The sequence below is a fragment of the Balaenoptera ricei genome, chromosome X, assembly GCF_028023285.1.
Source record: "Balaenoptera ricei isolate mBalRic1 chromosome X, mBalRic1.hap2, whole genome shotgun sequence".
In the NCBI taxonomy this organism is placed as follows: domain Eukaryota; kingdom Metazoa; phylum Chordata; class Mammalia; order Artiodactyla; family Balaenopteridae; genus Balaenoptera; species Balaenoptera ricei.
In genome coordinates this window covers 120,921,030-121,160,809 of record NC_082660.1, presented here as the reverse complement: position 1 = coordinate 121,160,809, position 239,780 = coordinate 120,921,030, and the positions used below count along the sequence as shown (strand labels likewise).

Genomic DNA, 239,780 nt, shown 5'->3' with positions numbered 1-239,780 from the left:
ATTTTGCCATTTGCAACACCATGGATGGACCTGGAGGGTATTACGCTTTGTAAAATAAGTTAGACAGAAAAAGACATATACTGTACGATATCACTTATATGTGGAATCTAAAAAGTAATATGAATGAATATAACAAAACAGAAACAGACTCACAGATATAGAGAACAAACTAGTGGTTACCACTGGGGAGAGGAAAGTGGGGAAGGGCAAGATAGGGGTAGGGAATTAACAGATACAAACTACTGTGTATAAAAGAAATAAGCTGCAAGGATATATCGTACAGCACAAGGAATATAACCTATATTTTATAACTTTTAACAATTTATTTATTTTTTATTTTTGGCTGTGTTGGGTCTTCGTTACTGCGCGCAGGCTTTCTCTAGTTGCAGCGAGCGGGGACTACTCTTCATTGCAGTGCGCAAGCTTCTCATTGCAGTGGCTTCTCTTGTTGCGAAGCACGGGCTCTAGGCGTGCGGGCTTCAGTAGTTGTGGCTCGCGGGCTCTAGAGCACAGGCTCAGTAGTTGTGGCACACGGGCTTAGTTGCTCCACGGCCTGTGGGATCTTCCCGGACCAGGGCTCGAACCCATATCCCCTGCATTGGCAGGCGGATTCTTAACCACTGCGACACCAGGGAAGTCCTATAATAACTTTAAATGGAGGGAATTCCCTGGCGGTCCAGTGGTTAGGACTCAGCGCTCTCACTGCTGGAGCCCTCGGTTCCATCCCTGGTCAGAGAACTAAGGTCCCGCATGCCGCACAGCAAGGCCAAAAAGAAAGCCTATGTCAAAAAGACTGTCTGAGAGCATGAAGTTAGTTCATGAACATTATAACATCTCTTCTGGCTCTTCACAGGACGTTTTTGCTTACTTCCCTGGATCTCAGCTATGTTCTTGATAATTTACCAGACAGGATTTTTTAAATCACTAAAACAGCAGAACTTGGGTAATCCTTTATTCTTTTTCAAAATTTCATACCCTGCTTTTTAAAAAATTGAACATCTGCTATCATCTATACCATGTGGTTAGATTTTTCTTTTTTAAAGACAAGGACATGGAAAGTTATCTCACTTGGGAACACATGTAAATAACCTTACTATAACTCTGTAAACAAGAGAATTGGGTCTACACTTAGTGAAATCTAATCAGAAATTTAGCAATAGCAACATATATGAGTTATAGTTTTATAAAGGTGAATAGGCAAAGGTTTCTAAAGGACAGCAGATAATTAAAGATAATAGTTCTCATCTAGAGTCCCAAAACTGACAAAGTACATAAGATTTCAACTATATTTTAAAATGCGGGACTTCCCTGGTGGCACAGTGGTTAAGAATCCGCCTGCCAATGCAGGGGACACGGGTTCGAGCCCTGTTCGGGGAAGATCCCACATGCCACGGAGCAACTAAGCCTGTGCACCACAACTACTGAGCCTGCCCTCTAGAGCCCACAAGCCACAACTACTGAGCCCACGTGCCACAACTACTGAAGCCCGCATGCCTAGAGCCCATGCTCTGCAACAAAGAGTAGCCCCCATTCACCACAACTAGAGAAAGCCCACATGCAGCAACAAAGACCCAAGGCAGCCATAAATAAATAAATACATAGATAAATAAATAAAATTTTTTTTTAATATTTATTTATTTTATTTATGGCTGTGTTGGGTCTTCGTTTCTGTGTGAGGGCTTTCTCTAGTTGCGGCAAGTGGGGGCTACTCTTCATCGCGGTGCGCGGGCCTCTCACTGTCGTGGCCTTTGTTGTTGCGGAGCACAGGCTCCAGACGCGCAGGCTCAGTAGCTGTGGCTCACGGGCCTAGTTGCTCCGCGGCATGTGGGATCCTCCCAGACCAGGGCTCGAACCTGTGTGCCCTGCATTGGCAGGCAGATTCTCAACCACTGCACCACCAGGGAAGCCCCATAAATAAAATTTTAAACAAAAGAAAACTGTTAATGTTCAACTTAATATAAAAATCAGCAAAGGATATACAGATAGTTCACAGAAAATACAACTGGCTTTTAATTACATGAAAAGATTCTCAATAAAGATTCCTAATAAAAGCAATGCAAATTACAACCACAACACACAATTTTTCACCTATTGGATTGGCAAAGATCTAAAACTTTGATAACACACTGTTGTCAAACTGTGGAGAAACAGGCACTCTAACACACTGCCAGTGGGAGTGCAAATTAACACAACCTCCATGGAGAGCAATTTGGCACTATCAAACTTGTTAAGTGCAGTGGGGGAGGGATAAATTAGGAGTATGGGATTAACAGATACACACTACTATATATAAAATAGATAAACGACAAGGACCTACTGTATAGCACAGGGAGCTATATTCAATATCTTGTAATAACCTATAATGGAAAAGAATCTGAAAAAGAATATATATATATATTTATATATATACATATATACATATGAATCACTTTGCTGTACACCTGAAACTAACAGAATATTGTAAATCAACTATACTTCAATAAAGAAAAAATTGTTAAGAACATATGTTCTTTGACCCAGCAATTCCATTCCTAGAATTTATTCTACAGATATATTCCCACGTGCAGCAATGGTTGGTAAGATCAAGAGAATGGAAACAAGCTAAATACATAAATAAGGGAGTATGTATATCAGTTATAGCACATCCTTATAATGGAATACTATGCAACCATTAAAAAAGAATAAGGATGTTTCTTACGCAATTAAATAAAACAATCTCCAAGTTTATTGTTAAATGAACAAAGGAACATGACATGAGAACAGTATGCTACCATATGTGTAAAAAGGGGGGAAGGAAAAAAGAATATAAAAACATATTTGTATATTCACAAAAAGAAAGATTCTCAAGAAACTGGTGCCCTCCAGGGAGGTGTACTTATGTGACTAAAGGACCCAGATAGATGAGACATTCAGAGAAATCCTCTCATCTGCCTGTGTCCTTGCATATTATTCTAAGTGGGATCACTACAATCAAGAAGGATAAACATTTTTGTAGACTTTGATACATATTTCAAATTACTTTCCAAAGCGTTCGAGTTTAACCATTAAACCAAGCTAAATGCTATCACAAGGCAGAAAACAGACAAATCCAAGAGGAGGGACATTCCACAAGAAAAACAGACTGGTCCCTTTTATAAGTCACTGTTATGAAAAGAAAAGGGGAAACACGTGCTTGATTTAAAAAGCCATAAGAATATAACAAACAGATGCAATTTGTGGTCCTAGATTGGATTCTGGCTTGGATAGTTCAGGGATAGCTGGGGAAATCTGACTGTGAACTGGGTAATAGATGAGATTTTAAAAGGTATTGATGTGGAAAGATGGAGTTGTTAACAGAAAAGTGCAGGTTACAAAATAACATGTATACTATGATTTTATTTTGGTAAAAAAAATGCATGTGGACTCTCATTCATTGCTGGTGGGAATGCAAAATGGTATAGCACTGTGGAAGACAGTTTGGCACTTTTTCACAAAACTAAACATACTCTTACCATACGAGTCCAGAAATTTTGCTCCTTGGTATTTACTTAAAGGAGCTGAAAACTTATGTAAACACAAAAACCTATACACAATGTTTATAGCAGCTTTATTCATCATTGTCAGAACTTGGAAGCAACCAAGGTGTCCTTTAGCAAGTGAATAGATGAATGTATGTACTATGGTACATCTAGACAATGAAATATTATTCAGTACTAAAAACAAATGAGCTAGACCCCCATGAAAAGACATGGAGGAGCCTTTCATCATATTGCTACGGGAAAGATGCCAATCTGAAAAGGCTACGCACTGTATGATTCCAACTATATGATATTCTGGAAAAGGCAGAACGATAGAGACAATAAATACATCACTGGTTGCCATGGGTTAAAGGGAAGTTGGGATGAATAAACAGAGAACATAGAGGACTTTTAGGGCAGTGAAATTACTCTGTAGGATACTATAATAATGGATACACGTCATTATACATTTGTCCAAACTCATAGGATGTACAACACCAAGATTGAACTGTAATGTAAACTATGGACTATAGGTGATAACGACGATTCAGTGTAGGCCCACCAATTGTAACAAATGTCCCACTGTGGTGGGGGATATTGACAATGGGGAAGGCGATGCATGTGTGGAGGCAGGGGTATACGGTAACTCTATACTCTGCTGAATTTTGCTGCAAACCTAAAACTGCTCTAAAAAATCAAGTCTATTCAAAGTACAAATCTGGATATGAATATGTATTTTTTAAAATCTAGAATATATTCTAAGGTATCAACAATGCCAATTTTCTAGTTGTTAGAAATGTTTTTCTTTCCTTATTTTTGCCTATCTGCCTTTTATAACCATCTTCCATTCATGTTATTGCTTTTGTAATAGTAAAACTTTAAAAACTAATTTAAAAAAAAGAAATCAAGGGCCTGGACACTACCGAACTAGGGAAGTTTGGAGTGTTAAACATAAAAATGAGAGACTCACCAAAGGAAAGAAGGTGCAATCTCAGAATAAAAAGTAGAACACATGGGTGGGGCTAATGGTGGACTCTGGAAGGGCACATGTCAAGGAGTACTTCCCAGAACTTCTGCTGCCAGTGTCCTTGCCCCCGCAGTGAGCCACAGCCACCCCCCGCCTCTGCAGGAGACCTGCCAACAGTAGCAGCCGTGTGGATGACAGGGTTTTGGTGCTCTGGCCGGGTGTCAGGCCTGTGCCTCTGAGGTGGGAGGGGGGAGATCAGGACATTGGTCCACCAGAGACACCACCGCTCCACGTAATATCAAATGGTGAAAGCTCTCCCAGAGATCTCCATCTCAATGCTAAGACCCAGTTCCATTCAACAACCAGCAAGCTACAGTGCTGGACACCCTATACCAAACAACTAGCAGGACAGGAACACAACACCACCCGTTAGCAGAGAGGCTGTCTAATATCAAACTAAGGCTCACAGACACCCCAAAACACACCACTGGACGCAGTCCTGCCCACCAGAAAGACAAGATCCAGCCTCATCCTCCAGAACACAGGCACTAGTCCCCTCCACCAGGAAGCCTACACAACCCACTGAACCAACCTTACCCACTGAGGGCAGACATCAAAAACAATGGGAATATGAACTGGCAGCCTGCAAAAAAGGAGACCCCAAACACAGTAAGTTAAGCAAAATGAGAAAACAGAGAAATGCACAGCAGATGAAGGAGCAAGGTAAAAACTCACCAGACCAAACAAATGAAGAGGAAATAGGCAGTCTACCTGAAAAAGAATTCAGAGTAATGATAGTAAAGATGATCCAAAATCTTGGAAATAGAATGGAGAAAAGACAACAAATGTTTAACAGGGAGCTAGAAGAACTAAACAGCAAACAAACAATGATGAACAACACAATAAATGAAATTAAATATTCTCTAGAAGGAATCAATAGCAGAATAACTGAGGCACAGGAAAGGAAAAGTGACCTGGAAGATAAAATGGTGGAAATAACTACCACAGAGCAGAATAAAGAAAAAAGAATGAAAAGAATTGAGGACAGTCTCAGAGACCACTGGGACAACATTAAACACACCAACATTCGAATTCTAGGGGTCCCAGAAGAAGAAGAGAAAAATAAAGGGTCTGAGAAAATCTTTCAGGGATTATAGTTGAAAACTTCCCTAATATGGGAAAGGAAATACTCAATCAAGTCCAGGAAGCGCAGGGAGTCCCATACAGGATAACTCCAAGGAAAAACACGCCGAGACACATATTAATCAAACTATCAAAAATTAAATACAAAGAAAAAATATGAAAAGGAGCAAGGGAAAGCAACAAATAACATACAAGGGAATCCCCATAAGGATAACAGCTGGTCTTTCAACACAAACTCTGCAAGCCAGAAGGAAGTGGCAGGACATATTTAAAGTGATGAAAGGGAAAAACCTACAACCAAGATTACTCTACCCAGCAAGGATCTCATTCAGATTCGATGGAGAAATTAAAACCTTTACAGACAAGCAAAAGCTAACACAATTCAGCACCACCAAACCTTTACAACAAAGGCTAAAGGAACTTCTCTAGGCAGGAAACACAAGAGAAGGAAAAGAACTACAATAACAAACCCAAAACAATTAAGAAAATGGTAGTAGGAACATACATATCAATAACTACCTTAAATGTAAATGGATTAAATGCTCCAACCAGAAGACATAGACTGGCTGAATGAATACAAAAACAAAACCCATATATATGCTGTCAACAAGAGATCCACTTCAGACCTAGGGACACATACAGACTGAAAGTGAGGGGATGGAAAAAGATATTCCATGCAAATGGAAATCAAAAGAAAGCTGGAGGAGCAATTCTCATATCAGACAAAATAGACTTTAAAATAACACTATTACAAGAGAAAAAGACAGACACTATATAATGATCAAGGGATCAATCCAAGAAGAAGATATAACAGTTGTAAATATTTATGCATCCAACATAGGAGGACCTCAGTACATAAGGCAAATGCTAACAGCCATAAAAGGGGAAATCAACAGTAACACAATAATAATAGGGGACTGTAACACCCCACTTTCACCAAAGCACAGATAATCCAAAATGAAAATAAATAAGGAAGCACAAGCTTAAATGAAACATTAAACAATGAGGACTTCATTGATATTTATAGGACATTCAATCCAAAAACAACAGAATACACTTTCTTCTCAAGTGCTGACGGAACATTCTCCAGGATAGATCATATCTTGGGTCACAAATCAAGTGCCTGTAAATTTAAGAAAAATGAAATCGTATCAAGTATCTTTTCCGACCACAACGCTATGAGACTAGATATCAATTACATGAAGAAAACTGTAAAAAATACAAACACATGGAGGCTAAACAATACACTACTAAATAACCAAGACATAACTGAAGAAATCAAAGAGGAAATCAAAAAATACCTAGAAACAAATGACAATGAAAACACGATGACCCAAGACCTATGGGATGCCGCAAAAGCAGTTCTAAGAGGGACGTTTATAGCAATACAATCCTACCTCAAGAAACAAGAAACATTTCAAATAAGCAACCTAACCTTACACCTAAAGCAATTAGACAAAGAAGAACAAAAAAACCCCAAAGTTAGCAGAAGGAAAGAAATCATAAAGATCAGATCAGAAATAAATGAAAAAGAAATGAAGGAAATGATAGCAAAGATCAATAAAACTAAAAGCTGGTTCCTTGAGAAGATAAACAAAACTGATAAACCATTAGCCAGATTCATCAAGAGAAAAAGGGAGAAGACGAAATTCAATAGAATTAGAAATGAAAAAGGAGAAGTAACAACTGACACTGCAGAAATACAAAGGATCATGAGAGATGACTACAGGCAACTATATGCCAATAAAATGGACAACCTGGAAGAAATGGACAAATTCTTAGAAAAGCACAACCTTCCGAGACTGAACCAGGAAGAAATAGAAAATATAAGCAGACAAATCACAAGGGCTGGAATTGAAACTGTGATTAAAAATCTTCCAACAAACAAAAGCCCAGGACCAGATGGCTTCACAGGCAAATTCTATCAAACATTTAGAGAAGAGCTAACACCTAAACTTCTCAAACTCTTCCAAAATATAGCAGAGGGAGGAACACTCCCAAACTCATTCTACGAGGCCACCATCGCCCTGATGCCAAAACCAAAGATGTCACAGAAAAAGAAAACTATAGTATCACTGATGAACACAGATACAAAAATCCTCAACAAAATACTAGCAAACAGAATCCAACAGCACATTAAAAGGATCATACACCATGATCAAGTGGGGTTTATCCCAGGAATGCAAGGATTCTTCAATATACGCAAATCAATCAATGTGATACACCATGTTAACAAATTGAAGAAGAACCATATGATCATCTCAGCAGATGCAGAAAAACTTTCAACAAAATTCAACACCCATTTATGATAAAAACCCTCCAGAAAGTAGGCATAGAGGGAACTTACCTCAACATAATAAAGGCCATATATGACAAACCCACAGCCAACATCGTTCTCAATGGTGAAAAACTGAAACCATTTCCACTAAGATCAGGAACAAGACAAGGTTGCCCACTCTCACCACTATTATTCAACATAGTTTTGGAAGTTTTAGCCACAGCAATCAGAGAAGAAAAGAAATAAAAGGGATCCAAATTGGAAAAGAAGAAGTAAAACTGTCACTTTTTGCAGATGACATGATACTATACATAGAGAATCCTAGAGATGCTACCAGAAAACTACTAGAGCTAATCAATTAATTTGGTAAAGTAGCTGGATACAAAATTAATGCACAAAAATCTCTTGCATTCCTATACACTAATGATGAAAAATCTGAAAGAAAAATTAAGGAAACACTCCCATTTACCACTGCAACAAAAAGAATAAAATACCTAGGAATAAACCTACCTACGGAGACAAAACACCTGTATGCAGAAAATTATAAGACACTGATGAAAGAAATTAAAGATGATACAAACAGATGGAGAGATATACCATGTTCTTGGATTGGAAGAATCAACATTGTGAAACAGACTCTTCTACCCAAAGCAATCTACAGATTCAATGCAATCCCTATCAAACTACCAATGGCATTTTTCACAGAACTAGAACAAAAAATTGCACAATTTGTATGGAAACACAAAAGACCCCGCATAGCCAAAGTAATCTTGAGAAAGAAAAATGGAGCTGTAGGAATCAGGCTCCCTGACTTCAGACTATTCTACAAAGCTACAGTAATCAAGACAGTATGGTACCGGCACAAAAACAGACATATAGATCAATGGAACAGGATAGAAAGCCCAGGGATAAACCCATGCACATGTGGTCACCTTATCCTTGATAAAGGAGGCAGAATATACAATGGAGAAAAGACAGCCTCTTCAATAAGTGGTGCTGGGAAAACTGGACAGTTACATGTAAAAGAATGAAATTAGAACACTCCCTAACACCATACACAAAAATAAACTCAAAATGGATTAAAGACTTAAATGTAAGGCCAGACACTATAAAACTGTTAGAGGAAAACATAGGCAGAACACTCTATGACATAAATCACAGCAAGATCCGTTTTGACCCACCTCCTAGAGAAATGGAAATAAAAACAAAAATAAACAAATGGGACCTAATGAAACTTAAAAGCTTTTGCACAGCAAATGAAACCATAAACAAGACCAAAAGACAACCCTCAGAATGGGAGAAAATATTTGCAAATGAAGCAACTGACAAAGGATTAATCTCCAAAATTTATAAGCAGCTCAATATCAAAAAAACAAACAACCCAATCCAAAACTGGGCAGAAGACCTAAATAGACATTTCTCCAAAGAAGATATACAGATGGCCAACAAACACATGAAAGGACGTTGAACATCACTAATCATTAGAGAAATGCAAATCAAAACTACAATGAGGTATCACCTCACACCAGTCAGAATGTCCATCATCAAAAAATCTATAAACAATAAACGCTGGAGAGGGTGTGGAGAAAAGGGAACCCTCCTGCACTGTTGGTGGGAATGTATATTGATACAGCCACTATGGAGAACAGTATGGAGGTTCCTTAAAAAACTAAAAATAGAACTACCATACGACCCAGCACTCCCACCACTGGGCATATTCCCTGAGAAAACCATAATTCAAAAAGAGTCATGTACCACAATGTTCATTGCAGCTCTATTTACAATAGCCAGGACATGGAAGCAACCTAAGTGTCCATCGACAGATGAATGGATAAAGAAGATATGGCACATATATACAATGGAATATTACTCAGCCATAAAAAGAAACGAAATTGAGTTATTTGTAGTGAGGTGGATGGACCTAGAGTCTGTCATACAGAGTGAAGTAATCAGAAAGAGAAATACAAATACTGTATGCTAACACATATACATGGAATCTAAAAAAAAAAAAAGGTTCTGAAGAACCTAGGGGCAAGACAGGAATAAAGATGCAGACATAGAGAATGGACTTGAGGACACAGGGAGGGGGAAGGGTAAGCTGGGATGAAGTGAGAGAGGGGCAGGGACATATATACACTACCAAATGTAAAATAGATAGCTAGTGGGAAGCAGCCGCATAGCACAGGGAGATCAGCTTGGTGCTGTGTCCACCTAGAGGGGTGGGACAGGGAGGGTTGGAGGGAGACGCAAGAGGGAGGACATATGGGGATATATGTATATGTACAGCTGATTCACTTTGTTATAAAGCAGAAACTAACACACCATTGTAAAGCAATTATACTCCAATATAGATGTTAAAAAAAAAAAAGTAGAACACATTTAGGCTGGCAAATAGCTGCCTAAAAAGAAAAGAGCTTACAGAAAAGAAATTCCAGGACTTCACTGGTCGTGCAGTTGTTAAAAATCCGCCTGCCAATGCAGGGGACACGGGTTCGAGCCCTGGTCCGGGAAGATCCCACATGCTGCAGAGGAACTAAGCCCGTGCGCCACAACTACTGAGCCTGTGCTCTAGAGCCCACGAGCCACAACTACTGAGCCCATGTGCCACAACTACTGAGCCCACGCACCTAGAGCCCGTGCTCCACAACAATGAGAAGCCCACTCACCACAAGGAAGAGCAGACTCCGCTCGCTGCAACTAGAGAAAGCTCGCGTGCAGCAACGAAGACCCAACGAAGGAAGGAAGGAAGGAAGAAAGAAAAGAAAAGAAAGAAATTCGTTAAAGATTTTATTTCTTTGCTAGGAAGCCTGCTGAAATAAAGAGCCAGGACTGGGTATTACCAGTCAGAGAAAAGGCAGGTGTAAAATAATTTTTAAATGCTATTTCTTAGTTACACATATTTGACAAGATGATGGCTCAAAACACCACCATCTATACTTCTCACAGGAAAAGGCAAGCTCCAGGATTAAGAGCAAGTTTGCTGCACCTAGAACTGGCCTCTAAAAACCCCAACTTTCAACTTGGCTAAGTCTATAGTCAAACCACACCCCGCACTGTTCTCAACTCTGTAATGCCTCTGTGGTTCCTTCTAAGAGAACGTTACCCCACACACTCGACTGGGCAACCTGAGGTCAGAAAATAAGTCTTACTATTCATTAATACTTTTTGAATTGATTACTTGCAAAAAATTTTTTTAGAGTGAGTTTACAGTTACAAAAACTAGACTGTCAAGGAAGGGAGTCAAAAAATTATCGGGGTTTGGTGGACATGCGGAAGAGGAATTGTGCCAGAAATCTCTGGCTAGAGAAAACTCATAATGATAACGGTTACCATTTTTTTAAGGCTTACCAGGTGCCAGGTGTTTTTGTCAGTGCTTTTCATACGTTGTCTCATTTTATTCTCACAAGTCTGAGAGGTAAACAATATTATCTTGCTGTTTGTGGAGAGGGCCCAGGAGAAACCAACGTGAATTAACAAGAATTAAGGAGGTAAAAGTGTGAGACCACAGGAGTGAGGGGTGACAGAAACATGGTGGGACTATATCTAAGGAAGACCTAGTGAGTGTGTGAGTCTTGAAAGGCAGATTATATTCAGTATAAGGGGGACAGTAGGGAGGGGAAGTGGGAGAGAGGGAGACGACACAGAGTAGGAGAGGAAGGAACCTTCGAGCGGGAGGGGGGAGGGGAGGAGCTATGATGGAGGAGGAGCTAAGAGAGAGGTGGAGGAGCAGCCAATTGGAAGGGGGAAGAGGTAGGAACCGAGGGGAGGGGGAGTGGCTGAGAGGGAGTAGGCGGGACAGAGCAGGAGCAGGAACTAGAGGGACCAAGATAAGAGAAGAGGGCGGGGCCGAGAGGGAGGGCGGAGCCTAGAGGAAAGAGGGGAAGGGAAGGGGCGGAGTCGAGAGGGAGTGGAAAGGAAGAAGCCAGAGACCGCGGGCAAGGAGCGGAGAGAAAAGCGTAAAAGGAGGAGCTGTGAGGTGGGCGGAGGAGAAGCTGAGAGGGAGTTAGAGGAAAAGAGACGATGGGGGAGGAGCCAAGAGGGAGAGAAAGAGGATCAGGGAAAAAGAGGTCCGGATCCGCCAAGTGCGAGGCTCAGCGATTGAGACCCTGAAACACACCCACAGAGGGGGCTTTGGCATTCCGGGTCAGAGTCTGAGAGCTCCCAGCACTGGTCGGCCCCGGTGTGCCCCATACCGCAACCCGAAGCCTCCCCTCATATCTCACTTCCTCCCTCTAGTCCTCACCTTGCAGGTAGCAGTCTCGGTCTGCCTCGCAGAAGTTGACCGGAGCCAACCCGGGAAGATAAAAAGCCGCGCAGCGGGCGGCCTTAAGCCCCGGGAGCAGCCCCAGCCCCAGCAGCCACCTGAGGCCGGGGAGGGTGGGCCACAGGCGACAGAGCTTGGTTCCCAGGCGGAAACCACGAGTACACATTTTAGGAGCCAGTTCAGCGCTTGAGGACACACACCATGGGCGAGATCGGAACCAGTGGAGGGGAGAAGCGGAAATGATAAGGAAGAACCGTGGACGGACAGGGAAAAGCCGAGACCGGCTGGTGGGACTAGAACTCCAGGGAAGGCCACTTGTTCGGGCGAGACATTGGCTTGGAGCCCGGTGGCTAGACGGCCTGGCTGGCTTTGTGAGCGCGCGGAGTACGCATGCGTGCGGGTCCCCGCCACGCCTTCCACCGCCCCTCACCCCTCCTCCCTTCCCCCGCCACCTCTCTCTCCTCCCAGCATCCCCAGCCCAGCACTTTCCCGCGGCTCTGGCGGTTCCTCGCGCGCAGCCTTCAGAGCTGCCTCGCGGTGTCCGGGGAGCGGGGGGGAGGGGGTAAGCAGCCTGAGAGGTTTCAACTTCCCAGCATCACAGAGTCGCGTCCTCCTGATTTTGCCTATCTTAGTACCAATAGCAGGGTTACCGCCCCGCCATCTTCAGTTCTTGCTGCCAGGGTGGGCGGAGGGGAATTCCTGGGCATTGCTGCCCAGTGTGGTGGTTATAAGGCGCTTGAAATGCAGCTAGTCCGAAACTGATGTCTGGAAGTGTACATTGTACAACAGGTTTCAAAGAATTTGCACGGTAAAAAGAATGCAAAACCTCTCCAACTTCATATTGATTACATGTTGAGATAATATTTGGAGTCTCTTACATTAAATAAAACATTAAAATTAATCCCACCTGTTTCTTTTTTGTGGCTTAATTTTTTTATTGAAGTATAGTTGATTTACAATGTTGTGTTAGTTTCAGGTGTACAAGACAGTGATTCAGTTATACATATGTGTATATAGCTATTCTTTTTCAGATTCTTTTCCATCATTATAGGTTATTATAAGATATTGAATATAGTTCCCTGTGCTATACAGTAGGTCCTTGTTGTTTATCTATTTTGTAATAAGTGTGCATCTTTTAATCCCAAATTCCTAATTTATCCCTCCCTCTATTTTTTGTGTGTGGCTACTAGAACATTTAAAATTACATATGTGGCTCTAGTTATATTTCTGTTGGACGGCGCAGGTCTGGGGAAGGGGGAAGAAAGGGAAAAAAACTGAAGAAGAGAGAGGGGAAGACAGGGGGTTGCTCTTAAATTTCCTAAAGTTTTCTTTCTCCTAGCGGCAGGGATCTTATTTTGCGACCTCTGTAAGAATCCTTGTCGCCCTTACTTTCTGCTCCTTGTGCTGTCTTATAATGCAAAGTGCCTGTATTTGGACCTAGAAAGTATTGTAGGTATCATAGGACAAAGATAGTAGAAGAGCGTATTATTTTTCCTCCTTGTGTCTCAAGAGCTTTGGAGAACAAGAGGTCATTTGTTTATGCTGAGACACGTGCGCCTCCCCAAGGGCCTTTCTGTGCAAGTTCCCTGGCTCCAAAAGGTCTGCATCTTCTGCTGATTGGCAGGGGGGCAATTCAAGACAGAACAAAGGCAGCTAACTGGCCAATAGCAGAGGCAGGTCGAAATTTAGCGAGTTAACTCCTGGACTAGAGGGGTAGAAAAAGTTGTAGGACAAAGGGATGGAGAAAATGTACCAATGATCAGAATTAGGGGAGCTGTTAGTAAAAACATTGAACGTGGGGGCTTCCCTGGTGACACAGTGGTTAAGAATCCGCCTGCCAATGCAGGGGACACAGGTTTGAGCCCTGGTCTAGGAAGATCCCACACGCCGCAGAGCAACTAAGCCCAGTGCGCCACAACTACTGAGCCTGTGCTCTAGAGCCCGTGAGCCACAACTACTGAGCCTGCGTGCCACAACTACTGAAGCCCGCACACCTAGGGCCCATGTTCCACAACAAGAGAAGCCACTGGAATGAGAAGCCTGTGCACCGCAAGGAAGAGTAGCCCCCACTTGTGGCAACTAGAGAAAGCCCGTGTGCAGCAACGAAGACCCAACACAGCCAAAAATAAATAAATTTATTAAAAAAAAAGATTGAACTTGACCAAAAGAGCTGGAGACATCCCTGTAAAGATTTGGAAAACAGGATAACACGATCAGAAGGGGCACCACTTTTGAGAAGAGGACCAGAAAAAGGGAGCTAGTAAGTGAGAGAATGGTCATGGTTGGAAGTAACCAGAGCTTGAATAAAAGTTTTGTGTTTCACCACTGCGTGACCACCTCTCTCCGGCCTGCCTTTGGATGAAAAAGAGTATAAATGAAAATAAACGGGATGCTCCTCCAGTCTCTCAGGCCTGGGCCTGAACATCTAGAAGACGTGCTAGGACCTAGCAGGCGTAAACTGCTGCGGGACTGGGCAGACTGCCAAGCGCCTGCGGATCCTGCTAAGCAAGGGGGCGGGTTCTGGGCACTTCCTGGAGGAGGTGTGCCACCCAGATCACCAGCAGGACGCCTGCCCCCGCCCCTCCGCGCACTCTCCAGAGAGATTTTGAGAAGCAGGAAAGAGCAGTGGTCAGCGTATCACCATCCTCATCCTCTGCAACTCCAGTAGTGCCATTGAGGTCTTCCATTAAAGCTCCCTGCGGGGCTGTTTTCTGTTAACCTCAAGGAGTAACGCATCACCGAAGGCTACGTCCCCATTGTCAGCAACAAGACACAGCCCTCCTGGTGTCATCAGTGAGTGATTATCACCCGCTCCGGCCCACTGCTGGTCCCAGAGATACAGCATATTCTCTGTGCTACAGGGGCTCTAAGAGTTTGTTTCTGCTTCCCCACCACCCTAGAAGATGCAGAAGCCCCAGAGCAGCCTTGTGGGAGTATCCTCTAGGCAGGCCTGGTTTTCCCCAACACCAAAGCCTCCCCTCCCACCATGAGCCAATCTGACCAAGTCTTACAGAAGAGTAAGGCCTGCCTGCCATCTCCAGCCAGCCCTGTACACCTTCTCATCTTGTATGCAAACAGGGACCTTTCTATTTCTATTGGCCAGGATTTCCAATACAATGTTGAATAGAAGTGATGAGAATGGACATCCTTGCCTTGCTCTCCATCTTAGGGGGAAAGCATTCAGTCTTTCACCATTAAGCATGATATTAGCTATAGGCTTTTTGTAGCTGCCCTTTATCAGGTTAACGAAGTTCCCTTCTCTCCCGGTGTGCTGAAAATTTTTATCATGACTGGTTATTGAATTTTATCCAATTTTTTTGGCATCAATTGACACAATTTTGTGTTTCTTCTTAAGATTATTGACATGATGCATTACATTGATTTTAAAATATTGAGTCAGGCTTGTATTTACAGAATAAACCCCACTTGGCTGGTTGCTGTGTAAAAAAAACAATAACAAAATAAACAGGACTACACTGTGGTGTAGAATGCAAATTTGTAAGGCTTTTAAAATAGAAAATTCAAAGAAATTAATTTCTTTTATAATTTTTTTTATTGAAGTATAGTTGATTTACAATGTTGTGTTAGTTTCTGGTGTTCAGCAAAGTGATTCAGATATATATATATCTATAGATAGACAGATAGATAGATAGAGAGATAATAGATATTCTTTTTCATATTCTTTTTCGGTATGGTTTACTACAGGATATTGAATATAGTTCCCTGTGCTATACAGTAGGACCTTGTTGTTTATAAAGTCATTCTATATATAATAGTTTGCATCTGCTAATCCCAAACTTCCAGTACATCCCTCTCCCACCCCCGCCTCCCCCTTAGCAACCACAAGTCTGTTCTTTATGTCTGTGAGTCTGTTTCATAAATAATTTCATTTGTGTCATATTTTAGATTCCACATAAAAGTGATATCATATGGTATTTGTCTTTCTCTTTCTGACTCACTTCACTTAGTATGATAATCTCTAGGCCCATCCATGTTGCTGCAAATGGCATTATTTTGTTCTTTTTTATTGCTGAGTAGTATTCCATTGTGTGTGTATATATATACATACATGTGTGTGTATATATATATGCCACATCTTCTTTATCCATTCATCTATTGATGGACATTTAGGTTGCTTCCATGTCTTGGCTATTATAAATAGTGCACTGGGGTGCATGTATCTTTTTGAATTAGAGTTGATCCAGCAACCCCACTCCTGGGCATATATCTGGACAAAACTCTAATTCTAATTTTAGTTTTTTGAGGAACCTCCATACTGTCCTCCATAGTGGCTGCACCAACTTACATTCCCACCAACAGTGTAAGAGGGTTCCCTTTTCTCCACACCCTCTCCAGCACTTGTTATTTGTCAACTTTTTAATGATGGCCACTCTGACCAGTGTGAGGTGTGCTCTCATTGTAGTTTTGATTTGCATTTCTCTAATAATTAGTGATGTGGAGCATCTTTTCATATGCCTGTTGGCCATCCGTATGTCTTCTTTGGAGAAATGTCTAATTAGGTCTTCTGCCCATCTTTTGTTTGGATTGTTTGGATTTTTTGTTATTGAGTTGTATGAGCTGTTTATATATTTTGGAAATTAAGCCCTTGTTGGTTGCATCGTTTGCAAATATCTTCTCCCAGTCCATTGGTTGCCTTTTGGTTTTGTTTATGGTTTTCTTTGCTGTGCAAAAGCTTAAAGTTTGATTAGGTCCTACTTGTTTATTTTTGCTTTTATTTCTATTGCCTTTGGAAACTGACCTAAGAAAGCATTGGTACAATTTATATCAGAGAATATTTGCCATGGGAGGCGGACCTAAGAAAACATTGGTACAACTTATGTCAAAGAATGTTTTACCTATGTTCTCTTCTAGGAGTTTTATGGTGTCATGTCTTATATTTAAGTCTTTAAGCCATTTTGAGTTTATTTTTGTGTGTGGTGTAAGGGTGTCTTCTAACTCCATTGATTTACATGTGGCTGTTCAGCTTTCCCAACATTGCTGAAGAGACTGTCTTTTCTCCATTGTCTATTCTTGCCTCCTTTGTCAAAGATTAATTGACCATAGGTGTGTGGATTTATTTCTGCACTCTCTATTCTGTTCCATTGATCCATATGTCTGTTTTTGTGCTAATACCACACTGTTTTGATTACTGTAGCTTTGTAGCATTGTCTGAAGTCTGGGAGGGTTATGCCTCCTGCTTTGTTCTTTTTCCTCAGGATTGCTTTGGCAATTCTGGGTCTTTTATGGTTCCATATGATTTTTAGGATTACTTGTTCTGGTCCTGTGAAAAATGCCATGGGTAATTTGATAGGGATTGCATTAAATCTGTAGATTGCTTTGGGTAGTATACCCATTTTAACAGTATTAATTCTTCCAATACAAGAGCATGGGATATCTTTCCATTTCAAAGAAATTAATTTCTTAATGTAGGCTATGCCCCAAACTCCAGGGAGACATGGGTTCTCTCTCCTGTGCCATTAAGAGTATTTGGTGGAAAAGTAAAGAGCAAACACTTTATTAATTTTATTTGCTTACTTGTATCTCTCCCTCTACTGAAAATAAGCTTTTGAGCACAGGATCCATTTCTTGCTTATCTTCAAATCCATAGTGCAGATCTGGGCACTTAGAACATAATACATAGATTCACAATAAATGAAAAAATGAATTAATGAATGAATTCACTTACACTGTCATAGACATTTTATATGTTTTACCTCATTTGGAAATCAAAAGAGGATGCAATCAAGAGATGTGAGTAAATGTAGATAACAAGGATAATACCCCATTTATTTATGTAGCAGTAGAGTTTGCAAAGTTTGTGTCCATCCATTATTTTACGTGACTATATGAGGTAGAAAGGGTAGTTATTTAATGTGAAGTAACTGAGAACAGGAGAAGTTAATTTGCTCGTCCAAGGTCACACAGCTAAAAGATGACCAACTCAAGGCTAGAAAGCAGGTCTCCTGATATCTAATATAGTTCTTAAAAATAATGGTATTAAAAGAAAGTGAAGGACTTCCCTGGTGGTGCAATGGTTAAGAATCCACCTGCCAATGCAGGGGACACGGGTTCGAGCCCTGGTCCGGGAAGATCCCACATGCCGCAGAGCAACTAAGCCTGTGTGCCACAACTACTGAGCCTGCGCTCTAGAGCCCGCAAGCCACAACTACTGAGCCCACGTGCCACAACTACTGAAGCCCACGTGCCTAGAGCCCATGCTCCGCAACAAGAGAAGCCACTGCAATGAGAAGCCCACGCACTGCAACAAAGAGTAACCCCCACTCGCCACAACTAGAGGAAGCCCATGCACAGCAATGAAGACCCAATGCAGCCAAAAATAAATAAATATTAAAAAAAAAAAAGAAAGAAAGTGAGGGACTTTCCTGGAAGTCCAGTGGTTAGGACTCTGTGCTTCCACTGCAGGGGGCCCAGGTTCGATCCCTGGTTAGGGAACTAAGATCCCACAAGCCACATGGTGTGGCCCAAAAAAATAAATTAAAAAAAAAGGAAGTGAAAAATGTCTGGTAATAAAAAAGAAATAAACTCATTTTATAACGTAGCTGTTACGCTTCCAGCTACATCAACTAAGAATGTTCCAGAAACAAGCAAGTAAAGGATTGAACAAAGCATATAAATCTCAAGTTAGGAGCTATCTTTGACAATGGCACATAGAGAGATTTAACCATGCAATTCGTGACATGCAATGTCACTCAGACAATTTTGTAAAGGGAAACAGAAGGAATGGCACTTCACAAAAACAGTTGCTTCAGGCCACATTAAAGAAAATGCAACTACTAAGTCTTTAATAGTTATTTTCCCCCATGTTTCTAACCATTTGGAGTTAAAAATATCCAAGCTGCAGTCCCCATCCTCTTTCCAGTTCACTTCAATGTGTCTATACCAAGACTGAGTAGTAGAACAAAGGAATACTGTGATCCAGTGGAATCATGCTCTAGTTAAACCATGTTTCTAAATCAGCATATCGGAACATATGCTAATGGGAACTAATGTGCCATGGTAGGCCAGCATGTCAGCTCCAGAGGCTACATCATAACTTTCATAGGGTGCCAACAGGGCCAGACTAGCTTATTCCCTGGGCTTCCTAACTTGACTCACTTTTTCCTTCCCCATTGCCCAAAATCTAAATATGTTTCTCTCAAACTGACATTGCAAATGTGATCACGTCACACTCCTCTTTAAAATCCTTCGCTGGACAGCTCAATGCAACGTGGGTCCTGGATTGGACAAAAAAAGGACCTTAGTGGAAAAACTGGTGGAATCCCAATGAAGTCTGTAGTGCAGTTAATAGTATTGTACCAACCTTGATTTCTTAGTTTGATCATTCTACTGTGGTTATGTAAGATGTTCATGTTAAGGGAACTTCAGTGAATGAGACCTTTCTGTACTATTTTTGCAACACTTCAGTAAATCTAAAATTCTCTTGAAATAAAAAGTGGAAAACATCTTCTCCTGGTTCTTCATTGCCCTAAGGGTTAAGTACAAACTCTGCCTTTGCTCGGGAAGACCTGCATGACCTAACCCTTCGCCCTCACATACATACACCGCTCCGGCATCAAAATTTAGTGCAGGGGAGGAGGGTGGAGGATGGAGACGCCACTCCCATAGTCAATCTACTCTCCGATCCTGCTCCAAAGAACTACTTTCAGTTACACGAAGAGGCCGTTCTCTCTAGCCTCTAAACAAATTGATCCTTGCTGTTCCTTGGTATAGTAGCCTCTGCAGACCCTGCCACCCCCTCTCCCACCTTTTGCTTGGCTGAAATCTTGCTTGTATATTTCAGTTAATTTGGAAAGTTACCTTTCCTAGCATATCTTCCCTGACAGCCCCCCACTCCGCATATATACCACACCACACACACATACCACACAGAGTTGGATTAAGTGCTCCTTGTATGTGCTCCCACTACACCCTGTGTATACTTGTGATTTGTCACTTTCACACTGTATTAAAGTTCTGTCTGCCTCCCCCATTTAGTCAATTGTTAACTCTGGATCTTCTCCTTTTATCCACACCTACCACTTTCGTACAGCAAGGCAGCCATTGAAATAGCTTGATTTCACAGGTTTAACACTTTGAAGATTAAGTTTTCCATCTGAGTAATTATTCTCATAATTTATATGCTCTGTGATATGGTGAGAATGGAGACTTTTAGTTTTTTCCCTGATACTATGGAGTTTCTGACTGTGAATTGTATTTCTGCACCAATATCAACTTGTTATCAAAAGGGTACCTATATTCCTTTATTACAGGGATCATTGAGAAATGATCACCACGGACTTCCCTGGTGGTCCAGTGGGTAAGACTCTGTGCTGCCAATGCAGCGGGCTCGGTGTTCGATCCCTGGTCTGGGAACTAAGATCCCACATACCACCTGGTGTGGCCAAAAAAAAAGAGAGAGAGAGAAAAGGGAAGTGTCATGGCAGATTCATTGGTTTCTGGCTTGCACAACTGGATGGATGGTGGAACCATTCACTGAGGCATGGCATATTGAAAGAGGACTAGATTTAAGGGGATAGAGAGAGATTAAGAGGGGTTTTGGGGGGACCTATTGTACTTGAGGAGACTCTGAGAGTTACAAATTGAGATATCAAACATGCAGCTGAACATATAGCCATGGAATGGGAGATACAGATTTGGAAGTTGATGGCTTATGGATGATAAAAGAAATCACTTATTGGGAGAGTACAGAATGAGAAGAGAAGAGGATCCAGGGCAAGTCTTTGAAAAAAATTCAACAAATTTGTAGTCTAGTAGACAAGGATAGGCAAGCTGCAGAGTTGTTAGAGAGAGATCAGGCAGAGATGTAGGTGGAAAGCCAGAAGAATGTGTTGTTAAATATAAAAGAGCTTGGAAGCCCAAGGGAAGAAAGTGTTTCAAGGAGAAAGTGGTCAAGGACAAAAAAAGGCCAAGTAAAATAGCAGAAAACATCTTATCTTTTTGATGTGGTGACACAGATGTCATTTTCGACATGAAAGAGAGCTATTTCGGGGAAATGATCTGGATAAAAGCCAGATTGGAGTGGGTTAAGAATTGAGTGAGAGGTGATAAAATGGAGTAGCTGGTATAGATAACTCTTTCTTTTTTGACAACTCTTTCTTTTATTTGATTTTTAATTATATAAGTAATACATAAATATATTTTCCTTTAAAAAATGAAAGCGTTACAGACAAGACTAAAATCCTTTTTGATCGCTGCTACCAATCCTGGTCTTCTTCCTCACCTTTCAGAGGTAACCATAGTTATTTGTTTGGTGTGTCCTTCCTGGCCTTTTTCTGGGTATTAACATATTAATGTTATAGATAATAACATAATTTAACATAGACAAATATATATACATGTGCATATGTTTTACATAAACATATATTATATAGTATAACATGATGTATAGAATGAACCACTTCATTATTTTAATTAACGCACTACCGATATTACATACTGTATCATAATTTATTTGGCATTCCTCTACTGATAGTCATTTAAGTTGTTTCTATTTTTTCCCCAGTCGCTCACAATTCTGCAGAATACTGCCTTATATACACTCACCTTGTCAAAGAAGGCAACAAGAAGGGAATGCTCATTTAAATTTTAATAGACACTGCTTGCACTTTTTATATTTTAATAGTTACTGTACTACCAAACTGCCCTCCCAAATGGCTGTACCAATTTTCCCTCCCACCAGCAGTGGGAGTCTCATAAGACTATTGACTACCCATTATCCCACACCAGCAACGACTCTTTCAAGATGTTTGGCTGTGGAGGGGAGGAAAACTATCCTGTGGTAGCCAGAAGGGGATGAAAGGTTGAAAGAGACAGTTTTGTGTGTGAGAAAGGCTTGAGCATGTTTTATTTTTTTGTTTTGTTTTGTTGTTTTTTTAAATTAATTTTTATTGGAGTATAGTTGATTTACAATGTTGTGTTAGAGCATGTTTTAATGTGCATGAGAAAGCTCCAGTTGAGAAGGAGAGGTTGAATATACGTGAGGAAAAAGAGATAATTAATGACATAAAATTCTCAGGAAAGCAGGGGAGGACATCATCCAAGCACAAGTAAAGGAATGGCCTTCAAGGAGAAGAGGCATCATTCTTCTCTTGCACTGGTTCTCTAACTGGATTGTGCATCAGAATTCCCTGGAGAGCTTGTTAAAACAGGTTGCTGCCCCTTCCTCCACCAGAGTTTGTGATTCTGTAGATTTGGGAGTGGGGTCTGCAAATCTGCATTTCCAGCAAGTTCCCAGGCACTGTCGATTCTCCTGTTCTGTTCTGGGGAATTAACTACACTTTGGGAACCACTATCCTATGTAGCAGGGGGAAAGGAAGGTAGGGTGGGTGTAGAGATGGGTAGATACATGTGTTTGGTTGCCAGAAGATGATGGGAGTTCCTATCTAACGGTTTCTATTTTCTCTATGAAATAAGAGTTGTGGTCAAATATTGAACGTGTGGGAGCAGGTGGGAGGTGGTGCTGGGGTAGGAGGTTAGAGGAGAGTGGAGAAAGTTGTAAAAAATGGTTGCAGAAGGCAGGTGAGTGAATTGACCAAAAATATGTAGTAAAATTCCTGGGCCATATTGAAGTCTCATTTGAGGTCTATGATCATGGACTTTACAATAGGCCCAATCTGCCCAATTGTGTGACTTTTTCCAGTAGACATGGAGAAAGTAAAACATCAGTTTTACCCAAGACTGAAGTTTTGCTACTCTAGTGTCTCAAGAAGACATCCAGTAGCTCATGCTAGAAATCTGGCATCACCATTGATTCCTCCCTCACCCCGCATCACCAATGCATCATTAATATTAATAGCTAACACTTAATATCAATCATGCTTACTATGCTCTAAGAAATGTTGTAAACATGTGTGTATATTAACTCATTTCATCCTGACACTTCCTATAAGTACTATTATTATCCTCATTTTATAAATGAGGACACTGAAATTATGGATTTGCCCAAATCCATGCAGCTGGGAAGTGGCAGAGCCAGGCTTCAAACCAGACATTCTAGCACCAGGGTCTAGTTCTTAGGTAGACTCTTCTGCACTGTTTCAACTTCCCAACTTTTTTTTTTTTTTTGGCCACGCCACGGGGCCTGGGGAAACCTTAGTTCCCTGACCAGGGAAGCACTGAGTCCTAACCACTGGACTGCCAGGGAATTCCCCCAACTATCTTTCTGATCTATCCACTTTTCACCCTGTCCACAACCCCTATCCTAGTCCAAGCCACGCCATAGCTCACACAGCCTTAAAGTCCTTTTTCCAGCTTCCATGCTTGCCCCTTTACCAATCATTCTCCACGGAGCTGCCAGAGTCAGCTTTCAAAAATACCAATCAGCTCAAGTGCTTCTCCTGGATTAAAGCTTTTCGGTGGCTCCCATTGTTCTTAGCATAAACCCCACAAATCCTAGCTATGACTTAAAGAATCCTGGATAATCTGACACTTTCCTAACCTTCTGGCTAGATTAACTGTCATTGTTTTCCCTAAATCACCGCATTCCAGCGTTAGTGGCTTCCTTTAAGTTCTTCACATACTTCTCATTCTTTTCCTCAGCAGGGCCCTTGCACATGCTGTTGCTACTATCTAGAATGTTCTTCCCATGAGCGATTGCTTCTCATCCTTGAACTCTCAGCTTCCATGACAGTACCTCCAGGGAGATCTTCCCTTGCTATTGTAAGTAGGCCTCCTACACTTGCACACACATTTTTAAAAAAAATTCTCTATTACTGCAACTTATTTTATTCAAAAAATAGTGGTTTTCAAACAAATATCTTATATTAACGCATATATGTGGAACCTGGAAAAATGGTACAGATGAACCAGTTTACAGGGCAGAAATAGAGACACAGATGTAGAAAACAAACAAATGGACACCAAGGGGGGAAAGTGGTGGTGGGGGGTGGTGGTAGGATGAACTGGGAGATTGGGATTGACATATATACACTAAGATGTACAAAATAGATAACTAATAAGAACCTGCTGTATAAAAAAATAAATAAAATAAAATTCAAAAATTCAAAAAAAGTAGTGGTTTTCACTATTTTTTGTTTGTTTTCTTGTTTATTTTCTTACACCCTCCCCCCCACCAATAGAATGTAAACGTCATGAGGGCAGGGACCAAGTGCATTTTATTCAGAATTGTATACCAGTCCCTACCATAGTGACCAACACAGAGTAGGTACCCAGTGGATATTTGGCAAGGGAATGAATTAATGAATTGGGGGCAGCCGAGTAGTGATGTCAGACAGGAAGCTGGATATGCAGGTTCAGGAGCCCAAGGGAGAGACTTGGCACAGATATATAAACCCTGGGGCTGGGAATTCCCTGGCGGTCCAGTGGATAGGACTCCACGCTTCAACTTCAGGGGGTCCAGGTTCAATCCCTTGTTAGGGAGCTAAGATTCTGCAAGCCACAGGTGCAGCAAAAAACAAAAAACAAAACAAAACCAAACAAAAGAATCCCCAGCCTGAGGCTATAGAGATAATATTGTAGAGGACCCCCTGGGAATGGATGAGATTACCTAAGGGATGAGGATAGAATGAATAAACAAGAAGCTCTAGCAATGAGACTGAAGAAACTCTAATATTTAAAGATGAAGTAGACAAGTCCCTCCCATCAGGAAACTTGCACAAGCCTCTTAGATAGCGTAATCCACCAGAGGGCAGACAGCAAGCAAGAAAAACTACAATCCTGCAGCCTGTGGAACAAAAACCACATTCACAGAAAGATAGACAAGATGAAAACGCAGAGGGCTATGTACCAGATGAAGGAACAAGATAAAACCCCAGACAAACAACTAAATGAAGTGGAGATAGGCAACTTTCCAGAAAAAGAATTCAGAATAATGATAGTGAAGATGATCCAGGACCTTGGAAAAACAATGGAGGCAAAGATTGAGAAGATGCAAGAAATGTTTAACAAAGACCTAGAAGAATTAAAGAACAAACACTTAGAAGAATTAAAGAACAAACAGAGATGAACAATACAATAACTGCAATGAAAAATACACTAAAAGGAATCAATAGCAGAATAACTGAGGCAGAAGAACGGATAAGTGACCTGGAAGACAGAATGGTGGAATTCACTGCTGTGGAACAGAATAAAGAAAAAAGAATGAAAAGAAATGAAGACAGCCTAAGAGACCTCTGGGACAACATTAAATGCAACAACATTCGCATTATAGGGGTCCCAGAAGGAGAAGAGAGAGAGAAAGGACCCGAGAAAATATTTGAAGAGATTATAGTCGAAAACTTCCCTAACGTGGGAAAGGAAATAGCCACTCAAGTCCAGGAAGCACAGAGAGTCCCATACAGGATAAACCCAAGGAGAAACATGCCAAGACACATAGTAATGAAATTGGCAAAAATGGAAGACAAAGAAAAATTATTGCAAGCAGCAAGGGAAAAATGACAACATACAAGGGAACTCCCATAAGGTTAACAGCTGATTTCTCAGCCGAAACACGACAAGCCACAAGGGAGTGGCATGACATATTTAAAGTGATGAAAGGGAAGAACCTAAAACCAAGATTACTCTACCCAGCAAGGATCTCATTCAAATTCAATGGAGAAATCAAAACCTTTACAGACAAGCAAAAGCTAAGAGAATTCAGCACCACCAAATCAGCTCTACAACAAATGCTAAAGGAACTTCTCTAAGTGGGAAACACAAGAGAAGAAAAGGTCCTACAAAAACAAACCCATAACAATTAAGAAAATGGTAATAGGAACATACATATCAATAATTACCTTAAACGTGAATGGATTAAATGCTCCAACCAAAAGACACAGGCTTGCTGCATGGATACAAAAACAAGACCCATATATATGCTGTCTACAAGAGACCCACTTCAGACCTAGGGACACATACAGACTGAAAGTGAGGGGATGGAAAAAGATATTCCATGCAAATGGAAATCAAAAGAAAGCTGGAGTAGCTATACTCATATCAGACAAAATAGACTTTAAAATAAAGAATGTTACAAGAGACAAGGAAGGACACTACATAATGATCAAGGGATCAATCCAAGAAGAAGATATAACAATTAAAAATATATATGCCCCCAACATAGGAGCACCTCAATACATAAGGCAACTGCTAACAGCTATAAAAGAGGAAATCGACAGTAACACAATAATAGTGGGGGACTTTAACACCTCACTTACACCAATGGACAGATCATCCAAACAGAAAATAAATAAGGAAACAGAAGCTTTAAATGACACAATAGACCAGATAGATTTAATTGATATTTATAGGACATTCCATCCAAAAACAGCAGATTACACGTTCTTCTCAAGTGCGCACGGAACATTCTCCAGGATAGATCACATCTTGGGTCACAAATCAAGCCTCAGTAAATTTAAGAAAATTGAAATCATATCAAGCATCTTTTCTGACCACAGCGCTATGAGATTAGAAATCAATTACAGGGAAAAAAATGTAAAAAACACAAACACATGGAGGCTAAACAATACATTACTAAATAACCAAGAGACCACTGAAGAAATCAAAGAGGAAATCAAAAAATACCTAGAGACAAATGACAATGAAAACACGACGATCCAAAACCTATGGGATGCAGCTAAAGCAGTTCTAAGAGGGAAGTTTAAAGTTATAAAAGCCTACCTCAAGAAACAAGAAAAATCTCAAATCAACAATCTAACCTTACACCTAAAGGAACTAGAGAAAGAAGAACAAACAAAACACAAAATTAGCAGAAGGAAAGAAATCATAAAGATCAGAGCAGAAATAAATGAAATAGAAACAAAGAAAACAATAGCAAAGATCAATAAAACTAAAAGCTGGTTCTTTGAGAAGATAAACAAAATTGATAAACCATTAGCCAAACTCATCAAGAAAAAGAGGGAGAGGACTCAAATCAATAAAATTAGAAATGAAAAAGGAGGATACAACAGACACTGCAGAAATACAAAGCGTCCTAAGAGACTACGACAAGCAACTCTATGCCAAATGGACAACCTGGAAGAAATGGACAAATTCTTAGAAAGGTATAACCTTCCAAGACTGAACCAGGAAGAAATAGAAAATATGAACAGACCAATCACAAGTAATGAAATTGAAGCTGTGATTAAAAATCTTCCAACAAACAAAAGCCCAGGACCAGATGGCTTCACAGGTGAATTCTATCAAACATTTAGAGAAGAGTTAACACCCATCCTTCTCAAACTCTTCCAAACAATTGCAGAGGAAGGAACACTCCCAAACTCATTCTATGAGGCCACCATCACCCTGATACCAAACCAGACAAAGATACTACAAAAAAAGAAAATTACAGACCAATATCACTCATGAATATAGATGCAAAAATCCTCAACAAAATACTAGCAAACAGAATCCAACAAAAGATTAAAAGGATCATACAGCATGATCAAGTGGGATTTATCCCAGGGATGCAAGGATTCTTCAATATACACAAATCAATCAATGTGATACACCATATTAACAAATTGAAGGAGAAAAACCATATGATCATCTCAATAGATGCAGAAAAAGCTTTTGACAAAATTCAACACGCATTTATGATAAAAACTCTCCAGAAAGCGGGCATAGAGGGAACCTACCTCAACATAATAAAGTCCATATGCGAGAAACCCACAGCAAACATCATTCTCCATGGTGAAAAACTGAAAGCATTTCCTCTAAGATTAGGAACAAGACAAGGATGTCCACTCTCACCACTATTATTCAACATAGTTTTGGAAGTCCTAGCCATGGCAATCAGAGAAGAAAAAGAAATAAAAGCAATACAATTGGAAAAGAAGAAGTAAAACTGTCACTGTTTGCAGATGACATGATACTATACATAGAGAATCCTAAAAATGCCACCAGAAAACTACTAGAGCTAATCAATGAATCTGGTAAAGTTGCAGGATACAAAATTAATGCACAGAAATCTCTTGCATTCCTATACACTAATGATGAAAAATCTGACAGTGAAATTAAGGAAACACTCTCATTTACCATTGCAACAAAAAGTGTAAAATACCTAGGAATAAACCTACCTAGGGAGAAAAAAGACCTGTATGCAGAAAATTATAAGACACTGATGAAAGAAATTAAAGATGATACCAACAGATGGAGAGATATGCCATGTTCTTGGATTGGAAGAATCAATATTGTGAAAATGACTATACTACCCAAAGCAATCTACAGATTCAATGCAATCCCTATCAAATTACCAATGGCATTTTTCACAGAACTAGAACAAAAAATCTTAAAATTTATATGGAGACACAAAAGACCCCAAATAGCCGACGCAGTCTTGAGGGAAAAAAACGGAGCTGGAGGAATCAGACTCCCTGACTTCAGACTATACTACAAAGCTACAGTCATCAAGACAATATGGTACTGGCACAAAAACAGAAATATAGATCAATGGAACAGGATCAAAAGCCCAGAGGTAAACCCACGCACCTATGGTCAACTAATCTATGACAAAGGAGGCAAGGATATACAATGGGGAAAAGACAGCCTCTTCAATAAGTGGTGCTGGGAAAACTGGACAGCTACAGGTAAAAGAATGAAATTAGAACACTCCCTAACACCATACACAAAAATAAACTCAAAATGGATTAAAGACCTAAATGTAAGACCGGACACTATAAAACTCTTAGAGGAAAACATAGGAAAAACACTCTTTGACATAAATCACAGCAAGATCTTTTTTGATCCACCTTCTAGAGTAATGGAAATAAAAACAAAAATAAACAAATGGGACCTAATGAAACTTCAAAGCTTTTGCACAGCAAAGGAAACCATAAACAAGACGAAAAGACAACCCTCAGAATGGGAGAAAATATTTGCAAACGAATCAACGGACCAAGGATTAATCTCTAAAATATATAAACAGCTCATGCAGCTCAATATTAAAAAAACAAACAACCCAATCCAAAAATGGGCAGAAGACCTAAATAGACATTTCTCCAAAGAAGATATACAGATGGCCAAGAGGCACATGAAAAGCTGCTGAACATCACAAATTATTAGAGAAATGCAAATCAAAACTACAATGAGGTATCACCTCACACCAGTTAGAATGGGCATCAACAGAAAATCTACAAACAACAAATGCTGGAGAGGGTGTGGAGAAAAGGCAACCCTCTTGCACTGTTGGTGGGAATGTAAATTGATACAGCCACTATGGAGAACAGCATGGAGGTTCCTTAAAGAGCTAAATAGAATTACCATATGACCCAGCAATCCCACTACTGGGCATATACCCAGAGAAAACCATAATTGAAAAAGACACATGCGCCCCAATGTTCATTGCAGCATGATTTACAATAGCCAGGTCATGGAATCAACCTAAATGCCCAACGACATATGAATGGATAAAGAAGTTGTGGTACATATATACAATGGAATATTACTCAGCCATAAAAAGGAACGAAATTGGGTCATTTGTTGAGACGTGGATGAATCTAGAGACTGTCATACAGAGTGAAGTAAGTCAGAAAGAGAAAAACAAATATCGTATATTAATGCATAAATGTGGAACCTAGAAAAATGGTACAGATGAACCGGTTTGCAGGGCAGAAATTGAGACACAGATAGAGAACAAACGCATGGACACCAAGAGAGGAAAGCATTGGGGGTTTGTGGTGGTGGTGGTGTGATGAACTGGGAGACTGGGATTGACATGTATACACTGATGTGTATAAAATGGATATCTAATAAGAACCTGCTGTATAAAAAAATATAAAATTCAAATATTCAAAAAAAAAGAATTAATGCTACATAGGAAATTATTAGGTCAACTAAAAAATTGGCATATGGTTGTTTGCTTGGATAAAAATATTGTGTCAATATTAAATTTCCTGAAGTTGAAAACTCTACTGTGTAAATGTAAGAGAATATTATTATTTAGAGGAAATGCTCACTGAAATATTTGGGGGTGAATGGCTTTATGCAAGTAACTTACTCTTGAATCGTTCAGAAAAATGTTATGTATGTGTATTATTTGTGTGTGTATGTGCGAATACATGTCAATTAAAAAAAGAAGATGGACTAGAAAGTTCTTGAATAAAACTTTTTTCAAAACTAAAGTTTTTGTTATAATTATGTGTTACATGTAATTTCTAATTTATAATATATAATTACAAATAATGCCTATTATCACAGCTAATAAAGCTGATAGAGGTCCTAGTTTTCTGTTATTTTTTCATATATATATTTAGTTTTTTAATTTTAATAAAGTTACAGAAATAACAAAGGCTTTTGAGAACCACTGTTGAACATATTTAGTTTGCAGTTTATTTATTTAATTAATTAATTTATTTATTTTTGGCTGCACCGCGTGGCTTGTGGGATCTTAGTTCCCTGACCAGGGATCGAACCTGCACCCTCAGCAGTGGAAACGTGGAGTCCTAACCATTGGTCCGCCAGGGAATTCCCTAGTTTGCAGTTTGAAAAAAAAAAGATGAATGAGCCACCAAAGCAGTTGGAGAATGAATGAAAGCTTTTATAGGTAAATGAATGAGTCTTTTCATTCATGCCATCTGGGTTTTGTGTCAGGAAGTTCTTTTGGTTCTACCTTTAAAATATATGCAGGATCAGACAACTTCTCACCACCACAGGCACTGCTGTCCCCACCATCCAGGCATTATTACAATAGCTTTTTAAAAAATATTTATTTATTTATTTGGCTGCACCGGGTCTTAGTTGCGTGTGCAGGATCTTTAGCCAACCGCAAAAGTGCACCCTGAATGCGAAAGAACAGGATACTGGCCCTGGATAGTTAAGGTACATATCAAAGGGATTTCAATGAGCCCAGACACTTGCATCTTCCCATACATAGAAAAAACGCTAAGTTCATTAACTTGGGATGTCTGGTTTTCTTTAATTAAAAGTAATCTTTTGATGTTCCAACTACCTGGGTTTTGTTGAAAAAACTCCTATATATCCTGGCTCCTTCTTTTCCTCTTTGGAGCTGTCTCTCAGAGAGATCTGAGAAGCTGTCCTCTGGGCTTAAGTCCTCGAAATTCTGCCAAATAAAACATAATTCTCAACTTTTAGGTTGTGTACTTTTTTTCAGTTGACACTCCCTACGGTGTATCCTGCACAGAGCAACAATGGGATCCTGTTCTGGGGTAAGACAGATGTGTCCCTCCTCTGCTCAAGGCCCTGCAATGGCTCCTGATTTCAATCACAGTAAAAGGTGAAGGGGAGCAGAACTGGCCACGTCAAAGTCAAAATATGCCTCTTTGGCATGAGGATTATTTTGAGCTGACTATTTTTAAGAAACAGCAGACACAGGAGAAGCTTTGAAAATCGACAAGTTACCCTTTTGTAAGAGATATTTACATTTATAAGGGAAATCTCCATTTGTAAGTGTCTTCCTCTCTATACCAGGAAGAGGAGGATGGTCTTATCTCTAGAAACTCTTATCAATGGAGAATGTAATAATTTCTATCTGCATCACAACCCTATTCTTGTTTATTGTGCTTTGCTTGATAGCCTCCCATAACCGGCTCCTACAACTTCTCTTTTAGCTGAAGATGGTATTTAAAATGATGGCTTGAGGGAGAAGGGGCAAGATAGGGGTAGGGGATAAGAGTTACAAACTATTTTGTATAAAATAAGCTACAAGGATATATTGTACAACATAGGGAATATAGCCAATATTTTGTAATAACTAAATGGATTATAACCTTTAAAACTTGTGAATCGCTATATTGTACACCTGTAACATATAATATTGTCCATCAACTGTACTTCAATTTAAAAATAAAATAAAATGATGGCTTGAGTCATTTCCTGAATTACTCAGTTTTCACGGCTATCTCCCATGTATACAGGAGGTATGCATGTTATTAAACTTCTGTTTGTTTTTCTTCTATCAGTGTCTTTTTTTGGGGGGGGTGGTCTTAGCCAAGAACCTAGAAGAGTAGAGGGAAAATTATTTTTCCTCCTCAACAAAGGCAAAGTCTTTACCAATGGCCTACAAAACCCTCCATGATCTGGCCCCTCTGCTACTTATCAGCCTTAGGTTCTACTACTCTTGTGTTTTGCTCATTCAGTTTCAGCCACGCTGGCCTCTTTGCTGTTCTTAGAATGGGGCAGGTATGCTTCAGTCTTCCTGGCATGCTCTTTCCCAAGATGGCTCTTCCCCCAGCTGGCTTTCTCCCTCCTTTATCTTTACTTCAATGTCACATTCTTGGTTGAGCCAACTCTGATCTACCCTTTTAATTTTGCACCCTTCCATTCCTGTACTCCTGACACCCTCCCCCTCTTACTCTGCTCTATTGCTTTCCTAGTGTCTTTCATCTTCAAACACACTTTAGAATTTATTTGGTTTATTGTTTATTGTCTAGCCCTCCTCACTAAAATGTTAGCTTCAGGTAGGCAGGGACTTTTGTCTTTTTGTTCACTGATGTATTCCCAACACCCAAAACAGTGCTGAGACATAATAGGCACTGAATAAATATTTGTTAAATGAATAAATGAATGAAAGGATGGATGTTCCTCATGACAAGATTATAAAAGCATCTACCCATTTTTCCTCTAGTACTTCAGTGGTTTCACATTTTACATTTAAACCTTTAAGCTGGAATTTATTTTGAAGTAAAAAGTGTGGTATGAATCTGGATTTTTTTCCCCTTCAAACAGCTTTCTAATTGTCTTGACACAATTTATTGAAAAATCAATCATCCCCCGCCCCAACCCTCCTCCCGCTCCCAGCCATTTTGAAATGTTTCTTAAGTCATACTTCAGTTCCTTTTAAGGGACTATGAAGTTTGGTTAAAAGTCATCATCTCCTTCATCGTAGAGAAAGATACAGGAGAATTATATCTTCACTCATTCTGCCAGTTCCTATATAGATATCAGAGCCGTACATTGGTTAAAAAGTTTTTTTTCCTTGCTTGTTGTAGTTAAGTAGGCTATCTTCTGGACAGTGGCTTGGAAAGCCTCCCAATCTTTAATCACATACAATTCTTCCCTCCCTTCCTCCTTGCTTCATACCAGATAACATACGTTTTTAGAACATGTGGCAGGATATCTTTCTGTAGTTTGGAAAACAGGCATAACTGGCTGCAGAGTGACCTTACATCTGCCCTTTCTGTAAAAATGCAAGGCTGACAGGAGAGCTTCAATTTACTCATCTCAGAGTGATCCCTAGCTTGATGACTGAAGGTTATTTCTTAATTATTTAACAGGTTGAAGCTTTTAAAACTATGGAGTGTTTTTGTTTTATTGTTGTTTGTTAGGTTAAAAAAAAAATGTGAGCCCTTTTCAGGTAAATTGGGATTTAAGACAAGGCCACCAGTATTCATTAAATACTTACTATGCACCCATCTCATACTAAGTAACATGGAGGATAAAAAGAGCTTGTAATTCATTCAGCCGACATTTATTTAGCACTGATTATATTCCAAGGACACCTAGTGGAGAAGTAACATCACTGGATTCAGACCATCGGTCAATCATTGAGATGGCATCTGGAGAGAAACAATGAGGCAAAGGAACACTTAGAGTAAAAAGAAAATTATAACTATACTTAATGACAATCCAAAGGAGTAAATAGAAAGAAATAAGTAAAGGGAAAAATCTAGAAGATCCATGAAGGGGAAGGATGGGATTCAGAGATTAGTTTTGGGCAGTGAGAGACCTGCTTACCCGACTGCCTGTTGGCCAGAGCTGCTCACACTTAGCTTGCCCACATCCCCTCTCTCTTGGGACTACATCAGCAACACCCTGCTTCCTGCCCCTCCCTTCCCCAGTACAGTCTCTGGACTGCAGCCACAGTGATCTCTTTAAGAGGAAATCTGATTATCTTCCTCCACCTCTTAAAAAGGCTCCCCTCTCCAGTGCCCTCTGATCAGGTCAGTAGGCTCTCTGCCTCCCTCTCCAGGTACTTGCTTTGTCCTCTGTGTCTCACCTCTAGATTCTAAGCTACAGCCATAATGATGCTCTCCTACAGATTCCTCAACTAGCCATTCCCCACCCCCTCCCTTTCTCTTCGGGTCCTTGGAAGTGCTGGCCCCCTAGTCTAGAGCACTCCACTCCCCACCTCCCACATTCCTGAGCACGAACTGCAAAGACCAGAGTAATCTGTGCCACTGGGAGGCACATTTCCTTCCCGAGACCCAGGGGGACAAGGACGTCTGTGGTAGAAATCAGCCCCGTTCTCCCCTAGTCCGGCAGAGGCCCTCTAGTCCTTTTGCCTGGATCTGAGACAGAGAAAGAGCACCTGCTGGCCCAGGGGGAGGGATTTCTCCTAGTTCTGCCTGGGAGTGCAGACTCCGTTTGCTGAGGCGAGCATTTAAGTGCTTTTTGCCAACCTGGCCAATCCCCAACTATCTCGAGTCAATAATTTACATAACTCATTCTGAAGGCAAGTGGACGTGACTTTTGCTTTACTTGTTATTATTTGGCTGCGAAAAGAAAAAAGGACAAATATTCTTATTGTACTGAGTACTATTCCCTCCATTAATGTTCATAATTCAGAGCTGGTTCCAAAGCTCCTTGGAGCTTTTACCCATGACCTGAGCATCATTTACTACCACCTGCCTGGCATATACCATAATTCACCAGGGCAGAGTAACTGTAACTGTGAAGAAGAAAAGTGACAATTGTCCATAAATTCTACTCCTCCCCCAAGATAAACTGGTAACATTTTAGCATATTTCCTTCTAGTGTTTTCCTCTCCACATGTATTTTTTAGTAGTTAATACAGACTTCTTTTCTTTTCCCCATTGTATTCTCTTCTTTGGTGGCCTCATTAACCCTGATGAGTTTTATTACTATTTCTAAAGTGACAAATTTAGCCCTGATCTCTGGTCTGAGCATCAGATATCTTCACCCTCGCCCACATTCCCAAACTTGCTCCTTTGCAGCCATTTTGATAAATGGCCACCACCTATTAATACCAGATAGTTAGTCATCCATAATGACTTACCCTGTTTTTTGAATTCCACCCCAGTGCTCTCCCATCTGATTCATTAGCAAATCCTGTCCATGCTACCTGCCATATACACCTAGCAATTGTTCCTTCCTCCCCAGATCCACTGCTGAACCCTAATTCAAGGCACTGTCTTCTCTCTCCTGGTCTGTTCGCACAGCCCCAGTGGTGTCCCTGCTTCCACACTTACCCCCTGCAATCTTTTAATGGGTTCGAATGTTCTGCCTACCTCGGCTCCCTCATTTTATGCCCCTTAAATTCCGGTCGCCCTGGATCCCTTTCTGTCCCTTGATACATGCAACCTCTTTCCCTCCATTTTGCGCTTCTTTTTCTGAAAAGCTTCGGATCTCCCACCCCCAACCCAGCTTTCCCGTGGCGGATTTCTTTTCTTCCTTCAGATCTGATCTCCAAAGTCACCTCTTCAGATAGACCTTCCCGGAGGGCTAAATCGAATTTGGTCTCCCAAATGTTGTCCATTAAAGCCCCGAGTTTACGTCTTCCCTGGCACTAATCACAAGATGCAATTGTTTTGTTAATTGTATTTAAATGTCTTTAGTTTGTAAAGAAATTAGAAAATCAGAAATTTTTGTAATCCCCTCCACGAGTAGGATTGGCAGATAAAAAACACAGTTACAGTTGAATTTCAGATAAACAGTGAATAAGTTTACTTTATATGATATTGAGATCTACTTATATTGAAAAAAAGTCTTTGTTATCTGGAATTCAAATTTGACTGGGCATCCTGTATTTCATTTGCTAAGTCTGGCAGCCTTACCAATGAGGCGCGTTGCTCTTGTCTCGCTTTGCTGGGTTGTACCCTCACGGCCAAGCCCAGAGCCTGCCCGCCATTTAGTAGATGCTCAGTAATTGTTCTATGTAAACGGATAATCTGTCTGTTTAGTACAGTTTTTTTCCCCCACCTCATACTTATTTATCAGAATTTTCCCCATTCACTAAAAATTCTTGTTAAAGATATTTGGGGAAAATGTATTTTTAATACAGTAATTCTAAACTTCTTTCTTTTTCATTTCTGCAAAACTGGCATAATTCTATCCTCATCAACGTTGTTTTGAGAATTAAATGAGTTAATGAGTGTAAAGTTTAGCACCATGCCTGGCTCACCGGAACACGCAAAAAATTTCAGTTCTTTATTACATGCAGCCCGTGAACCATTTTAGCGGAAAGCAAAAACGCGGGTTTGTGGAGCACCGGTGGGGGTTGGGAAAACGGTTAGAAATCGGGGCCGGCTGGAGAGCTGAGGGCCCAGGAGAAGGGGAGGAGCGAAGAGTGAATAACAGCGGAGGCAGCTAATGGGGAAGCTGGGAACCGCTCCCCACCCTTCGCGTTTTAAATTCTAAGCTCCGCCTCCATCCGGGTCCTTGAGCCTCGTTCCCGGGCAGTATAAAGTTTGCTGTCTCCTTTGTTCGCCCTCGTTGCGCAGTAGTGCGAGCGGCTTCTCGCTTCCTTTTTCGGGACCGACCACCCTCCAGCGTGCTGAGCTGCTAGGAAGCCGCCGTCGGCGAGCTCGTAGGAGCTTGAAACCGTCGTCACCCCTCCGGTACGTGAGTCCTCTCTTTTACAGTCTGTTTTTCGTTCACTCTTGCCACGTTATAACTTGGGATTATCTCCTTGGAGATGGGGGTGGCGGGCGCCATTTTAAGAACCCAGAGGTGCCGACCTATTTAGGGAAAGCTGGGAGTGTCGAAGGAGAACAGACGCTGGGGTGCCACTTCGTAGTGTACCTCTCCAGAAAGTTTGGCTGTCGCCCCTGGGGGCGGGGGGTGGCGGAGGTCGGGGCCTGAGCGGGACGAGGAGGGACCGCGCCTCCGTGGTCGCTACCTGCATTGGGATGGCGCTGGCGCTCCGGGCGGGCACGTGCACTTTTGCGCGGGGTCCTTGTTCATTGGCGGCCTTGGAGCGGAAGCCCTTTGAGTTTTCTCAGCCTCCGCTGGTGGGAAAAGTTACTCCCCTGACCCGCGGCGGTGGTTCTGGGCTGAATCCAAGTGTCGCCATTTTGTGTTTTCCACGCGGTTTTTAATGACGGGTTTTAATTGGGTTCCGCTGCAGTCATGGAGTGCTTAGTGTTACAGTGCGCGCTTCCACGTTCCGTTACTTCGTCTGAGATGATATTGACGCTTTTTAAAAGTCAACAACCTAGCGAGCGGGGCAGGGGCTGGTGAAGAAGGGGAGTCATAAGTTGATTAAAACTTTAAATTGGTCCTTAGATTTACTAGGGAATCCCAATGAAAGGAGGCAAAGTTCTTGGGAGAGGGCTTGGTCTTACAGACCTACGTTTGGTCTGTGACCTTGACTGAGTCAGTTTAAAAAAATCATTAGGGTAATTGGGATGTGATTGAGTTTTTAAAAGGCAACAAATCTAGTGTTAAAGCTAAAATTCACTTTTTGAAATGTTGTAGTTACTTGGTTAAGACTGCCGAAGTGGATTAAGGGTAACGGCATTAGTTAAGTCGGCTTTTGTTTTTTGGCTGCGCCGCGCGGCTTGTGGGGTTTTAGTTCCCTGACGAGGGATCGAGCCTGGGCCCTCGGCAGTGAGAGCGTAGAGTCCTAACCACTGGACCGCCAGGAAATTCCCTTAAGTTGGATTTTTAAACCAGTTTAATGTAAACAGCTATCACTGAACTAGTTAAGTTGGTTTCCTGGTGAGGCTTAGAAAAAGTTGCTTTCTGTGTATTATGCTATTAAGGAATGATTTTAGTAAACAAGAAAAATGAGCCCCAATACACATGTTGGGTAAACTTTTCCAGGGAGGGTAACACTTTTTTTCCAACAGACTTTCACCAGAGGGAAAAAATGGTTGAAGCAGATCGCCCAGGAAAGCTCTTCATCGGTGGCCTTAATACAGAAACAAATGAGAAAGCTCTTGAAGCAGTGTTTGGCAAATATGGACGAATAGTGGAAGGTGAGTTATCTGAAAGTATATGCAGGTTTATTGTAATTTTAAAAAAAGGTAAGCTGTGATGAATTTGATTGCATTGATTATATGAAATGATAACGTGCTTTGTCCTCTAAGAAGTTCTGAGCTTTCTTTTTACAGATTTACTTTTGTTTTTCCGTTTGAACTAGAGTAACACTCCTTTTCCCCCTGAAAACTACTTTTTAGTTCTCTTGATGAAAGATCGTGAAACCAACAAATCGAGAGGATTTGCTTTTGTCACCTTTGAAAGCCCAGCAGATGCTAAGGATGCAGCTAGAGACATGAATGGAAAGGTGAGACTGTCTGCACAATACCATGTTTCCTAGTACGTAAAATAGCACAATGTTAACCAAGTGTGGTCTAGGGCAGCTCTTGAATTTTACTGAGTATATACTTTTCCAGGACCCTTTTATCCTAGCCCTTTGTAATTTTAGAACGAAATTTTGTAAAGTGTATTATTGACAAGAATCTTTCCGTTTTAGAATATTCGGTATTATATTTCTTCTGGGATCTTTGGCTTTTCTTTTTGGTTATTTGTCTTAATAAATTGGTCATTGTCTGGCATTGTTTTAAACTTTACCGACATAGCAGTACAGTGGATCCACCTTAGGTTTTAGTTCGAATAAGCAGTATCTTAAAAGATTAGGCATTTAAGTGCTAAACAGAAAGGTACAACATTTTGAAGGAAGGACATACTAGTGTCACAGTGCATAGTGGATCTGCAAGTTCTTTTTTTAAATTTCCGTAATTAACCACTGATATTATTTAGTCCTTAGAGGGAAAAGCCATCAAGGTAGAACAAGCCACTAAACCATCATTTGAAAGTGGTAGACGTGGACCACCTCCACCTCCAAGAAGCAGAGGCCCTCCAAGAGGCCTTAGAGGTGGAAGAGGAGGAAGTGGAGGAACCAGGGGACCTCCCTCACGTGGAGGGCACATGGGTAATGACTTAGGTTTACTTTAGTCTTGGTGTATAAGTTAGGAACTGTAAACACACCAGTGTGTGCTTTGGTTAATAAGTATTTTAAAGGCCCTAGCTTTTGAAATTGAGAACACTTGTTCATCTACCAAAGTGATTGACTTAAGGAAAACATAGACGCCATCCTAAGTTAAATTACAATGTCTTGAAATAATTAACAATTAGCTATTCCTTATCCAGGTGAATTCATTCTGTAGGAAAAAACACTTGCAGAAAAATTTTGATAGGTATCAGGTGTTGGTCATATGAAAATGAAACAATGTATATATTTTTTTGAAGTAACTTGAAAAGAACCCTCAGGAGAACCCTTCAGTTCTACTTTGCTAATCTATGCAGACTTATATAGATGACTACTGTATAGAACTGTATACACTTTGTATAGTTCCTTGTGTGTAGTTTTCTGTGCATACACTATATACACTGTACAGTTCTCATGCTCAGTCATGTATGAGTGAGAACTCAAGATTCCCCAACTGAACAGAAATGGTCATATTCTTGATTAAGCAAAGAAAACGATAGATTTTTCTTAGTACTTGTATTAACATGATTTTCTTTTTTTTTCTTCTAACGTAGACGATGGTGGCTATTCCATGAATTTTAACATGAGTTCTTCCAGGGGACCACTTCCAGTAAAAAGAGGACCACCGCCACGAAGTGGGGGTCCTCCTCCTAAAAGATCTGCCCCTTCAGGACCAGTTCGCAGCAGCAGTGGAATGGGAGGAAGAGGTAAATGGTCCATTTATGAAAGTCTATCCTATCACCATAACACAAGGAAGGGTTGAGAGACGAATCCTAAAAATGAAGCTTAAAACTGTACCTAGATCATTGAAAAGATTGGTGTACGTAAGAAATTTTAAAGAGGATTTCCTCATTTACATCCATATTGTCATATTTGGTTGAATCACTACTTTTCATTGCCTGAATGTAAATTGACGTTTTGACTTTTCACTGGGTGTATTTTTAAAATGGACATTTTTCCTTAAGCTCCTGTATCACGTGGAAGAGATAGTTATGGAGGTCCACCTCGAAGGGAACCCCTGCCCTCTCGTAGAGATGTCTATTTGTCCCCAAGAGATGATGGATATTCTACTAAAGACAGGTAACAGAAAAGCATAGTAGTTTTTGTCTCTAATATTAATACTTAAGGTTGAAGGGGAGAGCTCATCAAAAATATGAACCGAGTTACTTTTGTTTCTTTAGCTATTCAAGCAGAGATTACCCAAGTTCTCGTGATACAAGAGATTATGCACCACCACCAAGAGATTATACTTACCGTGATTATGGTCATTCCAGTTCACGTGATGACTATCCATCAAGAGGCTATAGGTAAGTGACTTTGCTGTTGCTGCCATGGCTTGGTGTAAAAAGTTGTTTTTTGCTGTAAAAATTGATGTTCTGGGGCTTGTAATACATTTTTTTCCTTTAATTTAGTGATAGAGATGGGTATGGTCGTGATCGTGACTATTCAGATCATCCAAGTGGAGGTTCCTACAGAGATTCATATGAGAGTTATGGTAAGATTTTGGTTGAGGGTCTTTGAATATCACCAGCTTGAGTTTTTAGGTTCATGAGCCAGTTTATTAGGCTGTTGTGGTGCTTGCTTTTAAAGGGATGTTTGCTTGCTTTTAAGGGGGTAACTTAATCAGCTGGGCTTTTCCTAGTCTTGTGAGGGGCTTTTGTTTTTTCTAAGTTTTTTTTTGAGGCTGTTGGCTTGCTTTGGAGGGGATTTTGCTTGCTTAAATTGGCAGCCTTATGTGTTTTCCCCCAACAGTGAAAATACAATTAAAAATTTTATTAACAAGATCAAATGTTTACCATTGCAATATGAAGGAAAGTCTACAGTTCAAAATTGCAACTTATCACTGGAAAGTGGCTGAGTGTCTACTATAAAATAACAAGCTGTCTGGAATATCCTCTTGAAATACACACCGTCTTCAGTCTTTTCAAACAAACATTAAAACCCATCCATTTCCGTATCTCAGCAGATGAGCAAATCCCTGTTAATGGCCAGCAATGGCAGAGTTTAAAACCTCCCAGTTGAGAAAGTAAACGTTTAATACAAGAATTCTGTAAATTCAGATTTAAATGTTGTATATATACAATTTATAGTGTTGCCATATTACCTGACCATTGACCCTGCAGGTAACTCACGTAGTGCTCCACCTACACGAGGGCCCCCGCCATCTTATGGTGGAAGCAGTCGCTATGATGATTACAGCAGCTCACGTGACGGATATGGTGGAAGTCGAGACAGTTACTCAAGCAGCCGAAGTGATCTCTACTCAAGTGGTCGTGATCGGGTTGGCAGACAAGAAAGAGGGCTTCCCCCTTCTATGGAAAGGGGGTACCCTCCTCCACGAGATTCCTACAGCAGTTCAAGCCGCGGAGCACCAAGAGGTGGTGGCCGTGGAGGAAGCCGATCTGATAGAGGGGGAGGCAGAAGCAGATATTAAAAACAAACAAAACTTTGGACCAAAATCCCTGTTCAAAGAAACAAACAAAAGTGGAACCTATTCTATCATAACTACCCAAGGACTACTAAAAGGAAAGATTGTGTTACCTTTTTTAAATTTCCTGTTAAGTTCCCCTTCCATAATTTTTATGTTCTTGTGAGGAAAAAGAGTAAAACATGTTTAATCTTTGATTTTATGACATTGCTTTCAACAAGCAAATGTTAAGTGTGTTAAGACTTGACATGTGTACTAGTATTGTAATTTTCCAAGTAAAAGTGTCCCTAAAGGCCACTTTCTATAAGATTTTCCCCAGTAAATGATGAGGCAAGCAATTCTAAGATCGTTCACAAAATATCTATTCATCTAAAATGGAGAGATGAATCCTCCTGCCTGTACAAACAAGCTAGCTATTAGAGGGTGGTCGGGGTATGCTACTCTTAGGATTTCAGAGTGTCTTCAAACTGAAATCTCAATGTTCTCAGTATGAAAAACCTGAGATCAGATGCTTATATTGTAAGGAAAATGCTATTCGCCCAGTAAACCCAAAAAAGCAAATGGATAATGCTGGCCATATTTTGCTTTTCTGACATTTCCTTGGGAATCTACAAGAACCTCCCCTTTCCCCCTCCCCAATAAGACCATTTAAGTGTGTGTTAAGCAACTACAGAATACTAAATAAAAAGTTTGGCCAAAACCAACCATGAAGCTGCAAACGATGCTTGCTCTTACTGTTTCAAATTTTTGCAACTCTGTAGTGTCTCACTTTTAAGGAACAGCTTGATTGCAAAGGAGAAAATAGATAAGCAATGAAGTTATCTCCAACTTCTCAAAGGCTTATGACTTCTAAAAAGTGAATCTATCAGCATTCCACATCAGATTTAAAGCATCAAATGCCTGTGAAACAGCAAAGATGGTAAGCAAAGCAAACTAGTTTTTCCGTCTAAGTCGAAATTGAACACTTACCTTCCTCATAGTACAGTGAAACATACTGTACCTCATGGCAATGGAAATGCTTTCTAGATTAAAAAAAAAACTTTTGGAAAACAAAGTGTTCGATAGCATATTAGAAGTCCTCCAAATTCAACACTTGGATTTTTTTAAAAGCATGTATGACACTTAAAGGCCTTAATACAGCTGTTGTTTACCAATAGCGATCTGGGGCTTGGGAGGGGGTATTTTTTTAATCTATTTTTGATGAAGACCTTTAAACATGCTTCCTGTTTTAACATTTTTCAAATTAGTCTTTTAGTCAATGTAGGAAATGGCTTAAGTTTGGGGTCCCCCTCTCTTTACCCCTGTAAGCCATTGCAAACCTGACATTTAGTTGGATGCCTGACTTGTTTTTAGTTCTGTGAAACTACACTGTATGGAGAAAATCTATTGCAAGTGGTCTTTAAAAAGCAAAACCTGAGGCAGCATGACCCAGGTCCAGCCATGAAGTTGAAAAAGATGCTCTTGAATATAGTAAACTTGAAGACCTCCAACTAAAAATCCTTACACTGCACTTATTCCTTCAAATAAGTTTTGTCCGTTCAACTTATGGATTTAACATGGCAGTGCACCATTGGAACAGAATGGGGATCCATAAGCCATGCAACTTAACCATTTAAGCCATTCCAGTCCATCCCAAGCCAGTGAAGCTTCCACCACTTAAGAGAAATAGTAGAACATGAAATACGTTAAGCTGCAAGTCTGAACTTGCCTTTTCTTTCTGGAAAAGGGGGCAGTTATAGGCAAGTTTTGAAGAATTTCCTTAAGAGGGATAACTAGTTACCTATTTAATTTTTACAGGTTGAGAATTTTGGTCATGGTCATGATGGTCATGGAGTGCTGATTGATTCACAATAGATAAGCTGGCAGCAAGAGAAATGCAATGCTAAGGTAAGTTCTGAAAGCAGTGAACTTTATAGGTTTAAATACAGCTTTGCCATGTTGCATATGTTGATATTGGCAAGTTACCTGTAATGGGATAATCTAATCCTTGGATTACAAGGATAAAGAGTGCTCTAATGTGTAACACCTGGCCCATTATTTGTTCGAATGTGGGGTGACGTTATCTTAAATGGGCATATTTCCATGAGTGGCTCAGTCATGCAATGCTTTTAGTAGCTCTGTTGAATGTATACAGCTTGCTAATACTGTTTTCAGAAGCAGTTGTTGGCTGGAGCTCTACAGTTAGTGTTTTGTCGTGTAAGCAGACTTAACTTGTATGAGGTTCAAATTTTATCCTGTGCGTTTTGTAAAAGGACACCCTTTTCATCAGTTCCTGATTGTTTGCCTGGCCACGGTACAGACTGGCTGAAGGGTGAACAGGTGCAGCTGCCACTGAGTCCCTAGTTTGAGGAACGATTTTATTAGTAAAATGATGACATAGTTATTGTCTTCATTACCAAAGTGATGCTTACAGGAATTCTGATAGGTTTTTATGGTTGCTTTTTTGAGTTTGTAATTTAAAGCAAATGTTGTACATGCTGCCAGTTAAAAACGCAACAAAATAATGTATTTAAAGAATAGGTAAGGGGGGCAGTAATTACCAGTATAAAACAGTAAATACCTTGTGGTGTGATAACATGCTTTTCATTTTACAGAGTTGTTGAAGCAGAAGAATGCTGATTGTCCTTAAGGCACAACAGTTGCATAAGCAGTACTCATCAGAATTGGTTTGGTGCAGTCAAGATTTTTGCCTTCCAGGGTTCCTGTGGATCTAAGGAAGGCATCAACGTTGGTTAGCACTTTTAACTAGGGAGTGGCAGTTACTTAAAAAGTAATTGACCAGATGGAGAAAGGGGAGCAATTAAAGAAATTGGTAAGTGGAGGTAGTCAGGAAGTTTTCATGGTTCTTCATGTAGATTTTACAGCTTTGACTTTCATTTCCTTTAGCCAAAGTCATAGGGACAACTGCAATTTAGAACTTCCTAATTACCACTGATTGTCAGAAAGTCGGATTAGAAAAATGAAAGGCATAAGAGGTGACTTTATCCAGTAAAGTGTCTGATTTTCAGCAGGTAAAATATTTCTTTGTGTTAGTTTATCCAGGAGTGAGAGATTTAGTCTTAAAACTAAAGGGAAGACTAATATCTGGAAACTAAAGTAACTGGAAACATATAAAATGCTCAAAAGCACACTTCTTAAAAACTGGAAACAAAATTGGGCCATTTGGCTTTTGCTATTTTTTTTAAGTTGTTTTGTAAGCCTACTTTACCCCTCACCCCACTTCATATCTTAGAAACAAATCAAGATACAGTACAGCTTTGTCATTTATTGCATTGGAGACTAGAGCCAATAGTGTAAAAGCTAATGTTCTCAAAGGAAAGAGATTTGAGTTGTTGGGTAAGAAGAAACCAACTCGCCTTCTGAATCTTTACCTAGTAAATATCAGTACTATCATGTTTAACATTGCAATCATGGAAAATAATCAAGAAATTTAACCCTCATTTTGATGGGCTCTTCTAATCACAGACCATCAGGGTATTGACCAAATTTTAAAAACCATTGCACTTACATAGCTGTCTTCCTCAATCATTCTGTAATCTAAATACTTGGGTTTATGCTTCCGTGGACCTTTTGGCTCTTGAGATTTTATTTAGGTTATCTTGAAGATAGTGTAGAACATAGAGATTAATCATAGTAAACATGAATACTAAATTGAAGAACGCTTAATGACCAGACAGCTGTTCGGCAAATAGTTCGTTGACCCAGCAGACTTAATGCTGCTCCTGTTGGAAAAAGAATCTGTCTTGATTCTTCTGGCTTTATACTGGTTGTAAAAGAAACAGAATAACATGTTTTTCTTGTTTAACTGGTAGTTGACTATAGAACTTAGGTATAATGGTTTTTCTCTTTTTGGAATGTTTTGTATTTGAACCTTAATAAAACTTAACATGCATTTTTTTGTGGCCCTGGGTTCTTTTTTATAATAAGGAATTCATTTTGGCTTTTAAATAATGATCTCCATGTGTTCCCCTCCCCCAAACCCTAGTTCTCAGGCACTGTTAGCCCTTGCAGTTAGTTGCCAGGGAACATAGTCACTGAGGTAGCCTATGGCTAGGCTTCCTTCATTAGGAGAGGGAGTTTCAGGTAGGCATCAAGGTAATTCGGATGATTTCATTTAATCCTTACCCTGAAATTGGAGCAATAACACCAAAGCACTAGAAGCTAAAGTACCAAAGATGTACTGTAGTGCTTTTGATATTTCCTGCTGGCTCCTGGGAGAAGGCAGGTTAATTCGATTTGGCAGTGAGTCCCACTTCAGACCAAGTCCCTCGGGGATGCCATTAAACCAGCACATGATTAGTGTGCTGCTTTATTGGTAAGTTTCTTTACTGTTCTATGTACATCTGACTCATGTTCGTTTGCACTTGATAAAACTAATTTAGTGGCAGTTGTCCTTTATTTAAGGGAGAACAATCGATGGGTTGGGAGCGCAGTGCCTTACAAGCAGTGAAGCACTGTTCCCAGGGCTTTTGGGGCAAGAGTTGTACAGAGCAGGCGTCATTGGCTGTGGGGTCCTGTTTTCTCGGGGAAGGTGAGCTAGCTCAAGTTGGAGGATTGTGATGGGTGTATGTTAAAGATCACCTTGATGGGGCGTTTTCCTGTAAGTGTGTGCTGACTTAGGTTTACCTTCGAGGTGGGCCAGACCACTGCCGGCAGCCTTCATTTTGTGGGTCCTGATATATGTATTAACTTTATCAGCATGTGAAACAGGGTATTGTGATTGGGCTATATAGCCAGTTGAAGGAACTCATCACAGGGAAAAGCAGTGTTAGCTGAGCATTAGGGTTGCAGAAAAAGCCTCAGTACTGTCATTCTGTAAATAACCTCAGCTCTGTACCAGTTGTTCCAGAAAAACTTAAAATCCATCACATCAGCTTTTGTTCAGTTGCACATGTCAGTAACCTGAAAACAAACATTCACAACAATAACAAGCTCAATGTTCATAAATTTTGAAAGAAATTTCAACTGGAAGCATACCATGAGATTTGGTAAAAGCATACATACTATCGAAGTAGAGAATGTTGCTGTCACCGCAGCAAGTTACCTTGTGGCCCTTCCTCGACGATTCTTGCCTCTATCCCCTAGAGATAAAGACGAACTGCCTGTTCTTGAACATAAATGTAATAAAAATACGGGTCCTTGTATAAGGCTTTCATTAAGCAAAATGCTTTTGAGATTCAGCCATGTTGTGTACGCACATGAGTATGAGCAAAGTACGGTTTACTTACTGCTGGAAACCTGGGCTTTTTCAGCTCTTGGCCATTACAAATAAAGTCCCTGCGAATGAATGTTCTTATGCAAGTCTGTACATGATTAGAGATGAAAACAGGTATGAAATGGCTGGATTGTAAGATAGAAAGTTTTATAAGAAATTGCCAGACGATTTTTCCAAAGTTCTATTAGCACTAACAATGTGAGTTCTGGTTACTCTGGACCCCATCGATGTTTGGTGTTTTTTGTTTTTTTTTTTTTTTTAAATTAATTTATTTATTTATCTATGGCTGTGTTGGGTCTTCGTTTCTGTGCGAGGGCTTTCTCTAGTTGTGGCAAGCGGGGGCCACTCCTCATCGCGGCCTCTCTTGTTGCGGAGCACAGGCTCCAGACGCGCAGGCTCAGCAATTGTAGCTCACGGGCCTAGTTGCTCCGCGGCATGTGGGATCCTCCCAGACGAGGGCTCGAACCCGTGTCCCCTGCATTGGCAGGCAGACTCTCAACCACTGCGCCACCAGGGAAGCCCCTGGTGTTTTAAAATTTAGCCATTGGGTACATTGTATCATTGTGGTTTAAATTTGTGTATCTCCAATGAATTGAGTAGCACTTAAATTGTTTGAATTGAAATATTTACAGTGAAATGCGTAGATGTCAAGTGTTCAGTTTGATTAGTCTTGAAAAATACTTAGTTTTATAGGGTAACCTGCACATCAGGACAGAACATTGCCCTCCAGGAAGTTCCCACCACCTAGATAAACAACATTGACCTGGTTTCTGTTGGTGTAGGATATTTTTGCATATTTTAATACTTTGTATAAATTAAATCCTACAGCAATGTATCTTCTGTGTTTAGCTTTCAGCATGTTTGAGACTCATCCATATAGTTGTACTGGTAGTTTGTTCCTTTTTGTTGCAGGGTAGAATTCCAGTGTAGTTTTATCCATTTTATTGATGGACATCTGAGCTGTTGCCAGTTTTGGGCTATGACGAATAATATTGCTGTGAATATTCTTTTGCAGGTCTTAGACATATTTTCATTTCTCCTGGAGAAATACCTTGCAGTGGAATTGATGGGGTAATAGGGTAGATGATACATGCTTAATTTTAAGAAACTGCCAAATATTTTACTCAAAGTGACTACCATCTTACACGTACCTCATAGCAATTTATGAAAGTCCTGGTTGCTTTCCATCATTTGCTGCTGTTGATCTGTTCCATTTTAACCATTTTAGTGGATGGGTGGGGTGGTATCACATTGTGATTTTAATTTGCGTTTTCCTGATGACTAATGATGCTGAGCACTTTTTAAAAAAACTTTATTTTGGGATGATTTCTAAATTTACAGAAAAGTTGCATAGATAACAGAGAGTTCATGTATACCCTTCACCCAGTTTGCCCTAACTTTAGTATCTTACGTAAGCATGGTGTATTTGTCAAAACTAAGAGATTAGCATTGATACCAATGAACTAAACTAGACTTTATTGAAGTTTCACAAACTTTCTACTAGTGTCTTCTTTCTGTTCCAGGATCTAATATCTCACATTCTATTTCATATTGGGTAGTTTCTCATGTTCTTATAGCCAATTTTATGCGTTCTTTGAAAAACTGTACAAGTCTTTTGTCCATTTAACAGTTCCTTTTAAATGTAAAATTCTCAGTATATTCTGGATGCAAGGTCTTTGTCATGAGTTATGAATATTTTCTCCTAGTCTGTCTTGCCTTTTCTTATTTTTCTTGATGAGCAAATGAAATCTAATCAAACATTTTATGGTTATTGCTTCCTGTGATAGGTCAGTTGAATTCAAGGTCATGAAGATTTTTTTCCTTTTTTCTACAAAGTCTGGTAGTTTTAAATTGTTAGGTCTATGATTCATTTTGAATTGATTTTTTTTATGGTGAGGTAGGGGTTTAAGTTTACTTCTTAATATATGGACTTAAATTTATTTTAGCATCTTTTGTTGCTAAGACTACTCTTGCATTGAATTACCTCAGTATCTCTGCAGGAACCATATATACCTAGGTCCATTACTGTACTTAAAACTAATGTGTATCCTTTTTTATATAAATTTATTTATTTTTGGCTGCGTTGGGTCTTCCTTGCTGCGCACGGGCTTTCTCTAGTTGCGGGGAGCAGGGGCTACTCTTCATTGCAGTGCGCAGGCTTCTGACTGCGGTGGCTTCTCTTGTTGTGGAGCATGTGCTCTAGGCGCGCAGGCTTCGGGAGTTGCAGCACATGGGCTCAGTACTTGTGGCTCTCAGGCTCTAGAGTGCAGGCTCAGTAGTTGTGGCGCACAGGCTTAGTTGCTCCGTGGCATGTGGGATCTTCCCAGACCAGGGCTCGAACCCGTGTCCCCTGCGCTGGCAGGCAGATTCTAAGCACTGCGCTACCAGGGAAGTCCCCTCTGGCCTCTCTTGTCCGTGGTGCTTGTCCCTCTTTCATTTTAGGCCACTAGCCCCTGATCTCCAGCCCCATCCCAGACTTGCTCTCTCCAGTCTCTGGGTATTCCTCAGTTTTATCTGGACTATCTGTGTTAGAATTCCAACTCCAGCATTACCAGCTGTGTGACCTTAGGCAAGTTACTTAATCTCTTTGTACTTGTTTTCTCATCTGTAAAATGGGGTTAATAATATAGCATTGGCTGGGAAGATTAAATGAGTGCCTGGTACATGGCAAATGCTGCATAAGTAGGAGATTTCATCATTATCTGTCAATTTTCCTTCTGTGGGTCATCTTCAGGGCTGGAATTGGAGGGAGCCAGCACCTTATGTTAGATCAGCATCTTGTCAAGGACTGAAAGTCCCTACTACAAGCCAATATTCCTTCTTTCTCTCTTGAGTCATACTCCTCAATTTTTGTTAATTGTGATTAGTCCACACAAGACCCTTCTCATTTTATTTTCACTTTTTTATTCCCACTCCCTGCCCACCAGTGGCAACCATTATAATGCATTTAATGTATATCCTTTTTGTTTGTATATGTTCTTATTGAATGTATATCAACGTTTTATATGCATATATTTAAAATTAAATGGTATGGTATTGTATATCTGTTTCTTACAACCTCTCATCACCATGTTTTGAAGATGTTGCAAATACATATCTAATCCGTTGCTTCTAACTAGCATAGTATTTGAAGGTGTGCATCCCCAGTTTGTTTTTTTAATTAATATACTTTATTTTTTTAATTAATTAATTTATTTATTTATGGCTGTGTTGGGTCTTCGTTTCTGTGCGAGGGCTTTCTCTAGTTGCGGCGAGCGGGGGCCACTCTTCATCGCGGTGCGCGGGCCTCTCACCATCGCGGCCTCTCTTGTTGCAGAGCACAGGCTCCAGACGCGCAGGCTCAGTAGTTGTGGCTCGCGGGCCCAGCCGCTCCGCGGCATGCGGGATCCTCCCAGACCAGGGCTCGAACCCGTGTCCCCTGCACTGGCGGGCAGACTCTCAACCACTGCGCCACCAGGGAAGCCCCATCCCCAGTTTTGCCTGTCCACTCTCCCAGTTTGGCGTGTAAGCTATTCTTCCTGGGTTGTAGTGTGTATCTGGCCGCCTGGAGCATCCTGAGGTTTGACCCTAGTTATGGGTTTAATGGCAGTTGGAAGTGGTTGTGGTGGATCTTAAGGAGAATACCATTCCCTTTCAAGGAATCTGCCCCAGGTGAAGTTATCACAGGATTTTTAAGCAGAGAGAGATTTATTTCTACAGATACTGCAGGACCAGCACTCAGATGAACTCAGAAAAATCCACCCAACACCAGAGTTTGATGGTCGTCATTACTGGTATAACGGTTGGGTGCAGCAGCTACTTGAGCTTCCAAGGCACTGCTTCAGTTGGCACTTGATTCATTGTGATTGTCCTTGTAGGCCACGGATCACTAGCATCCTTTTTTTTCTCATTTGCAAGGAGCACTGCCCTCAAGCCCAAAGGCATGAACAAACCAATCCCCAAATCCTGTTTTTGTGGGTTTGCAGTTGTCACTCTCCAGGGTCAATCTCTAGGCCAATTCAGTATTTATTTCGGTCCAATCAGGAGAGGGAAACTTCACAGTACTTTGAACAGGGAAGGTTTGATATAAAGAATTATTTAATATGGATAGGATAATGAGGGACTACTTAAAGAGAACTCTTAAAGAGTATAGGAATACCAGATACAGTAGTAGAATAACATAATAACCACCCCGGGGCTGAAATCTAGACCTTGTTGGAGAGGCATGGCTTTGGCTTGTTGAATGGTAGGGAAGTCGCTGTGGTGGCACACCCACAGAACTTGCTAGAAGTCTATCCCTTAGGGCTTTTAGTAGGGAGGTGTCTGTCCGTGGTATTCTGGCTGTGAAACTGACCAGGGAGGGGAGTTTCTGGGGAAGCTGCTGCCCGTGGCGCACTGCAGGAGCCGTGAGCACAGTAAGGGCCTGAAGCGGGAGATGCCCACCTCCACCAGGAGAAGCTGCCCAGGCTGGAGACACACGTGCTCCCGGAGCCTGCCAAGCGAGCCTACCTCAACCAGGAGGCAAAGCCCTTTTTCCTCTTGCAATCTCTCCAATGTCCTTTACTGACAAAACCTAATGTGATGTTGTGATATGGTAAGAAATACATATTTGGGTCTTCATTCCCAGCTCCTGAAATAGCTCCAGAGTGATAAAGGTGAAAAGGGCATCTTTTGTTGTAACACTTGGTTTTTGTTCCCAGCTCCTGAAATAGTTCTAGAGTAGTAAAAGTAAAAAGATTGTCTCTTCGTATTCATAACAAGCCCCTTTCAACCACACCCAAGTTTATGTTAATAAAATGACTTGGAAAGTCCCTAAGGCTTTGGGGCTGGTTGCCAGGGAACCAACTGGGTGTTGAGAGGACTGGAACTTTCAGCCCCACCCCTTGACCTCAGGGAGGGGAGAGGAGTGGCCAGTGATTTAATCATGCGTACTGTAACAAAGCCTTCTTAAAACCCTAACCACCGGGGTAACGGGAGAGCTTCCCAGTTGGTGAACACGTGGAGTTGCTGAGAGGCTGGTGTGCCCCGACAGGGCATGGAAGCTCCATGCCCCTTCCCTGTACCTTGCCCTATGCATCTCCCATCTGGCTGTTCCTGAGTTATGTCCTTTTATAATAAATGGGTAATAGTGAGTAAAGGCAGTTTCCTGAGTTCTGTGAGCAGTTCTAGCAAATTACTGAACCGGAGGAAGGGATGGTGAGAACCCCTGGTTTACAGCTGGTCAGTCAGAAGTACAGGAGGCCCAGACTTGTGATTGGCATCTTAAGTGGAGACAGTCTTGTGGGACTGAGGTCTTAACTTGTGGAATTTGACGTTAACTCCAGGTAGATAGAATTGAATTGCAGGCCACCCAGCTGTTGTCAGAGAATAGGTCAATGTGGGAAAAAACCCACGCATTTGGTGGCCAGAAGTATTGAGAGTAGTAGTATAGAGGAATCAAGTTTTCCTTTTACATAATGTTGTGCCAGTTGGCAAAGGAAAAATATCTAAAGGCTCAGGTTCATTTTCATAGAACGAGCAACAAGAGTGAATTTGGAGCTGAGAGGCAATAAATTGATAACTGGTGTGAAGGGTAAATCTAGTCTCATAAAATAAATTGGGAAATGTTTTCTACTCTTTTTTATTTTGGCCATGCTGAGAGGCTTGTGGGATTGAACCCGGGCCCTCAGCAGTGAAAGCGAGGAGTCCTGACCACTGGACCACCAGGGAATTCCCCCCTCCTCTGTTTTCTGAAAGAGTGTGTTCAGGATAGGTACTACTGTCTTTTCCTTAAATGATAGAATTCACTAATGAAATCATCTGGGCCTGGAATTTTCTTTGTGGGCAGATTTTTTTATTGCAAATTTAATTTCTTGAGTAGATATAGGTCTATTCAGGTTTTCTATTTCTTTTTGTGTCTGTGGTAAGCAGGATTCCAAAATGGCCCCCCACATTTCCCTGCCTAATCCCCAGGACTGTGAATATGGTATGTCACAGTCATGATTGTTATGTTGCATGGTAAAAGGGATTTTGCAGATATAATTAAGGTTATTAATCAGCTGACTTTGGGGCTTCCTTCGTGGTCCAGTGGGTAAGAATCCACACTCCCAATGCAGGGGGCCAGGGTTCGATCCCCGGTCGGGGAACTAGATCCCACATGCATGCCGCAATGAAGATCCCACGTGCCGCAGCTAAGACCCGGCACACGCTAAATAAATAAATAAATATTAAAAAAAAATTAGTTGACTCTGAGTTAACCAAAAGGGAGATTATCTGAGTAGGCCCGATATAATCTCATGAGCTCTTTAAAAACAGATTTTTCTCTAGCTGGTAGCAAAAGAGGCAGTCAGATTCAAACATAAGAAGGATTTCATGTACCATTACTTGCTTGAAGATGGAGGGGACTCATGTCAAGGAATACGGGTAGCCTCTAGAAGCTGAGAACAGCCCCAGGCTGACAGCCAGCAAGGACACGGAACTAAATAATACCATCAACCCAAATGAGCTTGGAAGCTGATTCTTCCCCAGAACCTTAAGAGAATAGCCCCACCCAGCCAATGGCTTGATATTAGCCTTACGTGACCCTAAGCAGAGAACCTAATAGGGCTGACTTGGACTTCTGATCCACTGCACCCAACCCCACCCCACCCTGAAACATCCATTTGATTAACTCTCATCTTCCTCAAGCCTTTGCTCTTCTCACCCCTCAATGAGGCCTATCCTGACTGTCCTATTTAATACTGCAATCTGCCCATCCCATCTCTCCCGATGCCCAGCGGGCCTGAACTCCATTACCCTATTCTAGTTTCCCCCCCATAACTTTTATTACTTTCGTACATACTATATTATATACCTATTACATCCATTACTTATTTTCGGTCTTCCTTTGTTAGAATATAACCTCCGTGAGATCAGGGAACTTTACCTGTTTATTGATGTGTCTCAAAAGCCTGGCAGAGTAGGGGTTCAACAAATATGTTGACTGATTGAATACACTTTTCTCCCCTTAGGTACTCTTCTAAAAATGTCTCTCTGCCTAACACACTTTGACTATTTTACACATGTCCCCAAATATACTGCTCTGTGGCCAACCCCAAAGTTTTGTGAATAATTGCATTCAACTCCAAATGCAGAATTTCTGGGATCTTCTCTATTCTCCTAGATATGAACTAAAAATGTTAAATTTATCCCCAAATGTTCTATATAAAGTATTGGGAGGAAACAAGAGTTCATACAGCAAGGGACAAAATTCAAGTGGAATCTACAACCCTTGCTTAGGTAACTAGTCACAGGGCCATAATTGGTATTTATAATATTCTCCCTAAGAGATCCATTTTATATATCCTTTTACCCCAGTTAATGGTATTTTACTTGGTGGTATAACCTAAACCTTCATTCCTGAGGAGTCCAACTACCTGTGTGTTGTAGTAATCTTCCTTTAACTTTTAAAAAACATTAAAAAAAAAGTGTAACAGAAAAGTAAACAAAGCAACTTCCACCTCTGACCATAATGAGGTAATTGGTACTGAACCTGCCTTCTCACCGTAAACAACTGTAAAACTGGACAAAGTATAAGGAGACAGCTATTTTCAGGCATTGCTCAGTAAGTATCACAGGAGTACAATCCTGGAGAAAAGGGAAACGCACGAGGGGAGCTGCATATTCACTCCAGTTTTCTGGCCTGGGACACTTTCCTGACTGCAACACAGGGAGGTGGAGTCCAAGTCTCGTCAGGTTAAAATGAAGGTGTTAGGATGGCTGCATTCCTCCCTGTAGGCTCGAGAAGGTCCATTTTCTTGCTCATTTGCTTTGTTGGTAGATTTCATTTCCTTGTTATAGGACTGAGGTCCATGTTTACTTGTAGGCTGTAAACTGAGGGATGTTCCCAGCTTCTAGAGGCTACCAAATTCCTTGGCTTGTATCCCCCTTCCTCCGCCATCAGAGTCAACAATGGCAGGTGGAGTCTTTGTCATGTTGCATCTCTCTTTTTCTGCTTCCTTCTTCCAGTTTTTAGGATTCTTGTGATTAGTTTGGGCCCACATAGATAATCCAGAATAATCTCCCTATTTTATGTAAACTGATTAGTAACTTTAATTCCATCTGCAACTCTAACTCCTTTTCTCCATGAAATATAACATATTTATAGGTTCTGGGGATCAAACATGGACATCTTTGGGGGGCCATTATTCTGCCTACCACACAGGGTATGTTCTCTAACTGTAATGGAACCAAACTAGAAATCAGTAACAGAAATACAACAGGAGGGACTTACCTGGCACTCCATTGGGTAAGACTCCGTGCTTCCACTGCAGGGGGCATGGACTTGATCCCTGGTCTGGTTGGGGAACTAAGATCTCACATGCCTCAGGGCACGGCCAAAGAAAAAGCAACAGGAAAATCAATGAACACTTAGAAATAAAACTTCAGCACTGCTAAATAACCCACGGATCAAAAAGAAAGTCTCAAAGGAAAATTTTTTAAAAAATACATAGAATTGAATGAAAATGAAAATACAATGTATCAAAATATGTGGGACTCACCTAAAGCAGTGCTGAAAGGGAAATTTTTTTTATATAGCAGCTTCATTGAGATAGAATTTACCCCTTTAAAGTGTACAATTCAGTGGCTTTTAGTGTATTCACGGAGTTGTGCAACCATTACCACTATCTAAGAAGACTTTCATTGTCCCAAAAAGAAACCCCATACCTATTTGCAGTTACTTCCCATTCCTCCCTGCTCCCAGGCCCTAGAAATAACTAATCTACTTTCTATTTCTATGGATTTGCCTGTTTTTTTACTTGCATGTAAATGGAATCATACAATATGTAGCCCTATGTGACTGGCTTCTTTGAGTTAACATATTTTCAAGGTTCATCCACGTTGTAGCATATATCAGAACTTTCTTTTTTGTCAAATAATATTCCATTGTATGGATATAACACATTTTGTTTATCCATTCAACGACTGATGGACATTTGAGTAGTTTACACCTTTTGGTTGCCATAAATAATGCTGTGTGGGTTTTTGTGTGTGTGAACATGTTTTCAGTTCTCCTGGGTATATACCTCAGAGTGAAACTGCTGGGTAATAACTGCTGGGTCATATGGTAACTCATTGCTTACCATGTTGAGTTAACACAACAGTGTTTTCCAAAGTGGCTACACCATTTTACAATCCCACCAAAGAGAAAGTTATAACACTAAATGCTGTTTACATTAGAAAAGAGGAGAGGTGTCAAATCAATAATCTAAGTTCCCTTCTTCAAGCAACTAGAAAACAAAAAGCAAAATGAAACCAAAGAAAACAGATGGAAGGAAATAATAAGAAGTCACTGAAATTAAAAACAGGAAAACAATAGAGAAATCAATGAAACAAAAAGTGATTCTCCAAAAAAAATCAATAAAATGGATAAACCTCTAGCAAGATTGACAAAGATAAAAAGAGAAGACATAAATACCAATATCAGGAGTCAAACAAGGGCTAGAACTACAGATCCTACAGACACTGAAAAGATGAAAAAGGGAATATTAGGAACAACTTGACACTCATAAATTTGAAAACAGAAGAAATGTACCAACTCTTTCAAAACCCCAAGGTACCTGTGATGGTTAATTTTATGTGTCAGTTTGAGTGGGCTAAGGGATGCCCAGATAACTGGTAAAACATTATTTCTGGGTGTGTTTGTGAGGGTGTTTCTGGAATAGATCAGCATTTGGATTGGTAGACTAAGTAAAGAAGACTGTCCTCACCAATGTGGATGGGCATCATAGATTCAGAGCCTGAAAAGAACAAAAAGTCAGAGGAAGGATGAATTTGCTCTCTGCTTGAGCTGGGAAATCCATCTTTTGCCCTTGGACATCTGTGCTCCTGGTTCTCAGGCCTTTGGACTTGAAATGGGACTTACACCATTGGCTCCCGTAATTCTTGGGCCTTCAGGTTTGGACTGGAACTGTACCACCAGCTTTCCTGGGCTTGCAGATGGAGATGGGACTTCCCAGCCCCCATAATTACATGAGACATTTCCTCATAATAAATCTCTTTCTGTATATCTATATATATCCAGTTGGTTCTGTTTCTTTGGAGAACCCTAGTAACAGTACAGTCTTACCTTAGAGATATTGCAGGTTCGGTTCCAGACACCTCAATAAAGCAAGTATCGTAAGAGAGTCATACGAATTTTTTGGTTTCCCAGTGCACAGAAAAGTTATGTTTACACTATACTGTGTTTATTAAATGTGTGTTGGGCTGCACCTCACCAGCCTACAAGCCCTGTGCTTGCCCAGCTTCAAGACCAAAGAAAGGGGCTGGAATCAGTGACAGAGACATCACTCATTTGATGGATGGGGGAGCTTACATGTCTGAAGCAAGGTCCTGGAGCAACACCCCACTGTGCACAGCGGATGGAGGGGAGATTGCCAATTATAGGGAGAATTGACGTCAGATTGGATCATGGGTTACCAGGGGAACGAGCAGAGGGGCACGCCCCTCACTGCCCCTTTGATAAGAACAGTCACTAGCTGGGGCCTGGGGCAAGTATGTAAGAAGGTCAGTCATGTGCTTAGGGTGTAGATGAAGCAGGCACTGGTCGGGCAGGGGGTGTACAGAGAGCAAGAGAACAGCCATCTTGAGTGGCCTGACCATACAGTGTGCAATAGCATTATGTCTAAGACAACAATGTACATACCTTAATTAAAAATACTTTATCACTAGGGGAATTCCCTGGTGGTCCAGTGGTTAGGAATCTGCTCTCTCACTGCCGGGGCCCCATGTTTGATCCCTGGTCTGGGAACTAAGATCCTGCAAGCCGTGTGGTGCAGCAAAAAAAAAAAAAAAGAATATATATACACACACATATATATATATTGTTAAAACATGCTAACCATTATCTCAGCTTTCAGTGAGTCATAATCTTTTTGTAATGATAAAATATCACTGATCACAGATCACCATAGCAAATATAATAATGAAAAAGTTTGAACTATTGTGATAATTACTAATATGTGACACAAAGTCACGAAGTGAGCAAATGCTGTTGGAAAAATTGTGCCGATAGACTTGCTTGATGCTCATAAACCTTCAATTTGTGAAAAACACAATATCTGTAAAGTGCAATAAAATGAAGAACAGTAAAATTAGGTGTGCCTGTACTAAAACTCAACCAAGATAAAATACATCATCTGAATAGTCCTTTCACCAGGAAAGAAGTTTGAATTCACAAACTAAAAAAACTCCTTAAAAAGAAATCTCCAGGACTTCCCTGGTGGCGCAGTGGTTAAGAATCCGCCTGCCAATGCAGGGGACACGGGTTTGAGCCCTGGTCCGGGAAGATCCCACATGCTGCAGAGCAAGCAAGCCCATGCGCCACAACTACTGAGCCTGCACTCTAGAGCCAGTGAGCCACAACTGCTGAAGCCCACGTGCCACAACTACTGGAGCCTGCGTGCCTAGAGCCCGTGCTCCGCAAAAAGAGAAACCACCGCAATGAGAAGCCTGCGCACCACAACAAAGAGTAGCCCATGCTCGCCACTACTAGAGAAAGCCCACACGCAGCAATGAAGACCCAATGCAGCCAAAATTAAATAAATAAATAAATAAATAAATAAATAAATTTATTTAAAAAAAAAAGGAAAAGAAATCTCCATGCTTGTGTTGTTTTACTGGAGAATTCTCCCAAAGATTTAAAGAATTAACATCAATATTATACAATCTCCCCAAGAAAATAGAAGACAAGGGAGCACTTCCTAGCTCATTTTATGAGACCAGTGTTAACTGTGATACCAAAACCAGGCAAAGATAGCATAAAAGAGAAAACTATAAACTAATATCTCTCGCGAAGTTAGACACAAAAATACTCAAATATTAGCAAATCAAGTCCAGCAATGTACAAAACGAATCATACACCACAACCAGGTGGGATTATTCCAGTAATACAAGATTGGTTCAATATTCAAGAATCAATTAACATAATCTACTGTATCAACAGACTAAGGAATAACATCATATGATCATATAAATTGACACAGACATACATATAAGCTTATTCTAAAGTTTGTATGGAAAGGCATAGGTCCTAAAATACCTAAAACAAATTCGAAAAAGTAAAGTGAGAGTAATTTCTCTATTTGATGTTAAGGTTTAATACATAGCTACTGTAATCAAGACAATGTAGTATTTGATGGAGGGATAGCCAAATAGATCAATGGAAGAGAATAGAGAACCCAGAAATAGACCCACACAAATATGCCCAAAGGATTTTTGACAATGGCATAAAAGTAATTCAGTGGAGAAAGAATAATAGCCTTTTTTAAAAAAAATTATTTATTTATTTTTGGCTGTGTTGGGTCTCCGTTGCTGCGTGCGGGCTTTCTCTAGTTGCAGGGAATGGGGGCTACTCTTCTTTGTGGTGTGTGGGCTTCTCATTGCTGTGGCTTCTCTTGTTGAGCACGGGCTCTAGGCGCGTGGGCTTCAGTAGTTGTGGCACATGGGCTCAGTAGTTGTGGCTCGCGAGCTCTAGAGTACAGGCTCAGTTGCTCCGCGGCATGTGGGATCTTCCCGGACCAGGGATCGCACCTGTGTCCCCTGCATTGGTAGGTGGATTCTTAACCACTGCACCACCAGGGAAGTCCCAATAATAGCCTTTTGAACAAACGATGTTGAAACAATTAGACATCTCTATGGCAAAAAAAATTAACCTTGATCTACCTAAACCTCACACCTTTTCAAAAGTTAATTCCAAATGAATCTCAGACATAAATATAAAATGTAAAATTATAAAACGTTTAGGAAAAAAAAATATGACGACATCTTTGGGCCCTAAGGCTAAGTGGAGAGTTTTTTTTGACTTGACTCGGAAGCACAATCCTTAAAGGAAACAATGGACAAATTGAACCTCATCAAAATAAAATGGTTTTGCTCTGCAAAAGACTCTGTTAAGTGGAGGAAAAGACCAGCTAAAGACTGGAAGAAAATATTTTCAAACCACATATCTGACAAAGGCCTTGTATCTAGAATATATAAAGAACTTTCAAAATTCAAAAGTAGGAAAGCAATCTAATTAGAAATTAGGCAAAAGATATGCACAGACATTTCACTGAAAATAACAGATGGTACATAAGCGCTGATAAGATGGCCAACATCATTAACCATTAGAGAAACACAAATTAAGACTGCAATGAGATATCTCTATACACCTGTCAGCTTGGCTAAAATGAAAAATTGTGATAACACCAAATACTGGTGAAGATGTACCAAAACTGGATCACTCATACATTGTTGGTGGTGATGTAAAATGGTGTAGCCACTCTGGAAAACATTTTAAAAGTTTCTTTTAAAATTATGCTTACGCTTACCATATGATGCAGCAAGCATACTCTTGACTACTTATCCCAGAGAAATGAAAACTTATGTTCACAGAGAAACCTGTATTGGAATGTGTAAAGCAGCTTTATTCATCATAGCCCCAAACTGGCAGTAACCCAAATGCACCTCAATGGGTGAATGATTAAACAAAATGTGCTACCTCCATACCATGGAATAATATGCAGCAATAAAGAAGAATGAACTTGATTCATGCCACAAACTACATAATCTCCAGAGCATTATGCTAAGTGAAAAAAGTCAATCCCAAATGTTACATAATATATGATTTCATTTATATAACATTCTTAAAATCACGAAATTATAGAGATGAGAAAAAGATTAGTAGTTGTTAAGGATTGGGGAATGGGGCATGGAAGGTTTTGAGGAACCCTGTGATGATGGAACAGTTCTACACTTTGACTGTGGTGATGGTTTTGTGAATCTGCACATGTGATAAACATGTGCCTTTATATCTGACTTCACATCAGAAACAATGACCACCAGAAGGCAGTGGGATGAGACTCAAAGTACTGAAAGAAAAATCTGTCAAACAAAAGTCCTATATCCAGAAAAAATTATTCTTCAAAACTGAAGACAATTGCTAACAGAGTAGATCTTAGAAGCTCTCATCACAAGAAAAAAAATTGTTAATTATGTGTGGTGATGGATGTTAACTAGATTTATTGTGGTGATCATTTTGCAATTAAACAAACAAAAACTGAAGGCAAAACGAATTCCCAGATAAACAACCAGTGAGAGGATGTATTGCTAGCATAATTACCTTACGAGAAATACCAAAAATAAATAAATTAAATTAAATTAAAAAAGAAATATCAAAAGAAAATTTTAGGGTGAAAGGAATTGATACCAGAGATTAAATCAAATCTGCACAAAGGAGCAAAGAGCATAGTAAAGGTAATTATGTAGGCAATTATAAAAAGGCAGAAATTATATGTATTATATTCTTTCCTCTCATCTGAATAGATTTTTAAAACAACTTATAAAATTGTATTCTTGGACTTTTAACATATAAAGATGTGATGTATATAATAGTATCATGATGGAGGGGAGAAGGAATGAAACTATATTAGAGCAAATAAATGACACCAAACAGTAACTTGAAACCACAGAAAAAAATAAAGAGAACCACAAAAAGTAATATGTAGGTTACTACAAAAGACTTGAGCAACCACTAAGAAAAATAACTCAAAAACTGGAGGGCTTCCCTGGTGGCGCAGTGGTTAAGAATCTGCCTGCCAATGCAGGGGACACGGGTTCGAGCCCTGGTCCGGGAAGATCCCACATGCTGCGGAGCAACTAAGCCTGTGAGCCACAACTACTGAGCCTGCGCGTCTGGAGCCTATGCTCTGCAATGGGAGAGGCCGCGACAGTGAGAGGCCCGCGCACCGCGATGAAGAGTGGCCCCTGCTCTCCACAACGGGAGAAAGCCCTCGCACAGAAACGAAGACCCATCACAGCCAAAAATAAATAAATAAATAAATAAATAAATAAAAAACTGGAGAAATTATTTAACAAAGGAATGAAAAAGAGACAGTAGAAAATATGTGTTTAATAAAAAAATAAAGGGACTTCCCTGGTGGCGCAGTGGTTAAGAATCTGCCTGCCAATGCAGGGGACACGGGTTCGAGCCCTGGTCCGGGAAGATCCCACATGCCATGAAGCAACTAAGCCTGTGCGCCACGACTACAGAGCCTGCGCTCTAGAGCCCGTGAGCCACAACTACTGAGCCCACGTGCCACAACTACTGAAGCCCACACACCTAGAGCCTGTGCACCGCAACAAGAGAAGCCACCGCAACGAGAAGCCTTCGCACCACAACAAAGAGTAGCCCCTGCTCGCCGTAACTAGAGAAAGCCCGCGTGCAACAAAGAAGACCCAAATGCAGCCAAAAAAAAAAAAAACAAAAACCACAATGCAAGGGAATTCCCTGGTGGTCGAATGGTTAGGACTCGGTGCTTCCACTGACAAGGGCGCAGGTTCAATCTCTGGTCAGGGGAACTAACATCCAGCAAGCCACGCAGCACGGTCAAAAAAACAAAAAAAACAAAAACCCAAAAACCAAAAAAACACAATGTGATAACATCACATATCCACTAGAATGGCTAAAATAAAAAAGGTGGACGATAACAATTGGCAAAGATACAGAGAAATGAGAAACCTGATAAATTGCTGGTGGGAATGTACATGGGGCAGAATGTACACAGAAAACAGTTTGGCAGTTTCTTAAAATGTTTAATTATAAGTTTACCATATGACCCAGAAATTATTTCCCAGGGTGAATGAATACCCAAGAGAAGACTAGTACAAGAATGTTCCAAGCAGGATGATTCATTATAGCCAAAAAGTAGAAGCAAACCAAATGTCCACTAACTGATGAATTGATAAGCAAACTGTGATATACCCATACAGTAGAGTATCGTTCACGCATAAAAATTGATGGAGTACTGATACATGCTACTATGCCAATGAACCTCGAAAACATTATGCTAAGTGAAAGAAACCAGACACAAAAGTTTGCAGATTGTATCTACATATATTGGTACACATATTGTATCACACATGTTGTAAGATTCCATTTATTTGCACTGTCCAGAACAAGCAAATCCATAGAGACAGAAAGTGGTTGCATGGGCCTCATGATGGGAACAAGCACTAACAGTAAACAGGATTTTATTGGGGTGATGAAAATGTTCTAAAATGGATTTATGGTGATAGTCACACAACTTGGTAAATTTACCAAAAATCATTGAATTGTGCACTTGAAATAGGTAAATTGTATGATATGTAAAATATGCATCAATAAAGAAAAAGAATATATATTTTTTGGCCACGCCGCTCGTCTTATGAGATCTTAGTTCCCTGACCAGGGATTGAACCGGCAGTGAGAGCACAGAGTCCTAACCATGGACCGCCAGGGAATTCCCAATGAACGTACATTTTTAAAAAGCTGAGGAATGTTAGGGATGTGCAGTGGTTACTGTTGTTCTGCCTAGATCCCCTCCAGAGATATTGTGATTTACAATAAGAAATATATACTTGGTCTTCCTCACCATTACTGGCACAGAGCTCCTAAAACCCTTGGAATTTCCTAAGTGATAAGAGAGATTAAGGTGTCTTTTCTTATTCACAACAAGCCCCTTTGAACCACATCTGAGTTTATGTTAATGAGGTGACTTTTGGAAAGCCCCTAAGGATGGGGCTGGTTGCCAGGGGAACCAACCTTGTGATTAGAGGGTAGAACCTGAATCTATCACCAATGACCAATGATTTAATCATTCATGCCTAAGGAATGAAACCTCCATAGTGACCCAAAAGGATGGGTTTAGAGAGCTGCCCAGGTGAACGCGTGGAGGTGCTGGGAAAATGGTATGCCTGGAGAGGGCATGAGCTCTCCATTCCTTCCCACAGACCTTGCCCAACGCATCTTGTCCATCTGGATATTCCTGAGTTGTAAGTTGTAAAACTGATGATAGTAAGTACAGTTGACCCTTGAACCATTTGAGGGTTAGGGGCACCGACCCTCTAAGCAATTGAAAATCCGCTCTGTGCAGGCGGTTCCTCCGTATCCAAGGTTTCATATGTCGGATACAACCAATGGCGGATGGTGTGGTATGGTCGTATTTATTATTGAAAAAATCTGCATATAAGTGTACACTCGCAGTTCAAACCTGTGTTGTTCAAGGGTCAACTGTAAACTCTTTTCCTGAGTTCTGTAAGCCACTCTAGCAAATTAATAAACCCGAGTAGAGGGTCGTGGGAACCTCCGATTTATAGCCTGTCGGTCAGAAGCACAAGTAACAACCTGGATTTTTGATTAGCCCCTGACATGGGGACAATCTTGTGGGACTGAGCCCTTAACCTGTTGGATCTGACACTATCTACCTGCAGATAGTGATAGAATTGAATTAAATTATAGGACACTGGGGTCGCAGAATTGCTTGGTGTGGGAAAACCCCACACATATTTGGTGACTAGTACTGAGAGTAGTGAGTGTGTAAAGGAAAACAGAGGTGTTTTTCCACATACCTCCAATCCCTTTAACAACTTGTGAGTACCATTCTGCTGGCTGTTGTGTCTCTTTGCTTCTACAGGCCTGCATCTGTGTCTCTAATGCTCTTGGAAGCCTGTTTTGGGGTTAATGGAGCTGCTTTGCTTGCACACGCAGAGAGCTGCATTGCCTGTGAGTTTACAGTCATCCTTACACAATCCCTTTCCTCCCCACCTGCAAGCCGCTGATGGTCTTTGCCCAGTGACTGCTGTGGGAGTAGGAAAATGTAGTTTCTTTGCCTCAAGTTGGGACAAGAATTCTGAGGCAGAATTTACATTGTGTTCCCCTGTTGCATCACGCTGAAGCAACCCTCCACAAGATGTTGCCAGAAAGTACACATCTGTTTAGCTTCTTCCCCTTTCCCGTCCCACTTTCTCTATTCTCTTATCAGGTTGTCCTGGGAGCACTTCCTTAAGTTAATTGAATGTGCATTTCAGCAACTGCTCCAGGGGAACCCAACCCAAGACGAAGGGGTTACTTATTCCTTATTCCCCCAGTTTGCAGGTGGAGGGACATATCTATTGAAGTAACACTCCAGGCTTCTCTGTGCCCCTCACTTACTTCTCCCTATGGGACTAGGAATTTGGCATATGTTGGTAGATCAGATGCTCCGTGAACCCTCAGATAGTGGTGCTGACTGAGGCCTGTGGGCCAATAAAGGCAAATCCATACTTGGCATGTGTGTCAAAATGAACAGTTGACCTTTTCAAAGGGAAGGGGTCAAATGTAATCATTTTGACAGCAAGAGACTGGTTGATATCCTCAAGGGATGGTGCCATATTGGGGACTTGGTGTTGGTCTCTGTTGCTGGAAGGTTAGACATTTGGCCATGGCAATGTGTACATCGGCAAAGCTCTTGCTGATGGGCCCATGCATAGCCGCCATCACTGCCACTGTGCCTACCCCATTGTTCAAGGACTGGGTGGCAGAGGACAGACTGGCTGATATCAACTGGCCAGGTCATGTCATCCTGTCTCCTTGGTCATTTAGTGCTTCTTCTGCAGTGGATGCTCTCTGGTGGGTGTTAATGTGAAAAGACAAAGACCTTCACTTTGTGCCCATTCCCATAAGTCCACCCACATGCCTCTTCCTCAGACCTCCTTGACCCCAATCTTTCCATCTTTCCCATCCAAGCCCCTGACCAACAAACCAAGCCATTCACGATTGCCCGTGAACTAATATGTATTATAATTTCAGGCCACTTCTTCCACACAAAGTGGATGCCCAAGTGTACCACCAAAAGCTCTCCCCACTGTCTTTCAGGGACATCCTTGAGTGGGGTGGTAGGGAAGCAGCTGCATATTTTCAGCTTGTACCCAAACACTGAGCCTACCCATCCAGGAACCAAGTTTGAGCTCTTTCCTTGTACGTCAGCTGGTCGTAAGTGATGCTCCCTTTCATGTGCCTGTAGGTGGGATTTGAGGGAGGGGCCCCAGTGCAATAGTGGTGGGTGATGTAAGTGTCTAGACCACCTGTTCCTACAGCTTCCTTGTGTCCCCTGACTGAGCCTTGTCCTGCTGGATGTACCGTTTTGTCTTAGAAAGGATTGCTGCTGGGTCTGCCCAACCTTGTGACTGGGTAGATCTGACAGAATCCAGCTCATGATGGACATTTCTGGGAACATGGTCACTTGATGTCCCAAATTCAGGTATTCAATCTCTTCTAGGGCCCAGTAGCATGCCAGGAGCTCCTTTTCAAATCATGGAACTTTCTGGATCATATGACCCAAGTCGTAGGATTGTGTTTACTACAGCTTGGACTTGCTACAGAGTTCTTTCTTGCTCTGGGGTCCATTCAGAACTTCTAAGTCATTCAATAAATGGACCAGTGCAGTATTCCCAAGTGCAGAATGTTGCTTCTGGACCCAAAGGGGCCCAACTTTGTAGCCTTTCTTAGAGGTAGGAGGTTCAAAGTGCAACAATTTGTCCATCACTTTGGAGCAAATGTCCCAGCATTCCCCAGATGTTACATCTCTAAAAACTTCACTCATATGGCTGGCCCCTGAATCTTTGTAGGGTTTATCTCTGATTCTCTAGAGTGTGTGTCTTATCAGGGCATCCACGGTACTTTTGCTTCTTGCTCATCAGATCCAATTAACATGATACCATCAGTATAGTGGACCAATATGATGTTCTATGAAGTATCCAGATGGTTAAGTTTCCTTTGTGCTATATTATGAAAGAGAGCAGGAGAAATAACAAGCCCTGGGATAAGACTGTGAATATATATTGGTATCTGTCCTACATGAATGGAACCTGTTTTTGATTTTCCTTCCTGATGTGTGTGAAAGAATATATTTGCCCAAATCTGTGACCACCTACTACCTACCAGAGGCTGTGTTAATCTGCTCTAGTAAAGATACCACATCCAGCTCAGTAAATGTAATTGGGACTATTACTGGGCAGGTGCCAGACTGATTAAATGGGCATATGATGGGGATCATGACTCTTGTATCATTTAATGTTTTGAGAGTGACACTAATCTTTGCACCCTGCCTAGGATGTGATTTAAAAAAAAAAATTACCATTTTGGCCACTGGAGGGTTTTTTGGGGGGAGGAGTTTCAGGGTCTTCCATAGGGCCTTTCCTATTACAATACCTCTTACTTTATAGATCAAGGAACTGATGTAAGATTTCTACTAACTGCTAATATATTCATTGCAATTATTCATCTGGGAGCCATGGAGATGACTACTGGACTTACAGAGACAGATCTGAGCCAGTACTCTTTATCTCCTTATTATTACCTGACCCTCATAAACCCCCGTCTAACAGGGCAGCCACAGTAGCACTTTGGGCTCCTGGATATTAGTGTCTACTTATTTCCTGGTTCCAATTGACCTCAAAAGTATATTCCACTTTCTCCAGCTGAGTAAACGGTCGTAGATCCTTTTGGAGACAGACTGGGGAAATCACTACCGGGTATACTTGCCATGTTGTTGTAGGGTCCTTCCTCATGGGAACCTGGCCTCACCTTCATTTTATGGGTTTTGGGGTCTGAGAACTGTCTTAGTTCTGGAAATTGGGAATGGAGTTGTGACTTTCCACTGGGGCAGTTGACCTCTGTCCTAGTCCGTTTGACCTGCTGTAAAAACACCAGAGACTGGGTGACTTATAAAGAATAGACATTTATTTCTCACAGTTCTGGAGGCTGGGAAGTCCAAGATCAAGGAGATGGCAGATTTGTTGCCTGGTGAAAACCCACTTCCTGGTTCACAGCCATCTTTTTGTTGTAACTTCAAATGGCAGAAGGGGTGAGGGATCTCTATGGGGTCTCTTTTGTAAGGACACTAATCCCATTCATGAGGGCTCCACCCTCAGGACCTAATCATCTCCCTAAGGCCCCACCTCCTAATACCCTCACATTAGGGATTAGGGTTCAACATATGAATTTTTTTAAAATTAATTTATTTATTTTTGGCTGCGTTGGGTCTTTGTTGCTGTGTGGGCTTTCTCTGGTTGCGGCGAGCGGGGGCTACTCCTCGTTGCGGTGCATGGGCTTCTCATTGCGGTGGCTTCTCTTGTTGTGGAGCATGGGCTCTAGGCACGCGGGCTTCAGTAGTTGTGGCATGTGGGCTCAGTAGTTGTGGCTCGTGGGCTCTAGAGCGCAGGCTCAGTAGTTGTGGCGCATGGGCTTAGTTGCTCTGCTGCATGTGGGATCTTCCTAGACCAGGGCTTGAACCTGTGTCCCCTGTATTGGCAGGCGGATTCTTAACCACTGTGCCACCAGGGAAGGCCCTCAACATATGAATTTTGACAGGGACACAAACATTCAGTCTATAGCAACCTCAGACTTCTGCTTACTTTTAATCTTTTTAAATATACATATATATGTGTATATATATATATATATATCTTTTAAAATATATATATATATATATATTTAAAAATATATATATATATATACAGAGAGAGAGAGTGAGAGAGGTAGAAGCACATAATACCCTTGTTGTTCTTCTATCTTGCCCCTAAGAACACAGTGTTCTGTGAATCATCTCATTTGAGATGTGCGGGTCAGGCACACTTTGGTGAGATTCTAACCTTGCTGCCCATTACAGTAATTAGACCCACCTTGCTTCTGATGCTTAAGCGCTACCAGCTGACCTCACATATTCCAGACTCTTAACACCTCTATTGCTACTAGGGAGTCCAGTTCTGTAATAGCATCTTCTACCATAAGCCCTGGCTCACATCCCTCCCCTCCCCCTCCCCGTTTCCCTCTTTCTTCCCTTCCTTCCTTCCTTCCTTCCTCCCTCCCTCCCTTCCTTCCTTCCTTCTTTCCTTCCTTCCTTCTTTCCTCCCTCCCTCCCTTCCTTCCTTCCTTCCTTTCCTTCCTTCCTTCCTTCCTTCCTTCCTTCCTTCCTTCTTTCCTCCCTCCCTCCCTTCCTTCCTTCCTTCTTTCCTTCCTTCCTTCCTTCCTTCCTTCTTTCCTCCCTCCCTCCCTTCCTTCCTTCCTTCTTTCCTTCCTTCCTTCCTTCCTTCCTTCTTTCCTCCCTTCCTTCCTTCCTTCCTTCCTTCCTCTTTCTGTTCCTCTAGTGGATGAATCTAAGTTTTTATTTGCTTTTGCTTATGAAGGAGTCCAGTATTTATGGCAAAGAGTTCCTCAAGGGTTTTGAGACTCCCCTTCTGTTTTTTCTAGTCATTTACAGGAAAACAGAGAAATTTGTTCCACTAAAGGGATTTTTTTTTTTAATTATAGCTACTTTATTTATTTATTTATTTATTTTTAGCTGTGTTGGGTCTTCGTCTCGCGCGAGGGCCCCCTCCAGCCGCAGCAAGTGGGGGCCACTCCTCATCGCGGTGCGCGGGCCTCCCACCATCGCGGCCCCTCCCGCTGCGGGGCACAGGCTCCAGACGCGCAGGCTCAGCAGCTGTGGCCCACGGGCCCAGTCACTCCGCGGCATGTGGGATCCCCCCAGACCAGGGCTCGAACCCGTGTCCCCTGCACCAGCAGGCAGACTCCCAACCACTGCGCCACAAGGGAAGCCCCCACTAGAGGGATTTATAATTTTCAAAATGTAGATGGTTTGCTGCTAGTCTCAGAAACCAAGGAGCAATGTAAAACTAATTGATACTTTGGCTTTGGTACAATTCTTTGCTTCACAAGGACATAAGGCTTCACTAGACAAATTGCAGTATGGCTGATCTGAGGTAAAACAGGACATCTGTTGTCAGCTGTAGGCCACAGAGTGTGACAGTCTAGGAGGCAGCCCATTTTGCAGATCTAATAGTTACTAAAAAAAACTTAGATAATTTTAAGACTAGTACAAAAAAGTTGTAGACAGTGGATTCCAGTTTTTGCAGAGGGGATGAAACCTCTGATGAAGCAATTGCCTGATACTCCTCCAGACCTTCTGGTTGGTCCTGAGAATCTGAAGAGGCTTTTGTACAACTGAAATTGACCATAGTCTCTCCCCCAGCTTTGAGGAGTCCAAATTTTGAAAACTCTGACCTGAGTTATTTGACGTTCTTGTTAAAAATACAGATTTAGGGCATTCCCTGGCTGTCCAGTGGTTAGGACTCCGTGCTTTCACTGTCGTGGCACAGGTTCAGTCTCTGGTTGGGGAACGAAGATCCTGCTAGCTGCATGGTGTGGCCAAAAAAAAAAGCAGATTTAATAATATTTACCAATGGGCAATGTACTGTGGCTAAAAGTGATCCACTTAGGTCCTCCAATGCTGTGGTGACATCATACAGCCTTGGAAGCTCATGTTTTGTCCGGAATTAAGCCTACACAAGCAGACAAGTTAATACCAGTTACTAGAGCTACAGTTCTTGGCTCTGGACTTAAAATAAACATATAATGTATCTACTAATAATAAATTTATGTTTGGTGTCCGTCATGCAACAGGGCAATTTTAAAAATGGAGGATTTTACTTTATTAAGAACTAAAAAAAAAAAAAAAACTCACCAAAAACTGATAGTTGATTTTTTAGGGGCTTTACAACTACCTACTCAGGTGCCAGTAGTTCATTTTGCTGCCAGAGCTGCAAAAACTGCTGTTAAAACATGGCAGACTCCAAACAATAATCCTTATGTCCCGGTTAGTGTTATGTCATTAACAAAACCATCTGAATAAAAAAGGGATTTTAAAGGCAAGAACACATTAAAGAGATGTGCTATTTGTCAGCAGAATTCTTTACAGGCTACTCCCAAGGTGAGCACAGGAAAATCTCCTTAACCAACTTTACCAGGCACCTAGTGGCAATAGGATTATCATAGAACTAATGCTTGTGAAAAGTAAGAGATTTTGTCTTGTTATGGTATGTATGACGTTTGGATGGCCTGAAATGTTTCCCACTTCAAAAGCCAATATTCAGGCAGTGGTAAAGCCTCTCTTAATATATAGAATTCCCCTTTTTGAGATATTAGAGCATATTGACTAGGACAGAGGAAGTCATTTTATTTCTTCGTTGTTCAGGAATTATGCAAATGTTTGTAGATTCCTGTAAACCTCAGTCCTCTGGATGTGTAGAGCAAATGAATCAAACTCCTTGCTAAGATTCAGCCATCTACCATGTTAAAATGGCCTACCTTATTCAAAATTAGTGACACCTGCAATCAAGCAGGGACTCTCCCTTTGAACTTAGTTTGGCAGGTCTGTGAATTTGGGTCTGAGACCAGGTCCTGTGCCTGATTTAACTGAATCCTCTCATAGTCATGTCCAGTTCTTAAAAAGGCTTCTCTCCTCCCTGGAAACCTTGAGACTTAAGGTCATAGGACCTGGAAGGACCCACCTGAGGAAGTCTTCCACCTCTATCAACTGGAAAATTTCATCTACATAAAGGTATTCCAGAGGAAAGGTGGGCTGAGTTGAAAGGGACGCTTTTAAGCACACTGATTACCCATGTGGCTATCAAGGTAAAGGAGAAACTTAGTTGGATTCATGCTTTCCATGTGAAACCAGCATTGCAGGAAGACTGCACTGTGGTTTCCACAAAGGACTTTTCTAGAGTAACGGATATTGATACTGAACTCAACTGAAAAGAGATAGTCTAGAAAATTGATTACTATTCTCATAAGCTTCATGCTGTCCTACTCACAGCAGCGGTTATTCCAGTTACTTTAAGAATCACATTTACTAAGAAAAGAAATGTTGTGACACTACTTTTTCTTTTTGCACTCAAATGATTCCCACCACCACATATTCCCAATCAGCTCTAAATTGTGCTCTCGGTTTGGACACGATCTCCATTTAAAATCTAACATTACAATTATTGGCAGAGTACATGTGGGACCATCTTCACTAGTAATTTTTGATTGTAACAAAGTAAAAGTAGTTAGTATGCATCTAGGTACTTGAACTGTAAATTTAACACAGGAAGGTCTTGTTAACTGGTTTGCTGGAAGGTTGATGTAATTTAAAAAACCTTCTAATTAGCAAACAGAAAGCTGGCATCTACAGATAGAAACTGCAGAAGACAGGTCTGATTAATATTGGGAGGCAAGTTCTCTCCAGTCCCAATATGGCTGGATAAACAAAGGTGGATGCCTATTATCTATAGAGATTCAGTTTACTGTTACAATAATGTAAGTATTGATTTAAGCCGATGTGAAAAATGGCCCATAAGATGGGTTTGCCCTCAAGACTTAAAACATTAGAACCATGTACATTAAACACTAGAATTTCCATCTGTACTCTTGAACTGGTGTCTCATAAGACTTTGATACTAGATGATGGACATGGGTATATTTGTATTTCACATCTGAAAAAAATTATTTGGAAAGATGGAACAATTACCAAAGGGCCTAAATTATCATGTAAATGTGATGCTACTTGTGTAATCAGTGGAAACTCAGGAGAAATTTATTGGCCTTAAAAGGAAAACTCTTTTTTAAAAAAACATTTATTTTATTGAAGTATAGTTGATTTGCAGTGTGTTAATTTCTACTGTACATGTAAATCAACTACACTCTAATAAAAATTAAAAAAATATTTCTGCTGTACAGCAAGGTGATTTAGTTATACATATATAGGCATTCTTTTTCATATTCTTTTCCATTATGGTTTATCATAGAATATTGAATATAGTTCCCTGTGCTATACAGTAGGACCTTGTTGTTTATCCGTTCTATATATAGTAGTTTGTATCTGCTAATCCCAAACTCCTAATTTATCCCTCCCCCTCCCCTTTCCCCTTTGGTAGCCATAAGTTTGTTTTGTATGTCTGTGAGTCTGTTTCTGTTTTGTAGATAAGATCACTTGTGTCATATTTTAGATTCCACATGTAAGTGATATCATATGGCATTTATCTTTTTCTTTCTGACTTACTTCACTTAGTATAATCTCTAGGTCCATCCATGTTGCTGCAAATGGCATTATTTCATTCTTTTTTATGCCTGAATAGTATTCCATTGTGTGTGTGTGTGTGTGTGTGTGTGTGTGTGTGTGTGTGTGTGTATGTGTATCACATTTTCTTTATCCATTCACCTGTTGATGGACATTTAGGTTGTTTCCATGTCTTGGCTATTGTAAATAGTGCTGCAATGAACATTGGGGTGCATGTATCTTTTTGAATTATGGTTTTCTCCAGATATATGCCCAGTAGATGGAATTGCTGGTTCATATGGCAACTGTATTTTTAGTTTTTTGAGGAACCTCCATACTGTTTTCCATAGTGGCTGCAACAATTTACATTCCCACCAACAGTGTAGGAGGGTTTTGTTTTCTCCACGCCCTCTCCAGCATTTTTTATTTGTACACTTTTTAATTATGACCATTCTGACTGGTGTGAGGTGATACCTCATTGTACTTTTTTTTTTTATAGGATTATAACAAATCCTGTGTCCATTTATTTATTTATTTATTTATTTATGGCTGTGTTGGGTCTTCGTTTCTGTGCAAGGGCTTTCTCTAGTTGCGGCAAGTGGGGGCCACTCTTCATCATGGTGCGCGGGCCTCTCACTATCGCGGCCTCTCTTGTTGCGGAGCACAGGCTCCAGATGCGCAGGCTCAGTAGTTGTGGCTCACGGGCCTAGTTGCTCCGCGGCATGTGGGATCTTCCCAGACCAGGGCTCGAACCCGTGTCCCCTGCATTGGCAGGCAGACTCTCAACCACTGCGCCACCAGGGAAGCCCCCTCATTGTACTTTTGATTTGCATTTCTCTAATAATTAGCAATGTTGAGCATCTTTTCATGTGTTTGTTGCCCATCTGTATGTCTTCTTTGGGGAAATGTCTATTTAGGTCTTCTGTCCACTTTTCAATTGGTCGTTTGTTTTTTTGTTATTAAGTTATATGAGCTGTTTGTATATTTTGGAAATTAAGCCCTCGTTAGTCATATCACTTGCAAATATTCTCTCCTAGTCCATAGGTTGTCTTTTTGTTTTGCTGATGGTTTCCTTTGCTGTACAAAAGCTTATACGTTTGATTAGGTCCCATTTGTTTATTTTTGCTTTTATTTCTATTGCCTTGGGAAACTGACCTAAGAAAGCATTGGTATGATTTATATCAGAGAATGTTTTCCTATGTTCTCCTCTAGGAGTTTTATGGTGCCGTGTCTTATATTTAAGTCTTTAAGCCATTTTGAGTTAATTTTTGTGTATGATGTGAGGGTGTGTTCTAACTTCATTGATTTACATGAGGCTGTCCAGCTTTCCCAACACCACTTGCTGAAGAGGCTGTCTTTTCTCCATTGTATATTCTTGCCTCCTTTGTCGAAGATTAATTGACCATAGGTGTGTGGGTTTATTTCTGGGCTCTCTATTCTGTCCCATTGATCCATATGTCTGTTTTTGTGCCAGTACAATGCTGTTATGATTACTGTAGCTTTGTAGTATTGTCTGAAGTCTGGGAGGGTTATGCCTCCTGCTTTGTTCTTTTCCCTCAGGATTGCTTTGGCAATTCTGGGTCTTTTATGGTTCCATATAAATTTTAGGATTATTTGTTCTAGTTCTGTGAAAAATGCCATGGGTAGATTGATAGGGATTGCATTAAATCTGTAGATTGCTTTGGGTAGTATGCCCATTTTAACAGTATTAATTCTTCCAACCCAAGAACATGGAAGATCTTTCCATTTCTTTACATCATCTTCAATTTCTAAAAGGAAAACTCTTAATTAAAATTTTTTTTAAATTAATTTATTTGGTTGTACCAGGTCCTAGTTGTGGCACACGGGCTCCTTAGTTGTGGCACATGAACTCTTAGTTGCGGCATGCATGTGGGATCTAGTTCCCTGATCAGGGATTGAACCCGGGCCCCCTGCAGTGGAAGCACAGAGTCTTAGCCACTGAACCGCCAGGGAAGTCCCTTAATTAAAAATTTAAATGACCAGGCTCCTGAGTTAAGCTACTCCCTAGGCTTGGAATGGGAAAGAACTCATAAAGAACTACAAAGTAATAGTCAATAGTTAATCATTTGAAAGCATAAGAAATAAAGGCATCATAACAATTTGTAAAATTAATGTATGAGTAAAAAGTGTGTTTTTTTGTGTGAATCAAGAATCTGATTTAGGGACTTCCCTGGTGGCGCAGTGGTTAAGAATCCGCCTGCCAGGGCTTCCCTGGTGGCGCAGTGGTTAAGAATCTGCCTGCCAGTGCAGGGGACACGGGTTCGAGCCCTGGTCTGGGAAGATCCCACATGCTGCGGAGCAAGTAGGCCCGCGTGCCACAGCTACTGAGCCTGCGCGTCTGGAGCCTGTGCTCCGCAACAAGAGAGGCCGCGATAGTGAGAGGCCCGCGCACCGCGATGAAGAGTGGTCCCCGCTTGCCACAACTAGAGAAAGCCCTTGCACAGAAACGAAGACCCAACACAGCCATAAATAAATAAATACAATTAAAAAAAAAAAAAAAAAAAGAATCCGCCTGCCAATGCAGGCGACACAGGTTCGAGCTCTGGTCCGGGAAGGTCCCACATGCCATGGAGCAACTAAGCCCATGAGCTGCAGCTACTGAGCCCACATGCCACAACTACTGAAGCCCATGCACCTAGAGCCCATGCTCTGCAACAAGAGAAGCCACTGCAATGAGAAGCCCGTGCACCACAACGAAGAGTAGCCCCCTGCTCGCCGCAACTAGAGAAAGTCTGCACGCAGCAAAGAAGACCCAATGCAGCAAAAAAAAAAAAGAAAAAGAAAAAGAATCTGGTTTAACTCTTCACTATAGGTATGATATATTCAAAGATTATTTCCTGGGAATTCCCTGGTTGTCCAGTGGTTAGCACTCCTTGCTTTCACTGCTGAGGGCCTGGGTTCAATCCCTAGTTGGGGAACTAAGATCCCACAAGCCTTGTGGCGCAGCCAAAAAAAAAAAAAAAAGGACATGTATGTAATAGGTTGTATCTGCTTGGCCATACAAAATGGTGAGATTGCTTTCAGTCTTTGCGATCTCTTAATAGATTACTTGTGATCCACACCACATTCTGGTTTAATGCTTATTCAGTAACGAAAATGGTTTTCTTCCTCTACTACCATTGTGGAAGGGATTTCTGAGTTTGGAGAGATTTTGTTTTTAATCCTATTTCTCCAACTTAGGCAAAATTATGCCCTCCTCACCAAGATGCCCATGTGCTAATCCCTGAAATTTGTGAATGTTACCTTACATGGCAAAAGGTACTTTGCAGATGTGATTAAGGGTATGAACATTGAGATGGGGAGATTAGCCTGGATTATCCAGGTGAGCCCAATCTAATCACATGGGTTCTTAAACAATGGAAGAGGGAGGCATGCAAGTGGGTCAGAGAGGTGATGTAAAGACAACCAGTTGTTGCTAGCTTTCAAGACAGAGAAGGGGGCCAAAAGCCAGGGAATGGTGTTCAGGCTCTTATAACAAAATGCCATGGATTGGGTAGTTTAAGAACAACAGAAATTTATTTCTCACAGTTCTGGAGACTGGAAAGTCCAAGATCAAGTTGCCAGCATGGTTGGGTGGAGACCCTCTTCCTGGTTCATAGCTGCCGCCTTCATACTGTCTTCACATGGTGGAAGGGACGAGGAGCCTCCTTTATAAGACACTAATCCTGGGAATTCCCTGGAGGTCCAGTGGTTAGGACATGGCGCTTTCAATTCCATGGCCTGGGTTCAATCCCTGGTTGGGGAACTAAGATCTCGAAAGCCTTGCAGTGCAACCAAACAAAAAAAACAACAACAAAAAACGACACACTAATCCCATTTATGAGGGGTGAAGTCTCATGACCTAAGTACCTCCCAAAAGCCTGATCTCCTAATACCATCATCCTTGGAGGGTTAGGATTTCAACAGATGAATTTTGGGGGTTGGACACAGACATTCAGACAATAGCAGTCGGTGACCTCTAAAAGCTGGAAAAGGCAAGGAAATAGATTCTCCCCTAGCATGTAGAAAGGAGCACAGCCCTACTGACACCTTGATTTTAGTCCAGTGAGACTCATGTTGGACTTCCGACCTACAGAACTGTAAGACAGCAAATTTGTGTTGTTTGAAGCCATTAAATTGTAACAATAAAAAACTAAGGCTTCCAGTCTGAGGCAGCTGCTGTTGCGAAGCAGACTATGGCAACTCAGGAAGCCACTCTAGGAAGCCAGTCAGAGGAGAGCAATGCTTTGGACTGGTCATCAGTTTATGATGTAAGGGATTACATGTTGCAGAGACCCAGCCAGGAGACCAACAGTGAGGCTTTTAGTTCTGAGGAACACCTTCCTATTCCTTGCTCTTCTGATGTGGATCCAGCTGTGTGGCTGACAGGGTCTTGGTGCTCGGCCGGGTGTCAGGCCAGCGCCTCTGAGGTGGGAGAGCCGAGTTCAGGACATTGGACCACCAGAGACCTCCCGGCTCCACATAATATCAGTCGGCGAAAACTCTCCCAGAGATCTCCATCTCAACAGCAAGACCCAGCTCCTCTCAACAACCAGCAAGCTCCAGTGCAGGACACCCTATGCCAAACAACTAGCAAGACAGGAGCACAACCCCACCCATTAGCACAGAGGCTGTCTAAAATCATAGTAAGTTCACAGACACCCCAAAATACACCACCGGATGCAGTCCTGCCCACCAGAAAGACAAGATCCAGCTTCATCCCCCAGAACACAGGCACTAGTGTCCCCTCCACCAGGAAGCCTACACAAGCCACTGAACCAACCTTACCCGCCGGGGGCAGACATCAAAAGCAACGGGAACTACGAACCTGCAGCCTGCAAAAAGGAGACCCCAAACACAGTAAGTTAAGCAAAACGAGAAGACAGAGAAACACACAGCAGATGAAGGAGCAAGGTAAAAACCCACCAGACCAAACAAATGAAGAGGAAATAGGCAGTCTACCTGAAAAAGAATTCAGAGTAATGATAGTAAAGATGATCCAAAATCTGGGAAACAGAATGGAGAAAATACAAGAAATGTTTCACAGGGAGCTAGAAGAACTAAACAGCAAACAAACAATGATGAACAACACAATAAATGAAATTAAAAATTCTCTAGAAGGAGTCAGTAGCAGAATAACTGAGGCAGAAGAACGGATAAGTGACCTGGAAGATAAAATGGTGGAAATAACTACTGCAGAGCAGAATAAAGAAAAAAGAATGAAAAGAATTGAGGGCAGTCTCAGAGACCTCTGGGACAACATTAAATGCACCAACATTCAAATTCTAGGGGTCCCAGAAGAAGAAGAGAAAAAGAAAGGGTCTTAGAAAATATTTGAGGAGATTTTAGTTGAAAACTTCCCTAATATGGGAAAGGAAATAGTCAATCAAGTCCAGGAAGCGCAGAGAGTCCCATACAGGATAAATCCAAGGAGAAACACGCCAAGACACATATTAATCAAACTGTCAAAAATTAAATACAAAGAAAAAATATTAAAAGCAGCACGGGAAAAACAACAAATAACATACAAGGGAATCCCCATAAGGTTAACAGCTGATCTATCAGCAGAAACTCTACAAGCCAGAGGGAGTAGCAGGACATATTTAAAGTGATGAAAGGGAAAAACCTACAACCAAGATTACTCTACCCAACAAGGATCTCATTCAGATTTGATGGAGAAATTAAAATTAAAACCTTTACAGACAAGCAAAAGCTAAGAGAATTGAGCACCACCAAACCAGCTTTACAACAAATGCTAAAGGAACTTCTCTAGGCAGGAAACACAAGAGAAGGAAAAGACCTACAATAACAAACCCAAAACAATTAAGAAAATGGGAATAGGAACATACATATCGATAATTACCTTAAATGTAAATAGATTAAATGCTCCCACCAAAAGATACAGACTGGCTGAATGGATACAAAAACAAGACCCATATATATGCTGTCTACAAGAGACCCACTTCAGACCTAGGGACACATACAGACTGAAAGTGAGGGGATGGAAAAAGATATTCCATGCAAATGGAAATCAAAAGAAAGCTGGAGTAGCAATTCTCATATCAGACAAAATAGACTTTAAAATAAAGACTATTACAATGTTGATTCTTCCAATTTCACAATGTTCCAATCTGTTTGTATCATCTTTAATTTCTTTCATCAGTGTCTTATAAATTTCTGCATACAGGTCTTTTGTCTCCTTAGGTAGGTTTATCCATAGATATTTTATTCTTTTTGTTGCAGTGGTAAATGGGAATGTTTTCTTAGTTTCACTTTCAGATTTTTCATCATTAGTGTATAGGAATGCAAGAGATTTCTGTGCATTAATATTGTATCCTGCTACTTTACCAAATTCATGGATTAGCTCTAGTGGTTTTCTGGGAGCATCTTTAGGATTCTTTATGTATAGTGTCATGTCATCTTCTAAGAGTGACAGCTTTACTTCTTTTCCCATTTGGATTCCTTTTATTTCTTGTTCTTCTCTGATTGCTGTGGCTAAAACTTCCAAAACTATGTTGAATAATAGTGGCGAGAGTGGGCAACCTTGTCTTGTTCCTGATCTTAGTGGAAATGGTTTCAGTTTTTCACCATTGAGAATGATGTTGGCTGTGGGTTTGTCAGATATGGCCTTTATTATGTTGAGGTAAGTTCCCTCTATGCCTACTTTGTGGAGAGTTTTTAGAATAAATGGGTGTTGAATTTTGTCAAAAGCTTTTTCTGCATTTATTGGGATCATCATATGCTTTTGTCCTTCAATTTGTTAATATTGTGTCTCACATTGATTGATTTGCGTATATTGAAGAATCCTTGCATTCCTGGAATAAACTGCAATTGATCAGGGTGTATGATCCTTTTAATGTGCTGTTGGATTCTGTTTGCTAGTATTTTGTGAAGGGTTTTTGCATCTATGTTCATCAGTGATATTGGCCTGTATTTTTCTTTTTTTGTGATATCTTTGTCTGGTTTTGGTATCAGGGTGATGGTGGCCTTGTAGAATGAGTTTGGGAGTTTTTCTCCCTCTGCTATATTTTGGAAGAGTTTGAGAAGGATAGGTGTGAGCGCTTCTCTAAATGTTTGATAGTATTAGCCTGTGAAGCCATCTGGTCCTGGGATTTTGTTTGTTGGAAGATTTTTAATCACAGCTTCAATTTCATTACTTGTGATTGGTCTGTTTATATTTTCTATTCCTGGTTCAGTCTCGGCAGGTTGTGCATTTCTAAGAATCTGTCCATTTCTTCCAGGTTGTCCATTTTATTGGCATAGAGTTGCTTGTAGTAGTCTCTTATGATGCTTTGTATTTCTGCAGTGTCTGTTGTAACTTCTCCTTTTTCATTTCTAATTCTACTGATTTGAGTCCTCTCCCTCTTTTTCTTGATGAGTCTGGCTAAATGTTTATCAATTTTGTTTATCTTCTCAAAGAACCAGCTTTTAGTTTCATTGATTTTTGCTATTGTTTCCTTCATTTCTTTTTCATTTATTTCTGATCTGATCTTTATGATTTCTTTCCTTCTGCTCATTTGGAGTGTTTTTTGTTCTTCTTTCTCTAATTACTTTAGGTGTAAGGTTAGGTTGTTTATTTGAGATGTTTCTTGTTTCTTGAGGTAGGACTGTATTGCTATAAACTTCCTCTTAGAACTGTTTTTGCTGCAGCCCATAGGTTTTGGGTCATTGTGTTTTCATTGTCATTTGTTTCTAGGTATTTTTTGATTTCCTCTTTGATTTCTTCAGTGATCTCTTGGTTATTAAGTAGTGTATGGTTTAGCCTCCATGTACATGTATTTTTTACAGATTTTTTTCCTGTAATTGATATGTAGTCTCATAGCGTTGTGGTCGGAAAAGATACTTGATATGATTTCAATTTTCTTAAATTTGCCAAGGCTTGATTTGTGACCCAAGATATGATCTATCGTGAAGAATGTTCCATGAGCACTTGAGAAGAAAGTGTATTGTGTTATTTTGGATGGAATGTCCTATAAATATCAATTAAGTCCATCTTGTTTAATGTGTCATTTAAAGTTGGGTTTCCTTATTTATCTTCATTTTGCATGATCGGTCCATTGGTGAAAGTGGGGTGTTAACGTCCCCTACTATGATTGTGTTACTGTCGATTTCCCCTTTTATGGCTGTTAGCATTTGCCTTATGTATTGAGGTGCTCCTATGTTGGCTGCATAAATATTTACAACTGTTATATCTTCTTCTTGGATTGATCCCTTGATCATTATGTAGTGTCCTTCTTTGTCTCTTGTAATAGTCTTTATTTTGAAGTCTATTTTGTCTGATATGAGAATTGCTACTCCAGCTTTCTTTTGATTTCCATTTGCATGGAATATCTTTTTCTATCCCCTCACTTTCAGTCTGTATGTGTCCCTAGGTCTGAAGTGGGTCTCTTGTAGACAGCATATATATGGGTCTTGTATCCATTCAGCCAGTTTATGTCCTTTGGTTGGAGCATTTAATTCATTTACATATAAGGTAATTATTGATATGTATGTTCCTGTTACCACTTTCTTAATTTTTGGGGGTTTGTTATTGTAGGTCTTTTCCTTCTCTTGTGTTTCCTGCCTAGAGAAGTTCCTTTGGCAGTTGTTATAAAGCTGGTTTGGTGATGCTGAGTTCTCTTAGCTTTTGCTTGTCTATGAAGGTTTTAATTTCTCTGTCAAATCTGAATGAGATCCTTGCTGGGTAGAGTAATCTTGGTTGTAGTTTCTTCCCTTTCATCACTTTAAATATATCCTGCCACTCCCTTCTGGCTTGCAGAGTTTCTGCTGAAAGTTCAGCTGTTAACTTTATGGGAATTCCCTTGTATGTTATTTGTTGTTTTTCCCTTGCTGCTTTTAATATTTTTTCCTTGTATTTAATTTTTGATAGCTTGATTAATATGTGTCTTGGCATGTTTCTCCTTGAATTTATCCTGTATGAGACTCTCTGCGCTTCCTGGACTTGATTAACCATTTCGTTTCCCATATTAGGGAAGTTTTCAACTGTAATCTCTTCAAATATTTTCTCAGTCCCTTTCTTTTTCTCTTCTTCTTTTGGGACCACTATAATTCGAATGGTGGTGCATTTAATGTTGCCCCAGAGGTCTCTGAGACTGCCCTCAATTCTTTTCATTCTTTTTTCTTTATTCTGCTCTGCATGAGTTATTTCCACCATTTTATCTTTCAGGTCACTTATCCGTTCTTCTGCCTCAGTTATTCTGCTATTGAATCCTTTTAGAGAAATTTTAATTTCATTTATTGTGTTGTTCATCACTGTTCATTTGCTCTTTAGTTGTTCTAGGTCCTTGTTAAATGTTTCTTGTCTTTTCTCCATTCTATTTCCAAGATTTTGCATCATCTTTACTATCTTTACTCTGAATTCTTTTTCAGGTAGACTGCCTATTTCCTCTTCATTTGTTTGGTCTGGTGGGTTTTTACCTTGCTCCTTCATCTGCTGTGTGTTTCTCTGTCTTCTCATTTTGCTTAACTTACTGTGTTTGTTGTCTTTTCGCAGGCTGCAGGATTGTAGTTCCCATTGTTTTTGGTGTGTGCCCCCATAGGCTAAGGTTGGTTCAGTGGACTGTGTAGGTTTCCTGGTGGAGGGGACTGGTGCCTGTGTTCTGGTGAATGAGGCTGGATCTTGTCTTTCTGGTGGGCAGGACTGGGTCCAGTGGTGTGTTTTGGGGTGTCTGTGACCTTATTATGATTTTAAGCAGCCTCTGTGCTAATGGTGAGGTTGTGTTCCTGTCTTGCTAGTTGTTTGGCTTAGCGTGTCCAGCACTCTAGTTTGCTGGTTGTTGAATGAAGCTGGGTTTAGCGTTGTAATGGAGATCTCTGGAGAGCCTATGCCATTTAATATTACATGGAGCCGGGAGGTGTCTGGTGGATCAATGTCCTGAACTCGGCTCTCCCACCTCTGAGGCACAGGCCTGACACCTGGCCGACACCAAGACCCTGTCAGCCACACAGTCAGGTATGTGGGGAGTTTCTTGCCTTTTTGGAAGTTTGAGGTCTTCTGCCAGCGTTCAGTAGGTGTTCTTTATTGTTCCACATGTAGATGTATTTCTGATGTATTTGTGGGGAGGAAGGCAATGTCCATGTCTCACTCCGCCTCCATCTTGAAGGTCTCCAGGTAACACAAGCTTTAAATGACACATTAAGCAAGGTGGACTTCATTGATATTTATAAGACACTCCATCCAAGAACAACAGAATACACTTTCTTCTCAAGTGCTCATGGAACATTCTCCAGGATAGATCATATCTTGGGACACAAATCAAGTCTTGGTAAATTTAAGAAAATTGAAATCGTATTAAGTATCTTTTCCGACCACAACGCTATGCGAGTAGATGTCAATTACATGAAAAAAACTGTAAAAATAGAAACACACGGAGGTTAAACAATATGCTACTAAATAACCAGGAGATCACTGAAGAAATCAAAGAGGAAATCAAAAAATACCTAGAAACAAATGACAATGAAAACACAATGACCCAAAACCTATGGGACACAGCAAAAGCAGTTCTAAGAGGAAGTTTATAGCAGTACAGTCCTACCTCAAGAGTCAAGAAACATCTTAAATAAACGACATAACCTTACACCTAAAGCATTTAGAGAAAGAAGAACAAAAAAACCCAAAGTTAGCAGAAGGAAAGGAATCATAAATATCAGATCAGAAATAAATGAAAAAGAAATGAAGGAAACAATAGCAAAAATCAGTAAAACTAAAAGCTGGTTCTTTGAGAAGGTAAACAAAATTGATAAACCATTAGCCAGACTCATCAAGAAAAAAAGGGAGAAGACTCCAATCAACAGAATTAGAAATGGAAAAGGAGAAGTAACGACTGACACTGCAGAAATAAAAGGATCATGAGAGATAACTACAAGCAACTATATGCCAGTAAAATGGACAACCTGGAAGAAATGGACAAATTCTTAGAAAAGCACAACATTCTGAGACTGAACCAGGAAGAAATAGAAAATATAAACAGACCAATGACAAGCACTGATATTGAGACTGTGATTAAAAATCTTCCAACAAACAAAAGCCCAGGACCAGATGGCTTCACAGGTGAATTCTATCAAACATTTAGAGAAAAGCTAACACCTATCCTTCTCAAACTCTTCCAAAATATAACAGAAGGAGGAACACTCCCAAACTCATTCTACAAGGCCACCATCACCCTGATACCAAAACCAGACAAAGATACTCCAAAAAAAGAAAATTACAGACCAATATCACTGTTGAACATAGATGCAAAAATCCTCAACAAAATACTAGCAAACAGAATCCAACATCACATTAAAAGGATCATACGCCATGATCAAGTGGGGTTTATCCCAGGAATGCAAGGATTCTTCATTATATGCAAATCAATCAATGTGATACACCATATTAACAAATCGAAGGATAAAAACTATATGATAATCTCAATAGATGCAGAAAAAGCTTTCGACAAAATTCACCACCCATTTATTATAAAAACTCTCCAGAAAGTAGGCATAGAGGGAACCTACCTCAACATAATAAAGGCCATACCTGACAAACCCACAGCCAAAATCATTCTCAATGGTGAAAAACTGAAACCATTTCCACTAAGATCAGGAAGAAGACAAGGTTGCCCACTTTCACCACTGTTAGAAAACAAAAATCTTTATGACAGTTTCAATAGTGACTTGCTCTATCTCTATAGAAATAATCACTGTGTATGACAGTTTCCTTTTGACATTGTAGACATTAAGTAGTTCTTAATAAATTTTAATTTTGGATAACTGCATTCTCTACTGGTGACCATTATTGACAAGATTAAATACATCGTGAGAGCTCTACAAGTATTCAGAAATGTATGCAGTGAATTATTGCTGCCAATATATGGTGTACTTCAACAAGAGGCTTACTAGATTTTAGCAACCAGCTTTTTAAAAAAAATATTTATTTATTTATTTGGTTGCACCGTGTCTTAGTTGTGTCAGGTGGGCTCCTTAATTGTGGCTCCAGGGTTCTTTATTTGTGGCATGCATACTCTTAGTTGCAGCATGCATGTGGGATCTAGTTCCCTGACCAGGGATTGAACCTGGGCCCCCTGCAGTGGAAGCACAGAGTCTTAGCCACTGAACCGCCAGGGAAGTCCCTTCACTGATATCTCCCTTTGGAGTTATACCTGATTTCATTACCAGTTTTCATCAGAATCCTTTGAGGAATAACATAATTCTGCTTTTGTTTTTTGGCCAGGAATCACTTGTTCTTGAAAGTCTTGTGAGAAGACATGGCGAGGAACAGTCAACCATACACACCGTGATGGTGGAGAAAGGGAAAGAAAGCTGAATTTTATTTCCTTGACAGATTTCCCAATATTGAGTGTCAAATGGGTTCTGGCAAAACCTAAGGAGAAAAAAAGCTGAAAGAAATGACTTCCAATATATCACTAGAGGCCAGATTGTCAGCAAAGTATCTCCAAGATTGTATGTGCTTGTCCACTTATCCTCAGAATACGTGCTTAAACTTAACCTTAAAGGCAAAGTTAATGGCTCGATTGGGGATATATATGATGACTTTTTCCAAGTTGGCCTTCCACAAGGAGAGAATCTACTTCCCTTTCGGGGAGCATACTATATAATCCTGTATGTCTTTGCATTATTTCTCAGCAGCAAAGTTTTTATACGTATGTTGTACCTCTGGCATTGTGAGACTTGTGGGCACCTGTCATTTCAAAAATGTCATATAAATGAAATCATACAGTATGTAACTTTTGGGGATTGCCTTTTCTTTCATTCAGCATCATTCAGTTGAGATTCATGCAGGTTGTGTGTATCAACAGTTTGTTCCTTTTTATTGCTGAGTAGGATTCCATGATATGGATGGACCACAGTTTGTTTATCCATTTACCTTTTAAAGGAAGGACATTTGGTTTGTTTCCGGTTTGGGCTGCTACAAATAAAGCTGTTATGAACATTCATGTATAGGTTTTATATTTTCATTTTTTCTGGAATAAATGCCCAAGAGTGTAATTGCTGAGTTATATGGCAAGTGCATGTTTAGTTTTTTAAGAAACTAAAAACTACTTTTCCAGAGTGGCTGTAACACTTTACATTCCCACCAGTGATGTAGGAGTGATCCAGTTTCTCTGCATCCTTAGCAGCATTTGGCGTTGTCACTGTTTTTTATTTTAGCTCTTCTGATATGTGTGTAGTGAGATCTCACTGTGGTTTTAATTTGCATTTCCCTAGTAGCTAGTGATATTGAACATCTTTTCATGTGTTTATTTGCCATCCACATATCCTGTTTCATGAACTATCTGTTCATGTCTTTTGCCCATTTTCTATTGGATTGTTTATTTTTTACTGTTGAGTTCTGAGAGTTTTAAAATGTATTCTAGATAGTAGATCTTTATCAGATCTGTGGTTTGCAATAGTGTCTCCCAGTCTGTAGCTTGTCTTTTCATCCTCTTCAAATGGGCTTTCAAAGAGCAAATGTCCTTAATTTTATTTATTTATTTACTTATTATTTATTTTTGGCTGTGTTGGGTCTTTGTTGCTGCGTGCTGGCTTTCTCTAGTTGCGGTGAGCGGGGTTACTCTTTGCTGTGGTGCGCGGGCTTCTCATTGCGGTGGCTTCTCTTGTTGCGGAGCACGGGCTCTAGGCGCCCGGTCTTCAGTAGTTGTGGCATGTGGGCTCAGTAGCTGTGGCTCGTGGGCTCCAGAGCACAGGCTCAGTAGTTATGGTGCACAGGCTTAGGTGCTCTGTGGCATGTGGGATCTTCCCGGACCAGGGATCGAACCCGTGTCCCCTGCATTGGCAGGCCGATTCTTAACCACTGCGCCACCAGGGAAATCCCGAAAGTTCTTAATTTTGATGAGGCCTAATTTCTTAATTTTTTGTTTTTGTTGTTGTTCTGTAGATTGTGATTTTATTGTCTTCCGAACTTGTCATTATTTCTCTAGGATAAATTTCTAAAGTGACCTTGAGGGAGAACTTTAGGCATGATATAAAAGGTGTACATCATAAAGGGAAAGATTGGTATATTTAATTATATACAAAATTTAAAACTTCTATATAGTAATTGCTAAGAAATTAATAAAATTTAAAAGGCAAATACTAACTAAGAAACAATTTAAAACATATATATCAAAAGGTTAATATCTTTAATATCTAAAGAGCCCTTATAAATTAACAAGAACAAACTATATTAGGTCTCATTTGTTGTATGATGTAGAAGATGTAATTAAAAGTAGACTAAGCCAACTTCTGCTTCTACCCATGAAGGATTATGTGGTATGGACTTGTCCTCCCAATATAAACAACTAGAAAACTAGTCAGAATATATGAAACAACTCTTTCCAGAAATTGGGACAACAGGCAGCACAGGACTTTGATCCCAAGAGAAGGGAAACAAATGGGGACGAACCCTATGGTCACTCAGATTTTTGCCTAGAAGCAAATTCAGTTCTATGACATGAGTAGGGGCAACTTGATTGGATGCTGCTTTGAAAAAAAAAGCTCCGAAATACATTTTTAGGGATAAATGGGAAAGTCTTTTTTTTTTTAAGTCTTTATTGAATTTATTACAATATTGCTTCTGTTTTTATGTTTTGGTTTTTTGGCCGTGAGGCATGTGGGATCTTACCTCCCTGACCAGGGATCGAACCTGCACCCACTGCATTGGAAGGTGATGTCTTAACCACTGGACCACCAAGGGAGTCCCGGCGAAGTCTTAATATGAACTGAAAATTGGATGGCATTAGTGAATTATTGTTAACTTTCTTAATTGTGATAATAGATCTTTGGTTATGTTGAAAATGTCCTTAATTTGAGGAGAGGCATGCTGAAGTATTTAGGGTGAAGTGATAGGATGTCTGCAACTTATTTAATAGTTTATTTAAAAAAATATAGCCACTGCACCTATATAGGCAAGTGAAATATGGCAGAATGTTACCAGTGATTAAATCTAGATGGTGGGGACAAAGGAGATCATCATATTCTTTCAATCTTTCAGCATGTTATAAATTTTGCCTAATAAACTGTGTGTGGGGAGGGAGGAGTTTCATTTTTAGTCCCCCATCCTGACTTCCTGGCTGGAATGCAGACATGATGGCTAGAGCCCAAACAGTCGTCGTTTTTTTTTTTTTTTTTTGCTCATCACAATTGCCTTTTTATTTTATTTATTTATTTTTTATTTATTTTTGGCCACAGCTCGAGGCTTGTGGGATGTTACTTCCCTGACCAGGGACTGACCCGGGCCCTCGGCAGTGAGAGTATGGAGTCCTAACCACTGGACCGCCAGGAAAGTCCCACAATGGCCCTTTTAAAAATAACAGTTTTGTTGAGACATAATTAAGATAGTGTATAATTTACCTATTTAAAGTGTACAATTCAATGGCTTTTAGTATATTTACAGAGTTGTGCAACCATCACCAAATCAATTTTAGAATATTTTCTTTACTCCCCCACCCCCGCCAAATCCCCCTCATATCCATTGGCAGTCAATCCCTATTTCCCCTCAACTCTCACCCTGGTCCTAGGCAACTGCAGTTCTACTTTCTATCTCTGTGGAGTTGCCTATTCTGAACATTTCATATAAGTGAGATCATATAATATATGATATTTTGTGACTGGCTTCTTTAACTTAGCATATGTTTTCAAGGTTCATCCATGCTGTAGCATGTGTCAGTACTTCATTCCTTTATATAGACTGAATAATATTCAACTGGATATTTGAGTTGTTTTTACTTTTTGGCTATTATGAATAATACTGCTATGTGTCTTTGTGTACATGTTCTTATGTGGACATGTTTTCATTTCTCTTGGAGTGAAATTGCTGGCCCATATGATAACTATGTTAACATTCTGAGTCACTGCAAAACTGTTTTCCACAGCAGCTGCGCCATTTGACATTCCCACCAGCAGTGTATGAGGGCTCCAATTTCTCCACATCCTCATCAACACTTGTTATTGTCTGTCTTTTTGATCATAGCCATCCTAATGGGTGTGAACTGGAATCTCATTGTGGTTTTGATTTGCATTTCTGGAAACGCTAATGATGTTGAGCATCCTTTCTCGTGCTTATTAGCTATTTGTATATCTTCTTTGGAGAAATGTCTATTCAGATAATTTTCCCATTTTTAGATGTCTTTTTGTTATTGAGTTATGAGTTCTTTATATATTCTGGATATAAGTCCCTAGTCAGATATATGGTTTGCAAATATTTTCTCCCATTATGTGAGTTGTCTTTTCACTTTCTTGATGGTGTCCTTTGAAGCACAAAAATTTCTAGTGTTGATAAAGACCAATTTATCTATTCTTTTCTTTTGTTGCTTGTGGCCTTGGCGTGATATCTAAGAAACCATTGCCTAATCCAAGTTCATGCAAAGAGTCATTTTGAACTATGAGGTGGGAAGCTAAAAATGGTGAAGTAACTAGAGAGTAGAACCCTGGGTCTCTGATGCCTAGGAAGTTGCATGCTAGCCTTGGACTGCCAAATTCTGCATTTGTTTTACATGAGGGTGAGCTAAAGTATTTTATTTAAAAAAATCAAGAACCTCTGTTTCCTAAAATATACTATAGAACGAAAGACAGGAGTACAAGAAGATATTTGCAAACACAAATAACTGACATTGGTTTAGTATCCATAGGGTATGACAAACTTTTTTTTTTTTGGCTGCACCCTGTGACTTGTGGGATCTTAGGTCCCCTACTGGGGAACAAACACGGACCCCCTCACACACACCCACCTCCGCAGTGAAAGCATGGAGTCCCAACCACTGGGCGGCCAGGGGATTCCTGGTATGACAAATTTTATGAATCAATAACAAAAAGACAAACAACCTAGTAAAAAGTGGGCAATAGAAATGAGCAAAGATTTCACAGAAGAGGAAATATGTGTGGCCAATCAACATATGAAAAAATGCTCGGGAATTCCCTGCCGGTCCAGTGGTTAGGGCTCTGTGCTTCTGGTCGGGGAACTAAGATCCCACAAGCTGTGCGGAGCGGCCAAAAAAAAGAAAAGAAGAAAGAAAAAATGCTCAACCTTACTAGCAATCATACAAAAGTAAATTTCACACCCACGAAAATAAAATAAAAAATTTAAAAGTCTATAATATGGAGTGTTAGCTATGATATGGAGCAATGGGAAATCAGACCCTGCTTCGTGGGAATGCAGATTTGTATAATCATCTTGGAAAACCATGCTTTGAGGATCCCTATGACGCTGGGGATTAATCGTAGTGGGAGTAACTGAATAAACAAGCTGGAAAGACAGTAGCTTGTGGTTAGAAAATGTAGTGTTTGAATTCATGATTCAGGAGGCAGAGAAGTTTATGCGATGACCAAGTACAGGGTGTGACCTTGCAAGTGATTGGCTAAAGTGGAGGTGTGTTCACCGAAGATGATGACGCATGTTAGTCTGGGTCCAATCAGGACAGAGAAACCACAGGGGGATGTTAAGAGGAAAAGTTTAACATCAAGAATTATTAACAATAATAGGGGATTGGATAATAAGAGATTGGCTAGTAAGAATTAAAGGGAACTCTAGGAATACCAGTTATAATATACAATAGCTGACAATATAAAAACAATATATAATAGTCACTACCCATAGAGCGGTGATAACCCCTCTTTCCGTGTACAGCTGATGTCCAGGCCCTGTTAGAGGAGTCGCCTGTGGTGCTGAGTCAGTGGAACTTGCTGGACGTCCACCCTCTGGAACTTGCTGAAAATGTGCCTCTCTAAGATGTTTCCCGTTCACAGGGGAGGTGTCTCAGCAGAGACACTTTGCTACAGAGCCACCCAAGGGTGGTGCCAGGGGAAGCTGCTCCCCGCTGTGCATTGAGGAAGCCAGTGCACAGAAGCCAAACACTAGGAAAGGGGGTGGTCTCGTCAGGAGCCCATGGGGGGAGCACACAGGACACAGCAATTAAAACCCCTTCTTCCTGCCAGGTCTTTCCACCACCATCTACTGATAAAACTTCATATCGCACCAGCTGGCAAGGGAAAATATATTGAAAGGCCCCAGATCCATTTTCACAGCATAGAGAGGGGCTGAGAGGTACTATATCAATTACAGGTACAGGAGGTCAAGAAACTGAGCGGTCCTGATGTTGTATTGTTGTTCTTGTGAATATTGAAATGACCCAGGTGTTGGCAGAAATTTTGGTGGAGTGTAAGGTTATAAACCAACTTGTTCCTCCAAGTGTGACCTTGGTCCACCTGCCTCAGAATCAAGGGGATACTTTAATAATATAGATTCCTTTCTCTCATTGTGTATCTTCTCAACTAGGGTATTAGAGAACTGAGCCCCCAAATCTTTTTAACAAGTGCCCCAGGAGATTTAAAATTTTTAAAAATCAATTATGAATATTCCAAATACAGAAAAGTAAAGAAAGTAATATAATAGGTTCCAGTGTACCCAGAAATCACTTTTAACAAATGTTAACATTTGCCTTATTTCCTGTAGGTCTTTTTATTTTTAATATAATATTAGCAATTTTGGCTCAGGTTCCACTGTCATGCCTTTCTCCTCCCTCCCTCGCAAGAGGTGATTATTTTTGTACGTTGTCGTTTGTAAATCATGGTTTTAGGTGGTGGAGAGCCTTAGTTTTTGAGCAGGAATATTACACTATTAAACAGGCGCTTTGGAAAATCAACCAAACTGTGCTCTGCCAGAGAGTTCATTAGGATGAGAGGATGGAGGTGGGAAAGCCAATGAGGAGGGAGGTTCAGTGGCCCAGGGTGTGTGGTACTAAGGATCTGAAGTAGAACCACAGACCTTTGCTCTTTTTAAAAAATATGCTCATAATTTATGTTCCACTTTATTTTGGGTGATAGCTATGTATAATTTTAACTTGAAAAAATCTGCAAAAAATACAGTTTGCAAAATAGAGCACATACTCGTCACCTTTTTTTTTTTTAATTTTGTCTGCGTTGGCTCTTCATTGCTGCACGTGGGCTTTCTCTAGTTGTGGCGAGTGGGAGCTACTCTTTGTTGCAGTGCGCAGGCTTCTCACTGTGGTGGCTTCTCTTGTGGCGGAGCACAGGCTCCAGGTGCGTGGGCTTCAGTAGTTGTGGTGTGTGGGCTCAGTAGTTGTGGCTCACGGGCTGAGTTGCTCCACGGCATGTGGGATCTTCCTGGACCAGGGATCGAACCCGTGTCCCCTGCATTGGCAGGCGGATTCTTAACCACTGCGCCACCAGGGAAATCCCCATACTGGTCACCTTTTAACCAATCTGGGCAATATTACTGGAATACAATACCAAGATTATAGAAATTCAAAATTACAGTCCAGTTCATAAAACTTGGACTTAAAACATCTTTTCAGAAAGTTCAATGTCTGCCTTTTAAGGTTACTATGAAATCGATTTCATATTTGGTATTATGTTGTGTGCTTAGATAAAACGTTTGGTAGATTTCTGTATAGCAGAAGGAGAGCAGGTAATGCTGCTCATCAAAATGGATAGACATGTTCATACAGTGGAAGAGAAAACTTAGGCTTCTTATTGAATTAAATGAGCCACGGATGCAATTTCATGCAAGTCCAGGATACATTTATTCCACCTTTACTTCTGCCATTCTCTTCTTCCAATCTTGACAAGGTAACTTTTGCATAGTATTTTATTTTGTTTTATTTTACTTTATTTTTTCACACCCTTGTGTAAAGCCTGTGCTTTGTGCCACTGTGATCTCCAGTCTTTCAACCCCCGACTCTCTTCCCCCAGTTCATCAACTCCTTTCCATTTCCCTGTGTTCCATGGTTAGTCATTTCACCCCTATGCTTGCTACTGTCCTGGAATGCCTTGCTTTCTTGACATTTGACCATACCAACCCTAACTTCCAATCTTTATACTAGTAGAACTGTTTCTTCTGCCTTGAGGAGGTGGAGTTGCCTTTCTGATTATTATTTACAGTAATTTGCTATAGCCAGTGTCTAAAATGAGGCAGATTTTCACCCTGATGACCCCAGTGGGCTCAAGGCTATTTTGGACTGGACTGGGTTCCTGAAATTACTCAGGTTTTGTTCTTCACCAAAAAATATAAGTGATACCTCAATAATACTGCCAGATTTGTTTGTCTATAGAGTACAATTTTGATGAGCAGTCATGAAAAGTGGCCAAATGGCATATCAAAATATGTTTAAGCAGGTCAGATTTAAGAATTTTATTGATCAACACATGGATTTTGGTTTTATTTCCATTACATACATTTGGTCATGGGTCAAGAGTCAATTATAACTTCTGATTGACTATACTGATTTTGTTCATAAATATAATTATATCAAACCAAATATTTGGAGGTCAAATCTTTCTTGTAGAACTATTGATAGACACAACAACATGAATGAATCTCAGAGTGATGATGTTAAGTGCAAGAAGCCAGACAAAAGAAAGTTCCATACTGTATGCATCCATTTATATAAGGTTCTAGAAAATGCAAACTAATCTATAGGGATTGAAAGGGGATTGTTCGTTGTCTGGGATTTTGGGGGAAGGGAGGGAAGATGGGGTTGAAAGGGCACAAGAACACTTTTTGGGGATGATGGAAAGATTTATCTGAATTGTCTGTGCGTGTGTGATTGTATCACGGGATGTATACATATGTCAAAATTCATTAAATCATATATCTTAAATATGTGCAATTCACTATGTCAATTATATCTCAGTAAAAGTATAAAAATCATTAACAAGGAAAACATGTTGGTTTTAAGCCATTAAAACATCTACCGTGTACCAGGCACTCTGCTGGGGACAGTGTTCATTAAGGCAGACAAGACCCCTCCTCTAGGGGAGGGTACATTCTGGTGGAGGAGACAGATCGATAAGTGATAATAGTAAAGTCTGGTAAGTGTTACTACAGGGTAAGAAGGGGAAGCCTTGAAAACAGGTAGCAGGATTATCTAAGCTGGTTATTCGGTAGTAGATGCCTAAAACTGTGTTGAAAAGATTCTGAAGCTTAGCAGGATCCCATGCGCTAGGAGAGGGTGGTGATGCTGGGTACCACGCATTTGCCCAGATGAGGCTATACTGTCGGCCTTATCATACATTTCCCAATAATATGACTATTTCAACTGGTTATGAAGATGTTTAAGAATAGTTCAGATCTCTTGTTATAGACCAGTTTTTTCCCAGAGCAGTATTTTTAAGGCAGTGTTTCTTGTTGGGAAAACATCAACTTTCCAGACTGTAGTGTAGACAGAGGACAAGTGTTCTTTTGTTCTCAAAAGCTCTGTTTTCAAGTGCTTTTTACCCGTTGATGTGACTGTGTCTGAGCCTTTGCTAAGGGTACTGCAGCTGCATTATGTAGTGGAACCAGGTCCAGAAAAAGAATCACTCAAGAATGCAAGTAAACAGGATGTCAGATGTTATCCTTAGTCTATTTCCCTCAACATAGCTTTTTGGCTGCAAAGTAAAATGCCATTCTTCTAGCTTGTGCTTATACACAGTGATGGCTGACAGCAGGCACAATCTTCCTCTGCTTGGCATGTTGTCACCGTGCAACTCAACATGTTTTGCAAGGCATGATTGTGACATATCATCTCGGTGAGACAGTATGAGGACATGTGGCCATTTCTTGGAAGAATTTCCCAGCCTACCTTCTTTGAGCCCTGTTTTGCCAGCACAGCTCCCCACGAGGCTCAGATCTGTCTGACCTAAGAGCCAGTTGGCATCTTCCTCTTGTCAGAAACCAGATTTTCACTGGGGCTAGACTATATATTGACAGCTTTTTCCCAGACTGGCCCATGAGTATCTCATTTCTAAGGTCCCCTGAAGTGCTGGCTCACCTCCGTTTTCCCAGAGCGCTCACTTCCTTCTCTCTCCTCCCTCCCCGCGTCCTCCTCACTTCCTTCCTTTACAGCTTCTTGCACCCGTTGGTTTGTGTGTGTGTGTGTGTGTGTGTGTGTGTGTGTGTGTGTATGTATTTCTTCTTCTTTTTTAATCCCAATGAATTTGTTTTGCAAATTTTGAAAAAGAAACCCAGTGTTATCCAGGACTTTTTTCCCCCCCCATTCATTCTATTTCCACATCTTTGAGTGTGAGCTCTGTGGTTTTCAAATCCCATAACTGGAGTGGCTTCCACCGTTGTCTAAGAAAAGTTCTTTTAGAGCTTTGCGCTGCAAGCACGAGAAGAGAACTCATAAAAAGGAAGACAACAGCAGATGCAATCGCGGATGTGGCTTAGTCCTTGCAGCTGCCCCAGAGAGCTGTTCGGAGTGTACAGTCCTCAGTAATGAATCCAGAAGAACGCATCGTGACATGGCTTATATCTTTGGGAGTATTAGATTCCCCCAAAAAGACCATCTGTGATCCGGAGGAGTTCTTGAAGTCCTCGCTGAAAAATGGGGTAGTGCTATGCAAACTGATCAACAGACTTAGGCCTGGCTCTATAGAAAAGGTAAGCGAAATTTGCAGTATCTTTGGGGTTGCTTACCACCAGAGAGCAGCAATAATGTCACTCTGGAGATTTTCGATTGCCTGGGTCACGGGACGCTCCCACTTTAATCTCTTTCTAAGACTTCGACTTTCTTTCTGTTTTTGTAGTTGGAAAATGAAATGTTATCCTTTAGTAATTGGCCACTGAAGATTAGTACAGTAAAAACCTGTTACACCGCTGGTGCCAGGGACAAGGAGCTTGCTCTGTCATAGAGATGCATGTTGTACCTCCTTGTGTACTGAGGACATGTTTTGAACTTGGGGTACATATGAGTCTGAGGAAAAATGGGATGATTAATAACAGATACAGATGGTGCCTATTGACGGTATGACTAAATTCAGTGTAGATTTTCTTCACCAAGAAATAAAATATCCATTGAAAGAAAGAAAGGCTATTTAGCAACCTGGAGAAATAATCCAAAATGTTACAACACGTTCTGTTAAAACAATGGAAACCAAATATACGTTTCAAATGCAACGTGTGTTCAAAGTGAAACTAACCTTACTCTCTTTTAAAAATCCAAAATTGTGAATGTTGGAAACCCATGGTCAGGAGGATGTGATTAAAACAGTGGGCACTTTAAGTAAGTTTAAAGGTGGAGCCCTACTATTATTTTCTTAAGGTCAGCAGGGAATGTGATGTTGAGTACAGTTCTTTTGCTTATAATTTCTCAAACTTGAAAAACAGTGATAAAATGGTGGGAAAATGTTGAGAAATGTGATCAAATGTAGAGAACAGTGAAGGGGAAAATATACTTTTTAATAAATTATCATGAGGAGGACGGAGGGTGGTAATAGGTTGAAAGCAGGAACCAGGATCAAAAAACTTTCAGGGTCTCTCTAATTTGCTATCACTACGCTTTGGCAGAAAGCATGAGAAAAAGTTCGTAAGTAGAGACGGCTTGGGACTGAGGGTTTGGTGACATTTGAAACAAGACCAACCGTTTAGATTTTTGCATCGCTTCCTTCAGTGGTTAATTTCTCTTCCTGGACTGACAGCAACGTTGGCCCCGCCTTAAAAAGCCTACCTTATCTACTTATCAGTGAATGATGCAATGATGTGACCCGCATGTGATGACAGTCTCCAAGTGACATTTGACTGTGTTTCCCTAGTACTGTCTGGAGCCCCAAACTGAAGCTGACTGCACCAACAACATCAATGACTTCCTGAAAGGATGTGCAGCCCTTCAAGTGGAGGTAAGCCCACCCAGGTTGCCTTCCTCGTGGTCATCGTTTTTCACTCTGCTAATGAAGATGGTGTTGTAGTAAAAGTACTTGGTTTATTTTCACTGTGAAACAGAGGAAGCATTTTATGGAAACCATGGTTAAGATCGGTGGTCCCCAGTCGTGGCTTGCTAGTTTGTCCTTTCCAGAAACCAATTCCAAAACAAAACAAAATAAAAATTCAAAATATGTACCTTCTGGACTTCCCTGGTGGTCCAGTTGTTGAGACTCTGCACTTCCCCTGCAGGGAGAAAGGGTTCGATCCTTGGTCAGGGAACTAAGATCCTGCATGCCACCAAAAAACAAAAGAAAAGAAAAAGAAAAAAAGAGCAAAATATGGTACCTTTTATCCTGCTGTATAGCACAGAGAACTATATTCCATATCCTGTGATAAACCAAATGGAAAAGAATATAAAAAAGAATGTATGTATATGTATAACTGAATCACTTTGCTGTACAGCAGAAATTAACACAACATTGTAAAGCAACTATACTTCAATTAAAAACAAAACAAAAAACAAAACCAAAATATGTTACCTTTAAAAAACAGCACCCAAGCCCTGAAAGCAGGCTTCCGGTGCCAGAGCTTGTATGGTGTGAGTCCCTACTTAAGTGGAGCCCAAAGCAGGCCACTGGCTGCTGCAGAGGGTTACTGTAATCCCCCTGAGTTGGGAAGACTGGAAAGCTTATTGTCACTTTTTCCCACTAACACTTTAGAACAGAGGCCTTGAAAGAACCTGGCCCTGAGGTAGAAATTGTAAATTAAATTACGTTGCATTCTTTTATGTTATGTGGATCCTTACAGTAAGTATAGGGGGTGTTGCTGAAAAGGAGGTGATACTTTTGCCTATGTGTCAAATTATTTAATGTCTCTGTGCCTCAGTGTTTCTATCTGTAAAATGGACACACTAATAGCTACCTTACGGGGGTTGTGGTAAGGATCAAATGAGATACTGCATAATAATTTAGAGCTAAGACCTCCAACCTCCAAAGATCTGTGAAGTAATGTATGTAGAGTGCTCAGCACAGGATCAAGGACATAAGAAGTGTAGATGTGCATTAGTAGTATTACTTGTGGAGAAGTATTAGTAGTGGTTTGAGCCTGGATTCGGACATTAGACTGCTCAGGTTCAAATCTCAGTTTTCTCCCACTAGTAAGTTTATGACGTTCGGCATGTTACTTTACTATGCCTCTCTGCCTCAGTCTCCCCACCTGTAAAATGGGAAGAATAGCAGCTCCTGTCTCATAGGATTGGTGTGAGATTTCAATGAATTTGTGTCCCGGAAGAGTGCGTGGTACGTAGTAAGTCTTCTCCAAGTGTTAGCTATTAGTAGTAGTAGTACAAGTACCTTTGCCCCAGATAAACTTTGCTTCCTTCAGAATTTTTCCTAAAGTTAGCCATAGCATCAAGCTATGCTTGTCTCTGAATATTTTATTCCAGATTTCCCTATTGCCAAATTTTAGCACTCTGTGTGTGTGTGTGTGTGTGTGTGTGTGTGTGTGTGTGTGTGCATGAGCACATGAGTGTGTATGGCTTTTGAGGTAGGTGTAACCTACTCTATATCCCTTATGGAATCATGTCTGCTATGAGCAGATCATGCTATTTTCTTTTTTATTTGATAAATAAAAACATGGTGAGGTTGCCAGTGATTTATGCACTCTGAAGCTGCCAGAAGGTATACCGAGCTTCTTTGTGGTTCTAAGAATACTAGATGATACAGAAACACCTCCTGGGGGACTTCCCAGGTGGTGCAGTGGTTAAGAATCCACCTGCCAATGCAAGGGACACGGGTTCGAGCCCTGGTCCAGGAAGATCCCACATGCCGTGGAGAAACTAAGCCCGTGTGCCACAACTACTGAGTCTGCGCTCTAGAGCCCGCGAGCCACAACTACTGAGCCCATGAGCCACAACTACTGAAGCCCGTGCTCCGCAACAAGAGAAGCCATCGCAATGAGAAGCCCGCGCACTGCAATGAAGAGTAGCCCCCGCTCGCTGCAACTAGAGAAAGCCCGTGCATAGCAATGAAGACCCAAAGCAGTCAAAAATAAATAAATAAATTAATTAAAAAAAAAAAAAGGAACACCTCCTGGGTCTGGCATTGTTGGAGAATGAGTCATTTCACATAAGTGGATTCTTCTGATAACTAATGCTTACTCCATTAATTTTTAGCCACTTTGGATACAAATCTTTCTAAAAAAGTATAACATGATTTTCATTTCTTACATGAAAGGCACCAGGCATATTTTGATTTCTTTTTGATAATTCAGGCTGGCCTGAGCATCAGATGAATATTGTAAGGAGGCAATATCTGGCATGGTTAAGCACATACCTTCTCTAGTTTGACAGACTTATGTCAGAGTCTTGGCTCTGACTGTGTGACTCTGGGAAAAGTTACTTGGCCTCTTTCTGCTCCAGTTTCCTCATCTGTGTAATGGAGACATTAGTAATATCTACTGCATAGGATTGTTTTAAAGATCAAATAAAATAATGCAGTTAAGACACACTTCATATGTCACTGCACATAAGACACGCATAATAGCTGCTCACACTGTTATTACTAGGTAGTGTTGTACACAAAATTATGCCTGTAAAAAAAAAAAAAGCAAAATTATGTCTGTAAGGGGTGTATAGCAGCCATACCGAGGCGCTCCTAGAACCCTGAGGGAAGCCTAATAAAATCAGCACGTAAGGAATGAGACTGAGAGCCAAGCTGGGGTGTACCCAAGCAGCCAAGAATACTGACCATCCAGTCTCAAGCTCCCAAGTAGCTAGGGAGACAGACCTCAACATAAATATTTGCAAACTTAAAAAAATTAATTACTTTAAAATTGAATATATTTGACATACAACATGGTGTAAATTTAAGGTGTACGCGGTGTTACTTTGATAGATTTATATATTGTAATATGACTGCCGTTGCAGCTCACATCACCTAAGTATAGTATAATATTGTTCTCTGTGTTCACTACAGTGGGCATTAGAGCACTACGGCATATTTGCTACTCGTTGCAAGTTGGTACCCTTAAACAGCGTCACTTTTCATACCTTACCCCCACCCCTTGGTAACCACCATTTGACTCTCCGTTTTTTTATGTTTGACTTTTTTAGATTCCACATATAATGAGACCATACAGTATTTTTCTTTCTCTGTCTGACTTATCTCACTTAGCATAATGTGCTCCAGGTCTATCCTTGTTGTCGCAAATGGCAGAATATCCTCCTTTCTCATGGCTGAATAACAGTCCATTGTGTGTATATGCCACATCTTTTTTTTATCCATTCACCCATTGATGGGCATTTAGATTGTTTCCGTATCTTGTCACTTTAGATAGAGTATCTCTCAGACAGTGCCTAGTATAGGGCATGCTGAATACTTTTTTGTTGATGCTATAAAACTGTTAATGTATGAAAAGCAAGAAGAGCAGGGCTTGATTATTGCCAAGAACACACTATTATTTATATAAAAAAAGAGTGGCAGCTTGAAATGGTCAACTTGGAAATGTAGAAAAATGAAGCTGGAGATGCAGCAGAACACTGACAATTTGAGTGTTGGCTGTGGGGCACAGTGACCACATGAAAGAGCTGCTGCCTTCTGACCCTCTGGGTGGCCAGTTGGCCTCTGCAAGTGACCTCCATCTTTGTGTTCTCATATGGCTACAGTGTCCTAGGGTCTCTAGGGGATCACACAGCTAGCAACTGGTCAGGGAAGTCTGCTGAGACACCTGGGAGACAAAGGTTATCTCTGAAGCATCTCCCAGACTTTGATAGTTTTTCTCTCTCTCTCTGTTTTTTTCTAATATTTCCTCTTTTTCTGTTTTTTAAATTTAATTTAATTTTTTAAAATTATTTTTTATTGAATGAAAAATCCTTTAAATTCTATAGTGCTTTACAATTTTCAAAAGTTTCACACACATGATTTCATATAATCCCATAATAACCCCTTTTTTTCCCCTCTACCCCTATATTGCCCCTCCCACCGTCCCTCTCCCCACAGGCAACCACTAGTTTGTTCTCTGTATCTGTGAGTCTGCTTTTTTGGGGTTTTATTCACTAGTTTGTTGTATTTTTTAGATTCCACATATAAGTGATATCATACAGTATTTGTCTTTCTCTGTCTGACTTATTTCACTTAGCATAATGCCAAGTCCATCCATGTTGCTGCAAATGGCAAAATTTTCATCTTTTTTATGGCTGAGTGGTATTCCATTGTGTGTGTGTGTGTGTGTGTATGTGTGTGTGTGTGTGTGTGTATAATATATCACATATTCTTTATCCATTCATCTGTTGATGGACACTTAGGTTGCTTCCATACCTTGGCAATTGTAAACAATGCTGCTATGAACATTGGGGTGCATGTATCTTTTCGAATTCGTGTTTTTGCTTTTTTTGGTTATATACCCAAGAGTGGAATTGCTGGGTCACATGGTAGTTCTATTTTTAGAGAAACCTCCATACTGTTTTCTACATTTCTACAAACCTACAAACCTAATCTACAAACCTAACATACACCTAATATACAAACCTACAAACCTAATCTACAAACCTAATATATAATGTTTTCTACATTTTCTACATTTCTACAAAACTCTATTTTTGAGAAACCTCCATACTGTTTTCCACAGTGACTGCACCAATTTATTTATTTGTTTATTTGTTTATTTATTTTAAATTTATTTATTGGCTGCATTGGGTCTTTGTTGCTGCACACGGGCTTTACTTGCGGCGAGCGGGGGCTACTCTTTGTTGTGGTGCGCGGGTTTCTCATTGTGGTGGCTTCTCTTGTTGTGGAGCACAGGCTCTAGGGCACGTGGACTTCAGTAGTTGTGGCACGCAGGCTCAGTAGTTGTGGCGCACGGGCTTAGTTGCTCCACGGCATGTGGGATCTTCCCAGACCAGGGCTCGAACCCGTGTCCCCTGCATTGGCAGGCAGATTCTTAACCACTGCACCATCAGGGAAGCCCTGCACCAATTTATATTCCCACCAACAGTGTAGGAGGGTTCCCTTTTCTCCACATCCTCCCCAACATTTGCTATCTGTGTTCTTTTTCGTGATAGCCATTCTGACAGGTGTGAGGTGATATCTCATTGTGGTTTTGATTTGCATTTCCCTGATGATTAGCACGATGTTGAGCATCTTTTCATGTGCCTGTTGGCCATCTGCATTTCCTCTTTGGAAAAATGTCTATTCAGGTCTTCTGCCTATTTTTTAATTTGGTTGTCTGTTTTTTCGATGTTGAGTTGTATGAGCTGTTTATATATGTTGGATATTAACTCCTTATTGGTCATATCATTTGCAAATATTTTCTCCCATTCAGTAGGTGGTCTTTTCTTTTTGTCAATGGTTTCCTTTGCTGTACAAAAGCTTTTAAGTTTGATTAGGTCCCATTTGTTTATTTTTGTTTTTATTTCCTTTGCTTTAGGAGATGGCTCCAAAAAAATATTGCTGTGATTTATGTCCAAGAGTGTTCTCCCTATGTTTTCCTCTAGGCGTGTTATAGTATCCAACCTTTAATCCATTTTGAGTTTATTTTTGTGTATGGTGTTAGAGAATGTGCTAATTTCATTCTTTTACAAGTAGCTGTCCAGTTTTCCCAGCACCACGTATTGAAGAGACTGTCTTTTCTCCATTGTATATTCTTGCTGCCTTTGTCATTGATTAATTGACCATAAGTGTGTGGGTTTATTTCTGGGCTCTCTATTCTGTTGATCAATGCGTCTGTTTTTGTGCTAGTACCATACTCTTTTGATTACTGTAGCTTTGTAGTATAGTCTGAAGTCAGGGAGCATAATTCCTCCAGCTCTGTTCTTCTTTCTCAAGGTTTTTTGGGCTATTTGGGGTCTTTTGTGTTTCCACACAAATTTTAAAATTATTTGTTCTAGTTCTGTGAAAAATGCCATTGGTATTTTGATAATAGTATCTTTTGAAACACGAAGTTTTAAAATTTTGATGAAGTTAAATTCATATTTTTTTCTTTTGTTGCTTGTGTTTTGGGTAACATAGCTAAGAAACCATTGCCTGATGCAAGGTCATGAAGATTTACTCCTACATTTTCGTCTAAGAGTGTTCAAGTTTTTGCTCTTACATTTAGTTCTTTGATCCATTTTGAGTTAGTTTTTGTGTATGGTGTGAGATAGGTGTCCAAATTCATTCTTTTACATGTGGATATCCAGTTGTCTCAACACCATTTGTTGAAAAGACTATTCTTTCCCCCACTGAATTGCTTAATGTAGCTGTGTAGTAAGTTTTCAAATAAGAAAGCGTGAGCCCTCCAACATTGTTCTTCATTTTCAAAATAATTTTGGCTATTCTGGATCCCTTGTGTGCCCATATAGATTTTAGGATAAGTCTGTCCATTTCTGCAAAAAAGCCAGCTGGAATTTTAATAAGGATTGTGTTCAGTCTGTATATTACTTTGGGGAATATTGCCATCTGAACAATATTAAGTCTTCTGATCCATAAACACAGGATGTCTTTCCGTTGATTTAGGTCTTTAAAATTTCATTCAACAATGTTTTGTAATTTTCAGTTACACGCCTTATACCTCCTTGGTCCAATTTATTCCAAAGTATTTTATTCCTTTTGATACTACTACAAATAGAATATTTTTCTTAATTTCATATTTGGGTTGTTCATTGCAAGTGCATAGAAATACAGTTGATTTTTGTATATTGATCTTGTGTCCTTCAACTTTAACTTGTTCATTAGTTCTAATAGTTTATTGGATTCCGTGTGGTTTTCTTGTACAAGATCATGTCATCTGTGCACAGAGATACTTTTGCTTCTTCCTTTCCAATCTGGATGCCTTTTATTTCATTTCTTGACTAATATGCCTGGCTGAAACCTTCTATACAGTGTTGAATGGAAGTGATGAGAGTGGACACCCTAGTCTTGTTTTTGACCTTAGGGGGAAGCTTTCAATCTTTCACCATTAAGTATCATGACAGTTGTGGGTTTTCAATGCTCTTTATCAGGTTGAAGGTGTTCCCTTCTATTCCTAGGTTTTGAGTGTTTTTATCACGAAAGGGTGCCAGATTTTGTCAAATGCTTTTTCTGCATCTGTTAAGATGACCACTGATTTTGTCCTTTATTATACTGATATGTTGTATTACACTGATTAATTTTCATCTGTTAAATCAATCTTGCATTCCTGGGATAAATACCAATGGATCATGTTGTATATGCACATAGAGAATTGTGCGCATCTGTCATTATTCTTGACGCATCTTTCTTCATAGAAATGGAATTACTGTGTGAAAATTTGATACTCTCAAATTCCTCTACAAAGATGCTGAAGTTATACTCTTACCAATAGTGTAGAAAGTGCCTTCTTCTTCATGTCCCTGGTGGCCCTGGATATTATTTATCTTCAGTGTTTGCTAAAACGTTGGGTGAAAATGGTATTTCATTTATTGCTATAATTTGACTTTCATGATTCCTAGTGAGTTTGGATATCTCTCATGCCTTTATAGTTCATTTGTATTTCCTTTTCTGCAAGCCAAATACATCTTTCTTATTTATTTACAGAATGGAGAGGGCAGGGAGGACACTCAGGCCTCAAGAGAAAATCTTCCAGAACATATGGAAGAATCCTCATATCTAGGTAGAGTGTCGCTAATGTGACCAGGAAGCCCCTTGACAACACTGTCCTAGCAATGCTAGTTTTGTCTTTGTTCTGCCTTTGAACTTGGCGGGAATCAGGGACAGATACAGTTCTTGCAATCAGTTGAGAGTGGCCAGGGTGCTACCTCTCTGACTGCATGGTCCTGGCTACAGCCCCGGGAAGGACTGGTCTGTCTCAGCTCTAGTCCTCTGGTTTTCCTTTCGGCCAGCCTTTCTCCCTGCCTCATCCGCAACAGGTACTTCTGCTTTGTCACCTGCCACCCTTATGACCCGCACATTGCCAGGGATACCCTACCATCTCCTATTCTGCTCCTGGGCCAACCCTACTTTGTAAAAAAGATGTTTTGTTCATGAAGGATATCGTTGAATGTATATGAGGCTCAGTTAGTGCTTCTGTCTCTCTTTCTCCCTCCTTCTCTCTTTCTCTCTCATCAGCTGGTATCAATATGGCTTTTTCTCTGCCCCCACCTGCTCACTGCCTCCTGTCTCCGTGAGTCACCCCATCTGCCTTGTCACTGGAACAGCAGGGGCGCCCTCCCCAAAGTGGGGCCTGTGGGATGGACGATCTGCCATTTCCCAGGGGCTGCTCTGATCATGAGTCAAGGCAAAATCTCCCGTAAGAGAGCTCCGGCTCTAGGAGAGCAAAGCCTCCCTGGAGCCAAGTGCCTGGAGTGAGGCAGAAGGCCAGCCAACTAAGCAGTAGCTGCAGTGGGTAGCAGCAGACCTTCCTTCAGACCCTGCACCTGCCACCTTCTTTCGGAGAAGTCCCAGTCCCCTTCCCTCGGCCTCGGTTGACTCATCTGTAAAACGAAGAGACTGGAGTAGTGATTGGTAATGTCTCACTGTTGGACACTGTTTTTAACTGGCCCGTTTCCATCAGTTTCCGCTGGGGAAAGCTTTGTATATTTAGCCGCTCAATTTGAGCTAGTGGGAAGACTAAAGAGGATTTTGTAAGTTGTTGGTCTTTTTTTTTTTTTCTTTCTGTTGAGCCAATCTGACACTCCTACTGGAATTGCCGTGAGTTACATCAAATGACACCCATGACTCTGGCCATCCTAATCTACCGACTGCATTGTATTTCTGTAAAAATTGGACTTCAAGTAAGGTCGGACATATTTCCCATCTATCACGAACCTTTTCATTCTCTATCAAAGAGACGATCTGATGTGGGGCCTGTTATCCGAGAGTCCGGGAAGGGCAGCCAGGACAGCTGGGGGAAAGGAGGGATGTGGAGGGCCGCTGGAGAGCGCTTCCTTGCTGGGGTGTCTCAGCGGCTCACCATAGAGCTTGGGGGGTCCGAGCTGCGTCGGGGGCTGGAGGAGGAAGCGGGCCACCAGGCAGGGCTGCTCTGTGAGGCCGGGATTCCCACCCGAGGCTCTGGCAGAGGCCCGCTGCAGGCCAGGCGGCGGCAGCCCGGGGCTCGGGGCCGAACCGGGCGGCAGCAGCATGCGCAGTGTGGCCGCCGCCGCCGCTCCGCGGTTTCTGCTGCTGCCACGGCTACCCGGGCGGCGGCGGCGGCGGCGGCTGCTCTACCCTGCGCCGCTGTCACTTCCAGTTCCTACTTCGGCGATGCAGGTCCGGGTCACTGCTTCCACGCCGCTGGCCCGGTCCCTCCAGGCCGCTCTCCCTCCCGGGCTCTGGGCTCCGGGCTGGAGGGGGCCAGCGAGGTACTGAGAGCAGGGTCCGGAGCGGCCGCGAAGGCGGCTTCCCAGGGCAGCCGCTGCCCGCCCGCCGCCGCCCCGCGCGCCCTCGACCGGCTCGCCGCCAGCGCACCCAGCGGGGCGCGTCTCCCGCACCCAGCTTCCCGCCCTCCCAGCGGCCCCGCCGCTCTGGAAACCAGAACTTGAGGGCAAGAATCTGGCTTCCCTTTATATTAAAAAAAAGGGGGAGGGACATTAAAAAAAAAAATCCCCGGACTGGAGAGGTTGCGGGCGCTGCACGGAGTTTGGAGACGGGCGCCCCCTCCTCGCCCGCGTCCAGGAGCAAAGTTGCAGTCGCCCCTCCCCGCCCCGGCGAGCCGAGCCCAGCTCTCCAGTTTCGCCCTGGTGGCGGCCGCGCTCGGGGCAGGGTCCCAGCTCCGGCCGGGTGGAACGGTTCCCGCAGCCTTGGCACGGGCTCGGCCGCCCGCTCGTCGGCCCCGTGACTCGGGAGGGCGAGCGGCTTCCCGGAGGCGGCGGCGGCGCGGCTGGACCGAGCGAGCAACCGGAGGACCAGCGGGCAGCGGCCGAGCCAGGTGACCTGCCCCGGGGCGAGGGGGTCAGGGGAAGGGAAGCGCGCGAGGGCCTGGGGTGGGGGCGAAGGACCCCGGTTGGAGAGGAGCCGCCCTTCCTCCCCGGGCCGTGGCCGCGGGGTCCGTCCTCCGCCAGGGCCTCGCGGGGCTCTGAGCTCCGGGGTGCGGGGAGCGGGGGCGGGGGCCGCGGGCGGAGAGCTGGGACGCGCCAAACTTAGGGGCGAGTTGTCCGGCTCTGGCCGCGAGCTTCGCATCAGACCGGATTCCTTCTTTCCCCCGGAACCAGGGCGGGAGTCAACAGTACTATTTTTTTTGATACTAACTTGACCTCCCCCCACCCCCCAACCCCCGGCATCTGTACATTTGGGGATATTTTCGGTGTTGAGTACACAGGTCTGTCGCAGGAATGGTCTGTGGATGGGGAAAGTCCTGTATCTCCAAGGTGTTCAACGTGCCTGTGGTTAATTTCGAGTTTTCATTTTCCAGTCATTTAGGAACCCAACAGGTATGTGAGCGATTTCGTTTCTTAGCTCTAGAGTGGAGAGCCCTTAAGTTTATCTCTGTCTCTTCGAGAATCTTATATTTTTATTTTTGGTTTGATATTGTTTTTGGATCTAAGGGTGACTCACATGATTTTTTTTTTCTTTTCTTAATGCGTAGTGGGAGTAAAAATAGAGTCCTAAGGGAATATATTTTTCTATGCAACTATGTATATTTTTGTCAAGAAAAGCTTCACATAAACCAAAAACCATTACAGAATAGGAGACAACTTTTAAGGCAAGATTCTAAGGTCCAAACTGCTTTTCTAACTTATATTTGCCTGGGAACCCCACAATTTGTCCTTGAACTTCCTGTCTTAATTTTTGACATTGACCATGGTAAGAGGAGCTCGGATGACATCATTTGCTCGAGCCACAGTTCTGGTGTTCCGTGACTGAGAGCGCCTGTCTCCAAAACGTAAGGCCTGGGCTTGCCCTTGTACTTCAGCTGAGGCATTTCCAAGGATTTCTCTTAAGCAAAGTATTATGCTACATGCCAAGCAGTGCTGCAGTCTCTTCTTACATAAGCGAGCTTCAGGCTGGTGGAGTCTCTGCGTGCACTTGGAGCAGTTAATATCAGAGAGTTCTCAGTCTTGGGGAGGGAGGGTGGTGGTCGGTGATTGGAGTTTGGAAAAAAGTAAATTTCCAGTCTTGCCTTTCTTTGCTGCTTCAATTTTTGCAAAGCTTTCTATTTATCTTATCTGAAACTCACTGTGCCCTTGTAAAGGCGGCAGGAGAGATGGCATTACTTTCATTGGCCAGAGAAACAGAAAAGTTTAGTGAAGCAAAGTCATACAGCTGACGGGTGGTATCATCAAAACTCTCACCTGAATCTCCTGCTCTCAGCCCAGGATTCTGTTTTGTTTGTTTGTTTTTACGAAAACATGACATTTTATACAAAAGTGTTTCATTTGGCACATTTCATGGGTGGTATGTCTTCCAAGCTATTAATTTTTTCTATTCTTTTTGCCAACTCACATGGCTGGCGCTGTTCTTAGGAGTGCGGACAGGGGCAAAGCTTTCCAAAGGAGGGTCTGTGGTTTGTATTTACCTACAGTCTGCCGCCCCTCCGTTCACCTTCGGGGGTAGCAGGTGCTGAACAGAGTGAGTGACCAGGGCCCAGAAATGTCCGACATTCGTTTGACATCACTAGCCCAAGTATAATATTACTTCAGTCTTCACAAAGAAACTCATTCAGGAGGAGAAACTGGAGAGCGTGAGTTTTGTTCGTTAACAGCAATCTGGTCATCACTGGAACTTAGACACGAAGGAGGAAAAGGAGTTGAGTACCTACCATTTCTCAGGCACCTACTGTGTTCTAGGTACCGTGCTAGGTGCTTTAAGTATATTATTTTATTTAATCCTCACAACAGTCCTGGGAGGGAGGGGATATTGTTCCCATTATACTGAGGTTTGGGGATGATCGAGACAAATGCCACACACTGCCAGTGCAAAATGGAGCCAGAATGTAATCGTTGATGTACCTTACTTCAGAACTTGTTCCCTTTGCTACGTGCCAGGCTGTCCCCCCGGAGGAGCTATTGATAAATACACGAACGCCTAACCTTGGTTTGCACACATGGCTGCACGTTAGAGCCACCTGGGGTGTTTTTAAAAAATACAAATGTTGGGGTCTCCCCACACTGAGCTTTTGGGTTAATTGGTCTGCAGTGAGACCCAGGCCTTGGTATTTCTTGTTCTTTTTTTTAATGTTTAAACGAATTTTATATTGCCATATAGCATGAATTCAGGAAACTGCACAAATCCTAAGTAGAGTTTGATGAATCCTTACAAATTGAACACATCTGTATAGTCAGCACACCGATTAAGAAACACACCATCATCAGCATTCAAAAGCCACCCACCTTGTGCCCCTTCCCAGTCACTACCCCTCACCAGTGGGCACCACTGCCCTGACTTCTAAGACAATAGATTCCTTTTTTTCTGTCTTGTACTTTATATGAGTGGAATCATATAGTATGTATCTGTTTGTATAAGATTTCTCTCACTCAGGGTAATATTTGTACGAGTTCCCCATGTCATTCTTTCTTTTTTATTGCTAGTAGTATTCCACCACGTGGATGTCCCCTATTTTGTTTATCCATTCACCTGTTGATGGACATCTGGGTTGTTTCCAGTTAGGAGTTGCTATGAACAATGCTACTATGAATATCCCTGCGCATGTCTTCTGGTGCGCATTTCTGCTGGGTTTATACATAGGAATGGAACTGCTGGGCCATAGGGTGTGTATATGTTTGGCTTGAGTAAGTGCTGCCCCAAAGTTTTCTGAAGTTATTATTTGGTTTTGAAAGCTCCCCAAGTGATTCTAAAGTGCAGCCAGAGTCGAGAACTATTTCCCTGGTTTATCTAGAGTTCAGACATCTAGCAACCTCTAGTGTTTGCCACCAAGCTGAGAACCTCCTCAGCCTCGGATTGTCTAGGAAATCGTCTCTGCTGGATTGGGCATTTAGCATCCATTTTCCCATAATCCCTTGTGCCCAGCTACCAGCTACCTGCCCGCTCTCACCATGGTAATCTGTGGACACATTTCCGTCTCTACTAGCCTTGGAGCTTCTCAAAGGCAGGAACTAGAACTTGATCATATAACGCCAGCAATCAGTACAGAACGTGGCACATAGCAGGTGCTCAGTAAATGTTTATTAAATGAATGATTGCTGGAATGACTGAATGGTCGGGGAAGCTCTGGGCTGCAAAAGAGATGCCCCATCTTTGTCCTTAGACTTGTGCACTTTTATTCCTAGGAGACTGCCTCAGACCCTCACTCAGAGCCTAATTACTTTTTTTTTATTGAAGCCTGTTGGAATTATGGGTAATTTGGTTGCTCATCCCCAAACTGGTTAGAAATAGCAAATTAGATTAAATGAGGTAAGGAATGTGGAAGCGCTTTGTAAACTGGAAAACAGCATTTAAATAGAAAGTTGTGATAAAGGGAGAAGAGAGAAGTTGCTCTAGATTAGACTTGCTGGCGATGGCAGAATGAGTCTGTATCTATGTGTAACATGGAAGCAATGAAATCAGCAGGAGACAAAATCTATAAAAAGCAGACTGCCAAACATAACCATCAGGGCCTTTTTGGTGTGGGATCAGGCAACCCAACACATGCTGTGTGGTCTAATGGCCAGAATTTGTAACTTTCTCTGCCTTGGTCTGGGTCTGATTCCCGGTCAGGGAACCTTTGTTCTTGAGAAGTAGTATAGTAGTACAGTGGCTAAGAGCTTGAGCCTTGGACTTGAACTAACCTGAAGTAGTCACTTATTAGGTATATGCTAATTTCCTTGGTGGTAGTGGTAGGTAATATTAGGTATATATTACTTTATTATTATTAGGTATATGCTAATTAGATATATGCCACCTCTTAGCATTAAATGAGAGAAGGCAAGTAAAGCACTTAGCACCAGTGCCTAGCACTGAGTAAACGCTCAATAAAAGCTAGTTCCTAATTGGAATTTTAATGTATCCCAGTAGACTAGTGTTCACAAATGATAACATTGCATTATCAAAAAAAAAGTTCACTTTTTTGTTGACAGTTACGTTAGGCAAACTCCGTTTAAGAAGTGAGTCGTGCTTTATAGAAAGATTTCCTTTAGGAATCTTAACATTAAAAAACCTTGGATACAGGAGAAGGTAAACTGTGGGCTCTGGGGAATGATGGCTTCTCCAGGGGTCCTGAGGTTTTACACTAGTTACATTGAGAATTTATATATATATAAAATGTAAATATATATATTTTAAACTTTTGGCCGCGCCATGCGGCTTGCGGGATCTTAGCTCCCCGACCAGGGATCGAACCGGGGCCCTTGGCAGTGAAAGCACGGAGTCCTAACCACTGGACTGCCAGGGAATTCCCACATTGAGAATTTAGACGGGGATGAAACTTAAACCAGGAAAAAAAAAATCCAGCCATTTTGTTTCTCAGGTCTGTGCTTTATTTGGCAAAGATCGCTTGTTTTTGGAAAAACGTTTTTGGAAAATAAAGTCAAAGGTTAAAATCCCCACATATTTTCTAATTCTTAACATCTCGCTTCTGAAGACAAAATAAAGTTGACCGTTTCTGGGAATTTTAGATGAAGAGTGGTGGCGGGCTTGACCTCTGTTCTCATGGTGAACAGCAGAAATGTTCATCCTGTCAACATTATTAACCTCTTTCACTCACTAATTGAAGTGTTTTTTTTTTCTTTTTCTAGACTTGAAATTCTCAGTGCCTCACTTCATAGAAAATAATTTGAATTTAGATTAGAGGGTGTTGAAATATGTTTAAAATTATTTGTAGGTCATATTTACTGTGTTTACATATTTTATTTGGAAGACTGCATAAAGGCAGTTTAAATTTCAGTGATGTTATAGCCCAGTGATATCCATGGGACACAGACTGGAACCTGTGACTCTAATTTCTGACAATGTATGTGTAATCTTAAGAGTTTCATGAACTGGTTATAAGAGTTCCTGTTAAGTCTCCAGCTTAATGTCTTGCTGTAGTTCTCAGTGCTTAGTGTGGCCAATTTTTAAGTGCTGAGAAGAATTTGTATATGGTTGCCTTTATAACAACTCAGGATAAGAAATATGTTTGGGGATCCAGTTCTAAAGAGGAACTGGAGAAGACAAAGCGACTGAATTCTTCCGAGACTATGAATTATTCAGTTGTTAACCACAGTAACTTCTTTAGCTACCATTTTGTGTGCTAATAATAGAAACGGTTTGGACGGATTCCTCTTGGAACTGAAAAATCAGGAAAGCCTTTCACTCTTTTCTAGTCTATGCATAAACTAGGAGAATGTGTAAAAAGGATATTTTCAGTTTCTCTTGTTTACCTGGGTGAAATGGTTGGTGTGTCTTTTAAAACAAATGCATTTGTTTTATAATTACGATAGCTTGAAATTTAAAAATCCACCCCAGAGCAAGATGCTTCTTGTTTTAGTTGAATTAAACAATTCAACAAATGGTTTTTTGTTTTTGGTTATGACTGACAAAAACTTTCCCCCTTGCTCCCAGGAAATAAGTAATAAACCTGTTGATTTGGGCATAGTCGAGGGGAGAAAATAAAAATCAATTGCCTCTGTACAAAAACAAAACAAAAAGAAACAAAAAACCCCCCCATGATATGTAATACTTAAAAGGGAAAAATATAGTTTCTGAATTGGATTGAATGTATGCTGATAATACCAAAAGGAAGGCATTTTATTACAAAATTTGATCAGTTGAATCTTCCTGATGGGAGATGTCAAAGTTATCTTGTTTTAAATCTAACTCAACTCTAATTTGTTTTTTTTAATTAAATTAATTAATTAATTAATTTATTTTTGGCTGTGTTGGGTCTTCGTTGCTGCGCGCGGGCTTTCTCTAGTTGCGGCGAGCGGGCTTCTCATTGCGGTGGCTTCTCTCATTGCAGGGCACGGGCTCTAGGCACGCGGGCTTCAGTATTGCAGCACGTGGGCTCAGTAGTTGTGGCTCACAGGCTCCAGAGCACAGGCTCAGTAGTCGTGGCACACGCACGGGCTTAGTTGGTTCGCGGCACGTGGGATCTTCCCGGACCAGGGATCGAACCTGTGTCCCCTGCACTGGCAGGCAGATTCTTAGCCATTGCACCACCAGGGAAGCCCCTTTAATTTGGTTTTAATGTTGATTCTAATCCAGGCTGTTTCTGGGGGCAACAGAGCACAATACAGCCCTTTATTCAAATCACGCAATCTTGGCCACTCTTCCCTACTCCAGCCCCATTCTAATTTGGTCATATGTTATCACTGAGGCGACCTCCGAGGATCAATCTGAGAGGTGAAGACATTGCCAGCACAGCATAAGGTATGCAGAGCCATTGGTGATGACCTTGGGGTTAGTACCAAAAGGAAGTACAAGGTCTGGCCTTTGAATTGCAAATGAAGAAGAGTGAGGGCACTTGCCTATTGCTTAGGGCCTTTGCTTACCTATGTTTTTAGAGGAAGTGTATGTCCACTCAGTCCAGAAGCTGCTCCATATCTGCATTTCAACCTTGGCATTGCCACTTCCTCTGTTGTCATCTGGAAGATAGACTTACAACACCAGACATCTGTCTAATTAGCTCCCCGCTTTGTCATCCCCTCGCAAACTGGACCCTTCCACACAGAGGGGCGTGTGGGTTCAGAGCTGTGGATCAGCCCAGATGACATAATAGTCACGTGTCATTTTTATTGACTTCTTGGCAGAAGATTTACCTTCCTAACTTAGTTCTGCTTAGAGAAAGAGAGTAAAATCCCAGCTTTATACTTTCTTGGGGACTTGAATATTATTACAGAGATCAGACATGTCAATTGAGGGATTGAATAGGGCAATAGGGAAGAGAAGGAATTAAATTAAGGTGGGAGGAAATGCAGCAGTTTGCAAAGCAGTGAGTGAAAGTGTTATAAGGACTTGTCTCACCCTAGACAATAACATACAGGTTTCCTTATGCTTTGGAAGCACATGGATATTACTTTAAGAGGCATCTCGAAGGGGTCAAGCTCTTAACAGCTTTTATGAAGAGCCCGGCCTGTGAAGCAGGTCTCAACACTGTCTTGTAATTTGTCTGTTCTTCATGGCTAGGTTTCCAGCAAACTGGGGCTACTTACCAATAATTCCTGAGAAATGTATGCAAACCAAGAGAATGTGGTATTTTACTAACAAAAGAAATTTAGCCACTTCTTTGGAGAAATGTGTGTTGTGATAGTGTAAATCAGCATTTTTACTGTAAAATGACCAGTTTGCATTCTTTGATGATATGCTGGTATTTGGGAATGGATTGGGGAAAATCCTGATTGGGGATTAAAAAATCACCTTCAAGCAAAGAGAACAGAATGAACAACAATGTTTGACAGTTGGTATACCTGTGGGTGATTTTATTTGCTAGATTTTATATAGCATCCTTTTTATTTCTTATCTTAAAACAAATTTATGTATTAGTGCCTGGCATATACCAGGTGTTCAGTAAATATTTGTTGAATGGGTAATGAGTGGATGAATTTTTAAAAATTTATTTTAGATAGATTGAATATCTAACAGTCTATATGTAGATTATCAACAGCTGACTTTATTCATAGAAATGACTCTTTAGTGGATTAAAAAAAGGCTAAAACGAAAGCCGGGTCCTTCCTAATACAATATTACTCAGTTTCTTTATGTCAAGCTGGAGCAACTGTTTCATGTTTTTAAAAGTTAAAAAAAAAAAAAAAAAGAAAATGAAAGGTAATAGAGATTAGGTGCCACGATGTCATTTGGAAGACCTTCTCTGCCTTTTCAGTGCTCAGGTCACTTCTCATTCCTTATGTTACCCAAACTCTCTCGATTTCACTGGGCTGTCCACGTGTGAGATTTGCACATCCAGGACTCCGTAACTTTGATTCTCCCAAGTGAGCCCAGGTAGTAACTTCACTTCCTTTGGGTGAGGTAAATGCTTTGTCAGCATTCTTCGCTTCTCTCAATCATATTCTTCAAAAAGAAGCATCTATCTTCCCAAGTGATGGAAAATATATGAGCCCTGATTTATCAAGTTCTACCAGGAAAAAATTACCTTCTCCCTGTCTTTCCTTCTGGGGAAGGTATGACCAAAGGACAAGTGTTTCTGGTGGAAGAAATAGCTGCTTAAGTTTTTGGTTGAAAGGAAAGAGGAATAGTCAGCAAGTGCTTGTGCACCGTCTACATGGTGAGTACTGAGAATTGTGGAAAAAGGCAGCATGTGTATGGGAAATAGTGGAGTTTCACAGCGTGTAGAAGTGGATGGCTAGGTAGCCAAGCTTCCAGAATCTAGAGCATAATACAGAGTTGCGAGAAAGAGAAGCCCTTTGTGTACTGAGGTGTAGTGTTGGGGGAAGACCCCGTGGAGGAGAGTGATGGAGGATGGGCTCCTAAGGACCGCTAGGATTCAGACGGTTGAGGGAACTTTTTCATAAGGAGAAGTGTGCATAGCAGAGAGAGGCACAGTGAAGGAAGCAAAGGATTCTGGGGCATACGAGGAGGTGATGATGAGAAACGATGGGCTTGCTAGGTATGGGACCAGCTTGAGAAGGACTTTGAATGCTGGCTCGAAGAGCGTGGACTTGACCTTGTAGGCAGTTACAGGCTGGGTTACCTTAGGCTGAGAGACGTGGATTTTAACTGAAAGCACCACTCCTGATGGCTTGGCTATCTGAGCTCCCGTACACCCACCTTCCTGTGTTTGGATGGTTTCCTAGGCACAGATCCTGTTTGGGGTCAGGTGGAGGAAAATTAATTAGTTAATTAATTAATTAGTTAATTAATTGGTTGATTGATGTCTGTTAGGCATTGATGGGCATCTCTAAAAAGGGCAGACTTGGAAAAGTGACTCACATAGAGACGTAAGCAAAGTGCGCCAAAAGTCTTTGCCAAATGAATGGTTGAAGGTGATCTTGAAAGAAAGTAGGAGAAACTTTGGCACAACATCCTTCCCACCCGGATTAGCTGGTGGAAGAGGGACTTCAGGTGTGTGATTTGTAGTCTTGCCAATCGCCTATCACCTCTTCTTGCTTCTCGTGGGTTACTTTGCCGTGTTTTGCCACATCCCACTGTGCCCTGCTGGGACTCAGAGCCTGTTTTAGAGCAAGGGATGAACAGGTGAATGTGGCTCTTAGTGGCTGTCATTTAAGCTATTTTACAATAAACAGTTAAAAAAAAAAAAAAGATAGCCCAGCCCAGCCAGACAGTAAAATCTCACAGTTCTTTCCAGTGTCCCTTCTCTATAGTGCTCACATCATGGTGCTTTGGGAGGAGATTTAAAAGGAACCTGTACTACCTGGGACAGGCCAGTAATCGCTTTGGCAGACGAGTTAATGAAATCCACCACCATGGAGTTTGAAGCATCTTTGGTCACGTCATGGTCACAGGGCTTCAGTTTGCAGACGAGCACAGGTGTATATTATTTTAGATAACAGATGTTTCCTGAAAAGTCACATGGAAATGGATTTTGTTTTCTCCCTTAATGATATTTCTTTTTGCCTTTACTGTAATTTCGGCAATGCCTTTTCCTCAGTTATAATTAATCACCAATTGGCGAGAGCTTCTAAACTTTCATTAACTCATCAAACATTTATCGAGTGCCTACTATGTGACAGGCACTCTTCTAGACGTTGAGGATCCAGCCGTGAAAAAGGTTGGAAAGAACTGGCTTCATGGGGCTTACATTCTAGGCGCAATTTATATTTAAGTCTCTCTGACAGTCCATCCCGTCAAGCCACCAATGAATGACTATTTATCGAGTGTCTCATGTGTTGAATGCTGGACCAGGGCTGGGGGGCCCTTTGCACTGCAAAAAGTTGGCTTTCCAATGGGAAAGCCAGGGCTGATCTTAACCCTCACAGAATAAATAGAGAATATTACAGTGGGAGGTGATTGAGAGTGCATGTGTGCAACATCTACCCAGACTGCAAGGCTGTAGCTGTTCAGAAGAAAGAGAGGTGAGGGTGAGTTGGTGGAGGACTCTAAGGAAGGCAGCGGATGAGACCGCTGGAGGAGGGGCTCCTGTGTCCATTGCCCTCCTCCCTCCCTCAGCTTTGGGTGGGGCTCATTTAACACCAGTCTCTCCTGTGCATGGAATTTGTCCCGAAGCAGCTGCTTCTGCTAGGTTCTCGGGCTCCAACCCTAAATCACAGGAGGCTCCTAGGAAAACAGGGGCTGCAGGAACCCTATCTTCACAGGAGAGTCTCCTCCTTAACCTCCTGGACGGTTAAACAGGCAGGAGCTGTCAGCTCTTAACACTTTCTGAGCTTATTTTCATGGTCTTCACACGTGTCGCTGGACTCATCACGAGGAGTTCCAAAATAAATAGTACTTGAGTGTCTAGGGTATTTTTTTCTTTTTAATTCCTCCTTTTTTTTTTTTTTAAAGAAGGGAGTCATTATTTTTTAAAGTATTTGTTTATTTATTTATTTATGGCTGTGTTGGGTCTTCGTTTCTGTGCGAGGGCTTTCTCTAGTTGCGGCAAGCGGGGGCAACTCTTCATCGCGGTGCGCGGGCCTCTCACTATCGCGGCCTCTCTTGTTGCGGAGCACAGGCTCCAGACGCGCAGGCTCAGTAGTTGTGGCTCACGGGCCTAGTTGCTCCGCGGCATGTGGGATCTTCCCAGACCAGGGCTCGAACCCGTGTCCCCTGCATTGGCAGGCAGATTCTTAACCACTGCGCCACCAGGGAAGCCCAATTCCTCCTTTTTTAATTCCTCCTTTACGTGAAAGGACAAGGAAGAAATATAAAGGATGAGGACGTTGATCTGGGACCCCACGTTCAGGCATTCTTCAGTATAAAAATGGATTATTTTCCAAATATTTGTTTTTAAGTTATTGTTAGGAACACAGAACACATTTTCCCATAGAAACAAGGTGCTACGTGGTGATTCTGTTTTCTGGCTGGCCCACAGCGGCTAGTTTCATAACTAATGTGGCTGAACTGTGGATGTCATAGAGACTAAGTGGCGCAGGTGACACTGTGTCCCCGGGAAAATGTGTTCCTCATTCCAGTTTGCACAACTAAGAAGTAAGTCCCCTTCTCCGACACGGTGGTGGCTTGGGGCTTGGGAAGGACACCCCCAGCTCTGGCGCACAGGCACTCCAGCAGCTGGGGCATCACCCATCTGCCCGCATCCCTCAAAACTGGCAGCCAGTGTGGCTCTAGTGACAGAGGCACAGGAGGGGGAGCGGGGGGAGGGCCACAGCGGCCAGCGGGCTGAGAGGCAGCTGGTTCTAAGCCTCTGGCTTCCCACCCTTGGCTTGGCAAACGCTATTGACAAGAGAGATTTCATCTTTCCCTTTCCTTCGTGCCTACTCTCTTTTCGGTGAGATTATCCAAAGCCAGTTGTTCTTTCTCTTTTTAATCCTGGGACCATCCCCACCAAGATGCCTGTATCATTCCTCATTCATTCTCCACTTTCCTCAACACTTGCTACTCAACTGAAGATAGATCTCTGTTGTGGAGAAAGAGGTTCTTGCCCTAGGTGAGTGCTAACAAGGAAGATGGCGATCATAAGGTGGGACACGTTGATGTCGGTGATGCTGAGGAAGCCTCCCGGAGTGGATTTGGAAACTTCTCGATGAGGTGTGAGCAGTGACAATTACGCTCAGATCTTTGCTCCTATTACAGGAGCTCTGTGGAGCTGGACTTCCTAGCTCTGGATGAGATGAGGTCCATGTCATCTAGAAGCCCGTATTAGTTATCTAAAGTGACTCTATATAAATCCACAGAGACAAAAGGACATAGATGGTCAAAGCTGTCCACAATTGCAGTCCGAGTCCCACGAGGCAGTGGTGGCAAGATAAAGCCAGAATTTATAAATAGGCCATTTAAAAAAATGACATTTTGAAAAAATCAACTATAAACAGGTAATAATTATGTTAGGCCGTGATACCCCAGACTCCCTTTGCTTTGATTCTGTATTATCCGACAACTTTCTAATTGTAATTTGGCTTACTATGTAGATTTCTCTATTGGGAGAGAGTGATCTGGCCCATAAAATGGGAGTATCCAATCCTCTTCATGGTTCTTTTTTTTTTTTTAATTAGTAAATTGGCATTTTGGCTTATGCATTGGCCTTTTGTGAACGTGGTTAATATGAGTCCATTTTCAAGAGCCTTGAGAACTGAAGGCCAGATTCTGGACCTTGGAGACCCAGCCAAGATGCTGCCTTTGGGAGCCCCTATTCAGATGATGGACCAGCAGGCCTTTTCCTGCGCTCCTTTGGTCAAAGACATCTCTCACTGTCCTGATGGGAAACAGAGCCACAAAGAAAGTAGTGTTGCTTTCCTTAGGTCCTCACAACTGCTCGGCAGTGACAAATCTGGGATTGGAGTCAAGGTCTCCTGACCCTCACATCAGGGCTCTTTTCAGTATACTGATGTTATTGCAACTACATGCATAAGTCAGATCTTGTTCCCTAAATTGCTGAAATGGAGAGAAAGGAAGGAAATAAGAGAGAAGTAGAGAGCAGGGTTTGCTCCATATCAAATTGGAACAGTTATTATTTAAAACCAGGCAGGGTACAAATGCCATCCACTGTATTCTAGTAAGTGGAATACCAGTGGCGAATTGAGTCCAGCTTCTGAGCTGAGAGCATTATTTGTCGCTGACTTGGTGACTGCTTTTAGTAGGAGCTGAGCGGAAGCCTCCCAGGTCGTGTCCACAGAGCCAGGAGCACTGCCACCCGGTGAAATATGACTAAGCAGCTCAGATTTGCTTGCTCTGTCGCACGACGTAATGACATTTCCTTCCAAGTTCAGGGGTTAACAGAGGCAGCGTGCTCAGCTGTGAGGATAAGAGAATGTGATTCAAGACGGGCTAAGTTAATTTAAGATCTTATTCAGTAAGAACAAGGAAGAGATGGAATGTTCCTGAAGTATTTGGAATTTTTTTAAAAACTGGGCCTGAAACATAAGCTATGTCCATGTGGTCCCAATGAATCACTTGCTTTGCAGTTGATTAGACTTTAATAGTTGAGTGATGGAGCCTATTGTGATCACTTCAAACCCTAAATTGACTTTAAATGAAGTTCGCTGAGTGGTACTGAAGCCATGTGACATTAGAGCCATCACTAGGCATCCGAACTAGCATGCGGTATGGCTTCTTCTCTTAACAAGGATGTGGCTGGGGTCGTGACTGGTTACCTCCGGTGCTGAGAGCATGATGCCGAGGAATGGTTTCACTTGGTCCTATAACCACGGGCTGGATGCCGCCCTCCCCCTGCCCCCCCCCACCAGCTAACACCTCACTTATGTGGACGATGGAACCAGATGAACAAATAGAAGTAACTCAGGGCAGCCCTAACCCCCTTCTGGCAAACATGACCAGGTGCCTGCTGGGTCAGGGCTGCCCCTTGAAATGAGAAGGACAGCACATGAGTTAGGCAAAGCCCCTGGGGAGACAGGGGCTTTCTCATATAGGCCATTTTCTCTTAGTCACAATTAGTTGAATTAAGTCATCTTAGAGGTTGTAACAAGCTTGCTGCGTATGGTACAGATGGTGCAAGGGATTCCATATCGACAGCAGCAAGGGATTTCTTTTTGTGTACAAACTCACAGATTTCTTTCTCATCTTTTTCATGTCTCATGAAAACATAAAGTATGCATACAGGGCTAAAATGCCTCTTGGAGCACTTTCATGTGTATTTTTATTGGTTCCATCACTTTCTTGCTTTGTGACTTAACTACTTACTCTGAGTCACTGTTTACCAATCTATAAAATGGGGGAAATAATTGTACCCACATTACAGGCTTGCTTGGAGAATCAAGGGCAATGAAGACTCCAAGCATGGTGTCAGCATGTAGCGCATAGCAAGGGCTCGGTGAGTCCGGGAATCGTAGCTGTTAAGATTACCAAGTGGCTGGGGGGAGTGTCTTCTCCTGTGCTTCCTTGCTTTTCTCAGTTTAGGGAAAATGTCATAAAATAGCATACATGTTGAAACTGAAAACTCCTCCAAAAAGGATCTATTTGTAAAGCCATATAAATATTAACTTCTGTGCAGCTTATACTGGCAGATCCCCAACGGTTCAGAATTAACACCTGGTGTTTAGTGGATGGAAAATAGGTTTTGCTGTCATTGTGGATCTCCAAAATGGAAGAATGTGGGGATACGTTTAAAAATGAAATGCCTTGTCTGATTTCAGCTGCCGATGTAGGATTAGACCTTAGGCTGGCTCTATGTAAATACTTAAACAAAAAAAATCTTGAATGAACTTTAATCCTTGTCTCTCCTATTGCTTACCCAACGTAAAGTAAATGTTTTTTTGTCGTTGTTATACTTGAACCTTGCCTCATCCCACTGCAGGCGTGGGACCTTGAAACCATCGAGCTGTAGTCTAAGAAGCAATCCTTTCTTTCCTGTCTGCCTCACAGTAGTGGTAAATGGAGGGAGGGAATCCTGCTGTTCATCTGACCTTCACAGATCCAACTGGAACTAAGCAGCTAATTTCTGCACCAAAATAGGAATCAAGAAAGTTCAGCTAATCTGGGACTCAGTTTCATACCAGAGACACTAAACAAGAGAGTGAGGCTTGCACAGAGTATAGGGAGATGAGTGTCATCGGGGCTTTGTATTGTGAAATCGCCTAACGGCGTCAAAGTACAAATTTGCGTTACTTTTTAACCATCCCACTGCTTTGCAGATAGAAAAGGGGAATTGGTTCTCCATTTTGCACGTATAAATGATTGGGATTAGGCCTAGGCAAGTGGCTTGTATTGGAATCTACTTCTCTTTGCTCTCCCCGCACCCTCTCCATGCTGGGGGAATCTCCCTTGCTTTTTCCCAGTTGGGCGCCAGTGCCCTTAGTTTTTCTCCACATCATCATCTCTAAACTTGGTCTCACACCTCTCGTTTCCACTAAGATGTAAAAGACTGATAACAGCTGAAAGTATTGCACTCCCTCCAAATAATATTTCCATTTTAGTAGGTGACCAATCTCAAGTGCATGGAAGAAAGGTCTGGGGTGGAATGTTCGGTACCGTTCCATGTGAGGCTTGTGAGGGTGCAGTGCCGTAGAGGGCGTTCATGGTTCTATCTAACCTTCCATCTGCTCGGAAATCATAACCCTCAGGCATTGCCTTCTCTGCTAGTCCCGAGAGGCCTCTTCCAACTTCTTCGTATGTAGTTCCGAGTGCTTCAGAACAGCATCTGTGGGTAAATTCTAGTGTATTGAGGTTTTCTAAAAAGGGAACTGTGTATAGTGCAGGCAGCTTCCCTCAAGCAGACACAGTGCCTCTTGTTGATGCACGTTTCATTTTCTGATCAGTTTATTTGTTCTCAGATTCAGCCAAGTACCAATACAACTGAAGACCAGGGAAGTCCAACGTTTGCATTTTAGATTGTAGCGTTCAGGAACATATTTGGATTGTAGTGTCATTTAACTCTTTAGTAATATCGACATTCCCCCTTTGCTAGAAGTGTATTAGTGTTTTATTTTTAGATGTGATTGGGCTCTTCAGTCATTTTAAGTTTGAATGCAAAGCATTCATTGATTAAATGAATAAAGAGTGTGGGGACTTCCCTGGTGGCGCAGTGGTTAAGAATCCGCCTACCAATGCAGGGGACATGGGTTCGAGCCCTGGTCCGGGAAGATCCCACATGCCGTGGAACAACTAAGCCCGTGCGCCACAACTACTGAGCCTGCACTCTAGAGCCTGCGAGCCACAACTACTGAAGCCCGTGTGCCACAACTACTGAAGCCCGTGTGCCACAACTACTGAAGCCCGTGCATGCCTAGAGCCCGTGCTCCGCAACAAGAGAAGCCACCGCAATGAGAAGCCCGCGCACCGCAACCAAGAACAACCCCGGCTCGCCGCAAATAGAGAAAGCCCTCGTGCGGCAACAAAGACCCACCACAGCCAAAAATAAATAAATAAATAAATTTATTAAAAAAAAAAAGAGTTGTAAGTCTCAGAAGGGGCACACATTTGCATATATTGTTTATACTGATGCCCCCCCTAAATTTGAAAAAAAATAGATACTCTATATTTTCATTCGAGAGACAGATTTTAGGTCTTCTAGAATATGTACACCAAGAAGATAAAATTGGGTCTTGACGCGGCTCCCAGAAAACATGAGGATTAGAAATGGAACAAATGTCTCTACCTGATGGGAAGACAGATCCTTCAAAATCTTAGGCTCATTACCAACCATGTCCCATGTGCAAAGGTACATTTTATTCCCATCACCACATTGGGGGGAAAAAAGGATGCAAACTTCTAGACATCCTGGAATGAAATGTTTTTTGAAGGTGTATTTCCATCCAGAAGGTGGGCATCTGGTTACCTATAGATATATATAGATTGGCATCATTGGCTGGCAGATTAATAGGTTGTGCCTGTGCTTGAGCATACTTCTCGTTTCAAATACACGTTTATGAGACTAGAAGACACCTCCATACATTTTAAAACATTGAATACATTTTAATTTTTATATTTTTAAAAATTTTAATTTTTTTTACTGAAGTATAGTTGATTTACAGTGTTTCAGGTGTACAGCAAAGTGATTCAGTTATATATCTATATATCTATTCTTTTTCAGATTCTTTTCCATTATAGGTTATTACAAGATATTGAATACATTTTATTTTATTTTTTTAAACATTTATTTTATTTTTTAATTAATTTATTTTTATTTTATTTATTTTATTTTTGGCTGCGTTGGGTCTTCATTGCTGCATGAGGGCTTTTCTCTGGTTTGGTGAGCGGGGGCTACTCTCATTGCGGTGTGCAGGCTTCGCATTGTGGTGGCTTCTCTTGTTGGGAGCATGGGCTCTAGGCACGGGGGCTTCAGTAGTTGTGGCACGTGGGCTCAGTCGTTGTGGCTCGTGGGCTCTAGAGTGCAGGCTCAGTAGTTGTGGCGCATGGGCTTAGTTGTTCCGCGACATGTGGGATCTTCCCGGACCAGGGCTCGAACCCGTGTCCGCTGCATTGGCAGGCGGATTCTTAACCACTGCGCCACCAGGGAAGCCCTGAATACATTTTTAAATTTACAATTGTCTTTCAAATAACAACTGCTTGGTATCTTCCCTAGGGACAGTGGGATATCAGAATGATGGTTGTGACAGGCCAAGTGAAATATTGTATTTCTTTAACGTTTTGCTGCTGGCAGTTGAGTAATACCAGGAAGGTCAGAGGTCGTATCTGGAAAAGTCACCTAAGGCCAGGAAGAACCTATAGGCTCAGGCCACCCAAGGGTCAAATCCATGAAGATGAGCTGAGAGGGGCAAGGTCAAGGGGCAGAAAACGGGCATTGAGGCTGGGAGCAAGAGGCAGGCCTGGGCAGAAAGTTGGGCGACATGGAGTTGGGACCCAGTGGGTGGCCTTGGGGAGGATGGGCAGCAGAGAGGAAGGCCCTGAAGACAGTGCCCTGGCTGAGAACAGTGAATAAACTGTACAGAGGAAAGCGTGTCGCAAAGGCTTCCCCTCCTTCTGTAGGTGATGGGCATTGACTGTAACCCAGCACAGAGTTTCCAGTAACTGGGCTGAGAGTATTGATGGGCTCAGGTCAGAAGAGCAGGTCTGTGCATTTCCTAGTGGGCCCTGGACTCGGCGTGGCTCTCATTTCCCATTACTGCTTCTCTCTGACTCACTGATGGCCCGCCACATGTCATTAGGCGGCTCAGCTGCTGCTTTCATTTCTCCCCAAAGGTATACAGAGGTTTGGGTCTTGGCTTTTACATTTTTTTTTCTCCTGAGAGCTAGAGGAAGTGGCCTTCTGATAGTTTGGTTTGTTGAGTTGAATACTTACAGCGTCTTAACAGTTTCAATTTCCTTTCTCATAGATATTTGATCCTGATGACCTTCATGCAGGGGTCAATTTCTCCAAGGTTCTGAGCACTCTTTTAGCTGTCAACAAAGCAACAGAAGGTAAGTAGGGCTTGGGACAGATGGGTTCTGGGAGACACATTTGGGTTCACATGTCTCTGATTACCCTAGGAGCCAACTATCTATGGCCAGGATTGTGTGATTGGGGCAGACTTCTCTCCTCCCCCTAAAGAAACACTGATGGGTGCCAGATACTTTAATCTGTCATAGTTTAGGATTTAAACATAACTGTCACAGAGGTTATTCTAATGCCCTTAATATAATAAGAACCAAGAAACAATTTCTTTCAACGCTATTGAATAGGCAACGGAGTATAACAAGACAGAAAATAAAAAGGAAAAAAGATCAGTTCCCTTTTTCATAAAGTTTACAAAATGCAGCCGTTACTTCCCTTTGCCTGCCAGAGACATATTTTTTCTCATAGTTTTCTGTATGTCTTTGTCCATGTTAAGGAACCCTTCAGTAACCTTGCACTGGAAATGAAACCTCAGGTTCATAGTGAGTGAAAAGAACATCATTTATTTAAATGTTTAGTATCCATCACGTTGGCGGAATGAAATATAAATCCTAGTAAATGCGAAGCAAATGATGACAACCTTAAAGTATAACTTCATTCCTTCCGTGATATAGTATCTTACCTACAGCTGGGCAGGAATAACCATAGTTAAAATGTGTTGAGCCCTTACCATGGGTCTCGGCTGTCCTAAGAGCCATCGGTGGTCTCATTCAATCTTTGAAACAAGCCTGGGAGTAGGTGTTAGTATTAGGTCCGTATTACAGATAAGGAAAGTCAGGCCCACAGTGGCCCAAGTAGAAAGTAAGCAGCAGACCTGGGATTCAGACCCACATCTGACCCACTCCAGAGCCCTGATGCTCCATCACGGGTCCTGATGCTCAAACCGTTGGAGAGTCAACAGGCTGTGTGCCCAGCACTGCCAGGTGCTACAAAGGAAGTGTAAGACTTGGTCCCTGCCCTGGAGAAAATTACCGTCTATTTAGGGAGACTCAACTTACCCACGTGGAACAATGAGAGAACAAGAACAGACAATATAATCAAGTGCCAAATAGGCTGGAGCATCTAGGAAGCTATCGAGTAATTATAGTTTTAGTCAAAAGAGCTGTATATAATAGCAATAAATGTAAAAATACGTCTCTGAAGTTGTTCTTTTGCTCTCTGGAAGAAAATGCTTTGGAGCTATTGCAAGGCGTATAGCAGAAAGTACAGCTAATTCAAGTAACTATATTTAACACACATGACAACTATCCAGTTCTGGGCAGGGGGGATCGTATAATTCGAACATTATGCCATACAAATTATATGTTCCTTTGCCAAACTCTCCTAGCAAGTTTTACAGTCTCTTCCCTTGCCATAGATATTTATAAAATACAAGGAGGTGAAAGTTAAAACCCACAGCATCAAGGAAATTACTTGGATACTGAGCTTGTCGCCTCGGGAATGTTTGGGCTTTAGACTTTTGCAGTTTATATCTTTTAAAAATAAATGGAGAGGAAAAGAACCCTCATTTGAATTTGTCAGGAAGCCAGCTGCTGCCTTTAGTACGGCTCTCGGCACACTGAAAACACCCAGCTCGGCGCTGGGCTGATCGAATTTCACAAGGTTTCAAGCAAGAGAAGACTCTTGAGTTTGATTTTTTTAAAGAAATAATTCCAGTATCAAGATTGCATCTTTCTCAAACACACTTTCTCTCTCATTCTCATTCTCCCCACCCCTTCCCCCAGGCATAAGAGGGATTTTACATTATATGTGCCACACAGACTGTTCCATGTGAGGAAGAAAAGAACCACTCAGTTATAGGCCAAAAAACAAAGCGAGAAATTTGAAATATTTCAAAGTAATAAGAGCCACAAACAGCTGTTTGGTACCCAATATAGTTCTGCCTGGGCTAACAGGGCATACTGTTGCAACGGGTTCAGGAGGGAAGAGTTGTAGGGAAATGGGTTAAGAGAAAATGTGGTTCTGTCGCTGTTTTTCATTCTACTGGAGAGCAATGGCCAGTAAGGTTAAGAAAAAGAAGTTGGCCACCAAAAAGGGAGGGGGTGGGAATGAAATAAGCTCGGCATGTTCATCATAAAACAGTTAGAATTATGATCAGGGTGCCTTTGATAATGTCCCGTGAAAGATAATATTAAGCTGTAGATGTTTTTCTGACACAAGGGGTTCTCTTTACGGTGCCTTTTCCTCTTTTCACAGATCAGCTCTCAGAAAGGCCATGTGGACGTTCCTCTTCTCTTAGCGCTGCTAATAGTTCTCAGACAAACCCACAGGGAGCAGTTTCTAGCACAGCTCCAGGGCTGCAAAGGCAGTCAAAGCCAGTGGTAAGTCTGGTCCCCAATTCCCCCTGCCTGTTTTAAAATTTGTAAACTTCGATTGCTATCTCGGTTACATCTCCATAGGTGGTGACATAGCCATCCTGTTGTTTGGGGCGTTGTGAGAAAACGAATTTGGAACCTCGCCCCAATTCAGGCTGGCCCATGGGCACAAATCAAAGGCATGTGGGGCAGAGAGTCTGAAAATTGGGGTTGAAGCCCCAAAGTCCTGTCCCTTTCTGGAACTGAGCAACTGAGAATGCTAATTCAAATGTCAGTCATTAGGGCGACTTCCGGAGGGAAGTTTGCTGTTATTTCCCCTCTCCCCTCCACCCCGCCCCGGCTTATTAGGAGAACTAAATAGTGCCTGGCATATAGAAGGCAATCAATGTATATTACTTGCTCTCATCATTGCCACTGTCATTTCCTTTTTCTCTTTGCATTCCTATTGAGCCCAGGACGAGCTCCTATATTGGGATAGCTCGGTTATCTTTGCATTTGGTCTTAATGGGAGCTTTCATTTGGGAGGGAGCGCCCTAGCTTCTGCTCTTTTGAGACCTTTATTCCTTGTCAAAATCCACCCACTTGCTTTAAGCCATCATGAGCTATTACTTCCAAAGTACTTTAATTACTTCCAAAGCACTTAATCTTTTGAGATTGCAGATCTCTTTCAGAAGCTGATGAACACTTTATGGTTCCATACCCCTTGGGCCCTCTCAAATTGTATGCAAAATCTCCTGTATGTGAACTTAACTGGTCTGTGTTTTGGGTCAAGGCTTATTGTGCTATCAGCTTCTCAAAGGGACATGTGACAGGTTAAGAACTCCAGACTTAGGTAACTGTGGGATATTTGATCTTTGCATATGACTAAGTCTTAGACAATTTAAGATATTCTTAGTAATTGGAAGGGGGAGGCAGATTTTATGAGAGGAGGTTAGTACCTAATCTTGGTCACATAATTATGTAAGACTTCGGGTGTTGGGTAGAGGCAGAGTGGGATAGTTTATGACTCTACTTTGTTTCCTGGCTCATTTAAATAAGTATCTTTTGGGACTTCCCTGGCAATCCAGTGGTTAGGACTCTGAGCTTCCACTGCAAGGGGCCTGGGTTCGATCCCTGGTCGGGGAACTAAGATCCCTGCAAGCCGAGCGGCGTGGCCAAAAAAAAAAAGAAGTATCTTTAGATAATTGGTGGGGGAGAAGGAAATAAAAGCTATGACCCCCTCCAAAATACACATTCTCACAAATGCAAAAGTTTGCCTACAATTTTGAGGGCTTTATTAATCCCCTTCCCCTCATTCCCCCAAGGCCTACCCATGTTAGGCCCATTCCTAAGTTAAAAACTCAAGACTGAGATGGACCTGGGGTTTTATCCTTGGTCACCCTACTTTATTTGCCTAAATTCATAGAATATCTGCCCCTGCCTCATTGAGATGAGCGCCTAATCTGGTGTGACTTTTGTTTCTCCAGGAGATGACGGAAAATGGAAGTCACCAACTGATAGTAAAGGCGAGATTCAACTTTAAGCAGACTAATGAAGATGAACTGTCTGTCTGTAAAGGGGACATCATTTATGTCACTAGAGTTGAAGAAGGAGGCTGGTGGGAAGGCACATTAAATGGGAGAACAGGCTGGTTCCCTAGTAATTATGTCCGAGAAATTAAATCCAGTGGTAAGTCAATCTTTTCAAAGCTTTTTTGACTGCGACTCTTGTACTTTCTTGGTCTTCGGACCAAAAATCTTGTAGTTTTCATCGGTTAACAGAATTGTTTGTACTTGTATGTGTATGTCAAAAATAAGACGAGAACAGAACTGGGAAAAAAATCTATGATTAGATATCTTGAAACCAAGTTGTACTTAGACTACATCAAGGCAGCAAAACCTAAAAAAGCAAAAGAATTCAAAGCTCAGACAACTGTTCCACCTTAACTATGTCCCCTTCTGTCTACTAATTCTAGCCCGTGTAATATAGTACAAAGCCCTTCCCGCTACTCTAAGAATCACCATGGCAGAATACAACAATAAGAGAGGCCATGTGCTAACTTCCTTTTTTAGCCCTAAGCTCTTTGAGCAAACCTAACTCTAAATGTCTCAGAGATGTGTAGGAGAAATACTAATCATAGGACTGCAGGAAGCTGTCTGGCCACTTTGATTCTGAAAAAGATTGCCCTTAACTCATTAATGATACCCAGAGAATGCAATCTAATCACTCATCAGTAATCTTTCTAGAACTTTCTTGGGTAACGTACTTGCCTTTTATTATTTAAGAAACTAGATCCTGGGCTTCCCTGGTGGCGCAGTGGTTAAGAGTCCACCTGCCGATGCAGGGGACATGGGTTCAAGCCCTGGTCCGGGAAGATCCCACATGCCACGGAGCAACTAAGCCCGTGCGCCACAACTACTGAGCCTGCGCTCTAGAGCCCACAAGCCACAACTATGGAAGCCCACATGCCTAGAGCCCATGCTCCGCAACAAGAGAAGCCACCGCAATGAGAAGCCCGTGCACCGCAATGAAGAGTAGCCCCCGTTCGCCACAACTAGAGAAAGCCTGCGTGCAGCAACGAAGACCCACCACAGCCAAAAATAAATAAATAAAATAAATTAATTAATTAAAAAAAAAGAAGAAACTAGGTCCTGCCTATATTTAAAAAAAAATCCCTAGCATTATGAAAATGTCATGATACAGATAAAATAAGGTTCAGTTATTCACATTATTAAATCTCTTCACTCTTCAAAGCTATTTACCCAAGGGCTCCTTTTAAGTAGTTAGCACCTCAGTATATTTTTTCCTTTGGTTAATGTCTTTATTGCTTTCTTTAAAAAATAAATTTATTTATTTATTTATTTATTTATTTTTATTCATTTATTTTTGGCTGCGTTGGGTCTTTGTTGCTGTGTGCGGGCTTTCTCTAGTTGCGACGAGGGGGGACTACTCTTTGTTGAGGGGGCTTCTCTTGTTGCGGAGCACGGGCTCTAGGCGCATGGGCTTCAGTAGTTGTGGCATGTGGGCTCAGTAGTTGTGGCTCGCGGGCTCTAGAGCGCAGGCTCAGTAGTTGTGGCGCACGGGCTTAGTTGCTCTGCGGCATGTGGGATCTTCCCGGACCAGGGATCGAACCCATGTCTCCTGCATTGGCAGGCAGATTCTTAACCACTGCGCCACCAGGGAAGTCCCTTTATTGCTTTTTTTAATGCCTCAAAATTGATACTATTATTTAATAAAATTATAGGCTTACTGTAAATAAGTTAAAACTTATAGAAATAGATAATGTAGATAATAAAAATTCCCCTCTCCTTCACCTCCTCCTCCAGATAACCACTGTGAGGAGCTTATCCCTAAAGCATTTGAGATAAAATTTAGTTTCACGCTTTTCTGTGTTGTGTGTTGGGTGAAGGTGGGGCATTTCCTTTAATGGAATAAGTGTTTAGTAACAGATTTGTAATTATATATGTATGTGTAGATGTCTTAGCAGTTTTTAATTCACTTGGCCAAAAAGTTCATTCGGGTTTTTCCGTTAGGCTGTTAAACGAAAAACCTGAACGAACTTTTTGGCTAATGCAATATTACTGGGAACCGAGACGTTTCTGTTGAGCCCTGAAGTATTTTCACAGGCTGTGCTTGAAATTTCCTTGGTTTTGATGATTTTCACAGCCAATTTTTACCCCTTGCTGCATCTTTCAATTGCTGTAATCTCGTTGTTAGGATCTCTAAATAATTTTACAGATTCACTCTAACTTGGCTCCATCTGTAAAACTAAAAGGAACAGCTCTTGCTTCCTGGCCTGGGAGTCCCAAGCATTGTTTGAGGGGTTGTGAGGGGCAGACAGACAGCACGCACTCCTTATAGTGTCCCTTATTGAGATGCCTTGTAGCCTTGTAGCGTATAGTCTGGCCCCTGCCTTGTGGACCGACTGCCCTGAGCTGTTTGTCCTGGTCTTTGGCCCCTTCCCTTAGAGCTTTACCTATACTCTCTTTGGTTTACAACTCACTTAAGAACTCACCTGGCAGCTTTCTGGCTCTGGTTTGAGCACCTAGGGAACCTAACCCTTAGAAGCATCCTATGCAACTGTCAAGGATAGGTCTGGCTTGCTGGGGCCGGGAAGCCTGCTCGTCAGGGAAGGCCTCAGACTGGAAGAATATGGACCATCTCTCACCTAGTTTATTGCAGTAGCTTCCTAACTGGCATCCCTGCTCCTGTCCTTGCCACCCCTGTAATCTAATTTAAACTCAGTAGATCCAGAATGATCCTTTCAAAGTGTAACTTGAGTAATATAATGGCTCCCCATCTCAAAAAGAGTAAAGGTCAAGGTCATTCCCAATAGCCTACAAGGCCCTCCAGGATTTGGCCTCTGGTGGCCCCTCTGGCCTTCTCTTTGACCTCTCTCCCCCTCACTCATCCCACTTCAACCACACTGGCCTCCTGGTTGCCTGTTTCAGACAGGCTCCTGCCTCTCCTGCTGTCCCTCCACCTGGAACGCTCTCCCCAGATATCAGCACGGCTGGTTCCCTTACCTACTTCAGGTCTTTGCTCACTCGTTGGCTTCATGGTAGCACCTTCCCCGGTCACCCAGGAGAAAATTGAACCCTATTCCCATTGCCCCTATCCTCCTTCCCTTTTGTAGGTTTTTGTTTACCATTTCTTTCTATCTAACATAGTGTACATTTACTTATTTATTTCATTTACCATCTGTATCCGACCATTAGAATGTAAGTACCACAAGGGCAGAGATGTTTTTTCTGTGTTGTTGGGCTCAGTAAATATTTGTAAAATCAATGAATATTGTGGGGCAGGTCATTCAATTCTTTTTTTTTTAAAATAAATTTATTTATTTATTTATTTTCCGCTGCATTGGGTCTTCGTTGCTATGCGCGGGCTTTCTCTTGTTGCGGCGAGTGGGGGCTACTCTTCGTTGCAGAGCATGGGCTCTAGGCATGTGGGCTTCAGTAGTTGTGACATGCAGGTCAGTAGTTGTGGCTCGCAGGCTCTAGAGTGCAGGCTCAGTAGTTGTGGCGCACGGGCTTAGCGGCACTGAGGCATGTGGGATCTTCCCGGACCAGGGATCAAAAGGTCATTCAATTCTGTTTAGCTTGTTCATTGAGCATCTCCTGGGTACTTGGTGGGGAGGGGGCTATAAAAATCTGTCCTCATGGACCCTGCCCCCAAGTAACTTACAGTCTAGTAGTCAAGATAGGTATGTACACAGCCAACCGTGACAGGATAGGACAGAGTCACACAGACAAAGCTCTACGTACGAAGCTGTTGGAGGAGTAAAGAAACGATGTGATTAACAATAACCTCAGAGGAAAAAAGCACTTGATTTGGGTCTTGAATGATGAAAAGAGGCTTATGATGGGCAGAAGGTTAGAAGGAGTCAGTAAGTTAAAGCTGGGAAGTAGGGAAGCATGGAGTGGGTGGTAGGAGGATTTGGGCTGAGGGTCTGGTGAGTGAAGAGAAGGGGTGGAGCCTTGAGCTGGAGCTACATTAAGAAGGGTGTCAATGACAAGCTGTAAGCAGGGGATTGCATGTGGTTTAGGGAGATCTTTCTAGTGGTGGTGTTGGGGCTGGATGGCAGGGAAGTGGTGGGGATAACCAATGAGGATGTGGGGAAACCAGTTAAGACTACTGCTGAGGTCCCAGCAATCCAGATAGTGGCGTGGGTGACTTTGGCGACAGTGGAGAGGAAGAGAAAGTGGATGGATGCAGTAGATATTGTGAAAATAGAATCAAGAAAACTGGCTGATAATCAGCTATGAGGAAAAGGGAAGAGGTGAGCATAACGCCAAGTCTAGGGGTCCAGCTTGATGGTGAGCTCCTTAAGGGCATGTGATGTCATCCACCTAGCCAGCCAGCAGAGGACTAGGATATCGGTCTCTGACCTGGGCACCGGTCAGGCACAGAAACCTAAGGCATGCCTCTTGCCCTCATGGTGTTCATAGTCTAGTGAGGGGAAGATCTCATTAGCATATTGAATGATAACTTCCAAATACAGGGTACTCTGGAGAGTGGTGAGTAGAAGAGGGGTGCCTAACTCATCCTGACATGTAGGTCAAAGGGAAATTATTCATCTTTGTATACCTTCCTGTCTCCATAGCGCCTAATGCAGTGCTTTAGACATACATGCTGAACTCCATTAATAGAGAAGATAGGAGAAGGGTGTGTGTGTGTGTGTGTGTGCGTGCGAAGAGCTGCAGATGAAACCAACAATGGACAGTATGAAGTGGTGGCTGATGAAGCTTCAAATACATAGCAGATCATCAGTGGACAGAGAACACTGTGGCTGGAGAGGTCGGGAGAGGCTTCCTGGAGGAGATAGGGCTTGAGCTGAACCCTCAAAGACACGGAGACTGTGTGGATAGGCCCAGAAGGACAATCTAAGTTGTAGTGATTGGTTGGGGAGATCAAAAACCATGAAGGAGCTGTGGTAGGTGAGCAGAGCGAGTTTAGGGGACCGTGGAAGAGATGAGCTAGGTGTAATGTAAAGGTCTTGCTGGGAAAGTAGGTGTCAGGTCTTTGCTGACTTGAATTCTTTCCCACCCAAGTCTTGCCTCCACAAAACAGTAAGCAGGCCAAAACCTACCTAGGATGCTGCTGAAGGACAATATAAATTGAATGTTGTGCTGTTTTATGCTTGGTCTAGAAAATACTTGTCAACTTTGGAATTTCTTTCCACAAAGTCCATATTGCTATGTAAGCTCAGGAAAGAAAATTTATTTTTAAAGAGTTAAAAAAAAATGATTTCTAAGTTAAATGCCTAGCTCAAAGAAACGAAACCTTCAATTTGCAGTTTTAAACCCCTCTGCCATACAACTGCTGGGTCCTTTATGAAGTTGAATCAGGCATGGAACCATCTGCTTACTATTGGGGCAGATGTGTAACACTGAGGTCACTCAAGTAGTCAGGAATTCTGACATACTTGTTCATGGTAGCCTGGGGTACCATTCAGGCTGATACTACAGGTTCTTTAGGATTGTCTTAGAAACCAAATGAAGCAACCCTAGCCCCAGACAGCCCTTAACCCTGCAGATGGCTGTGCCATGGAGAGCTGTGCAGTGTTTTCTTCCCTTGACAAGAGCATTTCATGCTCTGGAAGTTTGCCCTTGGGGAGTGGCCTTTTGCGTTTTAGATTCTACTGTAACTTTTGTCTAGAGATAATTATGGCCGAAGCCCTGGGGACAGCTTCTTCCTCTCTTCAGGAGGAGGTTGATTTCTGAGGACCTACAGAGCCACCAGTGTAATAGTGTAGAAAGTTAAGAAATAGAATATTTGAGTATAATGTTTTACACACACACACACACACACACACACACACAAACCTTTCAACATGAGCTTAAGACTGAAGATAGAGTAGGTTTTTGTGACCATGATGATAAAAGCCTCTCACCAAGGATGATGGAACCTGGACACTGGTGACATTAGGAAGCCCTTGTTACCAGTCAATTTCTTGTTACATGAGAAAAACCCTATTTTGACTAAAAATATTTTTTCAAGGATCTTCATGAAAAATGCCTGTATGAATAACTTAGTCATTATATAAACTACAGAAGATATATTAAGGGCCCTTGCTCCTTTATTTCATTTGAGTCAGATACATTATAAATAAGAAAATTAGCCATTTATCCAATTTTCAGTCCTTTTCTTCAAAATCAGTGGTAACTTGTAAATTAACTTGTTTATACATCAAAGTCATGTCTGCCACTACATCAGTAAGGTAGTAAATTATATCTCTCTTTTTAAAAAATTTTAATTAATTAATATTTTTGGCTGTGTTGGGTCTTCGTTGCTGCATACGGGCTTTCTCTAGTTGCAGTGAGCAGGGGCTACTCTTTGTTGCGGTGCGCAGGCTTCTCATTGCGGTGGCTTCTCTTGTTGTGGAGCACAGGCTCTAGGTGCACGGGCTTCAGTAGTTGTGGCACGCAGGCTCAGTAGTTGTGGCTCGCAGGCTCTAGAGCACAGGCTCAGTAGTTGTGGCGTATGGGCTTAGGGACTCCGCGGCATGTGGGATCTTCTCGAACCAGGGTTCAAACCTGTGTCCCCTGCATTGGCAGGCAGATTCTTAACCACTGCGCCACCAGGGAAGTCCCTATATCTCTTTTTTTATTTGTGTCTTTGTTACCGAGAGAGGCTACATGTTTTGTCAGGACTTTGCATTAAAATTTTCCTGGCAAAATGTCCATGCCAAGAAAATATTGAGGCAAGTATGATTGGATCAGATATTTTAAGCAAGTTCTGTTTTCTGCAACTAATTCAGTTAAGGGATCATTAAATCCTTCTAAAACTTCTTCTTCTCAGGTAAATGTAGATGTCAAGTGAGGGGATTAGGTAGATGGCTAATTAAATTTGTACTAAGGCAGATTAAGAAATGACTCTTCCTACTTATTAAAATCCAAAACTAGGATTGGGCTTTATATTTAGACTTCCTGTTTTAATCCTCTGGGTGTATCACATAGATGCTTCATGTCCAGAGAAAGCGAGTTATCACTAGATTTCTTTTTGACCTGTCACCACCAACAGGCATAGGAATCTGTACCTCAGCAAGGGAGGGGAATGAATTGAGAGTTAATGGGAAAGGGATCTTTACATCAGAATTAGGAGGGTTGGGCTTCCCTGGTGGCACAGTAGTTGAGAATCCGCCTGCCAATGCAGGTGACACGGGTTTGAGCCCTGGTCAGGGAAAATCCCACATGCCACGGAGCAACTAAGCCCGTGTGCCACAACTACTGAGCCCATGTGCCACAGCTGCTGAGGCCTGCGCACCTAGAGCCTGTGCTCTGCAACGGGAGAGGCCACCACAATAAGCCCGTGCACCGCAACGAAGAGTAGCCCCAAACCCCTGCTCGCCACAATTAGAAAAAGCCTGCATGCAGCAATGAAGACCCAACGCAGCCAAAAAAAAAAAAAAAAAGAAGAAAAAATTAGGAGGGTTTCTCTTTTTTTTTGGACATTTGTAACATTTTTTTATTGAAGTATAGTTGTATATATTATATAAGTTGATGTATAATATATATTATATAGTTGATGTATAATATTATATTACTATATAGTATTATAATGATAGGTATAATATATTAATAACATATTGTTAATATTATTATATTAATAATATATATAATATTATTATACCTATAATTATATCATATAATATATAGTTGATGTATAATATTATATACCTATACACCTATATTGTACAGGTGTACAATATAGTGATCCACAATTTTTAAAGGTTATACTCCATTTATAGTTATAAAATATTCGCTGTATTCCTCATGTTGTACAATATATCCTTGTAGCTTATTTTATACCTAATAGTTTGTACCTTTTAATCCCCTACTCCTATCTTGCCCCTCCACCCCCTCTCCTCACTGGTAACCACTAGTTCTCTATACTCGTGAGTCTGCTTCTTTTTTGTTATATTCACTAGTTTGTTATATTTTTTAGATTCCACATATAAGTCATATCATACAGTATTTGTCTTTCTCTGTCTGACTTATTTCACTTAGCATAATGCCCTAGGAAGGTTTCTTACGGCTATACCTGTGTGACACTGTTGTTGTTTGAGTTATGCTAAATAACCCATTTGAATTCTTCACTACATTGACTGATTTTTTTTTTCCACTGATTGAATTGAATTGACCAGTTTTTTAATGGCCTTAGAAACACCATGTAAAAGGTTTATGTTTTCATGTTAGGTCATATCGGGGAGGAAGAAATTTTCCTCTAACCCTTCTTGGTTCTTCTGTCTGGTCTGAGAACTAAGCCAATATGAGATATTAACAGGAGGAAATCCAAGTTTAATAACATGTATACATGGGAGAGACCCAGGAGAACTGAATAAGTTGCCAAAATGGTGAAACCCTCACCTTAAATACCAACTTCAGCTAAAGACAAAAGAGGATGTTGGGGGTAGGGGTTTGGGACTTCAAAGGGGCGGGAAGGCAATTGACATAGAGATGGAAAAGCAAATGTTTGGTAAATAAACGTTTGCCGGGCCAGACAGAGACAGTGGGACACAGAGTGGACTCTGATCTCTGAGAGTTGCCCCCTCACATCCAGCACATGTTCTTTGCATATGTCTCTGCTGATAGCTCTGTTCCAGAAACAGGCCCTCTACCTAAATTCTCTAGGCAGCTAAGGGGGTGGTGAAAAGAAAGACTTCCTGAGTCTTTAGAGCCTTGATTGTTTTCAGCTCGAAATAATCCACATGCCAAAGAGACATTTTGGGGTGGCAAATTTTGCTCCCCTCCCATCACTTTGAACCACCCCCAGGGACTGGACTTGTCTCCTCTGAACGTCCACATTCTTACTCCTTCTCTGCGTGTTGCCGAGGGTGGGTTTCAGCTAGGACTGCACGTGGTGGGAGTAGGCAGTGGTGGAGGGCAAAGTAGGTACAAGAGGCAAGAAACTGTCACTGAAACCTAGTGCTGGTGTTTTTCTCTTTGCATCCACCCCTTGAATTTTTTTCACGGGGCCAGTTGTTTGCAAGGACTACATTTTTGAAGACTTTCCAAGGTTGTCCTTCCAAATCTGACTTCCTTCTTCTCTTGGTATTGATTCCCCATCCTACACCAAGACTGCAGGGACAGCCAGACCTTCCAGCACTACGCTGAGTGAGAGTGGTGAGAGCAGGCATCATTGTCTTGTTCCTGATCTTAGGGGGAAAGTATTCAGCCTTAGGTCTTTCACTGCTAGTTAAGATGCTAGCTTTAGGGTTTTCGTAGATGCTCTTTATTGAGTTGGAGAAGTTCCTCTTTATTCCTTTTTTTTTCTGGAAGTTTTTTTTTTCTTGAATGGGTGTTGAATTTTGTCCTGTGCTTTTGCTGCATCGATTGCTATTATCATGTGATTTTTCTTTTTAGACTATTAGTACCATGGGTTTCACTGATTGATTTTTGAATATTTAACCAATATCCATGAGATGAATTCTATGGTATACAATTCTTTTAAAATATCACTGAATTCTATTTGTTAATTCTTTGTTAACGTTTTTTGCATCGAAATTCATGAGGGGTATGGGTCTGCGGTTTTCTTTTTTGTACTGTCTTGTCTGGTTTTGGTGTCAGTGTAATTAATAGTGACTTTATAAAATGAATTGGAAAGTGACCCCTTCTCTTTATTTTCTGTAAGAGATTGGGAATAATTGCTATGGCTTCTTCCTTAAACATTTGGTAGAACTCTCCACTGAAACCATATGGGCCTGGAGATTTCTTTTTTCCACAGTTTTAAATTTATAACTTCAATTTCCAGAATAATTATAAGGCTATTCAAATGGTGTATTTAATATTGGGTGAACTGTGGTAGTTTTGGTTTTCTGAGGAATTGCTCCATTTCATACCTAATTATCAAATTTATGTGTTTTAAGTTGTTCATGGTATTTCTTTATTATCTTTTGGGCATCTCCAGAGTCTGTAATGATATCCCCTACTTCACTCCTCCTATTGGTAATTTGTGTCTTCTCTCTTTTTTCCTCTGTCAGTCTTGCTAGAGGTTTGACAATTTTATTTTATTAAAATTTTTTTTTGCTGTAATATTTTTTTATTGAAGTGTAGTTGATTTACAGTATTGTGTTAGTTTCAGGTGTACAGCAAAGTGATTTGGTTATATGTATATATCTATATTCTTTTTTTTCGATTCTTTTCTGTTATAGGTTATTACAATATATTGAATATAGTCCCCTGTGCTATACAGTAAATCCTTTTTTTAATATATATTTTATTCACTTATTTATTTATGGCTGTGTTGGGTCTTTGTTGCTGCTGCGCGCAAGCTTTCTCTAGTTGCGGCGAGCGGGGGCTACTCTTCCTTGCGGTGTGTGGGCTTCACATTGCAGTGGCTTCTCTTGTTGCAGAGCACGGGCTGTAGGCGCAGCCTTCAGTAGTTGCAGCACGCAGGCTCAGTAGTTGTGGTGCACTGGCTTAGTTGCTCCGTGGCATGTGGGATCTTCTCGGACCAGGGCTCAAACCCTTGTCCCCTGCATTGGCAGGCGGATTCTTAACCACTGCGCCACCAGGGAAGTCCTACAGTAAATCCTTGTTAACAATTTTATTGATCTTATCAAAGCACCAGCTCTTTTTGCATCTTGTTCAGCCACCCAGGAATGTCCATGGCAGCCACTGTTTTCTTTCAATTCATGTTTCTCTGTTCTACTTCACATAGTTAACATTTTTTTTCAGTTACAGTGACCAGTTTCTGTGGCCTTTCCTTTCCTCTTCTGTCTTGGAGGGCTCTCCATTACTGTTTACCCTTCCTTTTGGCCTTGCTTTCAAAAGGTGGTCACATCTTGCTGGTTTCTCTAGAACGTTTCATTTTTATCAAGACTGGTTTACATCATAATTGCACAAAACAACCGAGTTCTAAGTAGCATTAAGGGTACATTGTAGAAAACTTGCCTAATAAAAAACTGAAAGAATTTGGTAACTGTCGATTTTGAATATGCCTACGAGTGCAAAACCATGGTGTGCTGGGGGGAACACCAGGCTGGGCAGTACAATACTTGGGTTCAATTCCTGACTCTGCCATTTGCAATCTCAAGTAATAGGCTGGGTGGCTCTGCAGTGCTCACATTTACCCAGTAAAGCCTTGTGAAGCCACCATGTGGATCCAGGCAGACCCTGAAGTTGCATGAAGCTTTCCAAACCTGGTTATGCCCCAGTTTTGGGGCATTGAGGAGTGCCAGATTTGGCCCTCATTGTTGCTTTTTTGTTTTATTTACACTTTACCCAGCCCGGCCCAGCTGCACAGTTCACTGTCACAGGAACAGTCCTGCCTTGAGCATTGCCATTTCTAGAGCTGTGCTTCTGGAATCTTCTCTGCCTAGAAAACTCTCTACTGTCTTCTCTGCCTATTTGAATTCTAGCTCCCCTCCAGGGACACATCAAGTACCCTCTGCCCAGTAAAGTCTTCTCTGACCATCCCAGATCAAACTGATGATCCCTCTGAACTCTGGGGGAAACCACTGCTCATGCCATTGACCGGGCCCTTCAGTAGCTTCATCTCTGGACGTCCTGTTGGTTAGGAGCACGGGCTTTTGTCGAGACACGCCAGGGCTTCAGTCTTGGCTCTGCCATTTCCCAAATTCATGCCCTTAAACAGCTGACATCACTTTCCTGCACCCTAGTGACCTCCTCTACAAAACGAGATCATCTCTGCCTTACAGGGTAGTTGTAAAGATCAAATAAAATGTCTTAAAAGCAGTTAAGTGCCAAATAAACATAAGGGATATTTTAAATATAATAATGATTAGAAATTAAGATTAAATGGGAAAATGTTTGTGAAATAATGTTGTAATAGGAGGATTACAAAGCTGTAGGTGAAGTAAGAAAGATCTATGTGTGTTTGTGTGTGTGTGTTCACAAACACATGTATAAAAAGAATGGGAACACTAATATGTATAAAATAGATAACTAATGAGAACCCGCTGTATAGCACAGGGAACTCTACTTCACTTCGCTGTACAGTAGAAACTAACACAACATTGTAAAACAACTATACCCCAATAAGAAAAAAATCTATTTTAATAGCAAAAAAAAAAAAGAATGGGAAGACGTACTTCAAAATGTTACTCTGGATGATGGTTAGCTCTGGATGATGGGTTAACTGTTGGTTTTTCTTTTCTATATTTTGCATTTTTTAGGGTAGGAATGTAATAGATATAAAACTAGAAAATATTGTTTTTAAAAAGAAAAAAAATCAAGTCCTGATGATAATATTTGGTTATTTATACTCCACCATACATCAGAAAGAGTTGTTTTTTTAAAATTAATTAATTAATTAATTTTATTTATTTATTTGGCTGCATTGGTTCTTCGTTGCTGCATGTGGGCTCTCTCCAGTTGCAGCGAGCGGGGGGCTTCTCTTCGTTGTGGAGCTTGGGCTTCTCATTGCAGTGGCTTCTCTTGTTGCAGAGCACGGGCTCTATGCACATGGACTTCAGCAGTTGTGGCGCACGGGCTTGGTAGTTGTGGCTTGCGACCTCTAGAGTGCAGGCTCAGGAGTTGTGGCGCATGGGCTTAGTTGCTCTGTGGCATGTGGGATCTTCCCGGACCAGGGCTCGAACCCATGTCCCCTGCAATGGCAGGTGGATTCTTTTTTTTTTTTTTTAAGATAATTTCTGTGTTTTTTTTTTAAAGATTTATTTATTGATTGATTGATTGATTGATTGCTATGTTGGGTCTTCGTTTCTGTGCGAGGGCTTTCTCTAGTTGTGGCAAGTGGGGGCCACTCTTCATCGTCGTGCGCGGGCCTCTCACTATCGCGGCCTCTCTTGTTGCGGAGCACAGGCTCCAGACGCGCAGGCTCAGTAGTTGTGGCTCAGGGGCCTAGTTGCTCCACGGCATGTGGGATCCTCCCAGACCAGGGCGCGAACCTGTGTCCTCTGCATTAGCAGGCAGACTCTCAACCACTGCGCCACCAGGGAAGCCCGGCAGGTGGATTCTTAACCACTGCGCCACCAGGGAAGTCCCCAGAAAGAGTTTAAAGCAGCATATGATATAGCAAGGTAAAAATGGAATATGAAACAAAATGAAGCAAAGGAGAAAATGAGGGTAGGGAAGACGGTCTGTAGTGACACTGTTAAACATTTATGACCGCTGTCTTGTATTTTTATTAAGTGGTTTCTTTTTTTTAATAGATTTTATTTATTTATTTATTTATTTTTGGCTGTGTTGGGTCTTCGTTGCTGCACGTGGGCATTCTCTAGCTGCAGCTAGTGGGGGCAACTCTTCGTTGCGGTGCGCGGGCTTCTCATTGCATTGGCTTCTCTTGTTGTGTAGCAGGGCTCTAGGCGCACGGGCTTCAGTAGTTGTGGCACGGGGGCTCAGTAGTTGTGACTCACGAGCTCTAGAGCACAGGCTCAGTAGTTGTGGTGCACGGGCTTAGTTGCTCCGCGGCATGTGGGATCTTCCCGGACCAGGGCTCGGACCTGTGTCCCCTGCATTGGCAGGAGGATTCTTAACCACTGCACCACCAGGGAAGCCCCTAAATTTATTTCATTTAGAGTGTAAATATATGCCACAGAGTACTGTGGTGTTTAAGAGGGGATAGTATATGATATTATGAAAACCAGTCAGGTCTGTTTAGGATTTTCAGTTCTAATAAAATTGTGGGTTATTGCACTAGATATAGTATTTATTATATAAACTGTATTTCTTTAACTACTGTATGACAGAAGTGTGTGTTTACTTACTCATAGAACTCATCAGAAACCACATATAGAGATGTGGCACTAAAATTATTTGAATTATCTAATAAAATCTTAGGGGGTCTTAAAGCAGCTTAGTGTTTGGCTGTGAAACCAAGAAGTCTTATATAGAGGCAGGGACATGCTGCATATTCTCCCAAATCTTCTTTCTTCTGTAGGCCCTTGGTACCTGAGTAATACCACTTTGCAAAATTCAGAGAGGGTATTAGGTGTAGTGAGAACCTATAACCTAAATGGCTTCTTGTTTTTGAAGTTTTGAATTTTATTTTATTTATTTTTTATACAGCAGGTTCTTATTAGTTATCTATTTTATACATATTAGTGTATATATGGGTAAGACGAACTTTGTAAAAGAAAGGCATCTTTTTATAGCACAGCATAATGATATTAAAATGATACACAAAAGAAGAATTTTCTGCTAGTTTTCAGTGTATTAAGGATTCTGATTATTTTGTTTTTGGTGCAATAGACAGCCCTAAGAAAGGATGGCTGCTATTATTCTTGTATAGTAAGTTGCAAGATACAAATATACATATTTGGTTAGCATTGGCTTTGCTTATCTGTTTTGAATAAGTTGAATGGAGAGGCAGACTGGAGTGAAGAAACAGCCTAAACTGGAACTGAAATTCTTGCCTTGACCCTGTCATTAAGAAACTCTAGCTTGACCAGCTGTAGTTTATAGTAAGATTATACTTCCACTTATTTGGGAATGTACATCTCCATTGAGCCTTCCACTTGACAATATTTATAGTATGTTAGTTGCCCTATGTTATAAACTGTTCATCTTACACCTGTATAATATTAACATAATTTAAATGTCTTTTTCACAGAGAGACCTCTCTCCCCCAAGGCTGTCAAAGGATTTGAAACTACTCCACTTACCAAGAATTATTATACTGTGGTGAGTGTTCAGATGATGAACAAAAATTTTCTTGACTCTCTACATGGAGAACCACTGATGTGTTGAGGTGACACCAGTGGAAGACTGGAGAAAGTTGCATTGCAAGGGTCTCCACTAATGACAGTGGAGCTCTTTTATTTGTAGGCTTGTTACAGACGTCTAGAAGTTTTACAACCACTGTACTGAGAAATTCAAGGATAGCACGAAGGTTCAGAGCAAGGTCTACTAAACTGCAGCAAAAGAGAAATCAGCTAATATGTAGACATTATGGGGAACTTTAGCAGTTAGATCTAGCCTTACCAGATAGTTAGGAGGTGAATTCCCAAGTTCCTCTAATGCAATACGTTTTAAGTGATTGCATACTGTGATTTTATTTTAGAATCAATCAACCAGTTATGATAGCCTCTGAAATATTATCAATCTTGTTCTTGAGGAGAGCCCAAAGGGAAGACTGCCCTTTGGCACAGAGGGAGGAATGAGATGGCTCTGGCTTGAACACAGATATGTCAAAATATATTAGCTATAAATAGGGCATGTGCAATACTCAAAATAAGTTCCCGTTTGAAAAAGAAATCGTATCCTTTTCCTTAATCTACTCTCTGCTTTCCTCCATGCCTCCTTTCCAGACTTGGCCCAGTCAGCAATGAAAAGGTCAAGTCATCATGACCTCTAAGTCTCCCTGTCTGGTAGTCCTGTCATCTTCCCCATCACAGCTGAAATACAGTTTCACTTTTCACCCAATGCTCTATGTGCATTTGTACTACGTGCTCCTTTCATCGTGTCCATGGATAAACAGTTTTCATTTTTATTTTTAAATTTTATTTTATTTTTGCCCGCACCACGCGGCTTGCGGGATCTTAGTTCCCCGACCAGGGATCGAACCCGTGCCCCCTGCAGGGGAAGTGTGGAGTCCTAATCACTGGACTGACAGGGAAGTCTCTAAACAATTTTTAAATCTCTCTGTACATTTGGTTTCAAAAAATGGAATTTCATTCTTCAGTGAATTTGCTCCGTAATGATGACATAAACAGTAGTTGGTATGAAAAATCAAGTAGGAGCTTCATAGGTAACCTGGACAATAATCATAGGGGATAATTTTGACACTGTTCTTCCTCTTACATTTCCGAGGTTAAAACGTTACCCAACAGAGCTAGGCTCCCTTCTCCCTTCATCCCTGACCACTTTTTCTTTTTAAACTGGCAATATTTTGATGCCTTTTTTTCCTACACCTATATAGCTATATATCATTACATAGTTACAATCATACTATATACACAATTTGTGTCCTGAGTTGTCACTTAACATTATATCATTTTCAATTATTTATTTACCTTCTATTTCCTTTTCTCTTCCAGTTTTATTGACATATAATTGACATGCAGCACTGTGTAAGTTTAAGGTGTACAGCATAATGATGTGACTTACATACATCATGAAATGATGACCCCAATCAGTCACTGAATATCCATCATCTCATAGAGTTACAAAATTTAAAAAATAAAAAAAAATATGTTTTCCTTGTGATGAGAACTCCTCAGGATTTACTCTCAACAACTGTCTTAAAGAGCATACAACAGTGTCAATTATATTTATCATGTTGTACATCACATCCCTAGTACTTATTTATCTTATAACTGCAAGTTAGTACCTTTTGACCACCTTCACATAATTCCCCCCTGTCTCTGGTCCTGACCACTTTTAGCTTCCAGGTGACCCCCAAGGATTTAAGTTTTAATGGAAGGGTACAGTCAAATGGTGGGTGAAAGTGTTACCGTAGCTGCTTCTCCCTGCGGACCTGGAGCACACCATCGCTCTGCTTTCAGTCTCTCTCTGCCTCTGCTGAGTCTACCAATTTAAAATGCTGGGATTATCCAAGGCAGACTAACCTCTGTGATTCTTATGGGCGTTATGTAAACCCCATATATACTATATACCAACTCTGGATGTACTGTAGTTTCTTTTTTTTTAAATTAATTTTATTTTTGGCTGCGTTGAGTCTTTTTGCTGCCCGTGGGCTTTCTGTAGTTGCGGCGAGCGGGGGCTACTCTTTGTTGCAGTGCACGGGCTTCTCATTGCGGTGTCTTCTCTTGTTGTGGAGCACGGGCTCTAGGGCGTGCGGGCTTCAGTAGTTGTGGCACGCGGGCTCATTAGTTGTGCCTTGTGGGCTCTAGAGTGCAGGCTCAGTAGTTGTGGCGCACGGGCTTAGTTGCTCTGCGGCATGTGGGATCTTCCCGGACCAGGGCTCGAACCCGTGTCCCCTGCATTGGCAGGTGGATTCTCAACCACTGTGCCACCAGGGAAGCCCCTGTACTGTAGTTTCTATCACCCATCTCCTGTTGGAGTTCATGTACATTATTTCCAGTTCCTCACTATTATAAACAATTCTGCAGTGAACATCCTATATGTGTAACTTTGGCAAAGTATATAAAGATCTGTGAGGTGGATTCCTAGAAGTTAAATTGTTAAGCCAAAAAATATATATATGTATTTAAATTTTGATAGATTTTTGTCTCAAACCAAACTTAATAAAACAGAAGGTCTTGGAGAGCCCATGATGGCCTGGGAAGGAACTGTAGAGCTGTGGTGTAAATATTGCTGAATTATTGAGACCAGTTAGACATGTTGTTGTAACTAGATATGCATGTGAAGGGATTTGGGTTGATTGTTGGTGTTTTTTTCTAATTTACATTTTTGAGTACTTAGGCAAATTTTTAGCAGCAACTAATTCAAAATATGTTCTGAGTGTTCTGATTGCCCTCCCAATCTGTGTTGAATACCTTAGACAAACCAAAATAATTCTAGCTCACCCACAGTATTTGGAGACCTGGAAAATCAAGTCCACCCACATGTAAGGTGTCCCCATCTGATCTTTTTTTTTTGGTAAAAATGTAACAAATTTTATTTCCCATATGATCTTATATTAACTCTTATCCTCTCTAAGAGTGATTAATTGTAGACATTTTCTGTTGCTAGTACTATAAGGGCACTAGTGACTGATTTTTACTTCATTTTTTTTTAAAACGGGAAGTATTTCTTTTCTGACTACATAACATTATGTAAACAATGATTTTTTTAAAAAGTCAGACAGTTCAGGAAAAGTATAAAGAAGAAAATAAATATCACCTGTAATCCCACCACTCAGAGATGATCACTATTAACATCTTGGTGAATCTCATGACAATCTTCCTTTGAAGTAGATATGTATGTGTGTGTGCGTGTGTGTGCGTGTGTGCACACGTGTGCACATATATACATATATATAGCCTATGACGTGTGTGTGTGTGTGTGTGTGTGTGTGTGTGTGTGTGTATTTTAAACAGGAATTATGTATTCTTCATTATTTCTCCTTCATGGAGATTTTTCTATTCTCAGACCCTGACAATATTGTCGCTGACCAGACCTGTTCTTATGCTCTTGCATTCAGCGAGTCCTTGCTAGTCCAAATGCTTCCTTTATTTTGGTCATGTGTATTAGTCAGGGTTCTCCAGAGAGACAGAACCAATAGGATCCGTATAAAGAGATTTACTGTAAGTGATTGGCTCACGTGATTATGGAGGCTGAGAAGTCCCACGATCTGCCATCTGTAAGCTGAAGACCCAGGCTTCTGATTCAAAGGCTCATCTCATCTGGAAACACCCTCACAGACATGCCCAGAAATATTATTTAATCTGGGCACCTCGTGACCCAGACAAGTTGACACATAAAATTAACTGTCGCATCCTGTAAACTTGGGCAGGATAGAGACCTCTTGGAATTTGCAAGTCTGCAGACGTTCTCTCCCCCTTTTCAGGTTTCCAAGGGATTGTCTGCTGATTTCAGCCCCATTTAGGCCTCGGTATGCTTCTGGTGGCACATCAGTTTTGAAATGTTTAGAAGTTCTCCGGTGTCATCACAAGTGGCATGGGGTACCCAACTCAGATCTGCATCTGCCATGAGGCATTTTTTTTTAAAGCTCAAAAAACCTTGGATTAAAAGGAAGTCATCAACGAAATACAAAATATTTAGCACTGAATGATAATGTAAACAGTACATGTCAAAAAGTAGTTTCCTTCCTTCCTACCTTCTTCAGAGGGGCATGTTTAATGCATCTAACTGAGGCTTGGCCTCTCCTGGCCCGTTGTTGTGAATGAGAGTTTAGCTCATCCTTTAGGAACATGGCAGCCTAGAGGAGGCATTTGCTGCGCCTGACCTCGGTTCCTTCATTGTCCTCAGAATTCACTGCCATTTGTTAAACTTCTCTCACTACTGAGAAAAAGCATATCATTTTCTATGAATTATTTTTCTAATAATCTTCTGCTCATTGGCTCTCTTTGCCTATTGTAAGTTGATGTTACATGCCAGGAGGGATTAAAAAATAAATAATAAACACAACAATAGAAAATGGTACCTATGAGAGGTGATGGATGTGTTAATTAGCTTGATTGTGGTGATCATTTCACAATGTGTACATATATCAAAATATCAAGTTGTATACCTTGAATATATACAATTTTTATTTGTCAATTAGACCTCAATAAAACTAAAAAAAAGAAAAGAAAAGAAATAGGAATCTATGCAGCTTAGTCGTCAGGCTTAATTTGCATGCAGTGCTTAGGTCTTGGCACCCATGGTCTCACTGGGAAGACGGGACAGACATGATAGTATAAGCCACATGGCAGACAATGATGTCAAGTTATAAACTGTCCTAAAATGAGTTGCTCCAAATGTGGTTGGGGGATCTTTTGCATTTGAAAGCCCCCAGGGAGATTGTTAAAACTGCAGATATCTGGTCTCCACATCTGGCTTGTTACATCAGAATCTCTGGCCATAGGTCCCAGGAAACAGCATTTTTAACACCCCCTCAGCCCCCTTCTCTCCATCCCCCCCAGGTGATGCTGATACTCACTAAACTAAGATTTGAGAGCCAATAAAGGGAAAGGTTGAATGGGAGAGAGGATTGACGGCATGTCAGGACTTAGATAAGCAGAGAAGAGCTGGAAGGGAATTCAGGCAGGGGGAACCCTGTGAGCACGTTCATCCAGGCAAGAATGTGCGTGCCTGCAGGTCACAGAATGGACTGCGCTCTCTTCTCTCCCCATCAAAATGCCTCTCGGAGGGTGAAATTCCTTATTTATTGCAACTGGTGCAGCCCAAAGTAAGAATGCGGTCCCTCGTGCTGCCACAAATAGGCCAGACTCACAGTAATCCTAATATAGGCACACCTCAAAGATATTGCCAGTTCAGTTCCAGACCATCACAGTAAAGCGAGTTACATGAGTTGTTTGTTTTCCCAGTGCATATAAAAGTTATGTTTACACTTTACTGTAGTCTGTTAAGTGTGCAATGGCATTGTCTTAAAAAACAATGTGCACACCTTATTTAAAAAAATTTTATTGCTAAAAAATGCTCGCCAACATCTGAGCCATCAGCGAGTTGTAATCTTTTTGCAATAGTCACATCAAAGATCACTGGTCACATAACAAATATAATAATAATGAAAAAGTTTGGGCTATTGCGAGAATTACCAAAAGTGACACAGAGACATGAAGTGAGCAAATGCTGTTGGAAAAACGGCGCCAATAGACTTGCTTGATGCAGGGTTGCCACAAACCTTCCATTTGTGGAAAAACCACAATATCCGTGAAGCGCAGTAAAGCAAAACGCAATAAAACGAGGTCTGCCTGTACTAAACTCTGGGGATGAGCATCTGTCTGCAGAGTGAGAGATGGCATTTCCCTACATCCAAATAGGAAAATATAATCAGTAAGGGCCAGTATTATTCATTTTTTCTAACTTTCTTCTCCTTTATTGTAACGTGTGGCAGATGTCTTACCAGAACCTCCGTGCAGTCGGAAAGGTGGGAAGCAATCTGAGACCCGTTCAATCACATCAGAATCCCAGGAAGCCTCCTGTAGTTCTTGCTCCTGCCACCCATCTTCTGTTTACCCCCCTTTTCTCTCTCACTCATCTATTTACCCACTTGCTCCCACCCTGAATTTTCTCTACGTTTCTAGTGCTTATCTACCCTTCTAAAAAAAACTTTATTTTTTAGAGCAGTTCTAGGTTCACAGCAAAATTGATCCAAAGGTTAGAGATGTCCTGTATACCACCTACCCACACACAGGCACAGGCTCCCCCAGGATCAGCATCTCCCACCAGCGTGGGACATTTGTGACAATTGATGAACCTACATTGACCCATCATTAGCACCAAAGTCCAGAGTTTACATTACCATTCACTCTTGGTGTTGGGCATTCTATGGGTTTGGACAAATGTATAATGACACGTATCCACAGTTACAGTGTTGTTCAGAGTAATTTCACCGCCCTAAAAAACCTCTGTGCACCCTCCCTTTTTAAAAACCATCAGCCTAAACTACCTTACACATCTATCCAGTTATTCCTTCTCCATATCCCCTATTGTTTTTTACCTACCCATTTCCTGCCTAACTCATCCATATCTTCCATCTGAGGTCAGGGAGGTGACAAGAGTTTTCAGAATCCATCTCTGTTTTGCAGAATCTGTCCATAACAGGGCAAGAGTGCTGCTTGTTTTGTGAAAACCAAGGACCTGGAGGGGTGAAATTGATCACTGCACTTGAATGTAAACTGGCGGGCTCTTCTGCCATATACGTCAAATATGACATAAATACGGTAGTGTATTGCCTTTTCCCATCTCCTAGGAGTTTACCAACATGAACCCGTTTTTGCAGGCATCATACTTATCTCAGAATTCCTATAATATGATGGTTTTGCTTAAGGTTTCCTGGGGCCATTATAATCTTCCTTTATCATGGGATGTATCTCTGTTTCCAGCTTTTGTTTATGCATTTTAGCCTCCTAAAATAATTTCTTCAGACTTATATGACTTGTTCCCTTATGGAAAACAGAGTTATAAAAATGAACTCACTCTAAAGCCTTTCCAGGAAATGGAGGAAATATATTTTACTGGAAAATCAATAGCCCAGGATGGAGGTACAAAAGGCCTCCACCTCTTTTTTCTATGGCTTCTCACCATCTGTTTTATTCTGAATTTAGTCAGAGGTTAATTGAGCAAAAGGATACTCTGTTGTCCTTGTGAAGATGGAGTCAGAGAGGCAAAGGCAATGTCTGGACACAGTCCATTTTAGTATTTGAGTGGATTTCATCTCGATCAGATTGTACTGCTCTGAAGTTGGTTGGCCTGCCAAACTGTTCGCATTCTGACTCACCACTGAGGCCTTCTGTTTGGGAACACATAGCCTTCTCTGTCTGCTTCCCTTTTTATCCTTTTACAGTAGATGCCCTGTGGCCTGAAAAATAAAGAACCAGTCTCCACAGTTCATCAGTTGGTCTTCTGAGATTGAGGAAAGCGATAAAAATCCAAGTGAATTTGGGAGAGAATCCCAGGCACCCACCCTGATGAGCATTTCTACTAATCAAACCACAGCAAGGGCAATGCTATGTAGTACATCATCATTCAAACACATTTTGCATTATTTAATGAAGGACTCATTAATCACCTGTGTCAATTTAGCTTGTAAAGTCAGCATTCAGCCACCCTCAAGACTTGCAACAATATGAGTTGAGTGTATGTTTCCATTCAGCTCTCCAGAACTTACTCAAAGGCAGCAGGGAGTGTCTGCCTTCCTACCTCCGTTTGTCCCATGTGAGTGGTTCCAGCACAGATGGAACCCTCAGAAAGTGTGCTGCTTCGCCTAGCAGATAAATCCACTGGAGCAGGACAGTTGGCGCCTTTCTTGCAACATCTTAGTGCTTTCTCTTAAAGGAACTACCTGTGATAGCATTTTAAAGGAAGTTAAAATAATAAAACTGTTTCAATGAGGGAAGGAATGTTGAATTATAGCAACCATGGGATTAAAGCAGTGATGTTTAATTGTCTTAAAAATCACATTTTATAATGTAAATAATATCCGTGAATTTTCTAATTTAAAAATTCCCTCAGGCAATGACTGTGTTTTGTTTTGTTTTCTTTTTTACTTTGTTTTTCTTTTTTTCAATGGACACTATACTTTGGGTAGTGTGACAGTTACAGACAACAGTGCTTGAAAGCAAGGTTGAGGATGTGAGATGGCTCATTACCAGACATGGTCTCTTTAGAAAAATGTGAACAAAAGAGATGATGAGATGACTTCATTCTCTCCTGAATGTAAGTGGGAAGCCAGGCCACCATCCTCTTTTTCCTCCAATATAAATACTATAGACAAATGTTGCTAAAACGGTAGTCTGCGTATGAGTTTTACCTCTTAATAAAATGTGGTACTGTTGAATTCTAGTGCAGCTCTCTCCATTTTTAAGAATAAAAAAATGAATCCTAGTGCTGAGCATGAGTATAAATGATTATTTAACACATTGCAGTGAACAGCAGGCCAGCTGGGCAGAGACCACTAACGATGGACACATTTGAGTTTGGAAGGACACTACTGGATGAGGACTTGGAGTCAGAGAAAAAACAGAAAAGTTTCTATTAACAGATGAGAAATTTGTGCTTTGACTTTAAAGTAACAACTATAATGACACGTAATTCACATACCACAAAAATCACCACTTTAGTGTACAATTCACTGATTTTTAATAAATTAACAGAGTTGTGTGATGATCACCACCATCTTACTTTTCAGCATTTTCATCACCCCAATAAGAAACCCTGTACCCGTTTGTAGTCACTCCCTCCAGCCCTTGACAACCACTAATCGACTTTCTGTCTCTATGGGTTTTCCCTATTCTGGATGTTTCATATAAGTTGAATCATACAATATTTGTTCTTTTGTGTTTGACTTCTTTCTTAGCATGGTATTTTCAAGGTTCATCCATGTTGTAGAATGTATCAGTACTTCATTGTTTTTTTTTTCTTAAAGAAGGAAAGTATTTTTTAAAATTAATTAATTAATTTGGCTGCGTCGGGTTTTAGTTGCGGCATGCGGGATCTTTGTTGTGGTATGTGGGCTCGTAGTTGCAGTGCGCGGGCTCTTTAGTTGTGGCACGCAGGCTCTAGAGTGCACAGGCTCAGCTGCCCCGCAGAATGTGGGATCTTAGTTTCCCGACCAGGGATTGAACCTGTGTCCCTTGCATTGGAAGGCGGATTCTTAACCACTGGACCACCAGGGAAGTCCCTTCATTGCTTTTTATGACGGAATAAATCTTCCATATTATGGATATATACCAGGTTTTGTTTATGGACCTTTGGATTATTTCCACTTTTTGGTTATTATTCATAATGCTGCTGTGAAAATTGATGTGCAAATTTTTGCACAGACATATGTTTTCATTTCTCTAGGAGTGGAATTACTGGGTCATGTAATAACTCTATGTCTAACTTTTTGAGGAACTGCCAAACTTTTCCACAGCAGTTACAGTTTTTGACTTTCCCACCAGCAATGTATGAGGGTTCCAGTTTCTCCACACCCTCACCAACACTTGTTCTTTCTATTTTTTCTTTTTATTATAGCCACCCTAACGAGTGTGAAGTAGTATTGTGGTTTTGATTAGCATTTCCCTAATGGTTAACTATGTTGAGTATCTTTTTATGCACTTATTGGCCATTTGTATATCTTCTTTGGAGAAATGTCTATTTAAATCCTTTGCCAACTTTTAACTGATTATTTTTATTGTTGAGTTGTAAGAGTCCTTTATATATTCTGAATAGTAGAACCTTTTCAAATATATGATTTGTAGTTATTTTCCCCATTCTGTGGGTTGTCTTTTTACTTTCTTGATAATGTCCTTTGATACATAAAAGTTTTCAATTTTCATGAATTTCAGTTTATCTATTTTTTCTCTTGTTGCTTGTGCTTTTGGTGTCATCCAAGGATCCATTGCCGAATTCAAGATCAGGAAGATTTCCTCCTCTGTTTTCTTCTAAGAGTTTTGTAGTTTTAACTCTTGAATCCATTTTGAGTTAATTTTTGTATATGGTGTGAAGTAGGAGTGCAAATTCTTTCTTTGTATGTAGTTATTCAGTGGTCCCAGCACCACTTTTTTTTTAAAAAAAGAGGGATTGCACAATCAAAGGGTACATGTGTTCTTTGTTTTTGTTTTGTTGTTTTTATTTATTTATTTATTTTATTTTATTTTGGCTGCGTTGGGTCTTTGTTGCTGTGCACAGGCCTTCTTTAGTTGCAGAGAGTGCAGGCTACTCTTCATTGTGGTGCCTGGGCTTGTCATTGCGGTGGCTTCTCTTGTTGCGGAGCACAGGCTCTAGGCGCGCAGGCTTCAGTAGTTGTGGCACACGGGCTCAGTAGTTGTGGCTCACAGGCTCTAGAGCACAGGCTCAGTAGTTGTGGCGCATGGGCTTTGTTGCTCCGCAGCATGTGAGATCTTCCTGGACCGGGGATCGAACCCGTGTCCCCTGCATTGGCAGGTGGATTCCCAACCACTGTGCCACCAGGTAAGTCCCAGCACCACTTTTTATATACCTTTGTTTTTAACTTTTTATTTTATATTGGAGTATAGTTGATTAACAATGTTGTGTTAGTTTCAAGTGTACAGCAAAGTGATTCAGTTATACATATACATGTATCTATTCTTTATCAAATTCTTTTCCCATTTAGCCAGCACCATTTTTTGAAAAGACTGTTCTTTCCTTATTGGAAGTTCACAGCACTCTTGTCAAAAATCAATTCACCATGAATTCATTTCTGGACTCTCAATTCTATTCCATTGGTCTATATATCTATTTTATACCAGTAATAAACTGTCTTGTTACTGAAGCTTTTTAGTAAGTTTTGAAATTGAGAAGTATATATTCTAACTTTGTACACTCTTCTTTTCCAGGATTTTAAGTGTTTGTGAAGGATTGATATGAATTCTTTAAATTTTTGGTAGAATTAATCAATAAAGCAATCTCATCCTGGGCTTTAACTTATGGGAAGTTGTTTTGAATATTATTCAATCTCTTTACTTGTTATAGAGATATTCAGATTTTCTACTTCTTTGTGAGTCAGTTTTGGTAGCTTGTGTCTTTTTAGAATTTTTTTTTAACTTTTTTAGTGATTGCCCTAGAGTTTGCAATATACATTTAGAACTAGTCCAAGTCCACTTTCAAATAACACTGTATTGCTTCACAGGTACAAGTACAAATACTTTATAATAACAAAGTGTTCCTAATTCCTCCTTCCTATCCCTTGTATCATTGCTGTCATTCATTTCACTTATACATAAGCACACATAAGCATTTTATATATATATATACATATATATATATATAATACATTGTTTCCATTATTATTTTGAACAAACTGTTATCTGTTAGATCAATTAAGAAGAAAAATAAAAGTTTTTTTATTGAGGTGTAGTTGATTTACAGAAAAATAAGTTTTTATTTTATCTTCACTTATTCCTTCTTTCATGCTTTCTTTATTTATGTAGATCTGTTTCTATCCTATAACATTTTCTTTCTCTCTGATCTTTAGTTTTTATTTTATTTTTTAAAAAATCTTTATTGGAGTGTAATTGCTTTACATTGTTGTGTTAGTTTCTGCTGTATAACAAAGTGAATCAGCTATATGTATACTTATATCCCCATATCCCTCCCTCTTGCGTCTCCCTCCCACCCTCCCTATCCCACCTGAACTTTATTTTTTTAATTTTTAAAAATTTTAAATATTTATTTATTTGGCTGCGCTGGGTCTTAGTTGCAGCAGGTGGGATCTTCATTGTGGCATGTGAACTCTTAGTTGCAGCATGCATGCGGGATCTAGTTCCCTGACCAGGGATTGAACCCGGGCCCCCTGCATTGGGAGCACAGAGTTTTAGCCACTGGACCACCAGGGAAGTCCCTCTCCGAACTTTAAAAAAACCCCACTTTTTGCAAAGCAGGTCTGCTGGCAAGAATATTCCCTCAATTTTTGTCCTAGAAAGTCTATTTTTGCTTGACTTTTGAAGGAAAATTTCACAAGATACAGCATTCCAGGTTGGTGGGGGTTTTTTTCCCCAACACTTTAAATATTTTACTCCACTCTCCTCTTGCTTGTATGCTTTCTGACAAGTCAGGTATAATTCTTATCTTAGCTTCTCTATAGGTAAAATATTTTTATCCTCTGGCTTTTTTCAAGATTTTTTTCTTTATCTTTGATTTTTCTGGAGTTTGAATATAGTGTGCTTAGGGGGCATTTTGCAGGGGGGGCATTTATCCTGCTGGGTTTTCTCTGAGCTTCCTGGATCTGTGGCTTGGTGTCTGACATTGATTTGGGGAAATTCTTAGTCATTGTTGTTTCAAATATTTCGTCTGTACCTTCCTCTCTTTATTCTCCTTCTGGTATTCTCATCACACATAGGTTACACCTTTAGATGTTGTCCCACAGTTCTTAGATATTTTGTTCCATTTTTCAGGTTTTTTTTCTGTTTGCTTTTCAGTTTTGAAAGTTTCTATTGGCACATCCTCAAGCCCAGAGCTTCTATCCTCAGTGGTCCAGTTTACTAACAAGCCCATCAAAGGCATTCTTCATTTCTATTAGAGTGTTTTTGATCTCTAGCATTTCATTTTTATTCCTTCTCAGTATTTATTCCTGCTTGCAGTACCCATCTGTTCTTGCATGTTGTATACTTTTTCCTTTGGAGCCCATAGCATATTAATCATTGTTATATTAAAATCCTGGTCTGATAATTCCAATGTTCCTACCATATCTGATTCTGGTTCTAATGTTTGCTCTGTCCCTTCAAACTGTGTTTTTTTTACCGTTTCATATGCCTTGTAATTTTTTGTTGGAAGCCAGATGTGATGTACTAGGTAAGAGGAACTGCAGTAAATAGGCCTTTAGTAATATGGTGGTAAGGTATGGGGTCGGGGGAAGTGTTCTCAAGTTCTATGATTAGGTCTCAGTCTTTTGGTGAGCTTATGTCCCTAGATTGTGAACTTCAGCAGTGTTTCTCAGTCTTTTTCTCCCCTCCCTTAGATAGGACAGGAAGGCTAGAGGGAGCTGGAGTAGGGTATTTCTCTTCCCCTAGGTATATTAGGCTCTGATAAAACCCCAATAGGTTAGGGTTTGGTAAAATACTTTCTCTCTTGAGGGCAGACCTTGTTATGAAGAACAGAATGCTCTGGTAAATTTCAAAATGGCTACTTTTCCCTTCCCTCTCCTGAAGCACAAGGGAGATTTTCCTCCAATCTTCATTGTGATAACCTGGTACAGCTTCTGGAGGTAAAAGTCACAGAAGTGTGGGTGTGCTCCTCTGTGACTGGACCCCCTAGAGTTTTTAACTCTCAGGTGTTTCTGCACTGAGCCCCCAGCAATTCATCAATTACGGTTCAGGTTTTCCTACCCTGATACCACTTCCCATGGAGGCTTCTGCTCATGGTTTTCTGGTCCAGCAAGTTATGATTCTCTATCTGCCTGTCTGTCTCTCCAATTTTAAGTGTACCATTTTTGCCTGTGACCTCAATTCCCTGACAGATATAAGCAAAGTTTTTTTCTAGTTCTTCATCTCTTTACTTGTTTTTAGGATGGAGTGATGACTTCCAAATGCCTTAAATGCTGGACTGGAAACCAGAAGTCCTCTTTCTTCTTTCTGATGTAGGCATTTACAGCTATTTACAGTCTCTAAGAACTGCTTTAACTTCATCCCATAAGTTTTGATGTTGTGTTTTCTTTTTTATTCATCTGAAGTTAGTTTCTAATTTCCTTTGTTGTGCTTCGACTTTCTATAGGGGTAACATTTCTGTTCCATCCCTGGATTAATTTCACAGAGCACTGGTACCTCCAGGCCCTTAAATTTACACTTACACCTTTAGAGAGTAGGCATTCCTCCCTGAGGAATAGAGAAACTGAAAGTAGACATGAGTGGCTGGGAGGAGGGGCTACAACTTAAGCCCTAGCTTTTGAAGCCACCCTGTGGCCTATGTCCTTGTGAACTAGGAGTGATATTGCCCTTCAGGTGACATCTGGCAATGTCTGGACACATTTTTGGTTTTCATACTGGGATAGGGGGTGGCATGCAACTGACATCTGGTGGGTAGATGCCAAGGATGTTGTTAAACATCCTACAGTGCACAGGGCATCTGCTCACAACAAAGAGCTATCTGCTGTGAAATATCAATAGTGCTGCCATTGAGAAACCTTTTTTTAACCCCTTAAATTGGAGGGACTGTTTCCCAATTCACCCAGCACCTACCTGTACAGTGTCTCACACTTACCTCTTCACAATGGTCCCTGAGGTAGGTGAAATGTCACAATCTGAGATGAGCCTTAAAACTGAAGCAACCTGTCCGTTGGTAGCAGAGCCTGGACGACCACCTTCCAGTCCAATTGTTTCCCAAAAAACCCACAGCTACCTGGACCTCCAATTGCTTTGTCCACTCCACCTGTCAATAGCAGATCATCATGCACTGTCTTGTGAGTATATGTCTGGCATATTGGTAGGCTAAGGGGCTTCTCCTGGCTAAGAATGCTTCACATTGTCTTGTGAGCCCGTGTTTAATGTCTCCCTCTGAAGACAGAGTAGAAACTCCCTGAGGACAGGCATGGCCTTTGGCACCAAAGAGGCACTCAGTAAATTTGTGTTGAATGGATTAGGAGATATGAGAGAAAATACACCAAAATGTTAACTTGGTGATCTCTAGGAGCTTAGAATGAAGGTTATAGCTGCCTCCAGAAGAGGCTGGGAAATGAGGTGTGACCCCAGGGCTGGTGGCGGCAGAGAAGTTGTGGACCTGTACATTGGTTGTTTTGCCGATAGGATTTTCATTTGGCTATCATTAATAATACTGGTAAGCATCATTTTCTTTGTTAAATTCCTCACATTTCAGCTTCTTTTTCTCTTTGAAATGTTCGTACTAGCACTTTTTACCTTTATTAAAAAACCAGTTTTAACTGCTTAAAAATTCAGTGTCCTCAGATTTTGTCACCTAAAGATTTTCTCAAGAACATAATTTAAAAAATCTTTTTTGATGTTTGACATCAGTTATCATGAAATTATCCTGACACTGAATCTCTATGTCTTGAGGTAGCTGGCCTCAATTTCCTCATCCATAAAATGGGAATGATGATCCTTTGTTAGCTGAGACCTTTGCTGAGGATAAAATGATTTAAAGCACGTGAAAGCATTCTGAGCAGTACTGTGTAAATGGCAAGGCCCCTCCAATTATGGGTAATTCTGAAAAAATGTGTTCGTATGAGTTATGCAGTATAACCAGTTGTCATGCAATTATTAGAGTAGTTTACAAGAATGAAACAAAGTGCATTCAGATTTTGTGCTCCTTACTTACAGTGCTAGCTGAGTAAATAGGACTTTTTTTTTTGATAATTTGGTTAAAAGATCTAAAACTCTATTTTACCTTGGACTTTCCTGACAGTTACAATACCTTGACCTTTGTTTCTCCATAGGTGTTACAGAATATCTTGGACACTGAAAAAGATTATGCTAAAGAACTTCAGTCTCTTCTTGTTACTTACTTAAGACCCCTGCAGTCCAATAACAAGTAAGATTTATATTTTAAACCCCTCGCTAAGCAAAGCAAGATAATGTCAGTAGATGGAGTCATTACTCTTATGTCACTGAATAATTGATTTTGCCCTTTAGAAGAATTTCCACAGATCACAGGTTGCCAAGAACATGGTCAAGGCAACAGGAATTATGCAAGATGTAGCTTTTGGAGAGCTTGGCTTTCTTTCTCTTCTGGCTGTGGAGGGAATGAGCCGATCTGCCTTTCTGTCTGTCACCATTTTTATCTTGTACGTTTTAGAAGTGATACATCTAGTTTTACCTTCCAGAAAAAAGACTTGCTGGTGTTTTTATGCAGAAAGCACAGACACGGGAAATTCTTGTGCTCGCTCTGACCTTGGCTTGCCAGGGCAGAAACTCTTTCCCATGCTCCCAGAGTGGAAAAAGCGTGGCATTTTGTGAATGTTCCTAAGAGCAATTCAAGCCAGTATTTCACCCAGGCAAAAGTGAATGAGAAAGAGGTGTTAAAAATATTCAAACCTTATCCTGGTCTTAGAAATCTGAAGGCCTGAACTGAAAACTTACTTTTCACAAAAGAAAAATATTGGCTGTTCATTTTTTAGTGCTTGTAGGCCTGGCATATGTAACAAATAAGAGCTAACTGCATTTATGTGTGTTTTTTATTTTAATGGATTAAACTTTACTGGAGATTATGATCTGTAAGTCAAATGGTAAATTTAGCAGTCGATACATAGAATGGAGGACAGAAACCTCTTCTTGTACCTCAGTTTAAGAGTTTATTTTTGCCAAACAATTGCCTAAACTGTTGGCTTCAGGCTTAAATAAGTTTAATGTATTTCACTATTTTCTCCCTTTTTCTAAATCACGCTTGCTTAGGCATGATGTCCTGTTAAATTTCCTACTCGGTTATTTTCATGGCACTATGGGAATCTTACTTCGGTATGAAAGGATTTTGTATTCCTGTGTTTTGTAAGAGTTTAAATGATCAACAACAAAGTGGCTTTTGTTATTATTATGTAAAACATGAAGTGCTCTGTGAATCATAGCCCTTAGAGCTGAATGGAACCTCAGTGAATCACTGGGTCTAGTGCCCTGGAGGAAATGACTATCCTCATTGAATAAATAAAAAAACCACAAAGTCCAGAGAGGCTCACGGTCCTGCCCATCACACGGTCAGTCAGTGGCCAGACTCAACCCACTGCGTCTCCTGCCACCGAGTAAAATGTGGTTCCGTGTTCTAGAGGTGACAGGCAGAGGAGGAGAGGGAAACTGAAGTGGTAACCCTGGCAGCGGAGATGGTAAGATTTCAAATGGAGGAGTGACTGATTAGCAATCAAGAAATAGTCAAAGGAAAAGAAAAGAGCCACGGCAGAGGAGGTGAGAGACCCGAGTCAGAATGCGCTGTTCCCAAGGAAATTCAAAATGCAGTTCTGGTCACTTTCCATTGGTTCTGCCTCGTAGACCCCAAAGTGGTTTGAGCAAAGGGGACTGTTTATTGTTTGATCCTGAAAGGTCCAGTTAAGCCCCCAATCAGGTTCTTGTTGCTATGGGGGACGGCAGCCAGGGAAGCTGGCTAAAGGGTTTCGCTTTTGACACCCATGAGAGGGGTTTTCCAGCTTGTGGTTCAGGAGGGCATCAGAGCAGAGGAACTGGGTGCTTTTTATACCCTAGGGGTTACTGGTAATGTCTGTTTAGGTCTTCCTTTTCTTTGTCAGCAAAAATTACTCTCCTGGAAACCCTCCCCTTGTATTATTATATTAAGGAGAAAGAACATGTGGCAGACATTGGCCTTTTAAGTAAATCTTCAGAAAAGTTTTCTCTCGAAAAGTGGTTAGGAGCATGGACTCTGGAGCTAGAATGTTTGGGTTCAAATTCTGGCTTCACCATTCACTGGCTTTGGGACTTTGGCTGATTTGCTTTAACCTCTCTGTGCCTGGATTTCCTTATGTGTAAAACAGAGACAACAATAGTACCTACCTCATAAAGTTGTTGTAAGGTTAAGACGAGTTGTTATTTGTAAAATGCTTACCTCAGTGTTAAGTGCTGTATTCGTGCTGGCTCTTGTTTTTATCACCTATTATTTGGTAGGGGAAGAAAGGATGTGAAAATTCTTAGTACAGAGGCACTGGATTAAAATGGTTCAGTTTGTGTTTGACTCCATTCCGTTCCAAAAGCAAACAAGCACATCAGTACTATTTTCTTCCCTCCTATTTCCGCTCAAGATTTCCTTTAGTTGATTTATGAATGGCATATGTAATGTCTTTCAATTACTTTCCCAGCTCCTCTAGAGGAGAGTATTCAAAAGTTTTTACACTTATTCCCAGCTATGATGTATTCTACCCACTTAGATACTTAGATATTTTTTTATTGAGATATAATTGACATATAACTTTATATTAGTTTCAGGTGTACGGTGTAATGATTCAATATTTGTATATATTGTGAAATGATCACCACAATACATCTAGTTAACATTCATCATCACACACAGTTACAAAATTTTTTTTCTTGTGATGAGGAACTTTTAAGATCTACTCTCTCAGCAACTCTTTCCACTATGCAGTACAGTATTATTAATTATGGTCACCATGCTGTACATTACATCCCTATGACTTACTTATTTTATAACTAGAAGCTTGAACCTTTTGACCCCCATTCCACCCCCCCCCCCTTTGGCGACCACCAATCTGTTCTCTGTAGATGCTTAGATGTCAAGCACTTGTTATTCATTTACTCCTTGCTTTGTAAAATACCTAAATGTCCCTTATAAACACGCATTTTCTTTAGGATCATTATTCTTGTTATGGAAAAGGGAAATCAAGGAAAGAAGCTTTAGAAAGTTGCTTGAGATCACAGAGTTGGTGTCAATTAAAAAACAGAAGTTAAAATATAGGGATTGCTTCCCTTCTCCCATTTGCCAGTTACTAGCAAACTATCAGCTAACTAGACTAGAGATAGATAACTAGAGTCATCCCCAAGTTCTCTTCACTGAAACTACATATATATATATTTTCAGTCTGAGTACTGTGGAATTTACATCTTTATTGGGAAACTTCGAGGAAGTATGCACGTTTCAACAGACGCTCTGCCAAGCCTTGGAAGAATGTTCAAAGTAAGTGTCGCACGTCGCCATCAGGGTAGCTAGCAACATTGGGTTTTTTGGTGTGTTTTGTTTTCTTTTAACTGTTGTCTTAGATAGGGGCCCTTTATATTTATTATGCATTTATACATTTATTACAACTTTGATAAATTGCCCCAGTACAGAGAAAATCTACTCGCTGGTGGTATTCACAGAGTCAACCCACTAGTTGCTTATCAGGACTCTACATCTGGTCAGTTATTTCTCACTTTATTTAAAAATCATATTGACAAATAAGGTCTAAATTGACCATGGATGATGCCTTTGTCATCGATTAGATATTTTTCTTTTGTACATTGCGAATTACTTTTCCAAGTAATATCTTTATGTGAACCACAACGCATCATTGATGGCTAGCTAGCTCGTTGAAGTGTTCAACTTCATACTGCAGAATGACCTGTGATGATCATCAGGCAATATGTTTCTGGAGCAAGATTCGTTTTCCAAGTAGTGGATCTCGGAGAATTGGTGACTTTCATCGTCTATAGGGAACTTGGGGCAATTGCCTGTTTCTTGAGCTTAACGAGACACGGGTGGTTGTCCAGGGACGAAGCTGGTGAGAGAGAACCCCCTCTAAAGAGACCTGAGGGGCCACTGCAAATGCTGATAGGGATCCATATTATTGGTATGGAAAGATGGTGACTAAGTGAGAAGAGCAGATTACTATTTAGATTTGTAATCTTTGCTTTTCATTTTATATAGAAACCTGTGGAAGAGAGTCCAAGGAATATGCCAACATTGTTATAATAGATATCTCTGAATGGTGGAATTCCGAGTAATTTTTTTTCTTTCTTGTGTTTTTTTGATTTTTCTGCAAACTAAAATGGGTGCCATGTAATTCTAAACATCTGGATGTCACCTTGCCTAGCAACACCAGGCCACCAAGACTACATAAAACTCCTTTGTGATGTGTCATTTTTGGATTCAGTTAGTTTTGTCTGTACTTGAACTTCATGCAAATTAATCAAGAGTATTTTTAGTGTGCCCGGCTAAATTTGAATATTATAATTTGAATAAGCAACTTAAAAAACCCTAGTAATTCCAAATAAGTATCTGACCCTATATATTGGAGCTATGTTTGGTGGCTAGAGTTTAAAACAGTGGCCAAGAACTTGCATTTCATAGATAAAGTGGTTATAATATAGAAGTTTCTTTTTAACTTTGGCAAAAGAATTCATAAGGTTTGCATGTTGCCAGGTTTAATTGGAATCATCTTCCTTTATCCCATTTCCTATTTTACGTTCTGTGTTTCACCTGTTTTGCTTACAGGTTTCCAGAAAACCAACACAAAGTAGGTGGTTGTCTACTGAACCTCATGCCTCATTTTAAATCTATGTACCTGGCTTACTGTGCAAATCATCCTTCAGCTGTAAATGTACTCACCCAGCACAGGTAAATCATTAACATTTCCGCCAAAAAGCTGTTTTGCAATGATATCCTTTCCCAGGACTACCTCATTTGGAAATCCAAGATCTCCCACTGAACTCTTGATTATCCCCATTCATCATACCAGAAATTGATTCATTGTTATATGGATTTATTGTCCATTCATGCAACAAATAATTTATTGAGCACCTACTATGTGCAAGGTCCTATAGTAGTTGATGGAGATACAGTAGTGAACAAGGAAGAGAAGGTCCCTTCCCTCATGGAGCATAGACTCTTGAGAGAAATAGACATGAAATTAAATGTTGTTAACATGTTGTATTAGAAAAGGGTAATTAAAAGGAAGCTGTGAGACTTTGAACATGGTATCAAAGTGTGGAGTGAAGGAAGGGTCAGGGAAGGCTTTCTTGAAGTAAAATTCTATTTAGAGCCAATGGTTTAGCCTTCCCCATCCCAGTGAATGTTTTATCCAAGTTGCTGCAGAGCTAAGCTGCCTAGGTTCATCTCTTTTTCACTCTCCCTTTGTCTGGTAGAGGAAGTCTCAAGTAGTAATATGGCTAAAAGGCAGGTATCAGCAGGGAAAGGTGGAAGGAAACTAACCCTGTGAACTGGGTGTCAGGTACTCTAAGCAAAGGTCTCTGATGACAATTATACATGAATATAAATTGTTTCAGATTCATGGGGAACAGCAGCACCGTATCTCCTTTAAGAGTCCTTGCAAGGGACCCAGATAAGCTCACATCTCTCCTACCCTTCCTTACCCTCTGACGACTCACCCTTGACACATTCACTGATACATTCATCTGGGCCAGAATTCTGTAGGATAGGCTTGAAGACACAGTTTGGACTTTGAAGCCACGTGCTAGGAATCCAGGTGGGACAATAGGAAGAACAACACACAGAGGCTCTTATGACTGAACTCGGAGACTAGATTCAGAACCGACATGATTCTGGAGGCTGCTCAAGACTGAAAAGATTATTCTTCTCTTAATTTGACTTGTACTCCCAGACCCAGGCTGGAACAGTAGGTGACAACAACCCTCAGAAGTGATGGAAACTTTGGCTTTGTCCTGGTTCATTAGGAGCTTGATTGGCTTTACAGAGCTTTTATGTAAGGGCATTTTGAAGGTAGAATTCAGTAGGTCCTACTTGAAGGTGAATTTTACTTCCCTGATGAAAGTTGTGAACTCTTGTGGAATAGCAAATATGGAAGTTGGAGTTTAAAGAAAGAGAAGCCATGCCTCTGGATTATTTAGGCAAGTGGCTCAACTGCTTAGAGCTAATAATAACACTGACAATGTGCCAGGCACATGATGTAAAAGCCTATGAGGGAGTTACTATTATTACCATCTCTGCTTTACAGATAAGACATTAGAAGGTTAAGTAATCTGCCCAAGTACTCATAGCTGTTAAGTGATTGAGCCAGAATTAGAATCCAAGTCTGTCAGACTTCTAAAAAAATGTTTTTATTAAGACATGTATTTCACCTACAAAGTGAATAATCTAAATGCAAACTTAAAGAATTATCATAAAATGAGCACCCATGTACCCACCACCCAGCTTAAGAAATAAAATTTTACCATTTCTTTTTTAATATAATAACTTTATTGAGATATAATTCACGTACCATACAATTCACCCATTTAAAGTGTACAGTTAAATTATTTTCAGTATATTCAGAGTTGTGCAACCATCACCACGATCAATTTTAGAAGGTTGTCTTCATTCTCCAAACAAACCTATACTCATTAGCTGTCACTCCCCATTGCCAGCCCAAGGCAACCACTAAAATACTTTATGTCACTATGGATTTGCTTATTCTGAACATTTCATTTAAGTGGACTCACAACATATGGCCTTTTGTGTCTGGCTTCTTTCACTCAGCATAATGTTTTCAAGGTTCATGCATGTTGTTGCACTTAACAGTACATTGTTTCTTTAAATTGCCATACATACAGTGAAAAATATTTCATTGTATGGATACCGCATATTGTTCTTCCATTCACCAGTTTGTGGACATATGGATTGTGAATGGTGCTACTATGAAGATTCATGTACAAGTCGTTGTGTAGACCTATGTTTTCACTTCTCTTGGGTAGATACGTAGGAGTGAAATTGCTGGGTCATACGGTAACTCTATATTTCACTTTTAGAGGAACTGTGAGACTGTTTTCCAAAGTGGCTGCACCAATTTATATTCCTACTAGCAGTTTACGACGGTTTCACTTTCTCCACATCCTCACCAACATTTGTTATCATCAGTCTTTTTGATTATAGCCATTCTAGAGGGTATGAAGTGACAATATCTCATTTTGATATTGATTTGCATTTCCCTAATGACTAATGATGTTGAGCATCTTTCATGGGCTTTATTGGCAATTGGTGTACCTTCATTTGGGGAAACATCTATTCAGATCCTTCGCCTATTGTTAAATTGGGTTACTTGATTCATTACTGAGATATGATTCACATACCATAAATCCACCATTTTAAAGTGTAGAACTCAGTGGTTACTAATATATTAGGTTGTGCAACCATCACCACTATTTAGGTCCAGAACATTTTCATCACCCCACAAAGAAACCCCTTACCCAGTAGCAGTCACTCTCCGTTTCTCTAAGGGCTAATGATGTTGAACATTTTTTCTCTCAAACCCTTTGTCCGTTTTTTTAGGTGGGTTATTCATCTTTTCATTGTTGAGTGGCAACATTTCTTTATATATTCTTCTTTATATACTCTTATCAGACGTGTGATTTGCAAAAAACTTCATTTTCTGGGTTTGCTTGGTATCTTTTGAAGCACAAAAGTTTTAATTTTAAGTTTAATTTTGATGACATCCAATGTATCTATTTTATCTATTTTGCTTATATTTTTGGTGTTATATCTAAAAAATTGTTGCCTAATCTAGGTTGTGAAGACTTATGCCTATCTAAGAATTTAATATTGTTAACTCAAGTTTAGCTCTTTAATCCTTCTTGAGTTAATTTTTACATATGATATGCAGTAGGGGTCCAACTTCATTCTTTTGCATGTGTATGTCCAATTGTCCCAGCACCATTTGTTGATTTCTCTTCTTATAAATTTGTTACATTGTGTTTTATGTCACAAAATTGATAATGTTCAGTTCAACTACATCGTTACTAATTTTCGACCTGCTGGATTTCTTGATTACTGATAGACGGATGGATCACAATACTGGATCTATCTATTTCCCTTTGCAGTTCTATCACTTTTTAAAAATATTTATTTGTTTGTTTATTTTGGCTGTGCCACGTCTTAGTTGTGGCATCATTGTTTGTTTGTGAGTTGTTTTTTTTTTTGTCTGCGTTGGGTCTTCATTGCTACACGTGGGCTTTCTCTAGTTGAGGCGAGCAGGGGCTACTCTTTGTTGCGATGTGCGGGCTTCTCATTGCGGTGGCTTCTCTTGTTGCGGAGACCGGGCTCTAGGCCTGTGGGCTTCAGTAGCTGCAGCACGTGGGCTCAGTAGTTGTGGCTCACGGGCTCTAGAGCGCAGGCTCAGTGGTTGTGGCGCACGAGCTTAGTTGCTCTGCGGCATGTGGGATCTTCCCGGACCAGGGCTCGAACCCATGTCCCGTGCATTGGCAGGCGGATTCGTTTTTTTTTTTTTTTTTACATCTTTATTGGAGTATAATTGCTTTACACTGGTGTGTTAGTTTCTGCTGTATGACAAAGTGAATCAGCTCTACGTATATGTATATCCCCATATCCCCTCCCTCTTGGGTCTCCCTCCCACCCTCCCTATCCCACCCCTCTAGGTGGTCACCAAGCACCGAGCTGATCTCCCTGTGCTATGCGGCTGCTTCCCACTAGCTATCTATTTTACATTTGGTACTGTATATATGTCAATGCAACTCTCTCACTTCATCCCAGCTTACCCTTTCCCCTCCCCGTGTCCTCAAGACCATTCTTCAGAACCATTTTTTTTTGATTCCATATATATGTGTTAGCATATGGTATTTGTTTTTCTCTTTCTGACTTACTTCACTCTGTATGAGCATGGACTAGCTTGACAATTAAAAACTCCCAGGGACCCAGTCTTGGGGAGACCAAAATTTTTGTGGGTTTTGCATCCAGGAACCCAAGCAGGTTCTCATGGAGAAGATCACAGAAAAATCCCATTTGAGTGGTCCTACCAGTTACTGGCTCCAGTGGCTTCTCCTCAGGGAAGTTGATCTCAGTTCTAATTCTTTGTGTTTGCCTGTCTTTCTAGATTTGGGGGTGGTGGTTTTCCCTGTGATCTCAATTCTCAGTGGATCTAAGAAAAGTAATTGATTTTCAGTTTGTTCAGTGTTTTTCTTGTTGCGAGGATGGTAATGATAACTTCTAAGCTCTTTGGATGTCAGAGCTGAAACCCAATGTCCTTTTATAGGTTTTTGAATTATTTTATTTTATTTTACTTTTTTAACCAATTTGTTTAACTTACATTTAGTAAATGTATAGAGTTGTGCAACCATCACCACAATCCAATTAAGAACATTTCTGTCACAGAAGATCCCTTATGCGTATTGCAGTCAATCCCTGCTCCCACCCCCATGAATTATTTTTTTAGTGTTTGCTTTGAGGCTTTCCATATATATATCTTAACTTGTCTGAATCTGCTTCATGTTTACAGTAACTTAATTCTAGTGAGATATAAAAATGTTACTCCTAGTATACCTCTATTTCCACTTCCCTTTTTGTGCTACTGTTGTTATACACGTTATGTCTATATGTTATGAACCCAGTAATACATTGCCATCGTTATTATTATTATTATTTTAAATTTATTTATTTATTCATTTATTTATTTTTGGCTGCATTGGGTCTTTGCTGCTGCACGTGGGTTTTCTCTAGTTGCTGAGAGCAGGGGCTACTCTTCGTTGCGGTGCACAGGCTTCTCATTGAGGTGGCTTCTCTTGCTGCGGAGCACAGGCTCTAGGCGCACGGACTTCAGTAGTTGTGGCTCACGGGCTTCAGTAGTTGTGGCTCGCAGGCTCTAGAGCGCAGGCTCAGTAGTTGTGGCGCATGGGCTTAGTTGCTCCGCGGCACGTGGGATCCTCCCAGACCAGGGCTCGAACCCATGTCCCCTGCATTGGCAGGTGGATTCACAACCACTGCACCACCAGGGAAGCCCGCCATCGTTATTATTAATATAATTTTCTATTAATGAAACTGAGAGAAGAAAGGAGAGTGAGGATATATTTATAGCATTTGTTTTATTAACATTCTTATTTACTGTTTGTGTGAGGTGATACCTCATTGTAGTTTTGATTTGCATTTCTCTAATAATTAGTGATGTTGAGCATCTTTCCATGTGCCTGTTGGCCATCTGTATGTCTTCTTCGGAGAAGTGTCTACTTAGGTCTTCTGCCCATTTTTGGATTGGGTTGTTTGTTTTTTTGATATTGAGTTGTATGAGCTGTTTGTATATTTTGGAAATTAAGCCCTTGCCAGTCACATTGTTTGCAAATATTTTCTCTATAGGTTGTCTCTTCATTTTGTTGATGGTTTCCTTTGCTGTGCAAAAGGTTAAAGTTTGATTAGGTCCCATTTGTTTATTTTTGCTTTTATTTCTATTGCCTTGGGAGACTGACCTAAGGAAACATTAGTACAATTTATGTCAGAGAAGGTTTTGCCTATATTCTCTTCTAGGAGTTTTATGATGTCCTGTCTTACATTTAAGTCTTTAAGCCATTTTGAGTTTATTTTTCTGTAGGGTGTGAGGGAGTGTTCTGACTTCATTGATTTACATGTGGCTGTCCAGCTTTCCCAACACCACTTATAGAAGAGACTGTCTTTTCTCCATTGTATATTCTTGCCTCCTTTGTCGAAGATTAATTGACCGTAGGCCTGTGGGTTTATTTCTGGGCTCCTTATTCTAGGGGTAGTTTTTTGAGACCAGTCTTTGAAATTTGCTGGTTCTCTCTACTGACCTAGCTGGCCTCTTGTGTAGCTTGTTGTTCTTAATTGAGAGGACCAGCCTTCTCTCATTTGCTTACCACCAAAATCTTCATTGCTTTTGCAAGAGACCTTAGGCTTGAATTTCCCCACACTGTTTTTCAACTAGAACCAATTCCTTTGAGGAAAGCTCTCTGTTCCTATAGTCTGTCTGCCACTCTGTTTACCTTTCCCAGCACAGAACCTCTACCCTACAAGCGAGCTGGGGTGAGGGTAATTTGGTGCCAGTATTTTCAGCCTGCGTCCTCCCTCTCCATCCAACCTCTCAGCCACATTCACTAGGCATTCAGCATCTTCAACTCAGAGCTGAAGCAGTTGAGATACGCTAGTGAGATAGTGTGTCCTTGGGTTGGGAGTTGAGGGCAGAGGGAGCCCTCTCTTCTTGTCCACACTTGCCTGGAGTGCCTTCTGGCAAACTGAGCCAGGAGGAGGGAGGAGGGAGGAGGGAGAGAGCAGGTCATGGCTCAAATACCAAGCTCTCCCTGTTCTTACTGAGTTTTAGAATCTTTTCTTGAATAAATGTTTTCTTCATTTACCAGATGTCATTGGAACACTTTCTAGAGACTTTAAATGGTTGTTTTTATAGGTTCCACTAGCTCTGCTTGTTTCCCCGGGGGATGGGTCCACGTAGCATCTCATGCCACCATCCCCTTCATGCCACTCCTTGATGTCAGCCTAAAAACTTTTTCCCACTTTTATATTGTCTCAGTTTACAGTTCTGCCACTTAGAAGCTGTGTTACCCAGGGTGATTCACTTAATATTTAAGCCTTAGTTTCCTCACTTGTAAAATGAGGATAAAATCACCTACCTTGCAGGGTTGGTGTGAGGATTCAATGAAATAATGTGTACCAAGTACCCGGCATATAGCACAAGGTACTTGCTGCCACCTCCCATGTCTGCTTTATTCATCTTCTACCAGCTTCTCGTTGTTTTTTAGAAAAAGAATTATGCAATATTTCAAGCATACAAAGAACAGAGATAAAATAAAGTACACCCACGTACCCACCATTCAGCTTAAGAATCAAATTATAGCTGCAATTGGAGTCCTGTGTATACTTTCCAATATTTCCTTCTCCTCCCTCCCTCCCCCGAGGGAACCTCAGTCCTGAATTTGTTTTTATTATTTCCAGGAATGTTTTCATACTTCACTAGTTATCTTCAATAAAGAAAAATATGGTTCAGAGGCATTTTTCCTGTGATGGCTATGTAAACATCCTGTGTGGATAAGGGTAAATTTCTTAATGCCAATGAAAAGAGATCCCATCATGTTAGCTTGCCATTTATACGAGCACGTATTCTTTTTCTTCTGATCTGAGAACAGCAATTCTGGATAAATACCAGAAAGAAATGGTGTACCTCAGATGGCAGACTTTTGTAGTGTTTAGAGAATTTTCTGTTGTAATTCTGTGTGCTAAAATACTACTGACTCTGTATTTACCCATGTTAGGAGTTTAAAGTATAAATAACAGTAGAGATTCCTTCAAACATTATGATTTAAAGTTTGTTGCACAGTTAATTGAAAGATTCTCAACTTTGGGGGGAAATTATTATACCCTGTTTGCTTGACTTTGGTTAGTGATTTTTTTTAATTGAAGTATAGTTATTTACAATGTTTCAGGTGTACAGCAAAGTGATTCAGTGTACATATATCTTTGTATAGATATAGATATATATTCTTTTTCAGATTCTTTTCCATTATAAGTTATTACAAGATATTGAATATAGTTCCCTGTGCTATACAGTAGGTCCTTGTTTATCTATTTTATAAATGATTAGTGATTTTTTTGGAGAATTTTATAATATCCCTTGAAATGATGGAAGACTCACTGGAGTCCCATAGAACTGAATTTTTATCTTAGTGGTTTATTTACATGTAAGGAAAGAAAATTAAATTAAAATACTTGGGGCTATCCTCAGAGGTGCTTCTAATATAATCTCAGCTATTTTCTAGGCATCTTGTTGTAATTTATACTGACATACTAGAGGCAAAGCATAGTTGAGTGAAATTCTCAGAAAATTCAGATTAAAATCCTGTTTTATATGAAGGTTTCAGCTGAAATAGGGACATTGGTGGATTTCTGCTAAAGCTGTAGATGCTTAGAAGCGGGAAAATCTCTGAGTCAGAGCAAGCCAGTTAGGTGAACTTCTTCATTTCAGCCGGCAGGTAGCAGTATCATACTAGAAATGCTTGTGACGATTGACAATGAGACCAGACGCAGCCTGAAAATTGTATGACTGTGTGTTGGTGCCTTGTGAAAAGTGCAGTGATGCATTATCTGAATTTGGAGATATAAGCAGACCCCAATCTTGATATGTTTGTTCCCCATATTTACATATATTTGAATGACTGCCCCAGTCTTTTGCTCGGCCCTGGGTGAGGTCTTTCGGGATTTCCCCTCTCTCTCCCCTTCTGGCTTGCTATTGTGGCTCTTATTTCTTCCTGGGAGTAACTTCACCCTTACAAAAATACCCACTTCTCTCCCGTGCTTCGTTGTGGCATCCATCCTTTTCACAAGGGAGAGGAACCCAGCAGCGTGAAAAGACAGAGGGGGGAGAGGAGGAGAGAGTTAGCGCCGAGGCAGATCTGGACCTCACTTCCGGCTCTATTGCGGCGACTACCACAAACACCACGTGTTCTTTTCCTCTTGTTAGTTTTATTCACTCTCTGTTTACCACTGTTGTCAGCAACGAAGACTTTGAGAAAAACTCAGAGCTGTGTACTTGCTTCCGGGACGAAGCACATAGGAAAAATTCTGAGACTAGATTCTGTTCTGTCTTTGAGGAACCAGGGAAGGGAGCAAGTGAGACTGACCACAAACAAAAAGTGGTGGGGAAGAAGCAGGCAGCCTAGTTTCTGGGACTGGATCAGTGAAGAAAGGGCTGAGTGAGATCCACCCAACCCAGTGTGAGCGGCAACCCCGGGGATTTTCCACTGGCCACGCCCAGCCCCCCAGCTCCTCATGCCTCACCTCCCCTTTCCAGACCACAGTGATTCCCACGAAAGGCTGGTGGCGAGAGAGTGAGGCGAAGAGGGGGGAAAATCTGGTCCTTTTCTAGCTGCTCTAGTTAGAGTTACCATCGTTCAAAGTGGAAATCTATGCAAAGATTCTACAGAAACACTGTTATATGAGATGGTTAAGCCCTGTAGTGTTATTATAATGTATGATACTTTTCTTCAGTTTTCCAGCCCAACCTAGAATATACCAGAGCCCCATCCACCATGCATTCTATAAGGGTATGTTGAGTTTCAAACAACATTCATACATTGAAAACTGCTTCTATTGTATCACATCACATAGACAGAACCTGTTAAACTTGAAAAGCACTTCAAACAGGCTGTATAAAACGTAAAAGCTGCATTTGAAAGACAGATTGTGTTTTGGTATAACGATATATATTTGCATGTTATATTTGTGTATGATATTAATTTGTGCATTAAATTTATTTGGCTAAGTAAAATGTGTCTTTGAGGATCTATTTATCATAATGGGCAGTGGCTTTATAAGGCAGTTTTGTTCTTTTGTTGCACTAGTCTAATGTTACTTTTTCCCCAATAGCCAGTGTTTTATTCTGATAGTGATCTCACGTTATATTGAAAAAATTTTTAAAATTCTTTTGTAATATTTAACAAGCCTAGAAGTTAGAATGCTGCATGGAAAGTAGTAAAGTACACGTTAGCATTTGCTTGTAATTGTTGTAACCCTTGTATCAATTAGAGTAGAACGTTGAGGATGCAGGTAGTGATTTACTCATGGAAAGGAAAAAATAAGACTTGTTTACCAAATTGAAAAGAAATTAGGAAAGTGATTTTCTCAAAATTACATACTCAAATGCACTCTCCAACTTCGAGTTATTTTCCTAATTATATTTTATATGTGATGATTATTTTTTAGTCTAAGCCAAATCTGACCCAGAGGCAGGTTAACCTGTGTTTCCCTAGTCGCTTGCATTAAGCACTATTTCTTTTTTAAAAATTTTTATTGAAATCTAGTTGATTTACAATGTTGTGTTAGTTTCAGGTATACAGCAAAGTAATTCAGTTATACATATAGATATATATTCTTTTTCATATTCTTTTCCATTATGATTTATTACAGGATATTGAATATAGTTCCCTGTGCTATATAGTAGGACCTTGTTGTTTATCTATTTTATATATAGTAGTGTGTATCTGTTAATCCCAAACTCTTAATTTATCCCTTCCCTACCCCCTTTCCACTTTGGTAACCATAAGTTTGTTTTCTATGTCTGTGAGTCTGTTTCGGTTTTGTAAATAAGTTCATTTGTGTCATATTTCAGATTCCACATGTAAGTGATATCATATGATATTTGTCTTTCTCTGTCTGACTTACTTCACTTAGTATGATAATCTCTAGGTCCAAAACACTATTTCTTCTAGAAGTTCTCCCTGCATTATTCAAGTCAACTCAGCTCCCACCCTCCTTTTTTTCATGGTTTAGACCTCAGAGATGGTCCATGCCACTGCTGTGTTCCACATCAAGCATCAGACAGTAGTGATTTCCAACAGACCTGGGTATGAACCTTAACTTAGCTATTTACTTGCTTTCACTCACCCTTTCTGAGTCTCATGTTTCTCGTCTGTAAAATGAAGATAACACCTGTGTTGAAATGTTGTTGTGAATATTAAACAAGAACAAATGCATGCAGAGATCTTAGCATGAAAGATTTTAGTCTTATAAACCCCAATATTTAAGGTTCACAATTTTAGTAGGAAGTAGGTTTTATCTCTGCTTTACAAATGAGTCAGCTGAGGTTGGTAACTGATCAGGGTCACTGAATCTGTTTTATGATTTCAAGTCCAGGGCACTTCCCTCCCCTTGGCTGCTTCTGGAGCAAGACTGCAAAAACTGATAAAACAGGTAGCATTGATGGTTAGATGTGACCACTCAGATGAGATCTAGCTTCCGTGACATCCCTGTGATTCTGCGTGACTCAAGGTTGCTGTGTAGCAGCTGAAAAGATGTCTTTTTCTCTCCTGCTCGCAAAAGCCAAGCAGAGGGAGAGTATCTATAGTAGGGGTAACCTGCAACCCACCACACCCCCAGACCCCCTAGTAGGTTATCACTGATAGCAAGTTTTTTTGAACACAGCACAACTTTTTGTAACATGCCACAGTTGGGAACCGCTGTCGAAGATGTATTCTAGGAGAATAAGTAGGTCATTTGGTAGTAGAGGGTTCCTCTTGGAGAGGGATGAGAAGATTGGTGGGGCCAGTGGGAATCCAAAAAGTTAAGACTTGATCTTGCAGGCAACTGGAGGTTCCTGAGTAGGAAAGCAACAGGAGTAAAGTGGTGGTTTGCAGGGTGGTTCAGAAGCCAGAAAGCCTGGAAGCTGGGGGGTCCATTGGACTATTGCAGTGAACCAGACCGGAGAGATGAAGACCTGAGCCAAGTCAGTGGCAGTGGGAATGGAAAGGAATAAACAGGCACAAGAAGGCTTGTGACGGATTAGATATGCATGGGTGAGCAAGGAGGGGGAGGGGTCAAGAGATAAAGCAGGTTTCCTTCTTTAATTCTATTTTGCAGAAATATAAACTAAAATGATCTTGCAGCCCCAGGACTCAGTATCCTATTGGTGGAAAGGAGACAATCCAGAGGGTGCTGAAGGGCAGAGAAAACCCAGGCTTAGACTTAGACATTTGCACAACATGCTTCCTAAGATATTAATACAGTCTTTTTTTTTTTTTGGCCACACCTCGCGGTGAGATGTGAGATCTTAGTTCCCCTACCAGGGATTGAACCTGGGCCCTCGGCAGTGAAAGCTCAGAGTCCCAACCACTGGACCGCCAGGGAATTCCCTACAGTCTTTTTTTTTTTTTTTTAAAGCCGAGTTATTTGGGTAGGCTGCTGCACTGTTTTCAGATCCTAGGCTAAGTGATTAGTCATGCAAACATGCTGCTATCTGAATTTAGGACTTGATTCTGGCACATTACAAGTGGGTGTCCCAGTGATAGGGAGCACCCAGTGATAGGGAGCACTTGGTGAGTTACTCCCCTTGGCATCTCATCAGCCAATAACTAGAATGTTTGCAGTGACTAAGAAAAGATTTTTTCAAACCTGACGTTGAGGTCATATGATAGATCGTATGCCCCATGCCTCTGGGTGCAGGCTTCTTAAGGGCAGGGGTTTTGGTTTTCTTCACAGCTGTATTCCCGACAGAGAACAGAGCCTGTCACTTAGTAGATGCTCAATAAATACTTGTTGGATGAGAAAATAAAGCCAGGGATCATAAGTGCCTGGTTCACCGCTGTAGCCCAGTGCTGTGCGCCATGCTGGTTGAATTGAGTTGAAGTGCGTTGGGCAGCATTTGTGTTGGTGATACAAAATTTATTTGGTTTTCTATGCTGTGAAATGCAGGAAAATCATGTTCAGATGGTAACTCTTTACATGGACTATTAAGCAGTAACAAAACTATATTCGTTCTTTTGCCAGTGATGATCTGGAACGATTTATGGAAAGTCAAGGTGCATCTAGCCCAGGTATCCTCATTTTAACAACAAGTCTCAGCAAACCTTTCATGCGACTGGAAAAGTATGTTACTCTCTTGCAAGAGTTGGAACGGCATATGGAGGTAAGGGAAGGCGAGCTATTTTAAGCTCCTGTACAAAGGGTGAGCCTCTGCTCTGGAGGAAGCAGACAGTACCGCCCCCAAACTAGCCTTACTGAGGAGTTCAGAAAAAACCTGGGTTTCAAAATTTACTTGATCCAGTCTTCCCTCTTCCCGGGCTTTTAGTTTTCCTCTTTATGCAGCAAAATAAGATGGGGACATTCTTTTTTTTTTCCCCCCCTCTGAAGACTTTTTTAAACTTATTTTTACTTATTTTTTCCAGCTTTATTGAGGTATGATTGACCAATAAAAATTGTATATATTTAGGTTGTACAACGTGATTTTTTTAAAGGTGTACAATGTGATGATTTAATATACACGTACATTGTAAAATCATGACCACAATCACGTTAATTAATACATCCACCACCTCACATACCTACCTTTTTTTTTTTTTAGAGAGAACTTTCAAGATCTTTTCTTTTCTTTTTTTTTTTTAAGCAACTTTGAAGCATACAATACAGTATTATCAACTATAGTCACCATGCTGTACATTAGATCCCCAGGACCTATTCATCTAATAACTGAAAGATACCCATACTTTACTATTAAATATTCATGATCATTCTCCCTCCCCTCTCTTCTCCCAGCCCCCGTCCTGTTGCTTCCTCAAGTCTCTGCTCACTGGTTGACTTAGGTTTTCTTCTGCCCTCTCATCTGTAGATGGTGGTTCTACAGAGAAATCTTCCACCAAGAAATCTTCTGTTGCTCTGATATATGAACCAGCTTTCTTGTGGGAGCTAAACAAAGCAAAACAGCATCAGAAAATGTACAGAACATTTTTCATTATAGACAGGAATGTTTATCCCTAGAGCACTGTGGTCATTCAGCTTTCTGACTCTGGATTACAATGGAAGATTCTGGTATTTCTTTAAAGATGAATAAATGGGTCCACTCTCAGTTTCTCTCTTTATGCAGCCATACGTCTCCATCAGCGCCCCCTCACATTTTTGTTTATAAATGTACAGTTTACTTGCAACAGCTGTAGCATAGCTATCACTTTTTCTAAATATTCAGATTTGCAATGAGGCCTGAGAATTGAATATTTTTGCCTCAAGAGCCCAAATCCTCTTTATTAAAAGCCAATCAGCAGGGGTAGCTTCTTGAGCCGTTCTTGTGTGATGGAGCATAGGGGATGGGGGTGGGTGAGGAGGGCCCGAGGGGTGAAGCTGCATTTACCCTACTTGTTCTTCCTGTGTCTGGGGAAAGGTTTTGAGGTTTGAAAGGGTTTGATTATCTTTAAAGAAAAAGGTTGCACGCTGCCGGTCTTGTCAGCATTTGTAAGGATTGAAAGCGTGTACTCTGAGCGAAAGCACATTCTCAAGTTCTTTGGCCTGCCGGAATGAAATTTCAGTTAGGGCCCAGGACGGTGTTGACCTCTGGATGGCTTTCCAAAAGCTAAACCTGTTCACTGAACCGTTTGAGGTTTGCCCCTCCTTGTTTATCACAAAAATCCAGAAACGAGTGGCCCCGGTTTCTGTAACTGCTCAGTGCTGAAGTGCAAATAGACCCTTCATTTGAGGAAATAAAATCCCAGGAGCTCCTACTGCCTGGATCCTCTGTCTTGGCCCTTCTTGTCTCAGAGCCCGTTTCCATCCTGCTCCACGTGCTGGTGGTCACCTGCCTTTGGCTGCCTTTCGTTTCCCACCATCAGATAATACGTACCCTGAGTACAAGTTCACCATCTGGTGAGATACTTTATCCAGCTTTCTGATCATTGAGTATGGCTGCTGGCTCATGGCAGAGTAGAACTTGAACCTCTCAATGATCAGCTGATTTGCAGAAGGATACATTTATAAAGGAGTACCACCTTTCTTTTCATAAGCAATGCTATTCTTGGCTTGGGTCAGACCCTTAGTCTATTCAGCTCTGTATTTTATCACCCAAAGCTGATTGAACAGCAGATTTTGTCTTCCTGTTACTGCAGCTGAATTCCAGAGGTTAGCTGGGCATCTCCCGCAAGGAGCCCTACTTTCCCTTCATAAACAGTTACGCAGATGTGGATTCCTCAAAGCCATTTTTGAACCTGTTCACTTTTCAGGGTTGTGAGTACCGTGGAATTGCAGACCAAATATAATCAGCTTGCTTAAGATGGAGCACATGGTATGAGACCTGGAATGTTTTTCCGTCTGCCATGTTGAGTCTGCTGAAAGAAAATGGAGGCGGTGTAGGAAATGAGATTGGATTGATTTCTCTCTAACCACCACTCTGTTTCTGCAATTCCCTACCTCTTGTCATTTACTAACAACATGACCTAATGATGCCCCCCCCACATAATTATTATTTATTATCCATGGTATAACAGCAAAAAGGCAAATGGGAGCTCTTGCCTCGATAACTGTACCTAGTATGTTGTTACCAAATATATAATGTGTTCCCAGCCATCTTAATTTCTTCATCACCTAATCATTAGAGGTGCTGAGATTCCAAATGCTCAAATGCTGTTTGATTTTTTAATCTTCAAGTTAGCATACAGTAAAACTGACTCTTTTCTTTTGGGGTACAGGTCTATGACTTTTAACATGTGTGTAGATTCGAGTTGCCACCACTAATGTCTCGATACAGAACAATTCCATCATCCCTCAAAATGTCCTCTTTGGATCTCTTTGCAGCCACACCCTCCTCCCACCCCTAACCCCTGCAATCACTGCTCTGTTCTCCTTTAATATTGTTTTAAAATGTATTCCTTTAATAGGATACGCATCCAGATCACCAGGATATTCTGAAAGCAATCATAGCATTCAAAACTCTCATGGTAGGTGATGCTCTAAAATTATAATTCTCCATTTTGTATGCTTTGTTCCTAAAAGAGTGACTTGTGTGTAATGTTTCTTTCCTTCTGCAAAGGTCTCTAGAGTGGAAACAATAAGCTCTAGTGACCGTATCGCAGTGATTGTTTCATTTAATGTTGTTTTCCAAACATCATGCTTACCTGTGAAAGGTTGCCAGGCTGAGGGCGTAAAGCACTCACATTTGAAGTCTCTGCCACATTAAGCATGGCTGTGTAGGTGGGGGGTTTCCTTTTGTCTCTTTGTCTTTACCCCCGTGTTACTCACCTTATGTCTGTGCAACTCGTCCTTCACTGATTGGCATCAATACCGGATTCATCTACTTAGGCCGAAAGGTGTGATTCTATTCTTTGCATATGAAAAAGAAATCCTTCATCAAATCTAAAAGGAAAAAGAAACCCGACTAAAATACAATTGCTGTATATAGAGTGCTATCAAAGTTACCTTTTATCTTGAATCTCGAGCACAATGGCTTAATGTCCTCTTGAACCCACTGATGTAAAACTGCTTGGTGGCATTTTAGGAGGAAAGAAAACGTTATTTGGGGTGATTGATTAAGTCGAGCTTAATTTTAGACATTTCTGTAGTACTCCAAGTGATGGGGATCACCGCTCAGTTATTGATTCTTGCTGTAAGGTTGTGATGCAACATTCACCATCACCTCGTTTTTATTGCTGTCAAAAGATCTGTACCTGACGTGTCCACAGTTAAACAGCAAGTTGAAGACCAGAGTGTAAGGTATCAGGTTAAAATTGCTGTTGTAGGTAAAAAATGGTGGAATATTGGCAGTTTGACATGGTTCAGCCTAATGGAACAGCCCGCTGAAACCCATGGCATTTATAATTATTTGTGTCCCTTCTCTTTTTTCCTATGTAAACTGAATATAAAATGTCTCATTTGAAAAATGATATTTCATTCTAATCATTTTACATGTTGTAAAACTTGCTTTGATGCTTATAGTATACTTATTCCCATTCTAGGCCTCAAAAATATGTGTACAATGAATTTATTTCCTCAAGTTTCCATTTACCTAAAAGGGGCAGCAGAGATTTTATAGAAAACACGCCCCAAAACAGTATGATAGTCATTTGGAAACAGGAACATAACTAACCATATGCTTATTTTCATATTCGATTTGGAGTGAATACTGTTAAATTATTTTAAGATAACCTCACATTTTCTGAAGCAGTGAGGTATATATGTACATAGTATATACTGTATACAAATATATAGTAGTCATACCCCACATATTATTTCTTGGCTTGTATTTCCAGTTTGTATTTGTGAAATTCAGTTGTATCTCTTTTTCCAATCCTTTTAGGGATAAAAATTAACTTAGTACTTTTTCATAGCAATCTACTACTGGTCCCAAAACAAAGTATAGGGCAGTGCATATGTTTCATTATAAGATCAGTTTGATTCACTGTGGCATAAGGAGTTTACTTTTTCTCTTTTTCGGTAACTCTTGGAGTCATTTTGTAAATTAAGATGTCACTTGGTTGGAAACTGAGTTAGAAAAATAAAATTGCTTTGTAACAAAGCACGATTTATGCAAAGGTAGACAAGATGGAGAGGAGCTGGAGCGAGCAGGGACACCAAGCACCAAGCAGATCTGAGCCTACTGGTCCTTTTGGATGTGATTCTGCTACTTGTCTTCCCCTACTCCTTGTGGGGAGGGAGAGGCAACCCCCTTCTACCACTTTATCTTGATGTTTTGCAAAATGAGAGGTGGCTCTTCCTTACGAAATGTTTAGGGGCTGAAGGCTAGAGATTTAAGGTAGTGGATCTTTCCGTCTGTCCCGAACGGACCTGGTGATGGGACTCGTGATGAGGAATAGGGACTCAGCGGAAATCTGATAGACAAGAGCCACTTCTTACTTTAGCCTTGTTTTAGGTCTGTTTCAGAAGAATTCCTATTTCAGTATGTTCTGCTTTGGTTCTGTAGGGGCAGTGCCAAGATCTCAGAAAGAGAAAACAGCTGGAGTTGCAGATACTTTCGGAACCTATTCAGGCATGGGAAGGGGAGGATATTAAAACCTTGGGAAATGTGATCTTTATGTCACAAGTAATGGTGCAGTATGGAACATGTGAGGTAAGAGGTTTCAAATCTCAACACCCTTTCTTCCGTCTTTTGTATATTTCTTCCTTTATTTCTTCTTCCATCAAGGTCAAATGCGCAAACTTTTCGCATCAGAAACTGAGCACCTGTTCTTTGCCCAGCCCACAGCACCAAGCAGAGTTCCATCACCAGGGACAGCCATGATCTCTGCCTTCAAAGAACTCATTGGAGACAGATTAAAACCCAAGCTGCAACTAAAAAACCAACCAAAATAGTCAATGCCACATCATGCCATCCCTACGATAGATTCCATAGAAGTTCAGAGAAGGGAGAGACCAAGAAAAGACTGTATGCAGATAGGACTTGAGGAGGGGGCAGTGAAGAGAGAGGGGGAAGATTTTGTAAGGGAGAGGTCACTCTTATCTCAGGAGAGAGCAGGAATGTGGCCTTTTTTCTTCAGCGCACTGAGGCAGCCAGTTTATTAGGAGCAGACGAAGCATCCTGGGCAGAGTGAAAGAGCGAATTCATTGGGTTTGAGAGAGGCAGGTTGTGAAGAACCGCGGATGTCAGGCAAGGATAGTTCAGCTGGACGCAGCAGGAAACCATGCGAGGCCTGAGTAGTAGAGAAACAGGGGTGAAACGAAAGGGGTGTTTCTGACAACCTGGCAGCTGTATATGTCAGCTAAACTGGAGGGGATGGGGCTAGAGACAGGCCAGCTGGGTTGGAAAGTGGTAAGTACCCCCCCCCCAGGAAGGTGGTGGCAGAGAGAATGAAACTTAAGGGGCAAATATGAGACCTGTTTAGAAGGGAAAGCCTATAGGAAGTGGTGAGCCAGAGGCTAGAGGAGATGACGGATGTCATTGCAGACCTGGTAACTTTCAAGTGATGGTGGGTATCCAGGAGGAGATGACTTGTAGGCAGCTGTTGAAACGGTATAGAAATGTGGGTAGGAGGTCAGAGTTAGAGGCAGAGGTTTACATGCCCCTGACAGATGTGCCTTCTTGGGCAGTAAATATCCAGAGAGAAGCACGGAAGCCTGAAGATGGATTATGTCTTTTAGGAAGGGAGTGGGGTAGGGGAAGAAGGTTGATTACATCACCTGGTGTGATTTATGGGGTATTACAATCGTCTTCTCCCTCCCCAGACATCTTCCTCTACTCCCTGACAGGTCTCTGTCAGAGATTCATTACTGTGGGTTAATGTGGTTACCAAAGGAGAAAGCGGGGAGGGATAAATTAGGAGTTTGGGATTAACAGATTCAAACGACTATACATAAAATAGATAAACAACAAGAACCTACTATATAGCACAGGGAACTATATTCAATATCTTGTAATAACCTAAAATGAAAAGAATCTGCAAAAGAATATGTATCTGAATCACTTTGCTGTACACTTGCAACATTGTAAATCAACTATACTTCAATTAAAAAATTGGAAAAAAAAGCAATCTCATTTAAAATGCAGATACCCTGGGGAAGGTTAATGCAGTGACTCTAACAGTCTTTCATACCTTTGGGATAAACCTCTTGGGTAAAGCAAGGACGAATCAGTGCCGGAAAAAGAAGACAAAGCAGGGACTTCCCTGGCGGTCCAGTGGTTAAGACTGCACGCTTCCAGTGCAGGAGGCTGGGGTTCGATCCCTGGTCGGGGAACTAAGATCCCACATGCTGCGCGACGAGGCCAAAAGATTAAAAAAAGAAACAAAGACAAAGCAGAAGATAGAGGAGAATCAGGGGAGTGTGGTGTGTCATGGAAATTCTAGGAGGAGCATTTGAAAATGGTCAGCCTGCTGAGTGCTGTAGAAGGGTCAGAGGTCAAAGAGTATGGAGACCGGGAAGAAGCCATTGGATTTCTCTAGAAGGCAGTGACTGAAGACTTTGAGAGAGCAGCAGGGGTGCAGTTAGAGAGGGATCAATGGGGAGAAAACGAAGGCAGCAAGTAATTTGGCAATAAAATGTCAAGAAATAGGGTGTTATGTCTAAGGAGCCACAGGGGCAAGTGAAAGCTTATGAAACGGACAGGAGATGTGCATATGCTAAAGGCAGCAGAAAGAGCCAGTTAGACAGGAGAGGCAGCTGGAAGCAAGAGCAGGAGATGAGACCAAGCAAGAGAAAGATGTGAGAGAACGCGGAACACTTGTTAGAAAAATTAGCCTTGAAAGGTTGCTCTTCTCAAGCGGGAGAAAGGAGACGGAGCCAGGCATGAGGATAATTGTAGCTGAGATGGCTGGACGCGCGAGCCCAGCGCAATCTTTGGCATCTACTCATTGCATATCTGTTTAAGGGGTTCAGAGAAGCCTTCGTGTGTAAAATTTCCTTTAGTGCCATTTTAAAAAGGGTTTCCTTCTTTGTTTTATATGGGTATAATAATTATTGTGTAGTTATTGATTAACGGTAATTTTAGGAAGAGTTTACCGTACATGTTAGGGCATAATAAATTCCCTATCACCTGAAAACCCCTTTATTGGGCCACTTTTCAAAGTAAAATCATTTTCACTTTGGGAACATTGAGACTTACATTGTGCTCTGGTTGCAACTTGGGCAGGAAGGCATTAACTGCGTGACTTTTCAGGCTTACATGCTTGGGAAACAAGCATGGTTGTTTGTATTTAACTCTTATGTATAGGAAGGACACAGATAAACTGGGGGCCTATATCCATTTTCAAAGTAAAATTAAATGCGTTTTGTACTTTTAAGTTGGGTATCCTTTTTTTAAAAAAATCACTGTGTTTCATTGCCTTATATAAGATCTATGTTACAAAAATGATTCCAGAAATTCTTAATAAACAAAATGTGCAATTTATATTTTTCATTTAATCTTTTTCCTTCCACTTCAGGAAAAAGAAGAGCGGTACCTCATGTTATTTTCAAGTGTCTTGATAATGTTATCTGCAAGTCCTCGGATGAGTGGCTTTATCTATCAGGTTAGTAGATTTCATATAAAGCAAATAGCAAGACCCGTAATGAAAACAGGTTTCCATCCAGATGCAATATTTCCACTCCGGCATTAAAAGCTCCAGCCGGAAAAGACAGAATGTTCTGTCTGACCCTTCATGTAATTAAACAGTTTATAAGAGCAGATGTTCCTTCTCTCAGAGACGTATGTGTTAGCATAATGAGTTTATCCTGAATGTCCACTGCTCTGGTTATAAGCTAGGTTATGAATGTGTAAATAGAAATTGAAGTCTGCAACTAGATGAATTAGCAACAGCATTTTCCAGGCCCATATCATATCATTATTGCTGAGAAAATATAAAATTGAGACTTGCCCCTATGGTTGTCTTATTACAGTCACATCACGTGACTCAAGTTTCTGAGCTGGAAGTCATTCAGCTCCTTAGGAAATTCAACTTCCTTTAGTCTGCTCCCAAAACGCGGAGTATTATAAGTTACTGTTGCCTATCCTATCTTGGCCTAGCAATTACTAATTTTCATGAAATTCGAGTTTCTACTTTGTTTTCTGATTCTCAGAAAAATGCGTTAGAAAAGTAAACTGTGATTAAATCCTGACCTTATGGTTTAGGGTGTGTTAGCAAAACACAACCCACATTTTCCCCTTGCTTTCTTGTCTGATTAAAATTTAAAGTCGGGAAACATATTATCTATTGACAGACCAAAGAAATATGTCTCTCCATAATTCACCAGTGATTCCTCAGAGGGTCAGAAAATCTAATAAATAAGCAGAGACATGTATAACCACAGAATTAATGGGGATGTTCTTTTTCTGGTAGGGAAAAATACCAATAGCAGGAATGGTGGTGACTAGATTAGATGAAATTGAAGGGAATGACTACACATTTGAAATCACTGGTAGGTAATTTTCTCTTCTTCATGTAGCTACTTCAAATTCTTTTTGAAATGCAATGGGGTTTAAATAAATAAGTGCTATTATTTTCTGTTCTATAGTCCATGAGCAAGTTTTACATGGGCATGGCAAAGCATATTCCATTTTCTGGCTTAATTAGGCTACAGCGATAGCAGGGAAACCTCCTGGTCATTCAAAAGCCTCGGCTTCGCCATTGGTTTCAGTCTTCTCTTGCATAAGAGCTACTTGTTAGAGCTAAGAAATAACAAAATGGACTGATGTAAATGTAATTTTCTCTCTCTTCTGTCATCTGTTCCCTGGTGGCAGAGGAGCCAAAGATGTGGACTTTTATCAGCCATTTTATCACCAGCCTATGAATTAGCAAGATTCGGGCGTGTTTTTAAAAAGTGCTGAAAAGCCATGAAACTTTGTTCACAAATTGAGCAAAATGCCACACCTCCATAATGCTCCGTGACATTTTGGCCTCTTGTCCCTTCTGCCAAACCTGTGTGATATCCACCTGATGGTTGCACTTTTTGCACTGACACGACACGATGGCTAACACTGGGATGCTGGCCGCAGGCTTTACCCCCTTCTTTCCCAATAGGGAGCCCGAGATTTGGTGTTGGCCCAGAGATTGGAACCAGTCTTAGTTGGATCTTGCTTCATCTTTGATATTGGGTAAAGCAATACAATATTCTCATTTTAGACTATGAACTGGCTGGATCCTGTGCTTACATTTTTGGATTGTGAGTTTGTTTAGAGTGAAGTTTTATACTCCTTCCAAGATTCTGTAAGCGGTAGAAATCCAGGATGGTTTTATAAATCCGATATGGGCATTTATGTCTTGTCTTTATCATCAGAGCTTATCTGTTCCTGATAGACAAATTTCAACAGGGTTAGCTCATAGGTATGAAAACGCCTGAAAATGGACACCCAAGTCCTAGCTGCAATGAAGTATGTTTATGAATGAGGCAAGCTCAAGCTCCTCCTTGCCTTCTGTTTCCAAATGCTCCTAATCGGGTGATGCAGGTAACATGGTAGAGAGAATTGTGGTCCACTGCGGCAACAACCAGGACTTCCAGGACTGGCTAGAGCATCTGTACAGGCTGATCAGAGGACCCGTCTCTTGCAGTTCGTTATCCAAAACATCGTCGTCATCTTGTAGCGCTCATTCTGTAAGTAGTCCGTCTGTCCTGTCCAGGGATCATTGAGTCTCTTGTCAAATCCTGCCTGCTGAGGACTTAACAAGAAGTGGTGAGCATGCCCTTAGCCTTTGGATAGTCTGTATTTATAGGGTTTGAAGTACAGTCAAACCTCACTAATTCTGGTTTCTTGTTATGGAGGGAGACCCATCCCAATGAACGGAGTTTGACTTAAGAGGTGTGCAGCTTTGTTTGACAGTATTAAGGTACTCCAACTAACTGCTAGCAAAGTTCTTCTAGCCAGAAGTCCTGCTAAGATGTTTTAATGATAAACGGCATTTATTTTAATCAGCAACCATTACGTTCATGTTAATAATGTGCTAAGTCAAAGGAAAGAGTTTACCTTCCTAAGTACTTGAACGTCTCCACGCAGTCTCATTTATGCATCACGTTCCCTCAGTAACCTTTAAGGGTGAACTTTGAGCGTCGTCTCCTTCCATTTTATCATAAATTTAGAGTTCACGGAATTTGAATTGATGAGATTTTACTGTACTTGCCGAGTATTGAAGATGTGCTGTGTTGTCTGTTAACACTCAAACCTGTGATGCCCAAATTCCAGTTTTGAGCACAGTGTGTGGTGGAAAGAACAAGGGCTTTTGGCACCCGATCTGGGTTCAAATCTTGGCTTTGCCAATTGCTGGCTGGTTACTTCACTTTGCTAACGTTTGTCTTAAGGTTTTCTCGGGAAATAACCTATTTAAGTGCCTAATTGAGTGCCACACACATGACCAAACTCATTAAATGTTGACTGTTACTCCACTTTCCTCCCTTAGAGGGGAGAAAACACCTGACTTGAGTGAAATTCCAGGACAGAGGGAGGGCAGGATCATGGGATGTGGAGTGAGTTTTGTGCTGTTCCTTAGAGACCCCAGAGTCTTGACTGGAAAACGCCAGTTCTCCAACTGGAGACTTGTTTTCCCATCTTTTCCTTTCTGGGGCTGCCTTTGCGGATGCAACGAAGCTATTGTTGTTCTCTCAGTGTGTGGCCCAAGGGTCGGGTTCAGATGGCAGATTGCCAGCATCTCATCAGACATTTTCCCAGTCTTTTAGCTCTACCGGACAGCCCCGAGGACCCTTGGAGCCTCCTCAAATTATAAAACCGTGGAGCTTAAGTTGTCTGCGACCTGCACCTCCACTTAGACCATCAGCAGCGCTAGGTTATAAAGAGGTAATTTTGCTACATATGGTATAAAATGCTTCTGACAAGCTGATTTCGTAGCTTATTACAAAGAGTTCTGTGGGAATGTGCTAGAATTGATGATAGGTGATACACGTCAGTCAATCTTGAATTGCCAGACTCAGTGATTTTTTAAAATTAATTTTCCATTTCCGCATTGTCCATTTACACATATTTCTTGAATATCCACAAGGTTTCTGTGCACTGCCTGAGTTTCCCTGGTCTCCCCCTGGAGTGCCTCTGGCTTGCCTTTATGATTATATGATAATTCTATAAATAGGTCATGATGTACACACATCTCAAACAAATGCCACCTCATTACCATTGAATTGCTCACCAAGCAGTCCCAATTCTGCATTTTGAATCATTTTGATCTCTTAAACCAAATCAGTAAAAGTCTTATGGGACCAAGTCATGGGTCTGAACTATGAAAGTCTGAATTATTTGCTGCAGTTGGAAAGAGAAAAATAATTTAATGAAAGGAGTGTCTTTTAAAAAGAGGCTTTTAGGCGACAACCCTAGAGGACATCTGATATTTGGGTAGAATGCGGATTTCAAGGTTTTCTTTTTTTTTTTTTGTCTAGAAGCGGTAGTCAGGAAATGTCAGTCACTATCTTCTGTAACTGTGCGGAGTGTTACCTTTTCCATCCAAACGGTGTTTTTTTTTTTTTTACCCTAACAAGTTTCTCATCATTTCAGCTTTCGGAAAAGATCCTCATTTATTAGTAACTATTCTTTAAATAGGTCTTACCGAGTGAAGATTTAAGCCTGTGACAGTTATGAGACGCGTGTTAGAATTATGGTGCAAAGGCAGCATATATTTTTGTGTCAAATGTGTGTTTTGATGAGTGACGCAGACTTAGCTCAATTTTGAGTTTTTGATTTAAAACACCATGCTTCCCTTAATTGTTTCACTTAATTGTTGCCTCCAGTTCTTAGTGCAGTAAAAGTAGGACAATATTTGGATATGGGAGGATTTTTTGATCCTTTCAACCTGACATGATAGGAGAAATAATCCTTGAGCTGAATCTTTATTATGTACCTCTATTCAGAATTTGGCCAGGAAACAGCCCCACAGGTTGGCTTTGGAAATTGACCGGTGATTCCTGCAGTCATCCAATTTTCTCCTCTGATTACCTAAACCAGGAGTGCCACTTCATAGTTACCTAAGTCCCCTTTTTAATGATGGATATTTTGTAATTGTCAGTTACTAAGTTCAAATTAAGGTGAGCTTTGAAGGGTAAAGTTGACTTAATCCTTCACAGAACTAATCCATTAAAACTAAGGCATGATCACTTTGTTTCTGCTGGGAGATGTGTATTTCAGTTATTTTCAGCATTTGTTTTTCTGCACAGAACTGTATTCCTTGGGCTTTTGCATGATGATATTGCATCTGAAACTAATGTGGGAAACATGATGATATTCTCTCTGTGTAATTTATGATAACACTAACATTTCAAATGTTGTTTTAGAATTATTGATAAATGGATTTGGTCATTATAACCATCGACCTCTCACGCTCATCTTCTCTTTCTTTACATATTCACTTTAGAGGATGTCTTATATCTTAAAGGTAAGGGTAGAACGATATCTTTGGCGTACAGTGACATCATATAATGCTGTGCTGTAACCTTTGATGAATGAAGCTTTCCTTTATGCTTGTTTTGTCCCTTGTTACAATTGGTGGCTAAAATATGAAGATACAATTCTGACATGTAAGTACTTTCTTCAAAAAAGTAGACTCTTGTGAAATATGTACGAAAATGTCATCTTATAATGCCTCTAAGATGTCTGTTTTCCATGGGGTTTTTTTATACGCTGTTTCTATTTTTCCTGTTATTTTTGTCACATGTGAGTTTTTCATGTCTGTCTGTTTTCAAGTCTAAGTGGATCACTGAGGCTAAGTGGAAGAAATTAAATTCTTTGTTGCAGTTATTTTTAAGGTAGTAATTGTTATCCATGCATCCTGTATATACATTGCATGGGAGATTGGAATAAGATGATCGCTGTTTACTCGGGTACTTAATGAGCACTTTTTTAGGCCTGCTGGTTATTCATATGGCAAAGGCAAATCCAATAATTCATCTCTCTTTTATCTACTAATTAAAAATATGACTTTATAGATGTACGTTTAAGCTTGCTGTAGGTACGTTATGCCTAACCCCAAATTATTTATCAGGAAATCCTTCATTTGGCTCTTCTCTCTGACTACAGGGAATTTACTTAGTCTCTCTGCCTTAATTTTCCTGTCTCACAAATGGAAATTGATATTCTTCTTTGTGGGACTGTCGCTAAGGAGAATTTATTTAAATAGTTTTGAAGCTCTTCAAAAAGCGGTCTGTACCCCATTAATAGTTACAATTGTTATTTCATTCCCTTAAAGCTGTATCAGTGGGGAATATAAACCAAGTTAGGAATACTGTTATTTCTCTAGGATTGCCATCCATTACTTTCTCTGCAGATGGTACCCTAAAGGCATTTGGCCTCCTAGAGAAGCAGCCGCATCTGCAGTAGGCCCACACCATTCTTATTCCCATCTCTATGGCAATTGAGAGGATAATAGCATTGCCTCGGTTTTATTTAACCTTTTAGAGTTTATTGGAGCCATTTTTATTGTGTATAGTATTAAATCTTGATACCCTCCTAAGTGAGACTGTCAAAAATAAGAGAGAGCCATTCTATTTAATTTCATTTGCTTTTCTAATTTGTTTTTTGGGGAAATTTTTAATTCATAAAGAAACCTCTATCCTTACAGGAATCTGGTAAAAGCCCCAAAACGATGAAGAAGTTTCTTCACAAAAGAAAGACCGAAAGAAAGCCATCGGAGGAGGAATATGTCATCCGCAAAAGTACGTGTTTCGTGCTTTTAGAAAGTCGGTTATGGATGAGGAATTTTTTGAAAGAAGAGGATTCAAGCACTGTGTTCTCAGCATCACCTGTGACATGAAGAAAAATGCATGGGAAGGCTTGGCCACCACCTCTCAGATTTTGGAATAAGCTGTCTCCCGCTGCTTTTCATGTCATCTTAGGCAGACAAACCATCTATATAGTTTTCATGTTGAATATTTGGCTCTACCTGGTTTAGAACCACTAAAGGGACCCATTTGCTATGGATACATTTTTTTCTTCTCTCTTAGTTTCTGACACCTGAGATATTTGCCTTTACTGAGATCGACTAAATAGGCCCGAAACCTGAGATCCTCTGGGATTTTAATGTTCAGTGATGTTCTCAGTTAGTCAAGGAAGCAGCCTGCTGGCATATAGAAACAGGGCTGGGTTTAGAGGCCGGCTGAAAAGTCGGTCAGCCAATCGATATGTACACATTTGCCTCTCTGGGAACGAGGTGCTCTGGGACACACATGAAGGAGTAAGTGATGTATCACAAAGGGGTGACAGAGCTGTGTGTATCAGTCCGAAATACAGTCTGGATGAATCTTTGCTGGACTCTAGCTTCTGCTTCCCCTGCCCCTCACCTCACCCCTGGATGTGCACATCAGCATGTTAACAGTCATTTCTAGGATCAGTTGGAGGGGGTTGGGGGAATGAGAGGGAGAATCAGTGACTAGGCTGGCTGGTTGGGGAAAAAAATGGGTGGGATTAATGGTGGAAAGCCTCCTAGAGAAAGTGAGCCTTGAAATTTGATGGAGAGGAAGGGTGTGGTGTATGGGATGAGAGCTGAGGCCAGCGCCAAGCCCAGTGCTGGCCTTGTAGCCTCTGAGACACTGACAGGACCCTCCAATTTCGAACTCCGGGTGGCTTCCGGAGCAGGCCACTCTCGGTGCTGAAGTCACTGGTGCTCACCCCAGAGCTCCTTGGGGACAGCGCCACTCCCCTCCACCAGGCCAGCCGGTCAGCTTTTTCTCCTGCCTTTCATTGAGACCATTGGTCAGAGAAGCCAGTGCCTAGCACCCGAGCGCACTGCATCATTTCGGGGGTCCAGAGGCATGTATCTCCCTGAGGAGTCACGATTCATTACACTTGACAGGTACGGCTGCTCTGGAAGAGGACGCTCAGATTCTGAAAGTGATCGAAGCCTACTGTACCAGTGCCAGCTTTCAACAAGGCCACGGCTTGAGTAGGTTCCCCCAAACCACTTTCTCTAATGAGTGATGTTTCTTTGCTACTGCTCACCGCCTCTTAGAAAAAGAGAGAAGCAACCCAGATGGGCTGCGGGGTGTGTAAAGCAGGTGACTTGCAGCAGGGGGGCGGGCACAGGGCTGCATCTTTCAGATAAGCTGGTTTTAGCTACCAAGCGGTTTGTTTACCCACTGTTTCTTTTCACCCAGAGACAAAGAGAGATGCAAGGGTAAAAAAGTTGGAGGTGATAGAAATGAAAATAAATTTTTTTTTTAAAGTCACTCTCCTTTGAAGTACGCAGATACCTTCACCAACACTAGTTAGGAATTAAAGAGCCCAGAGAGTTCCTGTGTCTGTGAACTGATGCTAATCTCTTCTTATAGGCAGATTTGGAAAGGAAGTCAAAATACTATCTTTGATCAGCTGCATATTTAAGCAAACAGAGCTTCACCAAACTCAAGTTTCAGAGTTGCTCTGAAAATCTGGAACTGTAGCTGCTTAGCAGGCCCTGTTGAGAATGTCTACAATTTATCAGGGAGCCATTAGGTGAGGGTATTTCCCCCACCAACTTTCAGGCTACAAACTGAAAGCGAGATAATACTTTCTGATTCATCCTTGTGCTTTTAGAAAAGCCAGGTCACATCGCTTATGTCCTTGGCCTTTCATTATTATAGACATTCAGGATACCTGGTGTGAGGGTCTTGCATCTGTGTAAGAGATAAGCTCTCCATAATGTTCCATCTGGACAGCCGCTGAGCCCTGGCTTGAGCGTGGGCAGGGCTTCCTCAGTGGACTGCCCTGACCGATGCTTCCAAAGTAACATGTCTCTCAGGTCGTCATGGGGAAAGTATTGTATGTGGAAGTTGACACATTTGACTCTGAAGGGGGGACTGTCACACCTTCTGCTTCTCAGACCAAACCTGCCTCCGGCTTTGGGCATGCCCAGCCCTGATAACAAGGTTCGAGGAGTCGGGAAAAGAAAGTGAGAGCAGTTTTTATCGCAAAAACTAGGAAAGAGAGGGGGGCAAGGAGACGCCAGAAGCAGCAGCCCTCATAGGAAATCTGACCTTACCTCCTGCCGCCTTCTGTCCTCACACTGATAGAGACGGGAGATTTGCTCAGAGGTGCGGGCAGGCGTTCTGGCCTCAAGAGCCTCATTTCCCCCCGTCCTCCCTGGCCTCCCTTTTATGTGTGCAAAGTGTCTAGCATAGTGCTTGGCACGTGGTAAGCGTTTTCGCATCCTGGTGACCGACACCCTCCATCCCTCTCCAGCCAGAAGTCCTGCACCCCTAGAAGCGGCCGCTATTGTTTCTCGCTGCATCCAGTCGGTTGGTTAGTCGGCCAGTCTGCTATGCACTTATTAAGCACCTACGAAGTACTGCGCCCCGAGGAAGGCAGAGACACATCCACCTCGGGAAAGGGATGGAGGTTGAGTGAAGGCACTGAGTGTTCACAACTTGAAGGAACTTGGCTTAGAAGAGAGGAAGCCAGTGGCTCTGAGAGGAAGGATCCAGAAGGGAAGGGGAGGTTGCAGGTGCAGGAGAGCTGTCTGGTCAGGTCCCATGGCTGCTCTGTCACCTCTTCCATCCCAGAGCCTGGAGATGGTGAGCAGAGAGCAGTGAGGACGCCTGCATCTTTGCTGCTGTTGTGATTATCTCCCCAACGCCCCCTCTACCCTCCATCAAAGTGGTCTTCACTGACCCTGCTTCACCCTGTAGGACGGTAAAGAGAACAAATGGGAGTGAATGATGCTTCTGGCCCTTTAAGCATGCTGCGTCCCAGTGCAGTGCTGCGTTCTGCATGATCTTTACTCAAATACAAAGCCGACAGGGTGTGGCGTGCCCTTCCCCAGAGATGTACAGGGAGGAATGGTCACTGGCCGGCTCTTTGCTCCGGAAGAGGCAAAACAGCAAAGGATGGGGTCTTGGTTGAGGACAGTTCTCACAGAGGCCTTTTCACATTGTGTTTCTGAATACAAAATGTGCCCCCCGCCCCCAGGATTGAATCAGTGTATTTGGCCATTTCGAATTTCTCACGTCAGGAGGATTTCGTCAGCAAATGTTGGATGACTATTCTCGGGGTGCCAGGTAGCCAGATGCCGTCAACAAAGACCCCTCAAAAACAACAGTAGAAAGAAACTAAGCCCCAACAAATAGTCTCCCCTAGTAAACTCCCTCCCTCACCTCTTGCCGCCCTTGTCTGTAGGTGCTCGCAAGGATTCCGTTCCCCAAGTCTTACTCCCCGAGGAAGAGAAACTCATCATTGAAGAAACCAGAAGCAACGGCCAGACCATCATCGAAGAAAAGTGCGTAGAGCGGGCTAAACCTTTTCTGATTTTTCTGGGGGCTGGAAAGAAGGTTCTGGCAGGGCAACGTGACTTTGGCCAAGCCTGCACGGAAGGACAGTCCCTCCTCATCTGAGAATGTGGCCCTCTTGGCTGACTGTGCAGTTGGGAGCCTCGGGGGTGCTGCCCCCAACAAAGGGAAGGGGGAAGGAGAGGCAGAAGAGGTCAGGATGGGACTTCAGGGCACGCAAGAATACCACTCCACATGGGTTTTGGAGGCATTGGGAAGGCCATAGCACCAATTCCCTTGCCCAGAGGGATGCCTCTCACATTTATTGACTCAGGCACTGGACTTTCACATACTTGACCTCATTTAAACTCCTACCGCAATCCTGGGAGATAAACGTTACTTTCACCACTGTTACAGATGAGGAAACTGAGATTCAGGGAAATTATGTCCCTGACCTAGCTTTGCACAGTAGTGAGGGTGACCTAACGGGGGGAAATCAGGTTAAGTACTTGTTTATACTTGAGTCATTTCTGAAGTCAGGCCTAAATTTGCATAGGACAGCGTGTTTCACAGTGCTTGGCATCGTCAATGTATTTTTCCATCTGGTGTATGAAGTGATACGACCAAATGGTAAAGCACTTGGGCTCAAGAGAATAACAGCCCTGGTTCAACTCCAGATTCTGGTACTTGTTAGCCGTGTGACCTGGAGCAAGTTCCGTCACCTCTCTGTGCCTCAGTTTCCTCATCTGTAAAATGGGTATGATAGTAATACTTTCAGGGTTTTTGTGAGGTTAAATGGAATAAGAAGTACAAAGGCTAGCACATGATAATTACTCAATAAATGACGATCGTTATAATTACTATTATTATAGCTATATTAACCCCTACAATGACTTTATGAGGTTTTCAGGGAATGTGGTATTATCCCCATTTTGTATGTGAAGAAAATAAGACCAAGAGAGGATGAGAAGAAAACTGGTTACCTAAGGTTAGAGGCCTGGTAAGTCATAGGGTCAGAACTGGAGCCCAGATCTCCAATGTCCTTGTCCAGGGAGAGAGCCAGAGAGGAAGTGACTCTTCCACAGTTCTGCCAAGGCGCTTTATCCTTTTTTGGAATATATGGAATCTTTTAGAAATAATGCCCCTGACTTTGTGTTTGTGTCATGTACGATGGTGTAGGGTCAGATAGGTGAGAAGGGCAATGCCATAGCACAGATAGTGTAGGATAGGCAGGGCCTGGTGACACCTCTCATTACAATATGTCAGGTGATGGTCCTTCCTGCCCCCGAGAGAGAAATCAAAACCTTATGAGGAGCCCTAGTCTCTTTTTTTTCTTGACTTTTCTTTTTATTTATTTTTAAAAAATTGAAGTAGAGTTGATGTACTATATTATATAAGTTACAGGTGTACAATACACTAGTCTGTTTTATTATTTTTTTTTTTTGGACTTGCCTAAGCTGGGAAGTGAGCAGCAGAGGAGGAGGGAAGTATGGAAAATGTGCGGTGACCCGGTGTTAGAAAGAGCTTGTGTGATGCTGGTTGTTAGCCCATAAAAATGAGAAACACAAGGACCATTCATAGCAGTATCTCTTCCGATCCACCAGAAAGGCCACCGCTTTTCAGGATCTGTATTTCTAGAAAGCTGCTTTTCTTCTTAAGCATCACTTAACAATACTTCAGTGCCATCTATTAATCTATGAACTTTATCTTTGTGTCCTAGGAGCCTTGTCGATACTGTTTATGCCTTGAAGGATGAGGTCAAAGAGCTGAAACAGGTAATGAAATTCGAAAGTCGTTTTCTCAGGTCCTAACGGGCCTGCTCCCTCTTCCCTGCTGTGCACTGGTATATGCCCTCAGGAGAAGGCCAGGAACAAGGTGGTGAGGTGGGGATTCTTAGTTCCCTTGTGTCATCCAGGTGGGTTTTGTTGATTTTACCATGTGGCCTTGGGTTTCAGTTTCCGAGGCTTGCTTCTATACCTATTTAGGGATTTACAATAGGATCACAAACTTAGTTACAACTTTCATGTTCCCTGACTTTTGCAAACAGAATTTAAGAAAAGATAAGTCATTCATGAGCATGTAAGCGTAAACAGAACCATAAATCATTATTTGTGGGCTCCTCTGCAGATCTGATCCAGTGCTCCATGAGGGACACTCTTCCTTGGGTTTGAGGAGTGACTGTACCTGGTGACAGGGTTAAGGATGGATTGAAGGGAGAGAGACCAGAGGCTGGAAGACCACTTAGGAGGTTATTATAAAACTCAGGGTGAGACATGATAAAGTCCTGAGCTGAGGAGGGAGAGCCACTCAGGCTGCGGAGGAGGGACACAGATGTAAAGGAAGGCACATCGCAGAGTTAGAGCCTTTGGAAAATGGCGCCATGATGTGGGGATTAAGAAAGAGCCAGGGATGGAAGATGAGTCTTTTCACCTGGGTATCTACTTTGATATGGTGGTGCCCTTTGCGGAAATCAAGAGCCACAGGAGGAAGAGAAGTTTGGGTGGTGGGGGAGATAATGAGTTCACTTTAGGACATAATGAGTCCAAGGTGCTTGTAACACATCTATGTTGGCATTGGGGACTGTGGACCTGGTGCTCATGAGCTGAGATGAGGTCAGTACCAGAGAGGCTGGGGAGGCCCCTATGTAGTTATTTGAGTTGAAAGAGAAGAGACACTAAGTGAAAAGTGTGTTGAATTAGAAGAGGGCCAGGGCCAGAGCCCTAGAGAATGCTTGTATTGTATTTCAAGGGATGGTCAGCGAGAAGTAGAACAATCAAGAGGCTGCCTTGTCTTAGAAGCTGAGGGAGAGGCGCTTGAGGCAGGAAAGTGTTGTCAGTGGTGAAGGCTGCCAAGAGACTGGGCAGGAGGAGCCCTGAGGTGGGGTCCCTTTATCTGGTAACCAACCAACCTTTTCCCATCATAGGAGAATAAAAGAATGAAGCAGTGCCTGGAAGAAGAGTTGAAATCAAGAAGGGACCTAGAAAAGTTGGTCCGGAGGCTGTTGAAGCAAACTGATGAGTGTATTCGGGCCGAGTCCAGTAGCAAGACCTCCATTCTCCCATAACCATCACAGTGCGGCTGGCAGAGGGTGCCCGCAGGGCATCGGGAAATGTCCAGCTGAGTGATCTGACTCAGTTTGCTCACTTCTCTGGTTTTTATTTCGTATCTTAGTCTCTCTCTCTCTCTCTCTTTCTCTCTCCCTGTGTGTGTGTTTGGTTCAGTGTTTGTTGTTGTTTGGTTATTGGTTGGTTGTTTATTTTTTTTGACAGAGGTCAAAGCAAGAGGGGGTGAACGTCTCCCCAGAGTCTTTTCCATTCAGTAAGCAAAGGGAAGCTAATGTAGGCAAATGACTTACATGGTCTTCAGATGGCTTTCAATTCATAGTGCCTCTTTACCAGCCATTATCTCGGGTCACTCTTTTTGGGCCGGCTGCTGCCCCAGAGTGGCCCGCCATGGCTTATTAAATGTGAACTTGACTTTCCCCCCCAATGCTTTCCTGTGCCTGGCAGCCCCTCAGTACCTGATTTACTGAAGGCGACACTTCTGGAACTCTGACTGGCGTAGGGTGAAAGGCTAACACGTTTGCCCAGTGATCCAGCTGCCCTTCCCTGGGCCGTCCTCAATGCACACTTTTTTTAATGACTACCCTATTTTGTCTAGAAGACCAAGAAAACAGTAGTGGCCTCCCTCCTTTCGTGTTGGTTTACATTTTAACTCTGTGGGACAGAAACTCTGGTCACCCATGCCAACACCAAATCCATTAGCAAATTGCACTGGACAGTCCTCCCCTTCAGAAGCAGAGTTGCCCATCTCTTGCCAGTGCATGATAGGTTTTGTCCCTAACCTTCTGCCTTGTGTGTAAGTTTTCTATTTCCCCAGTGCTTTTAGCCAAGCATACCAAGTGGTGTGTCAACTGGTATGTGTGTGCTTTGCTTTTTAAAAATATAGACTGTGAGCAGTTACTTTTTTCTACATCACATATTCAAATTGCGACTTCTCATCCTTCAGTCTACACTTGAGGAGATGTTGTGCCCTAGCAGACAGCTTTAATTCCCTTGATTGCTCTCCCATATATGCTGTGAGAAGCTGTAAATAGTCATCGGCCTCTTCGAGTAGAACTCTAAGCATTATTTGCAGAAATGTGCTGTTGGTCCAGTTTGTATAGCCGGAAAGAAAGGGCCCCTCTAGTAGCTGTGTGCTGGTTACTAGTGAAGCTGATTATTTGGAACTGGTTTACTCAAATTGCTCGTTGAATCAAACCCTCACCTTTGTAAGTATCTGAGAAATTAGAACTGTGATAAACCAGGTTTAGAAGAGGGTCACAGGAGGGCAACACACATCCAAATTCAGCACAGTTGAAAGTTGGCCTGGGGCTGTAGGACAGAGCAGGGCAACCTGCCCCTGTCTGTCCCAAAGACGGGAAGTTTGGCCAGGTGGAGGAGATCGCTGGAAAGAGAGGCCAAGGACCAGCGGACTGATCAAAGTTGTCTCCCAGATACATTTGATGGGTGCCTATAAATGTGGGTTTTGCGAATGTTGTTTAGGAACCAGACTTGAAGCTTGAACTCCCCAGCTTGTTAAGCCCTTTTCCTTTCTAGTACAGGGTGGGTCTCAATTCCCATAGCTACATGGTACGGGGCTGTTGACTGCTTGCTGCACAGCAGAAATTACACCGTCCACGGGAAATGGACTGTTCCCGCAGATCAATCTCAGCCAACCACACACAGCTGTCTTTGGAAGCTGAAGACGGAACAAGATTGCTAGGAATGGCTGTTGTTCTGTTTTTAGCCCGACAGTTTAGAGATGCCGTCCTTCATCTCCAAATGGAAAACAACAATAACAGCAGCACAGATCACAGCATCTGCCCTGCCTGTGGTTAGTCAATGGCTTGCAATAAATGTGCAAACTATATCCATAGGAAACATTTTTGTGATTACAAAGTACTTTAGTTGATAAGGTATATAGGATTGCTTAAAATATTGAAAGGTCTTTATTTTAAAGCGACGTGTCCATATGCATGTTTTGGGGACGTGGCCCTTCTGATGAGAGGCCCTGAGTACTCTGGATAACGTAGCTTGTGCAGAGTGGTGTCCGCGCTCACACTCAATAATCCCATATGGGAAATGAAGCCATGGTAACCTGACGGCAGTGTCTCCATAGTTGTGTTGTTTACAGTACTCTATAAATGGGTCCCTGTTACTCTGTAGTCATACCGCTGCCCTTCGAGGCCTTTCAGTTCCTCTTCTGTCATGTCCCTTCTTACACAGCTGAAATTTTCTAACTTGTTTTTATTTTGAAGACTTTTAAAATGGACATTTTCAATAAATAAGAATAACAATGCTTTATAAAATAAGTCCTGTGTTTCTTCTTCATTTTCTTTTTTTTTTTTGCTAGCTGGTGTGCAGAAAGATTTCTCATGCTGTGTCAGCTTCCTCTTCTGTTTCCCTCATCAGCTATCCATGCTCATCAGGCCCCTGAACCAGCTTCTACCTTTTTCACTCAGGGCAGATGATATTTGTTCCCCACTTTAAAGAGATAATACATCTCTTGAGAGAGAACCTTCTGTAAGTTCTCCACCCCTCTCCTCCTGCCCACAACCTATAAACTGTCTGTACCTCTTCTCACCATTTTCCTTCCAATATAAGAGAAAGAGATATTCACTTTCTTGTTCAAGCTTATCCCTTGATCTTTAGTCTTGTTTCCATCCCTCTTTATATTTTGCAGGATTTTGTCAATTTTGCTCTATTTTGACCACAGGTGGAATGCTGGTGTCAGCGGTCAGGATGAAGATATTTGCTCCCCCCTCAAGATAGATGCACTGGATATTATCTGTTGCTACTCAGCATCCATTCCTCCTCCCACCCGCAACCCCAAGGCTAAAAGAGCACCTAGCCCAGACTCCCTTGCAGCTAGGGTTCCGATACAGTGTGGGTTCTGATACATTTTCAGTTCTGCCAATGAGATGCCTTTGTGCAATGCTTGAAAGGCTTCAGTTAGGCAGAGGCTATCTTCCTGGGGCTTGTTGGCTGGCAGGAGGTTCCAAGGATATGTTCGTGGCTTCTGTACTACCTATGGGTGACAGACTGCAGTGGCAGCAGCATCTTCTGAAACTGGATTTGGATTACAGCTACCGTGTTATGACCTTGAAGCCATAGTCAGTGGAAGCCCCCTGACTTCCACTTCTGTAGCCGTCTGTTTTGTTTTTTTTTTTTTGTTTGTTTTTTTGGCTGCATTGGGTCTTTGTTGCTGCGTGCGGGCTTTCTCTAGTTGTGGCGAGCGGGGGGCTACTCTTCATTGCGGTGCGCGGGCTTCTCATTGCAGTGGCTTCTCTTGTTGTGGAGTGCGGGCTCTAGGCACATGGGCTTCAGTAGTTGTGGCACACAGGCTCAGTAGTTGTGGCTCACGGGCTCTAGAGCACAGGCTCAGTAGTTGTGGCGCATGGGCTTTGTTGCTCCACGGCATGTGGGATCTTCCCGGACCAGGGCTCAAACCCGTGTCCCCTGCATTGGCAGGAGGATTCTTAACCACTGCACCACCAGGGAAGCCCCTGTAGCCATCAATTTTATAGGCACCTGATATTACCTTTCTGCTTGAGATCGCCTCAGCGTAGGAAGCCGAAGCAATAGCTGTAACATGGCACCTCCCATGTGCTAGGCTCTGCACTCTTTTACATAGTTAAGCTCCTGTAACCCTTGCAACAACCCTATGAGGTATTCACTATTGTTATCCCCATCTTACAGTGGTTGAACAATATGCTAGTATGTGTGGAGCAGGGATTTGAAACCCTGGTCCGTCTGCCTCTCGAATCCATGCTCTTGCTACTGCATCTCCTCCTCTGCACTTGGTACTTGCCAAGTCAGCTTCTACCTCAGCCATCTACTCTCCTGAAGTCACTGATGAGCTCTTATTGACAAATCCAGGGAACGCTTTTCAATACCCATCTTGACCTCTCTGCAGTTTCTGACCCTTGCCTCCTTGATAAATCTCTCCTTCCTGGGCTTTCATGATCCCAGCTTTCCTGGCGTTCATTCAACCTTTCTGACCACCCCAAAGTCTCCTTCGCTGGATCTGCCTCCTGCCTGTTCCCTGAATGTTGCTGATCCTTGACGCTCTTTGCCTCTTCTCTTCCTTTCTATAGCCTCTTCGTGGACAACCTTGTCTATTCCTATAACTTTATTCATCAAAGTGTAGATGACTCCCTGGTCCATATTTTCCCATCCTGACCTTTTCTCCTGAGCTCCAGACCTGTGGATGCAGCTACCTTGTGGACATCTCAGCTTGGATGTCCTACAGCACCTCAAACTCAGCATGTCCCAAACTGTACTCCTCATTTGTAGTCCTAGATCTGCTCTTCCAATGTGTCCTATCCCAGTACATAGCACCCCTGGCCACTTAGTTGCCCGAACTGGAAAAACCAGTATTGTCCTTTATTCCTTCCTCTCCCTCAACCCTGTATAAATTTATACATTAACCCTTTATACATCTAGTCATCAAGTCTTATCATTTTTAACTCTGTTATAACCCTTGAACTTCTCCCCATCCTCCGTTGCCTATTTTTGATGCTTATCATCTCTCCCTCAGACTAATGCATCTCTTTGCCTCTTGTAGTCTAGCCTCTTTGGTGCCAATAGTCTGGCCTCTTTGGTGCCAGTAGAATGATTATCTAAAACATCTATGTCATTCACCTGTTTAAAAATTTAATCTCTGGCTACTCCCCACCACACTCAGTAAAGTTGGATCTCCTTGAATTTCTAAGTCCCATAATATGCCATTTACCCTGCCTAGAATCCCTTTCCCATCCCTGTCCATCAAGCAAATTCATTCCTTTCCATTTAGAGTCAGCTCAAGTATCTATGTGAACTCCTGATTTCTAAAACGCATGTACATATGTATCTCTGCATATATATGTGTACATTTATATGTATGTAGTGTGTATGCTTGTATGAATTAGGGTTGCCAGATAAAATACAAGATGCTCAGTTACATCGGAGTTTCAGCTGTACATCAAATAATGTTTTGGTATAGATCATGTCCCAAATATTGCATGGGATATATTTATACTAAGTTTTTCAATGTTTACCTGAAATCCAAATATAACTGGGTATCCTGAATTTTTTTTTTATTTTTTTATTTCTTTGGGGCGGCGTTGGGTCTTCGTTGCTGTGCACGGGCTTTCTCTAGTTGCGGCGAGTGGGGGCTACTCTTCTTTGAGGTGTGCAGGCTTCTCATTGCGGTGGCTTCTCTTGTTGCGGAGCATGGGCCCTAGAGCGCACAGGCTTCAGTAGCTGTGGCACGTGGGCTCAGTAGTTGCGGCGTGCGGGCTCAGTAGTTGTGGCTCACGGGCTCTAGAGCACAGGCTCAGTAGTTGTGGCACGTGGGCTTAGTTGCTCTGCGGCATGTGGGATCTTCCCGGACCAGAGATTGAACCCGTGTCCCCTGCATTGGCAGGCTGATTCTTAATCACTGCGCCACCAGGGAGGTCCCTACCCTGAAATTTTATTTGCTAAGGCTGACAGCTTTAGTACCTACATGCGTATACATAGGCGTCTAAACGCATACATTTCCTAGGAGAAGTGACATCCTAATAGCAATGAACACAGCTGTGCCCAGAACTTGGTTTCTAAACACTATACTCTGCACTGAAAGGAACGAGGGCTCCTTGGAGAAATGGCCGATTCTACGGCTGAGGCAGGACAGGTACAAGATGAGCCTGGAACATCTTGTTCTGCCAGAAAGTAATGCTCAGAAATATGATAGGGGCATGTTACAAAGACACAGGTGCAAACTTGAAGAGGCTCTTACTGGCCAAATAAGGGAAAATTTGAGCACAAAAATACAGTAATGAATTTGAAAACATTGGAAAAAGTAGAAATCTATGTGTCCATATGGATAAATAAGTAAGTGGGGAGAAAGGGAAGGCTCTTGTTTACAGTACCATGCTGAAAGTTGACTGGTAAACGTGGAAGGAACTCTGGAGTTGGAAAATCCCTGGTTTGCAGCCATCATAGTAAAGACCGATTCAGGCAAAAATTATCATTGGGTGCTAAGTATAGAGGGAAACTTTGATGACGAGCAAGTTACTTGTATGATCTTATAGTGTTTCCCCAAAGAGTGCTTACTAGTTGCAAGGTGGAAAATAGTAACTCTACATAGAGTGGGGAAATTGGACAGCACTTTAACTGAGTGATCAAAATTCACATCAACAATGAGAGGCAGGGACTTCCCTGGTGGCGCAGTGGTTAAGAATCTGCCTGCCAATGCAGGGAACATGGGTTTGAGCCCTGGTCTGGGAAGATCCCACATGCCGCAGAGCAACTAAGCCCGTGTGCCACAACTACTGAGCCTGCGCTCTAGAGACCGTGAGCCACAACTACTGAGCCCACATGCCACAACTAGTGAAGCCTGTGCACCTAGAGCCCATGCTCCACAACAAGAGAAGCCAGTACAATGAGAAGCCTGCGCACTGCAACAAAGAGTAGTCCCCACTCGCTGCAACTAGAGAAAGCCCGCGAGCAGCAACAAAAAACCAACACAACCAAAAATAAATAAATTAATTAAATAATTAATTAAAAAAAAAAAACAGTGGGAGGCAAACGGCCGTCATGTGCCTCCAGATGTGATACGCTGCAAAGGACAGAACATCATTTATGTAGTTTCCATCCAGGAAAGCATAACCTGAATTTAATCATGAGGAGACATCAGACACACTCAAAATAAGGAACACTGTTTTTTTTTTTTAAAGGGGACAGATTGTTACTATATTAGTCTAAAAAGTCAATGTCATTAAAGACAAAGGTTGTGGGCTTCCCTGCTCAGTGGTTAAGAAGCTGCCTGCCAATGCAGGGGACATGGGTTTGAGCCCTGGTCCAGGAAGATCCCACATGCCGCGGAGCAACTAAGCCCGCACGCCACAACTACTGAGCCTGCGCTCTAGAGCGTGTGAGCCACAACTACTGAGCCCACGTGCCACAACTACTGAAGCCCGCGTGCCTAGAGCCTGTGCTCCGCAGCAAGAGAAGCCGCCGTAATGAGAAGCCTGCGCACTGCAATGAAGAGTAGCCCCCGCTCGCTGCAACTAGAGAAAGCCCGCACACAGCAACGAAGATCCAACGCAGCCAGAAGTAAATGAATAAATTTATTTTTAAAAAAAAGGACAAAGATTGTGGAAATGTTCCAGATTAAAGGTGACTAAAGAGACATGACAACTAAATGCAATACCGACCCTAGACTGAATCCCGTGCTGGAGGGGAAAATGCTATAAAAGATATTATTGGATGACTTACCTGAATTGGAATACAAATGGAAGATCAATATCAATGTTAAATCGACTGAAGTTGATAACTGTACCTGTGGTTATAAACAAGAATATCGTTATTCTTAGGAAATACACGCTGAAGTATTTAGGGGTGAAGGCCGTGAGGTACACAACTTACTCTCAAATGATTCAGAAACCACTTTTTTTTTTGTACTATTCTTATTTTCGCAAATTTTCTGTAAGTTTGAAATAATTTTCAAATAAATTAAAAAAAAAAAAAGCTCAAGCATTGCCTCCTCAGGGAATCCAGACTCCATCACGCTGCACTTTATTTGCTTGTGTCTTTTTCCACACTAAATGTTAATTACCTTAAAAGGGGAGAATAGGCTCCTTTCATCCATGTAAATTGGGGCCTAATACAGGGTCAAGCCCATAGAACCTACTCAAGAAATATTTGTTGAATGAGCCAACTTTCCCCATAATTTGAGGTCTCCGCAGTTTGTCTGGAAGAATTGTGAAGACTTGCCTTGGTGCCAATAGCAGAAGGCCAGTGGGGTTCTAAGCTTTCAGCAACCTCCAAGCCTGCAGGGTCCAGTCTGACCCAGCTCTTGGCATGCAGGCGACCTCGGCCAAGCTGTAGAGCCAGCCCCTCTGGGCAAGCAGCTCAGAGGGAAGTTTCTGTCTGCCAGATGAGCACAAAGGCTCTTCCTAGATTGGGATTCAGCAGGTGCTGTTTGGCCTGTACACCAAGATTCTTTCTCACACAAGGCCCTCGCTGCTCCCCTGAACCTCTTATCTGTCTTCACAATCTCTGCTTTCGTATGTTCTGTGCTCTCCCTCTGGTCCTCCTTTCCTCCCTGTGGCCCCTCCTCCCCCCCAACATCCCTCAAGACTCAGTGTGTGCCACCTGTCCTGGAAAGCCTTTCCTGACACCTACCTTGCCCTGCTTGTCCGAGTTACATATCCTTCCCGTGTTTTCCCTGTTACACTGGCCCTGACCCCCGCTGCAGCATTCACGCTAGGCTTTCAACATTTGCACACCTGTGATGCAAAATTCTGTAAGCTACTTGAGGGCAGGGACTGGATCATATCCATCGAGTGCATAGCACAGAACGTATCATCCCAATCAGTGTTGGATGGGTGGGTGAATGGATAAAAAACCAAGTCTTTAACTCCTAGTAATAAGAAATGTGAATCAGGGACTTCCCTGGTGGTCCAGTGGGTAAGACTCCACGCTCCCAGCACAGGGGGCCGGGGTTCGATCCCTGGTCAGGGAACGAGATCCTGCATGCTGCAACTAACAGTCCACGTGCCATAACTAAGACCCAGCGCAGCCAAAATAAAAAAATAAAATAAAATAAATAAATAAATAATGTGAATCAGATCGAAGATGTGTTAAAGGTTTCATGTTGGATTTCAAAGAGGTTTACCATCAGAGAGGTACAGAAGATAAAGAGTTAGTGACCAAAAATTATTGGACTTTAAGTGGGGTTACATTAGCAGGAAAAATATGACAGATAACTCAGTGGAACTCCAGGAATGGGGAATCGAAAGCAACTATACATTTAACTGGTTTTCTTGAAAGTTGCTGAATTGCCTCTTGGGGTTACTCAGAGAAGTGTGGTATGGAAGGGGGAAGTTTTTTTTTTAATTTATTTTATTGAAGTATAGTTGATTTCCAATGTTGTATTAGTGTCTGGTGTACAGCAGAGTGATTCAGTTATACATGCATATACATATTCTTTTTCATATTCTTTTCCATTATGGTGTATCGGGAATATAGTTCCCTGTGCTATACGGTAGGACCTTGTTGTTTATCTTGGAAGGGGGAAGTTTATAAGCTGATATCCTCTAGATTGAGAATTAGTGATCATAGTTTTGTTTTTAAACCTTCCTAAATGTCGTAAAGATGGAACTGCTCAAGCCTACTGAAAAATTTGGCAACCCCCAGCCTCCGATGGTTAATCGTTTTTGACAAGGAAACTATAGGAAAGAGTCTTTGCTACACACAGACCTGCTCTAGTGTTCGGTGTGTACTCTAATCTTGCCTTTTTTCTTTTCTTTTTTTTTGCTTCAAAGTGGGTGCGGTCCCACTGGGTGCAGGCTGGTGTGCTGGGGACCGCGTGGAGACCCACCTTAGTGCTCTTTATAGGATAATGTGTTCCAGAGAGCAGACTCTGCTGGGGGCTTTCTGGGAATGGTCTCATCAAATCCTCCTAAGCTTTGCAAAGCATGTATTCTTAGCATCCCCACTTTACAGATGAGGACGCTGAGGCCCAGAAGAGAGGAAATGACTTGTCTGTGGAGCCTACATGTGCTTCACAGAAAAAAAGAACATAATAAAAATCATGTTCCCTTTTTGTGTCTCCAAGTACTTCAGACTGCTTTAAAGGCCTAAGGCGGTGCAAATTCTTGCTTTAACCAACACACAGAATGATTTCATGGACTCCTGGGTTAGAAGCAGCTCCCGGCATCAGAGGAAACACCTCCACCCTGTAAGTGCTGTGAGCCTAAGTGCAGGGGGGCAGCGGGGAGGGGAGGGGAGCCACAAGCAGAGAAAATAGCATTCCCATCTCTCCTAAGGCAGGAAAGCGTTTGTAGCCTTGCTTAGAGGAACTGAGGGTTGGAACTTAACGCACTGAGAGAGGTATCGGCAGGAGAAGAAATAAGTTAATTATTTGGGTCTTTCTTCTGAGGTCGTTAAGAAGTAGGGGAGCGGTGACATCAGAATTGTATTTAAGAATTTGCTTCCACTGCAGGGGGCGCGGGTTCGATCCCTGCTTAGGGAACTATGGTTCCGTAGGCCGTGTGGTGCAGCCAAAAAGAAAAAGAATTCGCTCTCGCCTCAGGCCGCACATAGAGAATGGATGAGAGGGAACAGGGGTGGAGGCAGAGAGTCTAGGAGGCTGTTGTAATCTTCCAGAAGAGAAATGACAGGAGTTTGGACTAGGATCGTGACAGTAGAGACAGAAAGAAGTAGATTAAGAGGTATTTAAGAAATAAGGTTGATGCGTTGGGCTGGTAGGATTGGACGTGGGAGTGAGGGCAGTGAGGAGTCAAGCGTGGGTTCTGGCTCAGGAAGCAGCGCGGATGAGGCTGCCCTTCACTGGAGTGGGCAACACAGAAAGTGGGTCCCATCTTGGGCGGGGGGAAGATCAAGGGTTCCATTTGGATGCCTTGGATTTGACTCCTGGGCCCACCATTCGGAAATGCGGGCAGAAGGGGACACACTCTAGGGGGCAGGTCAGGACTAAAGGCATAACGTCAGTAGCACGAAGGGGGTCATTCAACCCATGCGCTGGGAGAGACAGCCCCCTGTGAGCAGGTAGGACAGGAGGAGGAGAGGGGAGGGATGGGCCCTGGAGTTCTTGGGAAGGGCAAGGGTGACGTTAGGAGGAAGCCGTCTGAGAGGTTGAAGGCACTTGGCTATGTGAAGCTGAAGCTTAGGAGAAAGTTCTGGGCTGGGGCTGCGGGAACTGGCATTTAGAGGGCAGCAGAAAGCATGGGAGCAGAGGAGATCGCCTAGAAAATTCGAGTTTCTGTGTCTATAGCATTCCTTCTGATAACAGATATTGTTAGCCATAGCCACTTGGTTACTAGAGGTAGAGATAGTCTGGAAGATAATGATTTCCAAAGAAGAAGAAGAAGGGGGCGTGAAGTGCAGGGGCAAGGTTTAAACAGAGGATGTGAGTGTATAAAGACTATAAAAGGTTTGTCCAGGCTGGACATGAGTTCCCTTATGACCCTCTTGCCCACCCATGGCTGTGCTCCAAAGTGGGCGCTCAGCTACCCTGAGGGAGGGACATTCATGGCCCATGGATTGTCTTCTTCCCTCGGGACTGGGCCAGGCCCTCCCATCAGCTAGACCAGGTCCTGGCCTACCTGTGAGAATATCATGAGCAGTGTCTGCTCGCTGCCCCCTTCCTTCAAGTCTCCCGTGCCGAGGGCAACGCTGAAGAAGGATCTTTGCTCCAGAGGACAAGATCGCACTGTGGACACATCCCTGACTGAGTCCCCGAATCCACAAATGTCACGAGGGCTCAGACCAAAGTTCTCTTGTTGGAGAAAGTATCCATACACAACCCAGCAAGTCTGTCTAGCACGACTCCAGCCTTGTGTTAGAAATTCATGCTCTAAGGCCTTCCAAGTCACTCAGCCAGGAAGGGACTGTGCCATCCAGAGGACCGAAGAGCAGGGCCAGCGGCCGAGAGCTGCCCCCAACTCTCCTCACGCCCCTGTCTTATTGCTACAGTCATATTTTTCTGCCTGGACACATGGTATTTGCCTTAAGAAGGGCCCCCTACCGGTAAGGATGACGAAGCCACTCTGGGCTTCTTACGTGAAAAACCCCTCGACCGGAAGTGACAAGACCGAGAGGCCAATGCTTCCCTTCAATTTGTCCCAGTTCCACATCCTCTTACCTAAGGTGGAACCGCCTTGACAGCTATTAAAAAGATAAGCAACTGCTTCTCGTTTAAGCTTCGCTTAGCTGTGATTAATCAAGGGAAAAAACCCAGCCTTTCTTCAATCCTCTGCGACCTTTCCTGAGCAAGCTTTTCACCGGGTACACTTTCCTGTCATCCATCAAAGGCTATCGCAGCCTTCCAGGGAGTGTGCTGTCACCAAGATATTTTGTGGTGCCACAAGCTTCAGAACCAAGTTTCTGAAAGCATCACAAGGGTTGGGAACATTCCCTCCAAATGATCCCCCCTCCCCCCAACCTGGTCTGGGGCTTCAGATGCTAAATAACCACAATAATGTTAAGAGATCTTTATTATTCAAAAAATAAATAACAAGATAATCACCAGTTCACTCTGGAAACAATGGGGACTGCAGGTAGATACAATAGATTTCCTTTAAATCCAGTCATTTCTCTGGAAGGAGTGGGCAGCCTCAGAGCTGCCCTCTCTGCCCGCCTACCCCATCGACAGTGGTGGAGATAGGAACAGGGTTGAAATAAGATACTTGATTAGCAACAGCCTGACTCTGTGTGTGTGTGTGTGTGTGTGTGTGTGTAGGAGAGAAAGAAAGGATGAAAATGAGTGTCAGGGTGATTGGCGGGGGCAGGGTTTTCGGTTCTCCACTGCATTATACTTTCTAAAGTCTGCCCCACCTCCATCGCGGCCGCAGGGACCCAGAATCCACCATAACTGAATGTGAGCTGAGGCTCCCCGTTTCCCTCCGGCATCTTCACTGAGAAATCAAATACATTCTCCACTGAAGGACACTGCACGCAAAGAAACAAAACTAAACTTGGCTAATTTTCTGCTGCTTACTCAGAATTCGAGCTGTGCGTAATGGCTTTGTCTTTTCATAAGACTCTCTGGATGTCTACATCAGTGGGGTTGCTGCTTCAGAATATAAGCTCTTATGGAACAGGGGTTTCCTCCGCCCGGTAATTCACTCATTGCAGCCCTACGTGCCTCGGGATGTATAATAAATAGTTCTCCATGAGGAGGATCCTAGGGTTATAAATAGGCAGTTCAACGGGGTGGGGTGGGGTGGTCTTAACTGCTTTGCTGGATTGTGAAGACCGCCAGCATCAGCCCAGCCGCAACCTGCCAGCTTACAGCGTTCAGAGCTTGAGTAAGCCAAACGACGTGAAGCCAGTCTCGTGGCTCACTTGGCTTGGATCAGTCACGTTGACAAACACCGAAGCGCCCGGTGGCAATTCAAAGACGCCTCCCAAGTGAATGGATTGCTGCCCGCACGGTTTGGAGGAACTGTGGGTATTTGCAGCTCTCAGTAAGATTCTCTCCGATCCACTTGGGGACTTTAGGCAGAGGCTGGCTATAAATGGAGCTTGACTCGAAGTTTCCCGATTGGAACAGAAGGTGACTTGGGCGTAGATGTAATAGAGTCCTTGTCTTTTCACGGCCAGCTGTTTCCCGTTTTCGAGGGTTACCAAGTTGGTGCTTAGGGTGTAGTATCCTTTGGGGGCCCACTGCAGAACTGTAATGGAGAGGGGACAAATCCGTGGTGAGGTGGAACATACATGATTCAGATTCTAACAGACAACATGGTTTCGTGTCGGATACTGGCTTCACATAGGAGTGGAAGTTTGGGTCGTCAGGGATTCGAAAGGACCCATCCAGCCCTCAGTCTATGGAGGAGCCACGGCTGACCAATCAGCATGGGTTGCACAGTCAGACGGAGCTGGGCTCCCATCCAGGCCTTATTCAAGCTTGGGCAAGTCAATCTCCCTGAGCCTCTCAGTTCCTTACCTGTAACACGGGGCTAATATTACAGCCTATTTCAGAGACTTGTGAAGATTAACTCAAGTAACAGAGCACAGTGAGTTTCCTTCTCCCTTTAAGAGCTCTAAAGCCAATTTGCCCTTGAACTTAAAAGAATGTGAATGACTTAGAAATCCCAGGTCATAAATTACGCCTGCCAAAATACTCAAAGTCCTTGCTAAGACTAACTCGTATCTTGCTTTCCTTGAATTTTCCAGAGTCGTAGACTTGCCGATCTCTCTTGCTCAGCCTCAGCACAGGGAAAAGACCCCCTTTCTTCCTACCTGATCGTGCTCTTGCAAACCCGATCCGCCTCCCACAGCAAGGACTAAAATTAGGCAAGGAAGTATGAAAATAAACCTGTCATTTCACTGTGTGTTTTGATCTCCCATTGTAGTGGGCGCCACCAACTTGAAAGTGCCTGTATTCTTGTGGCTAAGCCGAAGTACCCACCAACAATGTGCCATTTTTCTCGGCTGAGATGTTGAGTGGGTTCAAAGTAGTGTGTGCAGCCGATTTCAAATCTCAGCTCCCACAGAGAGCTAGACTGCCGGGGGTGGAGGGTGGGGAGAAGTGAAAGTATTGATGCATTTGCTTCCTTGAGCTTTTTTTTTAAACTCCTATTTGGTGGTCTTAGGCCTATCAGGGTGCAAGACCCCACCTGTTAAGACTCATCCTTTAGTAATTAGGAAAGGCATCCTGAAATGCCTGACATTTCTTGGGCCTCCAGATCACTCTAGAAATGCTTCGTTATGATGTTTTCACTTTTGGACCATCTGATTGAGAAAACATGGGCAGGTTCCCTACCTCTGAGTCCACAAAGTTTATCTTTGTAAGTCCTTACCTAATTTTCGTCCTTGCTGTGAGATGTAGGTCAAGTTTGGAGCAGCGTGACCAAGTAGGTCTGAGAGGCTTGTGGGGTAAGAAATGTGACTTTCTTCTCACCTGATCCCCTGCAGACCTACTGTGATGCGGACTGTCAACCATGCTAGGACCAACAGCCATCATGGGCCTTTTGGCAGAACATGTGAGCACTGTGAACTCTATGCAAGGCAAACTATTCTTCTAGGAGGTGTCTCTGTTGCTGGCATCCATCCAATCCGGATGAGACTGTGTCACGTGGATGACCACCCTGGACATACCCGATATGGTTGTGATATTCTCCCATAAGTGGATTTTATGAGAAAGGGGTACTTGGCAGAATTATTAAATATTGCGGGGTAAGTATTATTTAAAAGGGCTTTATGTTACTCTTCTGACAGCTAAACTGCAGTGAAGTAGCTAAGGAATGACACCTTATGTTTGTATAGCGCTTGACAGAATAACTTTCTTCTATATTAGCTGATTTGATGCTCAGAGTCACCCTGTGAAGTAAGTGAGACAGGAAACTGCTGCGAAGGTAAAGGGACTTGCCCAAGGTCACCCAGCAAGTGGTAGTCATGGTTCTTAAATCTCAGTGTTCAACAACTTTCTATCCAGTGCTCCTTACTCCTGTACCATGATCCAGGATTACCACGTATGCATTATGCCCACTGAGAAGCCCAAGCCACCTCCAAGATGAGGTCCTATCTCCTTTCCTCCCTCTCTCTGTGTCTCTCTCTATATCTCTGTCTGTCTCTTACACACACACGCGCGCGTGCGCACACACACACACACACACACACACACACTGCTTAGAACTCCATTCCAGAGCGCTGTGTTAAAGTTTTCAAAGACTGCTCTGATGCTCTTGGCCTGCATTTATGTAGATAGGGGATTTTATGCTAGTGTGCATGTTTCCATCCATTTATCAGATGTGCCATATTGTCCAACACCAGCTATCGTGAGGTACAGATTTGGGAAAAAAAAATCTGAGGGCTAGAGTCATGGCAGAACGTATACGGAAAGAAAATCATTGAGAGTTGAAAAGATTACAGTATGTCGTCTGTTGTTACTTCATTGGAAAATCTAACATCCTGGCACCTATTGATCTTTGCAGAATGATTTTACCTTTAATTTCACTGAGGTTGGCCCCAGTGAGGCTGGGGTTAATCATACAGGGATTGGCAGATGGCAGGAAATACCCCTTGAGGCCCATTTGCATATAGTGGAGAGGGGTTAGGATGAAGGATGCTCCCAGTTAGGAGGTCACTACGTGCCATCTCTTCTGTGTTATCAGAATAATGGTCCCTCCACCCAGTGATTCATCATTTAGAATCAGCCACAGAGCAAGAACCTAATGAGAACATCGGGATTGCTTCCCACCTCCTTTTGTCCCTTCAAGTCCCATCTGTGCATTTGAGCCTACTTTGAAGACAAAGGCAAGTGCACGAGGCATGTCTGGGTAGCTTTGTAAATTGGCCCCCAGAGGAAGAGAGGCGCCTAATTGTTAGGCTGCCTTGCTTTAGCCTCCTGGCCTTCCCCCTCGGGTGACTGATGCCCAGATGCTTTGGACTCTTACCAGATGCTGTTTTACCACTGGCCTCGCTGATGACATGTGCCGCAATTTGAGGGTCCTGATCACCTGAAATGAAACCAAAGACCAACTGTCAGGCCAAAGAAACACAAAACTGGCCACAGAACGATTTGGTCTAGTTCTGCAGCTGGGTCATAGAGACTGTACTTAAATAGGTTATGTGAAAGGAAGGGTAAGATGGCCTTGAAATCCCTTGAAACCAGAGGGAAACGTTGGTTTCTAAAATCTGAACAACTGAGTTGGCTATTTCCACCGAGCCCATTCTCCCAAGCATCATTCAGCACTTGACTCCGCTTTACATAGATTGACACAGGCTAAAGAAAATGATCTTCCTTAAACACATTTTGAATCTTGATTTTAAGAACAACTCCCATCCATTGGTCATCTCAGTGGGCCCAAAGGTCGTGTCTGCACACTTAGCTAGTAAAATGCTTATGGTGTCTGATTTGGACAAGCACTGGCCACAGTATTATATCTACCTCTAATTGTTGCTCATGTAAAAGGTTTGCTGCTTAATTAGATGCGCTGATCTCCTAAGTACAGACATGGTGTGGAAGTTCTTTTTTTTTTTTTTTCCAGTAATGAGCCTGGAGCTGGACACTTTGTAGGTGTCCTATGAATAACGAGTCAAGCTGCATGACCTAAATGACCAGCTTTGTTAAGTGTATCATTTTCCCAAAGACTGCTAGGCCGCACCCACATGAACTGTTTCCTCAAATTTCACAGCAATTAACAGACAACATGGTACCACTCAACATATTTTACAGTCATTCTGAAAGCAAAGCCTTCATGGAAATCAGGTGACCCTTTGCATCCAGACCAATGGTTAAAGCAAGCTCTTTGCCTCAGAAAACAGTATCTGTATCTCTGTATGTATGTATGTATTTCTGTGTGTGTATTAAATTTACACAAGCCATACCATCTTTTACACTGACTCTGTGATATAGCAGTTTGTCTAACAACACCCATCTACCAACACTCCATTTTCCCCATATTCAGCTGCTCGGGTCACTCCAGGCATTATTGTATTTGGTTTGGGGTGCTACATTCTAAACAGAACAGAGAAAGTTAGTGTGTCCAGAAAAGGACCTAAACGAGGACAGGAAAAAGCCTGGAAAGGGTCACAGGAGGAACAGTGGGAGACACTGAGGAGGTTTACCCTGGAGAAGAAAAGGCTCAGGGGCCATGACTGCTGTTTTCAACATGTGGACAGCTGCTGTGCAGAAGAGGAATTATATACTTTGTTTAGTATGGCTCCAAGTAGCAGAACTCGATTCAGTGAGTGGAGATTATAGGAACAAATTTCAACTCCAGAGGAGAAAAGCCTTCTCTCGAGTACAGAGTAATCTTATTATTATAATTATTAGGGCCGTTCAAAGATGGCCCAGGCTGCTTTATGAGCTAAAGGTGTCTAGGCATGTTTGATCAGAGAGTCAATGGTCAGTGCTGTTGTGAAGGAGATTCGTGATCCAGGGATGGTGTGGGATTTGAGAACCGTCAAGGTCCCTTCCAACCCTGGGATGTTTGAGATGCTCTGACATCAAGAACAGGGCAAAGAACAGCGCTGTCACACTGAATCACTCCTGGGTCTCTGACGCTCCACTGGCTGTGTTTCCCCATGAAAAAGCTGTTATCACTGAGTGATGAATGACACCGCTACCAAATGCTGACCGACTTGTCATCTTATCCTCTGTAGGTGGTACTAGGCTGTATGGTTGCTTTGATTAAGGTGTTGAAAATAATGTGATTTCTTCATACTTGGTATTGTCAGCACTAAAGGAACACAGCCTTCCCTATAAATATGTCCATACGACTCCTTTCTAAATCACAGGCACCAGAGAAGGTATTGATTTGGCAATTGTGTTCCTGTTTCATTTCCAGGGCTACAAGTTCCCTGATCCAACACTGGGTTGTTCAGTATGATCGGCCTAAAGCTTCTTTTTAGTTTTTAAGTATTCGTAGAAATGGTAAAGAGCAACCTACCTTTGTGCATTTCAAAGTTTTTTTCTTTCTTCTTCACTTCTTTGCTTTGCATTATACCCTAAAATAAGAATCATGGCAAAAGGTCATTTTGACGGGAACTCTGGCGGGGGCTTTAGAGGGAGGTTTCATTCATTTGGCACCTGCCATTATTCTGTTGCCTGTTTCTGGTGAAGATTATCATATAGACTCAGATCCTGTCATTAATTCCATCCTACCGATTAGGAGCCCATGGCTTTGACAGATAAGCTGACAGCCCAGAAAGCCCAGGGGTGAACCTGGAAACAGAATCTGGGCTTTATTATCTTCCAGTGCTCTGTCCAGACCAATGACTGCCATCCTGACCTCTCCTATGACCCCAACCTCCCTGGCTTTGACGAGTATTGACAAATAATGCTGAATGGGGAGCAGATTCTACCCTGGGAACTGGTATATAGAATATTATTAACATAAAGCATGGTGTGTATCTATTAGAATAAAATTGGTCTGAAATCTCTTAGGAAATGGAAATAGTAAGTTTGACCTTGGGAAGAAATCCCAGACTATGAAAATATCCTCAGACTTTTAAAAAAAATTTTGTTGTCCCTGTCAATGGGCTGAAGAGATTCTCTTGTTGCTGGTTGCCTTGTGTGGCCCGTTCTTACTCAGAATCATCTGCGTATAGGAAACTCAGGTAATCTCCCAATGCGGCTGATATTCCAAGCCAAACGCAGCACTTCTTAAGGGGTTTCTTCTCATTAGCAACGGCAGGGAGGCTAGAGGCACTTAAAGAAGCTAGCAGAGAGTGCCATCTACACAGATTGGAAGGTAATAAAGGCTGCTGTTGTCATTTTAAAGATTTAAAGATACTGAATAAAAGGCACGGTGGGCTTAACTGGCAGGCATGAGGTCACCCAAGGAATCTGAGGCTGAAGCCGACAGTAGAAACTGAGATCACGTTCGAGGCTGGGCTTAACGCTGTGCTCTGAACACAGATGAGGAAGACAATAGTATTTTCACATCTTCTGATAATCAAAGTCCTGTGTGCCTTCCACTTCTACAGCGCCCTTCCTTTTCGTTCCTCCCCAAGAAGGAATTAGTGTTGTTACTGCTGAGGGGTTCCTCGTACGCTCGGCTCGAGTGCCAGATGTGAGGGTGTAAGTCACGGAGCCTAACTGGGAACCCGTGCCTCAAAACTCTCACGGGGGCCCAGAGCTTCAACTTTCCACTTGAGCTGAAGTGTGGCAGTGTGAAAGTGCTGCAACAGGAAAATGTTTGTGAGATAACAAGCAAACAAGTGAATATTTCGTGTCTTTTCAAAGGATGGAGTGTGGTGATCGAGGGTGAGATACTTTTAGGCTAGGTGGTTGCATTGGTGTCAGGGCTTGGCCAACATGAAAACGTGAAGTCAGCAAAGTTTGCCCTTTATGCGCCCGGCCTTGCCTTTCTGTGAACTTTCCCCCAGCCACACTCCCCAGAGCCTTTTTTACCCCTCTTGCTTCACTCCCTACCTCAACTGAAAGACTTTTGAAAGTTGACTTTCAGAAAATCTGGAATTAGTTATTTCTCTCTTAGTGGGAACTCCATGTGGCAGGGTTGGATAGCTTGACCTTTAACTCGAAAAGGAGATGCTTTGACCTTATCAAAGACACCTCGGGCATGGGCGAGCAGACAATCATGGAACTGATCATTCTAGCAGGGAGCCGGGGGGAGGGAGAAAGTTTTAATGTGCAATTATACTATTTAAAATGCTGCCTTCATCTACTCTAACATCAGCCCCGAATCCCATCTTCCACCCAGAGTGACAACTTGGTGCGACCTGCCTCAGGAAATAATGAGTTCCCCGTCACTAGAGGTGTTCAAACAGAGAGTGAGTGACCACTGGGTAGCAGCTGTGGGGAGAAGAAGCAGCTCTGGGTTGATAATTGGATCTGATGATTTCAAAAAGACCCATTCCTGTGATTCAGACCTTGGGTTGCTCTGAACCAATCAGACTGTGACCCAGAAAGAAAGGCTGCTAAGGCTTCCCTGGTGGCGCAGTGGTTGAGAGTCTGCCTGCCAATGCAGGGGACACGGGTTCGAGCCCTGGTCTGGGAAGATTCCACATGCCGTGGAGCGACTGGGCCCGTGAGCCACAATTGCTGAGCCTGCGCGTCTGGAGCCTGTGCTCCGCAACAAGAGAGGCCGCGATAGTGAGAGGCCTGCGCACCGCGATGAAGAGTGGCCCCCGCTTGCTGCAACTAGAGAAAGTCCTCGCACAGAAACGAAGACCCAACACAGCCATAAATAAATAAATAAATAAAATTAAAAAAAAAAAAAAAAGAAAGGCTGCTAACATTAGCTAAGAATATAAATAATCCAGCTTGGGGGTTATTTTGTAGTTGGCCTGTTGGGTTAAAAAAAAAAGTCCAAAATATTGTTTTAGAATGAGAAGTTTTGGGGAATGGATATTGGAACGGGGGTCAATCGTTGGAGCAGGACTGGGGAGCTGGAGTACTTTGTGTCTGACTGTCGTGCGCATCGTTGGTGCAGATGACGTTGACTCGGACTCCACCCCACAGCACTGGAGGCAAGGGGCTTCCTCTGTTGCACGGAAGGAGCCCTGGCGGATATGCCTGAGAAGGTCTGCCTTTCCAGAGTATGAAACTTGGGAGCTGTCACTTTTTTCATGCAAGCATAAGCAAAGAGGTCAAACTGACTTTCTTCCTTACTTTTGTCCTGGGTAGCTGATTTGGGAAGCTTTACATACCCAACCTGAAATACAGCCGTGAGGAATTGGCAGTACAACTGTAAAACTCTCAGTAAGAAAGAGGGAGGGAGGGAAGAAACCAACAGCCACTCTCAATGCCTTTGGGGGTAACTGAAGGCTGATCACATAATTACAGGATGTCAGAGCTGGTAGTGCCCTGGCAGATCATCTCAGCCCTCTCATTGGATAGATGAGAAAAATGAGGCCCAGAGAGGTGAAGTCATTTGCCCAAGGTCACACAGCCCAGCACATTAAATATGCTATTTGGATTTTTAAGCGTTGTTCTCAAAGTGGCTTTATTCCCATTTAAATTTGCAGCACCTTCCAATACCCTGTAATACTGGCCAGAAGCCTTGAAGAACCAGAGAAACTCAAATCATTTTCAGGCCTTGCAAATAAAGAGTTAGGAGTCTTTCTCTAAAACCTAGATTAGTGTAAAGAACCTAAAAGCCAGCAACAGATCTGAGCTGCATTCTGATCCCCGTAGGTGACCCAGGAATAAGCTTTCAGAGTCCTCACTACTGGATTAAATGACACACCGGGGACAGTACAGGAGGACAGGAATAAGCTCAGAAATAAGATCTCGGGTCCTTCACTCCCAGGTTAATTACACATTATCCACATGTGAGAGCTAACTCCTGTTGGTTTCTCCAGATACCCACCCATCTGGCACAGCGCTGCCCTCAGCCTAGATGCGGCCTCCTAGCCACGGCCCCCAAGTCCCCTGAGGGCCCAAGGTATTTGACTCAGTGTTCTGAGGGGGAAACAGGCAGAAAGGCTTCTTGCTGTTCTTCTTCTGGAGAAAGAGCTCCTAGACCCCTTGTCTACAGCGGTGGAATTAATGTTGTGGGCATGTCCTCAGTAAACGGTCTAGAAACTCTTGCTTTAGGTACCTATCATAGGCCACTGCCGTTACTTCATGCTGGGCACCAGTCTGTTGGGCTAGAAGGCTTCAGACTTTCTGCCTCAGGTCTTGATTGGCCCTAGAGGGGGCTGGTTCCATGAGCAGGTGGTATGATACGGGGTCTGGTTCGAGCGGTACTGAGACGGTCCATCGCCAATTGCCCACACCTCTCCTCACAGTAAAAGGAAAAGATCTCACTTACATGGCACCTGAAATCCCATCATGAGAGAAGCGTTCCTTCATATGTTAGAGTCTATCAGTGTTCAGAAGTCCCCACTGCCCCCAGTAAAGGCAAACCCTTAACCTGTGGCCTGCCAACGCTGCAGTGGCCAATGGTTATCGCTTCCCTGGGAAATGGGGACCAGACCCTGGGTCCACAGTGGGAAGGCATCAAGGTTTGGATGGAAAGATAAGAAAATGCAAAAAACAAACTTGGTAGACTTCATCCTTTTCCCTGAGGCATCTGCATGTCTGAGCTCATGTGCATGTGTGAATGTGTCCATGAGAGTATGTATTTTCCCCCAGAGAGAGTCTCTTTTGTTCTTCTTAAGGGCATTCCTATCAACGAGCACACTTCCAACTTTCCTTTCCCTTTTAACCATAGGATTTTGGCTTCATTTTTGCTTTTCTGATACACATACCCATACATACATGTATGTACATATGTATGGCGATATGTATCTATAGTATATATATAACACATGTTTAAATTTTACATAGTCACGTTTTAGTGTCCCAACCTAGCAGGTTTCCCAACCAAAACTTTTCAATGACACTTTTCCCAACAACTGAGGTCCTTACCTTGACCAAGTCTTCAAACCGGCTTCTAATTTCCTCACAGTTCAGTAATGATAAGGACCCCTCTCCTTTGCTGCATCGCTGTATCGTTTTCATGAACACAAAATCTTCATGAAGATTCCTTTCATCTTCTATCTATTTATGAAATAACAGGGACATGAGACATTGTAATTCTGTCTGCCTCTACAATCACTTCCATGGCCTCAACGACATGAGGAGGACTTTGCAGATATAAATGGGGCATAATAACAAGTTAGTATACTGGATTACTGATATTCGGTATTAGCAGTTTAAAAAATCTACAAAAGCCAGCAAAGAAAAATGTCATGTGGTCTGCAACGCCAGGTAGAAATCACAGCTATTCTAATGAAATTTCACAAAGTGTACATTTTCCTGTGTATTGTAGCAGCAACATTCTCTAAAGGTCATATTTCCCATTGCTTCAGTAATGATTGGTCATTATAAACACAGTCTATAAAATAGTTTTCTGCTGAGCTAATTTGCCCACTTAGTTTTAGTGTTTGTGTTGCAGTGCTTTGGAAAAGGTAATTTGCAATGTGTGTCAATGACTTGAGTTCTAATTACATCTCTCTCTTTTTAAGTTTAGTATTTGCAGAAAACATTTTCATTTTTAAAGAAATCATCTTTCATACCCAAAGGTAATGAGATATTTTCTCTTCCGATGTCTTAGAATAAGTAAATATATGAAATTCACTTGTTTAATCAACTAATTCTGTGCCGTTTTCTTATATTCAGATTACATTTTTAGATTCAAAACAAGATCCAGCTAGCCGGTGGCTTTCACTGTCATTAAGAGAACACCCAAGTGCCAGGGTAAATTTGAGTCTACCCAGGTCAGTATTTCCCCTATAGAGGCTAGGCTTATGTCCAGGCATTTGATTGGCAGAGCCCACCAGGCCAAACACAAACAAACAAACAACCAGACCCAGAGCCCTGCTCTTTTCTCAGCAGTGAAACCTAAAATTTGGGTAACCCAAGAATTGCCTCAATTGTTCCTACTCCACCTTATCCTGATAGAAAACCTCATGGTCTTAGTTCAAGATTGGCATCCCAATAATGGCCACTCGCACATCCCTGAGAAAACGCAGTCTCCAGATGCTGTGCATCCACAGTTCCCACATCTAGACTTTTAGGAACAGTCAAATATTGGACGAAATTTCTCCTTTTCATCTATGATTGGTATTTTTTCAACACAGCCAATAATTCTTATCAGTGGAGGTGGGTAAACGCATGGAAACAGGATAAATCCTAATGGTTATTTTTCTTGAGAACGCAGAACAACCTGCTAACTTACTCCACTCTTTTGTTCTGTATGTCCAACTATTTAAGAACGTAAGACATCTCAGAGGGAAACTGAGCAGCTTGCAACTACAATCAGCATTTGAAGAATTATACAGAGAATGCCACTTTCAGGGACTTACCCATGTCTATGCTAACCTGAAGCACTATGCATTTTCAGCTCAGATTGATGCTCTCCTTGTCTAGTTGGATATTTAGAAGAAAAACAGTTGTCTCCATCAGAAAAAAAAATAGTTCACTTTTTAAGCAAAACCTTAGCAAATCATTATAGCTAATGTCTACGTAGTGCTTACTTTGTGCCTGGCTCTGGTCTTAGCTTGAATTTAATCTATGAGGTGGGTACCATTAACATCCCCATTTCTCAAATGTAGAAACTGAGGCATAGAAATGGCAAATAACTTGCCCAGGATCACAGAACTAGTAGGGGACCGAGTCAATATTTGAACCCAGCAGTCTGACTCCAGAGCCAAGGCTCTTGACCAGAGAAAAGAGTAGAACATCTCACTAACTAGACCACGACCACCATGCCACAAGATCACTTATCTATTTGGGTTCTTACCATCGTCCATCATTTGGGTAGAACTAAAACCAACCAACACACACATCAATAAGAACCCCAAATTTAGTTAATAAAGGCCTACGGTTCAACTTACCTTGTCCAATCTTCTGTGAAGATACACAGCAAAAAGCGCTGACCCAATCATCTGGGTGATAAGAAAAACAGTAAGTAAATACATAAAAATTTTCATACTGACGGGTGGTCCAGTGGCCACAGAGCGGGGAGAAGGTTGGCTGTACGTTTCGATCATGCTGCGTTCGAGTTGAAATGATGTCTTCTGACCGAGAAGGTGACAGAGGCAGCATGAGAAGATTGTCAAAGTGGCCACCTTACTCAGGATTAGTTAAGAGCGCACAATCGTCGCAGCCCACACTTCCTGGAAAATGTGCTTCGCAGTCTTCTCTCCCAGCAAAAAAAGTTACGTAAAGGTTTTTTTTTTCTTTCTTTTTTTTTTTTTTTTTTACCTACCCATATCATTCACTTCCAGGCTTTCCCTTTCGTTAGTAAAGAAGAAACAAGTTTCTTCTTCCATACATTCATTCTTGCCTTGAAATGTCATAGACTTCATAACAGACAATGGCAGTACTTTCCTATCGCTGTCTAACGTTTGGGGTTCACCAGTTTCAAGGAAAGTGACAAATGAATCCACCAGCAATAGAATTAGTTCAATTTCAATCTTACTAATATAAAGCGGGAACCTGGTAGATGGGGAAAGAAAGAAACATCAACAAAAGTTTGGATTGATTTTGTGACTGGCTTGCCACTGGCTAACTGCTTGTTAACATTTCTTTCATCTTTAAACCCAACGAAGTCCCGGCGGCTTTTCAAGGCAAGTCTACATGGTGTAAAGCAAAAAGGAGTGCTGACAATTAGTAAAGAAAATTTAGCTGGAAAGATAATTCAAGAAAAATACACTTTTCCAAGGCCAAGAGAAGTAGGGTCTTGGGGTAATTCAGGCCAAAACTCTGGGATTGAAGTTAAAGTAGGAATATCAGCTAGATTTAGCCAAGTTGTCTGTCTATACTGTTCCAATCCATCAGATAATTAATTGTTGATGCCAATGTATCCATGTGGACTAGGGAAAATAGGCTGCAGTTAAGAGACCTGAATTCTAGTCCTTGGTGTACCAATAAATTGCTGTGGACCTCGAGCCTATCACTTTCCCTCTCCAGATCTCAGTTTCCTCATATCCAAATGGGCAGTTGTACCCACCTTGCTTATCCTCTAGGTTGTTATGAAATCAAGTAAAGATGTGCATGAAAGATGGTTGAAACACGTTAAGCTATAGAAAAACACTCTCACTTTGTTTTTTGCTATTTGTTTAGCCTATGATATGAGTTTTCCAAATAATTGCCAACTCCTTACATACTAGCAAAAAACAAATGATCAACATCAAAAACACCCAGCGTCTTGACAACTAATTGAATTATTGAAGTGTGTAGAATTATGCATTTCTGAATGGCTTTTGATGGTCTTATCAGATCGCCTTTGAAATAAAAGTGGCTGTGGAAATCCCTACCCCACATCCCAACCTGGTCTAGAAACCATGATAAGATTGCTTTGGTGATTCCTATAAGATTGTTTTGAGACACAAATAGGAAATGTAACAAACTCCTCTGATAGGCATGCTATCTGCATAGTTACCACCTGCTGTCTTCCCCTCCCACGCCCCAGCATCCTGTCCTGGGCGCAGATCTCACTACATCTGCCAAGTAGGTGGCTTCAATGCATGTGATAAACTTTGATCAGTCAAGTTAGAGGCTTCAGTTCTTAGACAAGGAACCTTAGTTCCACTAAAGGAAAATTATCACAAGAGCTAAAAGGGGCTCGAGGACTTCTCCAGGAGCAGCTTCATACCGTGACAGCATGCCAGAGCTGCAAGGACCTTGTGACCATCAGCTCAGTCAAGCCCCGAGGGAGAGGTCACTGAAGGGACCAGAGTTGCCGACAATGCCACGTTTGTTCACGTGACCAACTTCAAGAGAGAATTGTCCAATCTCCCTGCCTCCACTTCCTGACTTCTGCTTACAATATCCCCCTGAAACTGCTTCCACCATTATTAGCACAATAGTTTGGGCTGAATACTTTTTATTTCTTTTTTTTTTTTTTATTGTTCATTTATGGCTGTGTTGGGTCTTCGTTTCTGTGCGAGGGCTTTCTCTAGTTGCGGCAAGCGGGGGCCACTCTTCATTGCGGTGCGCGGGCCTCTTACCATCGCGGCCTCTCTTGTTGCGGAGCACAGGCTCCAGACGCGCAGGCTCAGTAGTTGTGGCTCACGGGCCTACCTGATCCGCGGCATGTGGAATCTTCCCAGACCAGGGCTCGAACCCGCGTCCCCTGCATTGGCAGGCAGATTCTCAACCACTGTGCCACCAGGGAAGCCCCTATTTCTTTTTTTTTAAACATTATTGGAGTATAATTGCTTTATAATGGTGTGTTAGTTTCTGCTTTATAGCAAAGTGAATCAGCTATACATATACATATATCCCCATATCCCCTCCCTCTTGCATCTCCCTCCCACCCTCCCTATCCCACCCCTCTAGGTGGTCACAAACATCCAGCCGATCTCCCTGTGCTATGCGGCTGCTTCCCAGTAGCTATCTATTTTACATTTGGTAGTGTATATATGTCCATGCTACTCTCTCACTTGGGCTGAATACTTTTTAGAGTTAATTTTTAGTGACCTTTCCAGTAGTCTGTTGACCTATTATTTTGTTGTCATCCTTCTGAAACCTCTCCCCTCTTGCCTCTCAGAATCCTTCATGTGATTCCGTTTCCCCTTAAAACTTTGGTATCTCCCATCCTCACGCTCCTCCCCTCCCCTCTTCTCATTCTACATGTTTGCCTTGGATGATTCCCATCCATTTTCATGGTTTTCACTATCACCTTCATAGTGATAAACCTCAAATATATAACTGCAGCCCTGAACTGTGGATTTGTAAGTGCAGCTACCTCTGAATATGTCCACTTGGATACCCCAAAGCCACCCCACATTTGGCATGCCCCAAACTTAACTCATCTCCTCACTCCACTTCCAACCCAGACTTGTTCTCCCTCCAGGCTCTCCCCATCTCAGTGAATGGTACTACTACACCCACATAATTGTCCAAGACTTGGGAGTCATCAAGGATTCCTTCCTCTCTCTTGCCCAGATTACTCCCCAATCCCAGTGGCTTCCTCAAAGCTTCTCGATTGCCACCTTTCTATCCCCCTGGGCAACATCCTAGTCTAGGCCCTCATCCCCTCTCTCCTGCATGACTGAATTGTACGTTCCTAATTGATTGCCTTGCTTCCCTTCCTGCCCCACCCCATCCATCCTCCATACCACCAGAAGAATGTTAACTCTAAATCTTGTAAGTGACCATATTATCTAACCTGATTTTTACCCCCCTAAGACTATGCATTAGACCCAGGGAAGCAGATTGACAGTTTCCTGGCATGTTCAATGTGAATGGGATTAGCTCCGGAATAGCCTGATGGTCCTGTAATCCTTGAAGCCTCCTCTTTCTCCCATCCTTCTTCTGCCTGGTCCTCTAGATTGCCGCAATATTGGCTACCTATCCAGCTTCCACATTTTAGCTCTACTTTCTGATTCTGTATCAGATGTCCTTTGTGTCAGGACCTCCCATACCTGTCTCTCCCCCAACAAGGAGTGGCCCGGCCCTGGTGTTGGGTCCCCTTTAAAAATCTTCAGTTGCCTATTGCATTCAGAAGTGATTTTTAAACTAGGTTACCAAGAAATCTGTAGACCTGGGGAGTACAGGAAAGTGCCTGCAGCTAAAGTCAAATATTGACTATCTTTTTCTTAGTTCACAGAAAGAATTAAGTGAATGGATTGAATTGTTTCATTTTTCAGTTTTTCTTGCATAAAATTTTCTCAAATCTCTGTCACCCTTTTCTACTACTGATTTTCTTCTAGCTGGTGATTGATCTGCAACAAATAAGCATCAAGGAAAAAACTAAAAAAACAATGGATCGCACACATTCTGATGTGACTAGGCTTGTGGTTGTGATTTTATATTGATAACCTAGAACACAGTCAGAGTTTCTGCTAGGAAAGTTATTTCCAGTACATAAGAAAGAGTTAAATATATCAGCATTTTGTTTGTTCTACAAAGGGCCTCTCAAGGACTCTTTTCCCTGAACATGTCTGGAAAACCCTAGCCTAGAGGATAGTGTTTCCATTGTAAGCATAGCACAGGTTCCGACCCCTGCCCACCTTTCTGTCTTCATCCCCCACCACTCACCCATGCTCAGACTTGAGCATCACCCATGTCCGGCTAAGCTTATTTCCCCAAATGTGCTGTGTTTGTTCAAGCTGTCCCCTATGAACATCATGACTCCCTCCTTTTTTATCCACTAATGTTGAAGAGATACCCGCTCTGTGAAACGTGCCCTTCCAGCTGACAAGGTGCCCTCTTCTGTGCTCAGTCTATCATAGAATTTGACACATTACCTCATAACTGACTTGTCAGATTTCCCTACCATTAGCTTCTAGAGGAAAGACTATTAAAAATCTCAGAATCCTTGCTTCCTGACACATTGTAAGGAATTAGTAAATCTTTGCCCAATTACTAAGTTTTCTTTTCAGGGGATAGAAGGGGAAGTTGTAAAATATTCTAATCTGGTAGAACAGCACTGGCCAGGCTCTCTGGCGATACGAATCACAATATATTTGTTTTACGTTTTCTTCTATTCCCTTAATTATCTCTCTTTCCTCTGGGGTCAGTTCCATTTGTTTATTTTGGTCCTTCTCCTTCATGTTGATAGTTTTCCTCAAACGTCTGGTGACCCTTTGTTGTCTGGTCATATTTATGAATGAAGATCTATGTTAGCTTTTATGGGTGGATGGCATGGGTTTCCTCTACAATTGCATTGATCTGTTTCCCCCACAAACCTCTCCCCGGAATGGGAGGGCCGACTGTGGGTTCTGTTTAAGTGGGTAGAGCTTGTCAACAGGCAGGTTTCCCTTTAGGTTATGTGGGTGGAGAGGCAGGAAGGCCGGGACCCCCACAACTGATAAAGTAAGGAGGGCTTTTCTCTGGGGGTGGAGCCCTTTAGAGGGTTTCACTCTTGACTGAGGCTGGTTTTCCTTTTGTTTTCTTTTGCCTATTCGTTGTGGAGGTCTCAGCACACTCCCTAGAGTCCTCCTCGGGCAAAGTTAGCCTGAGGGTAAAGGCCCAATGTTGCTGCTGACAAAGGGTCCATGGGGGAAGGGAGAGAGGGAGAAAAGGGGTCCACCTATCCTAGCTGTTCCACTGCAGCTCTTTATTGAGTTGCCATAATGATTCCTCCCCTGCCCGCCCCTGCTCTTTGCATTTACCAACTCTGAGATTGCTGCCTCCTTGAGAGAACCCACTCTTACTTCTGATTTCTTGAATTGCAATGTTTCCTGCTCTGATTTCTCTGTTAGCCCAAATTCATTGGCTTTCTTGCTTCCTGGTATCCCTGAAAATTTATTTCACATTGATGTCACCTTTTCTTGTTTCCCATTGTTGCTGTGATTTCATTCTGTTTACATTTATTTGTGACTGAGTAATACATTCACATGGTTAAATATGTAAGCGATAGAAAAGAGTGTGCAATGTAGAGTCTTCCTTCTGCCTTTTCCTCCTGGTTTTTCATTGGCAACCAGTGTTGTCAGTTTCTTATGTACCTCCCAGAGATGCTTCTATGCACCTTCAAGCAAATACATAGATATTCTCTGGCACTCTTTTTTACACACAGTAGTATACAATATACTGTCTACATCTTTGTTTTTTCATTTAACACTATACCTTGGAGATTATTCCACGTCAGCAAAGTGCTCCCTTTTTTTTTTTACAACTGCATAGTATTCCATGTATGAATGGCACACCATAATTTAACTAGCCTCCTCTTGATGAACATTTAGGTTGTTTCCAGTCATATGATATTAAACAATGTTGCAACAAATAACCCTATACTTATTCACCTTTCTTTTTAGAGTCTGGAGTTTGGGGGGTAGGGGTCTGGGCTGGACCCATGAATTTGGGGGTTTTATTTGTTTATTTATTTATATAAATTTATTTATTTATTTTTGGCTGCATTGGGTTTTTGTTGCTACGCGTGGGCTTTCTCTAGTTGCGGCAAGCGGGGGCTACTCTTTGTTGCAGTGTGTGGGCTTCTCATTGTGGTGGCTTCTCTTGTTGTGGAGCATGGGCTCTAGGCGTGCAGGTTTCAGTAGTTGTGGCATGCGGGCTCAGTAGATGTGGCTCACGGGCTTTAGAGTGCAGGCTCAGTAGTTGTGGTGCATGGGCTTAGCTGCTCTGCAGCATGTGAAATCTTCCCAGACCAGGGCTCGGACCAGTGTCCCCTGCATTGGCAGGCGGATTCTTAACCACTGCGCCACCAGGGAAGTCCTCATTCACTTTTTTTGTTTTTATTTTTTTAATTTTATATTAGAGTATATTTGATTTACAATGTTGTGTTAGTTTCAGTTGTACAGCAAAGTGATTAAGTTATACTTATTCACTTTTTAAAGTTTCTTTTCAGGCATATCTGTGGGATCTGGAAGGCTAAAAATCACATATATATATATGCTTTTTAACATTGACCAATCAACATGTTAACCTGAACACATCACACTCAAAGGAAGATAATTTAAAAGCTATTGCTGTGGCACATATATACAATGGAATATTACTCAGCCATAAAAAGGAGCAAAATTGAGTTATTTGTAATGAGGTGGACAGACCAAGAGTCTGTCATACAGAGTGAAGTAAGTAAGAAAGAGAAAAACAAACGCATATATATGGAATCTAAAAAAATGGTACTGATGGACCTAGTGGCAGGGCAGGAATAAAGACGCAGATGTAGAGAACGGACATGAGGACTTGGGGGGGACGGGGAAGCTGAGACGAAGTGAGAGAGTAGTATTGACATATGTACACTACCAAATGTAAAATGGATGGCTTGTGGGAAGCTGCTGCATAGCACAGGGAGATCAGCTCGATGCTTTGTGACCACCTAGAGGGGTGGCATAAGGAGGGTGGGATGGAGAGGACATGGGGATATATGTATACATATAGCTGATTCACTTTGTTGTACAGCAGAAACTAACACAACATTGTAAAGCAATTATACTCCAATAAAGACATAAAAATAATAATAAAATAAATAAAAGCTATTGTTTACTTTCCGTTAGTCAGATCAATGCATAGTAAATTGTCTGTGTTATGCACCCTCTTCAAAGCCAGGCCTTACATTTTAAAGCTTCCAATGCAAAGTCCTGTCTGGCCTTGCTGATTTTGGTTGCACCATGTGGGATTCTCCATGCAGGTCTGCAGCAGAAAGCCAGAGATGACATGATCTCTGCTGCTTCCATCCAGATGCTGCACTTGCAGGCGAGATTGGTAAGAAGCATTTTCAGGAGACATTGCCTTCAGTCAGTTTATTTGCTCAAATTAACATTCACGGAGTGCCTACTGTGGCCCAGGTGCTGAGCTGGATGCTGGGGATACAAAGATAAAAATGATAGTCCCCACCCTGTCAGGAGCTCCCAGTCAAGAGAAGCCAATCAATACATGAGCAGACAACCATGAAACAATGTGAGAAGTGCCACAGTAGAGGTGAAGACAGAATGCTGTGGGAGTGTTAAGGAAGAGTATCTACCCAGCAGGGAAGTAGGATAGAGAGAATGTCCAGGAAGGCTTCCTAGAAGAAAATACACCTGTCATAACTTTGTATCCTGACTTCTAGCACCCCACTGACAAATCCCCATGTTCATTGTCTATCTACTGTCCTTGGCTTTTCTAGTCTGGAATCTTCCACCCCTTTTCCTTCTACAGCTATCTTTCTAGTCAGCTGTATTCACTCTGACATGCCAAAGGCTTAGGAGGAGTAAAGTAGGAGGGGGTTGGTGATAATCATTTCCAGCATAGATGAATGCGGTTGGAGATGGGGATAATTGGAGTGTTGGCCCGGTTTCAGATATTAGTTTTGAGAGTATGATCAGGATCCTCAATCTCTAGCTGCCTACCTCCATCCCATGTCTCCAAGGTGAATTTTCTTGGCAGATGTCTACTCTTTGTTTCTAACTTGTAGGCACCATGACTCCACTCTCCATTAGTGTAAGAAAAAAAGCTGTATTTGTTTATGTGTTTAAATAGACAAGAAACACAGGTAACAGTGGTTACCACTGGGAATACAATGGAGTTTTATGGGGAGCAAGTTTTACTTTTTAATCTATACCTCTGTGCCCTTTGCATTATTTTTATTTGTTAAAAAATTAAAAAAAAAAAGTTTTTGGCCACACCATGCGGCATGTGGGATCCTAGCTCCCCAACCAGGGATAGAACCCCCATCCCCTGCATTGGAAGCATGGAGTCAACTACTGGACCACCAGGGAAGTCCCTGCATTATTTTTATAATGAGCATATTTTACTTTTGTAATTTTTAAAATAAACTTAAAAAAAAAATATTTATTTGGTTGCGCTGGGTCTTAGTTGCAGCAGGCGGGCTCCTTAGTTGCAGCTCGTGGGCTCCTTAGTTGTGGCACGCAAACTTTAAGTTGTGGCATGCATGTGGGACCTAGTTTCCTGACCAGGGATCAAACCTGCATCCCCTGCATTGGGAGCTTGGAGTCTTAACCACTGCGCCGCCAGGGAAGTCCCTAAAATAAACTTCTTATGGAAGTAAACTTTTACATACAGAAAAAGTGCACAAATCATAAGCTTAATGAATTTTCATAAAGTAAATACACCCATTGTAATCATCACCCAGATTGTAGACTTGTAGATTTTTAATCGTATCTTGGAAGCCCACCTCTTGCCTCCTTCCAATCACCTCCACTTCTCACAAAGGTAACCACTATTCTGCCTTCTATCACCAAAGAATGGTTTTGACTAAGAGTTCCAGTTGCTCCTTATCCTCACTAGCACTTGGTATCATCAGTATTATTTATCTTAGCCATTCTAATAGGTCTGTAGTATTGTCTCATTGTAGTTTTGATTTGCATTTTGCTAGTGGCTAATGATGTTGATCATCTCTGCATGTGCTCACTTGCTATCCATGTCCTCTTAGATGCTAAAATCTTCCATAAATATAGAACATAATCATTTAAGAAAATTGTTTGAAGATAATAACACCATTAACCAGACTAGGGGATATTCTTTGGGTGTAACAATTCTTCTGAGAGGCAGATTAGGGTGGTGGAAATAGCCAGATTTGGGTAGCAGATGTTTCAGACTACTCTACTTGTTGTAGGATCTTGGGCAAATTATTGAACTTCTTTGTGCCTCGGTTGCTTTGTCTATAAAGCAGGGATAATAATAGTTCTTGCTTCATAGGGTTGGCCTGAGGATTATTAGATGAGAAAATTACGCAAGGCTCTCTGCTCCATGCCTGACAGAGTCAGTGTTCATCAGTGTCTCTCTGCCCTTCTGGCAAAGCCTGGAAAGAAGGCATGAAAGAGAAGGTTGTCCTTGAGGCAGTCAACGGCTTAGTATCTGAGGGAGTATGGATGAATGATTCCTCTTTCTCTAGGTCTATGGAAAAAAACTCTAGAGTTGTGTCCTGGAGGTAGCATTTTGTGCCCTCACTTCCTGCTGCCCCCCCACCCCACCCCCACCAAACAGCAGGAGAAGCCTGCTTTGAAGGAAATTCTAGAAGAAATTCTAGTCATAACTGGGTTCTCAGATGCTACTGCGTCCCTTGTATGATTTAAACACCTACTGCTGTGTGTCTAGCAGAAAGACACAAGCCCCATGGCATCTTTCTGTATAATTCCCAAAGGTTTCCCCTTGATGTTTCCTATGGCAAGACTGCACGAGGCCCTTGTGCCTGATATCAAGCAGTCAGTGTCTGTTCAGCAAATATTTGCCCAACACTTAGCAAGCACTAGGCTCTCTGATATGTCTGGGGAAACCAAAATGAGAAAGAAAGGACTGCTAGTTAAGGAGATAGAAAAGCATGGCGTCAACCACAGTGCATTGGGGAAGCACCTCAATAGAGAGAGTTCAGGGGGTTGCGGGTGTACGGAGAAGGAAGGTGATGGCACCAGAGGGTCCAGGAAGGTTCCTGGAAGAGGTGACATCAGAGCCCTGAAGGAATTTTCTGAGTGAGGGAAGAATGCATTCCAGGTACAGGGAATAGCATGTACAAGGCCCCAGAGGCTGGAGACCAGGGGCTCTTTCTCTTCTTGAGGCTGCATTCTTGGAACCACAGCCTTGTTCTGGGCTCTGCACAGCACCCCAGGTTTTTCCAATGTGCCCTTAAGGTGGAGCATCACCTTATGAAGACTTTATAGTAAAAACATCCCCTTTGTTCCAGGTTGAAGGGTCTCAGGGATCAAGTGCTGTACAGGCGTGTACATTTTTGGCATCCATCTTTCTTCAGAAATCAGCCTGATACGCTTGAATATATGATGCTTGTCTGTGTGGTTCTAGCTCATTTCTTACCTCCCTCACTGCAATCTCAGACTGCCTTCTGCATTTCCTCCAGAGTCCAGGACTTCAATAGGCTGGCTCCTAGCTCCTATGCCCCAAACCCTTCCGCATAGCCTCTCCCTGGGGCCCCTAACCTACCCCTACCCTAAACCTTCTTCTTGACTTAACTTGTTCAGGGTTCTCTCTTCTCTCTCCCCCTCCCCCAGCTTCTAACTGCTGTCCTCCAAGCTACCTTCTTCAGCTCTGACCCCAGGCTAGGGCAGTCCCTCCCTGATCCCTCCTGTGGTCCGTACCGACAACCCATTGGGGCTATTTCTGAAATGAGCACTTCTGGTCCTGACTCATGTCCTAGGTCTCCTCACAGGAGATTGTCTTCTTCATGGGGACTGACTCAGGAGCCCTCTAGTTCTCCCACCGTGTCTCCTGGGGCTAGCCTCAAGGTTTCCGAAACGGGGAAACTGAGGCTCAAAGAAAGGGGATGACTTACGAGGGTCAGCAGGCGGCAAGTTAGTGACAGAGCAGAGACCACCCCAGGCCTCCAGACTTCCAGCCAATGCTCTTTCCCAGGAATCAGGTTGCCTCTCAGAAGGCTCAGGTCTTCTCGCTGCCGTCAGCTCCCATCCACCGACTGCACCGGGCACCCATCTCTCTCAGTACTTCCTTCCTGGGCCACTTCACTAAGACTGAAGCTGACCCGTCCAGGCTTCTGACTCAGCAGCCCAGCAAAGAACCTCCAGCCATGTCTGCATCTGATTAAGGAGACACCAGGGGCAGGAAGCCTATTTTTTCCTCTGGCAGGGTGGAGGGTGCAAAAGAAGGCAGGGAGAGTCAGTGAAATGGTAAGATGTCAGGGCCCACGGGGGTGGGGTGGGAGGTGGAAGGGTTGTAGCAAAAGATTTAGGATTCCTAGTGAAATCCATTTGGGTACAGAAATATATTTACTGACTTAGAAGGACCGCTGTGATACAATGTTAGTGCAAATATCATGGCAAAAATAGAATGTTCCCATAGTTCTACTTGTGTAAAAGTAAGTTGAGAGTGTCTCCAAAGTGCCTATGAGTGGTAGTTAGCAATTAGCTCTGTGTTCCCCTCCACTCTCTGCATGTTAATTTTTGCCCAGAAGTTAATAGTTGACAATGACCACAACCTTGGAGAGCTGCTGCGACACAGGCGTTCACCTGCAAATAAATGGAGCTGAGAACTTTCCTCCTTCACAATGTCCCACAATGAATGGTGCCATCTTGTCCAGTGTGGATTTAGAACGGCTCCCACCAGAGCACATCTACATCTAATGCAACGTCTAATCCCGTCAGGGATTTTGACATCAAGATGTTTTCTGACTGGGAGGAGCAGGAAGCCCTGGGGCCTCCTATTGTCACAGGGTCACTGATGCCTGGAGACCTCTCTCTTGACATGGGGGACCCAACCATATCTGAAGCATGTTTAAATAAGCAACAGGATTGACCCTTGTACTGGGTTGAATAGCGTCCCCCTCACATTCTTGTCCACCTGGAATCTGTGAAGGTGACCTTAGTTGGAAATAGAATCTTTGCAGATATTAGTTAAATTAAGATGAGGCCATACTGAATTAAGATGGGCCCTAATCCAATGACTGATGTCTTTACATGAAGAGGAAAATTTGGACTCAAATTGAGGAAAGCTGGCCATATGAAGATGGAGGTGGAGGTTGGAGTGATGCGGCCACAAGCCAAGGAACATCAGTGATTGCTGGCTGTCACCAGAAGCTGGAAGAGGCCAAAAAGGAGCCTTTGGAGGGAGCATGTCCCTGCCAACACCTTGATCTCAGACTTCCGGCCTCCAGAACTGTGAGCGAATACATTTCTGTTGTTTTAAGCCACCCAGTTTGTGGCACTGTGTTACAGAGGCCATTGGAAACTAACATGACACTTTTATGGAAGAAAAAAATGGCCCCACCTTCTGAAATGCTGCTCCAGTCGAGACATGAGGAGAAAGATGCTCATCAACAGAGGACACACTCTTAAGCCTGGGGACTATGTGGTCCCTCTGGTTATGCTCTACAGTGGTCTATATGTGCGTAGAGAAATAAGTCTGGAAGGCACCCCAAGATTTGTCTTTGGGTGATAAATTCTGGGAGATTTTTATCCTTTTGCTTTAACTTGTCTATATTTTCTAAGTATCCCACGTGGTAAAGAATATATCTCTCTATATACCTGTCATCTATTTATCCATCTACCTATCTTTAATTACTAGTACGCTCATACACTCACAGAATCTTTCCAAGTTAAATAGCCCCAGAGTACCTTCATTTCTTGTAGATCCAAGGCTAGGAAATACTCCTGAAAAGCCCTGGCAGTGGGGAGGGTAGACAATAATAAAGCCCTGTATTTGTGTGGTATTTGATATTCTTCAAAGAGCACACCTCCATCTCCATCAACACATTCAACCCGTTCAACTGCATAGCCCTCTGGTTGATAAAGAATCTGAGACTCAGAGAATTGTCAAAGGTTTCATAGCTAATAACTCATGGGGCTGTGACTAGCACTCATGGTCCTGACAACTGGTCCAGCAGCAGTTTCTAGAATGTAAGATCTATAAAGACAATGCTTTCTGTCTGTCTTGTTCTCCTAGCCCTTGTATCTCCAGCACTTAGAATGGTGCTGGGTATATGGTAGGTGATCAGTACCTTTTTAGTGAATGGATGTAACAAAAGCAAGCTCCTCCCTAGAAGCATTTTCTGCTACTAGGAGCATTTTTGTTCAGACCAAGCTGTTGTGCTCTGCAGACGGCAGCAGGGCTGCTGGAGAGGCCCCACTCTCTCCTCAATCTCTGTCCTTCCACATAACCTGCTCCTCTGACCCCTACCCCCAGTAAAGGGTAGCTAATTTCCAGGGCTGGCCTCTCACATCACCTACAGGGTGGCCCCTAAGGGATATCATTCAAGGTCAGTCTGTAAAGGGCTCCTTGTCCAAAAAAAATGCCACTCAACATAAAGATCCAGGGTCAAGGGGAGGGCAGGTTTTGCCGATGGGTGGGTTTGTCAGCCTCAGAATGATTTATTTGGTTCTGGGACAAGGAATAGGACTGGGACAAGGAATAAGACACATCAAGAAATACTGACACACAAGGGACTTCCTTGGTTGTCCAGTGGTTAAGACTCTGCGCTTCCACTGCAGGGGGTGTGGGTTCCATCCCTGGATGGGGAACTAAGATCCCGCATATTGTGCAGCCAAAAAAAAAAAATTAGAAAAGATATACACACAACATGGGGACTATAGCCAATATTTTGTAACAACTGTAAATGGAAAGTAACCTTTAAAAATTGTATATCAATAAAAATTAAACTGAAGGAATAAAAAGAAATATTGACACAGAGAGAGACATGCTCACACAGAGGAGATGGCAGCAAGGTGGATGGAGAAGGGTCACAGTTCAGAAAGAGAACATGAGAAGTACAGAAAATGTCCAAAAGTGAGTCAAGAAGGAAGACTTCTTGAAACAAATGGGAAAAAGGAAGTGGGGTGAGGCAGGCAGAAAACACTCCCGCCGCTGCCTGTCATTGTAGCCCAACCCCCAGTTCTCACATCCCCTCCCACCGCCCTCCACACAGGTGACACCTTCCCACAAGGCCTTGTGTGTGTGTGTTGGGGGGGGCTCCCAGAAGGCAGGCTGCCCCCTGCCCTGCCTGACAGGGTGTGGGTGTGGCTACTCTCAGGGCTGAGAAGGACTGGGTTTCCGGAAGCCCAGAAGCCAGCAAAGAAATTGGAGAAGGGAGGGCGTGGGGTCTTCTGAGCACTGGGGTCAGGGAGCAGAGCTCTGGGGACCCCATAGGCTTTCACAATTCTCCCCTTCCCTGACCTTTTCCCACACAGCCAGGACAAGAAAAGGAAGCTTAAAAAGAATTATGGGGACTTCCCTGGTGGCGCAGTGGTTAAGAATCCGCCTGCCAATGCAGGGGACACGGGTTTGAGCCCTGGTCCGGGAAGATCCCACATGCCACGGAGCCACTAAGCCCGTGAGCCACAACTACTGAGCCTGCGCTCTAGAGCCCACGAGCCACAACTACTGAGCCCGCGAGTCACAACTACTGAGCCTGTGTGCCATAACTACTGAAGCCCGCGTGCCTAGAGCCCGTGCTCCGCAACAAGAGAAGCCACTGCAATGAGAAGCCCGTGCACCGCAACGAAGAGTAGCCCCTGCTCACTGAAACTAGAGAAAGCCCACGCACAGCAACAAAGACCCAACACAGCCAAAAATAAAAATTAATTAATTAATGATTTTTAAAAAGAGCAAGGTTTAAAAAAAAAAAGAATTATGGGCCAATTAACTGAAGGTAAGGAAGTTGCCTTAAAAAGGAACTCTCACACCCCTGCACCACTGTCTTAATTAAAGACCATTCCTGGCTAATTTGCTACCCAAGAGAGTTCACACATTTGTGATCTCTCTTGTCTAGCAAAAGTGTTTCGAGAGATCACACATTTCTGTGTCCAGGTCAAACCACGTGTATTCTGGGAAAGGAAGTCTTCCAGGCTTTGGAGCTCTATGGGAGGACAGTCGAGAGAATATTTGTCTTCTTCTCTGACACTGGATACTTCTGCCCCCAGCATTCCAAGGTTTACATCATTAGTAGCCACCAGGTACAAAATGTCAATTACCTATGCTCCTATTTTCATACTTCTGAACAAAAGACCTGTCTCAAAATCTACTCCCAACTGGGAGCAAAATTGTCATTTGCAGCTTAGGACGCATAAGACTTTTCCAGCTGTGGGGTGCGTATCCACACAGTTGGTGAACAAGGAAAATTACTGCATTTTCAGAGTTAGCTCCTCTGAAACCGGAAATGTGAACAGAGCTGACTTAGTGCTAAGACTTTCTCTTACTCCTGTAAGAAAGAGGAAAGGCTGTGTGCAAGGTAGCAGTGATGTGCAAAAACCACAGTAGAGGTTTTGTGAAGAAGAGCAATTGTGGCTTTTGCACAAGTTATTCCTAAACCGAGGCTGGGGACAGCATATGACACCTTTCAAAGCAGCTTCTGGACTGGTATTTCACTGAAATGAAGAAGATCTCTGAGCAAGACCGGAAAGCCAAAAGTCTACGTTTCATGACCTCTGCAGGAAAGTAATTGTTGCATTATGGAACATTCTAGAATGGCAGGCTCAAACCATGGCCCGGAAGAACTGTAGGCCTTTTTGGGTGGGAGGGGGAGAGGCAGGGAAAATATAATTCCCAATTAGGTTTCTGATAGTTTTCCACTCTCTCCCCACCCCCTCACCTAGTTCTGTGCCTCTTCTTATAGCAGTCTCCTCTAGCACAGGGGATCTGATTCAATAGCTGGGAAAAGGATGTAGAGGAAACAGAGAAGAAAAATTAATGTCAATCTCAGGAAGTCCAGAACATTTTTAACTCAAAAGTTGCCTGCATATATAAAGAATCTGCATCACATACCCATTGTACTCGGAGTGCCCCTAAGTATATCATGTCCCTAGATGTAGCCCTGGAAAAACGCTTCACAGTAAATATTATTTTAGAACTAATCCATATTTGGATAAGAAGAAGAGAGAAGTTTTACCAGGTGAACAGAAGGATATCACTAATGAGTAAATAAGTGAACAGGAAGAGCAAAGAATTGGCCTGATAGAGTAGAATAAATTTCTTCTGTCCCTCATGGCGTTCCTTGGGCTGACTTAAGCCCTATAGGATAAACTAGGAATGTTTGGGGGGTTTTTTGGCCGTTGCTCCTTGCAGTGGAAGCACGGAGTCAACCACTGGACCTACAGGGAAGAACCAGGAATGTTTTAAATAGCTAACTCTTCTAAACAGCATTAGAGGGCTTCCCTGGTGGCACAGTGGTTAAGAATCCACCTGCCAATGCAGGGGACATGGGTTCAAGCCCTGGTCTGGGAAGATCCCACATGCCGCAGAGCAACTAAGCCCATGCACCACAACTACTGAGCCTGCGCTCTAGAGCCTGCAAGCCACAACTACTGAGCCCACGTGCCACAACTACAGAAGCCCACATGCCTAGAGCCTATGCTCTGCAACAAGAGAAGCCACCGCAATGAGAAGCCTGCACACTGCAATGAAGAGTAGCCCCCACTCACCGCAACTAGAGAAAGCCCGCACGCAGCAACGAAGACCCAACACAGCCAAAAATTAATTAATTAATTTAAAAAAAAAAACAGCGTTAGGCCCAGACAGCTTCATAAATGAATTCTTTCTAACTTTCAAGGAGCAGGTAATCTTTTTTCTGTTTTTAATAAATTTATTTTATTTATTTATTTTTGGCTGCATTGGGTCTTCGTTGCTGTGCGCGGGCTTTCTCTAGTTACAGTGAGCAGAGGCTACTCTTTGTTGCAGTGTGTGGGCTTCTCATTGCGGTGGCTTCTCTTGTTGTGGAGCACGGGCTCTAGGCACGCAGGCTTCAGCAGTTGTGGTGCACGGGCTCAGTAGTTGTGGCTCTAGAGCGCAGGCTCAGTAGTTGTGGCACATGGGCTTAGCTGCTCCGTGGCATGTGGGATCTTCCCAGACCAGGGCTCAAACCCGTGTCCCCTGCATTGGCAGGCAGATTCTTAACCACTTTGCCACCAGGGAAGCCCGGAACAGGTAATCTTGTTACTTTAAAAAAAAGTGTTCTAGAACAGTGAAAAATAAGATCTCCATTTTTAAACCAAAGCCAGCATAATACTAATATTGAGTTCTGACAAAGGAAAAACCTAATTTCACACTTCAAGGAATTAGAAAAAGAAGAAAAACTAAGTCCAAAGTTAGCAGAATGAAGGAAATAACAAAGGTTAGAGATGATATAAATGAAATTAAAAATAAATAGAAAAAATCAACAAAACTAAGTTGGTTTTTTGAAACAAGAAACAAAATTGACTGACTCTTAGCTAGACTAAGAAAAAAAGGAGAAGACTCAAATAAATAAAGTCAGAAAAGAAAGAAAGGACATTACAACTGATGCCACAGAAATAAAAAGGATCATAAGAGACTAGTATGAAGAATTATACACCAACAAACTGGATAACCTAGAAAAATGGATACATTCGTAGACACATACAACCTACTAAGACTGAATCATTAAGAAACAGAAAATCTGAACAGACCAATATGAGTAAGGAGATTGAATTGATAATCAAAAACCTCTCAATAAAGAAAAAATAGGAACAATCTGATTAAAAAATGGGCGGAGGATCTGAATAGATATTTTTCCAAAGATGTCCAACAAGCACATGAAAGATGGTCAACATCACTAACCATCAGGGAAATGTAAATCAAAACCACAATAAGCCATCATCTCACACTTGTTAGAATGGCTGTTATCAAAAAACAAGAAATAATAAGTGTTGGTGAGGATGTGGAGAAAAGGGGACCCTTGTGCACTGTTGGTTAGAATGTAAATTGGTGCAGCCACCATGGAAAACAGTATGGAGGTTCCTCAGAAAGTTAAAAATAGAACTATCACATGATCCACTTCTGGGTATTTATCCAAAGAAAACAAAAACAATAATTCAAAAAGATATATGCACCCTCATGTTCATTGCAACATTATTTACAATAGCCAAGATATAGAAACAACTTAAGTGTCTGTTGATTGATGAATGGATAAAGAAGATGTGATAAATCTCCCAACAAAGAAAAGCCCAGAACCAGATGGCTTCACTGGTAAATACCATTCATTCTCAAACTCTTTCAAAAAATTGAAGAGAAAGAAATACTTCCAAACTCATTTTTTGAGGCCAGAATAATGATACCTGATACTAAAGCCAAAGACACCACAAGAAAAGAAAACTATAGGCCAATGTCCCTAATGAACATAGATGCAAAAGTCCTCAAAAAAAATATTAGCAGGGGGAAGGATGGGGGAGGGAGGGATAGATTAGAAGTTTGGGGTTGACATGTACACACTGCTATATTTAAAATAGATAATCAACATGGACCTACTATATAGCACAGGGAACTCTGCTCAATGCTCTGTAACCTAAATGGGAAAAGAATTTGAAAAAGAAGAGATATATGTGTATATATAACTGAATCACTCTGCTGTACACCTGAAACTAACACAACATTGTTAAAATAAAAATTAAAAAAAGAACAAAAAAATTAGCAAATCAAATCCAACAGCACATTAAAAGGATCAAACACCATGACCAAGTGAGCTTTATACCCAGGATGCAAAAATGGTTGAACAAACAAAACTCAATCAGTGATGCTCCACATTAACAGAAGAAAGGATAAAAATCACATGAGCATCTCAGTAGATGCAGAAAAAAATACTTGATAACATTCAACACCTTTTCATGATTAAAAACTCTCAACAAACTAGGAATAGAAGAAAAGTACCTCACCATAATAAAGGCCATATAAGATGAGCCCAAAGCTAACACCATACTCAATGGTGGAAAGCTGAAAGCATTTCCTCTAAGATCAGGAACAAGACAAGGGAACCCACTATTGCTACTTCTATTCAACATAGAACTGGAAGTAGCCAGAGTAATTAGGCAAGAAAAATAAATAAAAAGCATCCAAATCAGAAAAGAAGAAGTAAAATTATCCCTGTTTTCAGATGACATAATCTTATATATAGAAAACCCTAAAAATTCCATTAAAAATAACTGTTAGAAGCAACCCAATCCAAAAATGGGCAGAAGACCTAAACAGACATTTCTCCAAAGAAGATATACAGATTGCCAACAAACACATGAAAGAATGCTCGACATCTCTAATCATTAGAGAAATGCAAATCAAAACTACAATGAGGTATCACCTCACACCAGTCAGAATGGCCATCATCAAAATATCTACAAACAATAAATGCTGGAGAGGGTGTGGAGAAAAGGGAACCCTCTTGCACTGCTGGTGGGAAAGTAAATTGATACAGCTACTATGGAGAACAGTATGGAGGTTCTTTAAAAAACTAAAAATAGAACTACCATACGACCCAGCAATCCCACTACTGGGCATATACCCTGAGAAAATCATAATTCAAAAAGAGTCATGTACCAAAATGTTCATTGCAGCTCTATTTACAATAGCCAGGACACGGAAGCAACCTAAGTGTCCATCGACAGATGAATGGATAAAGAAGATGTGGCACATATATACAATGGAATATTACTCAGCCATAAAAAAGAAACGAAATTGAGCTATTTGTAGTGAGGTGGATGGACCTAGAGTCTGTCATACAGAGTGAAGTAAGTCAGAAAGAGAAAAACAAATACCGTATGCTAACACATATATATGGAATCTAAGAAAAAAAAAAGAGGTTATGTAGAACCTAGGGGCAGGACAGGAATAAAGATGCAGACGTAGAGAATGGACTTGAGGACACGGGGATGGGGAAGGGTAAGCTGGGACGAAGTGAGAGAGTGGCATGGACATATATATGCTACCAAATGTAAAATAGATAGCTAGTGGGAAGCAGCCACATAGCACAGGGAGATCAGCTCGGTGCTTTGTGACCACCTAGAGGGGTGGGATAGGGAGGATGGGAGGGAGGGAGATGTAAGAGGGAAGAGATATGGGGATATATGTATATGTATAGCTGATTCACTTTGTTATAAAGCAGAAACTAACACACCATTGTAAAGCAATTATCCTCCAATAGAGATGTTAAAAAAAAATAACTGTTAGAACTAATAAGCAAATTCAGTAAAGTTTCACGACCCATAACACACAAAAATCAGTTGCATTTCTAAACATTAACAAGAAACTATTGGAAAAGGAAATTAGGAAAACAATCCCATTTATAATAGCACTGAAAAGAATAAAATACCTTTAACTAAGGAGGTAAAAGACTTGTCTATTGAAACTAGAAAACATTAATAAAAAAATTAAACAAGACACAAATGGAAAGACACTGCATGTTCATGGATTGAAAGACTTAATATTAAAAGGTCCATATACCCAAAGTGATCAACAGATCTAATGCATCCTTATCAAAATCCTGATGGACTTATTTACAGCAGTAGAAGAAAAAAAAACCCTAAATATCATATGGAACCACAAAGGACCCTGAATAGACAAAATAATCTTGAGAAAGAAGAATAAAGCTGGAGGCCTCATACTTCCTTATTTCAAAATATATTACAGAGCTACAATAACCAAAACAGTATGGCACTGGACTAAAAACAGACATATAGATAAATGGAACTGACCAGAGAGCCCAGACATAAATCCACATATATACTGTCTACTCTCTTTGACAAGGGTGCCAA

At 41.8% G+C, this 239,780-nt stretch overlaps 4 protein-coding genes and 1 non-coding gene across 8 annotated transcripts; 4 read left to right on the top strand and 1 right to left on the bottom strand.

Moving 5' to 3' along the window:
- Positions 1 to 36,489: 36,489 nt before the first annotated feature.
- Positions 36,490 to 41,529, top strand: RBMX (RNA binding motif protein X-linked). Its single transcript, XM_059910219.1, has 9 exons — positions 36,490 to 36,637; positions 37,871 to 37,999; positions 38,201 to 38,307; positions 38,784 to 38,955; positions 39,567 to 39,719; positions 39,978 to 40,092; positions 40,194 to 40,319; positions 40,425 to 40,507; positions 41,136 to 41,529. The coding sequence occupies exons 2-9, from the start codon at positions 37,891 to 37,893 to the stop codon at positions 41,444 to 41,446; spliced, it is 1,176 nt and encodes a 391-aa protein (XP_059766202.1). The 5' UTR covers positions 36,490 to 36,637; positions 37,871 to 37,890; the 3' UTR covers positions 41,447 to 41,529.
- On the top strand, positions 38,052 to 38,123 carry LOC132358048 (small nucleolar RNA SNORD61). The gene has a single exon (XR_009500405.1). It is a non-coding gene; the product is annotated as a small nucleolar RNA SNORD61 (small nucleolar RNA).
- Positions 41,530 to 76,506: 34,977 nt separating the features above from the next.
- LOC132357196 (shieldin complex subunit 1-like) lies at positions 76,507 to 84,614 on the top strand. The gene is made up of 2 exons (XM_059910475.1): positions 76,507 to 76,686; positions 84,522 to 84,614. The coding sequence occupies exons 1-2, from the start codon at positions 76,507 to 76,509 to the stop codon at positions 84,612 to 84,614; spliced, it is 273 nt and encodes a 90-aa protein (XP_059766458.1).
- Positions 84,615 to 94,487: 9,873 nt separating this feature from the next.
- On the top strand, positions 94,488 to 197,299 carry ARHGEF6 (Rac/Cdc42 guanine nucleotide exchange factor 6). 4 transcript variants are annotated; one of them, XM_059910166.1, is made up of 22 exons: positions 94,488 to 94,667; positions 95,819 to 95,902; positions 123,589 to 123,673; positions 125,844 to 125,968; positions 127,429 to 127,630; positions 141,980 to 142,050; positions 157,349 to 157,443; positions 160,444 to 160,539; positions 161,836 to 161,958; positions 174,364 to 174,502; positions 177,234 to 177,293; positions 179,273 to 179,419; positions 182,226 to 182,312; positions 183,120 to 183,198; positions 184,226 to 184,371; positions 185,441 to 185,566; positions 187,128 to 187,148; positions 188,331 to 188,424; positions 189,561 to 189,650; positions 191,858 to 191,957; positions 193,667 to 193,721; positions 194,870 to 197,299. In XM_059910166.1, exons 1-22 carry the CDS (start codon positions 94,503 to 94,505, stop codon positions 195,008 to 195,010), a joined length of 2,331 nt encoding a protein of 776 aa, XP_059766149.1. In that variant the 5' UTR covers positions 94,488 to 94,502; the 3' UTR covers positions 195,011 to 197,299. The 4 variants fall into 4 exon arrangements, with proteins under 4 accessions (XP_059766149.1, XP_059766150.1, XP_059766152.1 ...); XM_059910167.1 differs by lacking the exon at positions 185,441 to 185,566; XM_059910169.1 differs by lacking the exons at positions 94,488 to 94,667; positions 95,819 to 95,902 and adding an exon at positions 105,702 to 105,785.
- A 10,477-nt stretch (positions 197,300 to 207,776) lies between these two features.
- On the bottom strand, positions 207,777 to 219,431 carry CD40LG (CD40 ligand). The gene is made up of 5 exons (XM_059911395.1): positions 219,276 to 219,431; positions 217,306 to 217,437; positions 212,876 to 212,933; positions 210,878 to 210,940; positions 207,777 to 208,153 (listed from the first exon to the last, which is right to left on the bottom strand). The coding sequence occupies exons 1-5, from the start codon at positions 219,429 to 219,431 to the stop codon at positions 207,777 to 207,779; spliced, it is 786 nt and encodes a 261-aa protein (XP_059767378.1).
- Positions 219,432 to 239,780: the final 20,349 nt, after the last annotated feature.

Bases quoted from the DNA above. Each gene is read 5' to 3' on its own strand.
- LOC132357196 (XM_059910475.1), top strand. From the start codon at position 76,507: ATGGCAACTCAGGAAGCCACTCTAGGAAGCCAGTCAGAGGAGAGCAAT. The intron at 76,687-84,521 runs GTGTGGCTGACA...TTTTTTGGCCAG, and splicing joins CTTCTGATGTGGATCCAGCT to GAATCACTTGTTCTTGAAAG.
- ARHGEF6 (XM_059910166.1), top strand. From the start codon at position 94,503: ATGAATCCAGAAGAACGCATCGTGACATGGCTTATATCTTTGGGAGTA. The intron at 94,668-95,818 runs GTAAGCGAAATT...GTGTTTCCCTAG, and splicing joins GGCCTGGCTCTATAGAAAAG to TACTGTCTGGAGCCCCAAAC. The intron at 127,631-141,979 runs GTAAGTCAATCT...TCTTTTTCACAG, and splicing joins CCGAGAAATTAAATCCAGTG to AGAGACCTCTCTCCCCCAAG.
- CD40LG (XM_059911395.1), bottom strand. From the start codon at position 219,431: ATGATCGAAACGTACAGCCAACCTTCTCCCCGCTCTGTGGCCACTGGA. The intron at 210,941-212,875 runs GTAGGTTGCTCT...GTTTCATTTCAG, and splicing joins AAACTTTGAAATGCACAAAG to GTGATCAGGACCCTCAAATT. The intron at 208,154-210,877 runs GTAAGAGTCCAA...TCTCCATTACAG, and splicing joins CAGTGGTAAAACAGCATCTG to TTCTGCAGTGGGCCCCCAAA.
- RBMX (XM_059910219.1), top strand. From the start codon at position 37,891: ATGGTTGAAGCAGATCGCCCAGGAAAGCTCTTCATCGGTGGCCTTAAT. The intron at 38,000-38,200 runs GTGAGTTATCTG...ACTACTTTTTAG, and splicing joins ATATGGACGAATAGTGGAAG to TTCTCTTGATGAAAGATCGT. The intron at 38,956-39,566 runs GTAATGACTTAG...CTTCTAACGTAG, and splicing joins CTCACGTGGAGGGCACATGG to ACGATGGTGGCTATTCCATG.